General features: G+C 45.3%; 4 protein-coding genes, 2 long non-coding RNA genes and 2 pseudogenes across 49 annotated transcripts; 4 read left to right on the forward strand and 4 right to left on the reverse strand.

Annotated features, from left to right (window-relative positions):
• Positions 1-12679: 12679 nt before the first annotated feature.
• LIMS2 (LIM zinc finger domain containing 2) lies at positions 12680-58695 on the forward strand. Of its 10 annotated transcripts, none has more exons than XM_077861263.1 (10): positions 30605-30793; positions 38157-38316; positions 40490-40556; positions 40794-40914; positions 54095-54244; positions 54843-54993; positions 55899-55991; positions 56621-56669; positions 56817-56892; positions 57467-57751. In XM_077861263.1, the coding sequence occupies exons 1-10, from the start codon at positions 30645-30647 to the stop codon at positions 57612-57614; spliced, it is 1164 nt and encodes a 387-aa protein (XP_077717389.1). In that variant the 5' UTR covers positions 30605-30644; the 3' UTR covers positions 57615-57751. The 10 variants fall into 10 exon arrangements, with proteins under 10 accessions (XP_077717392.1, XP_077717390.1, XP_077717391.1 ...); XM_077861268.1 differs by lacking the exon at positions 30605-30793 and adding an exon at positions 31540-31634; XM_077861269.1 differs by lacking the exon at positions 56817-56892 and having other exon boundaries at positions 30600-30793; positions 57467-57633.
• GPR17 (G protein-coupled receptor 17) lies at positions 39106-48904 on the reverse strand. Of its 13 annotated transcripts, none has more exons than XR_013358988.1 (4): positions 48540-48902; positions 43157-44760; positions 40299-40353; positions 39106-39620 (listed from the first exon to the last, which is right to left on the reverse strand). XR_013358988.1 is itself a non-coding variant. In XM_077861271.1 (3 exons), exon 3 carries the CDS (start codon positions 44695-44697, stop codon positions 43678-43680), a length of 1020 nt encoding a protein of 339 aa, XP_077717397.1. In that variant the 5' UTR covers positions 44698-44760; positions 46351-46666; positions 48540-48903; the 3' UTR covers positions 39106-43677. The 13 variants fall into 13 exon arrangements, 3 of the variants coding, with proteins under 3 accessions (XP_077717397.1, XP_077717398.1, XP_077717396.1); XR_013358985.1 differs by adding an exon at positions 42182-42266 and having other exon boundaries at positions 39106-40353; XR_013358983.1 differs by adding an exon at positions 42182-42266 and having other exon boundaries at positions 39106-41009.
• Positions 58696-59366: 671 nt separating the features above from the next.
• On the reverse strand, positions 59367-145659 carry MYO7B (myosin VIIB). 7 transcript variants are annotated; one of them, XM_077861248.1, is made up of 48 exons: positions 134083-134452; positions 131749-131790; positions 125747-125860; positions 125400-125552; positions 123754-123938; positions 120647-120768; positions 116373-116515; positions 115555-115668; positions 113926-114079; positions 111684-111760; positions 110522-110641; positions 110077-110219; positions 107813-108023; positions 107000-107135; positions 103194-103357; positions 101037-101174; positions 99108-99260; positions 98333-98431; positions 97109-97203; positions 90381-90465; positions 88683-88901; positions 87405-87575; positions 86418-86627; positions 86117-86284; positions 82807-82884; positions 82525-82652; positions 77897-78023; positions 76483-76602; positions 75259-75432; positions 74416-74643; positions 73029-73196; positions 69952-70069; positions 69737-69863; positions 68543-68709; positions 67490-67671; positions 66480-66610; positions 66124-66273; positions 65742-65903; positions 65176-65331; positions 64199-64304; positions 62916-63029; positions 62517-62604; positions 61833-61939; positions 61163-61348; positions 60739-60855; positions 60469-60552; positions 60163-60282; positions 59367-59769 (listed from the first exon to the last, which is right to left on the reverse strand). In XM_077861248.1, the coding sequence occupies exons 1-48, from the start codon at positions 134125-134127 to the stop codon at positions 59668-59670; spliced, it is 6501 nt and encodes a 2166-aa protein (XP_077717374.1). In that variant the 5' UTR covers positions 134128-134452; the 3' UTR covers positions 59367-59667. The 7 variants fall into 7 exon arrangements, with proteins under 7 accessions (XP_077717374.1, XP_077717373.1, XP_077717371.1 ...); XM_077861247.1 differs by having other exon boundaries at positions 59367-60282; positions 134083-134455; XM_077861245.1 differs by having other exon boundaries at positions 60163-60552; positions 134083-134455.
• On the forward strand, positions 114539-154767 carry LOC144291634 (uncharacterized). 10 transcript variants are annotated; one of them, XR_013358991.1, is made up of 8 exons: positions 114539-115387; positions 128123-129016; positions 129270-129334; positions 144094-144178; positions 149137-149340; positions 150599-150725; positions 151969-152055; positions 154540-154767. It is a non-coding gene; the product is annotated as an uncharacterized LOC144291634 (long non-coding RNA). The 10 variants fall into 10 exon arrangements; XR_013358990.1 differs by lacking the exon at positions 129270-129334; XR_013358992.1 differs by lacking the exon at positions 129270-129334 and having other exon boundaries at positions 114539-115241.
• Positions 154768-163197: 8430 nt separating this feature from the next.
• On the forward strand, positions 163198-203553 carry IWS1 (interacts with SUPT6H, CTD assembly factor 1). 8 transcript variants are annotated; one of them, XM_077861259.1, is made up of 15 exons: positions 163198-163372; positions 165571-165686; positions 180876-182028; positions 183218-183410; positions 183929-183986; positions 188929-189026; positions 189728-189878; positions 190339-190421; positions 191845-191974; positions 192830-192947; positions 194871-194982; positions 195529-195585; positions 198412-198523; positions 198980-199137; positions 203178-203317. In XM_077861259.1, the coding sequence occupies exons 1-14, from the start codon at positions 163339-163341 to the stop codon at positions 199106-199108; spliced, it is 2544 nt and encodes an 847-aa protein (XP_077717385.1). In that variant the 5' UTR covers positions 163198-163338; the 3' UTR covers positions 199109-199137; positions 203178-203317. The 8 variants fall into 8 exon arrangements, with proteins under 8 accessions (XP_077717385.1, XP_077717382.1, XP_077717383.1 ...); XM_077861254.1 differs by lacking the exon at positions 163198-163372 and adding an exon at positions 163641-163907 and having other exon boundaries at positions 165568-165686; XM_077861256.1 differs by lacking the exon at positions 198980-199137 and having other exon boundaries at positions 165568-165686; positions 203178-203553.
• Positions 203554-207079: 3526 nt separating this feature from the next.
• LOC144291379 (small ribosomal subunit protein eS12 pseudogene) lies at positions 207080-210602 on the reverse strand (annotated as a pseudogene).
• Positions 210603-210774: 172 nt separating this feature from the next.
• LOC144291936 (uncharacterized) lies at positions 210775-216691 on the forward strand. The gene is made up of 4 exons (XR_013359478.1): positions 210775-210959; positions 212815-212914; positions 215811-215891; positions 216539-216691. It is a non-coding gene; the product is annotated as an uncharacterized LOC144291936 (long non-coding RNA).
• Positions 216692-245389: 28698 nt separating this feature from the next.
• Positions 245390-246347, reverse strand: LOC144291380 (large ribosomal subunit protein eL8-like; annotated as a pseudogene).
• Between the last annotated feature and the right edge of the window lie 4648 nt (positions 246348-250995).

Raw genomic sequence — 250995 nt, forward strand, 5'->3', positions numbered from 1 at the left:
AAAGACAAATTTTGGAAATGAATTGTGCCTGTTTTTATAATACTCAAATTTGAAAAATTAGGATCTTAGCAAAGTTTTCTCACTTTGATGGGTTTATTGCCTTGGTTTACTGTTTATACCCTCACCTAGAAGATACAGGATTATTTATTCTGTTATTTAATGTACCTAGGCAACAAAGAGGATTTATCTTACTGGGATTACCTTCTCTGGTTTATATTGATTTATTATGTCTTTGATTATTTAAGAAAACAGAGTTTCTCATTTAGGAATTTGGGCCAAAGTTCTTTGCAATCATATTATCTTCTAGGTTTATTTCTAAAACTGTTTTAATTTATAATCACTTTAAAATGAATAGCCAAATATTTTTTTCTCAGGCACCCCATGATTTGATTCCCATCTTAGGTATTTAAATCTGATTTTTGCCTTCCTAATAGTCAATCCTTAAGTATAAAAATAAATAAAATAAGATAAAATAAAATTTCCAAGATCACACCTGGATTGTTCTATCTGGGAATGATGCTCCATCAGGGTAACTTCTGTGCCTAAAATTATCTTTGAATTTCCTAGAGGATACCTAGAAAACCACAAAACATTTGTTCGTGCCTACTCTTCTTTGAAAATAGGGTTAATTATGTATATAATTATTTTGTCTAATATATAATGAACTCATTTCTTTTTTCTTTTAAGTTATCTGCAACTCATAATAATTTAGTAGATTATGATTTTACAAACAGAAATCTACCATTTATAAATGACATCTTTCTTCCCTACCTGACCCCTCTAGATTTGAGACTCTTACTAAGTACCCTTATTTTCTTAGCAATGTAAGCTATTGTCATGAATCCAGTAAGAATCTGTCCTCATTAACAGAAATAATTGGAAAGAGTGGCTATGGCCCCAAAGTGTTGCCTGGATGCCGTATTTGAGAATGATGATCATCTAATTAGACATGACCAGATGCCTTTAAGGAGCTAAGGTTGACCTCATGGAGCCAGTGATCACAAAACTGGAAAACTGACCCAGTTCCTGGCTTACAGGTCCCCTAGCTTTGTAGGTGAGTGAGGACGGTCACCTCTTGGCAGACCCAAGAGATATATTTTGGGAACCTCGAAAAGAGAAAGATTCCCTCAAGTCTATGGGTACTGCAGATGACATCTGGTGGCAGGTTCTTTGCTTGGATTTCTTAGCCTCAAGAAGATTTTATTTTATTTTTAAATTTTATTCTTTTTTTTTTTTTTTTTTAAAGTGTGCTCCACACCTAGAGTGGAGCCCAGCATGGGGCTTAAACTCGCCATCCTGAGATCAGGACCTGAACTGAGATCAAGAGGTGAGTTGCTCATGGGGTGCCAGGGTGGCTCAGTTAGTTAAGTGTCTGCCTTCCGCTTGGTCTCAGGACCCTGAGATCGAGTTCGGCATTGGGCTCCCTGCTTAGCTGGGAGTCTGCTCCTGCCTCTCCCTCTGCCCCTCCCCAATGCTCATGTGAGCTCTCCTTCTCTCTCAAATTAATAAATAAAATATATATATTTTTAAAAGTCAGTTGCTTAATTGAGCTACCCAGGCACCCCTATATTTTTATTCTTTATTTTTTAAAATAAGTTTATTTAAACAACAAGACACTTGACTTGAAGGGAAAGCTATCTAGATTCTTTTATTTTAGAGTATTTTTTTCTTTTAGAGTAATTTGTCCCTACCTAAAGATAGATTGCCCTACGTGTAAACAGCTACATACAAAAAAGTTATCAAATTGTCCTTGGTTTTACAATGATAAATGAAAAACATTAAAATTCTCCAATCAGGGCAGCCCTGGTGGCTCAGTGGTTTAGGGCTGCCTTCAGCCCAGGGCCTGATCCTAGAGACCCAGGATTGAGTCAGACATCAGGCTCCCTGCATGGAGCCTGCTTCTCCCTCTGCCTGTGTCTCTGCCTCTTTCTCTCTGTGTGTCTCTCATGAATAAATAAATAAAATCTTAAAATAAAATAAAATAAAACAAAATTCTCCAATCAAACAAGATATGCAAGGATTTTTATGTTGTTATTTTTTTGTTAAACAGTGAGAGCAAAATAACCTACTGTAATATAAAGATAAGAGCTGACTGAGCCTGCCATTACTGGAGAGTGGGGATATTCTCACGGAACCAGTATTTTCACCCATCCCATCTCCTTTTGATATCGATCCAAACATACCTTTAGCCATTTAGATTTTAAAAAACAACGATGCAGTATGCTAGTGCACACACACAATAAAGGAATGCGGGAGGGGAAAACAAAAAACTTGAGAAAATGCTACTGTAGTGGTCAGGATGTGGTGGGACCAGATTGTGGTTTTCTTGTTGAGAACATTTTCTTGGTCTGGAGGAACAGAGTTCTGGAGTGAAGAGGCAGGTTCTCTTTTTAGTAGATACCACTGTCTGCTGCTGGTGTACATCTGCTACATGTTCATCCTCCAGCTCCAGCTGTGCAGGTGTGTCTGTTTCATTGACTGGCTGCCTATCACATTGGAATCTGATAGGCCTTATTTACAAATCCGGTCATTCACAGTAGGCTTTCGTCAGTTTACCAAGTGTATACCTCTTAGTCTTAAACCACATCACAGAACCAGCCTGCCTTGCCACCTTCAAGTTAATATGATTGTGATTCTCAGCCTTTTTTTTTTTTTTTTTAAAGATTTATTCAGGGATCCCTGGGTGGCGCAGCGGTTTAGCGCCTGCCTTTGGCCCAGGGCGCGATCCTGGAGACCTGGGATCGAATCCCATATCGGGCTCCTGGTGCATGGAGCCTGCTTCTCCCTCTGCCTATGTCTCCGCCTCTCTCTCTCTCTCTCTCTCTCTCTCTCTCTCTGTGTGTGTGACTATCATAAATAAATAAAAATTAAAAAAAAAAGATTTATTCATTTATTTGACAGCACAAGCAGGGGGTAGTGGTAGGCAGAGGGAGAAGGAGAAGCAGGCTCCCCACTGAGCAGGGAGCCTGATGTGGGGGCTCCATACCAGGACCCTGGGATCATGACCCAAGCTGAAGGCATACATCCAACTGACTGAGCCACCCAGAGGCCCCAGTTATTCACAGTCTTGACTCCTTGGGCTTTTTATGAGCCACAGCAAGTGCCAGAGTTTCCTCAGCTGCTGCTTCACAAAAGAGGTACCAGGTATGCACAGAATGAACACACCAAGAAACTTTTAAAAGTATGACCTGAAGTTTCTTATGAAAACTTGCAGCAGAGCAAACTCAGGAAGGTCTGTGGTAAATGACCATTCTTTTTTTTTTTTTTTTTTTTTTTTAGGATTTTATTTATTTGTGTGTGAGAGAGAGAGTGTGAAAGCAGAGGGGAGGAGCAGAGGAGGAGGGAGAGCGAGGGGGAAGAAGTTGAGTGTGGAGCCCTACATGGAGCTTGATCTCATGATCTTGAGATCATGAACTGAGCCAAAACCGAGAGTCAAATGCTTAACTAGCTGATCCACCCAGGTGCCCCAAAATGACCATTCTTGCTGCGCCTATGAAGATAACCTGGTCAAATCTAATGAGACTAGCCTTATTTTGTGGTCAAGACTAATTTCTCTTTGAGATTATTTTTCAATCAGAAGTAGGGAAATGAAGGAAAAAATTGTTTCAATAGAAAACTATACACAATTCGTAGTACATTCTTCTAGGTATTCAGATTCTAGCCCTGCTCATTGTCTTTGAGTCACTTTGCACCTTTTGTAAATTGCAGGTAACTGATGGAGATGAAAACTCTCTTCTTGTCTGGTAGAGATTTAGTTGACTTCCCAGACAGTGTGGAAGAACAGGTTTGTTTTTTTTTTTTTTTAAGATTTATTTATTTGTTTATTTATGATAGACATAGAGAGAGAGAAAGAGAGAGAGAGAGAGAGAGGCAGAGACACAGAAGGAGGGAGAAGCAGGCTCCATGCCGGGATCCTGATGCGGGACTTGATCCTGGGCCAGAGGGATCCCTGAGCCACCCAGGGATCCCCGGAAGAACAGGTTTTGATACTTACCTGCACTTTGGACTGGATCCTGCTACCTTTCCCAAATTGTCAGTCCTTACTAAATTTTCAATTCCTCCAGTTTCCATCAACATCTAGCCACAACTCTTCTGATGAATGTTTCCAGTTTTTCTCCCTCCCACCTGACTTACCATCACTAAGACTAAAGGTTGACCATCCAAATCCCCTTGGGTCTTTAGGTCACCTGGCCATTTCCCCAGCGTCTGGAAAACATTTCCCTGTGAGCTGAAGCCTGGTGACTTGTTATAAACCTGGAAGGACTCCCCACTATAGCAGACTCTTCATGGGCTAGATTTCCCTGGACAAGTGGGCAAAAGGCTTGGGTCACACATGCCTGCTATGAGAGGCAACTAAGGCTGGGAAGAACATCACTGAGAGCATTGATGTCTAGTGTGGGAACTTTTTAGAAACTCAGGAAGCAGTGCTGCTGCATAACTGAAAGATTTTCCTCCACCGGCTTCTTAGAGTTTACTGGACTAGATATTTTCAGAGTTCAGCTCCTGATACTTTATTTATAAAAGGCTTTTATATATTAATATTTCCCTTTCTTATTTAGGCATCTCTCTTTTAAGACATCTAATCTCCAGGACCCTGTCACCTGACCTTTGCTACCACCTATGACAGATGGTTCAGCTGGTTTTACAGGAGCCACATCAACAAAAATCCATGAGACATGAGTTTTCTTTTTCATATCTTTTTTAAATTGAAGTATGACTGACAAACAATATTATATTATTTTCAGGATTTTTTGAGATTTATTTATTTATTTGAGAGAGAGAATGAGCATGGGTAGGGGTAGAGGGAGAGACTCTCAAGCAGACTCCCTGCTGAGTGTGGAGCCTGACTCAGGGCTTGATCTCATGACCCATGAGATCATGACCTGAGCTGCTGAAACCAGAATTGGACACTTAACCAGGTGCCCCCATATATATTATATGTTTCAGGTTTGATTTGTTTCCGGTTACAATTGATTCAACAATTCTATATGTTGCTCAATGCTCACCATGATAAGCATAGTCACTAACTGTCACCATGCAATGCTATTGCAATATTATTACTATTTCCTATGTTGTACTTTTTATCTCCATGGCTTGTTTATTTTATAACTGGAAGTTTTTACCTCTCGATCCTCTTCACTTATTTCTCCCAACCCCTCTCACCTCCCCTCTGGCAACCACCAGTTTGTTCTCTATGTTTAGGAGTCTGTTCAAATAAAATTTCTTAGGTTCTGCTTCATACACTCAGGAGGCTTATGAATGCCTCTGAGTTGTTCAACGACAACTGACATTTGAAGGGAATAATCATACTAAATTTTATTTCAGCCCCATGCTCCTGAAAAGCAGAGAAACTTCCAAACCTTTTATGTTCTGAGAAATGGCAAACTGCAAAGGATCATTCTGTGCTTGCAGATTGGGTCTACCACTACCCTTTCTCACAACTCCCTTCTTCATCTGCTTCTATGAAGTCCTAGGCTTCCTCTTCTTGGAGGTATTCCTTATTAATGAACCTTCTCCCTAGTGCAATAGGCTTAATAAAATAATCTTAATTGTCCCATGCATTTTCTTTTTCACAATGTTGAAAATTTACTTTAGCTTATTTTATCTTATGAATATTTAACAGTTTTTTCAAATAATTTTTAATATTTTCAACTAATACTGTTCCAGTTCATTAGCATTATCATTTTATTTTTATTTATTTATTATTTATTTATTTTAGAGAGAGAGAGAGAGAGAGCACACACAAGTGGGGGGGCAGATGGAGAGGGAAAGAGAATCTAAAGCAGACTCCAAGCTGAGCATGGAACCTGATGTGGGGCTCCATCTCATAATCATAGATCATGACCTGAGCTGAAACCAAGAGTTGGATGCTTAGCCACTGTGCCACCCAGGCACCCATGCTGCATTATCACTTTTAGACCATCAGTCCAGAATTTAAAGAAAAAAGAATTGAATGATTTAAATAATTTAATAACTTAAATAATTTGAAACACAAAATTTGTTTCTCACAGTTTTAAATTAGGAAAAAAAACTGTTAGACTATCTTACCGGGTAAGTTATCAGCAACCTTGACTACAGAAGTGCCACTAATGGCTGAGGGATCAATAAAGCTTATGCATTTGACACTACTAGATGAAAAGTCAGTAAAAAAAGTCACAGAGGTGGATCTATTTCTGGAATTTTGGAGTAAAGGGCATGGTGGACTCGCTCCCCAACAAAACAACCATTTAATGGGAGAAAATTATTAAAAACAATTATTTTTTTAAGATTTTTATTTATTTATTCATGAGAGACAGAGACACACACACACACACAGAGAGAGAGAGAGAGAGAGAGAGAGAGAGACATAGGCAGAGGGAGAAGCAGACTCCATGCAGGGAGCCTGACATGGGACTCGATCTTGGGTCTCCAGAATCACACCGCAGGCTGAAGGCGGCACCAAACTGCTGAGCCACCTGGGCTTCCCTAAAAACAATTATTTAAAATCCTGGTAATTGGGCAGCCCGGGTGGCTCAGCAGTTTGGCACCACCTTCGGTCTGGGGCATGATCCTGGAGACCCGGGATTGAGTCCCGCGTAGGGCTCACAGCATGGAGCCTGCTTCCCTCTACCTGTGTCTCTGCCCCCCCCCCCAACCCCCCGTGTCTCAATAAATAAATAAATAAATAAATAAATAAATAAATCTTTAAAAAATAAATAAAATCCTGGAAATTATCCTAAGTGCATACAGTGAGTGGAGAAACAGTCATCCAAGAAAATCTACTAAATCTCAATAAGAAGTCTGTGGCAACTGAGTCACAGCCTATTCCCTCCCCCACTAGCTCCATTTTACAGAAATGCTACTCCAAGTACTCTACTTGAGGCAGCCAAGAAGAAGAGGGCTTCTCCCTCCTAGACTCCACCTGTAAAGTAGAATATCTACTATAGCTGAGTGAGCCAGGAATGCTGGGACCTTCATCCCTACTGTGCTGGCTTATAGGGGAAGGCTGCACACCAGGAGGGGCAAGCCAAGAAGACTAGGAGCATTATCATCCCAGAGACCAGTTTTACAGAAGTGTTACCCTGAGTAGGTAGGTTGCTGTCTCTAAATCTACATCCTGTGCAGGGTGTAGAGATTCTGTTCAGGAGAGTCAGGCCATAGTCTGGAGATTAAGAGCTCCCAGCTCTGAGTGAAGGAGACTGACTTTATTTGGAACACAGGGTAAGAAATTCTAGCTAAGGGTGTTGTTGAAAACAATGGAGGTTTTTGTCAAGAGCAATTAAGACAGTGCTTATAGCTCCCTGATACTAGTGGCAACAAGCAAATTGGCAGAGCAACCAGAAGTTTAATGGAGAGAACCAGAGAAGGAGCTAGTTAAGAAGAGTGCTCCTCAGATCAGAGTCCACCCTGGGTGTCAGGAAATCTGTGTACAAAACCTTCACCCACTGAGAAGAAATCACAGCAAGACATGGAACACACTTGGAAACAGTTCCCCAGGCTGCAGAGAGATGCATCAGCACACAGAGGGAGCTTTGCTGATACAAGGGCCTTAAGTGAAACTTTAAAAAAAAAAAGATTCTGTTTATTTATTCATGAGAGACACACAGAGAGAGGCAGAGATATAGAGGGAGAAGCAGGCTTCCTGTGGATTTGATCCCAGGACACCAGGATCATGACCTGAGCTAAAGGCAGATGCTCAACCACTGATCCACCCACATGCCCTGAAGTAAAATTTCTGACCAAACACTGGTTGAATAATGAGCTACTCTGATGCAGAGGCAATGTCTAGGAAGCCGGGCTTTAACATATAATCACACATATCCCTTGGAGTCTGGAAGACTGTGTGCATGGCCAAGGCTGAGCATTTTTAGGCATGATTGGAGGGGGAAAATCCAAGCTAGTGGTCTCTGGCTGAACAGGGGCAAAAAAACAAAAAACAAAAACCAAAAACAAACAAACAAAAACAATTAGACAAGCAACCAACCAACAAATAAAAAAAAATTCCTCTGTGAAATCAGCATCTAAGACACACACACACACTTTCAGTGGTAAAGGGAAAAATTCTTTGACCAATACTGGCTTATGCTAAGCCAGAGATGACCACTAAGAAGCCAGGCTAAGGGATAAAAGCAAGACAAAAATCTGTGTAGGGACATCAGAAGCTGCACACTACATGGGAAATAGGCTTTACAAAGTTAGTTCAGCAAGTCACTAAATATATGACAAAGAAAGCAACAACAGCAACCCCTAGAGGATGAAGGGAATTAGTATCCAGAGTTGCTACAGTATAACATCTAAAAATGTCAGTTCTCAACGAAACCAATTTTGAGACATGCAATAAAGAGGAAATTGTGACCCATACACAGGAAAACAACCAATGTGAACTGCTTTTGAAGGGGCCTAGATGTTGGATTTAGTAGACACATACTTCAAAGCAGCCATTGTAAACATTCTTGAAGAACTAATGGAAACCATACTTAAATAATTAAAGAAAGGATAAACAACATCTCACAAGATAGAGACTATCAACAAAGAGAAATTTTAAAGAGTCAAATAAAAATTCTGGAGATGAAAAGTACAATGACTAAAATGAAAAGGTTGCTGGGAGTTTCAACAAGACAGAGTAATAAAAATAATGCAATCTGTAAAATGGGGAGAAAAAAAGAAGAAAAATAATCAGAGCTTCAGAGAAATGTGAGACACCATTAAATGCATCAACATATGCATAATGGAGAGAAGAGAGAGAAAGGGGCATAAAAATTATTAGGAGGAGTTGTGGCTGAAAATTTCCTAAATTTGATGAAAAGCATTAATCTCTACATACAAGAAGAATGAACTTCAACTAGGATAAACACAAAGAGATCCACACCCAGACATATCTTAGTCACAATGTTGAAAGCCAAAGATAAAATCTTAAAAGCAGCAAAAGAAGAGCAGTTCATCACATATAAGGAAAGTGCATTAAGAGTCACAGCTGATGTCTCATCAGAAACAAAGAGGTCAGGGGCGCCTGGGTGGCTCAGTCAGTTAAGCATCTGACTCTTGAATTCAGCTCAGGTCAAGATCTCAGGGTTGTGAGATTGAACCCTGTGTCGAGCTCCACCTGGGCATGGAGCCCGCTTAAGATTCTCTCTCTCCCTTTGCCCCCATCCCCACTCCCTTCTCTCTTTCCCTCTCTAAAAAAATAAAAACAAACAAACAAAAGCTTTAGAAACAATGGAGGCCAAAAGACAGTGGTATGACATCTTCAAAGTGCTTAAAAAACCTGTCAACCAGGTTTTTTATATTCTATATCCAGCAAAACTATCTTTTAAGAAATAAAGACAAAGACATTTCAAAAGAAAGATGGAAGAACTTATTGCTGGCAGGCCTGACTTATAAGAAACACTAAAAGTTCTTCAGACTGAAAGTAAATGACACAAGATAATAACTCAAACCTACATTTGCTTATTTCTTCTCTCTTCTTCTCTTAACTGATTTAAAAAGTAATTACCTAAGATTTATGCATATACTTATATAGCCAGCCTTTTTTTACATATAGAAACATAATATGTGTCAACATTTTGAAAAAATTGTTATTTAACAATAATAGCACAAAGGAAGCAGATGAGAACACAGCTGTTTTGGAGTGAGGTAATGACACCAAATGGTATATCAAGTCTACAAGAAGAAAAAAAAAATCTACAAGAAGAAACAGAATCAGAAATGCTAAATAAGAAGGTTAATATAATAAACTCCATGAATGTATAATTGCTTCAATTTCATCTCAGATTTTTAAAAGATGTAAGATGATGTAAAGTAATAATTAAAACAATGTATTTGGAGTTTACAGTGTGGATGGACATTGTATAACAATAACACAGGGACACCTGGGTGGAGTGGTTGACTGTCTGCCTTTGGCTTAGGTCATGATCCTGGGGTCCTGGGATCGAGTCCCAACATCGGGCTCCCCATAGGGAGCTTGCTTCTCCCTCTGTCCGTGTCTTTGCCTCTCTTTCTGTGTCTCTCATGAATAAATAAATAAAATCTTTTTAAAAAAAAAAAACAAAAAAACAGTAACACAGAAAAGGTTAGAAGACTTCTCTTCTCCCTTCTCCCACTCCACCCAACAACAGTAGAATATACATTCCTTCTCATGGACACATGAAACATTTTCCACAATAGATCATATGCTAGGCCATTAAAACAAACCTCTATAAAAATTGAAAATGATTGATATTACACAAAAGTCTCTGACCACAGTAGAATGAAATTTGAAATCAATAACAGAGAAATTTGGGAAATTTGTAAAATATGCAGAAATTAAGTAACACATTCCTAAAGAACAAATGGGCCAAAGGATAGATCAAAAAAGCAATTAGAAAATATGTTGAAATTAATGAAATGGAAAACAAACATACAGGAGCTTACTGGATGCAGGAAAAGAAATGCTGAGAGGGCAATTTATACCTATAAAAGTCTACATTGAAAAAAGAAGATCTCAAATCAATAACCTAAATTTTCACCTTACAAAATTAGAAAGGGATGAACAAACTAAATCCAAAGCAAGCAGAAGAAAGGAAAAAATATATAAGAGTAGATATAGAGAAGAGAAAAAATAGAAAAAAAAATCAATGAAACCAAAAATTGGTTCCAAAAAAAAAAAAAAAAAGAGAACATCATTAATAGAATGAAGGACAAAGGTGATACAATCTCTCAATCTTCCTTTTTAAAATTTTCTTATTTTTAAAATTATTTATTTTTTAAAGGATTTTTATTTATTTATTCATGAGAGACACACAGAGAGAGGCAGAGACAGAGACAGAGGAGGAAGTAGGCTCCCTGCAGGGAGCTGGATGCAGGACTCGATCCCAGGACCCTGGGATCATGACCTGAGCCAAAGGAAGACGCTCAACCACTGAGCCACCCAGGTGCCCCTCTCAATCTTTCTGATATGGGAAAAACATTTGACAAAATCCAACACCTTTCATGATAGAACATGCAAACAATCAAGAATGGAAGAGAAATTCCTCAACATGATAAAGGGATTTATGAAAAACCCTCAGCTAATATATTTAATGGTGAAAGACTGTACTTTCAGCTAAGATTAGAAACAAGACTTCTATTAAGCAGTGTACTGGATGCTCTAGCCAGGGAAAATGGGCTGAAAAATAAATAGAAGTCCTCAAGATTGGAATGGAAGTAGTAAAACTGTCTATTTGCAGGTGACACCTGGTGTATAGAAAAGTTTAAGAAATTCCTTATGAAACTCCTAGAAACCATAAATAAGTTCAGCAGGGTTGTAGGACACAAGATTAGTATACAAGCATTAATTATATTTCTATATACTGTGAAAAATCTGAAAAGGAAATTAAGAAAACAACTTTTAGAATCACATCAAAAATAATAAAATACTTACGAATAAACTATCTAAAGGAGTGTAAGACTTGTATGCTTAAAACTATAAACATTGTTGGATGAAATTAAAATCTGAATAAATGAAGAGACAGCCCATGTTAATGAATCAGGAAACTCTTTTATAGTCACAGTTAGCTCTTGCCCCAGTCATTCCCAATCTCTGGCAATGAGTCATCTGTTTTCATTCTCTATAATTTTGTTGTTTCAAGGATGTTGTATGAATGGAATCTGTTACAGTATATAATCTCTTAAGATTGGCTTTTTCTAGTGGGCATAATGACCTTGAGATACATCCAAGTTGTTGTGTGTAAAAAGAACATTTCTTTTTATCTGGCCTCTTTATGTAACTCTTGAACACTTTTAGAATTCCACTTTGATTTATCCATAGTAATATTTTTTTTTGGTATACCTCTCTGAATAGATGACCGGAGCCCAAGGCAGATGCTTAACTGACTGAGCCACATAGGTACTCCAGTTTTCTTACTGATTTTTAAATGAATTAATAGCTAATTAAGAAAATGTTTCACTTTAATTTCCAATATGGTAAATATTGATAGATGTAGCCCACCTACATATAGTCTCTTTGGTATCCTCAGTTCTTCTTAAGAGTGTAAAACAAAGTCCAAGAAGTTTGAGAACCACTTGCATAGATTAGTGTATTTAATGCCCACAAATCTTTATGAAGCACTCACCTTTGGTGGTGAAAGTCAAGGCAATTTTCTTCATTCTACTTCTGAGCATTTCCCAATACAATGAAATTTTTGAAGTAAAAGATGAGAAAGAAATTAACTTAAAGTTATATCAATGATCCTGAGATTTCTTTCAGGGAAAAATAATAACTGGCAAGAAAGTGTCTGAGTAACTGTTCTTGGGTCATTCAAAGTAGTTGAGGGTTTTCTTTTCTCTGTGCCCCTTGCTGGGCTCAGGTGTTGGCACGTGTACCTGCTGTAAATAAACATCAGGCCTCCCTGGGGACTCAGGAACTTGGGTTCAATAAATGCTCGTTTTAGCGGTTGCCAGATGAGCGCCCCCCTGGCGGCTGCCCCTTTGCTGGTTTCTCTGAATGCGGAGGGCAGCTGTTGCTCCTTTGTTCTGTCCTCCTGGCTCCTGGGCCTGCAGGGGACTGGGCTTCCAGTGGCCCGCCCCCGCAGGCACCTCCCCAGGGAGGCTGGCCTTTCCTTCCTGGCTTCCTCCCCACCCTCTCCTGACCCCCAGATGCCTCCGGTCCACCCTCCAGTTCCCGCCCCACCTCCTGCCAGGGAGAGGTAAGGCTGGAATATCTGGGGCCCTGTGGCAGCTGGGAGTCTCCAGCTGCCACCCAGTTCTTCTCCAAGTAGCTGTGCCAAGTGGGCCTGGCAGCTGCTACTTCCCTCAAAGAAGTTGCTGGCAGCACTCAGAGAAGGAAGCAACAGAAGGAGGTGGAGTGGTGACTCAGCCCTCTCAGGTAGAGACACTGTGTGGCAATCAAGTGGTGCTTTTTGCTCCTGAGATGTGCATGGGCCGTGTCCCTGGTTCTCCCTGCCATTCCCTTTATGTCCTTTAAGAGGTCATGCTAATGTTGGGGTAAGGGAGCAGCCCCAGGGTGTCTGTCCTCCTGGTCTAGCCTCACACTCCATTAGGTGGCATGCAGACGGTGGAGGCCAGTTCACCTTAGCTGGATGCTAGACCTTCTGTTGGTGAGGCCAAGTCTGGACAGGCTGGGGTTGGGGAGTGAGGTGGAGGGGCACAGCTGATTTTTATTCTGGGCAGGGGTTGGAGATGCTCCGATGGAAAGATTGGTGGGTTGGCTGTTCTAATGGGAAAGAGAAAGCAAAACGAATCCCAGCATATGGAAGAGAGATGTGCTTAGGAGCAGAGAGAGGCTGGTGACCCTGCAGGTAAAGAATTGTGTGGTCATTGTGCACAAGTGATTCCTTGTTGGGTGACCCATGCTGCAATGCTTTGAGATATAAGAATGTGGCATTTCTGAATGCTCTTTGGGGTTGTTCTAGGCCAGTCTCATTCCAGACCCTTGAGATACATCAAGCCTGTCCCAGAGCTAAGAGAGGAATGGTATTTTCTCCCACCCCACCCCCCATTTTTTTTAAAGATTGTATTTATTTATTTGACAGAGAGAGAGGAGGGCGAAGGAGCACAAGCAGGGGGAGAGGTAGGCATTTGAAGAGGGAGAAGCAGACTCCCCGCCAAGCAGAGAGCCCCATGTGCGACTCAATCCTAGAACTCTGGGATCATGACCCAAGCCGAAGGCAGACACTTAACCTATTGAGCCACCCAAGAGACCCTGGTATTTTCCTTTTGAAAGTCCAAGGCCAGCCAGTCTTTGCAAAGCAGTTGTGAGCTCCCTGGGCCTGTTCTAATTATAGGTAAACCAGACTCTCAAGAAGGGTTCTGTGTTCTCCATAGACTAAGAAAACCTCTGAGTCTCTGTCATTTGTTCTGCAAACATTAAAAGAATTATTGGATTATGATTCCTCCATAATTGTAATCAGACTTTTTTCACCGAGCCCTCCTTGGTGCAGGAAGAAGTAAGGTCATTTTGGGTGGTCAGATGATGTGTGTGAGTAAATAACTATTCTGAGGACATGCTCATATTTTAAAATAGAAATATTGAGTTTTTAAAGTGGCAGATGTGGGGCGCCTGAGTGGCTCAATGGTTGAGCATCTGCCTTCGGTTCAGGTCGTGATCCCAGGGTCCTGGGATCGAGTCCCACATAGGACTCCCCTCCAGGAACCTGCTTCTCCCTCTGCCTGTCTCTGCCTCTCTCTGTGTGTTTCTCATGAATAAATAAATAAAATCTTAAAAAAATAAAAAGCTGCAAGTGTTGTGCTACCTGGCGGTACACAGAGGTGGGTGTGCTACGCACTATTCATGTTCAGCCAGGCTCCAGCTAGAGAATTCCAGCTTTTCCTCTGGGCGGTCCAGGTGTTTCCCTGCCCTTCCCTGGGAAGTCTCACAGACCACTTCTGGAATTAAGTTTGGACTTGAAGGAACTGGTTAATTCCAGTTATGTGCTACTGTTTAATAATGACCCAGTTGGGCCATCCCCAGTGCTCTGAGAGGGAAATGCCTAAACCAGATCTGGGGGGAGAGACCCTTTGGGCAGAACTGTTTGGATGCCCTCATGTCATATGGGCCATCACTAAACAGGCATGACACTGGTCCTGCGTGCTGGGAAGCAATCTGGCTCCTGCTGGGGCCTGGACCATGGCAAGAGACCCTGAGACTTCCTTGGGGCTGCAAGGCCTTCTTGGTCCCCATTGTCATATGGGAGTGGGGGTTCGCCCTAGACATTGGAGAAGGCCTTGAGGCATTCTGATATCCCCAGTTTCTGTCTTCATGCTCCTTATTAAGCCACTCTGGTCAAGGGAAGCCTACCTCCTCCCTTGGTCCCCATGAACCCTTACTCCTGCATCAGCACCCCTGGGCATTGAGCTGGCTCAGCTGTGGCTGTCAATGGGAAAGGGGGAGAAGGAGGGTGGTGTGGGGCAACTAGGGACATGCCCTGTGAATGGGGTGCTCACAGCCTCCTGCCCTAACAGGTGTTGTGGAATCTACCACTTGTTTTTTTTTTTTTTTAATTTTTATTTGTTTATTTATTTGAGAGAGAGAGAGCACCAAAGGGAGAGGGAGAGGGAGAAGCAGGCTTCTCAATGAGCAAGGAGCCTGATGCATGGCTTGATCCCAGGACCCTGAGATCACAACCTGAGCTGAAGGCAGACTCTTAACTGACTGAGCCCCCCAGGTGCCCCGAATCTCCCACCTCACTAAGGGTGGAATCCGAATGCTAGTGTGACTGGTGCTCATGCTCTGGCCCCCTTTTGCCCCCTGGCATTTCTGCCTTATTTCCCATGCCCCTGGCTCCCTGTTTTGCAGACACTTCACCTTCTTTCTTCCTGACCCTGGAGCTCCCCAAGGCCTTCCCAGGTCAGGGCTGCTGCCTTGCTGTTCCACCTTGTTGGCTCTCTTCCTCATCTAGGTTTTAGCTTCAGTGCCAGTCCTCAGGAGCCTTCCTTGCCCTTCCAGTTGAAAGGAGCCCCCCATGTTGTACTTTTTTTTGCAGCACTGTCCCTGTGTAAACTCACGTCTATGTTTTGTCCCCTGGTTCAGTGCTCTGCCCCAGTACCCGTATTCATGATTGCTCTTGAGTGAATGGATGTGAGTGAGTGAATGTGTGAATGACCACTGCTGCACAACTGCAGCTCTCTCCTTCAAACCTGACCTCTGGCTGCACCATATGAGCCTGACTCATGGCTCCTTCAATCCTTCACATCTCCAGCAGAGCTGAGCGATGCCCACAGACGCCATCGAACTCTTGCTGAGCTTGCCCTTGGCCCAAGGATGAGGCATGCTGGGTGGCTGGGTGAGCAGCAGAAGGCTCTGCTTTGGCCACAGGGACATCCTCCTGTATTCAGCAACCATACTAAGGGAGGCCGTCAGGCTTTCAGGTGGGCATGGGGTCCCCTTGAGGCAGGGAATAGATCCCTTTGATGTTCTTCCTCCTACTTTTCATCCTTTTTAGTTTCCTATAGAACCCTGATATTCAATGAACCAGCCAGCCTGGCAGTCCATTTCCAGTGCATAGCCCCTAGCGCACCTGTTCCTCTACATCAGCAATTGTGAAAAACATTTCTCCTTAAAGAGGCAGATGAACCAAGAAATCATCCATACTTTAAGCTTAATCAACCATCAAATTATAGTTAAACACTATCAGCTAAGACACAGCCGCAAAAGAACTAACAAGTGCAAACTGCACAGGTTTCAAGATATCAGTTACTTAAGAACAGATGCCTTTTCTAAGCTCATTTCTGCGATGTCACTATCGACACATCGTTCTGAATTCCACTGTTTGTAGTTGCTACTTTGCACTGTCATTTTTAGATAGTCTTTATCTGCTGCCAAGCTAGAAGTAATACGATGTCTAGTAGGGTTGAAGTATCTTGTGGCTCAATCCTGGCTTCATAGTGGGATATTTGGGCTGCTTCCAAACATAAGCTATGCTACACGGACCAGCTAGAAATACCTGCCTATAGGTAGAGAGAGTGAGGGTTTTTTGTTTTATTTGTGTGATAATTTTCCCAGAATAGATTCCCTAATGATTTCGTATCATAGGGTCACTTTAAAGATTTTATTTATTTATTTGAGAGACTGAAAATGAGCAGAGGGAGAGGGAGAAGCAGAGTCTATGCTGAGCAGGCAGCTACATGGGGGGCTCCATCCTAGGCCCCTGGGATCATGACCTGAGCTGAAGGCAGACAATGGACTGAGCCACCCAGGTGTCCCCACAGGGTCACCTTATTTATTTTTTTTTAAAAGATTTAATTTATTTATTCATGAGAGACACAGATTGAGAGGCAGAGACATAGGCAGAGGGAGAAGCAGGCTCCCTGCTGGGAGCCTGATGAGGGACCCCATCCTGGACCCTGGGATCATGCCCTGAGCCCAAGGCAGACACTCAACCGCTGAGCCACCCAGGCGTCCCACAGGGTCACTTTAAACAGTTCTCTAACTTGTCACCGGTGCTTCATTGTAGAAAGGAGTACTTGGTTCTCCTCCCCAACTTGGGCGGTTGATATTTTCATTGTAAAGTATCTTGCTGGGTTGGTGGCTCCTAGCATACTTCGAGGGGCGACTTGTGGGGAGGGCACTGATCTGGCGTCTCGTTTGCAGTCAGGCTCCCCGCCTGAAGGGACGCCCTCCGTGCTCGGCTTTCCGGGGGGCCGACCCCGTGACCCAGGCGTCCCCAGTGCCCCGCGGGGGGAGTCCGCGCCCAGGAGCGCCTGTTCGAGGAAGGAAAGCATGAAGGTGACCACCTCCCCGGCCGGGCCGCATTGGAAACCGAGGGAACCGAGGTGGTCTCAGCATCCTCCACCTCTGTCCCCACCCCCCACGCCCCCACCCCCCCACCCGGGCCCGGGACAGCGCAGGGGGAGCGCGGGGCGAGCCAGGCAGGGCGGCCGGCGGGGCTGGGGGCTCGGTTCACGGTTATTATAACTTCACTCCCTTTAAAAGGAAAACTATGCCTGGAATCCGGGGAGGTGGCCCGCGGAGCCCGGGCGGGGGGGACACGATCCGCACCCGCCGCAGGCCAGGCTCGGTGGCCCCGGGCTAGCACAGCGCGAGTGGCGGGGCCGGCCCTCCGCCCCAGCTCGCCCGCAGCTCGCCCCCAGCGGACCCCAGCTGACCCCCAGCTCGCCCCAGCTCGCCCCAGCTCGCCCCCAGCTCGCCCCAGCTGACTCCCAGCTCGCCCCCAGCTCGCCCCAGCTCGCCCCCAGCTGACCCCAGCTCGCCCCCAGCTCGCCCCAGCTGACCCCCAGCTCGCCCCAGCTCGCCCCCAGCTCGCCCCAGCTGACCCCCAGCTGACCCCCAGCTGACCCCAGCTCACCCCCAGCTCACCCCCAGCTCGCCCCAGCTGACCCCCAGCTCACCCCCAGCTCGCCCCAGCTCGCCCCAGCTCGCCCCCAGCTCGCCCCAGCTGACCCCCAGCTGACCCCAGCTCGCCCCCAGCTCACCCCCAGCTCGCCCCCAGCTCGCCCCAGCTCGCCCCAGCTGACCCCCAGCTCGCCCCCAGCTCGCCCCAGCTCGCCCCAGCTCGCCCCCAGCAGCTCGCCCCCGCCCTCCCCTCCCACCTCGCGGGCCGGCGGACCCCACCCCTCTCCCCCCCCCCCCCCCCCGCGGGCCGGGCTGGGCGCCGGGCGGAGCGCTCTTGGCCTTTTTTGGGCGTCTGCCTGCTTGGTGCTGCGGACCTGCTGGCTGCTGCTGTCTGGCTGCGGAGGCGGCAGAGCGGGTCCGAGGCGACCCCCGGCTCAGCGCGCGGCCACCATGACGGGAAGGTAACAGCCCCCCCCCACGCCGAGGGCCGAGGCCGAGGCCGAGGGCGGGAGGGCGCCTGTCCCCGCGGGGCTGCGGGCCGGGCCCCCCGCCCCCCCGACCCCTGCCGGCCGTCCCGGAGACGCTGCGGCTCCACCTGTCGCGCCCGACCCCTGCCCGCTGCCGGGGGCCGCTCGGGAAGCCGCCGCCCCTGCGACGCACACTCCCTCCACCTGCCGGGACCCCCCCCCCCCCGCGGGTGCCCGGGCCGCGGCGGGTGACGCTCCTGCCCACACCACCTGCCACCCCTCCAAGGTGGACGCAGCTGGCCCCTCACTACTGGAGAACCAGGGCTCGGAGGTGCCTGGGACTCGCCCAGGGTCACGCGCTGTTGGCTTCTGTCAGCCTCCGGACCCTGCAGAGAGCTCACCTTGGAGCCTCCGTTTCCTCCCCTGTGAGCCAGGAATGGCGAAAAATGTTAGAAATGGTAAAGGGTCTATGTGGGGGCCTGGCTAGAACTCTGCGGGAGCACAGGCTGCTGGGGGGGGGGGGCATTCCCCCAGGCCTGGCCCAGCTTGGGCTCTCAGGCCCTGTGGCCATTTCACAGATAAGGTAACTGAGGCCACGGAGGCTGAGTGACTTAGGAGGCCTGTCACATATGCACTAGTGTCTGGCAAGTGTTGGCCTCAGCAGTCCTTTCTGGAACATGGGTGGGTCCAAGTGCATGACTCAAGACTAGGTGGGAGGGGATGGTCTCTGAGGCCCAGCAGGCCCCCTTCCAGCCAAGTCCTGGCAGCAGGATGCTCTTTGACTTGTGGCTTGTGGTTTTGCTGAGGGAAAAGGACTTGGATAAGCAGTGCCCAGGAATGGGGAGCAACTGCAGAGGGCAGGGTGGTGGCCCCGAACCTGGGTGATGTGCACAGTGGTCACCAGGAGGGCGGGGGCACACTGGCCTGGAGTATGAGGGCCACTAGGACACCCAAAATGCCACGTGTCCTGTGACCCAGCAAGTCCTGTGTTTCAAATGCACTTCTCTTCCTGCTCTCATCGTGGCCTGAGTCTGTGGACACAACCAGCCTTCTAGGGCTCACCCTTCCTCGGGCGCTTGGCAGGCTCTTGCTCGGCTCACCTGCTCAGCCAGCTGCCTGTTGCCCACCTGGGAGCTTTTGAGGAAAAGAAGGGAAAGAGTGAACTAGGAGCTGCACAGACCAGTGTTGAGGTTGGGTGGAACGCATGTGATGCAGAGACTCAGGCACCACAGACACCCTAATAAGGCAAAGCCACATGCTGCCAGCTTTGGCAGCAGCTTCCGCCCTGATGGGGTGAGGAGAGCAGAGACCGAGATACCTTTGTTTCCTTGGCAGGGCTCCTGTCACTCCTGGGTCCCTTGGGCCTTTGGGCAGATGAAGGCCATCAGGTCAGCCGACAGACAGCCCAGCAAGAGAAGCTGGGAGGCAGGCAGGTGGTGGGAGCAGGGTCAACCTGCCCTGCCTTGAGCTGCAGGGGTCCAGAGAAATTCTGGTCATCAGATGACACACAGACCAGAGTGAACCTTGGAAAACACTGGGTCGAGTTTTTCCTTGTAAAGTCACATTGCTCATCTCCGAGAGTTAGAAAAAACCCAGAAACAGAAATGATAACGGGAACAGAAAAAGAAAGGACACACCCACAGTTCCCCTCCTCAGAGATGCCCTTGGGAATATTTTGGTGGCCTGTTTCTTTTCTCTTGGTGTATTTTCCTGCTCATTTGTTTTTCGCAGCTGTGAGCAGTCTGGGAGCATAGATTTACCCCTCCCTTGAAGTCGGCCTGCCACATGCAGTACCCAGGCCAGGACTGGTTCCCTCTCTGTCCACCACAGGCATGGGGCCAGGCCAGCTGAGGAATGGACATCCGCCCCATCCATTGGTGGGGGGTGGGTGGGTGAGGTTTTTCCTGTCCCAGAAGCTGGAGAGTTTCATTTTTACTCTATTGCGGCCACCTTGACCTCTGCATGTCCACGGGCCCCGTGAGACGCCAGGATAGTTCTCACACCCGGATCCTGGTTCTCCACCCATCCACCCGTGCTGCCTAGAACCAGGCTGACCTTTGGAAACGACCCTCTGATTGTACAGCTCACACACCGCTGGGGCTCCCCCTGCCAACTGTGTAAAGTGCCAGCCTGTCTACAGGACCAGAGTGAGCAAGGCCAGAGGGAGGGCGGTGGAGAGCCAGTGAGGTAGCCTAGAGTGCATTTTGGGAACACACCTCTGGGTGCTGTGCAGAGAAAGGGCTGCTGAAGAAGAGATTGCATAGGAGGTCCACAAGGGAGGCTCTTCCTCAGCAGCCTTGGGGACAGAGAAGAGGAGCCGGACTCGGGGGGGTGGGTGCTGGAAGGCGGAATCTGACAGAGAGGATGACTTCCAGGAGGATGCCCAGTTGTGGTGGCAGGCACGGGCATCGATCTAGTTTGGGTCATGAAGGATTCGAAGAGCCTTGGCAAGTCCCAGAGGAAGCCTCTGAAGCCCGGTAGAGGGCTGAGCAGGGACAGAAGGGTAAGTGAGGCCTGGAGCCTGGGTGTGGTTAGGGAGAGGCCATGCTTTGGGCTGGAAGCTCAGTCCTGGCAAGTGGCCCCAAGGCTCTGAATCTTGAAAACACCAAAGTCTTTGTCCCAGCTGAAGGGGCCTTTGACATCACCACTGATCTCCAGGGAGGATGTTAAGACCCGGGCAAGGTTACACCCCTGCTTGGGGATGCAGCCTGTCAGCGGCAGTCTTCCCATGAGCCTGGGACGTGGCACCGGCCGCCTGGGAGCTCAGTGGCTTGGCCTGCTCTAAGGGGGACTCCCACCCACCATGTGACCACCGTCTGTTGAGGTCACCACGTTCCAGATCCTGAGCTGGGTGCTCACTGGGTGCAGTGCAGAGTGGGGCTGCTTGATCCCTGCCCTCACATCCATCAGCACTGCTACCCTCGGTGCTCTCAGCCACTCCCCACCTTTCTCGAGAGGAAGCCCTGTGGCCCCCCCTGGCAGAAGAGCCACCGTATAGCTAGAGTGGCAGACAGGATCCGGGGCTAGCACATAGAGCTGTGTGGGGCAGAGTACAAGTGCCACATGGCTGGGCCCCGAGCCCAGGCCAAGCCAGGCACCACCCATGGCCCCCCAACTCCTCCCTTTCCCTCTGCTTCCAGTGTTGACTCTGATGCTGCGAGTGGAGTGTGGTGGGGGGACGGAGGGCCTTATCTATTGCGTGTCCAGTCCCTGGCTGAAAGTACCCCCTACCTCACCTCACCTCACATCACCAACATGAGTCTAACTGGTTCACAAAATTCCTGACAATTTAGCAGTTAGCACTTGGGACCTGGCAGGAGTTGGCCTGTGCCCTCCTTGTGGAGAGGGGCCAGGCTTTCCATGCACGGTGGCTGTCCTGCCTCTTGGGCTGCATGGCCTCGCTTCGCTCTGCTCTATCTATCACGTGCAGATCATACCTAAATGTTCCTTAGGTCTTCATTTCCAGGCAGGGTGGACAGAGGGAGGCACCTTCACTCTCCTTGTTCTGTTTATTCAAATCTTAAATTTCCAATGATGAATATTTACTCAAGATGATGTAAGAAAATATGTTAATGAGATACTCCATGAGAGGACAGCGTGTCACTAAGATGACATGACTGAATGTATGGTCTGTAAAACCAAACACTGATGCTTGAGTTTTATTTTTCTTTCTTTTAATTTTATTAAATTCAATTTGCCAACATACAGCATGACACCCAGTGCTCAGCTCATCATGCGCCCTCCTTAATGCCTGTCACCCAGTTACCCTATCCCCCCAGATGCTTGAGTTTTAGAAGAAGAAAATAAAATCGTTCAAAATCAGATTTCATGTAAGTAAGAAGGTTGGAAAATGTCATTCATCTGAGGCATTCCAAGGGACCTAGCCTCTCAGTGCATCCAGGCAGGAGGTGTTGGTAGGGGGAGCTGGCTCTGGTGGAGAGGCTGTTTGCAGTAGTGTTGCTGGCTGCCCTGAGGATGGTGGTGGCCACCTGGCCTTAAACTTGCTGGTGGCCCTGGCCTCTGTCCCTGCCTCTAGTAAGCTATGTAGTTGTATTCTTCACTACACCTGTGCATTTTAAACATTTGTGATATAATTCACATACCATAAAATTCACTGTTTTATTGTGCACAATTTAGTGGATTTTAGTACATTCACCATTTGTACAACCATCATCACTAATTCTGGGACATTTTTGTCACCCTCCAAAAGAAACCCCATACGCATTTGTAGTTAATCCCCAGGTTTTGGCAGCCAATAATCTGCTGTTTGTCTCTCTGGATTTGCCTGTCCTGGATATTTCCTATAAATGAAATTATACATTATGTAGCTTTTTTTGGCCTGGCTTCTTTCATTTAGTGTACTATTTTCAAGGTTCACTTACATTGTAATATGAATCAGTACTTAATTCCTCTTTTGGGGACGGGGTGCAAATAATATTCCATTGCATGGATATACCACATTTTGTCTATGTGTTCATCTGTGGTGAACATTTGAATTGCTTCCACGTTTTTGGCTTTTAATAATAATGCTGCTGTGAACATTTCTATATATTTTTTTCTCTTGAGCATATACTTTGGAGTAGAATTGCTGGATGATATGGTGATTCTATATTAAATTTTTTTTGGGAATTGCCAAGCTGTTTTCTGAGTAACGGCATACTTTACATTTCCACCAGGAAACGTATGAGAGTCCTAATTTTCTTCATATCCTCACTAACACTTATTGTTTGTTTCAGTGGGTGCAAAGTGATATCACACTGTGGTTTTGATTTTCATTTCATTTCATTAACAAGTTGTCATGTTGAATATCTTTTCACATGCTTATTGATACTGGTATATCTTCTTTCTAGAAATGTTTATTCAGATTTAGTGCCCATTTTTAAATTGGGTTGTCTTTTTATTGTTGGATTTTTAAGAGTTTTATTCTGGATATGAAACACTTATCAGATAAATGATTTGCAAATATTTTATCCTATTCCATGGATTATCTTCTAACTTCTTTGATGGTGTCCTCTGATGCACAAAAGTTTCAAATTTTGATGAAATCCAATTTATCTATTTATTCTTTGATTGCTTGAGTTTTTGGTGTCATATCTAGGTAAGTGTTACCTAATCCAAGGTCATGGAGATTTATACCTATGTTTTCTTCTAAGAGTTTATACTTTAACTCTTATATTTTGTTTTTCAATCCGTTGTGAGTCAGTTTTTATACATGGCCCAAGGTAGGGGTTTAAAACCATTCTTTTGCATGTGGCTATCGTGGTCCTAGCCTCATTTGTTGACAAAATTATTTATCCTGATTGAATTGGCTTGTCAGTCTTGTTGAAAATCAGTTGATCATGGATGTATGGAATTATTTCTGGACTCTCAATCCTATTCTATTGATATATGTACCAGTACCAGACTGTTTGATCATTACTACTGTAACTCTGTAATAAGTTTTTTTTTTTTTTTTTTTAATTTATGATAGTCACACAGAGAGAGAGAGAGAGGCAGAGACATAGGCAGAGGGAGAAGCAGGCTCCATGCACCGGGAGCCCGACGTGGGATTCGATCCCGGGTCTCCCGGATTGTGCCCTGGGCCAAAGGCAAGCGCCAAACCACTGTGTCACCCAGGGTTCCCTGTAATAAGTTTTGAAATTGGGAAATGTGAGTCCTCTGAGTGTTCTTTTCTTTTTCTTTTTTTTTTTTTTTTGACTGTTCTTTTCCAAATTGTTTTGGTTATTCTGGGTCTCATGCATTTGCATGTGAATTTTAGGACCAGTTTGCCCATTTCTATAAAAAAAGGCAGTTGGAATTTTGATAGGGCTTGTGTTGTATCTGTAGGTTAGTTTTGGGATGGGAGGAGGTATTGTCATCTTAACAATATCAAGTTTTCCAATCCATGAACATGGGATGTCTTTCCATTTATTTAGGTCTTCTTTAGTTTCTTTCAACAATATGATATAGTTTTCAGTGTATGAGTCTTATGCTTCATTGGCTAAATTTATTCCTAGGTATTGTATTCTTTATGATGTAAATGGAATTGTTTTATTAATTTTATATTCATATTATTTGTTGCTAATGAGTTTTGTATATTGATTTTTTTTTTTTATCCTGCAAACTTGCTGAACTTATTTACTAGTTATAATGTTTTTTCTTGGGGTTTAAGGTTTTCTGTATATGAGAGTATGTAGTATGCAAATATAGACACTTTTACATCTTTTCCAATCTGGATACATTTTATTTCCTCTTATTGCTAATTATCCTTGCTAGAACCTCCACTGCAATGTTGAAAAGAAATGGCAAGACTGGACGTCCTTGTCTTGTTCTTGACCTTAGAGGGAAAGCTCTCAGGCTTTTACCATTGTGATGTTAGCTCTGGGTTTTTATCTGGCTGAGGAAGTACCATTCTATTCCTAGTTTGTTGAGAGTTTTTTTTTTTTTTTTTAAGATTTTATTTATTCATGAGAGACATAGGGGGAGAGAGAGAGAGAGAGAGAGAGGCAGAGACACAGGCAGAGGGAGAGCAGGCTCCACACAGGGAGCCCAATGTGGGACTCGATCCGGGGTCTCCAGGATCAGGCCCTGGGCTGAAGGTGGTGCCAAACCACTGAGCCACCCAGACTGCCCTGTTTTTCTTTTTTTTATCATGAAAGTGTGTTGGATTTTGTCAAGCACATTCTCAGCATTCTTGTGATGAATTGCATTGATTTTGGATGTTGAACCAACTTTATATCCTAGGTCAAATCTCATTTGGTCATGAGTGTAGTACTTTTTATAGGCTGCTAGATTCAGTTTTGTTGAGGATGTTTACATCTAGTTTTATAAGTGATATTCCTCTGCAGTTTTCTTATGATATATTTTTCTGATCTGAGGTAATGCTGACTTCATTGAGTGAGTTGGAAAGTGTTCCTTCCTGGTAGATTTTTTGAGATTTTGTGAAGGGTTGGTGTTAATGCTACTTAAACATTTGGTAAAATTCATCAATAAAACCATTTGGCTCATCTTTGTAGAAAGATTTTTTTTTAAGATTTTTTTTTTTTTTTTTAAAGGGCAGCTTGGGTGGCTCAGCGGTTTAGCGCCACCTTCAGCCCAGGGCATGATCCTGGAGACCTGAGATGGAGTCCCACATCAGACTCCCTGCATGGAGCTTGCTTCTTCCTCTGCCTGTGTCTCTACCTCTCTTTCTGTGTTTCTCATGAATAAATAAATAAAATCTTAAAGATTTTTTTTAAAGTAATCTGTACATCCAACGTGGGGCTCAATTTCACAACCCCAAGATCAAGAGTTGCATGCTCCATTGATGGAGCTAGCCAGGTGTCCTGGAAGATTTTGATTATGAACCCAGTCTCTTCACTTGTTATTGGCCTATTTGGATCTTACATTTCTTGTTGATTCAGTTTTGGTAGTTTGTATCTTCCTAGGTATTTGCCCATTTCAGCTAGGCTATTTTATTTGCTGTAATTTAGTTTGTATATAATTGTTCACAGCATTCCCTTACGGTCCTTTAGGTTTCTTTAACTTCAGCCCCATCTTTCATTCCTGATTTCAGTCATTTGTGTGTTCTCTTTTTTTCTTGGTCAGTCTGGCTTAAAGGTTTGTTAGTTTTGTTGATCTTGTCAAAGAATCACTTTTGATTTTGTTGCTATTCTCTATTTTCTTCCTAATCTCTGTTTCATTTATTTCTGTTTTAATCTTTATTATTTCCTCCCCTATGCTTGCTTTGAGTTTAGTTTACTCTTCTGTTTTTGTTTTTTTAAAGTGGAAGGTTAAATTATTGATTTGAGATTTTCTTGTTTAATATACAACTATAAAACTATTTTAAAGGATACAACTATTTAAACTATTATACAATTATTTTTTAAAAAGATTATATTTATTTATTCATGAGAGAGGCAGAGACATAGGCAGAGGGAGAAGCAGGCTCCTGTGGGGAACCTATTGTGGGACTCAATCCCAGGACCCTGGGATCATAACCTGAGCCAAAGACAGATGTTCAAACACTGAGCCACCTAGGTGCTCCCTGAGGCTCTTTTTATGGCCCGGCATATGGTCTACCCTGGAGAATGTTCCAAGTATACTTGAAAACATATATTCTGCTATTGTTGGATGGAGTGTCCTGTAGATGTCTTTTAGGTGTAGTTGGTTTATAGTGTTGTTTATGTCTTTTATATCCTTGCTTAACTTTTGTATAATAGTGTATCCATTAGGAAAGTAGAGTTTTGGGGTGTCTGAGTTGCTCAGTCAGTTAAGCATCTGCCTTTGGCTCAAGTTGTGATCTCAGATTTCTGTGATCTCAGGGTCTTGGGATCAAGCCCTGTGTTGGGCTCCCTGCTCTGCAGAGAGTCTGCTTATTCCTCTCCCTCTGCCCCTCTGCTTCCCTCCCCCTGGCTTGTGCTCCCTTTATCTCAAATAAATGAATAAAAATCTTTTAAAAAAAGAGAAATTGGAGTATTGGAGTCTCCAACTATTATTGCTACATTATCTATTTTTATTTCATTCTAATAATTTTTGCTCCAAGTTTTTTGAGTCTGCTGTTAGGTGCATATATGTTTATATTTGTTATTTATTTTTGATGGATTGACTCTTTTATAGAAGGTCCTTTTTTGCTCTTGTAACAATTTTTGTCTTTTTTTTTTAAAGATTTATTTATTTATTTATTTAGAGAGAGAGAGTGAGAGGCAGAGACACAGGAGGAGGGAGAAGCAGGCTCCATGCCAGGACCCCAATGTGGGACTCCATCCCAGGACTCCAGGATTGTGCCCCAGGCCAAAGGCAAGCGCTAAACCGCTGAGCCACCCAGGGATCCCCCAATTTTTGTCTTAAAGTCTATTTTGTCTGATGTTAGTATGGATAGCAACTCCAGTTCCTTTTCTTTCCTTTTTTTTTTTTTTAAAGATTTTATTTATTTATTCATAGAGACACAGAGAGAGAGAGAGAGAGAGAGGCAGAGACACAGGCAGAGGGAGAAGCAGGCTCCATGCAGAGAGCCCGACGTGGGACTCGATCCAGGGTGTCCAGGATCACGCCCTGGGCTGCAGGCGGCGCTAAACCGCCTTGCCACCAGGGCTGCCCTCCAGTTCCTTTTCAATTGCTGTTGGCATGGTGTATCTTTTCCATAATTTTACTTTCAAACTATTTGTGTTTTTGTCTAAAGTGAATCTCTTATAGAAATTATATAGGTAGATCATGTTTTTTTTAAAATCCATTTGCCAATTTCTGACTTTTAATTGGATAATTTAATCCATTTGCATTTAATGTAATTATTTTACATTTACCATTTACAATTTTTTAAATATATATTTTAAGTCTTTTTTGTTTCTCAATTCCCACACTATTATTGCCTTCTTTTGTAATGAATTATTTTATTAGGCTGTTGTAGTTGGGAAAAATAGGTTTATGAACAAAAAGTACATTTATATTGTATTTTATTTTTATCTATATAGTAACCTTTACTATGTCATGGTTAAATATACTTTGCTGCTTTTTATTTCTTCATGAGGATTCCCCCTTTTTTTTTTTTTTTTTTTTAAGATTTTATTTATTCAACAGAGAGAGAGACAGCACAAGCAAGGGATAGCAGGGGGAAAGGGACTCTGGGATCATGACCTGAACCAAAGGCAGATGCTCAAGAGACTGAACCATGCAGGCGTCCCTTTTTATGTGGATTCAAGTTATTGTCTAGTGTTTTTTAATTTCATCCTGAAGGACTCTTTTTAGTATTTCTTTTCAACTGCAAAATTTCTGTTGGGTCCCCTTTAATAATTTCTCTTTATCAGTATTCTCCATTTGATGTGATATCATTCTCATACTTTAGTTTTTTAAGACATGGTTTCCTTTAGTTCTTTGAACAAAATTAAAATGATTTAAAGTCTGTGTAGTAAGTCTAATATTTGGTCTTCCTCAGGGACAGTTTCTGTTGATTACTCCTTTTTGTGTGTAAGGGTCATACTTTTTCATTTCTTTGTACATGTCATAATTTTTTGCTAAGAACTGAACATTTTAAATAATATGTGGCAATTCTGATATCAGATTCTCCTCCACTCCTGAGTTTCTTGTTGCTATTTGTTGTTTGTTTAGTAACTTTTCTGATCTAATTCTGTAAAGTCTGTATCTCTGTCATTTGTGACTGAAGTCTCTGCCTGGTTAGTTTAGTGGCCTGCTAATGACTGGACAAAGTTTTCCCTTGATGCCTGAAACCAAGATGCCTTTCAGTCTTTGCTGAGGGACCTAAGTGTATGTTGGGGCACACCTTCAACATGCAACTGGGCAGTTACAAGTCTGCGTTAGCCTTCACTCCTGCTGCAAACAGGCCCGAAGGTCAGTCAGAAGTAAGAGCTTACGACCTTCTTAGTTCTTCCCTGAGCATGCAAGCAGTCCTGGGCTTTTGCATGGCCTTCTAGATTCCCAGAAATATGTTGGTCCTTTTCAAAGCCCCTAAGGACATCTTATTCCTCAGTTTTCCCTTTTAAGCTTTTGATTAGTTTATCATTGCCCCCACAGTTATCCATTGCCAATGGCAACGACAGCTATGATACTATAGGCAGCTATAATAGTAGTACCTTTGAAAAAAAAACCCCAAGAGAGGTTTTTAACATTGGGTATGTGTGAATGAGGTTACATAAAAACAAGACTTTCAGGTAGAGTCTTCCAGAGAGTGAAGGTTTGAACGAGCTCCAGCCCTGCCTGCTTCTTAATTACTGGGAATGTGGGATGTTATTTTTCAAGACAGCCATGGAGTTAGGGTATAGGCTGTCAGGGACTAGGATAAGTTAAAGCATCACAAAGCTCATTGTTCTTACCAAGATTCAACTGATTTTTCTTGACCAAATGTTCCTGGGTTACTGCAAAACTCTTGTTAACTTACAGAGTTCTGAAAAAGTAAATTCTGAGAATTTTTGCTAGTTTTTCATTGTTTTTATGAAGGGAAAAAATTTCAAAGGTTCTTACTCTTCCACTTAGGCTGATATCATTCTTATTATGTTTTTGCAACTTTGTCCTCTGGAGCCAGAGTGCTGTCTGGGCACACTGAAATGGCTCCTACACCCATTTCTGCAAGACAGGTTGCAGAATTAGAGGGACAGGGGACAAGGCTGTGCAGAGATTTGGGATTTGGGCCTAATTAGACTCTAATTTCCCTTTTCAACTTCTAACCCCTGGTACTTCCTTTTACAGTACATATTTGTTGAATTGATTAGTACTTGGTAACCTTGGACTTGAGTTTCATTTACGAATTATGATGCACAAAACACTTGTGGCTGTAGCCTCCCTTTCTGGCCTGTCTGCAACTGCAGAAACCCTAAATAAATGTTCCCTCCTTATTTTTAAAATATTTGTTTATTTTTAAATTTAAACTCAATTAATTAACACATATTGTATTATTAGTTTCAGTGGTAGAGTTCAGTGATTCGTTAGTTTTATATAACACCCAGTGCTCATTATATCATGTGCCCTTCTTTTTTTTTTAAATTTTTTAAAATTTTTATTTATTTATGATAGTCACAGAGAGAGAAGAGAGAGAGGCAGAGACACAGGCAGAGGGAGAAGCAGGCTCCATGCACCGGGAGCCCGATGTGGGATTTGATCTCGGGTCTCCAGGATCGCGCCCTGGGCCAAAGGCAGGCACCAAACCACTGCGCCACTCAGGGATCCCATCATGTGCCCTTCTTAATGCCCATCACCCAGCTACCCTGTCCTCCCACCTTCCCCTCAAGCAACCCTCAGTTTGTTCCCCATGATTAAGACCCCCTATGGTTTGTCTCCCTCTCTTATTTCGTCTTATTTTATTTTTCCCTCCCTTCCCTTAGGATCCTCTGTTTTGTTTCTTAAATTCCACACGTGAATGAGATTATTAAATGTTCCCTCCTTAAATGACACTGTAGTTCCAGGTGAGTTCTGGGTTCCAGAGTTCAAAATTCCCCCAAGGAAGAGGCTGAGTGAGGCTGGTAGGAGGAGCCTAGGCCCTAGGGCACTGACTTCAAGGTGCAGTAACAAAACTTTCTAATAAGCTTTCTTAAGCATTCAGTTATCTACATCAGGGAGTGGGAGGTGGTGATCTTTGTACTCCCACTTTGGCTCCTCCAGCCTCAGCCACTATGTCCTTTTGCCCCTTTAAAAAATATTTGTTGAATTGATCAGTGCTTGGTACTTTTGGAATTGAGCTGCATTTACAAGTTATACTGCACCCAATGCTTGTAGTCGTCTGGCTGTATTTTGGAGCTGACCCCAGGGTGATTAATGAGTTTGGATTTGCTGGGTGAGGTATGCTTCTTGGTATGTGGGCCCGGCAACTGAGTGCCAATGGATTCTCTCCAAAGTCTCCCTCCACCTCAGTGTAGGAGGACCAGCGCCCTGTTGTTCAGAATGATCGCTACTGTTGTTTTCTTTAGAAGGGCAGAGGAAGATAGTGCTCACGCTTTCTGACCTTACTAGAAAGGTTTTTCAGGGAAATGGAATCCATTTTAAAGATCTCCGTGAGTGCTCTGGATTCTCATTTTATTGCTGACCAGAGTGCCTGCTCGGCCAGCAGGGACCACAACTCAGATGCTGACCTGGGGTGTTTGCACTTGGATCACAATAACCCTGCCTATCTCTTTAGGTAAAAATGCATGGCAATGGTGCCTTCCTGGCAGTCTCCTGTCAGACTCTGCTTCTGCCTTCCCTGGCAAGTTGGGGGGATAATCTGTTGCTGGGGGTTTGACAGCATGGACCTTGTGTGGGGGCTTGGCAGTTTGTTGGTCAGATCTGGGGAACCAGATCCTGCCCTAATCTGGGTCTCCAGGTGGCATTTGCAGCACAGGCTCCTGGGAAGGGAACGAGGCAGAGTGTGGGCACGTGTGGGGCTTCCTCACCAGCTTCTTAACTGTTTCTAGGATCCCTAAACCAGGTCAGTCCCATATTGCCCTCCTGCAGGTCAGGGGGCTTGGGGTTCCCTTCTTAGGTTCCTCTCAGCCTGGGACCCAGGCATCCTGGCCTGCCTCTAGGGACCTCACTTCAGGGCTGTTTGGGACCCTCCCAGCCAGTCTCCTCCCCAGCCAGGACCCAGCCCTGCCAGCCTCTGCTTTCGCTGTGCTGCCCCCACAGGGGCAACAATGTCCTTTCTATTTGGAGTTGGCTCTGCTGCCCTTTGGAGATCGCTGCGTGTAACGTGAGCTCCGGTCCAGGGCGGTGGGGGGAGAGGCGCCCCCTGCACGCCGCGGCGTGTCCGTGTCCGTGTCCGTGTCCGCGTCCGCGTCCGGCGGAGGTGGCTGCCTGCTGCCTGCTGCCTGCTGCCTGCTGCCTGGGGAGGCCGCCCCACCGGGGCCGGGGCCGGGGGCGGAGGCGGGGGCGGAGGCCGCAGCATGGAGCATGGCAGGCCCGCTGGGGCTGGGCGCGCTCGCAGCGTCCGGGCTCTACCGGCGGCGCCGGCACCGACTGCGCCCGCCGCCCGCCGCGCCCGGGTAGGTGGCCCGGCCGGGCGGGTTGCGGGGCGGTGGCCGGAAAGCTGCGGCTGCCGGCCCTGCCTCCGACCCCAGCCTGGCCCTTCGGACGGCGAGACCCGTCCTCCCGGGTTGGGACAGGGAGTGCGGACGGCGCGGGGCCAGCCCGGGCTGGGGACCAGGCGGGAGGTGGGGCGCGGTGGAGCCTGCGGGCGTGATGCCATCTGGGGTCCACGTCCCTGCGCAGGACGCTGAGACTGGGGTGTCAGGCCAAGTGGTCCCGAGGGACGCCCCTCGCTGCTTTCACACCTGTCGCTTCACTGCTGCTTTCAGCGGTCAGGGAGCTTGCTGCGCGTCACTAGTCAAAAATGACCAAGCTGTGATCTGAAGCCACTTTGGACTGACTCTAAAATCCGAACTGCTTTATCTTGTGGAGAATTGCCAGTGTTGACAATTGATGAAAGCCTCCTTTGGGGCGGGAAGGGAAGCCTGTGGGGCTCGGGGTTGACCTCAAGGCATCTGAGAAGATGAGTTAACCTGGGGTGGGGAGCGTCCGAGGGGGCATGTAGATGGTAGTAGAGCCCCTGGTGTGGGTGTCAGGGCTGGGCGCTGGGCTCCAGGGGCTGCCTGGGTGGAAACTTGGAGTAGAAAGTTGGGGAGACAGTGATGAGGGCTGTGAACTTGGTTGGGGTCACTGGCCCTGAAAGTGATGAGTGCAGACCCCAGAGGAGGAGGTGGGGGAGGAAGGGGGGAAAACCCTGAGGGTGGGAGGAGGGGGTGGGGCGTCAGAGAAGAGACAGGAAGCAGCAATGAGAGAGGTGAGGGGGGATCTGGAGGACCCAGGGAAGAAAGGACGTCCAGGGACTACTGCTATGCAGGGAAAATCCGGCCTGCCTTGAGCTGTATCCCCTCAGGCAAGGTAGCCTTCTGGAGAGGTGATTGGGACTGAGCTACAGAGACATCTGGGGTTCAGGACGGAGCAAGGAGCAAGACATGGGGTAGAGGGCTACAGAATGGGCTCCCATTCCACACCTGGATTGCAGTCCCCTTGTGCATCAGGACAGGGACTGGACAAGCCCATTACTCAGGTGAGGAACCCGAGGCTTAGGACACCAAGAAACTCACCTGAGCGTGGCAGTGCTGGAAGGGGCACCCTCCTCAGTGGGCCTGTGGATGTCCTTGGACATGTGTGCGGGGAGATGTGGTGCAGAGAATGGCGACCAGGACACTGATAGGCCAGAGGCCAGGCTGGGGAGAGATGTCACAGAACAGACTCAGCACAAGAACAAGGCCGAGATGCAAGGAGCGCACCTCGGCGTGGTATGAAAATCAGGCCTCAGGAAAGTCCCAAGCATGCGGGCACATATGTTTATATGCTACTTGTCTTTATTTTTCTGTGCGCTTCTGGCTCATGCCCTTCCTCAGCTCTCAATTACTGGTGGGATGGTTTTAAAGCACACCTGCCTGAAAGCAAACGAAGCTGCTAGAGCAAAGAGGGATGGCTGAAGCTTCAGGAAAAGCCAGCTAATCTCCCATAGGCTCCAAACAGACTGTGAAGATGTTTCTGATGGTGTAAGTGCTTCGTGCATAGCAGCCTAAGGCAGCATTTAGATTTTCCAGTCTTCCCAAGGCTGAGCGTGGGAACTGACTTTGTGTAAATTCTTTTTTCCTGTGTGTAGCCAGGTGACTCCGGCTGCTGGCTGCTGGCTGGCCTCGTGAGGAGGTGGCAGGGAGGAGGCCCAGGCCATGCGGGGGGGGGGAGGGGGGGGGGGCAGCTTCCACCTGAGCTGCAGAGGTCGTGCTGCAGTGGGATCCCCCTTTTCTCCCTGCACCTGGAACAGTGCCTGGGCCCAGAGTAGGTGCTCAGTAAAGACCTGTCAGATTAAGGAAGGAAGGAATGCCACTGGCTGCCTGTTATGGAGCGGTTATGGGCTGTGCTTGCAGGTGTCACCTCACTTAATCCAGCCATGCCGGAAGGTAGCTGTTGCTAGCTAGTTTTACAGATGAGAAAGCCCAGGCTCAGAGGGTACTTTGCCACAGACCGTGGAGTCAGGGAGCACCTGAGCCAGGTCAGCCCTGGTCTGCCTGGCCGTGGAGTACATGCATTGGCCTGATTGCTACTCAGGTCGACATGGCCTCAATAACACTGACTCATTCTCAGGTGTGGCCAGCCCCTGTCTGTTCCCAGGTACCCACTCTTATCTTTCTAGTCTCGGATGGGAGGAAGGCTGAAGCAGGGTTGATTTTCTTTTCTTTCTAGGGTCTAGGATTGCTTTTCTTTTCTTTCTTCTTAAAAAAAAAAAAAAGAATATATATATATATATATTCTTTTTTTTTTTAATTTGAGAGAGAGTGCAAGGGAAGGGTAGAGGGAGAAGCAGACTCCCAGCTGAGCAGGGAGCCTGATAGGGGGCTCAATCCCAGCACCCTGAGATCATGACCTGAGCCGAAGACAGATGCTTACCTGACTGAGAGCCATCCAGGTGCCCCAGGATCTAGGGTTGTTAAAAAAAACTACAACAGAGAGTCTTGGATGGCTGTGCCTGTATAATGCCACCAGGAGCTGAAGGGACATGGTCCAGTCCCTATTGGCCCTCTCTGTACTTTGGTTTCCTTATCCAGAACCAGCAGCCTCTCCTCAAAAGAAGTGGGTGCAGAGAGGGCTCCCCCACCCCATCCCAGGCTAATAGTCATTGTAAAGCTCAGTGACATCTCATCACCTAGTGACATCTTGCACAAGCCCACAGACTGGCTTGTGTCGGGCTTTCCAGATTGAGAGTATTTTGGGGTGCTGGGGAGGGTTACAGGAGAGGCACAGATGGTGTGCCCTTGTATACCATCTGACCCCAGGCCATGCCCTTGGCAGTGTGAGTGCTGTCCAGCTGCAGCAGGATGGTGGTGTCTCTTTGAGGGAAAAGCTGGGCTGACTTTGTGTGTCCCATTCTTGGCTGGAATGTGTGAAGGAGGACGTGGAATGTCTTTGTCTCCTACCCTTTCCCCTCTTGCAGGCTGTGGGCCTTCCTAAGCACTGGGCTGCAGAGGAGGTGCTCTGGAAGGCTCTCAGAGTAGCCAGGAAAGCGGGGCTCTCTTTACCCCATGCTTGGCCTGCCTGGCCCCGTGCTTATCATGCTGTACCCTGTGAGCTCTTCACTTTGGCTCCATGAGGCACATCTTTTTGCAGATGAGGCCCAGAGAAGCTAGGACCCATTTCCAAGTCCCCCAGCTGATGGCGGGGGCTGTCAGGATTCAAACATGGAGGGCTGAACCCACAGCCCCCTTTTGTGTCCTGGCCTCCTGCAGAAGACGGCTGGCATTCTCTGATGGTGACATGGTTTGGTTATTAGACGCATTTGCGTGTCTGTCTGTCCCTCTGTCTTAGGCCAGCGGGTAGGAGTGTTATCTGTGGTCCCTAGCAGGCTGGTGGGGGGATGCAGACCCACGTGTGCCTTGAGGGTGCTACTGCCACCCAGGACTTGGGCTGGGGCAGCCAGTGGGTGTGAGAGGTAGGTGGTCATCTCCACACCCTACTTTCCTATGCCAGGGCTCATGAAGGCACATAGGGGACAGATGGCAAAATGTTCCACCTGGGGCAGCCCCGGTGGCGCAGCGGTTTAGCACCGCCTGCAGCCCAGAGCGTGATCTGGAGACCCTGGATCGAGTCCCACGTCAGGCTCCCTGCATGGAGCCTGCTTCTCCCTCTGCCTGTGTCTCTGCCTCTCTCTCTCTCTCTCTGCATCTCTATGAATAAATAAATAAACTCTTAAAAAAAAATGTTCCACCTGATGTGCGCAGGGACCCAGCTAGACACCAGTTAAAGGCTAACTGCTCTGGTCAGGAGGCCAGGTGAAGATGGACAGGGAGGGAGGGTGTGGCCAGCTGCTGTGCGGATGGCATCTGTCCGGGCCCCGGCCAGGAGCCCAGCCACAGTGAGATGGAATCGCAGACGAGAGTTTACCAGAGGGTCTACTTATGAGGGTGCAGTGGCTGAGGGCTGGTTTGGTGTCTGGGCTAGTGGCACACGAGTGACAGTGGCCACGAGGTGGGCCACCTGTGAGGTGCGGCTTTGGCAGAGAAGACAGCCCTCCGACAGCCACTGCAGGTGGGAGGTGGGTCAGAGGCCAGAGGCCAGAGGTCAGGGGCCTGGGGAGGGTGGGTGCTCTGCGGTGCTCACTCTCAGGGCTCGGGGCTCCGGGTTTAAGCCGTAATACAAAAGCCTGGGGCTGGATTTGAATCCTTGTTTTTCCTTAATTTTCTGGGTCCTCTGAGTGGGGAATTCCAGGTCCAGAGTCACAGGATTTCCTGTTGATGTCTCACTTCTCCAAGAGAAGCAAGGTCCTGTGCACGGCTGGGCGTGGGCACTTCCTCCCCTCACCATGGGTGTGTGCTGTGGAGGACGGGCTGCCTGGATCACAGTGCTCCCTGGCGGGAAGGTATGCCCACGCGGCCCAGTCCAGCCCGGCCCTCCACGGCCGCTGAGGCCGGGACCCCCCTGCCCATGAGGCCCACCTGTGGGGCCCAGCTGGGGGTTGGGGAGGGTGCAGGGTGTGTGTCAGGTGCTACACGCAGACCCCTCTTGCATCTTGGGCTCCGCCTGACTCTTCCTCCACTGTCTTGCCTCCTTACCCTGGTGGCCGGTACGTGGACAGAGAAGGTGGCTTTGGTCTCCAAAACACAGCTGAGGGCAGGCTGAGGCATGCAGACATCCAGCATGGCTGGCGAGGCTTCCGAGGAGCCCTCTGGCTCTGTCCCTGCCATAGGGTTTCCCATCCATGCCGAACAGAGAGGAAGTCCGCCTGGGGTCCCCAGCCCAGCTTCTAGCCTGTCTCCGGGGGCCGGCAGCCCCCTGTCAGACCCACTGTCCACAACCTACACCACGACCCCCCGACCCCTGACACACAGAGCCCTCTGGCACTTCCTGCGTTATCCTGTTCAGGTATCCTTCTTCCCTATGATCAACACTTGAATACCCCAGCAAGAGCTTCACTTACTTCAGAATTCCTCTCATAATGCTGTGGCAGCAAGGGAGGGATGGGATTCACACCCTAGAAGGCAAAACAGGCTGGAAAGCTTTTCTCAAGGGCGGTCAGCTGTGTCCAGCCACTCTGGATGTCTACCTGATGTTACCAGCTGGTCACCTTTCTCCTTGATGAGCCTGGCTGTCCTGCTTTGCCCAGATATGCAGCCACCACCAATCTGTCAGAGTTGACACTTGAGACAAAACCTATTTGCCACCCTTATAGCAAAAGGCACAGGCATCAGCGTGTTGGAAGGTCAGGGAGTCTGTGAGTCTGACGGTTCCTCCTGGCCACGCCTCAGGGCCCCTCAGCACAGGGCCAGCTCAGCGTGGGCATTTCTCCCTGTGGTTCAGTTTGGATTCCACTCCTCCCAGGAGGAAGCCTGCCACTTATCTTGGGCACAGTATTGCCCACCCTGGATGAGATTTGCTCCCCAGCCTGCCCCTATCCCAAAGATTCACACTTTCACCTTGTCTGTGGTAGGGTGGTTATGTCGCTTTTGAGGGCAGATGATTTGCAACTAACATGTGGTGCAGAGCAAAGAGCCATTGCAGTTTGACCATCCTGGGTTCAAATCTGAACTCTGTCATCTGCCTGTGAGCTTGGGCATTACTTAACCTTTCTGAGCCTTAGGTCTCTCATCTGGAGGGCCGGGGGTTGCCTCAGGGATTAAATAAGAGTGGAATGCAGAGCTACTGACTTGTGCCTGGGTGAAGTTCTAGAGGTGACAGGTGGCATAAGAGGGAGCTGAAGTGGCCACTGACACTCCAACACATGGACAGCATGATGAAGACTAAGCAGCCTGGGAGCCAAGCAGGGACGTTGACAACTACTGCACGGTCCTCTTGAGGGCTCACTGTGGCCAGCATGCCGCTGACTGCTTACACATGTCCCTCCTCTAACTGGCCTGTGACCCATCCTATTGTCTTTCCACGGCTGGGAGTCTGAGCCTGGAGAGTGAGGTACAGCCCAGGGCCACTGTAAGAGCACCTGTCTTGAGCCCTTGCTGCTCTGACCGGTGGGTGCCTGGCTGTGGCCCGGCCACGTCTGATGCTCTGTGGAAGTGCACAGGGGCTGCAGGGCACGGTGGAAAGATGGGGGCTTCAGAGTCTGGACAGGTGCTGGTTTCCAATCCAGGCTTTGCCTCCATCCACTTTGGCCCTCAGGAAGGACACCAACACTCTGCGGGCTTTGGCTTGCTCGTCTGTAAATCAGAAATGCTGCTCTGGCCTTATAGGGTTGTCATCTGGGAACATACACTGTAGCCCCGGCATGTGCAGGCACTTAGGCATGCCTGTGGGCCGCGGGAGCTTAGGCAGATGTGTAGGGCCACTGTGCAGGCCCAGGTGCCAGGTGGCTTGGCTCTGAGTGCATGCTGCTGAGTCCTTATGGGGCCAAGACACCCTCATCAGGGTGACGACTTCCTCACTCTGGAAGGCATTTTAAGTTTCTAAGGAGGGAGGCATGCCCCTTGAGTGCAGCCCTCCAGGCTTGCTCATCCCAACCCTCCCGTTCTTTCTCTCCTCAGCAATATGTCCAATGCCTTGGCCAACGCGGTGTGCCAGCGCTGCCAGGCGCGCTTCGCCCCCGCCGAGCGGATCGTCAACAGCAACGGAGAGCTGTATCATGAGCACTGCTTTGTGTGTGCCCAGTGCTTCCGGCCATTCCCTGAGGGGCTCTTCTATGAGGTGAGGATGCTCCCAAGACCCTCGGCCGGATGGCTTTATTGGAGTCCGAGCCCCCAGCCAGCTCAGAGTTTGCTCTTCTAGGAGCCTCTGGGCTGTGTTTGGCTGTGGTCCTGACCAGTGACCAATGGACAGTCGTGCCAGGTCTTGGACATGCCGCACTTTGTGGGTCCCTCCCCACCTGTATCCCCTCTGTGGCTGTGGGTGCTGAAGGAGAGTCACCATTCACCCAGCCCCCACTGGGTGGACTCTGGGAGGCCACAGTATGCAAACAAACACCCTGCCCTGGTGGCACATACCCTCCCTTGGGATCAGATGGTAAACACAATAAATATAAATATGTTGTATATCAGATGGTGCTCAGTGCTCTGGTTATAAGGAATCTCAGGGTTCAGAGGGTGGGTGATCAGGGAAGGTAATGTTTAAGCAGACCTGGAGGTGGTGAGGGAGCCATGCACACACCTGCAGGAAGAGCACTCAGCAGAGAGCACTGTCAGGTGCAAAGGCCCTAAGGTCAGAGCACGCAGGGTATTTGGGGTGCAGTAGGAGGCAGTATGTCTGACATCTGAAGAGGACCACTCTCCTTGCTGTGCTGAGGAGAGACTAATGTGGACAGTCACAGAAGCTAGAGAACAGGTGGGACCAGAAGCTGGATTACCGAAAAAAATCCAGATCAAGTAAAGCAGTCTAGACTGGGCCACACTGGCTCATAAGAGCAGATTGTGTGAATTTTCAATAATCTTGCCAGCTAGTGACTAAACATAACTCTTATTCAAAATTAAATCATATAAATTTACAGTGAGATAAAATTTTATTGAAAACAAGGGAAATACATACTCAAAATCCACCATTTCCTAATTATTTTATTATTTTCTATTATCATCTATGCCTTTGAGGTTATTTGTCTATTGTCTCCGGGTGGTAGAAACAGTACCCTGATGGCCGCTGCACATACTTAACTCCATGCTGATGGCATGTTGGTATGGCATTGTCCATGGCAGGAATATTTACACCATAGAAATTGGTAAATGCTACAGATTGGACCCCATTTTCCAAAGGGCTGGTGGGTAATCATTTCCCAGTGCACCACTGGGGCTGCAGTGGAGGTGGTGCCCAGGGTGCAGAGGCTGGAGAGACTTCGAAGGTACAGCTGATGGGATTGACAGATGGCTGTGTGGTATGTGAACTCCTTCTGGCAGTGTCGGGGCAGCTGTTCCTCAAGGAGTCTGCCAGCCTCCTAGGAAGCGCTGGCCCGCTGTGGAGGCAGGGTGAGCCGAGGCACAGCTCCGTTTGAGGTGGCCACGTGCCTGGAACAAAGCCCAGCACACAGTAGATGCTCAGGAAATGTGCGTTGCTGAATGAATTTCACACCCTGCCACCTCCACAGGCCACTGGGTAGGGCTATATTCAGTTGCAGCCCAACAGGATTCTCATCTCAGAGAAGAGGGCAAACCAACATTTTTTAAAGGAAGAGAAAATTGTCAAAGAAGAAGAAGGCAGAGGCAAGGTTTGCCACCCTTGGGGCCGGTGCAAGGGCCATCATTACCCCGGCAGATGGGGATGATGGCTGGTGCCCAGAGTGGCTTCTGCTGGCTGCAGGACTTAGGGTTCTCCTCAGGCCCCCATATTTTTCCTGTGTCCCTTGTTCTGTCTCCCCACTCTGGGGCTCTTGTGACCTCTGGGGGAAATGGACTTCTCACACAGAGGAGACACACAGGAAGTAGGGCCAAGTGACATTTATAAATCAGACTTGATCCCAGCCCTCGGCTCCCTCCCAGGACCACCAGGGCCAAGGTCTTGCACAAACAACAGTGGCTTTGGAGGGCTGGCCTTAACAGGTTCCCAACTTCTTGGAGACCCCTCACTTTGCACGCCCTCCTGCCCTGTTGAAAGGGCCAGTTCTAGCAGATTCCCTCCCATCTCTAGGCTCTGGAATGCCTTCCTCTCAGCACCCTCAACCCCTGCAGTCTCTTCCAGCTCCTTACCATCTCCTCCAGGAAGCCTTCTCTGGTGGGAGGGTTGGGTGCTGCATTCTGCTTCCTGCAACGGTAGCAATTGCACAAATTGGGGTGCTTGTCTAGCCTTCCTGAGGGTGGGTCCTTATCCAACAAAGACTGACCAGCTCAGGGGGAATGATGAGGGTTTGCCTGAACTTTCTCTGCTGGCCCATTTGCAGTTTGAAGGCCGGAAGTACTGCGAACATGACTTCCAAATGCTATTTGCTCCATGCTGTGGATCCTGCGGTAAGGGCTGGATGCAGCACACTCCCCTGTGTGCCTGGGATTGGGCAGGTGGGCGGGGAGTTACAGGCGCACTTCCCTGACCCCCTCTCTGAGCCCCAGCATCTGCAGGCATCACCTTCCCAGGCTCTGGGAACCAGAGCTGAGGGTCAGGCGAGTGCCAGGGTGGGCAGGGCCTGGGAGGGGGTTTGTGGGGGGGGCACACGCTTGCCTCAGCAAGCAGGGACCCATCTCTTCCAGGTGAGTTTATCATTGGCCGCGTCATCAAGGCCATGAACAACAACTGGCACCCAGGGTGCTTCCGCTGTGAGCTGTGTGACGTGGAGCTGGCTGACCTGGGCTTCGTGAAGAATGCTGGCAGGTGAGGTGGGCGGGTTCTGGGTGGGAGGAGGGCCCTCACCCAGGCACTGCTCAGTGAGCACCAGGCCCATGTGGTATGTGCCACATGCTGCGTCCCTGCAAAGCAGAAGAGACCCCTGGTTTACAGGTGAGAGCCAGGGCTGGAGAGAGCAGGAGGTGACCAGTCAGCACCTGCCTCGTGCCTGAGGGTGCTCCCAGGAGCAGATGGACAACAGGCAGCCAGGGGGAAGGTGGCTGGAGCAGGAGCCATGAGATGCAGTGGGTGGATCATCACTGCTGCCTGGCCACCACACGCCACTGACCCCACTACCCACCTCCTTCCGCGTGCCCAGGGCTAAATCCCGCTGAAATCATTGAACCAGGGGGCCCAAGTTGACTCTTCAATTCAGGGCACCTCATGATCAGTTTCCTTGGTAGACTAATTTCCCGGCTTCTAGGAAGACTGGCTCTTATCTCCCAGTACCATCTCTATACCTCCTACCCTCCCAGAGCAAGGGCCTCCCCCCACAATGACTTTCCCTGCTCCCTGCACTGGCACTGCCCCTGCCTCAGTCACAGCACATCATGGAGGCCCTGTCCTGCTCCTCCCAACGTCCCGTGGCTCCCCACCCTCCTCTCTGGCAGGGCTCTCTGCTTCAGTCTGCCTCTTTCTCCCAGAGCTGTGCTCCCTCCCACTGTGGTTCTCTGCAGCTTGTTCCAGCACCCTCCTCTCACATCCTCCCACTGCCAGGCTGGTCATTCCTCTTGCCCTCCAGACCCGCAGGGGCCTGCTGGTCCTCTCTTGACCTCTCAGCAGGCTTCAGGGCAGCTCTCGCTTCTGGCTGGAGTGCCTCCTGCCCCGGTGCCCAGGACCCTGTGTTCTCGTGGTTTCCTCCTGCCTCGTGGCTGTGCTGGGCCCTCTTCTCTCTGATTTGGGGTTCAGTACATGGCCCTCATGTCTGTCCGAAGTCCCAGAGCCCTGGCTGGCAGGCATGTGCTGGACAATCCGGATGGGGTGGACATGCCTCCACCCCATGTACACCTCTCCCTGGGGTCCTCAGCTGCCTGTGTACCATGTCTGCTTGGTGTCCACTGGGCATCCCAAGGCAACAACGGGCCCCAAACAAACTGGTTTCTCTTCTGCTGACTACCAGTCTCCCTGTGCTGATGAAGATCACCACCCACCCTACCCGTCTGTCTGACTCCCTGGCCTCTCCTACCTTTTCACCCCTCTGTTCTCTGCCACTGTATCCCATGCTCTGACCCCTGCCTATAGCAATCTCACCCACCTGCCTGCTCCATGTTGACTGCTGTTGCTCTTGGTATCTGCAGGTGATTGGGCAGGAGGTGCCTGTATCGTTGTCTACGGGCGGGCTGGGGGGGCAGATGGTGTCACAGGAGTCCCGTGCCAATTGGAGGTCACCTGCAGGGTGTGGGCCCGAGCAAGCCCTCTCTCCTTCTGAGCTACAGCTCACACTGAGCCCTCTGTCCTGGGAGCGGCTGGAAGCACTTGAGAAGTAAAGTAATGGAAGTGCGGCCCTGCTCAGACCCCCTGGCCTGGGCCAGCCCTCTGAGGCCTGTGATACAGGACTTAGTGTCCACGTGGGGCCAGCCTGCATGGGGGGCTGTCAGAACCAGAGGCAAAAGCCTGTGCTGCCTGGCTTCTCCTGTCTTCACTTCTGCTTTGCCATTCTTAGGTGCAGGGGAGGAGGTCTGGGAAGGTGGTTATGTTACCCACTCACGAAAACCTTCAGCATCACAGTACAGTTATGGTTATGATCAGTATGATCAAGTGCCAAAAGGGACCTGCCAGGGTGGTAGGTGCCATGCCAGGGAGTAGAACAGCTCAAAGGTTGGCCCCCTGTGGTTGGTCAAGCCTCCTGAGAGGGGGCAGGGCTCAGGATGCCCCTGCTGGCCTGGGCTAGTGGGAGACAGGGTCACATGCCAGGCATGACTCCCTGCCGGAGGTGTCCTAGGGCAGTGATGGAGCCTGGTCCCCATATCTGTCCACCGTGCTGTGTGCACCACCAACTCAGCAGGGATTAGGCAGCTCCAGAGATTGTCGGGCTACATGCAGGCCCGTGTGGGCTCACCGCGGGAGGGATCCGGAACCCAGAACCAGGGTGACGTGCCCAGAGACCGCGTTGTTGGATGTCACCTGGTGGCCAGGTGCTTATAATACTCAGCTAGGAGTTAGAGTCCATGACCCCTAAACTTAGGGGGCGTCTGGCAAAGGTGCCACCCAGGGAACTCAAAGTCCTTACCCCTCCACCAAGATTCCTGCTCCGCCTTCTCTTGAGTCATTCGCAGCTGCCTCCTGGGGTTCTTTCTGCAGAGCTTTGCTGCTGTGTGTTCTTTGTGGCGGGAAGGACATTGGGAGTCTAGGAAGCAGCCCTTGGGAAAGAAAGACGCTCATTGTTCAGGAGCTGTTCCCCTGGCCTCCTCCCCTCCCACCCCCACGCGATGAAGTCACTGAATATCTAGTAAGTGCGAGTGAGCAGTGCCAGCAAAGTCTCTGCAGACGGGGTGGCTGATTGGGCCCATCAAGGGGTGTCCAGTTTTAGGGACTTGCGCATCAGATCAGACGGAGCCGGAGCCGGGTGCTGGGTACTGAGTTCTGCCCTTGGAGAGGGCGGCAGGGACGTGCCGGGAAGAAGGCACACTCCTCCAGTCTGGGTCGCAGGTGCCCCGGCGGGGGAGTCCCTCTGAGGACAGTCTGTGGCAGTGCGGCAGGGGTGGGGCCCAAGGCTGGCGTCGGTCCCCTCCTGTCGTCCTGTCCTGGGGCTCACAGCTCCGACCTGGCGCTCAGCGAGCTCTCGTTGGTTTTCCCTTCAAAGCTGGGGGGTGGGCCTGAGAGCCTTTTGCCACAGATCAGGTTGCACAGGGCGTCGCGGAACTTCTCGGCCACAAAGAAGTACATGACTGGGTCCAGCGCCCCGTTGAGGCTGGTGAGGCAGGAGGTGATGCGGTTTCCCAGGGCCAGGATGCGCTGGGTGGCGCACGAGGTGCCGCCGCCGTGGTAGTGCAGCACGTAGACAGCACGGTGGACGTGGTAGGGCACGAAGCACACCAGGAAGATGGTGAGCACCATGGCGATCATGCGGACCGCCTTGTTCTTGAGGCGCTTTTCCACACGGGGGCCCTGCCGCAGGCTGCGGATGATCAGCAAGTAACAGGTGACGGTGGTGACGAACGGGAAGGTGAAGGCCACGGCCAGGGACACAAGGGCGTGGTGGGAGGCCTTCTCCCGGTACAGCTGCAGGCAGATGACCGTGTGGTTGGTCTGCACCGTCTGTGGGCTCACCAGCAGTGGGGCCATGGCCACGGCCACCACCACCCAGAGGAAGGCACAGGCCAGGTGTGCGTAGAGGGGCCTGCGGAGCTTGAGGGACTTGACAGGGTGCACGATGGCCAGGAAGCGGTCAGCGCTGATGCAAGTGAGGAAGTAGATGCTGGCATACATGTTGAGGTAGAAGAGGAAGCCGGTGAGTCGGCACGGGATTTCCCCAAATGGCCAGTGGTTCCCAGAGAAGTGGTAGACGAGGCGGGTGGGCAGGACCAGCACGCAGGACAGGTCGGCCACAGCCAGGTGCATCAAGAATACGTTGGCAGGGGTGCCTGACTTGTGGTCCCGGATGAAGAGCCACAGGGCCAGGGCATTGCCAACAAAAGCCAGGATGAAATCCAGGAGGTAGAAGGAGGCAAAGAGGATGTTCTCCAGTGGCGTCTCCTGGCCGCATTGCTGTGCGGTGGCCAGGGAGGAGTTAGCAGTCAGACCCGAGGAAGCCACCTCTATGCCATTCATGCTTCAGCCGGAAGCAGAGCTGGGGGACGAGCCTGGAGGGAACAAGCAGATGGGTTCCAGAGCCTGGAACCCGAGAAGCTTCTTAGCTCAGCATCACCTTGGGGACTACTGAAGGCAGCTCCTGTGTTCACCTGGGGGAGAATGAGTGTCAGAGCCTTTCTGAAGCTCAGCACAAAGCAAAAATGAAGCCAGGGCTTGGAGCTTGCCAGGCCACTGCTGCGGCTGACTTCCCACTGCTCAGCTGCCTCCCTGCCAGGCACACAGGAGCCTGGGCCCTGGGGCTGGGTGTCCCAGAGGTCCACTCTCTCAGACCATGGGGAGGGTGGGCAGTGAATCCATCTGTCTGGGCTCTGGGATGGAGGGAGCATTCCCATATTTTCTGCCATGCTCCCCAAGTGTTCTTTTTGAATGGCAGGAGATGGAGTGAGGGGCTCTTGGACTCAACTCCCAGTGGGTGGGCGGGGTAGATCTTTCCTTCCTTCCTTCCTTCCTTCCTTCCTTCCTTCCTTCCTTCCTTCCTTCCTTTCTTTCTTTCATTCTTTCTTTCTTTCCAAGATTTATTTATTTATGTGGGAGAGATAGAGAGACGAGGAAAAATCCTAGGTGGGGGGAGTGTCAGAGGGAGAGAATCCTCAAGCAAACTACTGGCTTAGCAGGGGGCCCAATGCAGGGCTTGATTCCAGGACCCTGAGGTTATGAGCTGAAATGAAGAATTGGACACCTAACCCACTGAGCCACCCAGGCGTCCCTAAATCACCTATTTCTGAGAGCCTGGTGCATGCAAGCACAGCCAGCTTCTCTTTGGCCTCATCCTTGCAGGGTGAACCCTGCTCACCCTAAGTCTCAGGACCCTTCCTGGCCCGCCTACCCAGGCCTTGTGGCATTTCCCACCGACTGCAGTGCGAAGCCTGTCACGGCTTTGTGCTCCTCTCCTGTCAGCCCCCGACCACAGCTCCCCCAACACCTGCCACCCAGAAGGACCCCAACAGCAGTATAGTGACGGGCAGTTTCCTGGGAAGTCAGGGGCCTGCTGTCCGTTGGCACCTGAAAGCCATCCAGGCCTGGGTCCCAAGCTTTCTGGACTCAGCCTACCAACTCCATTTTGGACATCCTAAAGGGTGGAGACCTGTATTTCAGAAAGCCCTGCACTTGGGCCCCAGGCCAGTAGGGGAGATTTTAACACCCAGAGTAGTTTAACAACCAGGAGGCAGATTCTTTTCTAGGAGAGGAAGAGCTATTTTTCCCAGAGGTAGTGAGACTGGCTATGGTTTTCCAGCCAAGTCTGGCTGCCCCAGAGAGGCCTGGGGCCCTGTCTGCTTGGCCTCCCTAGCCTGGTTTACCCACACCTGAGGGGGCCAGCTTAGAGCCCAGCCATGGGTCATTGATATTTAACAAACTCCAGTTCTGGGTGTGTGTTCCCTGCTCCCTGCCTGACAGAGGAACAGACTCCTGTGTTGATATTGGCCAACTCAAGAGATCCAAAAAGAAGAGGGAAGCTCCCAAATACCCTGCCCCCCTCACCAGCCCTGGGAGTGGGAGGTGTGGGCAGAAGAGGGCAGGACATCAGGGCCAGAGCAGCCTCCACCTGACCCGCATGTCCTGCATCCCTGGGCTGCTGCCAGCCCCTCGTTCTCATGCCTGGCAGACCCTCACCTGCAGGGCAGCTTCTGGGGCCTCCCTGGAAGCCTGGCCTCCTGACACCCACACTGCCCACCTATGTGGCTGGGCTGCAGGGGCAGGAGAGGAGCTCACAGGAGAGAAGTGGCATCCCAGCAGCTGGAGGAGGAGCACAGGCTGTGGCCATGGCAGGGTCAGGGATGTGATCCTGGCTGAGCCTGGCTCTGTACTGAGCAGGCAGGCAGCTGGAGCAAGTTCTCGGCAAGCGTCTCCTGGCCTCAATTCCCTCTGGAGGCATGGTGGCAGCTCTTTGAGCACAGCAGCTCCTGGAGGAGGAGGCTGGGTGCCATCCCTAGGCATGGATGAAGAACAGAGGCATGTAGTGGGGCCTGGCATGTTCCCTTTCAGTAGACAGAACAGAGCAGGTGGTCCAGCTTGTGGGTATGCTGAGCTGTCAGGCTGGGCAGCAGCTGGACCCTCCCCATCATGTTTCATCAATCACCCCTGGGGTCCTATAACCATCCCCCTTATCCCTGTCTCTTCAACACACACATGGAGGGGTGAGGGCAGGCTGTCTGAAGCAGGAGAGAGCCAGGGGCAATGCAAGTGAGTGGCACAGAGCATCTGGCCAGTCACCATCCTCGGGGAAAGTGGGGTACTTTCCTAACAATATCACGTTAGTTATTGAAGGGATCCAGGGAGGTTCCCTTGCCCAGATGATTTCCCCTGCTCCAGAGTGGGTCAGGATGCCTGAAATCCAATACAGAAACTACCTTCCTGCTGTTTCCAGGTGTGTGTACCCCAAGGTGTTGAAGCCAGGGAAGCCCTGGCTGTTGGAGAGAGGATGGGGCCAAGTGAGGGAAGGGTCATGTAGAACTGGGGAGCTGGATACCCTCTGCTCTGGGCTGCCCCTCATGCCTGGACTCCGCCCCTCAGTACAGTTACTCCCTGGCCCCTCCCGGAGGGCTGCTCGCAGGTACTGACTACCCAGTCTGCCAGGCCTCTGCATCGGTAGCTTCCTTGCACAGATCTGGGATTAAGAAGTCTAGGCTTAAAATCGGCTAATTTGCCCAAGGTCATTTGGCTGGGGATGGTGGTCCTAGATTTGGAAGTCAGATCAGGGACCCTAGCTGGGACACCCAGCACCTCCTGGAGCATTGCCTTGCCTCTGGAGGCTGCTGGGTGCCGGGTGCCAGAGTAGGGAGTGTGGCTCAGCCTCAGGGCTCATGCTGGAAGTGTCTCCTGGGCTCGGCGGCACTTTCTCGGGGTCTGGCCCCAGGAAGGGTGATGTCATTTTTGGTGCCCAGTGCAAAATGAAAATGTCGACCCTTTATCCAAAAGTAGGAGTTTCAAGATGGTAACCGAAGAGCATTACATCGATTGTGGGGCCTGCCTGGCTGCACAGGTTGCTGGCCCGTTGTGGTATCTGGTGGTCATGGCAGCACCTGGCCGTCTGCCTCCTGCCCAGTGCCCTCGGCTTCCCGCCACCACTGAAGGCTGCATGCACAATGCTCTCTCTGGGATCGAGACTCAATTTAAAAATACTTTTAGGCCTGTTTCTGGTTTGTTGAGGTTTCTTTGCCTCTCCCATGGTAGGAGTTTTGATACTGATTTTTGCAGTGTGGTCTGAAATGGGTCCCTGTCTCCCTCTCTATGTGTACCCTAGAGATGCAAGCCTTGGCTTGCCCTTGTGGGCTCCTCCGTGGGGCTGCTCAGGGCAGGGTGGTGTGGGCACATGGAGTGCGCCTGGGCCTGGACATCGGGGGGTCTGGGGCTGTGGGTCAGGCAAGCGTCAGAGGCAGGTCCTGGGCCTCCGTGGAGGGGAGGCCTGGGCAGGTGGGGCTGTAGGTGGGGCTGTAGGAAGAGGCCCAAGGTGGCAGGGCCTTGGTGGGCAGACACTGCAGTCCCTCACACAGGCCGGCACCTCTTCTCTCTGCTCCATCTGGCTCCTCCCTGTGCCCTGGTGGCCTTGCAGTGGAGAGCCTGGATTCTGATTCCAGCTGACTGTCGTTGCAGTCACCCTCTGTAAGCCCCTGGACAAGGGGATAGAAATACCTCCTAGTGGGCCTGCTGTGATCCAGACAAAGGCAGCCTTCAATAAATAGGTGGTGCCATCATCACAGAGTGTCTCAGGGACAGGGGCACCCAGTGCTGCCCTTGCTCTGGGTTGGCCTCTGCTTGGCGCCTAAACCCCCTGCCTGCCCTCACTGGGTCCTTGTCCTTACCTCTTACAGCTGGGTGCAGGCACAAGGGCAGGAGGGCTGCGCGGCGGCAGGTGGGCTGTGGTCAGTGGGTGGTGGCGCTGGCGGTGGGCTCCGTGCCGCTGGAAGGCTGGCTATTTAAGGAGAGAGGGGAGACTGCAGCCCCTCTGGCCCTGAAAGGCTGCTTCATTCCGAGAGGTTCCTTGTGTGGTGGGCCACTCCTACGGCTGCCTCTGCCGCCACTGGGTTGTGAATATTCCAGTGTGTCCTAGGCCCAGGGCCCCCCACCCCCACCCCCCAGCCTGGCCACCAAGCATCACAGAAGTCGGGTGTGTGACTGTTCGAAGATGTGGAGTGGGCGCGGGCTGGGTGGGGTGGGGGCAGGCTGGGGCTGACAGAGACAAGAGGACGTTTCAGCAGGGGATAATTTCCTACCCACGGGGGGGGGGGGGGCGGTGGGGTGGGGTGGGGGGGTCGGGGGGAGGGGGCGGGAGGGGCTGGCCACCATGGCAACAGGCCTGGGCTTCCAAGCCTGCTCAGAGGACAGTAGAGGGGGACAGTGAATGGGGAGGCTGAGAGGCTGAGCAGCCTTGTTTGGTGGAATGAGAGGGGACTCTTTCAGGACACTTGCTGTAGGGTCCTTGTGTCTTGCCCTGTATAATTAGGCTCCATTCGGACGTGCGGAATAAATCATGGCCTTTATCTTGAGCGAGGCACAGCTGCGGGCCGCCTCATAATGGGGCGCTGTCTGGGCCTGTGAGGACATGGTACAGCCCACGAGGCTGGCCCTTACCTGTGCGGGCTCCTCCTTTGTACAGGAGGCCTGTGAAGATGGCCACTGCTGCCCAGTCCCTAGGTGTCCCCAAGACCCCTCCCAGGGGTGGCTCAAGGCTGGGGGTCCAGGTGTTGGCAGTGGCTGCTACTGAGCATGCCTCCCTGTCTTTCCCCAGATAATAACATTGGGAACAAAATCACCATGCTTGATCTCAAAAGACCTTTAAGTTTTTTAGTTAAAACATTAAAAATGTACATAGCTATCATTGAGAAGTAACTACTATGTATACAATTTTAAACTCGTTTTCCACATAATCGTGTGCAGTTGGGATTATGGCCCATTTCACAGATGAGGAAACAGGTTCAGAGAGGTGAAGTAACTTGCCAGGAAGGGGCAGCATCAAGAATTGTGCCCAACAGGATACAAAATCAATGCCCAGAAGCCAGTGGCATTTCTATACACTAACAATGAGACTGAAGAAATAGAAATGAAGGAGTCAATCCCATTTACAATTGCACCCAAAAGCATAAGATACCTAGGAATAAACCTAACCAAAGAGGTAAAGGATCTATATCCTAAAAACTACAGAACACTTCTGAAAGAAATTGAGGAAGACACAAAGAGATGGAAGAATATCCCATGCTCATGGATTGGCAGAATTGATATTGTGAAAATGTCAATGTTACCCAGGGCAATGTACACATTTAATGCAATCCCTATCAAAATACCATGGACTTTCTTCACAGAGTTAGAACAAATTATTTTAAGATTTGTGTGGAAGCAGAAAAGACCCCGAATAGCCAGGGGAATTTTAAAAAAGAAAACCATATCTGGGGGCATCACAATGCCAGATTTCAGGTTGTACTACAAAGCTGTGGTCATCAAGACAGTGTGGTACTGGCACAAAAACAGACACATAGATCAGTGGAACAGAATAGAGAACCCAGAAGTGGACCCTGAACTTTATGTTCAACTATTTTCGATAAAGCAGGAAAGACTATCCACTGGAATAAAGACAGTCTCTTCAATAAATGGTGCTGGGAAAATTGGACATCCACATGCAGAAGAATGAAACTAGACCACTCTCTTGCACCAGACACAAAGATAAACTCAAAATGGATGAAAGATCTAAATGTGAGACAAGATTCCATCAAAATCCTAGAGGAGAACACAGGCAACACCCTTTTTGAACTCGGCCACAGTAACTTCTTGCAAGATACGTCCACGAAGGCAAAAGAAACAAAAGCAAAAATGAACTATTGGGACTTCATCAAGGTAAGAAGCTTTTGCACAGCAAAGGATACAGTCAACAAAACTCAAAGACAACCTGCAGAATGGGAGAAGATATTTGCAAATGACACATCAGATAAAGGGCTAGTTTCCAAGATCTATAAAGAACTTCTTAAACTCAACAGCAAAGAGACACCTGGGTGGCTCAGCGGTTTAGCGCCTGCCTTCAGCCCAGGGCATGATCCTGGAGTCCCAGGATTGAGTCCCACATCAGGCTCCCTGCATAGAGCCTGCTTCTCCCTCTGCTTGTGTCTCTGCCTCTCTCTCTGTGTCTCTCATGAATAAATAAATAAAAATATTTAAAAAAAAACTCAACAGCAAAGAAACAAACAATCCAATCATGAAATGGGCAAAAGACATGAACAGAAATCTCACGGAGGAAGACATAGACATGGCCAACACGCACATGAGAAAATGCTCTGCATCACTTGCCATTAGGGAAATACAAATCAAAACCACACTGAGATACCACCTCACACCAGTGAGAATGGGGAAAATTAACAAGGCAGGAAACCACAAGTGTTGGAGAGGATGCGGAGAAAAGGGAACCCTCCTACACTGTTGGTGGGGATGTGAACTGGTGCAGCCACTCTGGAAAACTGTGTGGAGGTTCCTCAAAGAGTTAAAAATAGACCTGCCCTACGACCCAGCAATTGCACTGCTGGGGATTTACCCCAAAGATACAGATGCAATGAAACGCCAGGACACCTGCACCCCGATGTTTCTAGCAGCAATGTCCACAATAGCCAAATGTGGAAGGAGCCTCGGTGTCCATCGAAAGATGAATGGATAAAGAAGATGTGGTTTATGTATACAATGGAATATTCCTCAGCCATTAGAAACGACAAATACCCACCATTTACTTCGACGTGGATGGAACTGGAGGGTATTATGCTGAGTGAAGTAAGTCAATCGGAGAAGGACAAACATCATATGGTCTCATTCATTTGGGGAATATAAATAATAGTGAAAGGGAATATAAGAGAAGGGAGAAGAAATGTGTGGGAAATATCAGAAAGGGAGACAGAACATAAAGACTCCTAACTCTGGGAAACGAACTAGGGGTGGTGGGAGGGGAGGAGGACGGGGGGTGAGCGTGAAGGGGTGACGGGCACTGAGGGGGGCACTTGACGGGATGAGCACTGGGTGTTATTCTGTATGTTGGCAAATTGAACACCAATAAAAAATAAATTTATTATTAAAAAAAAAAAAGAATTGTGCCCAAGCATGTGTCACTCCAAAACTTAAGATTTGTGTGTGTTAGTTTTGGTTTGTTCCAGTTTTTCTGTTGCACCTTGATGCCAGAATTCTTAGGTTCCATCTTCATTCTACCAAGAAAAAAATTCTGCAGATTGTCTTTGGATTTGGTGCTGGGATCAGGTCTGCTGAAAAGATGCTTCCCAGAGCACCTGGTGGCTCAGTCAGTTACGTGTCGGCCTTCAGCTCAGGTCATGGTCTCGGAGTCCTGGAATCAAGTCCTGCTCAGCGAGGCTCCCTGCTCAGCAAGAAGCCTGCTTCTCCTTCTCTCGCTCTAATATAAATCAACTAAATCTTAAAAAAAAAAAAAAAAGGAAAAGACGTTTCTTATCTGGGGTTTCTTGTGGGGTGCAGGGCTCCTTGATTTGGTCTCTGCTGGAAGCCAGTGGAGTTTGCAAGTGTGTGATCAGGGCCTGGGTGCTCCCCTGTGCCACTCCCCATGGAGATCTGGAAGGACCGGCTCACATGAATTTGAAACAAGGCTCTCTGCCTGGCTATTCCTGTTGTTGGGTGGTTGCTGACAGTAGCTGTGAGGGAATCGACTGTTGTAGCAGAATTCTGTGGAGTTGTGCTAATTTCTGTAGCTTTGAAACAAAAGTTATTCCATTCGGCTTGAGTGTTGTCCTAATGCTAAGAGTAGTCACCAAAATTGGGAGTGGAGTCATAGGGAATAAATGCTGTGTGTGTGACAGAGACACAAGCAGGTGGCGGGTGTGATGTGGAGAGGGTAAACCACAGAGGTCTGGTGGCTGGGGGTTTGGGGGCGCAGCTCTGCTTGGGCCTGCTGTGGCGGGGGGATCTGGGTGTCTGGGTGAGTGGGGTAGGCACAGGGTTCCGGAGACTGAAGGCACAAAGCCTTGGTCAGGGAGATGAAGACTGCAGCAACGACAGGCCCGTCTGTGTCCCGTGGGTAGGTGGAGCCAGGGGGCCCTGCTGAGGGGCCCGACTCCTAGTTCTGGCCTGGCTGTATTGTCAGGGGAGATGATACCCACTGTCTCTCCTTCCTCTCTTTTACAATCATTCATTCACTCATGTACCGCAGACTCAGCTTAAGGGGCTACCTTGTGTGGGGCACAGCCTGGAGCCAGTCAGCAGCTTACCAAGTGGCTCCTGGGCACTCATTTGGCCCCTTGGCCTTCACACAAGCTGGGGAGATGAGACATGCATAAGGCAGGCAGCCGGCAGTGTTACGCTGTGGGGAGTCCAGAACCAGGTGAGGTGGCAGGCATGTAGCCGAGGCTGTGGACAGTGAGTTGGCCTCCCTGGCATCTAGGATCTGTCCATCATACCTACTTGCAGGATCCTGAGTCTGAGAGTTGATCTCTGAACTAGATTCCTTGATCTGCCTATAAAAGAGGCTGACTGTGGGTATTAGGTCCCCATGGAGGCTGCTGAGGGGTAGAGAGCCTCCCCATGGATGGGCGCCTGGGAAGGCAGGAGGGGAGGGCCCGGATGCATCAGGACTGCTTACAGATGAGGTGGCAGGTGGGGATGGGAGTAATGCATTGGGGCCTTGTACATCTTTGCTTGGGACGCTGCATGTAAATTCCTGCCATCGTTGAGGCACAAGGAAACAGAAACCATGTTGATTTCTCCCTTAATAGAGAACACAGCTGTTGCCCAATGCAAGGAGTAGCATCAGAAATTACTATGAGGTCTTTACAAAAAAGACTCTGTAATGATAGTTCCTGGGTTTGGGGTCCTCCATCTGACACAGCTGTGCTTGTCTCTGGATACAGAAAGCCTGTAGATGTATGGGTCCCTCTTTGTCTGAGAGACCCCAAAGGAAGGGGGTGTGCACCCTTGGCCACTATGCTGGGCACAGCAGGGTTTTCAAGCTGATAGTCATGATTTACTCATGCACCCATGTTCAAAGACATTTGAAAAATAAAGTTAATTTTTCAGCAAATGGCAATGAAATGTCCACTCTATTCCATATGATGTTCTAGGCTCAGAAAAAGCAGGGAGTAGAAAACTCCACATTTGCTCTGCCATCCAAAGACAGCAAATACCAAATTCTTTCTAGTCATTTTTTGCAGGACCCCCTTTGTAGAGGGCACATCTGTAGACTTCCTGGCCGCAGGATTAGTTAGCTTGCTCTTGTGGACCACTGGCCAAGCCTCTCGAGGCTTAGAGGCATTGTTAAAGCTGCAGGCGGGAGTCCCCGGGGCTCTTCTCCCAAGAGGTGGACCATGCTGTCTGGCAAGGAAGAGGGGGAACAGATAGTTGGCCCTTACACCTGCCTCACTTCCCACAGGCACCTGTGCCGGCCTTGTCACAACCGAGAGAAGGCCAAGGGCCTGGGCAAGTATGTCTGTCAGCGGTGCCATCTGGTCATTGATGAGCAACCCCTTATGTTCAAGAACGACGCCTACCACCCGGACCACTTCAGTTGCACCCACTGCGGGTATGTGTGTAAGAGGGGCAGGTGGTGAGCCGGGTGGGTGCCCCCCTCCCGGGGCAGTGATGGAACAGGGTGGGTGGACCAGTTGGAAAGGGGGTGCAGGGTGGAGGTAGAAGCATCACCGCAGGAAACACCTTTCTCCAGTGTTCAGGGAGCACTTGCATGAGGCCCCGCTGGAGACAAGGTGAGGGAGGGTTGGGCCCCAGGACGCTGGGTTGAAGGAATCAAACACTTGGAGGGCGAGGGCAGGGTGGAGGGGATCCTGCAGAGGATCCCTCGTGCATGCCCCAGACACTCAGTCTGGTGCAGAGGGGCCAGAGAACAGATCTGCTTCTCAGAGGGCCTGACAATGCACAACACAGGCGGCCTTCTGAGAGGCCTGTGCAGGAATCTTGTGCCCTGGGGCCTGTCTGGGGCACAGGAAGTCCTCGAAGGGACCAGGGATCAAAGAGCCGTCTGCTCCAGGCACTCTATTGGACCAGAGAGGCGCCTCTCCAGAAGCTGCTCCCCAGGGCTGGAGGGGCCAGGGGGACCTGCCCGTGCCAGTGCAAGCCCTGAAGAGGGGCAGGGGTGTCACCTGGGGCTCTGCTCTATCTTCCAGGAAGGAGCTGACCGCAGAGGCCCGAGAGCTGAAGGGAGAGCTGTATTGCCTGCCCTGCCATGACAAAATGGGCGTCCCTATCTGTGGGGCCTGCCGCCGGCCCATCGAAGGCCGTGTGGTCAACGCGTTGGGCAAGCAGTGGCATGTGGAGGTGAGCGAGGCCAGGAGGTGGCGGTGGGCTCACTGTTATATTTGGAGTCCGGCCCTGCAGCTCCTCCACACTCCCACTGCCAGGCCACTCTGCTTGCTTCTTCCTCTGGTGCTGCCCCTCCTTGTCCCTGGCCTCCGCAGGAGCCAGTAGACCTAAGGCACAGACCACGGTCAGGCAGCTGCATCCACCTACTTTCCTCTCCCCTCCTGGCCTTCTAGAAGATTCCGAAGTCACGAGAAAACTTTGGGGACAGTCTGCCTAAAGGCACCATCTGGCATTATGGTTGACAGAACTGGCTGTGTACAGCCTCATGTAGATACAGAAGCTGGGCACACCTGCTGGTAGAGCTCCTCAGGTGTGTGTGCCTGGGGCACCTGGAACACTCGCCTCCACGCTGTGGGCTCCGATGGCCTTGCAGACACTCATTGGAAGGGAGGCTTGTGTTCCCTGGGGCCCTGACTAGTCTGTCCCCCAGAAGCCCTGCCATGGGTGGCTTCTTTGGGAGGCTTCCGATGCAGGCCCTGGCCCCGAGCCTGGTGAGGAGGGCAGATCCCCACACACCATGTGAATGGGAAGACGCTGCTCAGTGGCTCCGGGGCTTGTAGGGGATGCCCCTGACACAGGCAGGCACCATGCTCATAACAGAGCAGGCCCCCCAGAGGGCCACCCTGCCACAGGTACCTCACCAGCACGCGGCAGCTGGCACTGAGGTTGCGGCAGGTAAGAGCAGCTCTGGACAGGATGGTGCTGGGTCACTGAGCATTAGGAAAGGAGTGGGGTTGGCTGCCTTGCGGGCAGTCCATGCAGGTCCATGCCGCCTGCCAGTTCTGACTCCAGGGTGGCCCTCCACCTCCTGGGGTGGTCGCTCCAGCCCTCAGCTGCCCTGCTACCCCCTCTCCTCTCAGCACTTTGTCTGCGCCAAGTGTGAGAAGCCGTTCCTGGGGCACCGGCACTATGAGAAGAAGGGCCTGGCCTACTGTGAGACCCATTACAACCAGGTGGGGCCTGGGGGCAGACAGTGGACGGGCAGGGCCTGTGAAGCCCGGGGCCAGGGGGCGGCCGGGGGCAGTGGGGGCCTTCAGGGAGGCGAGGTGGCATGAGTGGCTGGCACACAGCCAGCACCCATTGGGGCACGAGAGGACCAGGGTGGCCCCTTCAGAGCCTGTGCTGGGTGCCAAGGCCAGGCCGTGTGCTGGGCGTCCTGGGAGACTCTGGCCCCGACGTGCTGTGGGAACCGAATGAGAGGGCCGTGGGCATCCTAGCTTCATGGGAGTGATGGTGCCGCCGTCCTCCTCCCTCCCAGTCTGCAGAGCTGCCCAGTGGCTGTGCCACAGAGGTCAGGGGCTAGGCCCTGGGGCGTGCCCTCTCATGGACCCCAGCAGGGGTAGTGGGGTTCTCCCCAGGAGCAATGCCTCAGCCTGCGGTCTGTCCCAGGGTGGTGATTCTGTTGAGCCAGGGGTGCCCTCACTTCAGGCCTGAGGCTGCACCCTGGCAGGAGGGGCCCAGGAGTCTGAGGAGGATGCTTGAGAGCAGCTGTTGGGGGGGTGGGATGGGGGTCGGTGGCAGCCTTGGCCCTGCGCCAGGGCGTGACTGCCCACCACAAGTTTGACACCTGCTACGTCCACAGCTCTTTGGGGACGTCTGCTATAACTGCAGCCATGTGATTGAGGGCGATGGTAAGGATCCTCTGTCCCTGGCCTGTGCCCCCCTTGCCCCCCTGCATGTGTCTGCTCTCCCTCTGGCACGTGAGTCCTGCAGCTGCAGGCCCAGCTGGTTCCACCCAGCCTGGGCCTGCTGAGCCTGCCTGCCTCTGCCCCTCGCAGTGGTGTCAGCCCTCAACAAGGCCTGGTGTGTGAATTGCTTCTCCTGTTCCACCTGCAACAGCAAGCTCACCCTGAAGTAAGTGGTGCCGGCCTTCTGGGGGGCCCAGTGTGGGCAGACAGGGGACTGCACCGTGTCTTCCTCCTGGAGCCTGCCATGGGAGCTCACATTTGAGTGGGCTTCCCCTGGGCTCTTCATCAGGCTTTTCCAGAAAGCCTGCTGTGGTCGGGGCCTGGGGCTGCCAGGGCCCCCAGGACATCGTGAGGGTTGGGGGGAGGCGAGCCTCCAATACACCAGCAAAGACACTGGGCTCTGGCGAGGGAAGGGCATTCTGCTCAGGGAACAGCACATTTGAAGCCAAGGAGTCCAACCACTGGCTCCTCCAGGAAGCCACAGGAGGTGCAGAGTGGCTGGAGTTGTGAGGTGAGACAGAACCCGAGTTTCTGAGGACAGCGGGGAGTTATGGATGGTTCTGGAGTATCAGAAGCTTCTGGGAGGGAAAGGAGGCTTGGCAGCCTGTTTCCTCATCCTCCGTGACCTCTGGCTGGAAGCTCACCCCGCAACCTGGACTGCTAGGGGCTGGGGCTCTGCTTCTGCAGAGCCTGACTTGGTGGGGCCAGGAGCCCTCCTGACTGCTGGACCTCCTCCCCAGGAACAAGTTTGTGGAGTTCGACATGAAGCCCGTGTGCAAGAGATGCTACGAGAAGTTTCCATTGGAGCTGAAGAAGCGGCTGAAGAAGCTGTCGGAGCTGGCTGCCCGCAAGGCCCACCCCAAGTCCGTGGGCCTCAACTCCGCCTGAGGGACCTCCTGCCTGCCCTCTGCCTCCATGGCCCCCTACCTGCTAGTGACCCTGCTCCTGGTGCCCCTTCCCATTGCTGCCTCCACTCCGCATCTCTGCTCCCTGTCTGTGGCCTCCCCTTCCTTCCTTCTTTCCTCCCCTCTTCTTCCCCCCTCATCTCTTCTCCTTCCCTCCCTCCCCCATCCACCGGTTCTTCCCCTCTTCCCTCTCCTCCCCATTCTCTTTGCTCACTAACCCCCCTTTTACCCCTAATCCCTCATCTCTGTCTCCTCCCCAGGCCTTTCTTCTCTCCCTTGCTATGGGCTCCTCTCTTTCCTTCTACAAAGGCATAGGGCAGATGCAGGGGCCTTGAGCCTAGAACAGGCCTGTGCCCACAAGCCTTAGCTCTAGGTCCTCTGGGGACATGGGAGCCTCAGCGCCTGGGGTCTCCTGGCCCTGGTCATGGGCCACTGCTCCCAGCCTTGCTCGTCCTGATCTGTCCCACTCCTGCAGGGGCACCCGGCAGCTCACGTCCTCCTGCGTGGGAGCTTGACCAGCTTCCACCCCAAGGTGGTCCCACTCTCCACAAATGGCCCTGGGGGGCCACAGCCAGGCGGCTGCTCCAGCCCTGTGACCCTGACCATGAGGATGGGGGCCTCTGGCGACCACCCTTTCACCCTTGGCCACATGCTCACGCAAACAATTAGGATCCTTGTGCTTAAACCGTGTCGGTAAATCTTGCCACTGTACCCCTCAAATCATCAGGAGGGACAAGGACTCCACCCCCACCCTTGTTGTCACTCAGGAAGCCTCCTTCCTGAAATCCGGCCTTGGCTACTCCACTCTGGGCCAGCAGCCACTGTGGTTCCCCCAAGCCCCTCTGTGGTCCCCATAGCACCTCAGGCTCCCTGCTCCCTCCACAAGGGCACATGCTGATCCTCTGGGTGCAGCTGGCCAGGGGGCAGAAGGTAGTGGGAGGCTCATCCTCCCACTCACTTCCGGGTGGGTGGGTGGCTCATTCCGACCCTCCAGGGAGGACAGTTCCTCCGTGGCTAGCACAGGATGTGGTGCTTGCACAATGAATGAAGGCTTATTTACACGACCACATGGCTTGCTTGGTTTTTGACATGAGAGTGAGGACGTGAGGCAGCAGCCCCTGTGGACATACTGCTTTGAGGGTGTTGAATGCTTAGAGAAGCAGACACCATACAAGACAGGTGACAGAGAGGTCCAGTTGGGATCCAGTCCTTGTTCTCAGGGGCAGGCTGCTGTCAGGCCTTGGAAACAAGTCCAGCCAGAAACCCTCAGTCCATGAAGGCTGGCTGGGTGGGCAGGATGGGTGGGTAGGATGGAGCGGGCCAGCATGGTGGGGATGACCCCAGGCCGCTAAGGCCCTGCATCCAGCTCTGCTCCTGCCTGGGCACTGGCCTTAGCATGAAGCCAGCAACCAGAGAGCAGGCAGGCCTGGCCGCACCCACCCCAGGCCCTCCCGGCAGCGGTCATGTATCCCAGTGCCCCATGAGGGAAGGAGAAAGGTATGCTGGGGGGCCTCACAGGAAGAGGAGGGAGGAAGGGAGGGGGAAGGGAGAGGAAGGGAGGAGAGAGAAACGGATGAAGTCATTCTCTGAGAATGGGGTTGTCATCCGGGTGTCCCCAGAGAAGTCACAATGTGACTTGCTTTTTCTGGAAGAGTCCTTTTGCTGGCCAGTGCCTCCTAGGCCTCCTGCCCACCTGACCCTCCTGCTCCACCTTCTCTCACTAGCACACTGCACACTGCTTCAGGAATTTTTATTGAACGTTCTTGGGGGAGTCCTTTCAGCCATCCACTCATCAGCCTGGAGCCCGATACTCCCAGCCCTGTCCTGGGCTCCCCACTTTGGCCTCCATGGTCACACCTTCAGGAGAGGAGACCTGCCTGGTGTGCTGAGGGTAGTGGAGCTGTGTTCTGGGGGGAGAGCAGCATGAGAGGGCTGTCTGCAGAGTGTAGGCCCTGGGCCAAGGAGTCGTACTAGGCAAGTGCCACGAGGACCCCAGACTGGGGAGGGGAAGTGAGTGGGCAGGTCAGCTCCCAGTGCTAAGGATCAGCCAGGGCCGGGGTCTGGGAGCCCCGCTGCTTGTTCATGGCGCTCAGGAGCTGCTGCACATACGAGGTCAGCAGGTCATCCATCTTGTAGCCCTGGACAGGGGAAGGGGGGTTGGAGGCTGTGAGGTGCAGTGGCAGTGCCTCCCTTCGGCCTCAAGGACACCCTGTACAGGGAGGTGACGTGCAAACAGGGTTCCTGCTGCTGAGAACAGAGTCTGCCTCCCTCCTCAGAGTGCCCAGGACCACAGGGCCCACGCCAGGCCTTCCCTCATGATCCCTGGCTGACACTCCCAGCCTTTTCCTTGCTGCTCCTCCTTCCAGACTCTGACGGCCCTGCCTGGCCTAGCTCACCCTGGGCACAGGAAGCCAGGCCCTCACAGGGAGCGACTTGCCTGGTGGCAGTCTGGGGTCAGGGTTGGGGAAACGTAGTCCCTGGGGCCTCCGCGTCCTGTAGGTCTGGATGAGGGGAAGGGACCTGGGACTCACCAGAGAGGTTTCACACAGCAGGCGGCTGCCCCGGGCCAGGCTCCCCAGTGCCATGTGGAAGTAGGTGCTGCCGCTGCTCCAGCTGGAGATCTTGGTGAAGGGGTAGGTGGTGAGCAGCTCCTGGGGACAGAGTGGGCCAGGGGGAGTAGGACACAGCTGAAGCCCAGGGGTCCTAGGCGCCCTAGGAAGGAGCTTGTCCTGGGGTCCTCCAGAGCCCGGGGAGCCATGTGAGGGGGGACAGGAGGGCAGGGGATACCACCTGTGCAGGGTAATTGGACCTGCCCCCCCCCGGGGCCCTGCTGCTACCTTGGTCTTGGGGTGGATAAGCAGAACCCCGTGCCGGTTGATGGCGATGAGGATGATGTCTGGGTAGGAAGGCTCCGAGGTTTGCTGGGGAGGGTGGGGTGGGCACAATGGTCACAGCCCAGCCGGGGAAGCCCGGGGGCCACCTCCCTGGGACACACACGTGCACTCACGTGCACACCTCCTCCTTCCAGGCCAGGTGGCCAGGCCCTCCCCTGGCGTGTATTTAAAGAGACACTCAGGCTGCTGGGGGCAGGGCTGTGTGAGGCCTACCTTCACCTCGAAGAAGGCAGACCCAAATGTGGGCCACCGGCAGATCCCCTTGAGGAACGCCACCTTGGCCTCCTCTACTGTCTTGTCCTTGTGCTTGTCATAGGCCAGAAGGATGTTCTGGGGGATGGTAAGGGCCAGTGAGCACCTGAGTGGGGCCAGTGCCCTACCAGGGCCTTCGCACAGGGTCCCTGGGGCCCTAGTCCAAAGCTGCACCTCGATGCCTGCGGCCAGACTGGGGGGCTCCTAGAGCCTGGTGTGTCCTCCACACACAGAGAATCAGTCTCTGATGTACTGGGGACGGCATGGGGAAGGGGTGACACTTGCAGGCACAGCATGCCCTCCATGTCCAGAACGTGCTCATCTTGCCTAGGCAGGGCCTGGCACCCATGGACCCAAGGGCCCCCTCCCCAAACCCATCAAGGACCTTTCTCCATTCCTCGGAGGACATGAGACGTGTCAGGTTCTCAGGCACAAGCTCCCTCAGGATCTTGGGGATACTAGCTAGCTGGGACCGGTTGTTGTCAAACTGGGCCTTGTAGATGAGGCCGGCCAGGTGGACAGCATCCTCCTGTGAACACTTGTGGAATCCACGAAGGTACTTGGGCAGCTCCTGGGTGATGGACGTATTGGCTTAGGCTGCTGCCCCCAACCCTCTGAGTTTAGGCGGCAGAGGTACTGGCTCACCCCCGGTCAGGAGACAGAGCCAGCAAAGCCTAAGGCCCATGGGGGAGGGTCTCGGGCAGGGGCAATGACCACCAAGTCAGGGCAGGGCTTCCTGATGTCTGGCCATAGAGGTGGTGGCCTGCCCTGTGTGGTTGGGATCTTCTGTCCCCTCCCCTTCTCAGCAATCATGCTGCCGGTGCTGGTCAGTCACCTCCCGAGGGCTGCTGTCCCTCTGCTCCTGGCTGCAGAACTCTCAGGGGCTCAGACTGCCCACACATGGGGCCTAAGGGCCTCAAAAGCCCCTGCAGAGAGGGGTGTCCTGGAGCCAGGTGGCTGTGGGCCTGCTGCCTCCTCTCCTGCCGCTCAGGGCAGGTGTGTGAGGGATCAAAGCTGGACTCAAATACCCATGAGGAGGGAGCCTGCCTGGGTACCTGATGGTAATGAAGTACGGTGTCTGCATTCACATCCTTCCCCGGGGTCACGTTGAGCCACAATTTCCGCATGAAGTACACCTGGTAGGGGAGTGTCACGGGCGCCCCTGGGCAGGGGCGGATGGGGTGAGGAGTGGGTTACTGAGCACCCAGGCTGTCCTGTGACCCAGCAGACTGTTGGACCTGTGCTGCCCACCCCCTTTTGTGGCCGAGGCATTGCTGCCCCCCTCCCCTCACCCTGCCTGCAGCACGTGTGCCTCGATGCACCTCGCCCCCCTACATCACTGCTGTGTTTGCTCCTGCTGCCTCTCCTGCTGGAAAGCCTCATCCCCTCTTCCTCCCTAACCCCCATCTCCTCCTCATCCTTCAGGATAGCGTAGAGGCCATCCTGGCCGGGATGCTCCCGGACCTCCCTGTGGGAGTCAGCCCCACACACAGCCGTCATGACCCTGCATCCAGCCATCTGTTCTAGACTTGGCCCCAGGTCTAGCCATACCCAGGACTCAGGGGATATAAGGGGAATGAATGAATGAATGAATGAATGAATGAATGGGCAGGGGCCGTGCAACAGGTGCCAGGGAAACCTTCTGACCCTGGCACAGGGAGGAAGACTGTCCCCTCTCTCCCTGCCCCTTCTACCCCAGCCACATCCCTTCTTCCTCACCCCTATCCTGCTCCCCTTACCTTCCTTCTGGGGCTTGTTTTTCTTCACCCAATCAGACACTTGCCGCAAGGAGTCAAAGAAGAAGTCTCCCTCCTTCTGGCTGATGACCTGGGGTGGATGGGGAGGAAGGCAGAGGGGTGTGCAGTAGAAGGGCTTCTGGGGAGTGCCCTCCTGGAGGGTGCGGAGCACCTGGGTCCAGCCAGCCCATCTATGGCCTGGGAAGCCCCATGCTCCTCAGCGTTGGGTCTCTCTGTCTTGGGGGCCTGTCCCCCCATTATGCTGCTCCATAAGCCTACCGACTTTTATCCTGCCAGCCTGTGTGCAGTGCGGGGCCTGGCCCAGGACACGGGGGAGAATGCCACATACCCCAGACATCTGCCTGCCTTCCCGCCACCCCTGGCCCACCCCGCCGACTGCACCTTGTCAGCAATCTTGATGAAGAGGCTGCAGCCTTCCCAGGAAGACAGCTGCAGCCTGGTGGCGATGCCCTGGCATACATCTCGCACCCGAGTGTAGGTGCCCACCTCCAGCATCTGGGCAGAGAGCAGTACATGAAGGTCTCAGGATGAGGCTCCGCCTGGCATGACCCCTCACAGCCTGGTGCTGTTTCTCCTAAGGACGGGCTCGGGGGGCGCCTGGGTGGCTCAGTTGGTTGAGTGTTTGACTTGAGATTTTGGCTCAGGTCATGATCTCAGGGTCGTGGGATAGAGCCCTGCACCCACTACACTCAGTGGGAGTCTGCTTGACATTCTCTCTCTCTCTGCCCCTCCCCCACTCATGTATTCTTGCTCTCTCTCAAATAAATAAATAAATCTTTAAAAAATAAAGACTGTCTGGACATGCCTTAGCCTTCCCTTCTAGAAAACTGGGCAGATGCTTATGTTGTTCAGAGTTCACTGTCTTGAGGGCCCAGGAGGCTCAGCCTTTTGAACTTGGTTTGAGAGCCCTGTAACCAGACTGTGGGAACTTTGCCTTGTGGGACCCACTGGCTCCAAGATGATAAAGGCCATGCTGCCAGGGGCGGGGCGGGTGGGGGGAGGAGGAGCCGGCAAGGGAGCATGCTCTTCGGCCCCTCCTCTGCACCTCACTGCTGCCACTGGGCTGGAGGGGACTCTCTACCACAGCTGGGGTCGAAGGGACTCTCCCTCTCACCTGTCCTCTGCCATCTCCCACAGCCCACAGGGGCTGGGTCTCCAGGCAGCCCCAATGACAGCAGTTCTTCCTCCATGCCCCAGGACAGGGTCAGAAGCCTACAGGAGCCCTCTGCCCTAGGACCCAGCTTCGATGCCCACCCTTAGGGCCTCTTCACTCCTGAACCTTGGCCAGAATGCCTTCTCTAGACTTTCCTGACTTCCTGCTCTGCTGACAGCTCCCACCTTCCCCCTGGGACAGCCCCTCTCTGTGCTGGCCCAGAGTGTCCCATATTCCTTTGGGACTTGCCACTGCACTAGCAACACCCCTTCTGGGGTGGCTACTCCCTGTGCTGGCTTTGAGCACCTGAGGGTGCAGGGCACTCAGTTCATGTCTAATGGGTGGGGAAGGAGACAGTGAAGGTGAGAGGCCTACTCTAACTTGGAAAACAGTGTCAGTCAGCTTCTTTTGGCTCTCCGTGGGAAACCAAGGTGGGGAGGTTTTGCTGGGGGCTGCAGGCCAAGAGCCTGGGCAGCCAGTCACTCAGGCAGGGGTGGGGTAAGGGGCTCACCTCGCTAGTGTCGTTAGGGAAGTAGATCTTGTGGCAGATGCGAGAGATGTTCTGCTCTATGGCCTCCACCTCCACTGGGTGTGGGGGCTGCTTCCGGGGTCCTGTCCTAGAGTGAGATGACGCTAAGCATGCCACCCTGCCATCCCAGCCCGGCCCAGGCCCCAGCCACCACCTCCAAGCTAAATTATGTGCCAGACACAAACAATAAATAACTCTGCAATCCCAGTAGAGGATGGGGTACAGAGGGGCTGCCCCACTCCAGGCTCAGAGGCCAGCCTGGACTCACTTCCCAGGTGCCCTGCAGCTCCGAGGAGGCTGGGGAGGCCAGGACATACATGGGAAGGGGATCTGGGCAGAGCACCAGTGCCAGGGAGACCTGGGTTCTCATTCTCATACAGTGGGGGCATCTCCGCAGGGCTTCTCTGAGGGCACCCAGTTCCCCCTCCATGACCATGGCCGAAGCACTATCTCCCCTAGCCACAGGAGGCCGAGCTGGACAGGACAGGTGGCGTGGATGAGAATCAAGACAGCCAAGGAAGAACTGCCCCACTATGGGAGGGCTGGCCACATCGATTGGCAGGGAGTGGCCTCCCATCTTGGCCACCCTTGGCTGGGCTGGGTGGGGAGTTGGGTGGCTTGGGGCATTGACATCACACTCTGGCCTCCAGGCAGCTCCTCCTGTGCCCTGAATAGGCAGCTGTTAGGGTAGGAAGAGCCCATGGCTAAGACAGCCTGCCAGCAGCATCCACTGACCATCCAGGCCTGTCAGACCTTCAGAACCTCGCTCCTGGCTTCTGTGCAGGTTGCTGGGGGCCTGGGCCTGTCTCCTTAAGTGGACACCAGCTTCTGGAGAGGACACAGAACCTGGTTTCATGGACAGGTGTCCCCATTGGACCACAAGCCCTGGAAGGGCCAGATGGGCCCCTCAGCATCCATAGGCAGATGCTCCTGAAAGGGCAGGGAGCCGGCAGGCTCACCTCAGGATCCTCTGGATGCGCCGGCTGCAGTCGGGAGCCAATAGCTTCTTCCTCCGCGTGTCTACGAACTTCTGAGCATGAGGCAGCAGCGCCTTTCCCGGGGGGAAGAGGCCAGTGCAGAGCCACAGCAGCTGCCAGCCCCGCTCCTCACTGTACCTGGAGGCGGAAATGCCTATGAGCTCAGAAAGGATCCTCTACAGGCCTGGGCCAGTGGGCAGATGGGGTGTGAGGCCCGCCCAAGGCCGCAGCCAAGGAAGCTGCTGCCCAGCGGCCTGATGCCTCCAAAGGTTTTCACATGCATAAAATGGGGTGGGGGTACCATCGTGCCCGTTTTATGGAGGGGGGCACTGAGCTTTGGAGAGCCCGTGACATGGCCAGGTCACAGAGGAGAAAGGGCGGGAGAAGGCAGGGACCAAGGCAGGTCCGTTTCCCTCCCTGCTCTGACCACCCCCAAGAAGGCGCAGGACGGATGAGGGCCGCAGCCTTCTCAGTGCTGCTGTCAGGGCCGGGCAGGCTGGCGGCCCCCACGAGCTGGTGCCCTCGGGCCCTCCCTGTCCCCAGCAGACCTCGTGGTGTTGTGTGTCAGCTGCTTCAGGATCTGGCAGTAGACCTCATCCCGCAGGGCTGACTCCTGGAGGGCCAACGAGAAGATCTGGTCGGCGAGCTCCACGGAGGTCCAAGCCTGTCGAGATGGGTAGTCACCCATGTACCGGAGGATGCGTGTGGCTGTCAAGGAGGATGTGCCAGCTTGGCCGCCTGCTACCTCTGACCTGGCCCTGGCCCTGGCCCTGGCCCTGGCCCCACACGGCCCGACCAGCCCCGTGCGCAGATGCTGCCTCTGCCCTGCGCTCCCGGGGCCCGTGCCCTTCACAGGGTGGCGCTGGGGCCTGTGCGTGCGGGGTTGACACAGAGCGGGGCCAGGCTGGCCGGGGAAGGATATCAATGAAGATCTGACAGGCAGGGTCCCGGAGCTCGGCATTGGCGTGGACTTGCTTGAGCAGAGGCTGCCGCAGTGGCTCGGATGAGTGGGCCCACAGGTGGCCCTGTGTCCGGCCCAGGGGCAACATGGTCCTCCTGACTGTCTCCTTCTCTGGGGCCCTGTTAGGGATGGTGGCTGGTGTGAGGGCCTTTCTCAAGCCTTCTCTGCCCATGTGTGTACTGTCGAGGGAGAGCCCAGGCCCCGCCCTGCCCTCCTCTTGCCCCGCAGAGGCCAGGTGGACACTGCACCTGCCTCCATGGCTTCCCTGTGAACTTCAGGGAACACCGAGGGGCTGGCAGGGCCTGGTGGGGGCCTGAGTGGGCACCTAAAGAACTCGTAGGAGAATTCCTCCAGGGTGTGTGGCTTCTCCTTGGGCTGCTCCTCAGGCAGTGGCTCTGTGGGCTGCACCTCCTGGGCTGCCAGCTTCCGCTTCTCTGGTGACATGGCCAGCAAACTCTGTAGAGGCACAGGCCTATGGGTTCCACTGCCCACAGGGCTCTTCCTGTGGGCTCCTTCCTGGCCTGGTTGCTCCAGTGCCATGGGAGGGGCTGACCACAGGGTTGTACAGGCCTGGGCCTACCCCTCTCGTGTCACCTTGTGTGTGACCCATGACCACTGTCTCAATGTCTCCAAGCCTGTTCCTGTTCCTTAGGGAGGCTTCTCAGACCCACGAGGCTCCCCTTCCCCAGGGCACCTCTCAGGGGCATCCCGCCCCTGCCTGCCCGGTTCCCTACCTGCCTCAGGCCGCAGCACAATGTCACTTCTTCTGGGATGCCCTGCTGACAGGGCAAGCCCCTATCCTATTATTCGCTCCCAGAACAACCAGTGCTTCTTCTTGGTGGTACTTTGTACACTAGCCATCGATTGTTTGCCTAAATGCTCCTTGAGGGTAGAGTCACTGTGGTGTTCAGTGCTGTAGTGCATGGGGCACACGGTTGGCACTCAATATGTGAATACTGGAATGCCTATCTGTCCTGTCTCTCTGTGGAGCTGGCTTTAGGGGCTGGGGTGAGTGGTTTGTGGGTAGGGAGACCTGGGCCCCCATGGGTCAGGTTTAATCAAGGCTGACAGTGGGGAAAGGGTGGGTTTGTTCCCAGGACACACTGTAGTGGGAGCATCTGTGAAGTGCCAAGCGCTGTGCAGGTCAGTACACAGATACTGTGCCAGGCTCGTGGTCACCCCAGAGGGATGACAGGGGCGGCAGAGCAGACCTAACGCCCAGGTGACCTCCTGGCTTTCTACAAGGTGGGGTATGAGCCCCTGAGCTAGCAACCAAGCCTCATCCTCATGTGCCCACAGGTGCCTGGGCTGAGAATAGATGAGCATATGAGTTACCATCAGCTGTGCCGAGGGCTTGGTGACCGTTGGGATGGTGTAGAGGCAAGCTGTGGGCACCAGCCCCGTCTTGCCTGTCCTGTCGTTCTGGCCCAAGGTCCAGTTCTCAGAGGCCAACAACCCCTGCTTCTTTGTCAGGATCAGCAGGTCCCCCTTCTTGAAGGGCAGGATGGTGGTGTCATCTGCAATTCCAGGTCACACACAGGGGCAGGAAAGCACCACTTACCAAGGGCGCTGCAGGGGCCAGAAACTGTGCTGGCATTTTGTGGTCTGTCTCCTTCAGGAGGTGAGTAAAGCCATACACGGAGTGGTGGGCCCAAGGCCACTGTGAGGCTGAGTGGTGGTGGCCTTCCTGGCCACACAGCCCGGGCAGGCAGGGGCGGGCAGTCCCCAGCCTCAGGGGACCTGCTCTCTGTGCTGTGAGGCCTCCTGAGCCTGCATCCTCCTCTGTCTCAGGCAGTTGGCAGATGTAATGGGCAACAGGGATGAGGTTTCCCAGCACACATTTCTCTCCATCCCAGTAGGCCACCCGCCTCCCTCCTGAGGTCCTTGCAGTCATTGCACCCCCTAATTCCCAGGGGTGCTCAGCTCTTGCTGCAGTGCTGGCTTGTAGGGAAGGTGGCCAACACCTAGACCAGCTCAGGGCTCAGTCCCCCACCCCTAAGGTCTGTGACCCTGGACCATCTGCTTCCCTGCTCTGAGCTTCCAGTTCCCTGTCTGTAAATGGGAAATTGAGTAGCTGTGGGGATGGTACTCAGAGCTCAGTTTGGTGGCCTGGCTGTTGTCTGCAGTGGGAGGGAGCGGACTTCCCTGAGCTTCCTGCAGCTACTGTCCTCAACTAGTTTCACCTTGGGGACTTTGAGACCACTTCCTTTAGCCCCTCATTTTATAGAAGGGAGGGCCTTGCCTAAATCTGCCCCACACCAAGCTTCATGGCCCTCTCCCTCCTTGTGCTTGGGTCCCTCCTGGAACCCTGCCACATGGCCACTGAGACAGGGGGATGAGCCGGCCACCCTCCCATTGACCAAAGACCTGCCCCTCCCCACCGGGCACCTGTGGCCTTCCTGTTCTGCAGAGCCATGGCGAACACGGACCTCTCCTTCAAGCCTTCCAGAAACATAGCTACCAGCTCGGCGATGGCCACGCTGCTGGGGGACATGAACTTGTACTCCTCTTCGTGCAGCGTGGAGAGTACCAGCCTCTGCCCACCCTGCGCCTCTCTGATGGGACAGAGGATGCAACATGACCAACGGCCTGTTCCACCATCCCCGTTCCAGCGCCTCGACAGCCTCAGAGGGGGTGACCCTCCTGAGTCATAGACGATTTGGTCAGGGGCACTGGTGGGGCCAAGGTGTGAGCTGAGGTCGGCCCACGTCCCAGGGACTCCCATGTGTGGTGGACAATGACATCCAGAGCTCAGGGTCCCTTGGGCTTCAAAGGTCCCTTGATGAGCTCCTGCTCTGTGGGCTCAGCTCTGGGTGGGTGATGAGGCGGCTGCTGTGCTGGGCCACCACAAGGATATGGCAAAGACTGTTGGAGTTGAGATGAGGCACTAGTCTTGGTGAGCTTGGGTGCGCTATGTCCCATCTTATGTCATGGGGACAAGTGCCAGCATGATCAGCCTGAGTAAGTGGTGGCCACTGTGTGCCCCCCACACACTGGTAATGATTATACTGGTCATGGCACACTGGGGTATGCTTTAACCAAGGGGGGCTCTGGCAGGGCACAGGCAGGCCCTTCCCAAAGGGCTGGGAGGCATTCTCAGAAGACAGGAGGCATGCAGAACCATAGAGGTGGGGGCATCTGAGGCCCAACCTGGCCTGCAAGGCTGCCCTGCCACACATTCTGCCTCTGTCCTTTACTTCCTCTCTCAGATGGTCTTCAACCTTTCATGTGACCAGTCTTGCCCACAAGAAGGGAAGGAGCCTGTAAATGAATGCACACCCAAAAGGGGCTGCAAGCTTTTGTGCCCCCTCCCAGGTGGACTTGGGTTTTAAAGAGAAGCCCAAGAGAACAATGCCTCGGGTGCAGACACAGCACTTAACAGAGTAGTGCCAGCCCAGTGGCAGGAGAGGATGAGGTCCCACGTCCAGCGGCCATCACACTGTACATGCCCATCCTCATCCCTGCACCCCAGCTGGGTGCCAAAGACAACATACCTCCCTCTATCCCTGTATCTCCTGGAGCCCCCAAGAACTAAGGTTGGAGGAAAAAGAGATTCAGGGCATGTTCCCTTGGGACACCCACCTGTTGGTGATCAGGCTCACGACCTCTGGAAAAGAGAGTTCTAGGAGTATCTTCTCTCTCTGGTCCAGGAAGTACATCCCCTTCCAGTTAACAGCTAAGATCAGCTGAGTCTTGGGCAGTCGGGGGCCTGGCCAAGGGAGACAGGGGTGTGAAGTTTAAGCTGTCCTCATGGGGAACCCTGCCAGCACCCACTCAGCTCCAACAGATCCCATTACCGGAGAGCGTGGTGACCTCAAAGAGCCGGGAGAAGAGCAGCGGCCACTGCAGGCGGGCCGTGTCCACCACCTGCTCCTGCACAGCCAGCGGCTTTGCCTGCTTCTGGGTGTACTGTGCCTGCAGGGGGACACAGTGGGTCACTTCTGTCACCCATCTCTCACCCAGTCAACCCCAGCTTCAACTAGTGACCCAATGTCCATGGTGCTCATTTGCTGGACCATTCTGTGAAGCTTCTATCTGAAGAAAGGTTAGTGCTGGTGAGGGCTGGTGGGGATGCTCTGGGGGGCTGGTACAGCCCTATTTTACCTGCCTTGGTGGAGGACCATTTGTGGGTGGTTTTGAGAAGGGAGGAAGCCTCGCCCCCTCGTTAGCATCAGGACGCCAGAAGGCGGTAGATCAGGCTGCAGCTTGCTGCCTCAGCATGGAAAGCTATGAGGGGGGCTTGCGCGTGCATGTGTGCTCGGGCCTGTTCCTGCCAACACATGCGTGCCTTATGGGCCTATGTCTTGCTCTGTGCAGGAGGCCTGTCTTGGTGTGCATCTCTGTGTCCTCGGTACCTCTGTCTATCCTCTCTGCCTACTTGGGAGCCCCTGCTCAGGGACCTTCATCTCAACCAGACCCTAGTCGACTTTCCTTCCTCCCTCTTTCTTGGCTTCTTCTCCACCTCTCCACCCCACCCCCCATCTCCACTACTCTCTGTCTATAGCTGGCTATAGTGGCCAATTGAACTTTCTTTTTACTATTTGTTGAATAAAATGTTACTTCTCTTGTTTTCTGTTTAAAAAGTGGTTAAGGAACATTCATGCTCTGGATTGTGGAATGCAAATCAATGGCTTATAGCTGAAGGGTGATCTGGCGACGGGCAACATGTATCAAGAATTGTAGAATGTAAAAAAACAAAAACAAAAAAGAAACCAAAACAAAACAAAAAAGAATTGTAGAATGTTCATACACTCTGAAATCTAGGAATTTATCCTGGCAAATAACTGTCAAGTGTATAAAAGTTGTATCTACAAAGTGGTTCACTTTGTTGTTTTAATTGTGAAAAATGGAGAATGATCTTACCGTCCATCAACAGGAATCAGTGAATTATAATTCATTATTGCAGTACTATGCAGCCATTAAAAATGAACATGAAAAAAGGAAGAAAAAAGAGGAAAAAAAGGAAAGGGAAAAAAAAAATGAACATGAAGAATAGTATTTAGTGATACGGAAATACAGCTTCATGCTATGTGGTTAAGTGAAGAAGCAGGTTGAAAGTGGCTATATGATATGATCCTATGTTTATTTTTTAAAAGGTATATTATTGGGGCACTTGGGCGGCTCAGTGGTTGAGGGTCTGTCTTTGGCTCAGGTCATGATCCCGGGATCCAGGATCAAGTCCCACACCGGGATCCCCACAGGGGCCTGCTTCTCCCTCTGCCTGTGTCTCTCATGAATAAATAAATAAAATCTTTCTGAAACAGTATATTATTTCTCTCTCTCTCTAGTCATGTTCATATCTCAGTTGTACAAGCATGGACATAATCTGGAAGGATATATACCACAATGTTAAGAGCAATGATCTCATTGATATATTATTGGTGATTTCACTTTTCTCTTTGTATCTGTTTGTTTTCTGATGTATTTGGTAATGTAGATGTTTTAAGTGGTTTAATGGAAAAAAATTCTGTGTATCTATGTTCACTTTGGAAAAGAGTGGCTGGGTAACATTTCCTAATTCTTTACCCTCACCCCAACTCTCTCTTCCCAAATTACAAAGCCACTTCTTACTCATGTTCATTTGGGTTCACATATGCCTCTGGTGGTCCCTCCTTCATATGAGCCCTAAAAGCCCATGGTCTCTCTCCTGTAAACACATCCACTCAGGCTGGGAATCACCAAATATGACCCAGTGGGCTTTGCTGCCTCTAATTCCTATCACCAAGAATTCCTATCGCCATCTTATAGAATAAAGGTCTGGTGGTCAAATATGTCTGGGAAATGTGTCTGGGTAAAACAATCAGGCTTCTCTACTGCAGGACTTGTCAGAGCCTTTCGTAAGCAGTTATGCACTGTGACTCCCTAAGAGCAGGACATGGAAAGTTGTATTTTCCAAACCACAGGTGCACAGAACCCTTGTCCGTGGGCCCTCTTGGGGCACCCCCTTTTCCTGTGGCAGAATGGAGACTATGTTGCTTGGCCATTCTCACTGCCCCTCTCTGAATTTGGATGGCCCCTGCTGCTTGAACCACACACTTGGGGTTCATCTCCCTACCACTGAGTTGTCAGTCCCTAACAAGTAGGCATGGTGCTGTCTTCTTCCTCCCTCCCTGTCCTGCCCTTTCTTGGTTCCTAGTGCCATGGGGATAATGGAAGTGGGCGTGTATTAAACAAAGGGAAACCCCCTATTCACAGCTCTCCTGCCATGGCAGCAGCGGTGAACAGTGAGCCATGCCTGGAACCTCAGGCCATGCTTCTGAGCTCAGCACCCTGGGCGGAAAGAGGCACTGATCGGGGGAGGGGGGCAGGTTTGGAGAGGGCTGCCTCTGTGACGGGGCAAGGGAGGTGCTATCCCCTCATAGGGTGGTGTTCGGGGGGCAGTGGAAACCCCCACTGGTGTGGGTGATCCTGAGGACACAGGTGTGTGTCAGTGAGAAGGTGGAGGCATGAGCCCCCAGGAGGAGCCATGTTTACATGGTGCAGGCTGACCAGGCAGGGGTAGAAGATGGGCGGCCCTCCTGGCTGTGCAGAGCCTGTACTGAGGGCTGGGTGTGGTGTGCAGTTGGCAGCTGTGGGTGCCCACCTGTGCCAAAAGGCTGAGACCCAGCCAGACGCTGTGGTAGAGATGAGGACAGGGATGAGCTGCCCTAACTCGCCCAAGATGCTGCCTGGAAGGGATGAGGGACAGTAGAGTAGGCCTGTGATAGGGAGCTGGACTGAATGATATTGTAGAAATCTCGAGACAAAGCTAGGCGCCCTGGCAAATCAAAGTCTCCCATTGCCCAGTGGGAGGCCTGTGTCCCTCGACACACCTAGGCCCTCTGTCCCAAAGGAGGCTACATAGCCCAAGTGCCCAGGCTCCATGGAGGCTGACCTTGGCGTGGGCAGCAGTGACGAGGCTAGCCCACTTCTCTGGAGGCTTGGTCTTGTACAGCTTGGAGGGGATGCAGCTGGGCAGCAGCTCCTGGACAGCTTCACTCCCCACCGAGGCACCGAGCTGCACGTAGCAGTGCTTGGCCAGCAGCTGTACCAGATCATCCTCCTGCACACCCCAGAAACAAACATGGAAGTAAGGGGGGGATGTGTAAGAGCCCACCTCCCCCACGACATCCCTGCCACATCCCAGCTCTTGCCCCAGCACAGTGGAGATGGCCAGCAATCAGGCCATCTGAGAACCAGGAATCTGAGCAGCCACCTATCCTGCCACCTCTGTTAGGCTGGACCTGCCCTTTCCCCAACACACTGGGATCATAGTGTGCCGAATGGGACCCAGGAGGCTGCTGTCCTGCTGGTAGGCTGGAACTTCTCAGCAGCCTCAGCCCAAGCCCTGCAAGGCCCTCTGCCAGAGGACAAGGGGCGACCCCCGTGCTACTCACCCACCTCTCAGGTAGACAGTGAATGTGCGGGAGTGAGCTGAGGCCCTGGTGCAGCCCCAACAGTGTCGTCTTAGTAGGGCCAATGTGGGCCACCTCTACCTATCTTACACAGTGCTCTTACCCACTGGTCACCCCTGTGTGGCTTATGCAAGGATTCATTTGGGCAGGGTCCCATGTAAGGCACCAGCACGGTCCAGCATAGGGCAGGGCTCCTTGCTCCAGGGGCCCTCTAGGTGCCCAGCAGCCCTCTTCTCTCCAGGAGGCCAAAGCTTGCAGAGTCACCTAGCTGCCTGCCCCTCTGGGGCCTGTCTCCCTTGCCCCTGCCTCTCCTTGCACACCGCCCCATTTCAGACAGGCCTCCAGGGTTACCGCAGCCAGCTCCAAGCCCGAGAGCAGTGTCCTCCTTACTCAGGCCCGAGAAGGCCTGCAAACGCAGGTGTAGTGTCAGTCCGAGGACCAGGTGCACGACTCCCCTCCCTGGATCCTCACACCATACATATAGCTCTCAGCCTCCCTGCGCTCTCTAGGGCCGCCTTCCTGCTGCCCCATGAACAGCTGCTGTGGTAAAGCCACCTGGGTCTGGGGCTGATGGGAGGCCTCCCCCGCCTGCTGCTGCTGCGTCGAACCCTGAAGACCTGAGCAAACCCGTGGTCCACAGGAGGAGGAAGGCGCCAGGCTGGGAGGGTACAGCTGCGCAGCCAGCGGAGGGCCGGGGACCTGCGCTCCAAGAACACATTCCTGGCCCCTGCCTCCCGCCTCTCCCTTCTCCATTCTGTGGGGTGCTCCCTGGGGGCCGAAGCCCAGCCGGCCCTGGAACACGCTGGTCCCCCAGGCTGACCGGCAGGTCCGTCTCAGGGCCGCCTCGTGGCGGCGGGGTCCCCTCACCTTCTCGAAGTTGTACTCGCCAGACCAGACCCCATGCAGCACTTGGCGGTAGATGAGCTGGGTACTGACGGGGTCCTCCTGGGAGTCATGCCAGGGGGTGAAGAACTCCTTCCGGAAGTAGATGCGCCAGGGCGACTGGCGCTCGTTCTCCCCCCTGTCCCGGGCCAGCTGCTCACACTGGGCGACTGTATCCATCACGTGGTCGCGCCCGCTGCCCAGGGACCAGAACTGAGGCCAGAATGGGGACAGGGGGGTTAGCAACCGCTGCAGGCCAGGCCCTGCAGGGACGCCCACCATCAGACCAGGCGAGTGGAGGGGGGCTCAGCGGGTCCTCCAGGGTCTGAGGGCTTCCCCACACAGGGGCCGGGCCGGCCCATGACTCTGACACACGCTGCCCTACGGGGCCCTCCCAGAAAAGGTACGGGTTGGTGTCCAAGGCCGGCATGCAGGGGCTATAGACCTTGACTGGTGGATCGGCCTGAGTGTGTTGGAGGCTGTGGGCTTGGGTGCAAGAGCGTTCAGGTGGCGCCATGTGGTGGGACCCTCTGACCTGGGGCATGGGAGTCTGCAGCTCCCTGGTACGTGGGGACTCCCCGCAGGATGGTGACTGCCTGGTCTATGTGGGGGCTGCTCAGGTGTGGCCAGGGACCTACGAGATATGTGTGACACGGGGCCAGGGCGCAGCCACTGGGCTGAGTACATGAGTGTCCCGGCAGGAGGACAAGTTTCCTCTGTGTGTGTGCGTCTGATAAGGGCAGTCGTAGCCAGGGGGACATGGTAGAGGGGCTCGAGCTGGCCTGGGTGTCTGTGGGAGGTGGGAGAGGGTGGGGCACTTGGCAGTACCTTGTCGTACACGGCCACCTGGAGAGAAAAGCCCAGGTGATCGCTGAGGCCCTGCTTGTGGGCAATGTGCAGGCAGACTTCCCGAGATGTCGAGGCAGAGTCAACCATGACAGTCAGGCTCTCTCCGGTCACCAAGATGACATGGATTGGGATGTGCTTCTTGGATTTGACTGCCTGGGGACGGACGAAGACTCAGGCCCTCTGTCCTGGAGGCCTCCCCACCACCGCTCCTCTCCCCAGCTTCCCATCCCTACGGGTTCCCAAGCACCAGGCCTGCTGAGGCCCCACCCAGCTCAGCACAGAGGGAACAATGAACACTCTGGCCAGCGATGCGGGCTGCTGAGCTGATGGACCCGCGGTGGGAGGAAGAGCAATATCGTCTGCAGCGGGCTCAGGAGTTTGTGCGCCTCTCCGAGGTACACGGGTGGGGTGCAGCCTGTAGGTGGGGGTGGGGGGAGGCTAGAGGGGTCCCATTTTAACATGAGAACTCTGAGCTTTGGGAGGTTAAGTGATTCAATCTCAGAAGGTCAGAGGAGCTCTTGGAAATCTCCAAGTCCTGAACTCTGAGACTGTTTGGGTGCACGGAAGCTACTGTTCCTGTGTGCGCATAGCACGGTGTGAGCACGGCACGCACAGCTGCTGCCAGGGCATAAGCAGTGCTGGCGCCCAGGTGCAGAGCAGATAGAAAAGGGAGAAGGAGAAGGGGGCCTGGACTTGGGTGGCAGGGCGAGAATGGGAAGGGGAGCCGCAGGAGGTGACCCCAGCATAGGGCCTGACGGGGCACAGGAAACATGTGCCTCCCAGGAGCCTTGGACCCCCTCCACCCTGCCCATGTCTGAATGACCCTTCCTGAGGACACTGCAAGAATGCACAGATGACACAAACAGCAATGTCACCAAGGATGTCCACCTTGGAATGATCACTGCCTTCTTAATAAAATGCGTATGTTCTTGGGAGGGTTAACACTTTACCCATTCAGTAGTCGGTCACACTGTAAGGCTAAGATTTATTTTCCCTTAAGCTGGTAGGCCCCTAAAGACCTGGGGAGGGCTCTTTTGAAACCTGGGCCATGCCTAGGGAGGCTGAGCCCAGGTGTGACCCATAGAGGGCACCAAGAAAGGTGGAGGGGCCCAGACGACACACTTCCTGCTGGCAGGTGCTGGAGGAGCCATGGGGCCCGGCAGCATCCTCCTCTGGTGGTCTCCCACCCCTGCTGGCCCCTACCTGCAGCTCCAGCCACGTGGGGGGCTCCGTGCGTACCCCATTAGCATAGGTTCGTCTCAGGCGTTCTGCACAGAAGGGCCCATAGCCAGCCGGCCCTTGACCAATGAAGTTTAGCAGATACTGGTGGGTGAGGAAGGGAAGGGGAGGAAGACACTTAGAATGGAAGCTACTTTCTATTTCCTGCCCAGACAGATTCTGAAAATCATAATACTCATTGCAACTAAGTGAGTTGATGAATGTGTTAACTGACCTCATTGTGGTGATAATTTTGCAATATATGCCTATGTAACATCACTACACTGTACACCTTAAGTTTAAATCTGGGAAAAATGAAAACAAAATAATAATATCCAGTGTTGGCAAAAGTGCGTTGAGATGGGCACTTTTCACACACCATGAGAAGGAATATAAATTGGCACAGCATTTCTGAGGACCAGGTTGTCACTATGTTTAAATACTGCATAGCTTAAAAACGTGCATACTTCTTGACCCAATAATTCAGACTCATTTTATATACGGTGTGTATGGTGGTGACCAGTTGGAAGACAGGCCCTAAATGTCCACTGGCAAGTTAAATACCCTCTGGGATAGCTATATACATAGATGGCACTCGGGAAAAGTTTAAACCATGAGAAGACACTTATGGAGATAAGTGAAAATGCAGGAGAGTCAATATTTAAAACACATCTGACAAAAGGTGTTGAAAACCATTTTGTCTCACAGAGATTTTGTGAGGAGATGCAGCCTGAAAGAGTTTGCTCATGTCAGGAGTGGCCCTGGTGCCCAGGGAAGATGGTCCAATGACCACGCCTCCTGCTGTCCCTGAAGTGACACAAGAGGAAGTGAGATTATTTCTTGTACGATCACAGGTAGGACGCTGATACCGCAAAGGGAACAGAAGGTACCTCTGGGTGTGGGGGTGACTTGTGTTTTCTTTTCAGACTTGCTGCATTTCCTACATACTATTTTACAATCAGAACCCAAGCTACATCAAAGCAGCGAGGCCTGGGGCTTCCAGTACTCAGGAGCACCTGTCAACACCCCACGTCCATTTTCAGCTCTGAGGACTAGAGAGTGAGCTGGCAGTCAGCCTCCAGTCAGTGCCCACTCCTGGGACACCTTTGTCTTTTCAACACACAGTTCACCCACCACTTCACTGTCGACTCCGAAGAGCCATCTTGGTGTCTGGGACCAGTGAAGTGGCCTTGCAGACCCTGATTAGGGGCCAGAAGGAGCCAGGTCCAGAGTCTTCTTTTAAAGATGGGGAAACTGAGGCCCAGGAGGCACTGCTGCCTACCCTGGCCTGCAGGAGCAGGGCTGGGACTTCTGGACCTGCTCCTGAGCCTAGAGCCAACCCATGCTTGCTGTAACCCACCGCCCCCCACTTTCGACCCCTGCCCCGGGGCCTCCTCACCTTCATGAACCTCTCGGAGGGTGGGAAACAGCCCAAGCAAAGGCTGAGCAGGATCCAGCCCCGGGCCAGGCAGCTTGTTTTGAAGTTCTCGGACAGCTGCTTGCAGATCTGGCAGTAAATCTCGTCCCTGAAAGACACACACAGCAGGGAGGCCAGGCTGGGGGCTGGCTCTGGGTGAGGGGACAGTGACGTCTGGGCACACGGCTCCTTCTGTGCCCCTGAGTGGGGTCATCTACACATGGCAACCTCCAGTCTCCTCACCTCCAGTTGCCTTGGCTGGGCTCCCTCCCCTGCCACATCCCAGGCCCACGGGGTGTCCGCTCACAGCACCCTGCCCTCCAGCTGAGGGGCGCAGCTGCAGAGAATGCTCAGGGGTCTCACAGCCCTGCCCCCAGTGGCCCCGCCCTCACTGTCACTTCCAACCTTCTGCCTCACCTTGAGCCATCCCTCCAACTATGGACAGAAGTGGAAAATCCCTTAACATCTCCCCTCTTGAGCAGTTTCCACTCCCACAGGCTCATGAGCCCCTCTCTCTGCCTTCTCTTTGGGAAGGGGCTTTCCTGGGTCCTTTCTGCTGACTTAAGCCGCTATCGTCCCCCACAACGGTCCTGCAGGCCCCTCCAGCCTCAATTATCCAGAGGCCAGCATCTTTCTCCTAATTACTCGGTGGTGTGATGATGGTCAATGTTGAACTACCAACTCTCCTAGGAAAAAAGCTCTCATGTTGCATTTGCCAATTTCTGTATTGTAAATATCTCCACCAATGCCAAGGTGAAGCTACTAACATTATATCACTGAACACAGAGTTGGGAAAAATATTCACGGCTGACAACATCAGCTCTCATGGGCTAGTACAGTCAGCTCCAGCCACCTCCTCTTTCTGCAGTCTCTACCCATATGATCATCAACTGTTTCACCCAATTTGGAAGTCTGGAAGCTCTTGGGACTCCTCCCATCAGCCAGCCACGTACTGTCAGTCTCCTGGATATTTTCTCTGCCCCCCTTCTCTGCTCCTGCTCTCTGAGCCATCCCTCATCAGCTCTTCTGGGACCTCTGCAGCAGCCCTCTCCTGGCCTCTACCCCCAGGTTCTATCCTTCCATGTGATTGCCAGGGAGACCTTTCTGGAATTCAAATATAACCATAGTCTTCTCTTTCTTAAAACTTCTCCTTACTACTCCTAGAATTGAATTCAATCTCCATGCCCCAGTTGTGACAAACCACTTAAAATTCCAGACCCTCAGGCTGTTTCAGGACTCTGTGATCCTGTTTACCTTCTCCCTCTGTCTGGTGAACACCCTTCCTCCTTCCAACTCCACCCAGCGAGGGCATTATGACTAGTCCTTGGTGCTCTCACTGGACTCCAATCTTAGCACAAGCAGTTATTGTGGGTGTTTGGCTTCTCCCATGCTCCCCACTAAAGAGTGAGCTCCCAGAGGACAGGGACACTGTTGCCCTCATATCTGCATCCCCAGACTTCAGGCTAAGGCCTGGCCCTGAGCAGGTACTTAATAAATACTCATTGCCATTTGCAACAACATGGGTGGAGCTGGAGAGTACTATGCTAAAGGAAATAAGTTAGTCAAAGACAAATACTGTATCATGTCACTTACATGTGGAATTTAAGAAACAAAACAGATGAACGGAGGGGGAAGAAAAAGAGGCAAACCAGAAAACAGACCCTTAACTATAGAGAACAAATGGAATGTTGCTAGAGGGGAGGTGGGTGGGGTGATGGGCTAGATGGGTGATGGATATTAAGGAGAGCACTTGTGATGAGCACCAGGTGTTGTATGTAAGTGATGAATCACTAAACTCTACATCTGAAATTAATATTACACTGCATGTTAATTAACTGAAATTTAAATAAAAACTTGCAAAAACTCATTTATTTAATGCACGGCTGGATGTGGAGGGGACATTTGCTTTGTTTTAGAATCTAAGATCCCAGAGCCAAGGATAGATGATAATACTCAACATTCTAAAGATATATATTCTTGTAGAATTTATTAAAAGATGGCAGAACCAGTCTAGCTACTGTGCCATCTCCTTCATAAAAGAAGATGAAAACTTTGAAAGGGGATTCCTGGAAGGGCCTTCATAAGAGTAGAGAGATCTTTGGCCCATCTCTACTCCCTCCAAGTGATGGGGAGCTAGAGGGAAGCCCCCACTTAGCCCCCAGCTGGAGCTGGAGCCAAAGGAAAACTGTTAATAGAGATGGGGCTGTCTGCCAGAGTAGAGATCCATCTCACTCCTATCTCAGGTATGCTGAACTCCAGAAGCCCATTGGCCTACCCCAGGGTACTGGAATGGGGTACAATGACAGAGTTCTTAAGAGTGCTTGACTTATGTATGCCCCAGAGACACAAGTTAGGGGCCTCTATGAACAAGAGACCAGCATCTGCTTCTTCCTGGAGAATTCTAAGCTACCTCAGATGGGAGAAAGAATGGACAGGAGCCGGGAGTTGCACTTGGTGGGCAAGCATGGACAAGCTTCTTGTTGACTAAGATGATACCACAAAAGAAGCTGGGACTCAGGCATCTTGATAGGATCCCACACAAGCAGGCACCCCATCATTCCAGAAGATTCCAGTGCTAAGAGGCTGTGATATGTTCAATTAGGGGCTAGATTTGAGAACAAGTCTCAATGGATCACTGAGAGTGTCAGCCCCAGCTAGGACAGCACTGTGTGGAAGTGCCTCTAGAGGTACTTGGAGAACCCATAGCGCATCTCATTTGGACACAATTTATACATGCCTGCCATATTAGAGCATATGGTGGCCAGGGAGGATTAACCATGAGAGAACTACCAACAGAACTAAGTTAGAAGACTTGCTGGGTTGGAGTCATACAGGTAGCTAAACCCTATAGCCTTATTTACTTGAACAACCAGAGGACATAGTTTGGGTACCCAAACCCAGCAGTTGAAAGTGAGAAGGGAAATCCCAGAATGAAGATAACCAGAGAGAGACACCTGGGTGGCTCAGTGGTTGAGCATCTGCGTTTGGCTCAGGGTGTGATCCTGGAGTCCCGAGATTGAGTCCCACATTGGGCTTCCTGCATGGAGCCTGTTTCTCTCTCTGCCTATGTCTCTGCCTCTTTCTCTGTGTCTCCCATGAACAAATAAATAAAATCTTTAAACAAACAAACAAATGAAAAAGAAGATAACCAGGGAAGAAGAGTTCTCAATTTTGCATATAAAATCTTCCTAAGTCTCTGGCTGGCCCCTGATCAACACATGTGTGGGGCAGACTCCAGGAATCCCAGCAAAGGCTAAAATAACTGACCATGGATTCCATTTGCTGCTCACTACAGGAAGTCAGAGTTTGAATCTAGCCAAGTTAATGACCTGCCAAAACAAAAGTCAACACTCTTTGAAAGAATATAACAGATTCCAGAGTCTTTAAACATGTCATCCTCAGTGTCTAGGATGCAACCCAAAAGTAATATATTTATAAGGAAGCAACAGCCTAGTACTAGACATGTGAGGAAACAGAAAAACATGACCATTCTCCAGGGGAAAGGCAGTCAATGGGATCTGACCCCAAGATGACTCAGATACTGGATTTAGCAGAAAAGATGTTAAAACTATCATCACTGCTGAAGGGACACACAAGGGACACTATGCTCATAGTGAATAGGAAATCTCGGCAGAGAAATAGAAACTATAAAAAGAACCAAGTATAAACTCTAGAATTAAAAAATATAACTTCTGGGATCCCTGGGTGGCGCAGCGGTTTGGCGCCTGCCTTTGGCCCAGGGCGCGATCCTGGAGACCCGGGATCGAATCCCACGTCGGGCTTCCGATGCATGGAGCCTGCTTCTCTCTCTGCCTGTGTCTCTGCCCTCCTCTCTCTCTCTGTGACTATCATGAATAAATAAGTAAAATCTTTAAAAAAAAAAAAAATATAACTTCTGAAAGTTAAAAACAAAAACAAAAACAAACTGTTACGTGGGTATAACAGCAGACTGGCACAGACAAGAGAAAGATCAGTTAATCTGAAGATGGATCAATAGCAATTATCCAGTCAAAAGAACAGAGAGGAAAGAAAAAAAAGAGGAACAGACTTGTAGAGACCTAAGAAATGATATCAAAGGGTCTTACATATGTTTAATTAGAATTCAAAGGGAGGGAGAGAGAGAATGAAATAGAAAAAAATCTTTGAAAAATTAATGGGCAAAATTTCCCAAATTTGGTAAAAAATAATAACCCAAAATATATGAGCCTCTAAATATAGTAGTCTGTCTCTGAAAGCAGTATACAGATTTCTTAAAATTTATATGAAAAGATAATTCCTGTAGAGCAATACATACGTAATATAAAAGAGGAAGTTGCTTACTTACAGGATCCTGCATTAAAGTCTATTATAAAATTTATCATTACCCCATGATAAATATATTCCCCCAAACTCACTTTTACCCCTGGGTTTTAACATAGAACAAGTAGAGAACTCTTAATGGTTATAATATCTACTGTACTCAGACCCAGGCTGTGGGCACCAGGACAGGGAGCAGGGAGAGGACAGGGTGTCTTAGGGAGCAGGCAGAGGAGAAGGCTATGGCCCTGGGCTGAGAGCCAGTTAGGGGGTCCGATGTTCTAGGTGGGGCTAAGGTGGGAATGGGGACTGACCTGAGGTTAGGCCGCAGGATAGCATAGCCCACAATGAAGTGTACCTTCTCCAGGTTGGACATGGGTCGGTCTGAGATGGGGCCATCAGGCTCAAATGCCTCCTCTCCAATATTCAGCTGGCTGGTTACCTTGAAACACAAAGGAGGTGGTCAGGACAGCTGTGATTCTCCTCATTTGCAGAGGAGGAAACCAGGCGCAAGGAGGGAAGCAAAAGCTTGGGCTCCCGTGGCAGGCCAATAGCAGGGCTGGAAGCAGACTAAGGCCCCCTTACCCTAGGCTCACCTGGCTTGTGATCTTGGAGGACCGCTTTAGCTTCATGGAGGAGATGTCCTTGCTCCCTCTGTCTCTGCGGCTGGACTTCTGTGGATGGAGACAGTTCCTGAGGGAAGGCGTGCCAGGCCAGCTGCTGCTCCAGAGGCTGCTGCTGACCCGACAGCCACCTAGGCAGAGCCAGTGTCCACCTCTCCCAGCCATTTCCTGGCCTGATTTACAATGCTGAGTGCAACCCTGCATCTCGGCTGAGCTTTGCAACACTCACAGATGCACATCCTCCTCCTCACTTCTGGGTCAGGAAACAGAGGCAAGGGGAGGTGAGAGAACCACTCACATAACCAGCCCTCAGGGAGGCCTCAGGACCATTCTGATTCCAAAGCCTGTACCTCTTGCCAGTAAAGTCCTTCAGGGTAGGGCCGGGTCTGGGCCCAGGACAACCCTGGGCCATGGTCATTCTCAGTGAAAATTTCATGGATGATTTGGAATACTTTCTGCCCACTGCAAGATGGGAGCTCTGCCAGAGGATCAGAAGAATCTAGGCTTCCAGGCCTGGGCTGGGTGGGGTGGGGCTTGTCTCCAGCTATTAGGATGGGTTAGTCTCCTTAGGCAGGAGTCCCACCTTGTCCTAAGGGTATCATGAGAAGTTGCTGCCAAAATTAGAGCTCAATGTGAGTTTGGGCTTGGGTTTGGATCAGTGGGGTTGGGGGTTGGGGTCAAACCGGTTTGCCACACAGGGATGGAATGCAAAACACACTAGCTGGCAGGCGAGGGTGAGCAAGGTCGGCTAGGCTCATTGCTCCTGTGGGAGGCACACAGCAGGTGCTTAATAAATGTACATACGAAGAAAAACTTGAGTTGTCACTTCTGGGAAGCCAGTCCTGCTTCTCCCTGTCCTCACCCTCCAGAGGTGCAGAGTGGCCAGACCACCATCCAGGGTCCCTTCCCTGAGTGGCCCCCAGTGATCAGTGCCCCCCTGGCATTCCCACCCACCATGGTATGTGACTTAGGAGACTAGGCATTGCTGCTTCCTCTCTTAGCTCACTTCGTCTGAGGAAGTCATATGCTGAGGAAGCATAGATGCTTCTAGAGATCCGGGGTCAGGGCTTAACTTGGACAACTTCCCACGTTAGTCCTGCACCAGGTCTGGCCAAGGGATCTCAAGCTGCAGGCCCCTTGGATTTCTATGCAGTTAGTTTGCACACAGGACCCTGCAGGTGTCTAAGTGGAGTCCCAGATACTGGATGTATGGGGTGGTGTGCTGTGATTTATAGTAAGAAATATATATGTATATTTGGTCTTCATCCCAATTCCTGGCGGAGAGGTCTGTAAACCCTTGGAATTTCCTGCAACAAAGGTGTCTTTTGTTATACTAATGAGGTGACTTTGAGAACTGCCTGAGGATTGTCAGTGGGACCCACCCCATGATTGGGGGATTGGAACTTTCAATCCCCTCCCTCCCACCTCCAGGGAGTAGAGAGGGGCTGGAGATTGAGTTGGATCACCAAGGGCCAAAGATCTATTCTTCTGTCTAAGTAATGAAGCCTCACTAAAAACCCAAAGTAGGGGGATCCCTGGGTGGCTCAGCGGTTCAGTGCCTGCCTTTAGCCCAGGGGCATGATCCTGGGGTCCTGGGATTGAGTCCCATATTGGGCTCCGGGCATGGAGCCTGCTCTTCCCTCTGCCTGTGTCTCTGCCTCTCTCTCTCTCTCTCTCTCTCTTATGAATAAATAAATTAACAAAAATCTTTAAAAACCCGAAGGACATTAGAAACTAGAAACAGTAGAAAAAAATACCCACTATTTGCCTCAATGTGGAGGGACCTGGAGGACATTATGCTGAGTGAAATAAGTCAATCGGAAAAGGACAAACATATGGTCTCATTCATTTGGGGAATATAAAAATTAGTGAAAGGGAATAAAGGGAAAGGAGAGAAAATGAGTGAAAATATCAGTGAGGGTGACAAAACATGAGAGACTCCTAACTCTGGGAAACGAACAAGGGATAGTGGAAGGGGAGGTGGGCAGGGGGGTGGGGGTGACTGGGTGACGGGCACTGAGGGGGCACTTGGTGGGATGAGCACTGGGTGTTATGCTATATGTTGGCAAATTGAACTCCAAAAAAAAAAAAAAAAACAAAAAAACACAAACCCAAAGGACAGAGTTTGGAGAGCTTTGGGAAATTTGGGGAGAATGGCACCCTGGGAAAAGGCACGCAAGCTCCACTGTCCTTTCCCCAAACCTTGCTCAATGCATCTTTTCCGTCTGGCTGTTCTTGGGTTGCATCCTTTTATAATAAACTGGTCATCTAGCAAAGTGTTTCCCTGAGTATATCTGTTTTCCCCAAGGTATTTGGGCCAAGATTTGAAAACTCAGGACATTTAGACACATATGTTTGGGTACCTGTTTTTAAATAAACCAAATATTTCCTTATTAAAAAAAAGTGTTCCCTGACTTCTGTGAGTTGCTCTAGCAAATTAGTCAAATCCAAGTAGGGGGTCACAGGAACCCCTGATTTGTAGCCTGTTGGTCAGAAGCACAGATGACAGCTTGGACTTGTGACTGGTGTCTAAAGTGGGGGGTGGTCTCATAGGACTGAACCCTTACTCTGGGATCTGACACTGCCCCCAGGTAGACACTGTCACAGTTGAGAGGCATGGGAGCACACCCAGCTGGTGTTGGAGAATTGCTTAGGGTGGGGAAAACCCCCACCCATTGGCATTAGTGTCCAATTATAGGTTGTCCTGGGGCTCCTCCTGCTGGACGGTCCCAGTGTGGAATTCCTTTGAACTATTCTTGGTTAGTTCCATTAAGATTACATCATGGAATTGAGGCCTTAGGAAGGACTTCGGACCCAAAGTAGATATGAATAAACCTTCCATCAGAGGGCAGGCCAGACCACAGGTCAAGAACTTGGTCCTTGAATTCAGTAGAATGGTTAGAAGCCCAGCTCTGGGCACTTCACTTCTCGATTTCTTGCCATATAATGAGTAAATTTAATAATCCCTTCTTCATAGGATTGGCTCCCCTAGAAATTAGCCGACGAGGAATAACCGGCGCTCGGCACGCTGTCTGCCAGCCGCAACACCAATTGCCACGTTCACGTTCTGTGCATTTGAATTGTGTTCAAGTCACGCCGAAGACCCAGAGCCTAGGAGACTTTCCAGTACTGACTGCGTGGCCCAGAGCCCCGGGGGACGCCTGGCTCTCGGATTCCTGGGCTCAAGCCAGAGGCTCCGTGGCTGACCCTCACCCCAGTCTTGTCACCCTTTTGGTCGGGAGGCCCCCCGGGCGCTGCCCCTCCGCCGCCCCCCGGCACGCACCTGTGTGGACCCGCAGTGCGGTGGGGACCGGGTGCCGCCCTCCCTGCCCAGGCTGTCACGGATCTGCCGCGTCACGGAGCCGCCGGGCGGGCCATTCCTGGCAAAAAGCACTGGCTCTGGAAGGTCACCCATGAATCTCAGAATGATGTTCCACACGGCCAGGGCGGCCTGCGGAGACGGAGACGGAGACGGGGGCTCAGCTGGACCAGGGCTAGCAGTCCCTTCCCTTCCTCAGTACCTCTGAACCCGGGCGGGGGGGGAGGGGGGGTCCAGCCACAAGAATCAGAGGACCCCGGGGTACCGAGCAGTCAGCATCTTCCTCATGGTAGAGCAGTGGGTATCGGAGGGGCCGCCGGATGTGCGTGTGGCTGGCCGATTTCTGGAAGTAGGTGGCAGCAAACTTGGGGAAGGTGTACTCGGCCAGCCCGTCCACATCGTCCTCAGACTCCTCCACCAGGGGGACCGTGTCCAGGTCAACCTCGGGCAGCTTCTGGCTCTTTGCTTCCAGGTCCTGGGTGCCAGTGAGAGGGAGGGTCAGGGTCAGCTAGCTGGCAGGGTGTGCATCTCTGGGGGCCAGGGAGCCCCAAGACAGGTCTGTCTGGGTGCAGTATGGAGCACGCCCCCCTCTGTCTGAGACCTCTTCCACCACCTCACACCCTCCATGGGCCCTGGTGGGCTTCTCCTCCTGCAGAACTGGTCTCAGCTGCCCCGACTACACAGCCTGGTGTGTGTGCTTGTGTGTGTGTATACATGCTTAGGGGAATGGCATAAGCACTTGGGGGTGGGGGTGCCTAGATCACTGGGTCTCGGGGCCCAGAGTGAGAGCCCTAGGGACTGGCTCCCCTCCTGCCCCTGCTCCTGCCCTCCTGTCCTGCCTTCCTCTCCCTGCACCCCCACCTCCCACAGTGCTCATTAGTTCTTCGGTTCATCAGCCCCCACATCACATTCTGCAGAGCAGCGGCTGCAGAGTGCTCTGTGAGAGGGGGTCAAGTACAGGGTGGGAAATGCTGCCTGGTTGGAAGCCCCAAAGCATTTGTATGTTAAAGGTTCTAGCAAGTCTCATAAGTCATAAACCTGCTTAACTTGAGAGGATTTGGCCACAGAAACTCACACTCCCCTTTTCTTTGTTTGCTCACCCAGGACTGCAGCACACACTTGACCACCCATTCTGCCAGCCTCCACCCTACCCCAGCCTAGCCTTGGCTTCTCGGGGAGCCTCCAGGCTGACTGAGTGGGGACCTCCCATCCCCTGCCAGACGAGACCCCTCAATAACAGGGCCCATCTTACCTCAAAGCGCCATGGAGCCTGGCCCTCCTGCCCACCAATCATGGAAGGGAGGAAGCCAAACACTTGCTCCACCATCTCCGTGTCAGTGATGGTATCGTAGATTGACTTACGCTTCCTGGTGGGGAGAATACTTTGGCTCTTCTGCCCTTCAGCTGGGATGACCAGAGGCCCCTGTGCACATACCCCATGGAGGAAAGGTTACCACAGGCCCAGTGGAGGCAAGCACCTCACAGAACCCAGCTAAACCTCCCCCCGATGTCATTTGTTCAAATCAATAAGATTTCTTCTAAAATCCTAGAATAGCTAGTGTGACTAGGGATCAAGCACCCTGGGCTTTTCATTTCCCACGGAGAATCAAAGATTCAGAGAAGGGAGGCTGCCTGTGTGTCCTCACTGTGACATGATCCCTGAGCTACTGCCTCAAGCCCCAGGGGCTCCCAGAACCTAGCTGCCCACCTGGCCCCTTTACTTAAAGCACAGCAAAGCTCCACCAGGATGGGCCCCTGGGCCATGCTAACTAGCGCACAGGTGAGGCTGATCTGTGGCCCGTCTGGGGCTACTTGGGAGCAGAGGCATGTCTGTGGGTCTATTGTCTTACTTGCCCTGGCCACTGTACTAGTAATGGGCTCAGCAGACCCAATTTTTCATCTCTAGAGCAGGCTCAGACTTCATCCTAGCCTTTTCCTTATCACAGTTGCCAAATGAGTGAGTTCTGAAGAAAGAGGTTGAGTCTTGGGTGCCCCCTGTAGGAAAGGGGATCACAAGGGTGAAATTTCAAAATGCAGGGATGTACACCCTGCACCGCTCCCCTGCTCCCTGCCCATCAGCCTCTCTTGCCCAGAGACTCAAAGGCTTCTCTTGGAATTTCCCTGCCCCAGAAGTGTCGTGCCTTGGCCCACTCACAGGGGCCCTTCGTCTCCTCCACAGAGCTGTGGTCTCCCATAGCTCATCTGGCCCTGATTTCCTCCATCGTTCAGGGATGGACCAGTCCTGCCAAGTGTCCCCAAGACTAAGAGAAGGGGATCAAGAAGCTCAATTTCCAGGTTCCAGGTATAAGACCATCCTGGTGACATGATGCGTCTTCTATGTTACATCCTCCATGCTCCTGGGGGCGACCTAGGTGTCCCAGAGCATATAAGGACATGCTGCAGTAATAACTTTGGACACAGAGGGGATGGGAGTATCTGGTGAGAGCTCTATGTTGCTGCTCATCCCTCCTGTCTGCCTTCCTGCTATGGGCCCCAGTCAGCCCTCACTGCTGAGGAGGGCTACACCTACATTGGCTTTCTGCTGCTGGAAGTTCCGCCGCGCAGCCATGCCCCTGGCATGTGCCTGTATGACCACCACTGCCCTTCTCTTGGCCTGGACTTGCTGGCGCACAAGGTAGCCCCTGCAGAGTGCCTGCAGCTGGACCATCCTCTGCCGCATGGTCTGGTACTGCTTTGCTAGCCACTGGCTCCGGGCAATGGCCTGCAGGCGCTCAAAACCCAAGAGGATCTGTGGAGGCAAAAGGGACAGACTCTCAAAAGGACGCCTGGGCCCAGCAAGGCAAAGAGCATAGAGAAGGCCTTCCCAAACGGACAGAGAGAGAGGCAAGTCATACACCCCAGGAGACCTTGCAAATTAGCTTTACAGTGAATCTACTTTTTGGCAAAGAGATAATGCTAAAATGTTATGCATCTACAAGCATGAGCATGTTAAGTGAGTTATTACTCGCAAAGCGCTTAGAACAGTCCTTGGCATGCAAGTAAGTGCTAAATAAGTATTATTAAATGGCATAATCAATAAAGTGGCCAGATTAGAGAATTGGTTTGGATGTCACATGGGTGATGGGATTCCAGAGGCCTTGCTTGTCACACCTAAAGCCCAGTCCAGGTAAACCATCAGAAGCTAGTGCACCTGTGTGGAGGCCTGTGGCTTGCTTCATGAAGCTAATTTCTGGGATCTTTAAAATAAAGAGGAAATAATAAATCCACTTCTATGCTGCAAACATGCTTTGGTGCACAGCGATTCCTGAGCCCCTGGATGAGTCTTGGCTTCTCAATGACCAATCCAATGGGTGCCGGGTGTGTGGGGTCATGTTTCATCTTACAAGCCTAGAGGTTATATAGATCTGCATTCAAACCCCAGCTCTACTGCTTACTAGTTGTGTGCTCCTGGGAAAATTATTTAATCTCTCAATACCTCAGCTTCTTGACATGTGGGGTTGGTTTAATAATAAATAAAATGATGTATGCAAAGCAAGGCTTCTAAGTAGCCTTTCCATCCATGTCAGCTGCCATTACATCCTTGTGAGCACAGCACATAGACAAATTTCAAAATGCAAAGATGTGCATCTTGTTTCTGCTCCCCTGTTCCCTGCCTTTCAGCCTCTCCTGTCCAGACTCTCAAAGGCTCCTCTTGCCTCCAAAGCATCATTCCACAGCCCAGTAACCAGAGGCCTTCACTCTCTTCCACAGAACTGTAGCCTTTCAGAGCTCATCTGGTCCTGGTTTCCTGAGCCTGGTTTCCTGGCCCTGGTTTGCATGTTCCCACCACAGTCACGTCCATGACAAAGGAAAGCAGTCAAGTGAGGCCCAATAGGGTGTGGTTAAGTTTGTTCTAGTTCATTCATTGAATATACACTCATTAACAGTGCCTGTGGTTAAGAAAAAAATTAGAAAGCAGAGCTTGAAACAGAGATTAATCCATCAACCCACTTTGTTGCTTGCAAATTGAGAAGACAATCATTATGTGATTTCAGAGCAGGACATCTCATCCTAGCTCTAGAGACGTCCAAACTTCTGCAAGAGATCACTCTGAAGCCCACAGACCATGTCACCTTAGATGATCTAAACAGAGAGTATGTAGAATGCTGAGGGCTGGTCATTTGAGGCCTGTTATAGTGAGTTAGTGATCTGATCCTTCCTGCCTGAGTTCTCATGTTCACATGAACAAGTTTTCAGTTGGAGTAGTCTCCCTAGTGAGTCCTCTCACCTGCTTGAAGTTCCGCTTGTTGTAGTAGCCTCTCCACCTGGCCTGGAGGGTCACAGCGGCCCGCCTCTGTCTCAAGAACTCCTTCCTAGAAGAGGAAATGCAAGTCTGAATGTGTAACAACCTTAGACATTTCAAAGTCTTGGGTGGGGGGGCGGGATGATTTGAAGGGAAGAGGGATAATGAAGTGTTGGGGAAAATGAATACATACATTATTTCTTTCCCAGAAGGCTTTATAAGCCAAAGACACACATGTTAAGAACTTAAATCTACTGCCAACTACACAAATCTGTGAATTAGGACAGTCCAATTTTTAGAGCAATCAGATAATTTTTCCTCACTCCTTCCAAAGATCTATGAAGGGATAAAGCTCATTTCCAACTTTTTACTCTTTGTCAGGTTTTTCCTGATCCTCTGACCAGTAGCCCAGGTGTCTTCTGGGAACCAGGTCAGAAATCCTAGGACCAGGGTGCCTCTCTGGAGGCAGGTCAAGGCAGGAGGGCAGCCCCTGAAGTTCCACCAGACTGCTCCCCTCTGCATGGTGGAAAGTGGCCTAAATACAGAGGGGTAACCTAAAACATGGCTCCTGGTGAAGTGAGCTTGGTGCATATAGATGTACATTTATCTCACACTTACCTGAGTTTCCTTATCATTTCTAATAATTTTTCAGGAATTTTTTTTTAGGTTTAGGACAGTAGATCTCAACCATGTTAAAAATGATCTGGGGAAGGCACCTGGGTAGCTCAGTGGTTGAGCATCTGCCTTTGGCTCAGGTAGTGATCCTGGGTCCTGGGATAGAGTCCTGCACCAGGCTCCCCACAGGGAGTCTGCTTTTCCTTCTGCCTGTATCTCTACCTCTCTCATGAATAAATAAATAATAAAATATTTTTTAAAAAATAAAAATGATCTGGAGAATGTCAATATTTATTGATGTCCAGGTCCTACCCAGTCTGATTAAGGATTAAGTCAGAATCTTGGCTAATGGGTCTGGAGAATATCTATCTATCTATCTATCTATCTATCTATCTATCTAATATTTTGTGGTATATGTATACACACATAGTATAAATATCTCCCCAGTTGATTCTAATACAAGGCTGAAGTAAGTAATTATCTAAAATAGAGATAATCTGTTTCCTTTCTAATACTTATACCAGTGGTTCTTATATGGGGGTGATTCTCCCCACTCCCCAATTTGGCAATGTCTAGAGACATTTTGGGTTACTATGACTATGGGATGGGGGAGGAGGGTGCTACTGGTATGTTATGAGTAGAGGCCAGGGATGCTACTAAACATCCCATAAAGCCCAGGACAGCTCCTCACAACAAAGATTTATCTAATCCAAAATGTTAACAGAGGTGAAGTTGAGAAACTCTAGTTTCTATCTTTTCTTTAATATTTGTATCTAATTTTATTGTCCAGAAGAACAAGAACACTATCAATTATCATTGATGATCACTTCTGGGAAGATATAGTAGACATACTTTTCCCCATTACTCCTGCTAACTACAACTAAAAACCTTGTACATTTATATAAAACAAATATAAGAAGACTCTGAAATGTGGAGAGAAGGCAGGCCAGTTAGAGATCTCAGATCCAAGGAGTAACGGTGGTAACTCCTCTGGCTTTTCTTTTTACCTCATATTCCCCAGACTAGAAGCTAAAGAATGAGAAAAAACAAGCAACATGTGCCAACACTGACAGAAATGTTATCCATTATGAAAATGCTTCAATGAACAATTATAAACACCCTTGAAACAAATGACAAAACACAAAGTCTCACTAAGGAAGTAAAAGACATAAAGTAGAACAAAATGGAGTGGAAAAATACAATAACTAAAAAACAAAAACAAAAACAAAACCTCCATGGATGGGCTTGGCAACAGAGGGAAAGAAGAGAGTAAAGAGTCAATGAGCTTGAAGACAGAACAGTAGAAATCACCCAGTCCGAAAAGCAGAGAGAAAAGAGACCAAAACAAAGTGAACAGAGTTTCAGACCAGTGGGACTATATCTATTTTTGTTGTTGTTGTTGTTATTGGAGTCTTAGAAAGAAAGGGAAAAAAGGCAGTGCTGAAAAAGCATTACAAGGAATAATGGCTGAAAGCTTATAAATGTAGCAAAAGATATAAACATAGAGAGTCAGGATACTGAGCAAACTTCAAACAGGATAGAGTCAACTAAATCATATCAAGATACATCATGGTCACACTTCTGAAAACTGAAGGCAAAAAATCTTGAAAGTAACAAGATAGAAACCACACATTTCTTTTTTTTTTATTTTTTTATTTTTTTTATTTATTATAGTCACACACACAGAGAGAGAGAGGTAGAGACACAGGCAGAGGGAGAAGCAGGCTCCATGCACCGGGAGCCCGACGTGGGATTCGATCCCGGGTCTCCAGGATCGCGCCCTGGGCCAAAGGCAGGCGCCAAACCGCTGTGCCACCCAGGGATCCCGAAACCACACATTTCTTATCAGACACCATGAAGCCCAGGAGCAAGTGGCACAATTATTTTCCAAGGATTGAGAGAAAAGAGCTGTTATACCAGAATTTATGTTAGTGAAAATATCTTTCAGAAACAAAGAAGAAACCAAGACATCATCAGATGAAGGAAAACTAAAAGCACTAAGAGGATTGCCAGTAAACCTATCCTAAAAAAATGACTAAAGGAAGTTCTTCAAAGAAAAAGGAAATGTTAAAAGAAACCTTGGAATGTCAGGAAGAAAAAAAGAAATAGTAAGCAACAATATAGGCAAATACAATAGGCTTTCCTCTCCTTTTGAGTTTTCTAAATTATTTTTGATGATTAAAGCAAAATTTGTAACTCTGTCTGATGTGATTCTAGATGTGTGTAAAGGAAACATTTAAGGAAAATTATATTACAAATGGGAGAAGGTAAATGGACATAAAGGGAGATAAAGTTTCTATGCTTCTCAAAGTGGTAAAATGATGTCACTGGTAGACTGTCATAATTTGTGTATATTTCATGTAATAATAGAGCAACCACTAAAAAAAAGCTATTAAAAGAAATACACTCTCAAACACTCTAAATAAATAAAAATGGAATTTAAAAAATATTTAGGTAATCCACAGTAAGGCAGGAAAAAGAAAACAGAGAACAAACAGAAACAAAAACTAAAATAGCAAACTCAAGGTCTAACATATAAATAATTACATTAAGTATAAAAAGCTTAGCTACATCAACTGAAAGACAGAGATTGGCTTAATAGATTTAAAAACATGACTGTCTATGGGAAACTCAGTTGAAATACATGTTGAAAGTAAAAGACTGAAAGATATATGTCATACAAATAGTAACCAAAATAAAACAAGACTGGCTGTATTATTCTCAGATAAAGTAGACTTCAGAGCAAAGAAAATAACCAGATACAAAGGGGGATATTACATGATGATAAGAGGATAAATCTACTAAGAAGACATAGCAGTCCTAAATGTGTATGTACCAAACAACACAACTGAAAAATATATGAAGCAAAAAATGATAGAACTAAAATGAAAAATGGGAAAATACACAATTATAGTTGGAGACTTCAACACTCCCTCCTCAATAACTGGTAGAACAACCAGGCAACAAATTAGCAAGAATATAAAATTCAATATCACTATCAAAAAATAAGATCTAATTGACACTTTTAGAACATTCCACCAAACAGCAGAATATATATCCTTTTCAAAGACCTTTAGAACATGTAATAAAACAGTCCATATCCTGGGCCATAAGGGAAATATCAGCACGTTAAAAAATTTAACTCAGAGTATGTCTCTGACCACAACGGAATCAAAGTAGAAATCAAGAACAGTATGATAACAGGACAATCTCCAAACACTAAGAAACTTGACAACATACTTCTATTTTTTTTTGACAACATACTTCTAAATAACACATGGACCAAAGAGAAAGTCTCAGAGGAAACTTTTTTTGAAAGTGAACTGAATAAAAATGAAAGAACACTATATCAAAATGTATGAGACACAGCTAAAGTGTGCTGAGGAGATTTGTAGCATTTTACACTAGAATAGAAGAAAAGGTTTAAATTCCATTGTCTAAGTTCCCACCTTAATAATCTAGAAAAATAAGAGTAAAATACACTCAAAACTGGAAGAGGAAAAGAAATAATAGAAAGAGCAGAAATCACTGTAATTGAAAACAGGAAGAAAGAAAAGCAACAGATGAAATCAGAAGATGGTTCTTTGAGAAGGTCAATAAAATTGACAAACCTCTAGCAAAACAGACAAAGAAAAGAGAAATACACGAATTGTCAATATCAGGAATGAAACGGGGTATCATCATAGCTTCTGCAGACATCAAAATGATAATAATAGAATACTATGAATAACTATATACATATAAATTTGACAACTTAGATGAAATGGACCTCAATACTTAAAAAAGCACTAATTACCACAACTCTCTCAAGAAGAAATGTATACTTTAGATTGTCTTTTAACTATTAAGGAATTTTTAAAAAAGATTTTACTTATTTATTCATGAGAGACACAGAGAGGTAGAGATACAGGCAGAGGGAGAAACAGGCTCCATGCAGGAAGCCCGATGTAGGACTCGATCCCAGGACTCCGGGATCAAGCCCTGAGCCAAAGGCAGACGTTCAACCATTGAGCCACCCAGGTGTCCCAAATATTAAGGAATTTATAATTAAGAACTCTCCATAAAGAAGTCTCCAGGCCAACATGGTGTTGTTAATGGAGAATTTTAGCAACATTTAAAGAAGAATTCACATCAGTTCTACACAATCTCTTCTGGAAAATAGAAGAGGAGGAAACACTTCCTAATTCATTTTATGAAGGTAATGTTACTCTGATACCAAAACCAGATAAAGATATTACAAATGAAGAAAAATAAAACTATAGATGTCATAAATATAGATGCAAAAATTCATGACAAAATATTACCAAATAGCATTCAGCAATATATAAAAAGAACTATGCACTATGACTAAGTAGGACTTACTCCAGGCATGCAAAGCTGGTTCAAGATTCAGAAATTGATCAATATAATCCACCATATTAAAAGGCTAAACAAGAAAAAAAAATCACATGATCTTATCAGCTGATGCAAAAAAAAATTTTTTTGACAAAATTCAACACCCGTTTCTGAGAAAAACTCCCAGAAAACTATGAGTATAGGAAATGTCCTCAACTTGATAAAGAACATCTACAAAAACCCTACAGCTAACATTATACTGATTGGTTAAAGACTGAGTGCTTTCCTCTGAGATATGAAACAAAGCAAAGATATCTGCTCTTACCAATCTTATAGTACTGGAAGTTCTGGCCAGTGCAATAAAGCAAGAAAAGTAAATAAATGACATAAAGATTGGAAAGGAGGAAATAAGGCTGTCCCTTTTGCAGATGTGATTGTCTACATAGAAAATTTCAAGAAATCCATAAAAAGTAAGTGGCTTCAGTAAAGTGGCATGAAACAAAGTCAGCACAAACAAATCAATAATATTTTTAGACTAGCCATGAACACATCAATGCCAAAATTAAAAATACAGTACCATTTATAATTTCTCAAAGAAATGCCCCCAATTTAGGTGTAAATCTAACAAAACATGTTCAGAACATGTATAACAAAACTGTAAAACATTGGTGAAGGACATCAAAGAAGATCTAAATAAACAGAATTCATGGATTAGAAAACTTAAGATAGTAGAGATGTCAATTCTCCTCAAATTATGTATAACATAATTATTACCAAAATCCCAGCAAGAATATTTTGTAGATATGGATAAGGTCTTTCCTTAGAAAGGCAAAGGGCCCAGACAGCTAAAAACAATTTTGAAAAAGAAAAAGGTGGGAGGACTCAGTCTACACAAGTCTAAGACTTATATAACTACAGGGAATAAGAGAGTGTGGCAAGGGAACAGACACATAGATCAATGGAACAGAATAGAGAATGCAGAAACAAACCCCCAAATATGCCCACCTGATTTCGACACAGGTGCAAAATCAATTAATTGAAAGAAGGATGGACTTTTCAATGAATGATGCTGTGGCAACATCCACTGGGGAAAATATTTAAAAAGAACTGTAGCCTAAGTCTCACATGCTATACAAGATTTAGCTCAAAATGAAAATGGACCTAAATGTAAACTGTAAAACTACAGAGCCTTCTAGCAAAAAAGATTGGAGAAAACTTTCAGGCAGAGATCTTAGATGTGACACTAAAAGCATGCTCCATGAAAGGAAATTTGATGAACTGGATTCACTCAAAACTAAAAATTTTGCTCTGCAAAGACCCACTTAAGAGGACTTAAAAACTAGGGGCACCTGGGTGGTTCAGTCAGTTAAGTGTCTGCCTTCAGCTCAGGTCATGATTTCAGGATCCTTGGATAGAGCCCCACATCAGGCTCTTTGCTCTGTAGGGAGTCTGCTTCTCTCTCACACTCTCCCTCTGTACTCTCTCTCTCTTTCTCTCAAATAAATAAATAAATAAATAAATAAATAAATAAATAAATAAGAAAACCTACAGACTGGGAGGAGATATTTGCAAACCATACATCCAACAAAGGTCTAGGGTCTAGAATATATAAATAACTCTCACAACTCAACGAAGAATCCGATCAGAAACAGGGTAAACGACACAGACAGATGTTTCACCAAAGAGGATATATACATGTGGCAGATAAGCCCATGAATAGATGTAAGTATGTGGGCTGAGAGGGGTTTGGGCCAGGCCAGCACCTGTATTTGTAGCCTCGCAGTACTCTTTGGATGTTGATTGCTGCCTTGTCCAGGGTCTGGGTCCTCTGTACCTCAAGTAGAGTGTCCTGGTTATCCTGGAACAGAAGACATCCGGTATGTAGCTGCCTCTACTCATCTCCACACCCTACCTGGGGCCAGGGCTCTGTCTCCAGAAACATCTTTCAGACTTTTCCCATATGTGTTCCCAGGAGGCAAGCAGGGGAAGGGGCCTTCAAATTGACCCTGATGTGGCTCAGAGACAGGAGCTGCAACAATACCCCAGTTCCCAATCGAAGAACTTCCCATTTTAGTTCTCTCTTCTTGTTAATTCAATGTGGCAAATTTCATTTCCACTCTGGAGAACCCAAGGAGCGGGCAAAAAGTTTCCCCGAAGCTGTTTTATTTCCCACAATTCATGTGAAATGTCACCCAACTTGTATTATAGACTCATGCTTGTTTCAATAGAAATATGTTTCTTCCAGCCTTTAAGTAGGATTCAAAGTGAGTTGATGAGCCCTATTTGCCCCTGAGCTATGACTTTCTCTGGCCTGCCTTTGTGCTTCACCTGGATCGCTGTTCCCTTGGGCTTGCCATCCTAGTCCCATCCTAGTCCCTACCATCCTTGTAGAACACAAAGCAGCTTGGTGCTTTGGCAAGTGATAAGGAGAGGCAAAGGCTTGGTGCCCTCTCCTACCTCCATCAGCCTCCCATCAAGCAGATGCTGAGCCTCTTCATGTGCCCAGGTGGGCACTGTGGACACAGAAATACACTCGGCCTCTGATGGTGGCCTCAAGGAGCAGCCAGGAATGGGGAGAAGTGGAGGGATGGGCACTCTATTCCTCCCCTCCTTGGCCACCTGATTTCAGACTGTAGCTACTGGCACTGAGGAGGAGGACTATTCTCCGGGATAGTGGAAGCCTACCCTGAGCTGCTTCTTGCTTCTGCCTGGTGGCTCGGAGCAGCTCCTCCTTATCCTCAGGTCTTATCTTAGATTCCCCACTCTGAGAAGCCTCCTGGACTTCTGCAGGCTGGGCTGAGCCCTCCCCACATTCCTCCTGCCTCCCTTCCCCCCAGCATGGCTTTCTACAACAGGGGGCCTCAGAGTGGGGGCCATACCTGAGCAGGCTCCCATGACATTAGCTCTGGGTGGGTGAGGGGAAGCCACCTGGTGGGCATGGGACCAGCCCCAAGGAGGAAATTCAGGCAGCATGTTTGGGGGCTCACCTTCAGGAAAATTTTGGTCTTTCCCACTTTCCATTCTTTGTCCGTCCCCAGCTGCATTTCAGCAATGCGCAGGGTCATCTGGCGAGCCTTGTCTCGAAGCTGCCAAGGAGAAAACAGGAGTGGCTGGGTGGAGTTGGAGCAGCACCCCTTCCCCCAGGTGGGAAGCAGAGGGTCCCTTTCCAGTGCTTTCTGGGATTCAAGTCCTCCTCCTCCTCTGGGTTTCACAGTCAGTGTTGCTCAGCCAGCACACAGGCTCCAGCACTTCCAAACAAGGACTGGGCCCAGGGAGCACCCAGGACCTAGAACCTCGGGGCCACGACGCTGCATGGGCCTGGAGCCTCAGTGTGGCTGTCGGGTACTTGGACAGCCCAAAGTTTAGGATGGTTAAGTGTGTGAGGAAGGATGGGAAGGACCTCCCGCCCCAAATAGCGATCAGCCACACAGCATCTCTCCAGCACCTGCCACAGAAGTCTGTGCTTTCAACCGCAGACACCTCCTAGAACCGACGTACAACCACCAGCCTCGTCCAGGGAGTGTGACCCGGTGCGAACCACCCCTTCCCTCACTGCCAGGGCACCCGGGGAGGCACCCGGGGAGGAGCGGGAGGAAGGGAGGAACGAGGGTCATCTCGAAGCTTGGAGTCCACTCCCTGGAGGGCAGCTAGGGGGGCCCGGGGAACTGGGAGTTGGGGCGCCTGGAGGAGGCAGAGGCTCGGAGGGTGACCACTGCCGCTTCCTAGGGTCCCAGGGTCCTAGGGCCGGTGTGCAACAGGCACCTGCAGGCGAACGGCGCTGGGCAGCAGCACGCCGAACCTCCGCGCGAACTCCTGGAACGTGTACCGGATGGGGAAGCCGGACCTGCGGATGTGCACGGTCTCCATCATCCCCGAGTAACGCAGCTGCCGGAGGCACAGGTCGCGGTCGAAGAGCTGCGGGCAGACGGGAGCCGGGCGCTTCCTGAGCCGCCGCGCGGTGGGCGCTCGGCCTCCTGCACCTGCCCGCGCAGCACAGCTCAACGGGGCTGGCCGAACCTCTCTTTGGAAGAGAGGCATTTGGCCCGAAGTCCCTGAAAAGCCCCAAAAGTGTTTCCGAGGACTTGGAAGTCGGTACCGTACAAACTGTAACGTCCACCAGAGCGCTCAATGCTTCCTTCGTTCTCAGGATATGCAGAGTTATATAAAACGAATAGAAAAGCTATTTGCATATGTCATGCTGAAATATTTCCTCTTGGCCTTGCCTGTGTTGGGCTGGGCGCCCCTGCAGCGCTTCCAGACCATTCTGCCTCCCACAGTCTAAGGGAATGAAGAAATGCGTTTCATACCCAGTGTCAGAAAATATTCTAGCCAACTTACTCTTTCTGCCCCCCCCCCCCCCATCCAGGGACAGCAGGGCCGACAGACAGGAATACAGGCCTGACGCTTTGCCCAGGGATATGGGGTCCCCACCATGGCCTCGGTCTATACTGCTTAGCTTCTGGACAACCTCCCTTCAACCTCCGAGCCGGGGGACTAGGGGCACACCCTCGAATCTGGCAAGCTCACCAGCAGGCAGTTACCCACATGGAAGCACTGAAGGCCACAGAGCCAACTGCTGATGGGGTCCACGGCCCCCCATCAGTTAGTCTGGGCAACTAATTGGCTTCCACTTATTGAGCATTTCCTGTGGGCTCAGTGTTTTTCATTTCATCTTTCCAACAGCCCTGCATGATGGGATACTTAGGTCCAGTTTAAAGAGAGATGGCGGAGGCTCAGCACCACACTCCTGAGTGGCTGAGCCATGTTTAACCCTGAGCCTGCCTGACCCTCAGCCTGCCTCTCAACCACCACGGGACACCCACTGTCTCTGAGAAATGTGCCAGCCAGGGGTGCTAGACAAACAGGAACTTCAGCCTCAGGCCCTGCCCACCTGTACCAGCTCTGCAAGTTGGGGTGGGAAGGTGGCCAGAGGGCCTCTGGAAGCACAGTTATTCTCTAAGAGGTGTCGTGCCTCTAAGGAAGATACATTCAGGATTTCCTGGGCCAGTCCCAATTTCATATAATTTTATTCTATTCAAAAAATATAATCAATTTCATGTAATATTAATTTTTCCCCTTTAAAATTTTTTTGTCATTTTATCTCCTTTTATATGGCATCTTCCAGTTTTGGGGATCCTGTATTTCAGCCTCTGGGTGGGGTTCCCAAGCCCACAGACCCGGGACTCCCGGGCGGACAGCAGGCTCCCACCCCACCCCACGCATAGGCGGATAAAGCCACCCTTCAAAGAGTGCTTGGCCTCAGGTCTTGGTGACCAGCAGCTAGCCGGCCTCTTCCATCCTAGTACTGGTTGTTACCCCTTATTGAGTGGGGTTTACACATGCAAATTTGCCAAAAACATCATGTACAGTCCTTGCTGCCCCCACAGGCAGGCACGATTCTTACTTTACAGAAGAGAAAATCAGCTCAAAGAAGCAAAGCACCTGGCCAAGGGCATACAGCCTGAGACAGGCCTGAGACAACAGAGGTCTGGGTTATACAAAGTCCTGCCAGTCACTGACCTTTGAATGGCCTAGACTGGTCACCTTACTTCAGTGTCCCCATCTGGGGGTAGATAGCCCTAATGCTGACCAGACCCTGCAGAAGGGAGTAGTGTGACCCTAGATGCCATGAGAATCATGTAGTAGATGCCCCCTCCCTCTCCATGCATGCGCCCAGCCTCCCCTCATTACCAGTGGCTTCTTGTACTCATTGGGTTTGATGCAGCGGATAAAGTAGGGCTGGCAGCTGGTCAGGATTTTCATCAGCTGGTCCAGGGACTTCTTGAACTGGCCTGCCAATGTGGAGGGCTGCTTGCTGGAGTCTGCAGACTGCAGGCAGAAGCAGAGGCATAAGTGGGGGGCTGGGGAGCTCAGCCTGGGGCACAGCTGACCCAGATGAGGGTTTCTGCCAAGGTCCCACAGAGAGGCAGGGCTGCACTCATTCAGCCCCTCACTCACTGGCCCACCATAGGTTCTGGTGAGTAAGATGGAGCAAGGTGTCCTGTCTAGAGGTGGGGTCTCCCAAGAGGGGTGTACAAGATGATACACCAGAGTGAGAAAGAATGTGAGAACTGACAACATTCATTTTTTGCCTCTACCCTTCTATGTTTTTAGTTTTTGTATCGGTTTTGTATGTTTTAAAAAATGTTTTACAGTGCACTTTGTATGCATTGTAGTATACGTATATAGTTTTTAAAAAGATGTCTCAAAATTATGTGCAAAATGTCTCAAAATTTGTGCAATGATGATCTTAGGTGATGCTCCTTGATCAAACACTTCCAGGTTAAATGCACCCAAGCAAAGGTATGTACTGCCAAATTCCATCAGTTGGCAGTACATGTGTTAACACTTCTGAGAAGAGGATGCCATCATTGGCACCTTATAGTAACAATGGGCTGCATTTTCCTGTTGCCTTGGTTTGTAAAATCACGTGCATTTCCCTCACCGTCGTCCTGCTCCCTGAAATCCCCAGGACATGCTCTTGGGGTCCCACAGAGCCAGAACGAGCCTGTACCCTGGCCTCAGCTGTAGAGAGTTTAGCCTGGCTCAGTGATGCAGGGGGTCCAGCCTGACTCCCCTGGTTCCAGACCTGGGCAATTCCCGCAAAGCCTCATGGCTCCTTGGTTGCCTCTCAGGGCCTGCTCTGTACATGGCCCTGCACGCGGTGGGCCCTGGGCCTTGACGTTATAGGAGAGGCCTCCTGCAGAGGTCAGGTGGGGCATGAGGAAAGGTGAAGGGCACCTCAGCGTGGCCAGTGGGGCACAGGGGGCACAGTTTCTCCTGCCTACAGCCCAAGTTCTTATACCCCAAGTTCCATAGCCACTCAGCAGGCCCCAGCTCCCTGCCCAGGGTGGGAGGGAGATAATTAGATAATTTGCAGGGCTTTTCTGGAACAGTCACTCTTAAGGGGTGGAGGTGTGCCAGAGAGTGGGTGGGCACACCCTCATCCCACCAGGAAATCCTATGCTGCCTTGAGGAGCACTGGGGGCTCTCTGCTGTCCACCTTCCTGGTCAGTGGCCCTTAGTGCCACTGCTGCTGTACCACACACCCTGTACCACACACACACACACACACGACATAAGACACATACCATACCATGCACACACCACACACATATACCATACATACCATAGTACACTCCCTGGTACATGCCACACACCCCATAACACACATACACACCATACATACACCATTATCACACGCACACACACCCCATACCACTTACACACATCACATACGTCATAGCACATGCATACACACAGCACACATACTATCCCACACACATCCCACATATACTACACCCCCCCACACACATCCCACATCACACATATACATACCATCCACACTATAACACACCCCCATACACACATACCACACATATCCCATACCACATACACATACATACCCATACACACACCACATACACCACACACCACACATACCACACATACCACTCACACCACACACACCACACCTACTCCCCACAAACACCATACAAAACACACACACCATGCACACACCACACAATACACATACCATACACATACAACATATACACAGAGACCATAATATTAACAAGAGCAGATGTGCCTCCACTAGACCACCACACACTCAGAAGCAGGCCTGTGCACAGGCCTGTCCACATCCAGGTGCACCTGTCACCTTACTACTGTCCATGCAGCAGCAGCAGTGACACCTCACTCCTGTTTTACACTCACTTCTGGGCCCTGACTGAACAATGGAGACCCCAGGTGATAGGTCATCCCTGTGCATGCTTGTCTGGCCTTTGTGGCCTTGAGGGCCAAGAGACCCAGGAGGCACTGGCAGGGCCACCCACGGGAGCCCACCTTGAAGAGCTGGCTCCCTGCGCTAGCCTGGATGATGGTGCTTTGGCCCAGCTTGGTCCCCGCTGACTCCAGCTTGAATATCTCCTTCAGGAACTTGTTTTTGGAGGAGTAGACCAGAGTGAGGATATCTGTGCTCAGCATGTCTCGATTCTTCTCCAGGAAGCCTGTGGGGGAAGCAGAGCCCGCCCGCCAGCTCAGTTCAGCCATCACTTCTGACCCCCAGGGGAAGGAGAGGGCAACGAGGTGGGGATGCCCAGAGGAACCCCCACAGAAGCTGCCCTCTTCACCCCTCCCTCAACCTCCCTGTGCAGCCAGCGGAGTTCCCTGCACCCCCGCCTGTGCCCATCTCTGCCCAACACCAGTGTATCACACTCACATCTGAACCCTCCAATGCCACTCTCCCAGTACCCACCATCTCCACCACAACCCCCTGTCTAAGCCACTGCCATTCCTTTTGCCCAAATCATTCCTTTGATCACAGCCCACCTCTCTGCTCCTGTCCCACCCTTCCTGGCTCACGGCCCCCGGGACACCCGGGACATCCTGAAACAGCACATTGCTGCGTCACCCTGCCTGAACCCTTCTTCTGCTCTCTTGCCACCAGAGCACGGCTTCCTCCTCTCCTCCCTCCTCATCTCCTGAGCCACTGTGGCCTTGCACTCCACGCCAAGTCACCCCCAGAGGCCCCGGCTCTGCTATAACTCCAACCCCCACCAGCTACTCCGGGACACTCTTCGCTGCTTATCCATCCAGGCCAGCTCCTGCTCATTCTTTGAGACCAGCCTGAGCATTGTCTAATCCAGGAGGCTCCCCAGGGCCCTCCTTGGGGCTCCCCTGGCTTCCATGTGGCCTTTCTCATGGGCTCTACTGCTCAGTTCAGGGGCAGTCTGAGGACATTCCCTCTGCCAGGAGCCCCTCCAACCTGAAGACTGAGAATCCAGAAATTGAGGAGAGGCAGTGCTAGGGGCTGAGTTGCATCCCCCCAAAATCCATACTTTGAAGTTCTAACTCCTAGTACGTCAGAATATGACTATATGCGGAGATGGGCCTTTACAGAGGTGATGAAGTTAAAATGAAGCTATTTGGGTGGCTGTAACCCAGTGTGACTGGTGTTCTACAGATGTGGACACAGATTCATAGAAACGCTGAAGATGCCAGAGACATCGGAAAGACTAATGCTTTAATCTTGGACTCCTGGCCTCCAGAACCATGAGAAGATGAATCTCTTTTCCCACCTGCAGAGCTTTGCTATGGCAGCCCTAGCCAGCTGCTAACACAGGCATGGCTCCGGGCATGGGTAAGAATGGGCTTGCCCTAAGGTGGGACACAGAATCACCAAGAAGGTGATGAAGAAGAGCTGTGTCTCAAAGCCAGGCTGGTGAGGGCTACAGTCCTGGGACTTGTAGGGATGCCCCGCAAGGACACGACCCTGAATTCCCTCTCCCACTCTGCCCCTTTCAGTCACCCACCTTTTAGTGGGACACTCTGTGCATACCTGCACAGCCTGGTATGGGTTAGGGAGATTGAGTCAGGGGGGTAGGAAGACAACTTCCCCCACATCTGCCCCCAGTGCCTGTGAGGGGAAGACACTGCACCAGATGCTTGGGAGGCACCATGAGGCCAGCAAGCACTGTACACAAGACAAGAGCACAAGCACTGTACACAAATACCCTTCTCCCAGCTACGTGCTAGGGAGGCTGTCCTCTGCAGCAGAGAGTGGGCAGACACTTGGTGGCACTCTGTGTCTCCCCAGGCTTTGGCAGAGCTTCTGCAACCCGGGGTTTTCTCAAGGGATGCATTGAAACACCCCAGGCTCAACCCCACAGTGGGTATAGTAGGTGGGGCTCAGCAGCACAGATGGCACCCAAAGAAAAACTAGCAGCCTCAGCTTTAGTGAACATTAATAGAATTTTCCATTCAGAAAGTCTACAAAGAAGCTGTCTTAATCTTAGTATACGCAACAAAGTTTCACATCACTTCAAATAAAACTTGGCCTTGAATTGTCTATGGAGGTTGAGATGGACTCAGTGTCTTCTCTGTATTCTGGGACCCTGCAGGTCACACTGGCTCTGGTCTCTCCCTTTCCGAAGAGCCCCAGAGCCAGGGTCAGGTGGGGACTGTGAAGGAGTCCTATTTCATTCTACAGCAGAAATAATCCCCTGACCTCCCAATACCTCACTTCTTCCATGCAAAAATGTCAGCCCTTCCTACTGCCTGGTCTCTCCAACTGAAAAGTATGTATGGGTCATCCCTGACTTTGAGTTTCTGGTTAAACAGGCCAGAGCTCCTCCTTGTTTCTCCATATGAGCTAGAGAGTGCTGCTGTGGCTGCCTGACCCACTATCCTGACCACCTTTCTCATTTTTCTAAACACACCAATCGGTTGACCCTATAGATAAATAAAGACCCTCAGGCCTTTATTCCTTCAGTCAAAACCATGACTGACCATATCTCAGTATATATATAAAAATGAACGCAAAATGAATCAAAGACCTAAGTGTAAAAGGTAAAACTAAAAAACTCCTGGGAGAAAACACAGAGGTAAGTAAATCCTGGGTCAGACAATGGTTTCTTAGTCATGACATCGAAAGCATGAGCAACAAAGGAAAAAATAGATAATTAGACTGTATCAAAATGAAAAACTTTTGTGCTTCAAAAGACACTATCAAGAAGTGAAAAGATAACACCAATAAAAAATAAATTAAAAAAAAAGAAGTGAAAAGATGACCCAGAGAGCAGAAGAAAACATTTGCAGATCATATATCTGATAAGGTACTTATCCAGATTATATAAAGAACTCTTACAACTCAATAAAAAGACAACTAATTAAAACATGGGCAAAGGGTTTGATAGAAATATCTCCAAAGATGATAAACAAATAACCAATAAGTACATGAAAAGATGCTCAACATCATTAGGCATCAGGGGAACCCAAACCAACTTTACACTGAGATACCACTTCAAACCCACTGGAATGGCTAAAAGAAAAAAGACACACATAGCAAGTGTTGGTGAGGATGTGGAAAAATAGAAGCCTTCATACACAGCTGGTGGGAATGTGAAATGGTGCAGTCATTTTGGAAAACAGTTGGGTGGTGGTTACTCAAAAAGCTAAACGTAGAATTACCATATGACCCAGTACATACCAGAGAAGTGAAAACATTTGTCTATATAAAAACTTGCATGTGAGTGTTCATGGCAGCATTATTGATAAAAGCCAAAGGTGGAAACAGCCCAAATGTCCCTCAATTGATGAAGTGACAAATGAGATGTGCTATATTAGCACAGTGGAATGTGATCATACTGCAATATAAAGAAACGAAGTCCTGATATGTGCTATGATGTGGACAAACCTTAAAAACATTATGTTAAGTGAAAGAAGCCAGTCACAAAGACCACGTATTGGATGGTTCCATTTGTATGAAACGTCCAGAATAAGTAAATCCATAGGGACAGAAATGAACAGTTGCCCAGTATTGGGGGCGGGGAAATGTAGATTGATGGTTAATGGAAGGTTTCATTTTGTATTGATGAAAATGTTCCAGACTTATGGCAATGCTTACACAACTTTGTGAATATACTAAAGACCATTGAGATGTACAGTTAAGATGGGTGAATTATATATATGTGAATTATGTCTAAATAGAGCTATTGCTAAAAAAACAAAACTGTGCATGGTCCATTCCATTCCCTTTGTCCCATTGCTCATGTTGCAAAATAACCTTGTCCTCTCAGCCTTCTTCCCATGGCCTTCCTAGAATGATCCAGATTTGGATGGAAGGGGAAGTAGAGAAGAGCTGCACCTACCTTCTGTCTGGTAGTACACCTCGCCTGCAAAGTGGGCGATGCCAAACCTGGCATCATGGATGTTCCTGGGCTGTAGGTAGGCCTTATTGTTGGCATGGACACTGTTCAGTTTCTGCAGCATGGTTGTATCTGTCCCCTGGAAGAACACAGACACCCTAGGGGCTGACGTCCCAGAATCCAGCCATGGGGAGCTCAGCTGGCACATCCACAGGGCTCAGGGGCTCCCTCACGGGGGCAAAGCAACTGGGCTGAGAGTGAGTGAGGACCCTTTTACAGATGGGAAACTGCTTCCCAGGGCTGGCGACTGGTCACAATGAGTGAGGACCGAGCTGGGAGCAGAGACTGGGTCTGCCTACCTGCACTGCCACTTCCCTGCTCCACCCTTCCCTACGATTGTCCAGCTACCCTGACCCTGGCTTCCCCCTTCTCTGGACTCAGAGCCTTTACTGACTACTTTGAAAGTCTACCTCCCCAAGGACAGCCAGAGTGCTTTGAGGGCGAGCGGGCAGGCATTTCCATCTCTGGCATCCTTGCAGCCCTAGCAAGCCCTTCCTGGGGTGGGGTGAGTTCTTAGAGGAAATGATCAGTCACGCTGCTGGGGAGTAGGGGTGAGGGTGGAGTTGGTGAGCCTTCCAGTGGGTGTGGGACTTGGAGGAGACAAGGCTGCTTAAGCTGGGGCTGGTCTGCTAATGCCTGACAGAGGTTTCGGCAGGCCAGGGACCAATGGGCCACCCCAGGGGAGTTTCCCAATCTTGAGGGAAAGAGCCATGAGTGGGGGTCTCCACCCGAGGGTCAGCAGGCTCTGGGGTGTACCTGTGGGAAGTGGCTCTCCTCGTCCAGGAGGGAGATGATGCTCATGGGCTTAAGGGCCAGCAGATCCAGGGTGGGCCGATTGTCATTGTAGTGGATGTAGTCCCAGGCAATGTTCTCTGAGAGGTACTCCTCCTGCTCCATGGTGAACACATGCTGCACGAAGAACTGCTGCAGGTGCTCGTTGGCAAAGTTGATGCAGAGCTGCTCGAAGCTGTGGAGGGAATTCCGCCGCCCAGAGGTGGAGCAAGGTTAGCTTAGTCCCTGTGGCTGTTGGCAGGAACCGCAGGCCACCAGCCATTTGCATCCAGCTGCACAAGTATGCCCACGGATGCACATCCCCATCTACGTGCACACTCTGACACACAGCCTTCCTCTTCTCTCTGTCTCTGCCACTGTCACCTTTTCCACCCCATGGCAAACAGACTAAGAATGTCATCAAGGGACCATCCTTAGGGAACCAAGTGTCCTGTAGCAGTCTCAGACCCAGGGGCAAGAGGTCTTGGTGCTGAGATGAGCTTCTGGAGACCTGGTAACAACTGCTGGGGTCCTCTGCATCAGTCAGACATACTTCTTACTCCCGCCCCATCCTCCTGCTGCTCGTCCTCCTGGGCACCCCACCGTGGGAAGTCATCCCTCCACTCATCACCGCTGGCTCAAGTCACAGACCAAGGTCATGTTTGACACCTCTCTCTCCCTCCTCCTCAGTTCCAGTCAGCTGCCAGAGTCTGGTCCCCACTCACTCCAGCACAGCACCCTGGCCTTTGTACTGCCCTCCGCTCCCATGGCTGAGGCCTGTGTCCAGCATCCCCTCATTCACATGGGGCCACCTTCTGCTGGCTCTCCCTGCATCCCCATCTCCACTTGCCACTGGGGGGGGTGGGGCTCTTTGGCAAGAAGGTCCCACTGTCCCTCTGCTTTCAATCCTCCTGGGGCTTCCTGCTGTTTTCAGATCCCCACAGCCAGAGACACAGTACAAAGCCTTCCTGCACCTCCCAGGGAGTGGCCGGGGTCACTATGGCCTCCTTCCCTGTGTCTGAGTCATCACACCTTTCTGTGCTCTCCCCCCCCCCATTACCCAGCTAGTTCTGTTTGACCCTGGCTCTCACTTAGGCCTTTCGTGCTCAGGATGGGTTGCCCATTCATGCAAATCCTCATCATATCTGAGACTGGCTGTTCAGCATCTATTAACCCAAGAGGTGAGGGGACAGGTCCGCCATGTCCCTCACTCCCAGTACGCTGCCTGGAGATTGCTCAGTGGCCACCTGTAGCCACTGAGGTGACCGCAGCCCTGTAGCAAACCCAGCTTGTGGCTCCTTCAAGGACGGGTCCTGTATGAATGAACCGATCCCTGCAACCAACTATTCATCTACCTCCAAGGTGTCCAAGGTGCTTGGTCTGCTCAACTGTTGCTCTTGGGGACAGAACCCAATGATCTGAATCCCACTTAGATTTCTCGTGCCTTAGAGCTACCACTGCACAGGGGGGCTTGGTTCTGTCAAACCGGCCCATCCCCCCATGCACAGTGAGCAGGCCTTCACCCTGCCCTCCCAACTGGCTGGATGGCTGCAATCCCAGTGCGCTCCTGCTTGCTTGTCCCGAGGTCCTCATTTTCCTCCTCTGTCCTCCTCCTGCCACCATTTGTCCTCCTTTGGCTCCAGTGCCTGAATGTCTTCGGCACCCTGCCTAGCCCCCTCCCGAGCCTTCATCACAGTCCCCCCAGGCATCACTTGTCTGACCTGCCTCCTGCCTTTGGCTTTTGGGCCTCCAGTCTAGGGTCCCGGGACACTGGGACACAGGGTCAGGGGTGTCTTGCCTTGCCTTACCCTTGCCAAACTCCAAAGTCAGGGATGGTCACACATAACCCTCTCTTCCCTGTGGCCTTGTATGGTAGCTCATCTAAAGATGCAGTTGAATCAGTGTTGCTGGTTTCCATTTTCACTCCAGCCTCATGTAATAATTCACTTTAGTTCATTAGGAGAGCAGATGGCTCAAGAGAGGTGACAAATGTTGGGGCTTCAACCTGACTCTTGGGGGTAACTTGTTGCTCTGTGGCTCTCTCTAGCTGTGTAGGGGCTGTCAGGGGAGGTACGCACACCATTTCACTGCAGACAGATTTAGGCCTGCAGAGCCGACTCTGGCATCTGTGAGAATGTATGAGGGGTCCCTCGAAGCGGGAAGAATGGTCACCCTCTAGCTTGCTCCATTAGAGAGGACCTAAGCTGATCTCCCATTGTCTGAAAGCAGGTGAACTGAGATCTTCATACCTATTGTTCTGGAAATTTTCAAAGCCAAATATGTCCAGGAGGCCAATGGCTCTTCGCACATTTTTGGGGTCCTGGGCAGGTGGAGTGAAAATTGCAGTGTTGATCTTCTTGACAATCCACAGGAAGAGGTGCCCATAGATGCCCTGAGGAGACAAGAGGTAAAGCCCATGGCCTTTGAAACATAAGAGACAGGCTGCCCCTTATCTCTAGTTCACCGGCAAAGGCTGCATGCACGCTGGCTCTCATGGACCTGCCAAGGGGCATTATCCCTACTTGAAAGGCAAGAAACTGAAGCCCAAAGAGGCTAGGAAGCAGTCAACAGGCAGGTGACTGGCAGAGTCAGGACATGCCCCGCTATCTCTGCTCTCTCCTGCTCTCCACCAGCAGGAGAAGGAGCCATGTCCAACAGAGAGGCACGCGGACCCCTTCTCCCATAGCTCTGTACCTTGACAAAGGCATCCCTCCGGTCTGCAGCCTGAGTGATGTTCAGGGGCCTGGTGACAAACTCCCCTCGGATGATGATGGAATGCTTGATCAGACAGTCCCGGAGTGCCTGGTACTCCACCTGGAAAAGCCGGTGGGAGCTGGCATCACAGCTAACAGGGCAGGGCCTGGCTCCATGGCTATGACCTACTCATACCACGTCTTGTTCTCTCTTGTGACCAAACACCTGAGGGTGGGAGATGCCTGTGGGGCCATCCAACAGGGCCAGGCCCAGATGGAGGCTGGAGTCGGAGTCCTGGGCCAGCCCTGGTCGAGCATCGGTCTAAGCACCGGGGTGTCAGGATATTCAGGAAGGTGTATAAGCTGGGTAGGTCCTGGGCATGCTGGCTGCTTGGTTTACCAGCTCTGTGCTGGTCTCCTGGAGGCTGGGGAAAGGGCTGGTGCCATAAGCAGACCTGAGCAAACAGTGCGTGGGGAGGGCTCTGACACTGGGCCACTGGCACCTGGCTATGCCCCAACAGAAGCCACTCCAGCAAAATGTGATTGCTTTGCTTGTTTGTGTGTTTGCTTCTGATTCTATCAACTTCCTACCAGAGCTATCACTGGAGTGTGATGTGGAGGACATTATGATGTCCCTAGGGCAAAGATATTTCTCCACCCAGTGCCTGCCTGTCTTCCTGCAAGGCAAGACTCCATTTGGTCGTGTAATAATCTGGAGGGCTCGTGGTATGAGCACATCTACTTTCCAGAATAGCACAATTCATGGAGAAGGCAGAGGGCTTGAAGGGAGGTAGGGAAGGGTCCAGAGGAAGGGCACTGGGCCATGTGGCCGTGTGGGGACAGCTGAGGGACCAGGTGGGGTGGAGAGTGAGGATGTTGAGTGAAGGCCACCAAAGAGCAGGGGGGACACAAGAAAAGGGAAGAAACGTGTGTTAAAGCCAAACCGATCATTTCATGTTAAAGATTAGCTCATGCTGCTTCCCACCCCAGGGACTGCAGTGCCCCGATGGGTGTGGAGGTTGAGCTGAGAGCCTGGGAGAGGGGATGGGGGCAGGAGTGGGATCCTGGGAAGGGTTGATGGCAATTGGGGTCTGGGGGCTGTGACCCCAGGCCCTTGGGGCCTCTCACAGAGGTGGAAGCTGGTAGACACAATGGCCAGCTACCTCCAGTAACTTCAGCACGGTGGGAAAGGCAGGCGTCTCCATCACGTCGGAGGAATCCAGGTTCTCGAAGACTGCAGCTGTGGATAGAAGCAGTAAGCCCAAGTGGCGAGGTGGCCTGAAGTGATGGGACAGGAGCCCCAGTAGGGCCCAAGCCAGAGGCAGCCACAGATCCACCTATTAGAGGCCATTGTCCCTAGGCGTGAGGCACCACCTCCAGGAGACAATGTCCCTGGTGATGAGCAGCCCCTTAGCTGGGAAGGAATGTAACAGACTGCCTCCCCCTCGCTGCTTAGCGACATCATGGCCCCACATCAAAGGAAAGTTTGAAGAAGTGAGGGCTCATGTGGAGGGAGAAGCCTGGTGCTGTGGGCAGGGTGGGGTCTACTAAGGAAGAAGATGAGCCATCGATCCCCTTCACTGCTCTCCACTGTACATGGAAGTGGCTACTTGTTCTTTCAGTCACATAAGTGGACATTAACAGAGCACAATTGTGAGCCATGCCCAGCCCTAGTGCAAAATACAGATACAAAATAAAGCCTACAGATAAAAAAGTATATAGAAGCCAAAGGGGCGTTATAGTAAATAATGATTAAGTTAACATCATGTAGCCACTACTACAGCCAAGGTACACAGCCTGGTGAACGCCTGAAGCCCTTATGCTCCTTTCCTGCTAAGACTGGGTTCCTCTCCACTTCCTCCCCAGCATCATCCTTTTACTATCTAAATATTAATCCCTTAACAGCATTTAATTTCATCTGTTTTTAGACTTCGTGCTAAGTGTGATCTAATTGAATGCCTGATCTACAAGCTCTGCATTCTTTGGTGCCTGGTTTCACCTCCTCAGCATCACATTTGCAGTACTCTTTCACTTCCCAATGCCCTCATCCTGCATGTCAGCACCCACCAGTCACCAGCGAAGTGCCCGGTTCAGGTGACAGATCACATGGGCACAGTGACAACAACTCGCCTGGAGTAGATTTCCTTACACAGCGTGACAGAGGGGTCCGAGTTCATGGAATAGTTTACTGTAAAGTCTGTCCTTCCTCACTGCTCTGTGAATTGGAATCCTTCATGAACTAGAGAACCAGCCGGAGCTCCTTCCAATATTGCCTCTGCCCCACTCTTTCTCTTTTCCTTTAGTACGTCAGGTAAAGGTATGCTACAGCTTCTCACTTGTCCTCCACACCTCCTACTCTCTATGTTTTGCTGCCCTCTATCTCTCTGTGTTGTGTTCCTTTTTTGCATTTCTTTTTATTGAAGTTTGATTTGCCAATATATAGTATAACCCCCAGCACTCATCCCATCAGGTGCCCTCCTCAGTGCCCGTCCTTCTGCTACCCCACCTCCCCTGCTGCAACCCTTTGTTCATTTCCCAGAGTTAGGAGTCTCTCATGATTTGTCTCCCTCTCTAATTTTTCTATGCTGTGTTCTGACTTTTCTTTCACTAACACATTCCCTCTTCGTGTGCATAAAACTGGCTGTTAAAACCATTTATTGATGTCTTCATTTTGGTTTTTATTATTACTTTTTTAATTTTAGAATTTCTTTGTGGCTCCTTTTAAAATCTATAATGTCACATTTTCCATTTCCAGTTTCCTGTCTAAATTTACAAGTGTGGCTTTTTCTTTTCTTGAACATAGCCACGCATAGCTGCTTTATGATTTGTGTCTAATAATCCCAACATCTGAAATCTCTGTGGCCCTATTTCTATTGTCTATTATTTCTGCTGCTTCTTGCTCATGATGTCTTGTTTCCTCATTCCTACTTACCTTTGGCTGCATGTCAGATGTTGTGTTGGAAAAACTGTCTGAAGGAATAATTTGGAATCTAGATTGATGTTATTTTCCTCCAGAGAGGAATTTCCATCAGATGCTTAGAGGCACTAATAGGTCAGGACACCCTAATGCCCAGGCCACCTGGATGCTTACAAACGGGTTTGCAAGTTCATGCATGGCTTTGTTTAGTCTGGTTCACCCTTACCCTAAGGGGGTCCCAGCTAAGCTGGGCGATGATCAGAGTTTTCATCTTTAGAGAGCCTTAAGCTTTGACGTCTTCCCTCTAACCCCACGAGATCTCCAAAATCATAGCGATAATTTTCAATGCATTTTCCCAGGACAGGGCTAGACCATGTGACCTTGGCAAACTCTTGAGGTGAGAACTCCCAGAGATTCTTCCTCCTCCTGCCCCAGGCCCCCCTACTCTTCCTCCCCAGGGAGGGCAGTTTGGGTGGGAACAGCATTACCCATAAACTCCACATTGCCCAGGTGGAGAATGGCTGCCAGCAGCTTGCTGAGGTCCCAGTTCTCAGAGTCGGAGAACATGAGGATCTTCATGGCAGAGCGAACATGGGCATAGTCCTTGGCATCATTGAGGCCCTCACAGGATGTGCAGTTTCCCTGCAGGATCAGGCACTTCAACATTCTGGCGGTCACCCTACACCCCACCTCCTCCATCATAGGGCTAGCAAGATAGAGATGTGTCAGGGACTCAGACAAGGGTCCCTAATAATAAGTGGCACTTCATAGGCTCTAGGTGGACTCTGAGAGGCCATCTGGAGACCCCAGCTCAGAAAATACACACAAGTGCTTCCCAGAGGTGGAATCATGATGACAGACATAGCAAGCTTGGACTTTGCAGCAAGCACTGGCACTTGGAAGCTGTGTAGCTTTAGCCAAATCATTCCGTTTCTCTGAGCCTCTATTTGTCACTCATCCACAGTAATGCCTGCCTTATCCTCTCTGGGGAATCCTGTGAGTTTATTCCTTTAGCAAACACGTTCCAAGGCTCCGCATGTGCCAGACCCTGTGCTACTTGCTGGGAATTCCATAAATGGAGAGACCTGGCCCTGCCTGGGGTGCTGCGCATCCAAGAAGGGAGGCAGAAAGCAAATGGTGGTGTCATACACTCTTAACTGGTGCTGAGACCAAAGGGGGCCAGGACCAGCTCTATTGGAAAGTGAGGGAAAGCTCCCTGGAGGTGCAACCGGAGCTGGCTCTCCGTGCTGTTCTTCATAGCAGCAGTGAACAGTGGTCTAGGCAGTGAACAGGGGGAGCCCGGCTGTGAGGTAGAGACTAGCTTGCAAGGAAGCTGGGGTCACAGTCAAAGGGAGGTGTGGAGGGATGATGGGAGCTGGAGGCGCTTGAAAACCAGGAGCCACAGGGAGCCCCTACAGAATGGGGGTCTGAGCTGTCATCTGTCAGACTTGTAGTGTGGAAGGTCTGCAGGATGGATTGTAAATTAGGAATGGAGTCCAGTGACAGGGAGGATGTGGAAGGAAAGGATCATCAAGATCCAGGCAGGAAATGAGGAGGGCTTCAGGCAGTGAACATAGGAGGGGTTGGGCAGGAGAGATTCAAGAGGTGGAACTCCTCTACCCCCTTTTCAACACCCTGGAGCTGGAAGGCCTCTCCCGTCGCACTGTTCCAGGCGTGGGGGTGCGAGCTCTAGGGGCACCTAACAGGGATGGGCGATTGGAATGAAATCGAGGAAGAAGAAGCATGGGTACGACCCTCCATCACCTGCCGGAGCCTTTGTTTGCTGGAACCGGAGGAGGCTGAGGTTTGTGGGGAAGGATATCCCTTCAGCAGAAAATAAGGAAGCGGACGGACGAGGGTAAAGCAGAAGGGTGGATTGGCTGATGGAAAAGGGAAACCCTCCATCCCCGCCCCCAGGGCTTTCTGGGCGGTAAACCACAGGTGGAGCAGGTACTCGCTTTCCTCTTCTTTCTCCTTTTGCTCTTGAGAGACACCTGCTGGGGGGGGGGGGGGGAGGGGGAGGCAGGCGGGGAGGGCGGGGCGGGGCCGAGAGGACGACCGGAGGGAGGACGGCGGGAGGGAGACGCGGCGAGCAGCGCGGGCGGGGCGGGCCTCACCGTGGTCAGGTAGTGGTACTCGGAGGGCGTCCCCAGGCTCAGCAGCTTCTTCTCCTCCGCGGTCATCCCCAGGAGCATGCCGTAGAAGATGTGGTAGTTCCGCTCCTCGGGAGCCTGGAGGGGCAGGTGTTCCAGAGAGCCTGGCAAACATCCCCCTGAGGCTGTGGGGCTTCAGGACTGCTGCCCCTGTCCAGCCCCGTCCCAGCTTCTGTCCCAAGGTCTGGCAACCAGATGTGGCTCTGGCATCGACCAAGGGTCGATCGGCTCTGTCGATGACCTCATTATGGGCCTCCAAGGCCAGCTCAGGCCCACAGCCCCGTGCTAAAGTCCACCCACCAAGCCCAGCAAACACACAGCTCCCTGGGCGCTTCCCTGCATCTCCACTGCTCCTCCCAGCCCTGAAGGCATCTTGCCTAATGTTGCAAGGGGTGGGGGTGGGGGGGATGCCAGGATCCAGTTCCTTAGCTGGTGACTGGCCTGGCATTAGAATTAATTCTGGTAGAGGTGGACATAAGCACCAAAGAATGTGCAACATGATATGGATGGAAAAATCAAAACGGAAAATCTCAGCATTTCTTCTTCTTGAATACTGGGAAAAGACCATCATTATTCAATTTGAGGGGTCCTTGGCCCATCTCAGGGTACGGCCAGGGTTCAGTGGCAACCAACTAAGACCCATGAAGGTTTGGAGAGGTTCCTGGGGAGGTCTGAGAGTGCTGGAAAGGAGCCTGTCTTGGAAGCCTCCTCATTCCTTGGCTCCTGGTCCTGGAGTGGGTGGACATTTCCCCAGGACCAATGCAGCAGAGGGGAGGCCTCACCTGCCGGCAGACCCGGGACTTCTCCAGGAGAAATTGCTCGATGCGTGCGCCCTCAATCACCCCATTGGGGTTGAAGTGGATGTCGATATATTTCCCAAAGCGGCTTGAGTTATCATTTCTGATTGTCTTGGCATTTCCGAAGGCTGAAGGCAGAGGGTGATGCCCACGATGGGAGCAGAGAGGAGAAAATTTACTTTTAGTGGCATCATTGGAAAGGCTTCTAAGAGGAGGTGGCTGAGCCTAGAGCTGAAGGATAGGTAGCACTACACTGGAAAGTGGTGGCAGCTGAGAGTATGCTGAGAGGAAGGCAAAGTGCAAGTAAAGGCACAAATGTCAGGAGGCATGAGGTATGTTTGCAGAGTGAGAAGTTTGGTTGGAGCATAAACCACAGGAGGAAAGCAGTTGAAGATAGATGGAACTAATTAGTAGCATAAAGACTTGAGTGCCAGGCTAAGAAGCTTGGAATTAGTCTGTGGAAAATGGGGGAGGCACAAAAGCTTCTGGGGAGTATGGGAACAGATTTGTGTTTTACAAAGATTGGTCAGGCTGAAGCAGGGGCTGGGTTTGAGAGGGCAAGCTTGCAGGGGGAGTAGTAACAGCTGGCAGGGACCAGGATCAGAGGAGGAGGTCAGACTGAAGGCATTTGGATTGCAACATGATCCAAAGTGCATTTTATAGAGCTCTTTCTGCAAGAGCTCTTTCTGCAAGCCTCTCTAATGTGACCCACCATAAGAAAAACACTTTGCATTGTGTCTTCCTGCATACACATCCCTACCTGTACACATAATTAAAAGAAAATATTCAGTACTGGTTCTAACCAAGAGTGGCATTTTCTATTTATTTAGTTTAATTTGTCCTAAAAGACTAATTTCATGACCCATTGGTAGGTTGGGATGCAGGCTGAAAATACCACTATACAGCACTAGTCCCATGAGAAGGAAGAGGGTTCTTTGGTCTCCCGCTTGAGAAATCCCCACAAAGAGCAGAGTCTCCAAAACGGGCTAGCTATGCTCAGGAAACTGACTACATGTTGTTTGGCCCAGTGGCAGATCTCTCTTCAAGAAAGAACCTGGGGCTCCTGGGTGCCTTGGTAGTTGACTGCCTGCCTTTGGCTCAGGTCATGGTCCTGGGGTCCCGGGATTGAGTCCCGCATCAGGCTTTCCGCAGGGTGCCTGCTTCTCCCTCTGCCTATGTCTCTGCCTCTCTCTCTGTGTATCTCTCATGAATAAATAAAATGAAAGAAAGAAAGAAAGAAAGAAAGAAAGTAAGAAAGAACCTGATGTAGGCTCTTTTTGGTAGAAATTGATAAGCTGATTCTAAAGTGTGTATGGAAAGGTAAAGCACCTACAATGGCCAAGTTTGAAAAAGAAGAACAAAATTGGAGGTCGTGTGCTACCTGATTGCAAAACTGACAAGATATGGAACTAAGCTACAGACATCAAGACAGTGTGGCACTGGCAGAAGGGTAGTCAGAGAGATCAATAGAGCAGAATAGAGAACTCAGAAACAGACCCACACGTGTATGATCAACTGATTATAGACAAAGGTACAAAGGCCACTCAATGCAGAAAGAATGGTCTTTTTGACAAATGGAGCTGAAATTATTGGGTATCCTTATGAAAGAAAAGAAGAAAAAGAAAAAAAAAGTAAGAAAAGAGCAGAAACTCGATTCATACCTTGCACCATAGAAAAAATTAACACAAAATAGATCATGGGCCTAAATGTAAAAGCTAAAACTGTATCACATCTAGAAGAAAACATAAAAGAAAATCTCCCTTAGGCAAAGATTTCTTTCTTTTCTTTTTTTTCCTTAGGGAGGAGGGTGGGGCAGAAGGAGAGAGAGAGAGAGAGAGAGAGAAAATTTAGCGTGGAGTTGGACATGGGGCTCAATCTCACGACCCTGAGATCATGACCTGAACCAAAATCAAGAGTCAGATGCTTAACCGACTGAGCCACCCAGATGCCCCAAAGATTATTAAATACAACAGCAAAAGCATGATCATAAGAGAAACAAAGATAAACTGAATTTTATGAAAATCAAAAACTTCTGGCCTGTGGAAGACACTGTTAGAAAAAGAAGGGCCAAAATAAAGATGGGGGCAAAATATTTGCAAAACATGTATCTTCTAAGGGGCTTGTCTCCAGAATATATAAAGAACTCATAATTCATTAATGAGGAAAAAACTCAATTTAAAAATTGGCAAAAGTTTTGAATAGATACAGAGAAGATGTGCAGATAGGAAATAAGCCCATGAAAAGGTGCTCCACCTCATCATCCAGTAAGGAAATTTGAATTAAAACTATGAGACACCACTCCATGCCTATTGGAGTAGCAAACAGCCACCCAGCCAGTACCAAATGCTGACGAGGATGTAAAACAACTAGGACTCTTGTATTTTGCTGATGGAAATGCAAAATGGTACAGCCATTTGCGAAACATTTTGGCAGTTGCTGACAAAGGTAAATGGCTCACCATGTGACCCAACAATTTCACTCCTACTTGCCTATTCAGGAGAAAAACACATGTTCATACCAAAATCTGTGTGCAACTGTCTGTAAAGCTTTGTTCATAATCACTAAAAACTATAAACAGCCCTGGCGTTCTTCAGCTGGCAAATTGACAAACTGTGACACTGCTATATTCATAAAAGAAACAAATTATTGATACAGACAACATGAAAAATCCCAGATCCATTAAGCTAACAAAAGTAGCCAGACTCAAAAGACGACAAACCATATGATTTCATTCATATAACCTTCTGGAAAAGATAAAACTATAGGTGACCCTTGAACAATGTGAGAGTTAGGAGTGCTAACTCCTCGTGCAGTTGAAAATTCGCATATAACTTTTGACTCCCCAAAACTTTACTACTGATGGCCTGCTATTGAATGGAAGCCTTATTGATAACATAGTGAATTAACACATTTTCATGTTATATGTATTATGTACTGTATTCTCACAATAAAGTAAGCTGGAGAAAAGAAAATATTATTGATAAAATCACAAGGAAGAGAAAATATATTTTTAGTACTGTACTGTATTTATTGGAAAAAATCTGCATGTAAGTGGACCTGCACAATTCACACTCATTGTTCAAGGGTCAACTGTAGTTTTGAACTGTAGCTGAACTGTGTAGTTCAAGGGTCAGCTGTATGGGGGAGAAAAAGACAAATCAGTGGTTGCCACACGTTGAGGCTGGGAAGAGAGTTGACTATAAAGAGGCATGAGGGAAGTTTTGGGGTGACAGGAACATTCCATATCATGACTATGATGGGCATTCTATGACTACATGAGTTTGTCAAAACGCACACTGGACATAGACAAAGGTGAACTTTTACTCTGTTATAAAGAAACAGAGAAAACGTGCTGACTGTGGCTGGTCACTGGGGTCCAAGTCACACATTTCTGGGCTGCCCCTAGCAGAGACTGAGCAAGGGGGCTCTAAGGCCTGGCATTGTGCCCAATGCAGGCTTCCTCGAATGGGCACTTTGCTCTGAACTCCCCCTTGGAATGGCCAAGACCTGGCAAATTTGCACGTAGCTTGAATCTCATCCTGCCCTATTCCATTCTTCCCTTTCCTGAGTGTCCTACAGGTATCCCTGTCAAGCATCCCTGATGCTTTTCCTGTCTTTTCCTGCTACCTCCCCCTTCATCTTGCTCAGGGATCACCCCTCAGTAGAACTCTCTCTCTCTTTCTATATTTTTTAAAGATTTTATTGATTTATTTGAAAGAAATTGAGAGAGAGAGAGAGAGAGAGAGAGAGAGAGAGAGAGAACAAGCAGGGAGAGAAGCAGAGGGAGGGGGAGAAGCAGGCTCCCTGCTGAGCAGGCAGCCAGACCCAGGGCTAGATCCGGACTCAATCCCAAGACCCTGGGATCATGACCTGAGCCAGAGGCAAATGCTTAATGCACTGAGCCACCCAGACACCCCCACTCTCTTGCAGTCTTAACACCAGCTTAGCCACTGCTTCCCTGGTGACCCAAACTGACACATTCAACATTTCCCAAACCAATTTCATCTCAGGGCCCTTATTTAAAAGGAATACTTGTTTTGATGATCCTGTGGAAAACACACTTAATGAAAGCCTGTAAGGTCATTACTTTTTTCCCCTTTGTGTCTCCCAAGAACCCCCACACTACCATCCACTCCATGCTCGTTTTCCTGTCCTGACAGGCTACAATCCTGTCCTTCCCCATGGGCACCTCCTGGCAGGAAGGTTCCAGCTTGCAGGGCCTGTGGAGGAGGGCTGGCCAGTGGAGGGTGAACACTGACCTTCCAGGATGGGGTTGGCCTCCAAGACCTGCTGCTCAATCCAGGAATGTTGGCCACTGACGGTGGCCAGGAACTGCAGGATGAGCTTCGTGGTCTCTGTCTTCCCTGCCCCAGACTCACCACTGCAAAGAGAGCATGCAGGACATCAGTCAATAAAACGGCCATTTCTTCAATACCCTCAACTGTTCTGCAAACCCACCACAGGCCTGCTTTCTGGTCTGAACAGAAACTCCCCTTCCCTGGGCACACATTCCACCACATTTTCACTGTGGGTCTCAGCTGTCTACTTTGTGTTAGTTATTGGTGTGATTCATCTTTTCTGCCCTGCCTTGATGCAAGCCCCTGAGGCGTTGTGTGTCTGGTTCATTTTAGTGACATGGGCCCAGTGCTCAGTAACTACAGATGAGTGAACAGGACTGGACATTCAACATTCTTTCTGTGAGCACTGAGTTTATATTGTCCGCAGAGGGGAAACTGTATTGGTCCTTTAGAAAGACAATGTGGCACAGGTAGCAAAAACCTTCAGAATTATCCTAACTTTAGCCTAAGAAAATAATCCCAGAATCAGAAAAAGCTTTCTCCACAAAGCTTTCTGGTCATTAAAACATTTTAAATCTATCACTACAATTGCAGAAAGTCAGGGGCACCTGGGTGTCTCAGTCGGTGGAGCATGTAACTCAGGGCTGTAGGTTTAAGCCCACATTGGGTATAGAGATTATTAAAACAACAACAACAACAACTAACAATTGCAGAAAATTAGAAGTAACATAAAGCGGGGAGATTGGTTATGGTCCCTTTGGTCAGAGAATATTATGCAGCCATTAGAATCAAGTCTATACAGAGTTTTCAATAATGTGGACAATGCTTATTAGGTACAGTAAAATGACAAATGTCCTTACTACTCAGTATAATTTTTTTAAAGATTTATTTACTTATTTATTATTTATGATACATACAGAGGGAGAGAGAGGCAGAGACACAGGAGGAGGGAGGAGCAGGCTCCATGCCGAGAGCCCGATATGGGACTCGATCCCGGGACTCCAGGATGGCGCCCTGAGCCAAAGGCAGGCGCCAAACCGCTGAGCCACCCAGGAATCCCTACTCAGTATAATTAACTAAGTGGGTAGCAAAAGCCTTTACTCCCCAAAAGTAAAGGAATTTTTTTTGGAGAATATTTTTTCTGAAATTTTGTAAAATTTTCATAGTCAAGATATATTAATTTCATAATGGTGAGATATGAAAACTAGTTCTTTTGAAGTTTCTTAGGGAGTTTAGGTTAAAAATATACTCATGTCTGGCATATAGGACACACTCGGGTTTGTAGTGATTACTATTACTGTTATTATTAAGGCTTGCATGTCACTTTTGTGTAAATTATTTTTCATTATGGAAAATGTCAAACATTACACATGGAGGCTGAATAGTGTCTTGCTAATAAAAGCAATTCCTGTCACCTGGTTAGAAATGCAGACTCCTGGCCCACCCAGCTCTTTTCAGTCAAAACCTGCATTTTCACAAGATCCCTGGGAGATTCTCACACCTTACAGTTTGCATTATAAACTCCCACAGTCCCATTCCCAGCTTCAACTCCTGGCCAATTTTATTTCCCATCCCGTACTATTTTGAAGCAAATCTTAGAAAAATATTATTTCATCTGAAAGTATTAATTAAAAAAAAAGTTTTGATTAAAAGTGTTCACAATTACAATGCCAGCCAAATCAGTCCAATCAACAAACCTCCACCAGCTTCCAGGCCAGCCTGGGGCTCAGCTCTGCTCGAGAGGCCTCTTGGGGTGAGGCTGGTCCTCCCAGTACTGGGGGGCAGATTGGGAGCACACAGGCAGAGCCCAGATGGGAGATGGAGCACCAACCCTCCTTGGCACATAATTCCATGCACTTCCCAAGAAGTGGAAGTCACCCCAGGACACCTCTCTGTCTTCTTTTCCAGTGTCCTGGGTTTAAATTCCCTTTTTAACAACTGTGTGTCTCTGGGAAAGGATCTCAGCCTCTCTAGTGGTAAGCCCCCCTACCCCCTGCTCCCTGCCACCAACAGTAAAACAGGAATAAGAATATCTACTTCAGAGGGTTGCTGAGAACAGTAAATGTGATCATCTATGCAATAGGACTTCATTCTAGTCTCTGTGCCAACACCCTGTTCAGAGAGGCCATGCCTCATCTGTCCTCCACCTAGAGCAGCAGCCCCATCACTGTCTTTCCTCTTTCCCTGCAGTGTCTTTCTTCAAAGCTTTCATTACCTGCCTAAGAAATTGGCTTATTTATTGCCTGTGTGTCTCCCCTTCTAGAATGTAGACTCTATAATGTAGGGATTTTAATCCCTTTCATCTGCTGCTGTCTCCCCATAGTAGTACAATGCGGGGCATACCGCTGGAGCACGATGGAACCTTGAATGAATGAACAAATGAATGAATGAACAAAGGACTCTACTATAACTCTAAGCAATGTGCCCTGGAAGCAAATTCCCCCTCCTCCTTCTTTTCCCTCTCTCCCCCACTTCCCTCTATACCAGGAGGGCCTGTGCAGGAAGCTGGGAGGCCAGACCAGGCAGAGGACCTTTGAAGCAGGGTCAGGACCTGGACTGGAGGACATGTCCCTTCTGGGTCCTAGCAACCTGAGAGCTGGCTCTTAGAGCTTCTGCTACCTCTGTCCTCACCTGAGGCTTGCCCAGAGATGTTTTATTTTTAGTTTGACCTCACCTGTTTGACCCCTGAGCCCCCAAGCATCTATTGTGAGTCTCATGTCTAAATGTGCTCTCCCCATTTTTCCTTCTTTGTCTTGGGAAATATTTACTGAAGGGTGAGGCAGTCCAGGCTCTGCTGATACAGTGGAAGAGCAGGTTCTGCAGGAAGGAAGTCTTGGAGGGACTTGTCAGGGTGGGGGGGCAGTAGGGGTCAGGTGCAGGTGAGCTGGTGTGCTGTTGCGGAAAGTGGTTGTAGGTGAATGGGAACCCCTAAATCAAACAGGCCTCATAGGTGTGCTGGTTGGGAGAGGTTTAGGGAGAGGAGGTGCTCCCTGCTTTACCAGATAGTCAGAGGCAGTGTGCCTGGCCCACCTGATCCCCATCAGGAACATGGGGAGCCTGAGCCCCACCTGATAATGCAGCACTGGTCCCTCTTGTTCCTCTTCATGTTGAAGTAGCAGTTGTTGGCGATGGCAAAGACATGGGGTGGTAGTTCGCCCATGTGACGGTTGTAGTACAGCTGTACCTGCTCCAGGGTGTAGAGGGGCAACACTTGGAAGGGGTTCACGGCCATCAGAATGGAGCCTGTGTATGTCTGGGGAAGGGAGCAGATGGTTAGTGCCTTCTGCTCTGAAGGCCAACACTGCCTGGTCCTGACCGTGGCCTTGGGTGCAGCCCACTGAGGGCTACCAGGCCTGGCTGAGTCTGGTGGGAAGTGGGTCTGATTCTGGGCCAGGGAGACAAGACACTCAAATGCTCAGATCCTCCTCTGGAAAGATGGGGGTGTTCACTATGAAGGAAAGCTGTGGGTGAGTGCTTTCACAGGGAGATTAAATGAGGTGCTCTACATTAAATGTTTAGCATCCTCTCTGGTGTTTAGAAGGCTCAATAAAAAGGGGCTGAATTTATGACATGAGTCTTCACTGCCTCCCACAGGGGCCTCCATGAGGCTGGTCAACAATTGTAGCCTCCACTGATCCTCCTAGGATCCTCCTAGGATCCCCACCTGCTTATCTGGAACCCCCAAGATGCCTGGCTGCCCCTCTGGGAATAGGACAGGGATGGCCACCTTTTCAAGTCACATGATTATCCACATTCTAGTTTTCATCTTAGGAATGGAGAGTTTAATCTCTGACTCCGAGGACTGTGACAACCAGATAAAAGAATGCAAGCATAAGCTCTTTGGAAAGGATAAACTGTAATTCCTTTTAGCTTATTGGTGTTATCAGTTCCAAGGGTTCTGACTCACATTCAGCCAGAGTGGACTCAGCACGTCCTGTCCCCTCTCTCCCGCAGGGCTTCCTCACTCTCCTGACCAGGCTTCCCCTCTATTTGGGGTCCATTGCCCACTCTCCTACTGCTTTGAGCATTCTAAAAGGGCTGCTCAGAGTCACACCAGCCACCTCTCCCTAGGAGAGGGCCAGGCCCTGTGACTTCCTAGGCCACACCCAGTTAGGGTGGGCTGGTGCCAGTTTTGAATGCTGCTTCTCCTGGGAAAATCTGCATTGGAACAGGGATGGGAGACTTAGGGCTGGAGTCAGCCTCCCATCCACTGTTAGGATTTGGGAAAAGGACTCACACCTTCCCCTATGGCCCTCCTGGCTATCACAGGACTCATTTCACAGAGGGAGGGCAGGGGTGTTCTGGCTGGTGACTCTGTCTCTGCCATATGCCTACGAAGGGGCCGGGCAGACTATGCCTACCCCCATGGTCTCTGGTTCATTTGGCTATCAGAGCAGACCTTCCACTCAGCCACAGACGAAAGGAAGAAGTAACACTAACTGAGCACCTTCTGTGTGCCAGGCACTGTGCTGGCATGCTACATGTTAGCTTTCTGAGACCTCAAAGGTTATTATCACCCTATCCATTTTGGATTGGAGCTCAGGGGTGGAGAAGCCCTAAATTCTTTGCCCACCTTACACCGTGAGAGCATGAGGAGTGGGGACTGAACCAAGTGTGCTTAGCTCCAAACCCACAGTGCTTGTTTTTCTCCCCAGCCAGATCAGTGCATGTGGATCAGGCACCCTGGATGAAGGGGTAGAAATGGAGGACTCACATAGATCTTGTGCTGCCGGTAGCGGATCAGGAGGTTGTGCACCATGCCTGCCTCGTTCAGTTCCCCCAGGCGGATCATGTCATCCACGCCTTGCACTGAGTTGGGGTGCATGGGGCTGAGGGTGTCAAGGTCTTTTGCTTGGATCCAGTGTTCCTAGAATGAAGGAAAAAGACTCCCCTAAGGGGCGGCCTCCACGTGGTCCAACCTGCTGCTCCTCTTCTCCAAGTTCTCAGCAGATCAGCTGACATGGTGGCTGGACTAGTCTCTGACTGAGGTCAAGGGAAATCTGAGGCAGGATTAGGGCAGTTTGTGGATGGGGGTAGGGATAGGCCCCGGGCCACACTGACCTTGCCTTCATCATCTACAACCAAGATCTTGCCAGGCTTTGTTTCCTTGACAATGGATCCAATGGCCACACTGGTCTTGTTGGCAGAGAGGGGGTTTAGCCACACATGATCACCCTGGAGAGCAGAGAGAAGACAGTGATCAGATACTTGTTCTTCATTCCCCTTCCTGCTCAAGACTTACCCTCTCCTGGGGACTGTCCCTTCTAACCAGGACCTCCCAAGATGGCTGAGGTATACTCTCTCCCCTGCCCCTTCCTCCTGATTCTCCTTATCTTTCCTCCTCTTTCTTTTTCTGCCCTGGCCTCTCTTGCTCTTGCCAGAATGGTAGTGGGAGATGGGAGGTAGCAGTGAAAGATTCTCTGGCCTAGCTTGGTTCTAGAAACAGACAAGCCATATTTGCAGTGTAACAGTCCCAGTGTGAGGTGGAAAAAGTCCTTGCCCTGTGAATAGCCCAATAGCACCCAAACCCTTTGGGTAGGGAGAAGCAAAGACTAAATTCTCAGTAGGTTTCTGCTAGCCTGCAACATGGCATTGACCCACATGAACTTCCTTCTGATCCAAGATAGCTCACCCCATTCAAAGAGGAGTCATCCAGAAGGAACAGGTCTATATATAAAGATACTGAAATCCAAAAGGAGGAAAGGAGAAGGTAAATAATACTCACCAGGAGAAAACCAACCAATGAACCAACCAACCAGCAAAACTGCCATACAACAGTGGAAAGTTGTGACCAAGTATTTCACCACGGTTTCCAAAATCTTACTGAAGAGTAGAGCAGGAGCAAGAGTTCAGAAATTAGAGGCTGAGACAACTGAAAAGGATGCAATGTGAATTGGCAAAGCTCGCAAAAGAAATGGAAGAAAAGAATAAACATGGACCAGAAATGAAATCAGAATTGGAAATAGTAGGAGAACAAGCACTGCTAAAAGTACAGTAAAAGTCACTGACAGGAGAGAGTAAGCAGAATGAACATAAATTTTTAGAATGAGGATCAGGAAGAAAAAGATAGATATGGAAGATGGACAAAAATACACATAAGTGTCCAAAGGAGATTACAATAAATAAAACCCTGTGTATATTTATTTATTTATATACATTTACTTTTTTAAAAAAGATTTTATTTATTTTGAGAGAGAGAGAGAGCGAGCATGAGCAAGGGGGAGGGGCAGAGGGAAAGGGAGAAGCAGACTCCCTGCTTAGCAAGTGCCCATTGACAGATGATCAAATAAAGAAAATATGGTATATACATACAATGGAATATGATGCAGCCTTAAAAAAGAAGGAAATAAAAAAAAAAAAGAAGGAAATCCTGCCATATGGTGCATGACGTATGTCAAAATGGATGAACCTCAAGGACATTATGCTAAGTGAGATAAGCCTGTTGCAAAAAGAGGAAGCTGCATTATTCCACTCATAGAAGTACTACTAAAGTAGTCAAAAACATAGAAACAGAAAGTAGAAAGGTGGTTGTCAAAGGCTGGAGGAGGAGGGAGGGAAAACTGTTTAATGAGCACTGAATTCCAAGTTTGCAAGATAAAAATCCTCAGATCTGTTGCACAAAAATGTGAATATACTTAATACTGAACTGTATGCTTACAAATTGTTAAGATGATAAATTAATGTTATGCTTTTTTTTACCACAATGAAAAAAAAAGAAATCAAATAATTTTTTACCCAGCCAAATTGTCATTCCAGTGTAAAGGTAACAAACATTTTTGAAGAAGGAATATTAATTATCCCCATAAGACCTCTGGAAAAAAAATTGGGGCACAAGCTTCTGTCAATAATACAAGGAATGAAAATAGATCCACAACAACACACATATCATGAAACTTCAAAATACTTGGGACAAAGAGAATATCATGAAAGCTTTCAGAGAGAAAAAAATAAGTTTTATACAAAGGCTCAAAAATTAGAATGGTATCAGATTCCTCAACAGCAATGCTGGAAGCCAAAAGACAGAAGTTTATCTAATAAACTTAGATAAAATAAGTAAACTTTGCATGCAGATCTGATCAAAGCTAGGTTTTTTGTTTTTTTAAAAAATATTTTATTTATTCATAGAGACACACAGAAGAGAGAGGCAGAGACATGGGCAGAAGGAAAAGCAGGCTCCATGCAGGGAGCCCGATGCAGGACTCGATCCCAAGTCTCTGGAATCACGCCCTGGACTGAAGGCGGCACTAAATCTTTGAGCCACCAGGGGTGCCCCAAAGCTAGGTTTAACAATTTGGGGAGAAAATAGACATGTGAGTGCCCAGGGTGGGGGTAGGCTTGAGGACCTAAGGCCTTTCTTACATGGCGGGAAGTCAGTAATAGATGATTCCTGAAACCAAAAACTCAAATAAGCACTGTGAACATGTTTTTTCCTAACAGGGAGGGAAATATCAAAGAACCATCTAGAAAGTTTGATTGGCAGTCACCTCAGTGGAAGAGAAAGTGGGAAACTAATTCCTATACAACTTTATAAAAATGAAAGCTAAATTAAAAAGAACAGCAAGGAACAGTGCTGTAGGATACAGAAAACCAGCATGTGCAACGTATTGGGCTCAGTGAACTAATCAAATCACATCAGAAATCTCAAAGGCCCAGTAGAAGCTTTCTTACAATGAGGATGGAATTGCAGCGTGCAGCTGAAACAGCTGGGAGCTCACCAAAGCAGGAAGATTAAAAGTCAAAGGTAGATGATGGGCATCTCATAGCAAATTTGACATTAACCAGAGATGAAAAGGAGAGGCACCATTTCTGATCTAGACTGAGGAGGTATGAGCCCAAAATGGGCTAGAAGAAGAAATCAAAGAACATGACTTTTGTCCTCTCTATTTGGCCAAAGCTCTCCTAGGAAATAAATGAGAAACAAGGTAGCAGAAACTGGAGCTTCCTTGTGACCTCCATGAGCAGGAAAAGACTGTGCAAGAGCAGCCAAATCAGGAAAAAGAATAAAAGAAGAGAAAAGCACCAGCTGTCAGCTGCAAAGAATGTAAGAGTCTCTACTGAGATTTAGAAAACAGAGGAGGATTTGCAGAAAGCAGGGAGATCTTGGAGTCCTCAAGAGTCCTCACCGCTCTTCATAATGGGAAATATCTGACAACTGGCTGCAGGAAGAGCTCTTGCTGGAGAGAAGGTGGGAGTGCCCCAGCCTGATATTGAAATTACTGGGAGGAAGCCCAAAGACCCAAAGCCATAAACAATCCGATTCCCAGAGACCTGGCCCTTCACACTAATGTCTCCCAAAAAGGGTGGACTCTGTTGGCCTACTCGCTGAAACAGGTACGGTGCCCTGATACTGTGTGCTCACCCACTGTCTTTCTTTTCCATTGTAGAAGAGGCAAGTCTAGAAATGGTCTGTGTCTGCATGTACTTAAATAAATGGAAAGTCATATGGGTCATTGAGGGATCTCCAGCAGCAGGTCTCTGGTTTAAGTTCCAGTGCAGGTCCATCAGTAGACCCACAGAATCCTGTCCCTTCTGTAGGGACAGATGGCATAGTTACTGCTGGTGTTAAAGATCCTGTTTTTCCCAGGAATGCCTCCCAGTGCCTGGTCATTGTACCACCTCCCTATCTGACGAAGTATGGATGAAGATAAGGTATGATCAATTTACTTACCATCAAGCAAACAAATGTTTATGACTTCATGCATCAAGACTGGGCCAATCTAACAGGTGCTTTGAATTTCAAAATATATCCAACAAGTCTTGTGCATTGAAGGGTTTCCAGCCCCTCTGCCCACAAGTATGTTAACATTCATAGTCCTCATTTGGAAGAAAGATGGGGTTTTATTAACGTGTCTGAAGAACCATGCTCAGCCCAGGGCCTTGGGGTAGCTCAGAATGTATGGCAGCACCAGGCTCTGGGTTTTCTCTTTTGTCCATGGGGTGGGAGGTAGAGAAGCTGGTAATCATGGCAAAGAGAAAGGTCTATTTGCCTGTTCATCCTTAAGTCAGCTACCTGGTGTGTGCATGCACATGATGGGATCCCCAAAGCCAAAATCCGGGAAAATCTAATGGTTGAAACGATATACTGGCAATGCAAGATCTAATTATCTTCTTTAAAAGTCTTCATTTTTTTGTTTGAGGACTTCCCTCTCCTCAATTCATGGGGTTCTTGAGGAGTACCACCCCTTCTACCTCAGGGGTGGGGCAAGTGATCCAGCCCAATCTACTCATACCATATCCCCTCAGCTGCCAGAAAGGGATGCTGTATACAATGCATAATATATAAATCCTTAGTGTGTGGTCCAGGCCAGGGCTTCCAATAGAAATAGAATTCTAGGGAACCCTGGGTGGTGCAGCTGTTTAGCGCCTGCCTTTGGCCCGGGGCGCGATCCTGGAGACCCGGGATCGAATCCCACGTCGGGCTCCCAGTGCATGGAGCCTGCTTCTCCCTCTGTCTGTGTCTCTGCCTCTCTCTCTCTCTCTCTCTGTGTGTGACTATCATAAATAAATAAAAATTAAAAAAAAGAAATAGAATTCAAACCACACATGAAATTGAAAATGTTCTAGTGATCACATTTAAAACAAAGAAAAATAGGTGAAATTAATTTTATGAATGTTGTTATTTAACCCAATATATTCAAAATATTATCATTTAAATGATGGGTGAGCAACATAAAAATTGTTAGTGAGATGTTTTACATTCTTTGTTCATATTGTGTCCTTGGATCTGGCATGGGTTTTTTACTTAGAGCACATTGCAGTTTGTAGCAGACACATTTATAGCACTCAGTACTGCCTGGGGCTCATGACACCACTGTGGACAGAGCAGATTCAGCCCTGGTACTTACCACCTGCTCCTAGTACTTTCTCAGATGCACCATAACCTGGATCCCTCTGAGCTTTTGTGTGTGCTATTTCTCATGCCTAGAGCACTCTCACCCACTGTACACCTTCAGAATATCTAATGATCCTAAAGTTGTTTATCAAAGTTTGGGAATTTATGTGGCTTGGAATGACCAAGTTTAACCCTCAAAACAATGGTGTCATTATTCCTACTTCCCAGTGGGACACTTGGGACTAATGCATCCCATGGGTATATTCCTTTGTGAAATAAGCCTGCTTTGCTTTGCAATGCGTGCTCCTCATGCTCCAAAATGGTATCAAGTTCCAATGTTTGTGTGTGATTTAGTTACCAGAAGCCCTTGCAATCTGAATTTTGAGACCACATGTGTTCTCTCTCTAGCCTAAAACAGCCCAACTCTATTCTGGAAAAAAAAAAAAAAACCCTAGCCAGCCTTCTGTGACTCAGATAGTTGGAGGGCTTGGTTCAGGAGCCCTTGGCTGCTGGGGGATGCTGTCCCCTTTCAGCAGTGTGGATCTAGCAGCCAGAAGGAGACAATGGCCACTTTGTGGCTTTGCATGCATCTAAGAATAGCTGGGGCATTTTCTTATCAGAAACGAATTTCCACTATCTGGCTTTCCTGGGTTTGGGTCAGAATTCTGGAGTGGGTTGGGATGAGGACTCTCATCTGGGCTCCTCCAGCCCCCAAGGTTCTCTCATCCTGCATGCACTACCCCAGCTGCCCAGAGGCCCGTGCCCCCTCCCCTCCCCCAACCCCAGCACAGGGCAATGTCTCATTTGCTTCCTTCCCACATGGGGACATCTCTTGGCCACTGAGACACTGCAGGCACTTATATGTTTGTTGAGCCGAGAGAAGACAGTGCAGAGCCCAAGGTGGAGATCAGGCCCAGTATTTTATCTCCATCCACTCTAAGTAAGCTCCCTGCAACTGTTACAATGAGACAACGGAAGAGAAATCCCTTTGTCAAGGCATTTAAGTCCTATATATAAGTGAAGGATTACCACCCAAGTGTGGCCGCCTGCCCAGGCCCAGAGACGGGCCAAACTTGTTTTCTTTATATAATATAATCTGTCTTATTCCCCATATTCCCTTGTCTCTGATGTTTTCCTTGTGGGCCCTTGTTGCCTCTCCCTGAGTGATTTGACCTAGCTAGCCTTTGGTAACTTCCCAGATAAACCCTAATGCAACAGATGCAATTCTTACCAGCCTGAAGGCTGACATCCTGAGGCAGCAGGTCCTCCCAGCCTATGAGAAGAGAGAAAGCAGAATGTTAGTGCTCATTCTGACATTCTGGCGCTGCGTGGAGCCCCGGGAAGAAGGGGCCATGTGTGTATATCAACATGGCCCTGAGTACCTGGCATGGGGCCTGGCTCAAAAAATTACTCTTTTTTTTTTTTTTTAAGATCTTATAAGTTTATTTGAGAGAGAGAGAGAGAGAGAGAGAGAGTGAGCAAGCACGAGCAGGCAGGAGGGACAGAGGAAGAGAGAGTAGCAAGCTCCCTGCTGAGTAGGGAGCCAAACATGGGGCTTGATCCCAGGTTCCTGGGATCATGACCCCAGCCAAAGGCAGACACTTAACCAGGAGCCCCACAAGAAATATGACTCTTGAATAGATGGATAAATAAGTCACAGTTCCATCCCAGGGTGAGAAGATGCTTTCTGGATCTTCTTCCATCTTACCTCATCTTTATTGAACATCTATTTTGTACTCAGTACTGGGCTTGATATAGGTAGCATGGGTGGTTTTGAACATACTTAAGACATAGTCCCTGTCATCCAGAAGCACAAATTTTATCTGCTCAGATATCTGTGAAAACCAGTCATCACCCACCACACATGGTGTGTGCACCATGGGGAGTGCTGAGGTAAGCAGCCAGTGTAGCTAGAGACATGTGACGTACTTTATGTAAGCCTCATAGCACCCCAAAACACAGGTACACAGGTGTTTCTCCACTTCTTACATGAGACCCCACAGAGGGCAGGTGACCCAGTTAGGTAGCAGCACAGCTGGGAATCCAATCCTTATCTGCCTCATTTCCAACCTGCCCCCAGCACCTGGCTACCTCCTAGGGGTTTTGGGAGCACTCTGGCAGGCCTCATTAGCTGCAGCAGGCCAAGGAGGGAGACTGGTGGGCCCTGCCTACTGTTGTCCTGACCTGGGGCACAGGCCCTTCACCCACATCCCTAGTGAGCATTGAGAGGTGTGCTGGTTCTATTTTGTTCATCACTGTGCTCCCCACATCTAGCACAGGCCTGCCCCCAGGAAATGCTTGTTCAATGAAACCCTGAATGATATCCCTGGAGAGGCTTCGACAGTGACTTTAAAAGATGATTAAGAATTCACAGTGGAAGGAAGGGAAGGCCTTCTCCAAGGATGGTGCAACTCTAGCAAAGTCAGAGGGAAAAGTGCAAAGGATGTTGGGGTCAGCATGTTTGGGTTGAGCAGAGTGAGTGGGGAGATGAGAGAAAAGTAGGGGTGTAGGCAGTGGGTGAACATGACAAAGAGCCATTTGCCACTGTTCTGGTGGACAAAGAATTTTCTTATTCCAATTTGTGTTTAGTGTACAGCATTTATATATTTAATGCCAATCTAAATCTTCCACTTTTGTTGAGCACCTACAATGCAAAAAGACAGTAATCAGATTGTATATTCCTTTTTAAAGTCCAAGCTTATGTTTTTCTCTCTAACTCCAAAGGAGCATGGAACCTCCTGTCCTGGTCCTGTCCCTGTTCCCCTGGGCTGGGACATTTGGGCATAGACAGAGGCTGAGAATCTAGGAAAGGCGTCCTTGGGGGCACTGCAGCCCAACTTTCCCACAGATGCTCAGGGCCCTGGGCCTCCCTGCCCTGAGCTGACCCATGGGAGTGGTCCCCCATAGGGGGCTGGGGAGGTGGTATGTACAATGGGAGAGTGTGGCTCTGCCATCCACCAGCTATGCCAGCTGGAGCAGGTCCTGCAAGTGATTTAGTGTGCTCCTTCCTGAAATGGAAATGGTTGGAGTTTTGCAGGGTCTCTGTGAGGTCAGAGACACCCAGGGAGGACCCATGAAATGTTTGTTTGTGCCTCCAGTACTTCTCCAGGAAGCACTCCTGAGGCTCCTGAGGGGTTATCATGCACAAGCATCAGGCTGCTGACACTTGAGGCCACATTTCCACTCCTTTGTCTGTGGAGAAATAGGCCCAGGTGACCACCCATCACCAGGACACCTCAGCTAAGATGGAGCCAGCCAGGCAAACTTTGGGGGATCTGTTTATTCTCATTTAGGTAGTAGAAACCTTGACATCCCTACAACTAACAGCTGCCCTCAGGAGAGGACTTCCCACATAGCAGACCCTGCTGTAGGAGGAGATAACTACTATCCTTATTTTGTGGGTAGAACAACAGAGGCCAATAAATAGAGATTTTGCCAAAACCATTAAACTGGTCAGACAAGAATGGGATTCTTCTGCCCAACTCCAAAATCAATGCACTTTGTCCTACTTCCTCTGCTCTGGGAAAGTTTAAGGGTCTGTATAAAAGTGCAAAGAAACTCTTACCTGAATCCTGGCTCCCAGAAGTTCTCTCAAGGGAGGCTGGACCATCTCCCTGCCTCACATAACCAGTGAGATGATGGGTGGGAAGGATGCAGAGGGGCATTGCCCTGCCCCTGGCTCCCCACTGCCACTCTGGCTTCTTACTTCCCTACTCCAGGGAAATTTGAAGCCCACCCATGGTCTCTATCACCCTCTGTCCCCTCACCCGTGGCATCTGACCGTCATGTATATCACATCAACCTTCTCCAGACACCAGGATGTGCCTCACAGTTACCCCCTGCCTATCCTGGACTCCCACTCCTCTGGCCCCCAGACTCCAGTGATGTTCACTCCCCTGCCACTGGCCCTGGTCTTCCCATGTCCCAGAACTGCTCCACCTCAGAAGCCATGTCCTCCAGAAACACCCTAACCCAGCATCATGCCCTCCCCCATGAGCAACTTCATTATGCTTCATTATGACCCCTCACCCCCTCTGTTTTTGGTCTGTCAGCCTGCATCCTAGCTTTATTCCTATCCCAGCCAGCTGGGACAGTGCCTTTCATCTTTCTGGGAACAAAGTGGTTTTACAAATACCCATAAATGTAACACAAAAATAAAGTACAATAAACTGCACGACATGTGCCCCCCTCTGGTCTATTGCACTCTTGTGAAGTAGGACTCCTGCTCACAACTTGCAAAGTCCTACCCCTGAGCCGAGCACACTAGGGATGCGTCACACCACCTCAAAGACAGGCCAGGGCAGTTTCATGGCCTGTACCTCTTCTAGGACTTTAGAAATGCCTGAGACCCTCCCAAGGGCCATGGTCAGCTCTTTCTGCAAAAAAACCCCTATTTTAAAGCTCCCTCCCATTACTCACTCTGTACCACAGGAAAAAGAGAGATGCCCCTGGACCTCCAGTTCTTCCAACTCCCTGCCTTTCCTTCTACATATGAGCACATAAGGGACTGCCCAGGGGAAGGGATGTCCTGATGGCCTCTCATTAACCCCTCCAGCTCTGGCCTTTCTGGCCTCCTCCACTGGGGCTCTTGCTTTACCAATTACTGCAGTGGTTATGTCTACACATTTTTTGACATTTCTCCTTTCAAAAGACGGAGACTCATTCTTCCCTCCTTGAGTGTGGACTTGGTGATTCCTTTTAACAAATAAAATAAGGTATAGCTCTGACACTAGTTCATAAAGGCTTTGTGGTTTCCCCCTTCCTCTCTCTAAGATCGCTTGGCTTGGGGAACCTTGCTGCCATGTCATGGGGACCAGCAGCCCTAAGGAGGGGCCCCTGTGGGGAGGAACTGGATCTCCAGTCAACAGCCGATAATCTTGGAAGCAGCTTTCCCACCCTGGTCAAGGTCACAGATGTCCACAGCTCCAGCCAACATCTTGACTGTTACGGGCTAAATTGTGCATTGCCCACCCCGCCCCCCCAACATTCATATGCCGAAGTCCTAACCCCCAGTCCCTCAGAATGGGACTGTATTTAAAGAGGAGGCTTTTAAAAGGGGGATGAGGGGATCCCTGGGTGGCTCAGCGGTTTAGTGCCTGCCTTTGGCCCAGGGCGTGATCCTGGAGTCCCGGGATCGAGTCCCACGTCGGGCTCCCGGCATGGAGCCTGCTTCTCCCTCCTCCTGTGTCTCTGCCTCTCTCTCTCTCTCTCTGTCTATTGTAAATAAATAAATAAATAAATAAATAAATAAATAAATAAATCTTTAAAAAAAAATAAATAAAAGGGGGATGAGATTAAATCACGGATATTAGGGTAGAGCCTAATCCAATAAGACTGATGTCCTTGTAGAAAGAGGGAGGCATACCAGAGGTGTGCGTGAGTATAGGGATGACCATATGAGGACAAAGCAGCGAGAGAGTGGCTATTTGTAAGCCAGTGAGAGAGGCCTTGGAAACAAACCAACCCTGCCATAAACATGTGTTGTTTAAGCTGCTTAGTCTGTGGTATTTTGTTATGGCAGTCCTAGAAAATGAGTGTAAACCTCACTACAGTCCTTGGTGAAGAAGTGCCCAGCTATGCTGCTCTTGGATTTCTGACACTTGGAAAGTGCATGAGATGATAAATACTTGTCATTTTAAGTTGCAGAATTTTGGAATCACTTGCCATGTAGCAATAGATAACTAAAAACTACCCCTCATTCTTACATCTTCATCTATTCTCACTGTTCTGGCCTTTCCTCTCTGCATAGAGAGAAATTCAGGTTTTGTCTAAAAATGAATTTTTGAAAAAGAAATGAATTTTTGGGGCACCAGGGTGGCTCAGTTGGTAAAGCACCTGCCTTCAGCTCAGGCCATAATCCTGGGGTCCTGGGATTGAGTCCCACATCAGGCTTTGTTGAGCAGGGCACCTGCTTCTCTCTCTGCCATTTCCCTAGCTTGTGCTCTCTGGCTCTCGCTCTCTCTCTTTCAAATAAGCAAATAAATAAAATCCCTCAAAAAATGAATTTTCGGGATCCCTGGGTGGCGCAGCGGTTTGGCGCCTGCCTTTGGCCCAGGGCGCGATCCTGGAGACCCGGGATCGAATCCCACATCGGGCTCCCGGTGCATGGAGCCTGCTCCTCTCTCTGCCTGTGTCTCTGCTTCTCTCTCTCTCTCTCTGTGTGATGACTATCATAAATAAATAAAAATTTTAAAAAAATGAATTTTCTTGGACCTCATGACCCCCTCCAGCTATTGCCCTTCTCTTGCTCTTGCTCCACAGCTGAGTTCCCTGAAGGAGATATCCCTCTACCCCCATGCTTTCTCTACTCTCACCTCTCAAGCCTTCCCAGGACACAAACATCCAACAGACCCTCTAGGGCAGAATTGCCCAAATCCATGGCAGGACTTCTTCAGCCATACCCTCTTTCCTAGACTGCACCCTCTTGACTTTCCCACCTTCCCTTTGATCTGGGGGCACCCTCAATCTCCTCCCAGGGCCATTTCCCTCACCTTCACCTCTTCCTGTTTGAGAGAGATGCTGATTGTTTTTGTCCACGTGAACTGCCTTCCTCTGTTCCCTTTTGGGGAAATTCTCCTTCCTTTCTCCAAACTATATTTCTAATAAGGGCCTTGAAAGACATAAATATAGTACCCCAGAGTCAGCCTGTGACCCAAGCAGGGACCAGTCACAGGCTTTCCCCTACCCTCTCCCAGGGCCACGGTCACGATCAAAGCACTTCCAAGTCCAAAATCATTGTCTCCAATCCCCATCTCAATCCGAACTCCAGATCCACCAAGTCCCTATTTTCTGGAATGTTCAACAGATAGGTGGGCATGTTAAACTCAGCATGACCAGAGCAACTCATCTCCTCTGTTCTCACACCTGCTATTTTCTGTGCATTCTTTATCTCAGTGAATGAAACTATCAACTGTGAAGAAAACATTTGAGTCATCCTATTATCCCCATCTCTAAATGTTCACTAGGATCTGAGAACTTAAGGCTCCCAACTACATGTTGTCTATAAGAAACCCACTTTGAAAATAAAGACACATATTAAAAGTAAAGAATAAAGATATCGTGATAACACTAATCAAAAGAAAGCTGGAGTAGCTAAAGTCATTTTAGACAGAGCAGACTCGAAGGCAAGGAGGAATAAAGAGGGGTATTACACAATAATAAAAAACTATAAATTGGCCCAGGTGGGCCAATTCTCAAAGAAGACATGACATTACTTAACATTTATGCACCTAACAACAGACCATCAAAATACATGAGACAAAAATTGGTAGAACTACAAGGAGAAAAAGATGAATGCACTACTATAGTTGGAACCTAACCCTCCTCTGTCAGTAACGGACAGTCTGGCAGGCAGAATATCAGTAAGGGCATTGTCAAATTCAATAGTGTTATTAATCGATTGAATGTGGTTGACATTGGTAGGATACCTCATCCAACAACAGTGGGACATATATTCTTCTCAAGTTCACATGGAACATTCACCAAGATAGACCACATTCTGAGCCATAAGTAAACCTGAACAAATTTAAAAGAAGGGAAATCATACAATGTCTGCTCTCAGACTGATGGAATTATATTAAAAATCAAAATAGCAGAAAAATCCCCAAATATTTGGAGATTAAGAAACATACTTCTAATTAATGCATGAATCAAAAAAGTCTCAAGAAGGGGATCCCTGGGTGGCTCAGTGGTTTAGCGCCTGCCTTTGGTCCAGGGAGTGATCCTGGAGTCCTGGGATTGAGTCTCGGGATCGAGTCCCATATCGGGCTCCCTGCATGGAGCCTGCTTCTCCCTCTGTCTGTGTCTCTGCCTCTCTCTCTCTCTCTCTTTTTGGATGTTTTCAACAAAATACAAATGAAAATACAATTTAATGAAATTTGTGGAATGTAGTAAAAGATGTACTTAGAGGAAAATTTATTTTTTTAATTTAAAAAAAAGATTTTATTTATTTATTTGAAAGTGAGAGAGAGAGAGAGAGCACAGTGGGGGAGGGTTAGAGGGAGCAGACTCCCTGCTGGGCAGGGAGCCCAACCATGGGAGGCTTGATCCTGGGACTCAGTCCTGGGATTTGGGACTCCATCCCAGACTCTGGGATCATGACCTGAGCCCAAGGCAGACGCTTAACCAAGTGAGCCACCCAGGTGCCCCTAGAGGGAAATTCGTAGCACTGAAAGACTATATTAAAAAAGAAGGAAGATCTAAGGGGTGCCTGTCTGGCTCAGTCAGTGGAGCATGTGACTCTTGATCCTGGGATTGTGAGTTTGAACCCCACATTGGGTATAGAGATTACTTAAAAATAAAATCTTAAAAAAAATAAAAGAGAAGAAAGATCTAAAATTAATAATCTAAGCTTCCACCCTAGGAAACTGGAGAAAGAAGAGCAATATAATCCTAAAACAAGATAAAGAAAAGCAATAAAAATTAGGGCAGAGATCACAATTTGGAAAATAGGAAATCAATAGAGAAAATCAATGAAACCAAAATCTAGTTCTTTGAAAACATCAATAAACTGATAAACCCCTAACCAAGAAAAAAAGAGGGAAGATGCTAATTTAAAATATAAGAAATGAAAGAAGAACATCCCAAGGATAATTGACCTGATCCCATGGACGTTAAAGATAAAAAAGAAATATTATGGACAACTAGATCCCTACAAATTTGATAACTTAGATGAAATAGACCAATTCCTTGAAAGACAAAAACTGCAAAAACTCACACAAGAAGTATAGACAATCTGAACAGGCCCACACCTATTAAAAAAATTAAATCAATAATTAATAACCTGTTGAAAAATAAATCACCAGCCCTGGATGGTTTCACCAATGAATTCCACCAAACATCTAAGGAAGTAATGTTTCCAATTCTCCACAAAATCTCCCATGAAACAGAAGCAGAGAAAATACTTTCTAATTCTACGAGGTCAGTATTACCCTAATACCAAAACCAGATAAAAGACATTAAAAGAAAGGAAAAACTAAAAGCACTCTCCCCTCCTGCCCATTCTTTAGTTCCCTACTATGCTTCATTTGGGGGACTGAAAGCCTCCCAGGTAGACTTACTTCTGATTTCTCTAAAAATTATTCTTCAGGGCAGCCCGAGTGGCTCAGGGGTTTAGTGCTGCCTTCGGCCCAGGGAGTGATCCTGGAGTCTCAGGATCGAGTCCCACGTCAGGCTCCCTGTGTGGAACCTGCTTCTCCCTCTGCCTGTGTCTCTGCCTCTCTCTGTTTCTCTCTGTGTCTCTCATGCATAAATAAATAAAATCTTTAAAAATTATTCTTAAAAAAATAAATAATAAAAAAATAAAAAAATTATTCTTCATTCTGCCAACTAAGTGATCTTCATAAGATGCAAATAATTGGCATGTCATGCCTCTCCATTGCTTAGGAGTGTGCCGTATCTTTTTTTGTTTGCTTTTAAGTAGGCTCTACACTGTTTGAGGCTCCACGATGGGGCCTGAACGAAAAACCTGAGCTGAAATCAAGAGTTGGATGCTTAACTGACGGAGCCAGCAGGTGCTCTGAAGTGTAAAATATCTTTATGGCATTCAGGTTTTTCAGGATCAGGCCTGCCTAGCTTTTCAGGTTTGTATCTCCCCTCTTCTCCCATGGGGTGCACTGATTTCAGGCAGTTCCAGAAATAGCCCACATTCTCTCTCACTTCAGTGTCAGTGTACTTGATCTGATGTGAGTTTAGAAGGAACATGTATGCATGCATGTCTGTGCCCATATACAGGTACAGCCACCCTCACATGGTGCAGCTATAATTTCCTATCTCAGCACTTCCCCCTGTTTTTATGCATCACTATGTGTGTCTCTCCCACACTGGTGAGAATCTTAAGAACAGAACTGGGCCCTACTCCTCCTGGTAGGGGCTCACGATATACTTGCTGAATGAATGTATGGCTGGATGAGTGGGTGGGTGGGTAGATGGATGGATGGCCCCTGCGAAGATGGAAACAGCCCTGCCCCACATCCCAGGGAATCAGGTGCAGTGTTGCCCCTGAGGGAAAGCCCTGGAATATTCACAAGTTCCCACCTCTGATTAGTGAGATGCTTTCTTCTTAGCTCAGGCCCCCTGTCCAGCCCTGAGGCAGATCAGTGTGTTGCTGAGCCCATGGGATGTCCTGCACCGGCCCAAGGTCTTCCTAACCTCAGGTACCAGAATGGGGGTGACCATCTCCTGAAGGGAGAAGAGTAAGCTGCTGATTCCCATAACCATTCTCAGACCTGCAGGATGTCCAAAGCCACACCACGCTCATGTACTTCTGGGCATCACTGGAGTATGGAGGAAGGGGTAAGAAAATGCTGAAGGGTGAGTGGGGAGGTGGAGCTGGGGAAAGAATCAAAGTGTTGCTTGGAACCAGCAGAGGCTGTGTGCCACATGGTGTGTGGGGCACACAGCAGGAGGCTGGAGTCTGCAAAGCAAAACCCACACTGAGACTCTGGTCTATGGGAAGCTAGTCTGGAGGGCAACAGTACCCTGGAGGGCTGACGAAGCATTGCCCAGGGAAGTGGTGCAGAAAAGGTGTCTGAGATTGGGGCTGGGGGACAGATTGAGAGGCTTGGAAATTACCCTATGTCACCAGCCAACTCCCCCAGAGCCAAGAGCCCCTGATGTGGAATCTGCCATTTCAAGGGGAAGAAAGGCTGCATGGGCGGATGTAGGTGAGAAGGGCCACCACTCAGTGGAAAACAACCCAGCCCAGCAGGTGATAGGGACCCGGGCTAGACCATCTCACTGCACTCAAGACAATCAAATATTGGTGGTTTCAGATGGTGTGATCTAATATATGTGCTGATATATGAGTTTGTAACAAAAGCAAGCTATGTTTTATAGTATTATGTCATTTTTGTTTAAACATATAGAGTGTACCTATATATAAAGATGGAGATACATCTTGTTTAGAAGTAATTCTATTAAACCATTACCAGTGGTTTTTTTCTGGAGCGGTGGACTGGAGTGGGGAGTACAGGGAGGAAGGTGGGGGAAGACTTTTCCTTCACAATTTGCTCCTTTCAGTCATGTTTGGCTTTTCCATATCCATGTATTTTTATTATTTATTTTGCTGTCTACAGCATTGTCTGGGTGTCTGAAATCCCACTCCTTTCTCACAGGGATGAACATCTGCAAAGATCAGCTATCAATCTCTGACAGGGAGGAATGGGATGAGCTGAGGATGGTACTAGTGAGGTGGGAGCTCTTTATGGTGCTGGGTGTGGTAGACCACGAGGAAAAAGGGCCTGTCAACCCCGACTTCTGAGCCCCTCCTTGTGTCCTGATCCAGCCAGGATGGCTCAGTGCCTCTCTGCAGCCCAGGGCCCAGAGGAACACACCCTCCATTGAAAGGCAGTCCCACACCACATAGGATTGCCTGGCACTTGGGGTGATGTCAGTGGGGTGCCATTCCCACGAATACCATGCAAATGGCAGTTCAGGAGATATATGTCCTTGAGTGGTGCCCCCTGGCCCAGAGAGATGATGCTCTTGGGTCCTCACCAGGGCTCCCTTTCTCTCTTGCCCAGGTGAGGTCAGGTTGAGGATGTTAAGCTGTAATACTCCATCTCATCCTCCCCTAGTGGGCACAGGGCCCGGCTACTCCTACTGACAAAAACCTTGCATTGTATGCTAATGTAGAGCTGAGGGGCCCTGCTTCTTTAGAAGCAGAATCTAGCAGGTCTAGATTCCTAGACCCTCCTTGGGAAGTCACTGATGGCAGGGTGGCCCTAGTTGAAGAAGCTCCCCCTCCAGAGAAGCAATACAGTTGCCTGGAATTCAGCTGGGGCGCTGGTCCTCCACAATGTTGTATGATGAGCACCTTAAACTAAGTTTATCCCTCCCCCACTCACACCTAACACACACATCTGGATTCAGGTGCTTTAGGGCTCCCTGCAGGTATCGATGAAGTGCCTGCCTCTACAGCCTCATCTCTGGCCCACTCATCCACTGGCTTTAGTGTCCCCTTGGAGCCTCTCTGACTCTGTCCTCACTCATCCTAGCTAACGTCTGCCTTCTCTGGTCTCAGAAGACCCTGGCCAGTCCTCAGGAAGGGCACTCATGTCCTGCACTGAGACTTGTAGTTTACAATCGCTCAGGGAACAGCTTCTCCTGAGCTTTGGTTTGGCAGAGTGCCCTTGGCCTGCCCAGAGAGAGCTTGGAAGAGAGAAGCCCTCTTGACTACTATTTTTGCCAATGGCATTTCCTTGCTCGATATCCCCTTTACAGCATCAGGAAAGATGGGCTTCTTCTCAGAAACTGGTTTGTTCTTAACAAAGACATGTTTAAACTTGTCACTGCTTATATTTTGTTTTTCCATTGCCCACTAGGAATCTCAGAGTAAACTTAGTGGCTATGTTTAACAAATATACTGGGATTTCCTTTACTAAACTTTCTCTAGCTGAATTGTACTTTCCTACCTTAACTTTCCCTTCATCTTGCTTTCTCATTTATTCTAGTTTTGATTCTGTTGCATTATAGGTAGCTCTATAAGCTGCCTCAAATGACTCTCTTTTGTTTACTTTTATAAGGCAGGTGATTAATGATTTACAGATACAGGTGCCTGTGCACATCAATCTGTTCCACTGCACCTTGGTTCCTTTGCCTACCCTCAGCACTCTGTCCTTAGCCCCCAGAAGAAAGTAGGGCCTCAGACCGTCCTCAGGCACCATACTGAGAGTTTTCCAATAGTAGCTAATTAATTTAATCCGTACAACAACACTGCAAGGTGAGTGATATGGTTCCATTTGACAGATGAAGAAACAAAGGCTTCAGGTCCTATACCTGGTAGGTGGCTGAGTCAGGATTTAAACCCACACTTGTCTGGCTGGGAAGTCCTTGTAAGATTCCACTTCACTCCTCTCCTTAGCCCGACATGCTGCCCTCTCTAGAACTGCACTGTCCAGTATGGTAGCCGCTAGCCAAATGTGGCTATTTACATTTAAATTCATTTTAGTTAAAATTTAAAAATTAGTTCCTCAGTCACCCAGCCACACTCAAGTGCTCAGTAGCAGCACCCAAGCTGGACTCATACTCTCTTCCCTCTGCAAGTCTGTGATGTACTTTCCTTAGCCTGGAACATCCCAGCTCTCTGCCTTGTCATGGAGCCATCCTTTCTTACACAGCTTCCTTGTCCCTTCGCCTCCTTCTCTGTCACTCTTCCCCCTTCCTGCTCTGCCCTCGACCCCAACAATCTCCTCCTCTGGCTCTTGATGCCTGTGAGTCACTTTTCCTTTGCACAGTCTCATCCTCCCAGCCCGGCAGTGAAGGAACATGGTACACACTGCCTAATTAATTGAGGAAGTAGACAAGGGAGTCTAAAATGGCATTGGATAGAAAACTTAACTTCATTCCTAGCTTTACTTGCCACTAGCTACTTCATTCCTTCATCCAATATATCTTCCCCAAGTGCCTATTCTCCGCCATGCCCTGGGTAGGTGTGGGGACAGAGAAACCCTGAGGGGATTAACCTATGCCTTCAAGGGGCTCATAGCCAGTGGCCTTGGGCAGAGAATTTTACCCTCCTTTATCTCAGCGTCCTCTTTTGTGAAAAATATACAATTCTTGCTCTTTTTCCCTGCAGCTTGACAAGTGGACTAAGTGACAACGTGGAAGCAAGAGCCTTTGCAGAAGACATGAAAAGCATACTGTGGCATAAATGCATCTAGGTAAATGGGAACCTTTGTCCTGCCGAGTCACCTCCCTACAGAGGTACACCCTCAGAGTGCCTGGCCCTATACCCAAGCGAGGATGCAGCCTGGCCCAAGACAGATACACTTGGACAGGTCCTCTGGGAAGAGGCACCCAAAGGCCAGTCGACAGGGAGCCCAGCAGGTCCTGGGCAACAGGAAAGATTTCCTACCAGAAGCACTATTGAGCTGAAGGTTCATAAAAGATTTCTTGGAGCCGTGCACTCCAAGCCTGGAGGGCCACATGCAGTTCCGGTTTTCTTGAACTAAAATCTTGAATTCAGGGATTTTATGGGTTAGAACAAAATTCAAGTGCAGAGTTACAGAGTGTGGCCTTAAGGGGACGCCTTGTTGTGGGGAACAAACACGCACAATCTAAGAGATTTAGGATGGGGCCCCACACCTGCCAGGTGCCAGACCTTCCCAATTCTACATCTCAGATTTCCTCATTTGTGAAATGGGAATAGATGTCCACCATGCTGGCAGCTCAGGTGAGGCAACTCATGGAAACGCATGGCAGAGTACCCCTTCCACAGACACCCTGTTCCCCCAACAACTCAACACGTCCACTCCAGGAGGCTTTGTGGCCAGGCAGGGAGGATCCTGCCTCGCCCAGGGGCCCGGGCTCCTCAGAGGTAATTAACACAATTGTCTGCAATTGTCCAAGAAGGTACAGAGGTGAGTCAGAGGAGCCTGGGTTTTGGAGTCCGGTCTTGACTCTTCTTCTGTGGGTACCCCAACTTTCATGGTCCTCAGTCTCCTTGTCCACAAATTGGAAGTAATAACACCAGTGTGCTGTGAGGACGCAGTGAGATGGCACACAGCACAGCTGACATCTGCCAGGTGCCAGACCATTGGCACCCAGGCTGTCCCTCACGCCCTGTGATTCCTTGGTAAGTCCTTACACTATAAGAAGGCTGGTGGCTAGGGTAACCCCAGCCCTGACCATCCCTTCTGCCCGTGAGTCTGCCTTCCTTCAGTGGAGGGCCAGGGCAGCTTCTTCCCCTCTTCCTCCCCAGCCTACCAGCCAGCCCTGCAGGCTGACAGAACAAGTTTCTGGGCTGGGGTTCCTGGTTTCCAGGCTCCTGAAAGGAATCTCTGGCTCTCTACTTCCCAGGCTTTTCCCACCTGATTTCCAGATCAGACCCTCAGTGCTTCTGCAGATCTGTACCTTCCAACCCACCTTCCGTCCAGTCGCCCCCCTCCTGAGAAGTGACTCCGTCCTCCCATCCTCCCAGCTGGCAGAACACAGGCCTGGGCCCATCTGGCAGGCAGAGAAGCCCGTGGTGCTCCCTTACCTTCTCAGGACGGGGTCTCGTTGACTCCCTTCCCTTCCACTCTAGGCACTCTGAAAGAGCAGGGAAAGAAGGCAGTGCTGGGGCTCTGGGCGTGTCAGAGAGTAAGGGAGAGGAGGAAGAGGCAGAAGGGCCCCAAGAGGAAATGGCCCAGCAGTCTGGGCCCACATAATTTATTGCAGGACTTTGTCCTTGGGCGCTCTAGCACTCTCCACTCCCACATGGCGGCTGCAGCCCCAGCCAGCAGAGCCTCACAGCAGCCTGATCTTTAACCCTGGCCTCTTCAGCAGAGAGTCCCCACGGGCCATCAGAGTCTGCTCTCCATGCACCTGTTGCTGGCCATTAGCTGATCATCCAGGGAGTTCAGCATATCCCCAGGCGTCATGGAGACTCCAAGGAAGCCCACAAAAAAAAAAAAAACTCTGATCCCAAATACCCCAAGTCCTAATTGGGACACACACACACAGGAGATGCTAGGAAGCCTATAACAGAGCTAAAGGCCATTGGGACAACTAGATCTTCAGTGTCCCTGGAAGCAGAAGCAGCTGGTTTGGGCTGGGACTCATATGAAGGGGAGTTTCTGCAATAAGACAAATACAGACCCTTCAGGTGGTGCATTGTGGGAGAGGCCCCTGCTGGAAGGAGCAGGCAGTCCCTGAAAGTATGAGGGTGAGGGCTCTGAAGGCAGGTGGAAAGTAAATGCACAGGATGTAACTGCTCAGCTGCAGCCCTTTCCTTGGGTGAAGAGAGACCTCGCTCAGTGATACTCTTGGTTGGCCCAACCAGAGCCAGTTAGGTCTCTTCCCAGACCCAGGGCTTGGGAGGCATTTGGGAACTGTAGGCCAAGGTGTAGGGAGCAGCTGTCATTTTCAAGATAGAATCAAGGCTCCAGCAGGGCAGCAACCCTGACCTAGGCCTCTTTTGGAAATAGGAACTAGGGACGCCTGAGTGGCTCAGTGGTTGAGCATCTGCTTTGGCTCAGGGCGTCATCCTGGAGTCCAGGGGTCGAATCCCACATCAGGCTCCCTGCATGGAGCCTGCTTCTCCTGTCCCTGCCTCTTTGTGTCTCTCATGAATAAATAAATAAAATCTTAAAAAAAAAAAAAAAGGAAGAAACAGGAACTAAGCGCCGGGGGTAGAGAGAAGGGTACAGTAGACAGGCTGTAGAGCTGGAGATGACAGTTCCAGTTGGAGGCAGAGGCCACCCCTGCCCAATAGTGGCCTCTGCTTCCTGTGGGGGGGTTCCTCACAGTCCCAGCTTCCTTGTGATGAACACTCCTGATGTTTCAGTGTGAAGGAGTTTCTTCCTTTCAATCACACAGCCAGTGCCAGGGGTAGGGAATGAGGGGGGATAACAACCTTTTGGAGGAAGCATGTGCCCTGGGACTTTCAGCCAGCACCCAACATGCTCCCTGTGAGTGCTGTACCCAAGTCCTACCTAGGCACCAGCTGGCCTCTTGCTCCCTAAACTCTCAGCCAGTTTCTGGGCCAACACTTGTTCTGGGGGGAGAGGGGAAGAAGGCTTCATTCACATGGCTTGTCGCTTCTCTGGTTTGGAAAGATACCATTTCACTCTCAGAGGATTGGTGTGGCTGCCTTGGGCAGCTCCCAGAAATGGTGAGCCCCTTGCTCTGGGGCCCCTGGCATGGGGCTGGGTCCTCTATGGCCCTCTTCCTCTGCCCTAGTGCAAAAAGAGATAGCAGAACAGAATATGTGGGCAGAAGAAAGCAGTTTATAAGGTATGTCTAGCCAGGGCCTGTTTTAAACACAATTTGACAGAAGTACATTTTGGATACCTACAAACAAACTTGTTTCCCACTTTGTCTTTTACATTGGACATTTATATTGTAAGCATTTTCTTACTTACACTGTACCAAACTCTAACCACCAGTCTTTAAATACAGCATTATAGTCTCTCCTACAAATGCCCCGTTATTTGTGTAGTCATCCTCCCTGGATGGACATCAAGAGGCACCCAATACTTTGCTATTATCCACAACACTGCAATGAACAAGTTTGTGCTCATAGCTCTGTTTGCATTATGACACCACAGGAAGGTTCCAGAAGGGAACTTATCAAAGCAAGGGAATGAGTGTTTTGTTGCTAACCTTTCTCAAGTGGCATGTCAAGTCTTCCCTGCTAGCAAAGGGTGTATGTGTTACTGCCAGGACCTTGGCAGGGTTCACAGGCAGACACCCTGAGGGACACTTTTCCTGGAGCCTCAGGTATTTATTCCATTGCTGAGGAATTTCAAGGATTCCAGGCCCCGGAAATTAGGAAGAGGAGCTGAGGGTGATCAAGGTAGGCTCTTCCCTATCACACACACCTGTAACCAAACTCGGCTTTCCTGCAGCCTAATGTGACTGCCACGATTCTCCTCAAGATGCAAATATTCAGTTAACCTTTAAAAATATGTTTCTGAGGGGCATCTCGGTTGTTCAGTTGGTTAAGCATCTGCTTTTGGCTCAGGTCATGATCTCAGTGTCCTGGGGTTGAGCCGCTGCATCAGGCTCCGTGCTCAGCAGGGAGCCTGCTTCTCTCTCTCCCTCTGTTCCTCTCCCAGCTCGTGCTCACACTCTCTTGTTTAGACAAATAAATGAATCTTAGAAAAAAATATATGTTTCTGAGCTGAGCCAAAACGCCTCCATAGGACAATTATGTTTCGTTTCATTTCTGTCCAACCATCAAGCCCACTGTAGTATCACCATAGCAACGAAAACAGAGTATAGGGAGTATTTCATTTCACCTCTATCAACACATCCTAGGTCATCCTGAAGTTGCTTGTTTCCTGGTGGCCCTAACCTTCCCCTCTGGCCTATAGCAGTCAAGTTATCTATTAACACTATAAAATAGCATAGCTAGCAGCATAGGTCTCTGTGACTGAGCCACCCTTTAGAGAATTTTAGAATTCTCAGTTCTAGAGAACTAGCATTTAATGAGTGCTTTGTAAGTGCTGGGCTCTTTCCAGCTGCCGTCTTACATCCTCATCAAAACCCTACAAATTTAGGGGTGCTTATCCTCATTTTATAGTGAGGAAGTTAAACCAAAGAGGTTAAGAAACGTGCTTATGTCACACAGCTAAAAGTGGTGGGGCAAGATTTGAGTGGAGTTCTACCTGACTCCAAGACCACTGTTCATTATACTACCTTACACCACACCAACCCTCAAGCAAACTGGACTCTCTCCTTCCCCAAACACCAGGGATGGATAAGACATCATATTTTTAGAGATTTCCAAAGAAAGTAAGTGCTTCCCCAACTTGCTTGCTCTGGCCCAGGATCAGAAGAGCCTTTTTTCCCAAGGTCTCTGAGGTCCCAAGGGCAGATCAATGTCTGGGAAGAGGCGGGGTTTAAATGCCTCCTTGGAAACACAGTTATTCATGGTATAGGAATGTAAATCACAGGACACATTTTATCTGTGTAGTTCAGGGTTTCTCAATCTTGGCACTACTGACATTTTGGACTGGATTATACTTTGTTGGGGATTTGGGAAGAGTTGCCCTGTGCACTGTAGAATGTTTAGTAGCAAGCCTGGCCTCTACCCATTAGATGTACTCCTCCAGTGGTGCAATCAAAATGTGTCCAAATATTGCCAAATATCTCCTGGGGGTAAAACCATTCCCAGTTGAGAACCAGTGTATAGCTCATAGGTCCAGGTGCAGCTGAGGCTGAAAGAGGAGAAGAACATCAAAGGCCAGAAGGAGATGTTCTCTTGGAAGAGGTGACTCTGCCCTGGCCTCCTTGAATGGCAGGCAGATATGCCTAGAAGACATGGAGGGTGCAGAGAAGAGGCTATCAAACTGGACCCCAGGGGACCTGCCACGGAAATGACTATCCTCAGGCAAGTGTGAGTACTTCATCTTCCCTGGATCAGCAACTGTGAGGTAGATATTGCTAGCCTGGGCAGAGCTCGGATTCAAAGTCCTGATGGGCTGGGGAGGCATCCACCATTTCAGTCCTGGAGGAAATGACTCATTTCTGATTGTGTTTTATTATCACAACCATTTGAGGGATTCACTCAGAGGTTTATCCAAGGCAGCAGGAGGGGCAAAGCTGGGACACAAAATGGAAGAGTTCTTTCCTCCCTTCTGAAGGACTGTTGGAAATCCAGGGATAAATCTCAGCCTTGGGTCCTGGTATTTAAACCTAGCCATTGGTCATAAACAGGGGACATCTGCCCCATGACCAGGGTCAATGGCATCCTGGTGACTAATTTGATTGCCCTAGGGAGGTTGAAGTAATGGGAGGAGAAGGCAAAAACTTGATTATGTGGCAACTCAATCAACCAGGGAGCCAGGGAAATCATGTTGATGATTGTGACCGTGATGATGATAATGACATCTTGTCTAACTCTTGGAAGAGGTTGAGGTTGAGGGGTGCATTGGAAGAGATTCATTTCTGAGAAGAGAAGCTTCAGGACAGAGTTCTTACTCTTGACTGGAATGCTCTGTGTGCACAATTTCTCAGAATGAAACAGATACACTTTCCAATCTCACTCACAGGAATGGCTATGGAATAAAGGTAAGTAATATGCTCCACTTCCAGGCCCTGTGATATCCTGTGCTGTCTTTCTTCCTCCCTCTGTTGGTGATATGCAAAGCATCCAACAGTGGATTCTGGGGCCACAATATGTGGTGAAGCCACAATATGGAAAGAGCCTTGGTTCCTGAATGACCCCTGGGAGCAGAGTACCATCTCCATTCCACCACTGAATTCACTGACCCTATTTATAAGAGCAAGAAATAAATTTTTGTATCAAGCCATTGATATTTGTTGTTATAATAGTTAAAATATGATTCCTCTCCCATCCAAATCTGCTTTTGTCTTTTAAATACCAGTTCAAATACTCTTCTTCCAGGATGTTGGCCCTGACTGCTATAGTTCACTCTAGCCTAATAACTCTATGAGGTAAATGCTACTATTATCCCCACCTCATAGATGATGACATTGAAATAAGGAGAGAGGTAAAGTAATTTGTCCAAGGTCACATAGCTAAAAAGTTAGAGAGCCAGGATTTGAACCTATAAGCAATATCACCTTAAACATAATTGTTCCAGGAATGTCAGCTTGTATGTCCAGTTGAAATGGCTGCTTCTTTTGAGCAGGGAGCGGTCATGTCAATCCCATCTGTTCTGGTATCTGAAGCCTGCAAAATGCACTAAATGCAGAGGAGCTGTCACACACACCTACTGCCTGAGGGAGCTACAGTCCAGCTGGAAACAAATTGTGCAGGTAAGGGAGGGTGGGATTTGCTCTTATTACTGGTATGTGTTTATTACCCAGAGTCCTGGAAAAAATGTCAAACAGTCCATAAAAACTCACTGCTGCTTTAAACTGGTTTTGAAAAAAGCATTTTTTTCTTTTTTTGCCTAGTCCCTAAAACTAGAGATTACAACCCTACAACCCTTACTAACTTAAAAATTCTCTTGAATCTACTGTGGATATAATTATCTTTCCAGGGATGCCTGGGTAGTTCAGTACACTAAATATCTGACTTCGGCTCAGGTCATGATTGATATAGGAAAGAACGTTAGGGTTCAAAGCCAACAGCCAAGAAAGAATTCTTGAAATGTCTTTGGTACAAAAAGGTGATTTTATTAAAGCATGGGAATAAGATCTGTGGGCAGAAAGAGCTGCACTGGAGTGACCCATTATATATTTTCAAGCTGGGAGGGGGTTGGGGGTAGTGGAAATCTCTGAGGAATTTTAGAAGCAAAGTTTCCAGGACCTTGAGGGGGCTAGCTATTGTTGGGAAAAGGTCATTTATTACCGTCTAATAAAACCTTAGTCATGAGACCTTCAGATGTATATCAGTGGGCCATATGCTTGGGGGATGATTGCCAACCCATATCTTGAGGAGTTTAGAGATAAAGGAGCTTTCTCAAGGAATTTTTATTTTTTAAAACATTTTACTTATTTATTTGATAGGGAGAGAGAGAGAGAGAGAGAGAGACAGAGACAGAGAGAGAGAGAGGGAGAGAGAAAGAGAGAGAGAGAACAAGCAGGGGGTGCAGAAGATGGAAAAGCAGACTCCTCACTGAGCAGGGAGCCCAATGTGGAGCTTCATCTCAGGACCCAGAGATCACGACCCAAGCCAAAGGCAGATGCTCAATTGACTGAGCTACCCAGGCACCCTTCAAAGAACTTTTAGATCTTAAAGTAGACTCATGGGATCCTGGAGTTGGGCTAGGATTGCCATTAGCTAAGTATTAACATCAAGGCAGTTGAGTCCCTAAAGGAAGGTCACTCTTCCTGTTTCAAGGACTTGTCAGTGGGCTGTAGGTAGTAAGGAAATTTAATAATTTCTCTTCTGCCTTTGCTTCCCACATCAATGATCTTGGGGTCCTGGGATGGAGCCCTGTGTATGGGAGTGTGGAGTCTGCTTGACCCTCTCCCTCTGTCCCTCTGTCCCTCCCCCACTTGGCTCCCTCTCTCAAATAAATAAATAGAATATTTTTAAAAATTATCTTTTCAGCTTTACATTTCCTGTTAAACCTAGACCCAAGAATATCAACTATCCTCAAACAGAGTTTGGAGCCAAAAGGAAGGCCAGGATTTCAAGGTAGCTATACCACTCTCTTCCTGACCTGGTCACTCAATAACTTGCTCAGTGGGTGTTTACTGAGGCCCTTCTCTGTAGCAAATCATTCTGGGTTTTAGGGTGCAGGGAGACTCAGACTGTCTCCATGACTTGGTGCTTGCATAGACATGGGACAAATGGAAGGAATTTGCCAGGAAATCTTCTGTTTGCTTGTTTGTTTTTAATAAAAGAATTCCATACATCTCCCCTATGGACTGGGCTTAGTAACTTGCTTCCAAGGAATAAGGAATGGAAAAAAAGAAATAGCAACTTAACATTACAGATATCCAGAAGGTACTACCCTAACTAACCCCAAGTGTTATGGGCTGAAAGGTGTGTCAAATTTTGTATGTTGAAGTTCTATCCTCCCAGTACCTCATAATGGGCTGTATTTGGAGATACGGCCTTTAAAGAGGGAATTAAGGTGAAATGAGGTTGTTAGGGTAGGTCCTAATCCCGTTTGACCCATGTCCTTACAAGAAAAGGTGGAGGCACAGATATGTGCAAAGGAAAGACAATGTGAAGAGGAAGGGAGAAGATGGGCATCTACAAACCAGGGAGAAAATCCTTAGGAGAAACCACCTCTGCAGCTACATTGATCACGTATTTCCAGTTCCCAGAACTGTGAGGACACAAATCCCTGTTGGTTAAGCTGCCCAGTCTGTGGTATTCATTACAGTAGCCCTAGCAGACTAATTGTTCCTCATCCATGAAGTGATCAAGGTTAACTTCTTGCAATAAGCTACATTGCTAGGCAGTGGTAAGAAGGGTGCATTACTCTGGGATGTTCTTGCTCAAAGCCACAACCCCCGTCGAATCATGAGAAAAACATCAGGCAAACCAAACTGAGGGACAACCTACCAAATATCTGACAAGGATGCCTCAGAACTGTCAAGATGATGAAAGACAAGGGAAGTTTAGGAAACTGTCACAGACCAGAAACTAAGGAGAAATGACAGTTAAATGCAGTGTGGCATCTTGGGTGGGGTCCTGGGACAGAAAAAGGGTATTTGCAGAAAGACAATAGAAATCTAAATAAAGTCTACAATTTTGCTAATAGTATGTGCCAGTGTTGGTTTCTTGATTTGACAAATGTGATGACAACTAGAAATATAAGATGTTAATATCAGGGACACTGGGTGACAGATATATAAACTATGCCATCTTTGCAAATTTTCTGTAACTCTAAAATTATTCCAAAAATTAAAAGTATATTAAAAAACAAAGACTCAAAAAAAAAAAAAACCCCAAAAAACAAAACAAACAAACAAACAAAAAAAACAAAGACTCCAGGGACACCTGGGTGGCTCAGCAGTTGAGTGTCTGCCTTTGGCTCAGAGCATGATTCCGTGGGGAGCCTGCTTTTCCCTCTGCCTATGTCTCAGCCTCTCTCTGTGTGTCTCTCATGAATAAATAAATAAAATCTTTAAGAAAACACACACACAAAAAAAACAAAGATTCCATTTGAGCCCCCATTTTTAGTTCTTTGGTATGTATACGAAGGAGTGGAATTGTTGGGTCATATGGTAACCCTATGTTTAACTTACTGAGGAACTGCCAAACTTTTTCACAGTGGCTGCACAATTCTACCTTCCCACGAGCAACTGTATGATTTCAATTTCCATGCATCTTCAACATTTGTTAGTTTCCATTATTTTGATTATGGGCATTCTAGTTGGTGTGAAGTGGTATCCCATAGTTGTTTTGATTTGCACTTTTTAAAATGACTAATGATGCTGAGCATTTTTGTATGCTTAGCAGCCACTTGTACATCTTCTTTGGAACAATGTCTATTCAAGCCTTTGCCCATATTTAAAATTGGGTTCTTTGCCCTCTTGTTACTGAGTTGTAGAAGTTCTTCACATATTCAAGAAGCCCTTATCAAGTATGTGATTTGCAAAAATGTTCTTCAGTTCTGTAGGTGGTCTTTTCACTCTTTTGTTTTAAAGATTTATTTATTTATTTATTTATTTATTTATTTATTTATTTATTTATTTAAGAGAAAGAGAGAGAGAGCATGTGAGTAGGGTGTCGGGCAGAGGGAGAAGAAAAGCTGACTCCCGGCTCAGCATGGAGTAGATGCAGAGCTTGATGCAGGTCTCCATCTCAGGATCTTGAGATCATGACCTGAGCCAAAATCAAGAGTTGGACACTTCACTGACTAAGCCACCCAGACGCCCCTTTTTTCACTCTTGATAGTGATCCTTTGATGCACAGAAGGTTTTAGTTTGAAAGAATTCCAATTCACCTATTTTTTCCTTTGTTACCTTTGCTTTTGGTGTCATATTCAAGAAACCATTGTTAAATACAATGTCATATAGATTTGCTTCTTTGTTTTTTTCTGAAAGTTTTATGGCTTTAGCTCTTACATTTAGGTCTCTGATCCTTTTTAAGTTAATTTTTGCCTATGGTGTATGATAAAGGGCCAGCTTCGTTTTCTTTTTCTTTTTTTTTTCTTTTTTGCAGGTGGATATTCATTTCTCAGCACCATTTACTAAAGAGACTGTTCTTTTCTCATTGAGTGGCCTTGGCACCTTCGTCAAAAATCTGTTAACCATAGATGTGAAGGTTTATTTCTGGACTCTCAATTCTATTCTGTTGGTCTGTATGTCTATCCTTAGGCTGCTGCTACACTGTTTTGATTAATGTCTTGTAGTAAATTAATGTTCTGTAGTAAATTTTGAATTAAGAGGAGTGAGTCCTCCAACTTTGTTCTGATTCATTATTTTGACTCTTCAGGAATTCCTTGAAATTCCAGCAAAATAAAAATGCCATTGGGATTTTGATAGGGATTGCACTAAATTTGCAAATTATCGTGGGTAGTATTACCCATCTTAACAATATTAAGTCTTCTGATCCATGAACATGAGATAGCTTTTCATTTATTTATATCTTCTTTAAGTGCTTTGGGCAATGTTTTATAGTTTTCAGTGCACGAGTTTTGCACCTCCGTGGTTAAATTTATTCCTAAGTACTTAATTCTTTTTAATGCTATTGTAAATGAGATTTTTAAAAAATTATTTATTCATGATAGATACAGAGAGAGAGGTAGAGACACAGGCAGAGAGAGAAGCAGGCTCCCTGCAGGGAGCTCAACATGGGACTCAATCCTGGGACCCCGGGATCACTCCCTGAGCCAAAGGCAGATGCTCAACCACTAAGCCATCCAGGCATCCCTGTAAATGAGATTATTGTCTTAATTTTCATACAGATTGTTCATTATTGGTATACGTAAACAAAATTAATATTTGTGTGTTGATTTTGCCTCTGCAACTTTGCTATTCATAGCAGCATTATTCACGTAGCCAAACGGTGGAAGCTATTCAAGTGTCCATCAACAGAAGAATGGATTTTGTTAAAATGTGGTATAGACATACAATGGAATATTATCTAGCTGCAAATAGAATGAGGTCCTAACACATGCTGTAACACTGATGAACCCTGAGAATATGCTAAGTGAAATAAGTTAGTTACAAAAAGAAAAATATGATTCCACTTATATGGAATACTAGAATAGCCACATTCACTGAGAAAGAAAAGTTAGAATTTACCAGGGCCTGTGGGAAGGGAAAATGGGGAATTATTGCTTAATGGATACAGAATTACTGTTTGGGGTGATGAAAATTTTTGGAAATAGATTGGGGTGATGGTTGGACAACATTCTGAATGTTATTAATACCACTGAATTGTGCACTTGAAGATGGCTAAAAAGGCAAGTTTTAAGTTAGATGTATCTTGCCACAATTTTTAAAAATAATTATTTTTAAAAAAGATTTTATTTATTTATTTGAAAGAACAAGAGAGCATGCACAATGGGGGAGAGGGAAAGGGTGGATTAAAGGAGAGGGGGAAGCAGATTCCCCCAATGAGCAGGGAGCCTGATGTGGGGCTCAGTCCCAGGACCCTGGGACCTGAGCTCAAAGCAGATGCTTAACCAACTGAGCCACACAGGCCCCCCTAAAAATAGCTGGAAAAAAAAAAGTTGTGCAAATCTCTTGGTGGAACCATGGTTCCAGAGCTGAATTCCTTTCTGACACAGTGGCAGCCTCTGCTTACACACTTCCAGTGATGTGGACCTCACCACAAAAAAACCCAAGCCCCAAACCAAACCCAAACCAAACCAAAGACGAAGAATTCTTTTGAAACTTGAATTGTTATTCAGTCACACACATATTGAAGTGGGGCTTTGCTCGGGGCAAGGCATAGGTCCATGGTTTCCTTTTTTTTTTTTTTTTTTTTTTGAGATTTTATATATTTATTCATGAGAGACACACAGAGAGAGACAAGACATAGGCAGAGGGAGAAGCAGGCTCCCAGTGGGGATCCCGATTTGGGACTTGATCCTAGGACCCTGGGGTCATGCCCTGAGCTGAAGGCAGACACTCAACCACTGAGCCACCCAGGCGACCCACATCTATGGTTTCTGTACAAGGTGAAACCACACTGAATCCAAGAAGACATCTTTGCTTTAATCATCTGCATGGAGATGAAGCCCAATCATAACAAACTGACCTGGGTAGCTTCCACACCATGGACAAGTGAAGAGGGGGCACTTCTAGTTTTCAAATTGTGGGCTACCTAGTGGTGAGCTGTATCATTTGATATGACATGACAGAATTAAACAGAATCAAACAGAAGTCATCATGTGGACCAAGAGTAAGGATTATGTGTCATGGCTTATTCCCATCCTCACCCTCAATCACAAAACAGACAACTAGTATGTTTTCTATACTATTTTTCAAAAATTTAAAACATAGTTATAAACAACAACAAATATATGTTATCCCCCCCTTGTCACAAAAGATGAGATACACTAACACTGTTCTGCATTTTGCATTTTTTCACTGAATCCAGCTTAGAAATCTTTTTATATCAGTATACAAGTTTCCTCATATTTTGTTATAGCTATATAACATTGCATTGTACAAATGTATCATAATTTTGTGATCATTCCTATTTGAATATTTAGGTTATTTCTAATATTTTGTGAGTAATGCTGCAATGAATAATTTTGTAGATATGTAATTTGTACATGGTCAAACATATTTGTAGGATACATTTGCTGAACTGAAGTTGGCCCATGTGCTGAGCCAAAGAGCATAAGCATTTGTAATTCTTATAGATATTTCCAAATTGTGTTCTGTAGAGGACTGTACCGATATACTCCCATAGCACCTTATGGGAAGGCCTTTTTCTCTATGGCCTCAACAGCATAATGTTACTGGATTTTCGCAATCTGAGAAGTGAAAAATATCTTAATATTTTAATTTTTCATCTTATTTTAGGGTTAATATTTTTTCATGTATATTAGAGCCTTTAATATTTTCTCTTCTGTGAATTGTCATATTAGTTACCCATTTTTCTGTTATTAATCTTCTTATTGATTTCTCCTGTAGTCTTTTAGGGAGATTAGCTCTTGGTCTCTGAGTTGAAGAAAAATTTCTTTTCCTAATCATTTATATTTTGCCTGGGCTAATGATGTGGTTTTTTTTTTTTTGTTTTTGCCATGCACACACTTAAATTTTTATTTCACTACTTTTTTAAAGTTTTTATTTTAATGTAGTCAAATATTTCAGTTTTTTATGGCTTTTAGCTTTTCAATCTTTGTTGGAAAGTCTTCTCTCCCTATTTACTAAGGGATTATTAAGTTGGGTTTTTGGTATGCTGTTTTAGTTGTTCACATAAAGTTATTCTGTTTATAGTATTCTGTATTTTTTTTCCCACTTAATCAGGATATCCATGTGAGAGCTGAAGATCCACTTGTTATAATTAATGGCCATGTGCTATGCCATGATACTGTTTAGTGATGTTGTTTAGTGATTAATTATCCACTATTAATAGCTTTCAAGTGAGTCACAGCTTTCAGTATTACAAGCAACTGGGTGAGACAAATCTTGCATGTGTCCCAGTGAGTTGTGAGGCTGGGATGTGTGAGACAGAGCTCAGGATGTACCTGTTGCATTCGGTTTTTTTCACTAGCAGAGCCCCCTAGTGGCTCAAGAGCAAGAAGGAGGGTCAGACTTAAGAGACCTGGCTTCTCTGAGATAGAATGATGAAACTAAGGGGCCTTCAAATCTTCTGATTCAACTCTCATTTGATGTACAGGGAAACTGATACTCATAGGAGGCTGGTAGCCTGTCCCAGATCAGCAAGCACAAGAATCCCAGAGCTTGGTCCAGAACCTCGGTCTCTGAGCCCCAGGTTGCAGCTCTGTCAGTGCCAGGCTGTTCCTTATATGGTATGACTTCTCACTCATGGACATGTTTGGCAAGATACAGTGTCTCAAAAGGCTGGCAGAATGAACCTTGCATTCATTTAGGGAACTCAGTGTCTTCAGGTTATTAGGTAAGGGAAAAAGTGATTGGCTGCAAGCTCTTCCTCCCTTCATCTCTTCTCTGTCCCTAGTATCTTTTGTGGGAAAAACAGCCCCTTTTGGGTGCCTCTCCTCCACCGTCAGCTTGGACTGACTGTGCTGGGCCTGGAGTGAGGCATGGGGATTGGAGAGATACCAGTCCTTAAAATGCAAGGCAGCTGAGACTCAGAAAGGCACATCTGTGCTGTTCTAGCATTTCTCTATTGGTGGCCCTAAGGGACAACCGGTTGGTGAAAAGGCTCTGGGGAAACTCTCCTGGACGTGTATTTGCATTGACAAGCATACTGCTTTAACTAAGACTTTGTTTATTTAATTCAAAAGGTGTTTCCTGTCTCACTAACTACCTTGTTGGCAAAACAAAACAAAACAAAACAAAAAAACAAAAACAAAAACAAAAAACTACCTTGTTGGCTTCCTGAGTACAAAAACTAGATCTGACAATTCTTTGCAGCCTTCTAGGTCTCAGCACATTGAGGTAAGTTCAGTTGGCTTCTGTCTTTCCATTCTTTAAACTATTGGGACAGTTTAGAAACTTTACGTTAAATTCAAGAATTATCCTCTTGCAATTGCATTGTTTAGCCCAATCACTTTTATGGCTGTTGGTCTTATACCTCTGGTGAAATTATAAGCTCTTTATGGCAGGATTTGTACTGGGTTCCCATCCACTGAATTTCTTCCTGGACTTCTCCCTTATTCATCTTGGCTTATCTACACAGGTATCATCTCACCCACTCTCTTTAGAAGACAGCTTTTTTAAAAATTTATTTTTTATTGGTGTTCAATTTGCCAACACATAGAATAACACCCAGTGCTCATCCCATCAAGTGCCCCCCTCAGTGCCCGTCACCCAGTCACCCCAACCCTCCGCCCCCTTCCCCTTCCACTACCCCTTGTTTGTTTCCCAGAGTTAGGAGTCTCTCATGTTCTGTCTCCCTTTCTGATATTTCCCACTCATTTTCTCTCCTGTCCCCTTTATTTCCTTTCACTATTTTTTATATTCCCCAAATGAATGAGACCATATAATGTTTGTCCTTCTCCGATTGACTTATTTCACTCAGCATAATACCCTCCAGTTCCATCCATGTTGAAGCAAATGGTGGGTATTTGTCGTTTCTAATGGCTGAGTAATATTCCATTGTATACATAAACCACATCTTCTTTATCCATTCATCTTTCGATGGACACCGAGGCTCCTTCCACAGTTTGGCTATTGTGGACATTGCTGCTAGAAACATCGGGGTGCAGGTGTCCCAGCGTTTCATTGCATCTGTATCTTTGGGGTAAATCCCCAGCAGTGCAATTGCTGGGTCAGAGGGCAGATCTATTTTTAACTCTTTGAGGAACCTCCACACAGTTTTCCAGAGTGGCTGCACCAGTTCACATTCCCACCAACAGTGCAGGAGGGTCCCCCTTTCTCCACATCCTCTCCAACATTTGTGGTTTCCTGCCTTGTTAATTTTCCCCATTCTCACTGGTGTGAGGTGGTATCTCATCGTGGTTTTGATTTGTATTTCCCTGATGGCAAGTGATGCGGAGCATTTTCTCATGTGCGTGTTGGCCATGTCTATGTCTTCCTCTGTGAGATTTCTCTTCATGTCTTTTGCCCATTTCATGATTGGATTGTTTGTTTCTTTGGTGTTGAGTTTAAGAAGTTCTTTATAGATCTTGGATACTAGCCCTTTCTCTGATATGTCATTTGCAAATATCCTCTCCCATTCTGTAGGTTGTCTTTTAGTTTTGTTGACTGTTTCTTTTGCTGTGCAAAAGCTTCCTATCTTGATGAAGTCCCAATAGTTCATTTTTGCTTTTGTTTCTTTTGCCTTCGTGGATGTATCTTACAAGAAGTTACTGTGGCTGAGTTCAAAAAGGGTGTTGCCTGTGTTCTCCTCTAGGATTTTGATGGAATCTTGTCTCACATTTAGATCTTTCATCCATTTTGAGTTTATCTTTGTGTATGGTGCAAGAGAGTGGTCTAGTTTCATTCTTCTGCATGTGGATGTCCAATTTTCCCAGCACCATTTATTGAAGAGACTGTCTTTCTTCCAATGGATAGTCTTTCCTCCTTTATTGAATATTAGTTGACCATAAAGTTCAGGGTCCACTTCTGGGTTCTCTATTCTGTTCCATTGATCTATGTGTCTGTTTTTGTGCCAGTATCACACGGTCTTGATGACCACAGCTTTGTAGTACAACCTGAAATCTGGCATTGTGATGCCCCCAGATACAGTTTTCTTTTTTAAAATTCCCCTGGCTATTCGGGGTCTTTTCTGATTCCACACAAATCTTAAGATAATTTGTTAACTCTCTTAAGAAAGTCCATGGTATTTTGATAGGGATTGCATTAAACGTGTAAATTTCCCTGGGTAACACTGACATTTTCACAATATTAATTCTTCCAATCCATGAGCATGGAATATTTTTCCATCTCTTTGTAAGAAGACAGTTTTTTTTAATAAAAGATTTTATTTATTCATGAGAGACACAGAGAGAGAAGCAGAGACATAGGCAGAGGGAGAAGTAGGCTCTCCTTGTAGGGAGCCCAACGCGGGACTCAATCCCTGGACCCAGGATCACATCCTGAGCCGAAGGCAGATGTTCAACCGCTGAGCCACCCAGGTATCCCTAGAAGACAGCTTAGATCCTGGGGTCTCCTCTATCAAATGAAGGGAAGTTAATTTTTTAATTTTATACCTTTGGTTTCCAACACTATTAATTCCGTTATAATTCTTGTAACAGCCTGAGAAAATGTCATTCCCACAATAGGGGGCAGACTTAGATTTCAAAGCGGTTTCTATTACACAGGGGAAGGAATGAACTCTCTTACAAGAAAATAAGAATTTCTAGAGAGAAACCACCCCTCTCCCTTCCCATGCCCATTTCTGGAGCCTAGAACTAGGTTCTGCCAGCATATTCTGACTGGCTAACAAAGGTCGCAGGGAATATTAAAGCAAGGATGTGTCTTTTTTTTTAATTTTTAATTTATTTATGATAGTCACAGAGAGAGAGAGAGAGAGAGAGAGAGAGAGAGAGAGGCAGAGACATAGGCAGAGGGAGAGGCAGGCTCCATGCACCGGGAGCCTGATGTGGGATTCCATCCAGAGTCTCTAGGATCGTGCCCTGGGCCAAAGGCAGGCGCCAAACCGCTGCGCCACCCAGGGATCCCAGGATGTGTCTTGACTAATGGCACTTCGAGAATTTTCAGCAGTGATGGTATCCTAGAATCCACATCTCTCAAGCCCAAGGTAGGTAGGTGGTGGACTTTCAAGGGAACCAAATGAGGACTTCCAACAGGCTAGACATACCTAGAAATTCAGTCTATGCTTTGCTAACAAAAGGCCCAATGTATGCAGGTCTACACACTCTGGGGAATCTTTGCTTACCTCTACTGGCCCTCGTCTAATCAAAAGGCAAGATCGTTCTCCACTTTGTCTAAGACAAAAGCAAACACGTAAGGAAATGGATTTTATTTGGACTGTAATAGGGAGAGCACTGCAGATATGAAGATCAGAGCATCCACGCAGGTTGTTTTGCCTTAGATCTTCACAGGGAGGAAAGCGGGATGATTAATAGTTGGGATTGATTTGCAATCAGAAACTTCAGCCAGTCAGGGGAACAGAAAATGTTTATGTCTGCGTCTGGCTAGTTTCAGTGGGGAGGGCAGACTTCTAATCTCAGCCAATCATTCGAGAAATAAAGAACAAGAAGCTGCAGTCTGAGGGGCCCCTAGGAGCAGGCTCAGACAAAAAGGTCTTTGCTTGGCCTCCTCACTAGTTAACAACAGGGTCATGACAAAGTGGAGGAGACTTTTAGCTAAGCCATAGACAGAAGGGTGGTTCTTTACACAAAGCTCTTCAAAGATCACGGACAGGTCAAGAGGCTTCTTAACCACTGCTGTTTGTAAAGTTTGACAATTCTTTCATGAGGGGCCCTTTGGAAGCAAAAACTTGTGCTCCGTATTATTGACCAAATGGCTTCGTAAGTCATTATTATTTTTAAGTAGGCTCCATGCCCGGCACGGAGTCCAACGTGGGGCTTGGACTCACAACCCTGGCATCAAGATCTGAGCCGAAACAGTCCAAGGCTTCACGGACCGAGCCACACAGGCGCCTCAAGTTGTTATTTTTAAAAGATTAAAAAGGAAGAAAAATGCCTCGAAAGGAGGCCCTTTCAATCAGGCCAGTTAGGAACGCAGCACAACTGCCGAGGCTTCAAACTACAAGTCCCAGGGAGCAGTGCGCCACGTCCTTCCCACAGTAAGGGCGGGAATCAAGCGCCGGCCCGCGTGACGGGAACCACCCTTAATTTGCCGGACAACGAAAGTGTAATTGTAGCGGGTGTTCACTTTTCCAGAAACATAACTCAGAGGATCCTCAAACAAGGCGCACGGGCAGAGAGCCGGTAAAGTGACAGCATCATCTCCGCGGACAACGGCGCTACTCCGTACTCCAGTTACTCCACGGGACTGCAACTCACTGAAGCTGCAGCGCCCGCTCCACTTGCCCAGGACCCTCTTTTCCGGCCACGCGGTGCGTCATTCCCGTTGCGTCTTCTCATTGGCCAGATGATAGGGGACGGCGCCTGCGCGCTGCATTCCTTTGAGGGCCGTGGGCAGACGCCATTTTGGCCCCAGAGGTGCTTCTGGGAAGTAGAGCGCCGGTGCACACGCCAGCCAGCCTGCCAGGTACGGCCTCTTGTGTGGGGGCTTTCAGGTGGAAGCGTTTGCACCTGCTGCTGCTGCTGCTGCTGCTGTCTCACTCTCCGCACTCTGGAGGTCCTCTGGTGGAGCGGGAGCCTCTGAACATCGGGCCGCGCCATCGGGGGTCACACCGCCAGGAAGGAGGTGACGGGGGCGGCGCGGGGCGCGGACACTCTCCGCCAAGAGCCCGCCTGCCATGGATTCGGAATATTACAGCGGCGACCAGTCAGGTGGGGCAGGGACGTGGGGGCCGGGGCTGGGGGCGGGGCAGTTGTTGGGCTGGGCTGGGCTGGGGCGCTCGCCGTGGCGCGGCCGGGGAGGGGGCCCCCGGAGAACCGCCCCCGGCCCCGGCCCCCGCCCCCGCCCCCCGCCCCGGCCGGGCCGGGCCGGGCCGGGCCGGGCGGGGCCGGGCCCGTTGCGGATTGTGAGGCCGGGAGCCCGCCGACCCGCCACGGCCCGGAGGTAGAACCTTGCAGCGGGGAGCCTAGACGGCGGCCGTCTTCTGAGCCAGCCGGGGGTTTGCTCGAACTGGGGAGCCGCTTCTCTGTATGGAGCGCTGCTGTGTGCAGTCCCGGGAAGGTCTCCCCGTTACGGGATTTTTCCTGGAATTGCGAGTGTTTTGCGAGCATTCCAGGAAGCGGCTTAGTGGGCGCTTAGTGGGTGCGGGATCTTTCCTGGACTTCTCACGCGGCGTCAGAGCCGCTCTGATTTCTCCTGCAACAGCAGTTCCCGAGTACAGAAAAGGCAGGACCCTGTTTGGGTGGTGTAAGTATTTTAGAGGAAGGCGCGTGCCTTCGGCACTTCCTGGTGATTTTGTGCCTTTCTTTTCCCTCGAGACCTTTCCTTTTCCTCCCTGAAGTTTGACCTTGTTTCCTGTTACTCCGTAAATACTGGACACCCCCTTCCCAACACTGGAGTGGGCTCCGGAGATACAGGGGCGTGTCAGGCGGGGCCTAGTCGGGAGAACCTTAGGTCTCCTTTCACTCTGCCTCTGTCAGGGGCGCCTACATGCCCGAATGTTGATCTCTTTTCTGCTTGGGGTTCACTTCCATTCGCTCTACGTGACAGCGAACAGGGACGACTTACAAAATGCCTTTCCAGGCACGCACTGCTGTTTTGCTAAAATGTTTGCCTGATGTTTTCAAAATAGTTTATATTTCCTTCTGAGTTATTATTTTTAAAATAAGTAATCATATGTAATTACGTCTATGAGTTAAGTGCTAGAAGACTTGAAAAAATAAGGTTCTTGACTTTTCGTTCTTTTAGCCGTTTTTTAATATTTACCTCCATATTCTTAATTTATGCACTTTCTTGTTGCATCATTTTTAGGCGTTCCATAGTGATTCCCTATTGTGCTAGGAGAGGATTTTCGCCTCTTGTGTGCCTTTTTCTCCCCCATACTCTCACTACTGCAGCAAATTATTTGTAACTTGTATAATCTTTACTTCTTAGCTAAGTAGAGTTGCTCGTTACTATGATAACGATTTCATTCTTAAACAGCTTTTCCGTCTTCTATAGTCAACTCCTTCATTTAAAAAATTTTGTTTATTATTTTTTAAATGTTTTCTTTATTTGTTCATGAGAGACACAGAGAGGCAGAGATGTAGGCAGAGGGAGAAGCAGGGTCCTTGCAGGGAGCCCAGTGCGGGACTGGATCCTGGGACCCCGGGACCACGCCCTGAGCTGAAGGCAGACACCTAACCTCTGAGCCACCCAGGTGTCCCAAAATTTTGTGTGTTCTTATTAAACTTTTAACCAAGTCTTCCCATAACCTCCAACAGCCTAAATCCCTCTCACAATACAATTTTACTTTATAATTTTAAATTACTGGTTGAAGGTAGGTAGCAAATCGTTTTTGCCATTTTGTAATAGTACAGTATATGCTTTACTTCAAGGAGATTATACTATTTTTGTACTGTAGTTCCTTGTGCTCTTCATTCATAAACAGATATTTACTGTACTATACCAGGCAGTGTTCTGGGCTCCAGGGATTCAGCAGTGAACCAGAATCCTTGGTCTTTTGGCCCTTTCATTCAAGTGAGGAAAGACCCACATTAAACCAAATAACTTGGTAAGTTATGTAGTACATTAGAAGGTGGTAAGTAAGTGCTGTGGAGAGAATAGACATAAAGTTGAAATAGTTAAAGAGTACACTATTATTTAGAGGTTGTTGACTTGGTCCTTAGTGATGTTTCTTAAGCTTCACATTTCTTTATGACGTATTTTTTGCTGCCACAATACGTGTTCTGATTGTTGGTATTTATATAAGCATTATACTGTTGTCTTATCCACAACATTAGCATCATTAGTCATGTTTCATCAGTGGTAACCTTTGCTCATACATTATTCTTGATTCATTGTGTTCATTTCGGTTGTAGATGTCATCCATCTTACACCTTAAGTGGGTTTTTGTTTTATTTTTAAGCAGATGATGGTGGCGCTACCCCAGTACAGGATGAACGGGATTCAGGGTCAGACGTTGAGGATGATGTAAATGAGCAGCACTCTGGATCAGACACTGGAAGTGTAGAACGTCATTCAGAGGTATTGGCTAAACAACATCTTTGGGGAGGCTTTTCCCTTGCATTCTGTGAGACCTGTTTTACTTAGGAGTTGTAGAGATCCTGTCACATGGTGTAGGCTTCCAACCCTGGGAGTAAAGGATTTTTTTTTTTTTTTTTTTTTTAAGAGTGTATTTATTTATTCATGAGAGGCACAGAGAGAGAGAGGCAGAGACATAGGCAGAAGGATCAAGCCCAGTGCAGGACTCCATCCCAGGATCCCGGGATCACTCCCCAGCCAAAGGCAGATGGTCAACTACTGATCCACCCAAGTGCCCCAGGAGTGAAGGATTTTAAGTTAATAGAGAACTGCTTTAAAAATAAACAGAGATAGTCTGGTTTCATAGAAAACCACAGGGAAAGAATTTCTGATTGGGTCCTTCTTCAGATAGTAGGCAGTTTTCAGATGTGCATATTGATTCAGAAAATAGGCCAGGCCCTTTGTTTGATATTTGAGTGGCCTCCCCATTCCCAGAAGGATGTTTGCAAGCTGAAAAAATATCAATTGAAATAGAAAGTTATGAGGGTTATCACCTATCAGAATTCTTATCAGGATTTAAAACTAATTTGCTTCCCTGGTTACACAGTTTATACTACACATTGTTAACAAAATAAAATTGGGACCTTTTTCAATAAGTCAGCTATACATTTTTGGCAAACACAAACTGAAACCCATAGGGATGATAAAGTGACCGGATTTTCTTTTAAGAAGTTCATGTGTCGCATGTTTTGCTTAGTTACACAGGAACAGAAAATTATCCCGTTTTAAGTAGGAGATACAATTACTAGAAGTTGTATTATTGAATCTGTCCTTTGACATGTCATTAGTATATTTAGGTCGCCAACAAGTATTTATTGCACACATGCTATGTGTCAGGTTCTTTTGAACTATCTGGGACTAAATGAGGCTTCACTATACCAAAATGCTTCTCTTGGATTTATTTTTCAGTAAAGGGGAAAAAGACATTAATCAGTATTCATTTTTTTAAAAAAATTGTGTAGTTTGTTAGGAGGTGATAAGTGCTGTGGAGAAAGAAGAAAGTTAAAAAGGATGAAGGGTACCAGAATAGAGGGCAAGTTTTGTTGTTAAATAGGGAGTGACATGTAACCTTTATTAAGAAAGTGGCTTTCAATCAAGGCATGAAGATAGGTAAAAGAATAACCATGTGGCTATATAGAGGAACACAAACACATACACTCCAGGCAAAGACCCTAAGGTGTGGGTGTGCTTGATGTCTTCAAGGAGCCAGTGCAGCAAGAGGGGAGGCTAAATGAACTGGGAGAAAGGCTTATCTTTTAGTTATTTTGATGTCACTCAGTTTTTTCTATGCTCATAAGTATTTAGACTAAATTCTAGTAATGTATTATTCAACAGGTAAAAATTACTTGCTAATGTAACCATTTTGACGGTTTATTTAGTGTGTAGGGCTTTATTAAAGTTGTGGCTTTGGAAAATAGCATAAAAAGATTGACTCTAGGCTTCATGTGTCAGTTGTAAATTTAATGTAGCCTTAATTTTAAGCATCTTCAACTACTTTTTTGTAATGAAGTAGATTCTAAATAAATGTGCATGCTAAAAATTTGGAAACTATTAAAAGCTTAAAGAACATTAAAATCAACATAACTGCTATCACAGAAATGACTTAACTTTTTTTTTTTTTTAGAAATGACTTAACTTTATATTATGCATTTTTACTTTCTCATGTATGTTACGTTTTAAGTTACTTGAGATTTTACTGTATATATTTTGTATCTATATAGTATTTTTTTAATCTATTCACTTAAGGTTATACCTAAGAATTTTTCTATGTTATTAAAGATTTTCACTAAGCATAATTTTAAGGCTTACACACTATTTCATAAAATGGATGTACCATCAGTTGTTCGACACTTTCCTAATTGTTAACCTTTAGAGTGCCTAGGTATTAAAAATAAAATCTGCTGTGAACATATTTTTGTAGATAGTTCCTTCCAGGAGGGTTATCTGATTTTTTTGAATTACTAGTGTGTAATTCAGTTTGAGAATGCCAATTTTACCGTTAGTAAGTGTTGCTCTGCATTAATGCTCTTTTGGCTATCTAAAATGGCTTCTCAAGAGAAATTTTGTATTTTCCCATGAAAAATATTTCCTAGAAGGTAAGGTAATTGGATGTTAAAAGACTATGGTTGGTTGTATTAAATTGAATAGTACTGATGACAGGCCCAAAACCTAAGAAATGAATATTGGTTTCCTATTGCTACCATAACAATTTGACACAGTCTGGTGGCTTAAAACAAAAGAGATTTATTATCTTATAGTTCTGGAGATCAGAAGTCTAATGGATCTCACTGGGTTAAAATCATTCTATTAACCAGGGCCATGTTCCTTCTGTAAGGGAGAATCCATTTCCTTGCCTTCTCCAGCTCTGTAGATCACTTGGATTCATTAGCCCGTGATTCCTTCACCATCAAAACCAGCACCATAGCATCTTCAAATCTCTCTAACCTCTGCAGTCACATCTCCATCTCTTACTCTGACCTTCTCACCTCCCTCTTATAAGGACCCTTGTAGTTATTTGGGCCTACTCAGTTAATCCAGTATGGTCTTTTTATCTCAGGTTTCTTAATTGCATGTGCACAGTCCCTTTTGCATGTAAAGTAGCACTCACAAGTTCTGGGGATTAGGATGTAGACATCTTTTAGAGAGGCATTATTTTGCCTCCAACAGGATGGTATTTAAAACATCGTTCTCCAATAATGATACTGAGAAAAAGATTTCTCCCATTTACATTTTAGAGTTTAGGCTGGTTTCTAAAAAAATTCATTTCACTTAGAGTATTCATTCTGCGTGTATTTGTTTAGATCTCTAAGGAAAGTTTTGAAAAAACTTAAAAATATGAAAAAATACTAAAAGTTAAGTAATGGTGCTTTCCTGGCCCATATTGGAGCCTGAGACAAAGAAAAAATCAGTAATACTTACCCTATTTTTAAAATCTTGGTATTTTGTTCATTACAGATTTTTCTACATCATCTGATCTCGAAGATTATCGCTTGTCTCTTTTTTTTTTTTAAGATTTTATTTATTTGTGAGAGACACAGAAAGAGGGAGGCAGAGACACAGGCAAAGAGCAGAGGAATAAGCAAGACTCCCATGCAGGGAGCCTGATGTGGGTCTTGATCATAGGACCCCGGGATCACACCCTGAGATGAAGGCAGATGCTCCACTGCTGAGCCACCCAGGCTCAGCCACCCACTTGTCTTTTTTTAAAAACCACTTTATTGATATAAACTTACATATCATATAATTCACCCATACAAAATACGCAGTTCAGTAGTCTTTAGTATATTCACAGTAGTGCAACTGTCACCATAGTGAATTTTAGAACACTTGAATCGCTTCAAAAAGAAACCCTTTACTGTTACCTGCTTCACCTCCCCTGTAGCCCTCAATCCTTCCCTGTCCTAGACATTCTGAATGAGTGGAGTTATATAATATGTGGTCTTTTGTGACTGGTTCTTTCACTTAATATTTTCAAGGCATATCCATTGTAAACCATGTATGTTGGATATATGTATATACCATACCCGTATATGTTGTGGCATGTATCAGTACTTTTTTTTTGTGGTAATACTCCATTATGTAGATAAACCACATTTGTTTATCCATTTGTTATTTGATGGACATTTACATTTTTATGTTTTGGCTATTATAAGAAATGCTTCTATAAACATTTACATAGAAGTTTTGTGTGGACATAATGTTATTTCTGTCGGGTATGTTCCTAGAAGTGGAATTACTGGGTCTTACAGTAACTTTATCTTATTTATTTGAGGAACTCTTAGGCTGTTTTAGTGACTGTACCATTTCACATTCCTACCAGTAATGTATGAAGGTTCTGATGTTTCTATATTCTTGCCAACTCTTGTTATTACCTCTTTTTTTTTTTTTTAATAATTTTATTTATTTATGATAGTCACACACACACACAGAGAGAGAGAGAGAGAGAGAGAGGCAGAGACACAGGCAGAGGGAGAAGCAGGCTCCATGCACCGGGAGCCCAACGTGGGATTCGATCCCAGGTCTCCAGGATCGCGCCCTGGGCCAAAGGCAGGCGCTAAACCGCTGCGCCACCCAGGGATCCCTACCTCTTTGATTATAGACATCTTAGTTGGTTATGCAGTAGTTTCTTGTTATGTTTCTTTTTTTTAAAGAATTTTTAAATTTATTTTTTCATGAGAGACCCAGAGAGAGAGAGAGGCAGAGACACACAGGCAGAGGGAGAAGCAGGCTACATGCAGGGAGCCTGACGTGGGACTTGTTCCCGGGTCTCTAGGACCATGCCCTGGGCTGAAGGTGGCACTAAACCACTGAGCCACCCGGGCTGCCCCCCTTGTTACGGTTTTGATTTACATTTCCCTGATGAGTAATGATGTTCGGTATATTTATGTGGGTATTGGCCATTTGTGTAACTTCTTGGTGAAATGTCCATTCAGATCCCTTGTTCATTTTTTTTTTAAGATTTTATTTATTTATTCATGAGAGACACACAGAGAGAGGCAGGGACACAGGCAGAGGGAGAAGCAGGCTCCACTCAGGGAGCCCCATGTGGAAGTCAATCCCGAGACTCCAGGATCACGCCCTGGGCTGAAGGCAGGCGCTAAATGCTGAGCCACCCAGGGATCCCCCTTGTTCATTTTTTAATTGGGTAATTTGTCTTACTGAGTTGTGAGAGTTCTTTTTTTTTTTTTTTTTGAGGTTTTTTTTTTTTTTAATTCTTTAAATAGTACGTATACAAGTCTCTTATCAGATGACTGATGTGCAAATATTTTTTCCTATTACGTGGGTTATCTTTTCACTGTGGTGTGCTTTGACACTCAAACGTTTCTAATTTTAATGAAGTTCAGTTTATGTTTTTTTTTTTTCCTTTTGTTTGTGCTTTTTGTGGCATGTCTAAGAATTCTTTGCCAAATCCAAGGACATGAAGATTTACCTCCCTGTGTTTTATTTTAAACATTTTATAATTTTAGCTCTTATATTTAGATGTTTGGTTGATTTTTTATTTTTTAATTTACTTATTAGAGATAGCAAGAGAGAACATGAGCTGGGAGTCGGGAGGGAGGGAAGGAGAGCTCCCTGATGAGCAGGGAGCTTGATGGCGGTTCAGTCCTAGGACCCTGGAATCATGACCAGAGCCGAAAGCAGACACTTAATCGACTTAACCACCCAGGAGCCCCTAGATCTTTGGTTCATTTTGAGTCAATTTTTGTATATACTGTGAGGTAAGGGTCCAGTTCTGTTCTTTGTATGTGGATATCTAGTTATCTTTGTATGTGGATATCTAGTTATCTCAGTAATCTCTCAAGAGATTGTTCTTTCCTCATTGGATGGTCTTGGCCCCTTGTCAAAAATCACTTGGCCATGGATGTAGTAACAGTTTATCTTTGGTTCTAATTCATTGGTATCTGTGTTTGTACTTAACCAGTGCCATAGTACCTTGAATAAGTTTTGCTGTCAAGGAATGCGAGTGCTACTTTGTCCTTTTCTTTTTTTTTAATATTTTTTTTTTAAATTTATTTATTCATGATAGTCACACGGAGAGAAAGAGAGAGGCAGAGACACAGGCAGAGGGAGAAGCAGGCTCCAAGCACCGGGAGCCCGATGTGGGATTCGATCCCAGGTCTCCAGGATCGCGCCCTGGGCCAAAGGCAGGCGCCAAACCGCTGCGCCACCCAGGGATCCCTACTTTGTCCTTTTCTGATACTGTTGTGTCTCTTCTGGGTTCCTTGCAATTACCTATGTATTTTAGATTCAGCTTGACATTGCGAAGCTACTGATGCATGAATATAGGGTGTTCATTTATTTGGGTCTTCAGTTTCTTTCAACATTGCACTGTAATTTTCAGTGTACAAGTACTACATTTAAAAAAATTTATTCCTAAGTTTGTTTTTCTCAATTCTTAGTGAGTGGAATTGTTTTATTAATTTCATATTCAGATTGTTACCACTTTTCCTATTCTAACTGATTGCATTGTGGTCTGAGAACATGCTTTGTACAATATCTATCCTTTTAAATTTATTGAGGTTTGTTTTGTGACCTAGTATATGGTCTGTTCTGGAGAATGTTTCATGTGCACTTGAGAAGAATGTATAATCTATCTTTGAATCCACAGTGTGTCTGTCTCCTGTAGTCAACATATAGTTGGATTTTTTTTTTTAATCTTGTTTTTTGTCTCTTTTGGAGTGGGGAGGGGCAGAGGGAGAGGGAGAGAGAATCTTAAGCCGACTTGATGCCCAGCGTGGAGCCAAATGCATGGCTCAATCTCACAACCCTGAGATCATGACCTGAGCTGAAATCAAGAGTCAGATGCTTAACTAACTGAGCACCCAGGTGTTCCTCCAGTTTCTGTCTCTTGATTGACTTAATCCATTCACAATCTAATGTTTTTTGATAGAGGTATAGCCTGCCATTTTACTGTCTGTTTTCTATATAGTCTTACATCTTTTTAAAAACACATTATCTCACCTATTTATCCTTTTTTTTTTATTTTGATGAGTACGTTTAAGTTCTACAATAGTGATTTCATTGCAAGATAGTGTCATCAACTACAGTCACCATATTCTATATTAGATCCCCAGATCATATTCACCTTAGAGCTGAAAGTTTGTATCCTTTTACCTAATACCTTTTATCCTTTTACCTCCCCATTCCACCTGCTCCCGAACCTTTGAGAACTATTCCCCTACTGTCTCTCTGAGTTTGACCTTTTGTTTTTTAATTTTTATTTACGATTTCACATACAAGGATACCATGCAGTGTTTATCTTTCTCTAAATTCACTTAGCAAAATGCCTTCAAGGTCCACCCATGTTGTCGCAAACGGCAGGATTGTGGCCAAATATCCCATTGTGTATATATATTCATATCACGTTTTATCTGTTCATTTGTTAATGAATGTTTAGGTTGTATCCATATTTTGACTTATGAATAATGTGGCAGTAAATGTGGTAGGGCAGATACCTGTTTAATATCTTGTTTTCATTTTCTTTATACATATATGCCCAGAAGTGAAATTGCTGGATCATGTGGTGGTTCTATTTTAGATTTTTTGAGGAACCACCATACTATTTTCCATTCCATAGCACCAAATTTATATTCCCATCAGCATTGCCTATATGTTCTTTTTTTCTCCATATCCTTGCCAGGACTTGTTATGTCTTGTCTTTCTATGACACTCATTATACTAGGTGTGAAGTGACATATCTTTGTGGTTTTAATGGGCATTTCCTTGATCATGAGTAATGTTGAACATCTTTTCATGTACCTGTTAACCATTTGTATGTCATTTTTAAAATATATATATATATATATTTTTTAAGATTTTATTTATTCATGAGAGACACAGGGAGAGGGTGAGGGAGAGAGGCAGAGACGCAGGCAGAGGGAGAAGCAGGCTCTGTGCAGGGAGCCCAACATGGGGCTCGATCCTGGGTCTCCAGGATCAGGCCCTGGGCCAAAGGCTGTGCTAAACCGCTGAGCCACCTGGGCTGCCCCCCAAAAATATATCTATTTACTTCTTCTGCCTATTTTTTAATGGACTGGGTACTCTTTGCTGTTGAGTTGTGTAATTCTTTGTATGTATCAGATATATATTTTGTTTGTTTGTTTTTAAGTAAGACTCTGTGCCCAACATGGGGCTTGAATTCACAGCCCCACAAGAGTCACTTCACCTACTCAGGCAGCCAGGCATCCCTTACACATGTCTTTTGCGCTTATTTAAGTTGAAATTTGTGTGTGTTGTAAGATAGGGAGGGTCCATTTTTCCTCCTTTACGTGTGGCTATCCAGTTTTCCCAACACCGTTTATTAAAGAGACTTTCCTTATCTATTATATCTTGGTGTCTTTGTCATATATTAATTAGTCATATATGTGTGGGTTTATTGCTGGGCTCTCCATTCTGTTCTGCTAATCTTTGTGTCTGTTTTTATGCCCAAACCATACTGTTTTGATTACTGTAACTTTGTAATTTGAAATGAAGGAGTGTGACATCTCTAGCTTTGTTCTTTCTCAAGATATTTTGGCTGTTTGGGTTCTTTTGTGGTTCCTTACAAATTTGAGGATTGATTGCTCTATTTCTGTGAAAACCATCTTGGCAGTTTTGACAGAGATTGCATTGAGTCTGTAGATTGCTTTGGGTAGTATGGACAGTTCCTCAAATCTGTGAACACAGAGTATCTTTCCATTTATTTTTGTCTTCAGTTTCTTTCATCAGTATCTTATGGTTCTCAGTGTACAGCTCTTTACCTCTTTGGTTAAATTTATTCCTAGGTATTTTATTTTTTTGATGTGTAATTAATGAGATTTTTTCTCTTTTTGAGGTTTTTGTTGTTAGTGTATAAAATGCAACAGGTTTTTGTATATTGATTTTGTATCTATTTTTGTCACTTGTGGCTAGGACTTCCACCACTGTGTTGAATAAAAGTGTTGAGAATGGGCATCCTTGTGTTCCTGATTGTAGGGGAAAAGTTTTGAGCTCTCCATGTTGCCTAGGATGTCAACAGATGGGTTTGTCATATATGGCTTTAATACGCTGAAACACATTCCCTCTTTACCAGTTTGGTGAGAGTTTTTATCATAAATGGGTGTTGGATTTTGTCAGATGCTTTTTCTGCATCTGTTGAGATGATCATATGATTTTTAGCCTTCATTTTGTTAACGTTATGTAGTGTGTTGGTTGATTTGTTGAACTATCCTTGCATTACTGGAATAAATACCATTTGGTCATGGTGTACTGTTGAATTTGCTTTACTTATGTTTTGTTCAGAATTTTTGCACTGGTGTTCCTCAGAGGTGTTGGCCAGTAATTTTCTTTTCCTGTAGTATCTGTTTGGTTTTGTTATCAGGGTAATGCTGGCCTCATAAAATGGGTTTGGAAGTGTTCTTTCAGCTTCCTCTTCTACTTTTTAGAAGAATTTGAGAAGAATTGGTATTAAATTCTTCTTTAAATGTTTGATAGAATTCAACTATGACTAACGTCTTTTTGACGAAGTTCCTTAAAGGGATGTAAACATTAGTGGAATTTTCATCGAATGTTATTTGTTCTTTGTAGAGCACTTTGAAAACTCCGAATCTTCACATCCCTCTTGTGGTCCAGCAGATATTGAAAAGGAGAAAGTTTTTTAAAAAATCTTTTTCAGTAGTTATAACCAAAACCACAATTTTTAATAAAGCAATTTCAATACAAATGTGACCTGGTTATAATGGGTTACCAGTTTTAATTTTTGTTGTTTTACTTGAGTTTTTTCTTGGACAGCATGAAATTATATTTGTGGTTTATGGTCAGCTGGTTTCTGTTCCATGGAAGATAATATTGAAGGAGATGTGTATTTTAAAATTCAGAAGTCTGAGATTTCACCTGTGTAGAAAAGTAGAAGAGAATCTCAACAACAACAACAAAAAAACAGTATGTGGGACTATTAGCGTATAGGTTGTTTGGAAATGAAGCTTCGCAGCTTCGCTTCTCACTGTTTTCTAACTAAGCAAAGCATAGTGGGCCTGCATCCATCTACTATTAAAGTTGGGGACAGCCCCATTAGCCCAGCCTCATTTTGAATTGGGTAAAGATGCCAGTCTGCTCTTGCTTGGCTCTTTCCACAGAAAGCTTGTGCTACATAAGAAAGCATTTCTATGGGGAGTACACGAGAACAGCTAGCATATTCATTCTGGCTATTGCTGTCCTTGTTTACCTTATTTCTTACCAATTTTTTAAATTCCATCTACTCTTTTTGTTAGGTTTCAGACTTTGTCATTGAGTCTGCCATATTGAGGAAAAAAACATTTTGTGTTGCTTCTTTCCTGATTAGCATTGTCTTATGGAGTTTCTCTTTCATTTTGGTGATTTTAAGTATCTTGTATTCTTGTATACTGAAGGTAAAATATATTTTTAAAAAAATGGTCTCTGATCTTAAGGTCATTGTATTATGAAGATAAACACGTTTCAGTGAGGTAGAGATACAGGATGCTATGGGGGTGTGAAGGATGGAATGGCTAACCATCTCAGCCTTTTCAGATGATGTGTTTGAGTTGAGTCTTGAAGGGTGAGTGTTTTGTAATTAATTAATGATAAGATATTTTGTTATGAATGGCTAATAGCATTTTATAGTGCTATTTTTCATACATTTGATCCTCAAAACATCCCTCTAAGGCATAGGTACTATCCCTAACTCCATGAGACTGAGAACCCTGAGGCTTTGAGAAGTTAAGAAAATTTTCCTTCATGACATAGTGGAAGGTGGCTGAGCTAGGGTTTGGACCTCAGATTTTTCTGATTCTAGAGTCTGTGTTTTTAACTGATAGTTGTGTTGCACACAATCCATTCTATCTAGAGAGGAAAATGGAAGAGGCTTCAGGAAGAGGCTCTTTTTGCCTATTTTTGAGATATGAAAAGGACAAGATGGGAGAAAGATACTCAAGACAAAAAAGGCTTTGTAAAGCCATGGAGGTAACGGATTAGTAATTCTGTGTGTCTACAGTAGAACTTTAACACACAGTTAGAATCATTGGATTAGATGTCAAAAAGCAGATTCTTTGACCTTTTCTTCAGACTTACTGGACTAATATCTGGAACTTTTTCACCAAAGCTCCCCAAATGATTCTTATGCATACTAAAGTTTGGTAATTGCTGGTGCAGTGTGCAGGGTTGATTTTGGAGAGAGAGCACAGAAATGAATCTGGAGAGGTAGGCAGGAGTAGGAGTTTGCTTCATCGTTATGAACTCTTAAACTTTTTCTACTACTTTTTCTTTTACTACTACTCATCAGGAATGCTTTTGTTTTTGACTATCTAATTCTAAGGTCAGCCAGCTTTTGACAAAGGACTTTTGTAAATAGCTTTCATTTTATTACCTGTATCCTTGCTGTAAAATTGAGGTTTCTCAGAATCCACACCAGGAGCTACACTGGTTTAACAGCATTGTGTATAACAGCATTGTGTACTTTTGTTGCTGGATTTCTTAGATTCATTCATTCATTCTTTTTCTTTTTATTTATTTGACAGAGAGAACAAGTAAGCAGAGCAGCAGGGAGAGGGGGAAGGAGAAGCAGGCTCCCTGCTGAGCAGAGAGCTTGAGTGGGGCTTGATCCTAGGACCCTGGGATTACAACCCTAGCAGAAGGCTTAACCAACCAGGTGTCCCCTCTTAGAGTCTTTCATATGCTAGTAAAGGTGATATGTATTCCAAGATGAAGATTTCAAATACATCTTCTGGAACTAAGGTCCAGTGAAACATGTTTTGGAAAATCTGTAAAAATTTCCTCATGGCATTTAACTGTGTGACCTGGTGTTGAACGTTTTACCAATTTATGATGGTAGGTCAGTATGCAAATTTAACAGTTTTGTTGGACTCTTCTAATAAAGAAGAAATAAGTATCTTGAGTTTGGTTATTTACAGTGATTTCTACTTGACATTTATCGTTTTGAAATTTATAAATTCATATTTGCTTTATGGCAGTTTTATTATTTACTTTGTAATTTTTAAATGTTAATCATCTCTGTGCATGTGTATTGTGGCCCTGGTCCATATGGAGTGCATAGTCCATATGGTTACTATTTGTATGCTGAGATAAATGACCAGATATCATTCATTATGGGTAACCAGTATTAATTGTATCTACAATGTGAATGATTGTAAGAGAGAGGTGTGAGGAGTTATAGACATTTTTAAAGCTTCTGAGAAACCTCAGAGTGGTCAATTTCTCTGACAGTTAACAATTGGAATTTTTTAAATTAGTAAGAACATGACATTTAAATAAATGGCAGTTTCTACAGTGGATTTATTATACTCATACTGACATTTTAAAAAACTTGTTTTTAATCCTTTAAGTTTATGATTTAACTAATTGTTGAAACCAGTTTAAAATTTTTGAATATTGTTTTAATAACTTTTAAGCGTAACTATGTAATTTCTACTATACTCTTTTCCTAAATCTTGTGATGTCATTGCCTAAGTGCATTCTCCAACTTGAGTCTATTGACTAGCACCTTTCTTACTGCAGTGATTTCTCACCTTTTTGTCTTGACCATATCACATATAGTGAATAGATTTCCAGTTTTTATGAAACTCCTCAAAAATTGATGAGAATTCCTGAGTTTCACAGTCCGTACCATGTATATAATATCCTTGTTATGGTTGCTTGTTTTGTTTATTTTTAAAGATTTTTTTACTTATTTGAAAGAGAACAGGATTGGGGGAGTGCACAGAGGGAGAGTGAGAAGCAGACTTCTTACTGAGCAGGAAGCCTGATGCGATGGGATCATGAACCTGAGCTGAAGGTAGACGCTTCACTGACTGAGCCACCAGGTGCCCCATGGTTGCTTCTTTTAGAATGTATACACTATGTGTCTGGAAATCCAAGGTAGAGTGTAGCAGATAAGTTTTGGGATGACTGACTAGTTCATGGTATCTCTTCCTCTCTGGCAGTGGCTCCTAGTGCTACATCCCTGCTCTGGCTGTAACCCAGTGAGTTCTCAGTCATGACATCTAATAATGCTGTGGCTAATTAGATCATCTGTCCCGGGAATTTGAAATTTAGATCTTAGACACAGAAATTTAGCAGGGTTAGAGTGTGTCATGATATTGATAGTGCTCTAGGAGAGAGGTTGTTGAGTTCCCTTTTCTAAACTCTCTGAGCTGCCTTTGTTCCTACCCTGAGTCTTCAGTCCTTCATTCCACTTTGATTCTGGGAATATTGTTCTTTTTTCTGAAGATAGCCAGCAATGGTTTCTGTTCTTTGCAGTGAAAGTAAGTTGAGTCCCACATGAACATGCTGTTAGAATTATGTCGCGGGTATGTTGTGGAAAGCATTCCAAAAGCCAGTTAAAATTTTCCCTTTTCCCTCCTGCTTTAGTTTCCTCTGCTGGTGCCTATATGTTCCACCTTCCCTCCTCAATAATCTTGTTAATTTTTTAAACTGTTATCACAAACTATTTGCAAATACCTGCTACCTACATACTTTTACAGCTCGGTCTCATATAGATGACTTCCTGTAGGCTTTGAAAATAACATGTATACCTTCATGATAGTGCATATTACCTTGTTGTTATGATATTTGGCTGGCTCATTAGAAAACAGCTTCTTAGGATAAGGCACTGAGACATGTTCAGCCTTGACTCCTAGCACTTGCACACAGCTTGTTGAGGTAATTATTCCTCCATTTAAATTATAGTTGGCCTTTGAACAAATGAGTTTGAACTGCACAGGCTCACTTAATATGTGGATTTTTTCAATAAATATGGTACAGTGCTGTAAATGTATTTTCCTTATGATTTTCCTAATAGCACTTCTCTCTAGCTTACTTTATTGTAAGAGTAAGTATATAATATGTATAACATACAAAATATGTGTTAATTGACACTTTTTATTATTGGTAAGGCTACCAGTCAAGAGTAGGCTAATCAGTAAAGTTTTTGGGAAGTCAGTAGTTATTTTCAACTGTGTGAGGGATCAGTGCCCCTAAAGTCCCCTGCTCTATGTTGTTCGAGGATTGACTGTATTCCTACTTAATTCCTTTATTATAACAATGTATATGTATTCAGATCCATTCTGTGCTCTAAAGATACCTCAATGAAGAAAACAGGCTAAAATGCCTGCCTTCATTCATATAGGGCTTATATTCTAAATATTTATATATTCATAGTTAAAGATCTTTAAAGACATAAAGATAGTTTTTCATGTAAACATTTAACATTATGTGAAGTATTGTACTGTAGGACAAGACTCTATAGCACTTGTCCTAATATGACATTTTGACATTTAATAGATGCCAGTTTTAGTGGAATAATAAGATGCTCACTGAGAAAGAATCCAGTGCTCTGCTGAATGCTCAGTGTTGAAGAAAGAAAAATGCCTTTGGGAAATTTGAAGTTTATAACTTTAGAAAGTTTCCTGAACGTGTTTTATTTGAATAAATATGTCTAGCAGTTACTGTTTTCTGTGGAATATTGTGCTGTCACGGTGATAATAAAATATAGAGGGAAAAAAACCTCAAACTTTGGCTTTGAAGCTTTTCTAATGTTTTATATTCCATGCACAACATACTTCTTTAATGAGTTGGAGACAAGTTAAAGTATGGGTTTTGGGAAGACATTTTTATGCCATTTATCTTGTCACTGGATTTTCTTGTCAATTATCTCATAGCATGCTGCTGGGCATAAATATGATTAAAAATTCTTTTCTCCTTGAAAATTGATCTGTGGTAATTTCAGGTAATGTCAGTCATATATTCTGAAAAGGAATATTTGGCTCAGAACATTTTTTAATGGGGAAAAGTCCCAGAAATACTTTCACTTTTTAAACCAGAGTATTAATCACCACATTATTGAAAGTTTAGATACTAGATGGGAAAAAAATTGCCCAGATCCTAATGATTGGTATTTTGGTATATATGTAATTTTATATATTTTTTTCTTCATTTGAAAAATAAAAAGCTATGATATACATATATTGTGTACTCAGTGTTTTCAGATTACTTCATTTAATATTGTGTTAGTATAGTTAATTAGATCATGTTTTTCCCTAAAATTTAAACGTTTTTCCCAGGGTTGCTAGATGTATGACTGACTGTTCCAAGGCTCAGTTTTATTGTCATGAAAAGTACTGTTATGAGGAGTAAATGAAGAGAGCCTGACAGGACATTGGGCTTTTAATAGGTACTTAGTATGTGTGAGCTACCCTCCTCCTTGTTTGTTTAGATTTGCCTGAGAGAATGTGCCCTGTATATTATTTGGCCTTACAGTTCCATATTTCTTTTCCTTAAAATAATTTTAACTTTATAAAACCTAAGAATGTTTCTTTTAAAAAGCACTGGGTACCTGTTTGCTTATATTTCTTTGAAAAATATATTTAGGAGCTAGAATTGTGTGAGAACAGTAGGCTTTTTTGTTTTTAAGCCTAGCTCTTCAAGATGGAAGTCTCCTATATAGTAATCTGGGGGTATACTTTACAGATTTGTTTTGGTGAATACTGGTTATCTTTCCCCATTTTGGAATTGACACCATGTTAGCCATATTACAGGTAGATAGTCTTCTTTAAAGTGGAGTGTTTCCATATAGGTACAGAGCAAGAATTTTATAATGACATGTGCATATTCTACCAAACATTTTTTTGCACTTCCCTAATTTTTTCACCCTTGATTTTTCAGAATGAACCTAGTGATCGAGAAGATGGCCTCAACAAAAGACACCACGTGACAGATTCTGAGAATGATGATCCCTCAAATCTTAATGCCAGTGACTCTGAAAGTGAGGAGCTTCAAAGGCAAAAGGACAGTGACTCTGAATCTGAGGAGCACGCAGAGCCTCCTGCAAGTGATTCTGAAAATGAGGACACTAATCAGCATGGGAGTGACTCTGAGAGTGAGGAGACCAGGAAGCTACCTGTCAGTGACTCTGAAAATGAGGAACTTCTTAATGGGCATGCAAGTGACTCAGAAAATGAAGACGTTAGAAAGCATCCTGCCAGTGATTCAGAGGTGGAAGAGCTCCCCAAAAGTCCTGCCAGTGACTCTGAAACAGAGGATGCTCTAAAACCTCAAATCAGTGACTCTGAGAGTGAGGAACCCCAACAGCACCAAGCCAGTGATTCTGAAAATGAGGAACTTCCCAAACCTCGAATTAGTGATTCTGAAAGTGAGGAGCTTCCTAAGCCTCGGGTCAGTGACTCGGAAAGTGAGGAGCCTCAGAGGACTCAGGCCAGTGACTCTGAAAATGAGGAGCTTCCCAAGCCCCGTATCAGTGACTCAGAAAGTGAGGACCCGCCGCCAAGGCACCAAGCCAGTGACTCAGAAAACGAGGAGCTTCCCAAACCCCGTATCAGTGACTCAGAAAGTGAGGGTCCCCCGAGGCACCAAGCCAGTGACTCAGAAAATGAGGAGCTTCCCAAACCTCGGATTAGTGATTCGGAAAGTGAGGACCCCCCAAGGAACCAGGCCAGTGATTCAGAAAATGAGGAGCTTCCCAAGCCCCGAGTCAGTGACTCTGAGAGTGAGGAACCTCAGAAGGGACCTGCCAGTGATTCCGAAACTGAGGATGCCTCCAGACACAAACAGAAGCCAGAGTCAGATGATGACAGTGATGGGGAGAATAAGGGAGAGGATACAGAAATGCAAAATGACTCCTTTCATTCGGATAGCCATATAGACAGAAAAAGGATCCAGAGTTCTGACAGTGAGGAGGAAGAACCCAAAAGGCCAAAAATTGAAAGTGATGAAGATGAAGAAAAAGTAGGAGAGGAGGAGAAGGTAGCAAAGCGAAAAGCTGCTGTGCTTTCTGATAGTGAAGATGAAGAGAAAGCATGTAAGGAATTATTTTGGACTATTTATGCATAGTTTTAATTCTTGACTAGTAACTGAAGCACTGTGTTTCTGAAGTGTTAGATCAATATTCTCTCATATAACTTGACCTAAAATATCACTAGAACACTAGTTTTACTTTGTTTTTAGTGGCTGATTATAGTATTAAATTTGCTTTGAGTTCTAGGAGCATTTGTTAAGATTTTACTGGTTCAAAATAGTAAACTAATAGAGTTTCAATGATAATATGACTTAATTTTTTGTGGGGGAAGGGTAGTGTTTCAAAGAAATATGTTTACATGAAAACCCAACTGTATCCAGAGTTAGCTGCGGGTGTGACAGTACATGCACTAAATTCCATCTAGGTAGCAACTGAGTTCCCAGTCTTTTGTTAAACATTGTTGAATATGCAAATATGAGGAAGTTTGTGAGGGAGACTATGTTTAGAGACTCCATGTCTCTGTGGCATATTCCAGTCTTTGTTACCTGGAACCCTATTTTTATGGGTAATTTTTACTTGATTACTTTTTTATGAAACAAACTTTGGGGAGTGGAGGAGACCTATTCCGTTATAACCTGACAGTTATTACAGGAGAAGGAAAAAGAGGAACACACATGTGCCAGCTAGTTTACTAAGGAAGATGAGAAATTCCAAACTGACCAGCGGTGATCAGGGATTGTGAGGATTCCACAAGAGAATATCTAAGCCTTTTCCGTTCTGCTAATACTCTGCAAAATAGAAGGGATTCTAATTCTATATTATCAGTCTAGTCTTATTTTCTCTATTCCTCCCAAAGGAAAGGTAGCTATTGATGCCCATTTTTATATTGGTGATTTTGTTCATCCTCCAGCCACTTTTCCCTAAACAATAATGTAATTATAAGATGACTCTGAATCGTTTAGTTATTATTATTTTTTTAATAAAATGTTTAGTTAAGTAATCTCTATACCCAACATAGGGCTTGACCTCATGACCTGGAGATCAAGAATCACATGCTCTAAAAAAAAAAAAAAAAAAAAGAGTCACATGCTCTGACTGAAACAGCCAGGTGCCCCTAGTTATTATTATTATTTTTAAAGTTATTATTAGGAACCCTTTGATTTTTGCTGAGTATTGCCACTTTAAAGCACCTGTTATTCTTAGTAATACCGTAACGAATAAGATTAATGATATTTTACGCCTTTTTTGACAGCAGCAAAGAAGAGTCGTGTTGTCTCTGATGCAGATGACTCTGACAGTGATGTTATATCAGACAAATCAGGCAAAAGAGAGAAGACTCTAGCATCTGACAGTGAAGAAGAAGTAGGGAAAGAAGAGTTGTCTGATAAGAAAAATGAAGAGAAGGATCTATTTGGGAGCGATAGTGAGTCGGGAAATGAAGAAGAGTAAGTGACAGTATAACATGAATTTTCAAGAGTTCATATGAGGTGGTAGAGAGGGGTTTAAGTTTTTTAAACTTACATTAAAATTTATTGGTGAGAGGTAATGCAGTATATCCTGCCTAATTGCATAACTTTGCGGGATTCAGGAATTCTGAACTGTGGCTACATGCTATGACATGGATGAATCTCAAAAATATTAAGTGAAGAGGGCAAGTCTGATTCCCCTTATGTAAAGTTCAGGAGGAGGCAAAATTAATCTGTGGTGATGGAAATCAGAATGGTAGTTGGCTCTAGGATGTTCAGGTAGGGGACTGACTAGACAGGGCCACAACTGAACTCTCTGGGGGGATCAAATTTTGATTAGGGTAATGGTTACATGAATGTGTACTTTTCTAAAAATTCACTGAAATAGACATTTAAGATCTGCACATTTTACTAAATATAAATTATACCTTATTAGAAAAAGATTTTATGGTTCCTGTGCAAATGAGAAGAAAGCAAATGATTTCTTTCTCTTCTAGAAATCTTATTGCAGACATATTTGGAGAATCTGGCGATGAAGAGGAAGAAGAATTTACAGTAAGTATAGGAGAGATATTCCCTCTTTACTATGCCTTTTATTTGTTTCTGTGGCAGTGGTTTCCAAATAAGTAATTCCAATAGATAGAAATAAACAATTATAATGTATTCAGTAGAAAAATCTACAACAGAGGATTCAGAGTGAAATAAAAGTTGTGTACAAAGGCATAAAAGGAAAATAACAGGCAAAATTGAATTAATGGGGGGAAACATATTAAGAGATAACAGAAGGTACATTATAATGCTAAAGGGAAAGATTCACCGTACTTATAGAACTTGTGTTTCTAGCAATGGCTGGCTAGGTAATTTGGACCAGTCCTTCTGCTAAGGGCAACTAGAAAAGTGAGATAAAATGTTTAAAAATCTGCACATCTTGGGGATCCCTGGGTGGCGCAGCGGTTTGGCGCCTGCCTTTGGCCCAGGGCGCGATCCTGGAGACCCGGGATCGAATCCCATGTCGGGCTCCCGGTGCATGGAGCCTGCTTCTCCCTCTGCCTGTGTCTCTGCCTCTCTCTCTCTCTCTCTCTGTGTGTGTGACTATCATAAATAAATAAAAATTTAAATATATAAAATAAAATAAAATAAAATAAAATAAAAATCTGCACATCAGAAGGGGAACAAGGTAGCAAAGAATTACTAAGCCGAAACCCAGCAAAAGACATCCCTAAAGAGGGAAGCTCAGCATTTAGAACTGTTTTGTCTGGGATGTTTGCCTATTTAGGCTGAGAGGCTGGTCATATTTTTGACAGCCTCAGAGCTCAAGAAACAAAATGTGGAGGTCAGAGCCTGCTGAGGTAAGTAGACCCTGATGAAAACCTCATGCTCTGAATTAAGAGTCCTTGGATTAAGGGTGACATGGAAGTAATATAATTAGTCTGTTAGATTTTTGGCCAGCTTTGAGTCTTCTAGCAATGTAGAGAACCTCAGTCCCAGCAGTTTGGGCAGTGTCTCTTAACTCATTGGCTAATGTTCTCAGGCACCTGGTATATGCAGACAGATCCCTTTAGGATAAAGGTAGCGTCTTCACAGGCCTAAGATTATTTCTATGGTTTAACAGGTACATAGTGTGGTACACAATGATAGATACCATTAAAAATGAAACAGTAGTGACAACAAAAAAGAAATAGGCCTCGAGGAAGGCTCTAGATACAGGAATTTTAGATACTGCTTTAAAAAACAAAACAAAACAAAAAACCTGTTAGGGAGATAAAAGATTAGAGATTTTGTTAGAGGAAACTATTTTTTAATTTAAAATATATTTTTTAAGATTTTACTTTTAAGGGACGCCTGGGTGGCTCAGTGGTTGAGCATCTGCCTTCACGTCCAGGGCATTCTCCTGGAATCCCAGGATCGAGTCCCATATCGGTCTCCCTGCATGGAGCCTGCTTCTCTCTCTGCCTATGTCTCTGCCTCTGTGTCTGTCATGAATAAATTAATAAAATCTTAAAAAAAAAAAAAAAAAAGATTTTACTTTTAAGTAATCTCTATACCCAGCACAGGGCTTGACTTCATAACCCTGAAATCAAGAGTTGCATGTTCCACCAACAGAGATGCATGTTCCACCATGGCCTGAGCCATACAGGCACCCCAGAGCAAACAATTTAAGATAGATTTGGAAGAGAACCGAGTAGAAATTCTAGAACTGTAAAATTACAGTAACAAATTAAAAATTTGGTGGATGAGTTTTAACAACAGATTAGACTGAGTGAACTGGAAGATAGATTAGAAGGGTTATTTAGAATGAAGAATTGAAATCTGTAAAAACTAAACATAAATTATAAATGAGAAGGTTTAACAGTGAATTGGAATCTCAGAAGGGAGAGAGGAAAAATATATGTAGCAAAAGCAGTATTTTTAAGAAATAATATGTAAAGCTAGAGTTTCTAGAAGTTGTACAAAGTATAAGCAGGATAAATGCAAGTGATAAAATGAAATCTACACCTGTGAGGCACCTGAGTGGTTCAGTTGGTTAAGTATCTGCTTTCAGCTTGGGTCATGATCCCAGACCCCTATTGGGCTCCTTCTCCTCCCTGCTTGTGTTCTCTCACCATCTCTCTTAAATAAATAAGATCTTTTTAAAAGAAAATCTGCACCTAAATACATCGTAGTATAATTGCAAGAAACCAGTGAAGACGGGGAAATCTTAAAAGTATCCAGAGGAGGACAATACTACATTCAGAGAGGCAAAAATTAGATAAACAGCTAACTGCTTAATAGAAACCATAGAATCCAATAACTGTAAACTTTAGTGTTCTGTTATATTGAGCAAAAATACTTGTCAGGAATGAAGACTTCCTCCTAGTTCATCTTACCAGTATTCCAATTGATGGAGATATTAAAGAAAATCTCAGGTGGAAGATCAGGGATTTAGAAAGGTGAAGAGCCACAAAAGTGTGTGGAAAAGTCCAAATGAGTATTGATACTACAAAAAAAACTGCAGCAGTAACAAATTGGGAGTATGCATGGTCTTTGCAAATGTATTTAAAAGGACATTAGTAGGGATCCCTGGGTGGCGCAACGGTTTGGCGCCTGCCTTTGGCCCAGGGCGCGATCCTGGAGACCCGGGATCGAATCCCACATCAGGCTCCCGGTGCATGGAGCCTGCTTCTCCCTCTGCCTATGTCTCTGCCTCTCTCTCTCTCTCTCTCTCTCTCTCTCTCTGTGATTATCATAAATAAATAAAAATAAAAAAAAAATTTAAAAAAAAAGGACATTAGTAGACTGTGTGCGTTGTAATCTCTAAAGTGACCACTAAAGAGACTAATGGATATGTGTAGCCTCCAACCTAGTAGAAGGGGAAAACAGAATAATAAAAGTTATCAATCCAAAAGAAGGCAAGAGAAAAAGAGGCATAGAACAGGGAACAATTAGAAAACAGTGTATGGTAAGATAGCAGATTTAAGCTTTGATAGTATCTCCTATTACATCAAATTGACATATATCAAGTGCTTTAATTAAAGGGCAGAGATGGTCAGATTGGAATTTAGAAAATAGCTGTACACTCATTTCATGATTCTTCTGAAAGAAAACAAAGGTTGAAAATAAAAGGATAGTGTTCACACATGTGAACACTAATCAAAAAACTGGCATAGCTATATGAATATGAGAGAGGAGACTTTGAGGCAGAAAAGCATTTGAGATAAAGAGGGTCATTGTCATAAATGGAGTGTTTGTATATGATTTCCAGTCTGTTTCCATAGTTTCATGTCTGTTCTTTTGGTCTCTTTTTACCCTTGCACTATTAATACAAAACTCTTGATATTTGATTGTTTATGTCTTCTATGCTTGCTATTCCTCAAGATTGCCTTGGGTTTCTTTTTTCACGTTCCCATATAAATTTTAAACCAAGCTTTTTCAAAAATTATAAAGTGCAGACATTTTTTGAATGCAGAGCAGGGAAATTAGAAATTCATTACAAAATCAACAAACAAAACATCCTCACCAGACTTCCCTTGTCAGACAGTTCTTGCATTGAAAAAGAAATCAGGGCAGCCCGTTTAGTGCCGCCTTTAGCCTAGGGCGTGATCCTGGAGGCGGGGGGGGGGGGGGGGGGGGGGGGGGGGGGGGATCAGGATCGAGTCCCATGTCAGGCTCCCTGCATGGAGCCTGGAGCCTGCTTCTCCTGCCTGTGTCTCTGCGCCTCTCTCTCTCACTGTCTCTAGTGGATGGATAAATAAAATCTTTAAAGAAAAAAAGAAGAAAAAGAAATCAGAACTTTAATTACTAAAGAGAGAGCGAAACTAGATGAATTTAGAATCTGATTCAAGATGGTAGAAAAACAACAAAGTGAACCTAAGGAAAATAGGAATAATTCATTCAATAAATATTTGGGAGCGTATATACCAGAGATTATTTGGACATTGCCCTCGTGGAGCTCATACCCAGTTAAGCAGCATTTTTTTTTAAGCAGCATTTTTATAAGAATAAGAGGTGTTTCTCTAGTTTAACATCAACTTGATTATGGATTTAGTTCAATGAAAAAAATTACATAAGTAGGTGAACTATTGGGAAGATCTTCCTAACAACATAAAGGAAGCTGTAAAGAAAAGACTGACCGTTTCAATTACGTAAAAATAAAAAAATTATGCTTGGAAAACGTTACCTTAAACAAAATGAAACTGTACAAATGTGAAGACTGTGCAGTCCCCATGACTGACCAAAGGCTAATTTTCCTAAGTTATAAAGAGACTTTCCATAACATTAAGACAAAGATCCAACAGGAAAATGGACATGGGATATTAGGAGTTCCACAGAGAAATAATTAAAAATGGCCTTTAAACATGAACAGAATGCCCATCCTTACTCATAAGAGAATACAAAGAAAGACGCCTTTTAGTTTTCAATCGCGAGATTGGTAAATATCAATGTTCGATAACCTGTAGTAGTGAGGACCTGGAGAAACAGGTCCACTTAACGCTTTGCTGGAAAGAGAGTTAATTAGTATAGCCTCTATGGGAAATTTGGTAAGTATTTTCCAGAATTTCAAATACATATACCTAAATGCCAATAGCAAAATGTGTAAACAAATTATGATTGAAGTCAGGGTGAGAAAGTCTAAAGTCTTAGAATGAGGATATAATATGCCCATATGAATTGCTCTTCGTATTCCATTGTTAAATGTGAAAAGTGCAGACCAGTATATACTGTACCCAGTGTAGAGTATGCTGCCATTTGTATAATAAAAGGGGATAATAAATATATCTGTGTAGAAGTATGTGTGTAAATGTAGACTATTTCTGGAAGGAGACATAAGAAAACTAGTAACACTAGCAGCTAGGGTAGAAGGGAACTTTTTTGCTATATACCTGATACTCATTTAATTTTTGTTCTTTGTGAATGTATTACTTTAAAAATGCAAAAAGAAAAAAATTAAGAGCAGTTAATACTGAAGAAAATCTGTAAGGAGATTGCGATAACCCTGGCAAATTTACCTGACCTGTAGGGTTTTAACCAAGAAGATTTAGAAGAAGAAAAAAGTGAAACCCAAGTAAAAGAAGCAGAAGATTCAGATTCTGATGATAATATAAAGAGAGGAAAACAGTAAGTTTGTTTTTTTTTTTTTTTTTTAAAGGAATTTGTTAAAAACTAAGTGTTGCTGGAGGGGAGGGACTAAGAGGATAGGGTCACTGTGTGATGGGCATTGAGGAGGGCATGTAATACAATGAGCACTGGGTGTTATGTAAGAGAGATGAGCGCTGTACTCTACTTCTGAAACTAATACACTATATGTTAATGAAACTTAAATTTAAAAATTTTTAAAAATCAAAAAAGGAATTTGTTAAAACTTTAAAAATGAAGGTAAAGACTACTGAACTTAGTTTTTTTTTTCTTATTTTGGTTCCTTACTAAGTATAAGAAAGAATCTGTTCCATTTTTCTCTCTTTGACTTTTCTGTATACAGTGCTGTCTGAAATATATTTACTCTTACTATTTTTCTTTCATTTGCCCTGCACTCAGCTGTCTTAATTTGTACGGTTTTTTGGTGTCTACACCAAAATGGAACTATAACTACAAAATATTACTTGATTGAATTTCACATACTTTTGTTGAGATAGTTGCAATCTGTGTTCAGAAAAGTCTGATATCTTGAAAGGTGCCAATTTGTAAGTTTTGCACTTGAGAAGAAAGTAGCATTTCATGGAGTTAGAATTAAGAAAGTTGGTGGATCTTTACTGTGACAAAAGGAAATATATATTTAAAAAGGAATTTATATTTCACTTGACTTTTGTGTTGCTGCTTAGTATGGACTTCCTGTCGGATTTTGAGATGATGTTGCAGCGGAAAAAAAGCATGAGTGGCAAGCGCAGGCGTAACCGTGATGGTGGAACTTTTATTAGTGATGCTGACGACGTTGTGAGTGCCATGATTGTCAAGATGAATGAGGCTGCTGAGGTGAGACAGGTCACTGCTGTTGTCTTCTTTTTTTCCTCATTTAATTGGTTGTGTGGCCTTTTAAAGGAAGGGAAGAGAAAAGTATCTGTATATAGCTAAAGTAAGACTGGACATGGTCATTTAACTGTGGAAATGTACATGATAGGAGTTTATTATTTTGTTTTCTCTTGGTAGAATTTTTATAATTCGGAAAAAGCACCCAAGTAAATACTGAAACTTCTTTAATAACAATAACATTATTCTTCTAAATTTGTAATTATTTAGGCTAATCTGATAGTTTTGTAGGTATGATTAACACAGACCTAGAATTTGGCATTCTATAAAAGTTTTATTTTTTAGTTTTCCTTTCTTTTAGAAAAAATGTTACTCAGTTTTATTTTAAAGTTTAGAATTATAGTGGTTACAGTTCATTATTAACAATAAATATTGCTTTTTTAAAAAACATTTTTTTCCTGGATAGGAAGACAGACAGTTGAACAATCAAAAAAAGCCAGCACTGAAAAAATTAACATTATTACCTACTGTGGTTATGCACCTTAAAAAGTAAGTATTTGATTTCCTTGTAAAATTTTTTTCTTTTAATGGAATATATTCGAACTATGTACTTGTGTTCTAGAGATGTTACTTAATGACTGCCATCTATCAATTCACAAGAATAATAATAATGGAAAGAATTTTCTATATTGTGTTACTTCCTCACACATTTTTTTAAAAATTAAATTTAAAAAATTTTAAGAGGTAGGTGAGGGGCAGAGGGAGAAAGAGAATCTTAAGCAAGCCCCATGTCTAGCTTGGAGCGCAAGATGCAGGGCTTGATCTCATGACCTGAGCTGAAATCAAGAGTCAGATGCTTAACTGATGGAGCCATCCAGGTGCCCCCTCACAAATTTTTCTTAAACCTTGAAGTGTGATACAAACAGAACAAATAGCAAACTGACACTAAGGAAAGAAAAGCATATAAACCATTACTTTTGTTCTTATTAGACTCTTATTTTGAGTCTGGTAAAATTGCATCTCTTCCCAGTGTGATTGAGCACAGAGCAAATTCTGGGGGGACTACTTGAAGCATGTATTGTAGGAGGCTTATATGACCAGTTATATTATGAAGTATATCACCAATCCTATCTTTTTTTGATAGACATTGATAGTAGGCTTTTTCATTGGTTTACTCCTACTCCTGAGCAACTTTGATTTCTCCTTAAACCTAACCATATCGTACTTTGGATGGCTGAAGAAATGTATTAGTACATCAGTGAGCCAACAGCATGGTCTAGAATTTTGACTAGAAAATGGAGATTTCGTATGTATAATATTGTCATGTTTTCTGTTAATATAATTGATTCTGTACATAAAATTGAATTTAAATAGCATTTCATTGGAATGTGTTTTTCTGCTAGAAGAATACTATTCTCCTTGGTATCGTGCAAAGAATAGCACAGTTCTGGGTTCTCTCACCTAAACCGGTTTGAGAATCTCTATTGGAGATTGATAGATTATTGATAGATTAAACATTATTTTTTTTAGTTGCAATAATTGGAGCTCTTTATTCTTACTGCCTATCATTCATATCAGTATTAACCTATCTAGTATGATTCAAGTTTTTAACAAATGATCTTTGCCCATCAAATCTTTTTTTTTCTTTTTTTTTTTTTTTAAGTAGGAACTAGGGCACCTGACTGGCTCAGTGGTTGAACCTTTGGCTCAGGTCATGATCCCGGGGTCTGTCTGCCTGTGTCTCTGCCTCTCTCTGTGTGTCTCTCATGAATAAATAAATAAAAATCTTTTTAAAAAAGAACTAAATTTCATACTGCTTTTGAGATGTGAATAGGTGCTCAGTAAATAATATATACAAATAACTTTAAAAGCAGTTTATGGAAATACTACTAAATATATAAGAAAATTCAAAGGAAGCTATGATAGAACCAAAGTTCATAGACTTGACTTTTTTTTTTTTAATTAACTGCAGGCAGGACCTTAAAGAAACATTTATCGACAGTGGTGTGATGTCTGCCATCAAAGAATGGCTTTCCCCTCTACCAGATAGGAGTTTGCCAGCACTAAAGATTCGAGAGGAGCTGTTGAAGATTCTGCAAGAGGTTAGAGGCAGATAATCTGTATGTTTTTCATTAATAATCTGATGTGGTTTGTATAGTCACAGCCTCTGTGACTACATGTCACTATGTGCTTATACACTCTGCCATATTTTGCCAGAGGAAGGGGTTTCACTAGAAACATACCAAATAAAATGAGCATAAAAAGGAAGGCCTTATAAAATTTCATGTAACTATAGTATTGAAGGAAAATGATTTTGGAGTTGCTATTATCTGAGAGGAGGTAGTGGCCATGTTCTAGGGACGCACTTGGAGTAGAAAAGGCACCAAATTCGGATATAAACTTGCATGTGAATCTTGAGCTGGGCCACCTTTATATGGCTGTGACACCTTGGGCAGGCTACTTAACTTCTGAAGGAATTCCCAAGGAATTCCTTCCTATGTGCTCCGTGTTCATATATATATTGATTCATTTAATTCCTCACAACAGACCTGCAAGGTAGGTGTATTGTTTTCATTCTACAGATGAGGAAATTAAGACTCAGAGAAGTTAAATGACTTGTCCAAGGTCACATAACTAGCAGATGGCTGTGCTTGGGTTCAGACTCAGATCTATTTGATTCAGAGACCTGTACTGATATTTGTATTAAACTGGTGACCTCTGAGTATGGTTAGTTTACACTTTATCACATTAGTTCTGCTTTGAGTCCGTGTAATACTGAACTCTCAACTCACGTGAACACAGTGTCTTTGTGTTCAAGATCCTGCAGATCCTGAAAATGGGATTTTTGTTACTCCATTATAAAAAAAAAAACAGGTGTTGGAGGTCTTCTAGGATAGATTGGCAGGACTCCCAGCTTTTGAGTGATTAATGTGTATGTATGTGTTTGTATTTCCCAGCTACCTAGTGTGAGCCAGGAGACCCTGAAGCATAGTGGGATTGGACGAGCAGTGATGTATCTCTATAAACACCCCAAGGAATCAAGGTCCAACAAGGATATGGCAGGGAAATTAATCAGTATGTACATTTTGCTTTTTGTTTGTTGTGTTTGTGTATATCAGAAAGACATGTATGTACAAAAGCAAACTATATTTTTACCAATATTCATTTAAAATGAGTTCATGAAGTAGACTAGAAATTTTTTTGGTTAATTTCTTGTGGGTACTAGCTTTTTTAGCTTAGACTTAAAATGTTTCTCAGCATGTTTAAGTATGCTATTAATATTAAGGAGAGCAAATGAAAAGTTTTCTAATCCTGGATCAAGTGCATGTATAGAGAAGAGGGTTAGCATACAGGCCCTAGAGTCAATCATACCTGGGTTCAAATCCTGTATTCACCACCTACTTTATTGCATATCTTTAGGCAAGTGATTTAAGCTCTAAGCCTTGGTTTCCTCCTCTGTAAAACAATTGATATGTTCACTTTGAGTTATAAAAGTTAAATGAGAGGATATATGTAAAGCATGTAGTAAGACCTCAAGAAATGTTAGCCACTAGTGCTCTTGCTACTTTTACAATGGTCTCCAGAGCCTTTTGCATGTTCTTATTTAATGATAACAGAAATCCAGGAGTCTTAACTGGAATTCATCTAATCAGTTACCATATCACTTATGAAATCCTTCGGTTTTAAGAATATAAACCATGTGTGTTTTTGTTGTTATCCTTAATTCTTCCTGTGCTCCATGTTGCAAAGGAATTTTTTTAAGACTTTAAGGGTATATTAAAAAAAATACTCCTATATGTGAATACAGTAATTATTTTTGCACTGAATTTTTGAGATTATCGAAACTTTTTAGAGAATTTTTTTATAAACTACATTTTTAATTTTGTTAATAATCTGTGGTATGCTAGTATATGATAAACCTCTAATGCCCTTTTTTTTTTTTTAAAGATTTTATTTATTTATTTATTCATGAGAGACACAGAGAGAGGCAGAGAAGACACAGCGGGAGAAGCAGGCTCCTCACAGGGAGCTTGATGTGGGACTCGATCCCTGGACTGGGATCACACCTTGAGCAGATGCTCAACCGCTGAGTCACCCAGGTGTCCCAAACTTCTAATGCCCTCTAAGACTCCCTGCTTTTCTATACTCCGTGAAAGTTCTTGATTGTTTTGATGATATATTAAATGCGGCAGTAAGCTATGTTGTGTTTGAGAACAAAAACATCACTTGGCACCTGTGGACTTTTACTGGCTAAACGGTGGGCATGTAGTACTCTGGTTCATCATCATGTCACTGTAGCAGCTTTCTTAGACTTAGTGAAATCTAGACTCGGCGCTGCACTGTTAAAAGTGCAATTTTTGAAGATTTAGACCATTTGGCAAGTAATAAGGGAGCTTATTTTTGGTTAGAATAGGAAGGTATAAGAATTTTGAGATTTTCTTTTTTTTTTTTTTTTTTTTAAATTTTATTTATTTATTCATGAGAGACAGTGAGAGAGGCAGAGACACAGGCAGAGGGAGAAGCAGGCTCCATGCAGGGAGCCTGATGTGGGACTTGATCCCGGGTCTCCAGGACCACGTCCTGGGCCGAAGGCAGCGCTAAACCACTGAGCCACCCGGGCTGCCCAGAATTTTGAGATTTTCTATTTTCAGTAGAGTAAATTTACAAATTAGGCCGTCAATGAAATGTCAGCACAGCTAATTGATGACTATCAAAAAGTGAGTCAGATATTACTTTCTTTAAATCTCTGTGGTGGCTATAAGCTTAAATGACTTTTTGACACTGAATTTTCTGAATCCCCTGAAGCAGATTATAATACTGGTATTACATGCTGTGTGTATCCTCAAATGGTCCTAAAATAATGGTATATTTAGGGAAAGAATATTCTAAATGCCTGGAATATTAGGCAGGACTCACACACTAGGGTGTGATTATTTCAGGGAATGGTAGCAAAAATGCTACTTTCTAGTCTAACGAAATGATTTTTCCTTGTTACAGATGAATGGTCACGGCCTATATTTGGTCTTACCTCAAACTACAAAGGTATGACAAGAGAGGAAAGAGAGCAAAGAGATCTAGAACAAATGCCTCAACGACGGAGAATGAATAGGTATGAAGAGTAAATACTGTTCACATAACTCATTTGTTTTGTAAATAAGGTCATTAAGAATCCTACAGGGTGATAGGATTTTTATTTTTTCTTTCAACTTGATATGTCTGTGTAGTTCATACCCTTTTAGTTTAAATGTGGTACTATAATAAGGCCCACACTCCCTCCTTGTTTGGTTCTATCTGGTGGAATGTGGCCCGTGCCACAGTTTCAGAGGTTGCTTAATGTTGTTTCAACCAGTTGCAGGCCCATTTTCACTTTCTTAGGAGGAAAAAAAAATGGCTACTGGTTCAGTTTGTATCAGCAAACTGAATACAGTTGCATCCAGGATGACAGGATTATAAATTACAAAAGTGGCAGTTACTGCTCACCCATGATGAAATCTGGTGTGCAAGTAATCATTAAAAGAAGTACTTTTACAATATTTGGAGTAATTTTTCCAGATCCAGTATAAAGGACCTAATTATGGTCTGAGTTTGATGTTTTGCTTTGCTGGTTTTTTTCTTAGTTATAAGGTTCTAATATTCCTGGCATCTTTTTTCACAGCACTGGTGGTCAGACACCCCGAAGAGACCTGGAAAAGGTGCTGACAGGGGAAGAGAAGTAAGACTTAAAAATTTATTTTTTCTTAAGCTTGATATAGAGACTCTTCTGCTTGCTGTTTTAAGAAAAGTTGCAAATGAAACAATGTTCACGGGGCACCTGGGTGACTCAGTGGTTGAACATCTGGCTTCGGCTCAGTTCATGATCCTTGGGTCCTGGGATCGAGTCACGCATCAGGCTCTTCATAGGGAGCCTGCTTCTCTGCCTGTCTCTCTGCCCCTCTCTCTATTCTCTCTCATGAATAAATAAATAAAATTAAAAAAAAAAAGAAAGTTCACATTAGTGGGGGATGATTTTCAGTTTAAGATTTATTGAATATCCACAAATACAGTGGTATAAGGATATAAGATTGAGAAATAGTTCATTCTGTGAAGATTTTTTACTGCTTGATATGTGCTAGACTCTATTAAGCCCCGGGAATACAAAATTGAATTAAAAAATAGTCCATGCTCATAAAATGTCTGTAGAGAGTTTATAAATGAAGGTGAGAGCTTAAGTAAAGACGTGGGTTATCATGCAAGACCCACTTTAGGAATGGCAAGTAGACTGAAGCAGTTGAGCAGTAGTATGGTATGTGAGGAGGTAGGAGATGAGTTCAGGAGTGGAGATGTGGGCCGAATTTTGAAGGGCTTTAGATCAAGACAAGGAATTGTCACTCCTCTTTGATTCCACGTAGACTAGAAGTTGTCAGATTTGATTTGGAGCACTGGTGCTGGTGTCATCGTGGTGTAGGGTGGGTTAGAGTACAGAGGAGCTGAAAGCAGTGAAACTTGAGGTGGTGATGGGGCAGCAGAAGGCTAGAAGACTTAGTGGAGCAAATTACCAAGAGTTGGTGACTCTCTGGGCGAGGAGTTTGGCTAACGTTGACCAACCAGAATTTTGCCCCAAGTTACTGAGACTTAATGGTGTTACCATTTGCTCAAGTGGAGAGGAAGAGTAGATTTTGAGAACGTAGGTGCGTTCTGTTTGGACCATAGTAAATGAGATATTTCTGTGAATATCGTGGGTCTAAAACTTGGACACTGGGCCTAGAGACATAATAGATTTGACAGTTATTTCCACAGAAAAGATACGGAATCCACAAAGTATAGAGAGTAGGAAATAATCCGCACTACTCTGAGAAGGGGTGTGGCCAGTGCAGGTGAGTGTGTGCTGTCCTGCACATAGGAGACCCTAGAGAGAATGAGGCCAGGCTGGAGAGGGGCTGTGGCAAAGAGCCTGGGCTGTGGCCAAGGCTGCAGAGGGCTTTGTGCAGTGAGTGTGGGCAGACTGCAAAGGGAGAGAAGGAGAGGGGTTAGAAGGTACCAATGTTGTGGGTTTATGGATAGGTTTGATGATGGGGCAGGTGGCAGCTTCAGGGGAGAATAAGGTAGGAGAATTTTCTTTCGCAAGCCACTTAATTTATTCATGTATTTGAAGCTTATGGAAGCTTCATGTTAAGAATAGATTAAACTCAGGGCACCTGGGTGGCTCAGTTATTTCAGGGTCTGACTCTTGATTTTGGCTCAGATCATGATCTCGGGGTTGTGAGATTGGGTTCCACTCTAGGTGTGGAGCCTGCTTAAGATTCCCTCTCTCCTTCTCCCCTTCTTCCCACGCTCTCTTTTTAAAAAAGGAAAAGAAAACAATTCCACTCCATACAAAGGAATAGAAATGATGTAGAACCTTTTTATCCTTCTCTTCCACCCCAACCTCCCCGGACACAGACACACATATACCCACTCTCCATTTACCACTAGGGTGAATAGTTACCTAAAGGTTGAGTGATTTGAATGCCCAGACATTTACAGATAGACTTTACTTTTGAAGGTTGCCAGTCTTAATTTGGTCTCAGATCACACCATCAAATGCTGGCAAGGATGTTGAGAAACTAGCTCGCTCATACATTGCTATCTGTAAAATGATACAGCTATACTGTGGAAAACAGTTTGGCAGTTGCATATAAAGTTAAACCTGCAACCACCATATGACCCTTCACTTGCACTCCTGGGTTTTTTCCCCAGAGAAATGAACACTTATGTTTGTGCAAAAACCTGTATGTGAGCATATAGCTTTATTCATGATAGTCCAGAACTGGGACAACAACCCAGGTGTCCTTCAGCAGGTGAATGGTTAAACAAACTGTGGTACATATATACAATAGAAGACAACTCAGCAATTAAATGAACAAAATATTGATAGATGTAACTAACAACTTGGATGGATCCTTAAGGGCATTATGTTTAGTGGACAAAGCCAGTACCTAAAGATTACATAGTGTATTTCATTTATAGAACATTCTTTAAATACTAAAATAACAAAATAGATTTGTGGTCATCAGGGATTAGGAGCTGGGCAGATGGGGTAGGAGGGTGGCTATGTTTTGATAAAAGGACAGTAGGATGGACCCTTGTGGGGAGTACACAAACCTGCACGTGTGATAAAATTGCATAGAACTAAGAAACACAGGCACACAAATGGATGTAAGTAAAACTGGGGAAATGTAAATAAAAATTGATGGACTTTTATCAACATCAATATCCTAGTTCTTGTAGGATAATTTTGCTTGTTGCATGCTTTCCAGTCTTGGAAAGGAAAGGGGCTTGATTATGTCTGAAGCTGAGGAGAGACTAAAAGGAATCCTGAATATGCACAGGAAGTTGGCTTTGGGAGGGAAGGTGAAGAACTTTTAGAGTAATGTGAGTGATAGCGAGATCAGCTAAGATAGCAGGGGGCCAGATTGTGTGACCTGGGAGACAGAGGAAGTTTGAAACACCTGTGCAGCTGAATCAGCTGCACACAACTATGGTTGACTACATAATAGCATGTTCTTCTTTCCATTCTCAGGGCTCTCAGACCTGGAGATCCTGGATTCTGTGCCCGTGCAAGGGTCCCCATGCCCTCAAACAAGGACTACGTTGTCAGACCTAAATGGAACGTGGAAATGGAGTCATCCAGGGTAAGCAAGCAGGGAGATAGCAAGGTAGATCTCAAGTGCAAATTACTATTTTGTCTTTTACTTCGTGTATAATACCTCTTAACAGCTCCTGAGGTTTATCTGATTTAAAGAGAGCTGTTTTCTGGTCTCTTTAGCTAGCCTGATCATTCCTTGCTTATGAGCTTCACTTCAGACTTAAGTAACCTTATCAAGCCAGGAAGTTTCTTCTTACCCCATTATTTCAACTGAATCATAAAGCCTAAAGTGTTCTTATGCAGTCATTTTTTAGAACTGTGAGAAACAGACCTCCCTACTTCTGCAATCTACCCTTCCCTTTCTCTTCAACTGTTTTAAGTAATTCTGTTGTGAAATATTTAGGGTAGACACTTCCTCTGTCATCATTGTAAATACTACTCCGTGATCTTCATTGCTCTTCAGTAATCTTTTTTTATTCTCCATTCAAACTACTCTTTCTAGCCTGGTATTCTTAAAAAGGGCCTAAGCCGATTGGAAAAGCATAAGAGGCGATTTGCAGAACAGAAACGACTCAGCAAAGTGCATCGTGCTGTCAAGTTCAGCATTGAAGGCAACAGGATGCCCCTGTAGTCCTGGCCCTACCAGAGTGTATCCGGGAGGTATCCCCAAGGAAGCATGCTCTGTGCATGAGCTTGAATTGTCAGCAGCTAGAGTGAAAACAAGTGTGCGTGTGCTTTCTTAACCAGAAAAGGCCCAGCCCACTTTTAGTTACTAAAATAATGGCCTTTAACAAACACTTTGTGACTTTCGAGTCCTGTTGAATATTTAGAAATTGATATGGAAGTTCCTTCCTTTATTAGTACCCCAGAAACTCATAGATAATTAATTCCCTGAGAAGCATCTTGATTTTCATGTTACCCATTTTTTATTAAAAAAGCTTTTTTAGGGTCAAGAATCATAGTGGTCTCCATAACAGGCATGTAAAGTGATGAGTAGCTTCTTGGTGGAAGGGAGGTGACTTATTTCCACCATTGTCAGTGGCCCAGCATTGTGCATTTGCAAAGACCCATCACATAAAGCCTTACACTGAATATTTGATAAATGTAATTAGTACATACTTAATACATGGTCAGAAATGAAAGCATTGGGGCCATTCCTTAAAGCCAGACTCACTCCCTGCTGTGCTCTGAGATGATAGCGGTACCTCTGTGTAGCAGTGTGCTCTTGAGAGTCTATGTTGCCTTCCTTTTGTGACTTTTCCATGACCCTGCTTGGGCAGCTTTTTTCATGGACTACACTCACCTTTGTGCCAGTTCATTTTTACTGTTAACGCTGCAATCAAAACAAAGCACATTTTCTTACTTATTGAGAATAAATGAAAGGTAGAGCACTACTACTTCAGTGCCAAGAACTTTTTTGTACTTCCTTACCTTTTTCTTGTTACTTCCTTACCTTTTTTTTTTGTACTTCCTTACCTTTTTTTGTACTTTTATCTATATCCACATCCCTTGATACTCCTTCTCTTCCTCAACTGCCCCTCTTTCTTTTTAATTTTACTTTTTTCACTGTCTTTTCCCTATTACTATCCCTCTCTTACTAGTATTTTTTCTTCCCCAGCACACTTCCGTTTGAGAATTGAGAACAAAATAAGGCAAAGAAATTGTAATAAAATCTCAGCGGCCAGTCTTTGGAAGCCTAGCTGTGTGTCTTGAAGGACACTTGCCCGTTTGCCACTGTTGCTGGTTCTGATCCCATTCATCCAGTAGGTGACAGGCAGGTGGGAAGAAGTGGCCCAGCCTCCTGGTAAAGCAGAGAGGTGACTAACAGGAGGAGAGGGAAATTCAAACTGAATTCCTTTGCTTCATCCCAGTACTCCCAAGATCATAACGTGCCAATCTAGGCCCAAGTCTGGCTAATTAGAGCTCGGTCAAAAAAAAATAAGGCATGTTTTAGGGTCTGTAGTTTCATGTTACATTTTAGGGTATTGTCCTTAAACCCCCTGACACAATTTCCCTGTTTGGGAAAAGTCCTTACAGATTTACTTAGGGCTTTCACATTGCGGACACTAATAAGTATTACTATAAAATGTATTTTCCAGAGAGAAAATTGGAGTGAGTAAATGGCTTTCAAATGAAACTTTTTTTGTTTTAAATGTGATTTATTTTTGAAATTATATAAGTAAACATAAAACACTGTAGAATAACCCCATTTCCAAAGCCCTGCTCTTCTTGAAGTTCCCACTGTTAACAGTTTGATGTGTTAAATGTATTTCCAGTAATGCTTAAAACCTGGTTTATTTCTGGTTATAATTATAGAAAAATTTGAGATTATAAAGGCCATTCAAAAGCAGTTTCATAGAATTTTTGCCCTTTTTTCCTATGGATACTTTTCACAAAATTATACTGTATATAACTTTGATCCCTTCCCCTCGTTAAATCACCTTATCATTTATAACAGCTGCACAATAGTCTATCATGTGAATATATAATTTGTTTATTCCTCTATGGTTTCTGATTTTCACTCCTCTAAGTAATACAGTAACCTACACTACATTGTATGTTTATATGTTAATTTATTCCATGGAGTGGTTTTAGGATAACAGTAAAATGGCAAAAGCATTGTATGTTTTTATATAAACTTTAAATGCAGAAAGCACAAATAAAATTAATGTCACTTGTAATTCCATCACACCTTAGTATTAACATTTTGGGTTATTTCCTTTTTATCCTTTTTATATTGTATATAAACATTACTGGTTTTGTGGTTTGGTGTTTTTGTTTTCAACTTTTATGCAAAATTGTTGTTTTATACTCTGTTGGATTTGTGTTTTACTTAACGTGGTAAAAATTCATTTAAGTAAACCTTCTGTGACTTAATACTGTGTCACAATACAGTTGTACCATAATTTTTTTTTAAGCAAACCCATCTTGCTAATCTTTTCAGCTGCTTTTGTTTTTTTTTTTACTGATAAAACAGTGCAGCATACACTTTTAATGTCCTAAAGAGATAGTACAGAGTTGAATCAGTAGAGAGGTCATTGAATTTGGCATGTTGGGTACTAGATCCTGTGTATTCTCAGGCTTGGGGAAACTAGGTGTCTGCCAAACTACAAGTCTTAAAAAAGTTATATAACTGGGAGTGGATCAGTGTGACTTGGGTGTGTCCCTTTTGCAGAGGCTAGAGGGCTCAGGTTCTTAGAGAATCCTGGGAGACCTTCCTGCTGGCATATAGACTGCTGGCAGTTGGGTAATTGGTGGAGATCTGAGCAGGTAAGGCTTCTGATGTGGACTACTATAAGTACTAAGCATCAGGACATATTGTCTGAAGGGAGGTCACATGTTTAGAACTGCCCAGGAAATCAAGGGATTTAATAGATGATATTCATCTGAGAACCAATATTTATGCTAACTCAAAGTACTAGGGCCAAGTGTTAATTTGACATAAATAATTGGACTTGGGATTATTTTAGAAAGTCTAGGGTGGATGATCAATGTGACTCTTGTTCAAGACTGACTTAAGGTTCCTTGCTGCTGTCTGAGGTGCACGCTGGGTCTGGAGGTGGGATGAGACTTGGGAGACTCCTCAACTCAAAGGAACATCACCATACTGGTAACTGACCCCAGTCTCTCCTGGGCCCTGCCTTCCTTTAGCAGCCTTGGAATTGAGTTTCACAGATGATTCAGTAATAAACATTTGGGGAGAAGTAGAAAAATTCTTCTCTTATTAAACCACTCAACATTCTTAGAGATCACAGTTGTCAGTAACATTATTGTCAACAAGAAGAATTCCCCCTGGTCTTTGACAGACTTAAGCATATCCAAAGGTATCAATTTCTTGGAGACTACATCTTTTCCAGACACACAGAAATTATAAAAGAAGTAATGTAACAACTAAACTTTTAAACATAGAAGCCAAGCAGGAAGATACGGAAGAAGTAGTAAGTCACTTGGATCAAAAGACTTCATTTACTTTTCTTTTTGTGTCACATATATTTATTTAACATTAATGTAATTGGTTTCAAAGTAGTAGTAATACTAGTTAATAGCTGATATTTATTTTGAGCACTGACTGTGTGCTGATATTTGACACTATTATCTCATTTACTTCTCTCAGCTGTCCTGAAAGGAATACGGACCAGGGGCCTGATTTGCCCAGGGTTCTAGAACTTGCTGAGGCAAACTGAGGATCACTCCAAGTCTGAAACTAGAGCTCCAGAATTAATGGGTTCACTTTATTTATCCTCTCACTTCATTCATTAGGCTTATCTTTTCCTCGGATGACTTTCCTTGCCTTAGAAGATCATTATTCTTCATGCCAATGCTGTTGGGAGGTGAATATCAAGTGTTCAGCTCCATGTTTGACCTTTGAAAGGAAAAAGCACATAGTCAAAATGTAATTTAATGGAATTGAGATCATAGTTTAAATTTTCCTCCTTTCATCTAGAAACTTTCTAAAGACTGAGGCCAAATTTTAAAATAAGACACAGACAGCTGTTATGCTTCATTGAGAAAGTTTAATATGTGTACATTGCTAAGGCTGGTGTGTATACTTGATCTGTTTTTCTGAGGTCACCAAAGCATATTGTGATTATTCCAGAGATAGCAGCTCTTCTGACTATGAACTTTAAGATAAAAAAAGATGAAAGACAAAACTAGATTTGTTTCAATAATTTGCTCTTTAATTTTTACCCCACTCTTAGTTTCAGGGGACCTCCAAGAAGGGTATCAGTCGACTGGATAAACAGATGAGAAAGTTCACAGATATCAGGAAAAAAAGCAGATCTGCACACGCAGTGAAAATCAGCATCGAGGGCAATAAAATGCCATTGTGACCTTGCATGGGACGTGTCCCCATCTCTAAGAAATGCGCAATGGACTCTTTGGAGAAAGAAGATGATATTTAAAAAAATTTTTTTAGTGTATCTGTAAATGGTTCTGCTTGTATCAAATGTTGTCATAGAACTCACATTTCTCTCACTTGTATTTAAAAACTGTTTGTTGTGTACTTTGTACAGAAGAATACTTACTAGTCATACTTCTATAAACTTTACACAATAAAGTTCCATTCTGTTTTGGGGGGCTGTCTCTTCATTGTCTTAGAGAATGTATTCTTAGTAGGGATAAAAATTGGTTCTTGGTGGGGGGAAAATATCTCAGATATTACAATGGCTCTGACCCTCTGTCTTCTGTGTCCAGCCTTCCCGAATGTGGTATAATAAGGAATTTCTCTGGTCTCTGTCTTGGGTTCCTGACAAGGAGCTTCTAAAACCTTTGGTATTTCCAGGGTGATATGAATGTCTTTGTGATGCTAATGAGGTGACTCTCGGTAGGCCTCTAGAAGCTTTAGGATGGGGCCTGTCACCAATAAGATCTACCACATAATTCAAGGGTTGGGATTTGAGGCAGGCCTACAGGGGAGTGTATTGAATTCAGTCATGTGCCCAGTGATGTATGTAATTGGTCATGCCTGAATTTAAAAACCCCAATTAAAAACTCTGGACACTTAAGCTCAGTGGGGCTTCCTGATTGATGAGCACAGTGACAACCTGAGGTGGTGATGTGCCTTCATTTCACAAAGAAGGTGTGGAAGTGGATTCTTCCCAGAACTCGCCCTGTGTCTCTTCATTTGGGTGGTCCTCCTACTTTGAGTCCTTTATAAGAAAACTAACCATAAACATAGTGCTTTCCTGAGTTCTGTCATTTTAGCAAATCTTTGAACCTAAAGGAGTATGGGAACCCCAAGATTTGTAACCAGTCAAAAATGAGCATGGACTCACTTGCAGCTGGCATCCAAAATTGGGTAGTCTTGTGAAGGACTGAGCCCTTAAACCTGAGTGTGATGCTAACCTGGAGTTCCAGGTGGTTAGTGTCAGAAGTGAATTGGGATATTCTAGTTGAAGTTGAAATACTGAGAAAGTCTTAACTATTTCTCTTGTCAGGGAAATTTTAATTACTTGATTTTAACGTTTTCTCATGGGAAGGGTTCTGTAATGAAAAAGTTGTGAAATACTGCCTTGGAAGAAATGTGGATGTAACTGAAAATCACTACCAATTACTGATAGCAGTTGGGCAGTTGGGTTAGAAATAATTATAGTTTATTACTCTATTTTTGTGATACCTTAAACTTATCTTAATGGTCTCCGCAGATTTAACTATGAAAAAAAATCTCTGGTTAGTCAAAATGACTAAATCCAAGAACTAGTTCTACATTTCAATTATAAAAGTTCTACTCATACAAATTGGAATAGGCTTTCTGACAGCCTTAATTTTATTTTATTTTTTAAGATTTTATTTATTCGTAAGAGACAGGCAGAGGGAGAAGCAGGCTCCCCTGCAGGGAGCCTGATGCGGGACTCGATCCCAGGACCCCAGGATCACAACCTGAGCCAGATGCTCAACCACTGAGCCACCCAGGTGTCTCTAACAACCTTGATTTTCAAAAAACCATGAAAGTTGTACTTGCCATAAAAGCCTTTGAACAGCCAAAATAGCATGAGGTATATGCACTTAATCGAAAGAATCCAGAACTCTGCATTTACTTTTTAAAGAGATTTTATTTATTTATTTGAGAGAGAATGAGAGCACAAGCAGAGGGAAAGGGAGAAGCAGACTCCTGCTGGGGGAGCCTGTTGCTGGGCTCAATCCTGGGACTGGGATCCTGAGCTGAGCTGAGGGCAGATGCTTAACTGTCTGAGCCACTAGGTGCCCCTGCGTTTACTTTCAACAAACAGCACAGATGGGACAGTGAACTGGAAAAGGCAGGTGCATAATATATTATCAGATGACTGCTAACTGCTGGGTGGAGATGGAACCAATTATTTTCTACAGTCCTCTTGCTTTATATACAACGCCTCAAAAAAAACATGTGAGGGCAGTAAAAGCACAGCCACCTACTGAAGCAGATGTTGATGACCCTGGTCATCGCTAAAAATTCTAAAGAGAGATTTGAGAATCGTGCTTTAAAAAGAGACTTAAAGTTACCAGTATAGCAGTTTGCCAGTTGTTGGGGTAAACTCCCAAGTATCTGATGATTTCATCTATGTGGTATAAAAAAAACATGGTATCAGTGAAGTGATAAACATATCTGAGGAATTTAAAATGCTGCAGGAGTTTCTCGGAAAGATCGTTTCTGTATAAATGATCCTTGGTCCATGGGTCAGAACTCTCAAACCTGGCCTAACAGAACGGCTTTTTTTGTTCTTTTTTTAAGTTTTGAAATTTTCCAAGTCAATTTTGTTGCAAGAATGGTAAAATAAACTCCCATATACTCTTCACCTGTATTTAACCAATTGTTCACATTTGTAGTATTTATACATGTAACTTGATGATAGCTCTCCTCTTGGTCCCCAAATATGTAAGCATATTTCTCTCTATAAGGACCCTTAGTTTGTTCCATTGTTGGTGGTGGTAACTGACCACTTGGATGGAATGATACAGAATCATTTTTTTAGTTAAATTATTGACTAATTTTATTTTACATTATGTGTAAATATGTAAAATACACATATGACCCCTTAAAGGACAGTTTTTAAGTGTACAGTTAGTGGCATTAAGTCCATTCACAGTTGTTTGCCATTATCACTGCCTTTTATCTCCAGAAATCTTTTCATCTTATAAAATGAAAGTACCCATTAAATAGTAACTCCACATTCTTTTCCACCTGCCCCAGCGCTGGCAGTCACCATTCTACTTTGTCTCTGGTTTGGACTATTATGTCTCATAAAAATGGAATCATACATTGTTTACCCTTTGTGACTGGTGTGTTCACTTAGCATAATGTCCTCAAGGTTTGTTCATGTTGAAGCGTGAGTCAGAATTTCCTTCCATTTTAAGTCTGAATAATACTGTATTATATATATATATATATATATATATATATATATATATATATATATATATATACACATACATATACACCATGGTTTGTTTATCCATTCATCATCTGTTGGTGGCTATTTGGGTGGCTTTTACCTTTTGGCTGTTGTGGAAATTGCTGCCATGAATAAGGGAGTGCAAATATTTCTTTGAGACCCTGCTTTCAGTTCTTTCGAGTGTATATCTAGAGGTAGAATTGTTGGATGATAGGATAAGTCTAATATTAAGGAACTGACATGCTGTTTTCCAAAACGCCTGCTCCATTTTACGTTCCTACCAATAGTGCAAAGAGTTCTAATTTGTCCACAGCCACATCAACTCTTTTGTTTCTTGGATTTTGTTTTTGTTTTTTGATAGTAGCCATCCTAATGAGTGTAAGATGGTATGTCATTGTGGTTTTGACTTAGTTTTCTTATGATTAGTGATACTGAACATCTTTTCATATGCTAATTAGTGCTTTTGTTACCTTCTTGGAGAAAATGCCTATTCAAATATTTTGCCCAAGTAATTTGTTGTTAGAGTTCTGTATAAATTCTGGGTAATAACTTATCAGATAAATAATTTGCAAATACTTTTCCCATTTTTATGAATTGCCGTTTCACTCTTTATTCCCATCAAATGGTCTGGGCACCCTTGTCAAGTATCATTTGGCCATGTATACAGGGTTTGTTTCTGGGCTCACTTAACTGTCAGTCTATATGACTGTCTTTGTGCAAGCATGACACTGTTAGGAACAAGAACCAAGTTTTTTACTTGTACATTTTTCGAATTTGAAGTATTCCTCAATGACGTCCTTAGCCTGAGATTCTTTGCCATAGTTCTTAACTGCCACACAGCTGCAACCAACTACTTTATGGAGTTTCCCTCTCTGTTCAGAGGCCTACCCATTCCCCTAACTTTTTGTCATCAACCTTAATTAGGTTGATTTTGGTGGTTAGCACAAAGGGCCTCCACCAACTTGACACCCATAAGCTCATCACAGTTGGATGCCAGCACACAAAGTTGGCCTTGGTGCTTGTCTTAAGGCTTTGGCAGCTTTGCGAATTTCACATGTTAGGCCACTGTAGATGAGGGCAGTTTTCAACACCCCTTGTAAAGCAGTATTAAGGTCCATTACACTTCCAGCAGCAATGCCTTCCTCAGCCACAGTGGTGGGCTAGGGTGGAGCCCAATCTTGAGTATATCTGAAACCCCGCCTCTGAACAACTCATTGGCATGAGGAAAAGAGCAAGAGCTCAACATTGTTTTGACTACTATAGCTTTGTAAATTTTGAAATCCAGAAGTGTGAGTCTTCCAACTTTCTTCTTTTTTAAGATTGGTTTAGCTATTTGGGTTCTTTGAGGTTTCATATGAATTCTGAGGTGGATTATTCTGTTTCTTCAGTAACCATTGGGATGTTGATAGCGACTGCATTGGTTCTACGGATCACTGGGTATTATTGACATTTTAACAATATTAAGTCTTCCAGTCTATGACATGAACACAGGATGTCTTTCTGTATATTCTTTTTCATTTCTTTGCACAACATTTCAGTGTATGTTCTATGGACATTTTCTTTGTAGTTGTGTAATTACTTATAACATCCTAAGTTATAAATATTTTTCAGTAATTTCAATCACACCATTTCTTTGTAGTCTACTTGCCTTTATGTTATTGATGTCACAAATTTTAAACCCAGTAAAAGAAGTTATGATAGTGGGTTTTATGTTTGTCCATGTATTTACCTGTACTGGAAAGATTTACATTTTTGTATGGCTTCAAGTTACTAGTGTCCTTTTAGCCTGAAAGACCACCTTTACTTTTAGCATTTCTTATAGAACTTGTTTAGTGATAGTAAATTTCCATAGCATTTGTTTATCTGAGAATGTCTTAATTTCTCCCTAATTTTTGAAGGATAGTTTTGCCAAATAGAGAATTCTTGGTTGACAGAGATTTTATTCTTGCATCACTTTAATTATATCATCCAACTGCTTCCTGGCCTTTTAAGATTGTACCGTGGGAGCCAGAGAGTGACTGACCCCTTTACTAGTAAAATACATTTTTTTGGAGGGTATCAGGTTAACCATTGTTTCCAAATCGCCTTCTCCCCACCCACAGGCACACTACTCTTCCTCTCAAACAGGCAGAGATTGTCAGGCCAAGCTCCATACAGTATCTGTTCTAATCTTACCCTCTTGTGGTAGCAGAAGTCTTCCAGCCTCAGATGCACTGGTAGAGTGAAGTGTGGAGTAAAGTGTGGAGTAGGTTACTTGTATATAAAAGGATTGCAGAGATGTAGAGAAGTCCTGAGAGGTGGAATTGTCTAGTGTAGACATAGGCTAGAAATGTTATAAAAATGCATGTGTTTCTGTAGTGAGTTGTCTCAAGTTGGCTGATTTGGGTACCATTGAGCTACACATGCATTTTATATGTTCATTGTTTTTTTTAAAGAAAGTGGTATGTCACAGCATTACCTGTATGTCTCCTCTTAAGCAAGCCAAGTACATTAAAATGTAAAGATCTGGGGATCCCTGGGTGGCTCAGCGGTTTATCGCCTGCCTTCGGCCCAGGGTGTGATCCTGGGGTCCCGGGATCGAGTCCCACATCAGGCTCCCTGCATGGAGCCTGCTTCTCCCTCTGCCTGTGTCTCTGCCTCTTTCTCTGTCTCTCATGAATAAATAATAAAAAAATCATAATAAAATATTTAAAATGTAAAGATCTGACCAAAACTTCAGGGTGATAGTTTGTAAAAGGATTTGCTTAGAAGATTTTTAAAAAACATTCTTGCTGTTGGGGCATCTGAGTGGTGCAGTTAAGTGTCCAACTCTTGGTTTTGGCTGAGGTCATGAGATCGAGCCCCCAGTTGGGCTCTGCTCAGCACAGAGTGTGCTTGAGATGCTCTTATCTCCTCTCCCTCTGTCCCTCCCCCTGTGCTCTCTTTCTCTCAAATAAATCTTAAAATAAAAACATTATTGCTGCTTTAGAGCAGGATTTGAAAGAGCAACTAGTGAAAACACTGCTCACTAGGAGATGAGGGTTTGAGTCTGTGCTCCCAGGACTAGCTCGGTTCTTACAAAGGGTGGGCCCTGGTTCTGTAGGTTCTTTCCATGGTGGAAATGCAGTTATGGGCCCTAAGACAGCTAACTAGTTATTCCTGGGGTTTATTTGACTAGAGAGCAATAGGCTTTAAATAAAATACTTTGTAAATGTCTTATGAAGATGACATGTTAAAAAGTCCGTGGACTGAAAGTAAAGAGACGGAGCTTGGTCTCCCAAAATGTGAGGATCTCTGTGGTGATAGAAATCAGAGCTCATGGGTTAAGAGTCAGGAGAGAAAAAGAGGTTATGCTTTCCTGTCCTTTGAGTTTGGAGAAGGGGTGATTTCTTTATAATTCTCTTCTTTCTTGTATATGTTTTGAGAAAAGAAGTTACTTTTTTGGCTAGAGATAGTACAGAAATAGTTTGCCAGGCCAGTTCTGTGTGAGCCTGGCAGAGGTTGGTAAGCACTGGTCTTGTGAGGAACTTACATGGTAGTTGACCAGTGTAGTTGTGGACAACCCTTTCAAGCTGACCTCTTCTGAAACATATCAGGAGGAAGTAGGACCAAATTAAAGAGGTTGTGAGTTCCCAGGGGTCAAGGACCATATCCATCTGATTGTCACCGTTCAGTTTGGTGAACTGATCTAACATATGGCACTTCACATTTTGACATTGATTGTACTTAATTCTATGAATGATGATATTGTCCCTATTTTACTGATGAAGACAAGAAATCAAGTGTACAAAGATCAAGGTTCCGCTAACCTGGTAAGTGGCAGAGCCAGACTTCGAGGTCAGGTCTCCTGATTCCAGATCCCTGGCCACCTCTTCAGCTGGATCTTTTCCACATGAAGTATGTGATAGATTTTATTGTTCAGACTTTCAGTTCTTGGCTTTTATTTTCTGGCTATTTCTAAGTGTTGCTTTACTATTTTTACTGAGGAAGTCAGAAAACCTTGAGGTGGAAAAAGACATTCAGGGGTTTCCTAAGAAGTAGTGTTCACTATGAAATTTTTAAAAAAGAGAAAATCTGGTAGACTTTCAGCATAATCATGTTATCCTTAGAGTAGAATTCAGAATGAAATTGACCTCATATCAACCAGTTTTATTTTTTTAAAAATTTTAAAGCAAAACCTTATAAGTCAACCCCATAACCTAGAAGGTATTATAAGGACTGTACCATCCTGTGCATGTCTCTGCTGAAAGGGAGAGGAACTACAGCTGGCCTCATGTTTCGTGGTGTTCAGTAATCACCTATTTAGGTTTCACAATAAGCCACTGTTATCTTTCTGTAAGTGAGAAAAATGTGTTCAAAGTAAAATGACCACCCAAAGTCACTATAAGTAGCAAACTACCAATGGATCTGGAGTTCATTATTCCTGCCTCCAAAGCTTTCAGTTATTCTGCAGTGTTTTCTAGGTGAAATACTAGGATTTAAATCATTGCTTAGAATTTTTGTAGTTGTTTTGGATCTTGTTTAAACTTTGTACCATCTTCAGTGAATACCTGTGTCCATTCTTTTCCAGATTTTGCTGTTACCATTCAAGATACCATTCCATGAATAATACATGGAAGACCTCAGGACACGGTTAGTGCTAATATTCTGATGAAGGGCCTCTGAGGGTCATGGCTGGGGAATGACTGAGCTTCAGCCATACTGCTAAATAGTTTGGGGATAACCTTCTATAGATGCTCCATGCACTCATTTCTGTTAGGGCTGAGGATCCTGGGAAAAGTCTTCAATTCTGTCCACTGTTGGTTTTGATCATTGATAGGATTCATGGGCTGATGTGGCCCAGGCAGAGGCCCACCTGCAGAGACCATGGGAATCCCAAGGGAAAATTCATTGTAAGAGAAGGACCAGACTAACAGGGCAAGCCCTTCTTCTCAAGAAGATAGAATTTTGGAAGCACACTGAAGGTCATGGTATGTCCTGAGCCCACTAACATGGAAGTAGATTTGCTCTCTTGGGACCCAAGAAATGGGCTGTATGTGTGAACTGAAAACTGTGTTGATAGATGATGTAACACTGGAGTTCAAAATGTTTTGCTGTGGAATAACCCTGGTTATCCGTATGCAGAAGGAACACTCTCACCTTATAGCCCTGTAGAGTCCTGGCAGCTCCTCTGGTCAACCAACTTAGGGCATGGTGACAGGAATGAATCTCCCTCTTCAGGTCTATCTGTGGAATTGTCAGGCCCGGAGCTGCAAAAGCTTGAACGGAGTGGCCATCACAACCCATATAGGATCATGTGCACCCTTAGGATTCCTAGAATATTTGAGGAGGAAGGGTTTTCCTTGAGGTAGGACTCCCTACATTTGCATAGGTGAGCATTCAAAGCCATTGAGATTCAGCTATTACTATGAAATGACTTCATTTGTACTTATGGCTGATAAGGCTACAAAAGTTTTCCTTTCTGCTGCATTTTAAAATGGGTAAATGAACAGGATTTTTGAGACACCCAGGAAAACAATCAGTTAGTATAGCTTGTATCATCATTAAGGACTGGTTGATCCCCACATGGCCCATTGTCTGTACTCCGCAATTCCCATAGCCACTCTGGTGTCATGTCATGCTACTCTTCCCTTCACTTGCTCCACTCCAGAGCCCACTGGCCAGCTTCCCTTTCTTCCTGTACACCCAGCTATTCCCAGTCTGGATCACATTTTCCTGCCCTGTCTTCTCAAATATCCACCAACCTTGTTCTCTCACTCCTTTGGTCTCTGTTCAAATGTCACCTTATCTGTGACACCTTGCCTGGTTTTCTTATATGAGGAAGCAACACCTGTCCCTCACTTAATTTTTCCCTGAAGTGCTTTGCACCATCTAACTTACTATATAATTACTTGTTTGTTATTGAGTACATCCTCCCTGTTAGAGTGGGAGCTCCATGAGGGCAGGAACTCCATCTGTTTTATTTATTGATGTATCCCCAGCAAGCAGAACAATGCCTGTCACATCATACACACTCTGTAAACTTGCTTCATTAATGGCCCTTACTACGTCCTTTCTTCATTAATCAATTCATTGAACACTGAGCCCTGTAGGTGCTGGATATGCTGAATAGCAGAGAACCAAAGAGGAGCTTCTTCCCTTTAATTAGGTCACAATGTGAGGAAGGACACAGAAAAGCAAATTTAACTTATTTCTTAATAAGAAATGCATTATGGTGGGTTTACTAGGAGTACAGCTGGAGGAGATCAAGAAAAACCATGCAGGAGGCAGTGTTGAGGGCAAGGATGATTATGATGGTGAACATTTATTGAGTGCTTACTCTCCACTAAGCAAATTAAATATGGTATCATTTAAGGCTGTTAACAGTTTTATGACATAAATGTTGGTATTACCTTTATCTTAAGGATGCAGAAACAAGCTCAGAAAGGACCAAGGTCATAGCTAGTACTTGGAGCTGAGGTTCAAATTTGGCTTTTTCTGGTTCTAGGTTTCAAGCTTTAACTCTGTGCTGGGCAGACAAGCAGGGAAGACATTGAGCAGAAGAAACAATATATCCCAAGGATTGAAACCCTACCATGTGTATTCAGGTAACTGCAGAGATTCCAGGAAGAGGAATGTACAACACTTAGAAGGTGGCCTTAGTGGCCACAGGTTTTCATACCTGTGCCTGATTCCTTTCTGTTTCCTTCTTCCGGAGTAGCTTGCTTTTGCTACTGTATTTGTCTTCTGAATATGCTTTGATCTGAAGGAAAAATTTCATGATTGAAGCAGGGGGGTTGACTATGTAGTTGTAATAGCTCTGATGGGAGACAGTTTTTGAGTAGGATAATAATTTTGAGAATGAAGAGACAACAAATAGGAAGATCTTCAGAGAAAGAATTGCTAGAACTTGTTCCACATTTCACTGTCAGTCAGAGAAGGAGGATGGGGTACTATTAGTGAGGGTAGAGCATATAGGGGAAAGCCCGATGGGACTGGTGAAGATGAAGAGTAAGGGTGATGATCTGAAGTACCTGTGGCTCACTGAGCCAGGGAGATGACCCTTGCTGGTCTGGATATATAAGGCTGGAGCTCCAAGTGGAGTCACAGAGCTGACAGACATCAGCTACTAGGTATTTCTTTAAATTGCTGCCAAGAGGGTGCCCGGGTGGCTCAGCGGCTTAGCACCTGCCTTCAGCCCAGGGTGTGATCCTGGAGTCCTGGGATCGAGTCCCACATCAGGCTCTCTGCATGGAGCCTGCTTCTCCCTCTGCCTGTGTCTCTGCCTTTCTCTGTGTCTCTCATGAATAAATTTTAAAAATCTTAAGAAAAAAAGATCTGTCTTAAAAAAAATAATAATAAATTGCTGCCAAGAAAGATAAGCAATAGACTTGGTGTGGAACCTTTGGGAATGCCGGATGTGAATGCTAGGAATCTTCTCAATACTGACATATTTGGAGGGATATTTGTTGTTTTCAGATCATTAGTTGTGACATCATCAGACACATATGTCTAAACCATTCAGGAAGGTTTTTGAAATTTTCTTGTCTTAAAGTATCTGAGAACATAAGGTCTCCTGGTACCATTTTTCTCTGTAGAAATCTAAGCAAAATGGCATCCCCCTTCAGCCAACCCAGCTGTTTTTTCCCAGTGATGTCCACAAACCATCTGGAGTCATAGCCACAGTGATCACCCTTATCCATGAAATGTGATCAGAAACTTGATATAGACCCATTTCAGGCCAGCCTTCTCCCCAGCTCACAGTACTAAGTGTCCAGGTGAAACCCAGCCAGGCCCCAAGACTGTTACCCCTATAGGAGCCCTTAATTTCAGAATGGTAGCTAGCACAAAGCACACTGGTAGTGAGGATCTTGGTTGCAGACCTTCTCCAAGTGCCCATGTGCACAAAGGCTAAATCTATACACAGGAGGACCCAGGGAATAGGGCCAAGGTAAGATGGAGAGCCCCAGCCACTCATTATCTTTGTTCTCCCTTCCTTGATCAACAGTGTCCTGGGTTCTCGTTGAGAAGGCAGGGGGGAGAATGAATTTGCCTCAGACCACATCCCAGCTCAGGTAGCATAGGGCCATGGTGTTATTAAAGTTGGGGAGGGAGTGGGACTCTTCATGGTGGTCTTCTTTTCATCTGTTCACTCACGGACATATTGAGATCACTTACGTAGCAGGATGGGAACAAGAATGGAAGCGGAAGTCATATGACCCCAAGTCCTCTTCCCCTTCTGTCATCCATGGGCTATGTGGCCTAGGGCAAAAGTCTCTTCAACTCACTAAGCCCTGGTTTCCTTCTCCTTGAAGGCATTGATGCCCACTGCACAGAGAAGTCATGGGGATGGAAGTGCTCAGAAGGATGCCCAGCACACAATAGGTAGCTCATTAGGTGAGGCTACCTCATTGTGAATATTTTTCAGTTTTCTATGTGCTTTTAATCTCACTGCTTAATTTAGCATTGCACTTGGTGGTGTGTGGCTTTATATTTCCTTTACCTCAGCTAGCAATAGTATAAGGATTGCATGCCCAGGCTCCAGAATTTGCTTAGACCTAGCCTTGAATCCTGGCTCCTCCAGCACTTGACTTTGCATAAGTAACTTTACTGATTGATTCCTGTGGGGATATGATGGCACCCTACCTCCCTTATAGAGCAGTTGTTAGAAGGAAGTAAGGTCATGCCTGGGAACTGCTTGGTATATGGTAAAAATGAAGTGTTGGTATTCATCTTGTGAATATAATCACCCTGAGAAGGCATATGCTTATTCCAAAATTGAGTACTTGCCATTGTTCAAAATATTTAACAAATCTTGACATTATCTTCAGAGTTCTTTGAATGCCTGTAATGGTAAGAAAATTCAAAAAGAGCAGTTTTGGGGGAAGTTTGATAAGATATTCAAAGGCAAATCTGCTGGTTGACATGACTGGTGGATTAAAATAATTATCCTTCCAGTCAAACACATTGTGTTTCTTGTAACCCATGCACGCATCCAGGAGAGGCCTTCCAGCAGTGTGGGCAGCAGCTCATGCAGCCTCCAGAGGCACAACTTGGATCCTTACCCACTTGGTCCTGTGTGGTTCTCACATTATTATTATTTTTTGATTGGAAAGTGAAAAATGCCCATGGTTAAAAAAGAAACATTTCAAAGGATAAGAGTAAAAAATCTTCCTACCACATAGAGGCAATCTACAGTTTTCACTGTCTTCTGTGTGTGTATGTAGTTATATGTGCTCCCTTTCAAAACAGCAAATGGGGGCCCAGCAGGTACAGTGCTCTGCACCTTTTTCTTCGCACTCACAAAGCTCCCCTGAGGGCATGACTTTCAAGGACTGCCCTCTACAGAGAGGCACCAGCTATAGAAGAAATAATGCCCAAGGAAGGCCTTTGGGACTCCCCAGATACTTAAACAACAATGTGGCGTGTAACTGTCCCTACTCCTTACTCTGAAATTCCCATTTGTACGCTCTCATTTCAGTCATTTTCCGTTTACTTCTATAGCCAGCACTAAGGGTTGGACTTCTTTTGGAGGAAGAGAGAGAGGGGAAGGAAAGGAAGAGGAGAAGGAGAAGAGAAATAGAGGTAAGTGGGGAGAGGAGGAGGGAGGGGTCAGGTCTTTCACTCATGGCTGTCTAGTGGCTATGGCTTGAACTGTGTCCCCTCAAAATTCATATGTTGAAGTTGACCAGAATGTGACTTTATTTGGATAAAGGGTCATTGCTGATGTAATTAGTTAAGTTAGGTCATACTAAAATAGGGCAGATCTCTACTCTAGAATGACTGGTGCACTTACAAGAAGGGGACACACAGGGAGAACATTGGGAAGATGAAGACAAAGATCAGGGTGACGTTTCTATAGGCCAAGGACACCAAAGCTTGCCAGCAAAGTGCCAGAAACTAGGAGAGAAGCATGAATAGAACCAACCCTGCTGACAGCTTGGTCTTAGATATCCAGCCTCCGGAACCATGAGACAATCAATGTCTGTTGTTTAAGTTTCACTCCAACCCCAATTTGTGGTGCTTTGTTAGGGCAGCCCTCGCTGACTAATGCTCTAGTAAAAGACAAACTGCTAGCATGAACCTCCCAGGTCAGCAGAGGAGGCTCAACATTTAGCAGGAATGTTTGGATTCTGGCACCAATGTGTTCCTCACCTCCAGTGTTGGTTGGTCCCCATCTAGTGAGGTTTTTTTTTTTTTTTTTTAAGATTTTATTTATTTATTCATGACAGACACACACAGAGAGAGGCAGAGACACAGGCAGAGGGAAAAGCAGACTTCATGAAGGAAGCCTGATGTGGGACTCAATCCGGTGGGACTCCAAGATCACACCCCAAGCCAAAGGCAGACACTCGACTGCTGAGCCACCCAGGTGTCCCTCTATTGATTCTTCGTAAGTTTTCCATTTTCCACTAGGGGCCTGAGCAATAATAACAAATGCTAGATAAACCGAAGGCAAGACTTAAAACTAGAACTTTCAGCCACCCCAAGATTGCTTCCCAAAATCTCTGGACCAGATGGACAGGTAAACGCTTACCCATGGACTTGTAGTGCCAGCAACTCCCAGACTCAATGTAAAGGTGTTCGCCACTAGAGAAGCAGCATACTGGGTGCTTACCAGGACTGAAGCCCACACTGGAGCAGGGTCAATTTACTATGGAGCAAGATTCCTATTATGCTCTGAATAATGGAAAAAAGCTCTCTGTAAAATGGAAGCCACAACTTTCTTAAGATGGAATTGCTATCTACAGGATCAAGCCCAACTTGGCCTGTGGAGTGTGGAGTATCACTACTCTGCGAGGACATGGCCACATGCCCTGACACTAAGTTAACTTGCCAAAGTCCCCAAGAGTGTCTCATCTTTTGCTCAATGGAGATTAGAGGTAGGGTGACCAGCACTCACAAAATGAGACAATCAATGATCTCTTTACCAATGGCATGAGCATGGGGCTTCAAGGAGCCAAACAGTGGACAGCCTCAGCCTATGGCCCATATTCAGATTAATTTCCGTATGGGGGAGAGACCAAAGCATCCAATGGGCTGAGCTGAGTGCAATACTTCTAGCAATAGCATATGCCATCGACAGACATTTTCCTAAGATTTATATTTTTACCAACTCCTGGTTGGGGGCTAATGGGCTAACTATTTGATCAGAACTTCAGCAAAATGTAGGATGAGGACCTGATATGAGCTTACTCTGTGACTGTCCTTAGCCTGCGTCCACTCATCATACAGCATTTAGCTAAGCAAACCACCTACCACCATCTGGAGAGAAAGCCACTGTCATTTGCCACTTAATGACACTGAGGAACAAGTCTGGATCTGCATCTGACACCTATCAGATTGAACTCATCATCACAGACTGGGCAACATCATTTGGACAATACCCAGAAGATAGATTCCTCTACTGCTGGGTGCAGATGATCCCTGACTCTAACCCCTCTCTGTTGCTATGTCCTTTCCTTACCCAAGTTCCTGTCCTTGCCAGTGTCAATTCCACATCCACTGATGTATCAACACATAGTCCTAGATTACTTACTGGCTGCTGAAGGCAGCAGGATCTGCACACTTAACACATTTTGCTACATGTTTTAAAGATAGCCAAGGACATGCATTAAAGAGGCATGTCCCTTTAATAACAGTTTACAGATTAAATAAATTGAACAAGTCAACATTTTCTGACTTATTCTCCTGACAGACTAGCTGCAAATGGGCTTTGAAATCATGCTTTTACTCTCATAGGATTCTGGGGCTTTAAAATGCTTTGTCATGGGCTCCAAACTGAGGCATACTGCATTAACATGTAACTAAAATGATAAAACAACATGGACCCGAGGGTTGGATTATTAAATTTATAAGCCAGGGCAGCCCGGGTGGCTCGGCGGTTTAGCACCGCCTTCAGCCCAGGACCTGATCCTGGAGACCCAGGATCAAGTCCCACGTTGGGCTCCCTGCATGGAGCCTGCCTCTCCCTCTGCCTATGACTCTGCCTCTCTCTCTCTCTGTCTCTCATGAATAAATAAAGTCTTTAAATAAATAAATAAATAAATAAATAAATAAATAAATAAATAAATAAATAAATAAATTTATGAGCCAAAGATGACCTCTTGTATATTGGCCCTGTGTTGTTTAGCTCATTAAAAGAAGCCTAGGACCTGTTAGCTCAAAAGCCTGCTGATGCTAAACTCAAATTTTACCTATACAAGAGTTTTAAATATAGCTCTTACTATTATTATATCTGCTTATTAGCATATTTTTAGTTATTTGCAGGCTCTCTGCTTTGTCTACTCTAGGAAATGACACCTAACATCTGCTAGCCATAGATAAACCCAGTTGTTATAAAATAAGGCTCCGTGCTGGTGCTGCCCTTCAGAGCTCCACATTCTGGGGACTCTCAGTGTTACTACCGAGTGACATCATCTTAACACACAAGCAAGCTCTCTGCTCTCCCTCTTCCTCTTCATGCTGTGAAGGATTTCTCGCAGGTCAACCTGCCCAGGTGTCACCCAAATAAAACTTACGGTGTGCTACTGCCACCTGGTGGTCATATCTTTTTTGTGATCAATCCCCAAATTCTTCCAACTCCTATAGCCTACCTAGATAATTACCCGTTTTATGGATCTTTTCAAAAACCAATTTGGGGTTTTATTATTTTTCTCTGTTGTTTTTTTTTGTTTTATATTTAATTGGTTTATGCTGTAATCTTTATTACTTTCTTTATTATTCCTTTATTAATTTGTATTTCATATATCCTTCCTTAATTTCCTAATTTGGAACAGCAATCATAGATTTGAGATCTCTTTCTAGTAGAGGTGTTTAGTGTTCTAAATTTTCCTCTAAACACTTTCAGCTGCATCCCACAAATTTTAATATATTGTGTTTTCATTTTCATTCAAGTCAAAATACTTTCTCATTTCCCTTTGAATCCTTTTTTTTTGGACTCACGAATTATTTAGAAGTGTGTTATTTAGTTTCCAGTATTTGGGAATTTTCCACATTTTTGTCATTGACTTAGAATTTAATGTCATTATAGTCAGAGAATATACCTTGTATGGTATGAATAACTTTATAGTTTTGAGTTGTTTTATGGGCATAGAATAGGATCTATTATGGTGTTTTGTGTGTACTTGAATACAGTATATTTTGCTGTAGTTGGAAGAGTATTCCATAAATGTCAACTAGGTCAAGTAGATTGGTAGTGTTGTTATTCTAGTTTTGTTTACTGATTTTTATTCTACTTGTTCTATCAAATATTGAGGGGGTATTGAAATCACTGACTATAATTGTAGATGTGTTTATTTCTCCTTTCCATTCTATAAATTTTTGCTTCATGTATTTTGAAGCTCTATTATTAGGTGCATCATTATTTAGGATTATTATGTCCTCTTGACAATTGGCTTTTCTTTTTATCATTATGAAGTGGTCCTCTTTATCTCTGGTTATAGTCTTTGCTTTGAAATCTACTTTGTTATTAATATAGCCACCTATTTTGCTTTTGATAATCTTAGTGTGGTGTGTATTTTCCACTCTTTTACTTTTACCTTATTTGTTCTCTGAGTTTAAAGTAGGCTTCTTGTACACAATTTGAGCCTTACTTTCCATCCAATCTGACAATCTCTGCCTTTTTCATTTGAATATTTAGACCTTCGTACTTAGTATGATGATTGATGTGACTAGATTTAAATCTACCATATTACTATTTATTCTCTAGCTTTTGATCTCATCTGTTCTTTTTCCTCCTTTTGGGAGGGAACACTTGTTTTCAATTAATTGAATTTTTTTCAATTCCATTTTATCTCCTTCGATGACTTATTAGCTATAACATTTCTAAGGTACTTCTTTAGGTTTTAGAGTACAGATCCTTAATTCCATTTTGTAATTCCATTTTATGTAATTTTTGTAATTCCATTTTATCTCCTTCGATGACTTATTAGCTATAACATTTCTAAGGTACTTCTTTAGGTTTTAGAGTACAGATCCTTAACTTATGTCAGTCTGCTGACACATGGCACTCTAACAATATACTTCTATTTCTCTTCCTCCAGCCCTTCTACATGTCCTTAACTCCATGTATTAATTTGGTAAGACTGCCATAACAAAGTAGTTCAGACTGAGTGGCTTAAACTACAAAAATTTATCATCTCACAGTTCTGGAAGCTAGAAGTCCAAGATCAAAGTGTGGACAGGGCCACATTCCCTCTGAAGGCACTAAGGAAGAATCTGGTCCAGGACTCTCTCCCAGTTTATGGTAGCTCCTTCACTGTGGCAGCATAATTCAGTCTTCACATGGCATTCTCTCTGTGTTCATGTCTCTGTCTGAATTTCCCCTTTTTTATAAGGATCCAGTTATATTGGATTAGAGACCCACCCTACTCCATCCAGTTAAGACCCCATCCTAACTTAAATAATTACATCAGCTCTCATCCTATTTCCAGATAAGGAAATACATTTGGAGGTGTTGGGGGTTAGTACTTCGGCATATGAATTTTGAGGAACATAATTCTCAACCCATAACAGCACATAATATATTATTATACTGCTTTAACTCATTATTTTTTAAAGAAACTTAAAAATAAAAAAGAAAATCTTTTATACTTGCAAGAATCAACACCTCACTTTTTAAATTGCCAAATACTCTATTAAATGGCTATATCACATTTTATTTATTCAAGAGTATATGGATATTTGGGTTGTTTCCACTTTGGGGGCTAATATGAATAATGTTATTATGAACATTTGTGTACAGTTCATATGTGGACATGTATTTTTATGTCTCTTGGATAGATATATAGGAGTAGAATTGCTGCATCATATAATTTAACTATTGAGGAACTGCCAGACTGTTTTCTACAGTGCCTGTACAGTTACACATTCCTATCAACAATGCGTGAGGGCTCCAATTTTTCTATATCCTTGCCAACATTTGTTACTATCTTTTTAATGCTTTTGATTTGCACTTTCTTGATAGCTAATATAACTTGAGATTCATTGACCATTTGTGTATCTTCTTTGGAGAAATGTCTATTCAGATAATTTGCACATTTTATTTTATTTTATTTTTTTAAAATTATTTTTATTTATTTATGATAGTCACAGAGAGAGAGAGAGAGGCAGAGACACAGGCAGAGGGAGAAGCAGGCTCCATACACCGGGAGCCCGACGTGGGATTCGATTCCGGGTCTCCAGGATCGCGCCCTGGGCCAAAGGCAGCCGCTAAACCGCTGCGCCACCCATGAATCCCAATTTGCACATTTTAAAAAAAGATGTTATTTTTTTATTCATGAAAGACACAGAGAGAGAAAGGCAGAGATGTAGGCAGAGGGAGAAGCAAGCTCCAGGCAGGGAGCCTGATGTGGGACTTGATCCTGAGACCGCGGATCACGCCCTGAGCCAGGGGCAGGTGCTCAACCACTGAGCCTACCTAGGCGTCCCAATTTGCAAATTTCTAATTGGGTTATTTGTTCTTTATATGTTCTAGATATCAGTTGCTTATCAGATACATGATTTACAAACATGTTCTCCCATTCTATGTTGTCTTTTTACTTTGAAGCATAAACATTTTTAATTTTAATGAAATCCAGTTTATTTTTTCTTTTGTTTTTTTTGTGCTTTTGGTGTCATTTTGCTTTATGTACAGTACAGTATTGGATTTTACTTTGAGATCTAATCTGAATGTTTTTCTTTTAATTGATGAATTAAATTCACTTACCTTTATTGACTTAACAGATATTTTTCTGTTCTTTTTTTTTAAAGATATTATTTATTAATGAGAGATACACAGAGAGAGAGAGGCAGAGACATAGACAGAGGGAGAAGCAGGCTCCCCACAGGGAACCTGATGTGGAACTCGATCCCAGGACACCAGGATCACGACCTGAGCCAAAGGCAGACTCTCAACCACTGACCCACTCAGGTGCCCCATTTTTCTGTTCTTTTTATTATAATTCTTTTGATACTAATAAGTTTGTGTTATTGTTCTGTTTGCTTCCTTTATATTAAAGCTTTATATAATACCCTCATCTCCTCTTCCCTTGAAAGTTCTTGAATCCCACAGTTTTTTATTCTTATAAGATTATTTCTTGTTCTTAAAGGGTTATTTTGTAACTTCTTTAAGTATAGTAACTTACAGTAACTACTATAGTGGAAAGAAAATTTTGAAACCTGAGCATCCAAAAAGGACTTTAGTTTGCCTTCAAATTTGATTCGTTATTTGGCAAGTTTTAGAATTCAAGATACAAAATAATTTTCCCCCAAATTTTTGAAGATCTTACCAATCTTTTTTGGTATTCAATGTTGCTGAAAAGAAAGTTGCTTATTCTATAAAAATAACCTTTAAAAAAATCTCTCTGGAAGTTTTCTGGATTATTTGTCTCCAATCTGAAGATGTGTATACACACCTCACAAGGGTGTGTATTAGGTGTTTCTATTTTTTGGCAATTATAAATAATGCTGCTATAAATATGTCTGTGTAGGTTTTGTTTGAACATAAGTTTTCAAATCAGTTGGGTAAACATCTAGGAGCACAATAACTAGGTCATGTATGATTAGCTTTGTGAGAAACTGCCCATCTGCCTTGCAAAGTGGCTGCACTATTTTGCATTCCCACCAGCAGTGAATAAAATTTCCTGTTGCTCCACATCCTTGACACCATTTGGTATAGTCAGGGCTTTAGATTCTAGCCATTCTAACAGGCGTGTAATAGTATCTTGTTTTTTTTTTTTTAAGATTTTATTTATTTATTCATGAGAGACAGAGAGAGAGAGAGAGAGAGAGAGAGAGAGAGAGAGGCAGAGACATAGGCAGAGAGAGAAGCAGGCTCCATGCAGGGAGCCTGATGTGGGACTTAATCCCGGGACTCCAGGATCGTGCCCTGAGCTGAAGGCAGACAATCAGGCATCGCAGTATCTTGTTGTTTTAATTTGAAATTCCACTGAATAACGGCATATGAGGCTCAATACCCTTTCATATGCTTATTTGCCACCTGTATATCTTCTATAAAGAGGTGTCTATTTAGACTTTTTGCCCATTTTTAAAATTAGGTCTCTATTTAATTTTCAATTACATTTTCTTCTTGTTTAAGGATATAATTTTTAAAAGAATTTCATGGCAAAATTAACTTTTTCTTTTTAAGTTCTCTTTCATTTTTGTATTTCCTCTGGAGTCCGTTTTTCTTTATTTGGATTTTATACTTTCACATCAAGGATTGTCTTCAAATATCCAATGAGTCTTAGTTCCTATTATTTCTTTTAAACCTTCTTATTGTGGAAAATACATAACACATGTACAGAAAAAAAGAAATCATGAAACACAAATGTTCAGCTGAATTTTTGTCCAGATCAAGAAATAGAACATTGCCAGCACCCTAGAAGCCTTCTTATGCCTCTTGACTTTCATTGTATTCTAATTCCCTCTCCTTCTCTACCAGCTTATTACTATTCCAGCTAACCATAATCCTTTCCCTTAAAAAAAAAAAAACGTTTTGACACTATGCAAATATGCATGTATAAATACTGTAGTTGGGCATTCCATCATCTTTTAAAATTTAAGAAGGAGATAATTTTTAAAATACAGAAAGCTGAATGCATTGGCAAAGCCCATTGACAGGCTTTGCTTTAGGGTCATGAGGCAAATGCCAGCCTTTACATCAGTAATACTAGAATGAGGGGTACTTAACACTGAGGTGCCAACATCTCCACTAACTGTCCTAATTCTCCCTCAGTAGTTTATTCTCTTTCTTTAGAGCAGACCCCTTGACTATCATGGTGATGTTGTGCTGCCTTTTCCTCTAGAGGGCACCAGTCATCTTCCCCAGAACCATCCCTTAGGTCGTCTCCTTGGGAGTTCCAGCTCCTGCCTTCTCCCCAGTGGCATTCTTAAGAGACAGTATCTCTGTAAGAAGCAGTGGCAAATAGAGCCCAACAGCGCATTATCTCAAGGTTTGGAGCACCCTAGGACAACCACATCCTGTGGAGTTCTGGGAGGAGCAGGAATATAAACTTCCTTGCATTTATTCATATTGAGTGATGCTCTAGCCAGCTCAGCCCAGCTTTTGGCCACTGCAGATCCGAGTAGCAGAGGCATGCTAGCTCTTTACAAAGGCACCTCCCAACCCTGTGCTAAGGAGACCAGCCTCAGCCTAACATTTTGGCCTCATTGACTTTTACCTGCCTCTCTCCCATCTCAGAAGTTCCCTAAATCACGAGTCTGCTGTGGGGAGCCCCTCTTGCTATAGCCCGTTATGGAGTTAGAATTAGCCTACCCTTTCTCCAGAGGCTGTGTTCTGACATTTTTACTATTTAGACCTCCCTCTTGGGGCTGCTCAGGGCCTCTGGCCCCAAAAATCTGTTCCAATGACATAGATTCATTCAAATACTGGTGCTACCATTTGTCCAAGCTGAGGAGGCAACTGGGAGAGACTACAAAAAATATAGAGTACAATATGGCACAGAGCAATGCCACACCAAATTGATGTGGCAATGTTCCAAATTTTGAGTCCCAACCACTTAAGGCTGTCCATAATCATTTTGCCATTTGATTATCCCATTGACTGGGTGGACCCCATATCAATTTCTTCATCATTTCCAAAATTCTCCCCCCCCCCCCACTTTTTTTTTTATCACCACTTATAGTGAGTTCAAGAGATTTGGGGGCTAAACAAAAAAAAAAGATCATGAAGTACACACAATGAGCACATAATGAACTTTATTTGGTTAATACTGACAAGGTGGCATATGGGGAATTCCCTCACTGTGTGAGGCCATCCAGTCTTCTGTACAGGGACCACCTGCCAGAAAGGGGGAGGGCAAGAAAGTTTCAGAGAAAGAGAAGAATTGAAGAGAGGACTTATGTGTCCAAAGGGTATTGCTCAGCAGTGTAATGGAGGGTATTTGGACCAGAGATTTCCAGGGATATTTTATCTGTGGCTAGCAGATATTGGGTGCTGTATCCTGGGATATGGAAAGTAGAAGGCTCTAAAAAGCTAAAAATCTGTTCATTTGGGCTATATTTAGAACAACCAGGTGTGTAAAATTTGAGTTTAGCACCAGGAGGCTTTTGAGCTAACAAGTCCTGGCCTACTATGAAGTAAACAATATAGGATTAACATACAGAAGTTATCTTTGGCTCTTTTATATAGAACAGCCTGATCAGGAGCCAGGGAAAAGACCCAGATCAACAATGTCAGAAATGATAGAGGGGACAGCACTATTTTATATATACTAAAAGAATAGAAAGGGAATATTATGAATAATTTTATGCCAATAAACTCGACAACTTAGACAAATTCCTTATAAAATACAAACCACCAAAGCTAACTCAAGAAGAAATAGACAACCTGAGTAGCTCTATATCTATTTTTAAAATTTGTAGGGGGTGCCTGGGTGGCTCAATCAGTTAAGCAGCTGCCTTTAGTTCAGGTCATGATCCTGGGTCCTGGGATTGAGCCCCACATCAAGCCCCGCATCAGGCTCCTTGCTTGGTGGGGAGCCTGCTTCTCCCTCTCCCTCTGTCTGCTGCTTGCCCTACTTGCGTTCTCTCTCTCTCTCTCTCAAATCAATAAAATCTTTAAAAAATAAAATAGAATTTGTGGCTAAGAACTTTCTCACAAAGAAAACTCCAGGCTCAAAAGTCTTTACTAGTGAATTCTAGTAAACATTTAAGAAAAGAAATAATGTTACTTCTACATATACTTTTGTCAGAAAATTGAAGAAGAAAGAACACTTGCAAACTTATGTGAGACAGCATTATGCTGGTACCAAAACTAGAAAGAAAGACACGAAAAGAAGATAAAACTGAAAAACATCTTTCATGAACTATCAAAATTTTAATAAATTGAATCTAATGGGCAGCAGTGGCTTAGCGTCGCCTTCGGCCTGGGGTGTGGTCCTGGAGACCCTGGATGGAGTCCCACGTCAGGCTCCCTGCATGGAGCCTGCTTCTCCCTCTGCCTGTGTCTCTGCCTCTCTCTGTGTCTCTCATGACTAAATAAAATCTTTAAAAAAAATTGAATCTAACAATGTGTAGGAAGACAGTATATTATGAACAAGTGGAGTTTATCCCAAGAATGCAAGAGAAGTTGGAACTTCAAAATCAGTGTAACCCACCATATTAACAGGCTAAAATAGAACAACCATATGTATTTTCATGTATGCAGAAAAAGCATTTGACAAAACCCACTATCTCTTCCCACTATAAACTCTCAGCAAATGAAGAGAAAGAAGGGAACTTTTCAACTTGATAAAGACCATCTATTTAAAAACCTAGAGCTGATACCCTACTTAATGGTGAAAGACAGAGTACTGAATACTTTTCACTAAGATTAGCAACAAGGCAAGAATGTTTGTTCTTACCATTTCATTCAACATTGTGCTGGAGATTCTAGCCAGTACAGTAAGCTAAGATATTTAAAGTCGCTTATACGGTATGGAAAAGAAGGATAAAATTGTCTTCATTCAAAAGCACTGTGATTATATATGTAGAAAGTTTCATGGAATCTATAGAAGAACTTCTAGAACTAGTGAATAAGTTTAGCTCTTTCTTGGTGCTGCCTGCAGAGGTGGTAGCCATCTCCTACTCAGTATCATGGCCACCCTCAGACTTCTGATGAAGCCCAAGATAGTTAAGAAGAGGACCAAGAAGTTCATCTGGTACCAAATAGACTGATATGTCAAAATTAAGTGCAACTAGCGAAAACCAGAGGCATTGATAATAGGGTGTGCAGAAGATTGAACAACTTGATCTTGATGGCCAGCATTGGTTCTGAGAGCAACAAGAAAGCAAAGCACATGCTGCCTAGTGGCTTCCAGGAGTTTCTAGTCCATATCAAGGAGGTTGAGGTGCTACTGATGTGCAATAAATCTTGCTGTGCAAAGATTCCTCACAATGTCTCTTCCAAGAACCACAGAACCATTTTGGAAAGAGCAGCCCAGCTGGCCATCAGAGTCATCAGTATTTGAGGCTGCACATCAAAGAAAATAGTTTATGTGCACACTTTGTGTGTATTAATAAAAACATTAAACTACAAACAAGAAAGAACTAATGAGTAAGCATGGTCGCAGGACATAATCTCAAAATCAAAATTCAATCAATCATATGTCTTTATATTAGGAACACTTGGAAATTGAATTCTTAAGTACATTTTAAAAATAGTATTAAATTATTGAATGTTTATGAATAACTTTGACAAAAGATGTGTAAGTCCTGTACACTGAAAGCTACAATTTCTGGGAGAAACTCAGACCTAAATAAACTGGGAGATAAACTATGTTCACATTTCAGAAGACTCACTATTTCTTTTTTTTTCTTTTAAAAAAAAGAAATTACTTTATTAAATACCTAAAATGAACTAATTTTAAAAATTACCACTCACATCAAGATACTGAACAGTCTGCATATGACACGTTATTTACCAAAGATTCTTTTTTTTCCCAAAGATTCTTAAATGCTACATCCTACACTGTGCTGTATACTTTGTTATAGCTTAAATTCTGATAAAAATGCTGCTTCCTACTACAATTTCTATGACTTAAAGGTTTTCATTATCTTTAAACTCCTTTAATCCTTTGTTTTATACAAATGTGAACATCACATTTCAGGTTCAGAGAAGACTCACTATTTCGACGGTATAAATTCTCCCCCCAAAGTAATCCATAAATTTATTGAAATACCAATAAAAATATCATCAGACTTTTAATAAAATTTGACAAGTAGATTCTAAAATTTATATAGAAATGAAAAGGACCTAGACTAGCCAAAACAACTTTGAAAAAGAAAGTTGAATTTTAGATAACTTACATTAATTACACTATTTAAAGACTTACTATAAAGCTCCAGAGTCAAAACTGTGGTATAGCCATAAACAGACAAAGAGATCAAAGGAACAGAATAGAGTCTCTAGACTTACACAGTATGACTTTTGCCAAAGAAGAATAATATTTTCAAAAAAGAAATCTTTCCAATAAGTTACAATTTTCTTTGCAAAAAATTAAAACTCTGACCTGACCTTACACCATATGCAAAAAGTAATTCAAGATGGATTGTAGATCTATATGTAAGAGATGAAACTATAAAACTTCTAGGAGAAAATCTTATTGAAGTTGAGTTTGGCAAGGATTTTTAAACATGACACAAAAAGCAGACACCATAGAAGAAAAAAAAATCAATAAATTTGACTTCCTCAGAATTAATAACTTTTGCTCTTCAAAAACACTGTTTTCAGTCTGGCATGTAAGGAGCTTGAAAGTCATCACTGCTGGGGCACCTGGGTAGCTCAGTCAGTAAAGCGGCTACTTGCAGCTCAGGTCATGACCCCCCAGGTTCTAAGATCTAGTCAGAGCTCCACATTTGGCTCCCCGCTGAGCAGGGAGCCTGCTTCTCCCTTTCTCTGCCCCACCCCTCCTGTTCATGCTCTCACTTGCTCTTGTACTCATTCACTCTCTCTTTCTCTCTTACATGAATAAGTTTTTAAAAATCTAAAAAAGACAAGTCATCACTGCCAACCTCACCTCAAGAAAAAAAAGATGAACAAACTGAAAATTAACAACTGTTCCTGGATGCATCAGAGTTTCAAGATCACAAATGCCATCCCCCAAAATTTGAGAGGCAGAGAAGCAGGTAAAGATAATCACAATGAATAGGAGAAGGAATTCATGGGAACCAGTATCAGGGTAGGAAAACCTAAACTGTGACTGACAGTTTGCTGGAAATTTGGTGTGGACAAGTTTGAAAGTTAAAAATTCCAAGAAGGTCAGTCTTTCAAGTTTGCCCACACTTTTCTGAGTTTTATCTCCAGAAGAACTACCAAGTACTCACAATTAGAGACAGAGAAAACTCCCCTCATGCTTCTGGCAGGGGGAGGGGAGGGGAAACAGCCATTTTGAAATACACTCAGAGCATTCTGTTGATCTTAACAAGGCTTGCCTTTAAGAGAAACTGTTTTACAGAGCTTGACTGTCCTGGGGGGAAGAAAAATACCCACCTCCAACCTCCTCTGTCCTTTCCTGTCTCACCTAAGAGGGAAACAACTAAAAAGCACTTGTGAAGTTCACAGCCCAGGAGCACAGGCTCATTAAAAGACTGAGACTTAATCACAGAACTATAGAACACTTACCTTACTTCACATCTCACACCTACATCAATAGGACTCTTGTATAATAACGGGGACAAAACTAAAGAGCTGCATGTCTCAGACCTAACTTAAGAAAAAGGCTCTAGGGGCATCTGGGTGGCTTAGTTAAGTGTCTGCCTTCTGCTTAGGTCATGATCCCAGGGTCCTGGGATCCAGCCTCCTGTGCTTTGGGCTTCCTACTCAGTAAGGAGTCTGCTTTTCCCTCTCCCTCTGCTCCTCCCCTACTTATTCTCTCTCAAATAAATAAATACAGTCTAAAAAAAAAAAAAAAGGTCTCTTTGAAATTAAAAATGAAAAGAAAAAGGCTCAAGAGAAGCTCAAAGACAATAGAAAAGACAAAAACAAAGACACAAGAGGAAATTTTATCTTATGATATCCGTAACAAACAATAAATACAGCCTAACCTATAGCCACATAAATGTGAAACCTCACATGAAGCCCTATTTACCTCAGTTCATTTTTACCCAGGACATCATATTAGCTTCCAACAAAAAAAAATGGCAAGTTGTACTAAAAGACTAGAAACACATTTTGAAGAGACAGCAAAGATCAGAACAAGACTCAGTTATGGCAGAGATACTGAAACGGCCAAACTGGGATTTTAAAACAACATGATATGCTATAATCTTTAATGGAATAAGTGGACAATTACAAGAACAAATGGGCAATATAAGCAGAGAGATGGAAACAAATAGATATACTAGAAATAAAAAAAACACTGTAATAGAAATAAGAAAGCCTTTGATGAACTCATCAATAGACTAGACACTAGCCCAGGAAAGATTCAATCAACTTAAAGATATGTTGATAGAAACTTTCAAAACTGAAATGCAAAGAGAAACAAACGAAAAAGACGGAACAGAATATCTAAGAACTGTGGGAAAATTCCAAAAGGTATAACATATACATAATGGGAATACCAAAATAAGAAAGAAATAAGATACGGTTGAAGTAATAATGATTGAGAATTTTTCAAAATCAATCTCAGACACCAAGTCACAGATATAGAACACCAAGGATGATAAGTACCAAAAATATACATCTAGGCATAACATTTCAAACCACAGAAATCAAACATAAAGAGAAAATCTTGAAAAAAGGCAAAGGGGAAAAACACCTTACCTGTATAGAAACAAGGGTAAGAATTACATCAAACTTCTTTTCAAAAACTATGCAAGCAAGAAGAGCAATATGAAATATTTAAACTGTTGAAAGAAAAGAACTACCAATCTAGAATTCCATATTCAGCAAATTAGCCTTGAAAGATGAAGGAGAAATAGACTTCCTTAGAAAAAAATTGACAGTTGTCACCAATATACCAGCCTTGCAAGGAATGTTAAATTCTTCAGAGAGAAGGAAAAGTATGTAAGGTTGAAAAACTCCAATCTATATAAAGGAAGGGAAGAAATAAATCAAGGTAAAATGAAATATTTTAATTTTACTTTATTTTTAAAACTAAAGTATAAAATATCTTTAAAAATAAAAAAATAAAATCAGAGTATGATTGACATACAGTGTTATATTAGTTTCAGATATGTAACAGTGATTTGATAGTTCTGTATATTATGCAGTGCTCACCATAAGTGTAGTCACCATCTGTCACTATACAAAGTTATTACGTTTTTTACTATATTGCCAATGCTACTTTTCATCTCTATGACTTACTTATTTTATAACTAGAAGATTGTGCCTCTCAACCGCCTTCAACTATTTTACCCATCTTCCCCTCCTTCTCCTCTGGCAACTATTAGTTTGTTCCCTGTATTTATGATACTGTTTCTGTTTTATGTGTGTGTGTTTTGTTTTTTAGATCTATATATAAGTAAAGTAGTATGGTACTCATCTTTCTCTGACTTATTTCATTAGGATAATACACTCTAGGTCCATCCATGTTCTTAGAGGTGGCAAGATTTCATTCTTTTTTATGGCTGAGTAATGTTCCATTTTATATATATATCACATCTACTTTATCCATTCATCTATCAATGGACACCTAGGTTGATTCCATATTTTGGCTATTATAAATACTGCTGCAATAAACATATGAGTGCATATATCTCTACAAATTACTGCTTTTGTTTTCTTGGTAAATAGCCAGCTATGGAATTACTGGATTGTCTGGTATTTCTATTTTTAATTTTTTGAGTGGCTGTACCAGTTTACTTTCCCACCAATAGTGCACAAGGGTTCCCTTTCCTCTACATTCTTGCCAACATTCGTTATTTCTTGTCTGTATTAAAAGATTAAAATTATTTAACTTTTTAAGTATTTTTTTTTTAAATATTTTTTCTTTATTTATTTATGATAGTCACACACACAGAGAGAGAGAGAGAGAGGCAGAGACACAGGCAGAGGGAGAAGCAGGCTCCATGCACCGGGAGCCCGACGTGGGATTCGATCCGGGGTCTCCAGGATCGCGCCCTGGGCCAAAGGCAGGCGCCAAACCGCTGCGCCACCCAGGGATCCCTATTTAACTTTTTAATTCTTTATTGATCTAACAGAAAACAGTTTTTTCCAAATAATAATAGTGATTATAGCTTATGGATAAATGAAATAAATGACTAAAATGATATAAAAGATGAGAGAGAGGAACTGGGAATACTCTAAGGCATTCACAGTCTCCATGAAGTGTTATAGTATTATTTGGAAGAGGATTTGGGTTAAATGTAAATGTATATTACAAACTCAAGGGAAACACATTAAAAAATTTGCCTAGACAAACAAAAACTAAAGGAGTTGATGACCACTAAACCAACCTTACAAGAAATATTAAAAAGGACTCTTTGAGTGGGAAGGAAAGACCAAAAGTGATAAAGACAAGAAAGGATCAGAGAAAATCTCCAGAAACAACAACAAAACAGGTAATAAAATGGCAATAAATAAATATCTTTCCAAGAAAGTCTAATTGATATGCTAAGAGAAAAGAAAAAGGGAATCATATAAAATGCTCAATTAAAATCATAAAAGGCAGAAAAATATTTTAAGGAAAAAAAGAAACAAAGAACAAAGGCAATGAATAGAAAACAGACAAGGTCTACTTTATAGATAAAGACACAGGCAGATTAAAAGTAAAGGAATAAAGTAAAGGGATAAAGAAAGACATTAAAAGTAAAAGTAAAGGGATACGATGCCAAGACTAATCAAAAGAAAGCTGGAAAAAAACAAACAAACACAAAAACAAAAGAAAGCTGGAGTAGTTACATTAATTTCAGACAAAGCAGACTTTAGAGCAAAGAAAATTATGAGGGATAAAGAGAGGCTTACATAATGATAAAAGAGTTAATCCTTTAAAAAGGCATGACCATACTTAACATGTTTGTACCTAACAACAGTGTCAAATTATGTGAAGCAAAAACTTGATAAACATGCAAAAAGAAATAGATGAGTTCATTTTTACAGTTGGAGATTTCAAATTCCTTTTGTTAGTGATTGACAGATCCAGCAAGAATAGAATCAGTAAGGACATAGCTGAAATGAATAGTACCATTAATCAACTGGACCTATTTGATGTCTATAGAATACAACATCCAATGACTGCAGAATACACATTCTTCTCAAGCTCACATGGAATTTTCACAAAAATATATCACATTCTTGGCCATAAAACACACCTTAAAAATAGACTTTAAAAGAATAGAAATCATATATTGTCTGCTTTCAGACTATGATGGAAGTAAACTAGAAATTAATAACAGAAAGATACCTGGAAAATCTCAAAGTATTTGAAGATTAACAGAGTACTGCTAAATACCAAATGGGTCAAAGAGTTTTGAGGGAAGTTTGAAATATTTCCAATTAAATGAAAATGAAAATTCAATTTTTCAAAATTTGTGAGATATCAAGAACAGTATTAGAGGGAAATTTAGAGTACTGAATGCAAATATTAGAAAATAAGAAAGGCATAAAACCAATAATCTGAGTTTCCATACCTTACAAAACTAGAAAAAGAAGAGCAAATTAAATACAAAGTATGCAGAAGAAAAGAAATAATAATAAAAATTAGAGCAGAAATTAATGAAATTGAAAAAAGGAAATCAATAAAGAAAACCAACAAAACAAAAAGCTTGTTCTTGGCAAGATCAACAAAATTGATAACCTCTGGCCAGGTTAACTAAGGAAAAAAGAGAAGACACAAATATCTAATATCAAAAATGAAAGAGGGGCCATACTTATGATTCCCAAGGTCATTAATAGGTTAATAAAGAAATGCTACAAATAACTTTATGCTCACAAATTTGAAAACCTAGATGAAATAGGCCAATTCCTTGAAGGACACAGTCTGCCGAAACTCACACAAGGAGACATATATAATCCAAATAGGCCAATATTCAAAAGAATTGAATCAGTAGTAATTAACTTTCCAAAACAGAAAGCATCAAATTCAGATGGGTTCACTGGTGAATTCTGCCATACATTTAAGGGCTAAATTATACTATGTGTATACAATATATCCCAAAAATAGAAGAAGAGGGAATGCTTCCCAACTGGTTTTATGATAAAAGATATTACAAGAATAGAAAACTACAGACCAATAAGTCCCATGAAATAGACGCAAAATCTCAACAAAATATAGCAAGTCAAATCCAACAATACGTAAAAAGAATCACACACCACAACCAGAAAGGAATGATTCTGAATATGTAACCCTGCTTCAACATTGCAAAATCAATTAATGAAATTCATCACATAAACATTCTAAAGAAGCAAAATCACATGATGATATCACTAGTTGCAGGAATACTTTACAAAATCCAACACCAACTTATGATAAAGGCTCTCAGTAAACTAGGAGTAGAGGGGAACTTCCTCAACTTGATAAAGAACATCTACAAAAAACCTAAAGCTAACATTATATTTAATTTGAGGAAATGATGCTCCACCTAAGATCAGGAATAGGCAAGGATGTCCAGTGTCATTACCCATATTCAACATCATACCGGAAGTCCTAGTTAATGCAATAAGACAAGAAAAGAAAATATAGATTGGAAAGGAAGAAGTAAAACTTTCTTTGTTCACAGATGACATGATTGTCTATCTAGAAAATCCCAAAGGATCAACAAGAAAAAAAACCTTCCTTGAATGAATAAAGAATTATATAGCAAGGTTGCAGGATACAAAGGTAATGTACAAAAGTCAATTGCTTTCTTATATATCTGCACTGAACAACTGGAATTTCAGATTTAAAACATATCATTAACACGAACACCTCCCAAAATGAAATATTTAGGTATGCATCTAACATATAGATATGTATAAGATCTGTATGAGAAAAATGATAAAGTTCTCATGAAAGAAATCAAGGATCTGAATAAAGAGACATTCCATTATATGAATAGGAAGATTCAATGTTGTCAAAATGTCAGTTCTTACCATCTTGATCTATACTTCCAGCACAATCACAATCAAAATCCTAGCAAGTTGTTTTATGGGTATTGGGAAACTGATTCTAAAATTTATATGAGGAGGCAAAAAAAAAAAAACAAAAAAAAAAAAAAACAAAAAAAACCTAAGAATAGCCTACAGAAAATTGAAAGAAAAGAACAAAATTGAAGATCATCACTATTTGACTTCAGTTATTACTGTAAAGTGACAGTAATGAAGACAGTGTTGTATTAGTGAACAGACAAGTAGATCAATGGAAGAGAGTAAAGAGCCCAGAAACAGATGCATATAAATGTAGTGTACTTATTGTTGACAAAGAAGCAAAGGCAATTCTGTGGATAAAGGATAATCTTTTTCAACAGATGGTTTTGATACTAGACATCCATATGTAAAAAATAAAAATGAATATAGAGATAGACCATACATCTTTTACCAAAATTAATTCAAAATAGATCATAGACCTAGATGATCAAAACTATAAAGCATCTAGAAGATTATTTAGGAGAAAATCTAGGTGAACTTAGGTTTGAGATGACTTTTCAAAAGGATGCAAAAGCATGAAAAAAATAATAACTTAGACTTCATTAAAATTAAAAACTGCTCTGCAAGAAACACTGCTGACACAATGAAAATACAAGCCACAGACAGGGAGAAAATCTTTGAAAAATGAGTGTACAATAAAGGACAGATATCCAAAACTAGATATATTTAAAAACAATTTAAAACTCAACAATAAAGAAATAACCCCAATTTTAAAATGGGCAAAAGAGGGTCACCAGTTAAACATTTGACTGTTGATTTCAGCTCAGGTCATGATCTCACTTTGGGCTCTATGCTGGATGTGGAGCCTGCCTAGGATTCTCTTTTTCCCTCTTCTTCTGCAACCCTCTACTCGCTTACTACCTCTCTATGAATATATATATATATATATATTCTATTCTTTCTATTTTTCTGTTTCTGTTTCTATATGTATGTGTGTGTGTGTGTGTGTGTATATATATGTTAAAGTGGGCAAAAGATCTGAACAAACACCTCATCAAAGAAGATATACAGATGGCAAATAAGCATTTGAAAGATGCTCAACATTATATGTAAATAGAGAGTTGCAAATAAAAACAACAGTGAGATACCACTCTGCACCTATGAGAATGGCAAAAATCTTAAAACACTGACACCACCATATGCTAATGAGGAATTGCAACAACAGGAATTCTCATTTATTGTTGGTGTGAATGCAAACTCGTACAGCTACATTTTAAGACAGTTTGGCAATTTCTTACAGACTAAACATAATCTTATCATATTATATTATATTCCTTGGTATTTTCCCAAATGTTAATTTATATTCACACAAAAATCTACACACAGATTTTTTCCCCACACACCCAGTGTGCAGCCCAATACAGGGCTTGAACTCACAACCCTGAGATCATGACCTGAGCCCACATCAAGAATCAGATGCCGGAATCCCTGGGTGGCGCAGCGGTTTGGCGCCTGCCTTTGGCCCAAGGCGCGATCCTGGAGACCCGGGATCGAGTCCCACGTCGGGCTCCTGGTGCATGGAGCCTGCTTCTCCCTCTGCCTGTGTCTCTGCCTCTCTCTCTCTCTCTCACTGTGTGCCTATCATAAATTTAAAAAAAAAAAAAAAAGAACCTGGTTTCTTTAAAAAAAAAAAAAAAAGAATCAGATGCCTAACTGACTGAGCCACCCAGGTGCCCCAGTTTCAGTAATTATAAATAAAGCTGCTACATATAGCTGCAGACAGGGGCACTTGAGTGGCTCAGTCAGTTAAGCATCCAACTCTTGATCTCAGCTTAAGCTTAAGCCTTGATCTCAGGATTGTGAGATCAAGCCCCAAGTTAGGCTCCATACTGTCCACACTGGACTTTTCTTTGTTGGAAGTTTTTGATTACTGATTCAACTTCTTTGCTGGGTATCAGTCTGTTCAAATTTTCTATTTCTTTCTGTTTCAGTTTTGGCAAGTTATATGTTTCTAGGAATGTATTCATTTCTCTTAGGTTGTGCAATTTGTTGGCATATAGCCTTTTATAATAATCTCTTGTATTTATGTGGTGTTGGTTTTTTCTCCTCTCATTTGTGATTTTATTTGAGTCTGTTTTTTCTTGGTAAGTCTGGCTAGAGGTTTATCAATTTTATTGATTTTTTTGAAGGACTAGTCCCTGGTTTCATTGATCTATTGTGGGTTTTTAAATTTTGTTTTATTTTATTTTTTGTTTCTATTATTTATTTCTGCTCTAATCTTTTTTATTTCCTTCCTTCTGCTGGCTTTAAGCTTCATGTGTTTTTTTTTTTTTTTCTAGCTCCTTTAGGTGTAAGGTTAGGTTGTGTATTTGAGATTTTTCTTACTCCTTGAGGTAGGCCTCTATTGCTATAAACATCCCTCTTAGCTCCACTTTTGCTGCATGCCAAAGGTTTTGGAATATTGTGTTTTCATTTTTGTTTGTTTCCATGTACTTTTTAATTTCTTCTTTTATTTCCTGGTTGATTCATTCGTTGTTTAGTAGCATGTTATTTAACCTCTATGTATTTGTGGTCTTTCCAGATTTTTTCTTGTGATTGACTTCTGGTTTCATAACACTGTAGTCAGAAAAGAGGCATGGTGTTTGGACTACAAGCTCAGCAGGTGTCTGCTTCTCCCTCTCCTCTTTCCCTCCCCCTGCTTGTACTCTCTTCTCTCTCTAGCTCTCTCAAAATAAATGAATAAAATCTTTTTTTTTTTTTAAAAAGGTGCATGGTATGACTTCAATCTTCTTGAATTTGCTGAGGCTTGTTTTGTTGCCTAATATGTGATCTATTCTAGAGAACGTTCCATGTGCACTTGAAAAGAATATGTATTCTGCTGTTTGTTTTTTTAATTTATTTATGATTGTCACACACACACACACAGAGAGAGAGAGAGAGAGAGAGAGAGGCAGAGACACAGGCAGAGACACAGGCAGAGGGAGAAGCAGGCTCCATGCACCAGGAGCCTGACGTGGGATTCGATCCCGGGTCTCCAGGATCGCGCCCTGGGCCAAAGGCAGGCGCTAAACCGCTGCGCCACCCAGGGATCCCAGTATTCTGCTGTTTTAAGATGAAATATTCTGAATATATCTGTTAAATCCATCTTGTCCAGTGTGTCATTGAAAACCACTGTTTCCTTGTTGATTTTCTGTTTAGATGATCTGTCCATTGAGGAAAGCAGAGTGTTGGGACACCTGAGTGGCTCAGCAGTTGAGGCTCGGCCTTTGGTTCAGGGCGTGATCCCAGGGAGACCCGCGATTGAGTCCCACATCTGGCTCCCTGCATGGAGCCTGCCTCTTCCTCTGTCTATGTCTCTGCCTCTCTCTCTCTCTCTCTCTGTGTGTGTCTCTCATGAATGAATAAATAAAATGTTTAAAAAAAAGGCAGAGTGTTAAAATCAGATCAGTTTTTTTATGCTATTAACTGTTCTACGTATTTGGGTGCTCCCACGTTGGGTGCATAAGTATTTACAATTGCTATATCACCTTGTTAGACTGTTCCTTTATTATTATATAGTGTCCTTCTTTGTCTCTTCTTACAGTTTTTCTTTGAAAGCCTATTTTGGGGGATCCCTGGGTGGCTCAGTGATTTAGTGCCTGCCTTTGGCCCAGGGCGTGGTCCTGGAGTCCCAGGATCGATTCCTACATCCGGCTCCCTGCATTCTCCCTGCATGGAGCCTGCTTCTCCCTCTGCCTGTGTCTCTGCCTCTCTCTCTCTCTCTCATGAGTAAATAAATAAAATCTAAAAAAAAAAAAAAAGAAAAAAAAAGCCTGTTTTATCTGATGCAAATATTGCTACTCCGGCTTTCTTTTGACATTCATTTGCATGATAGATATTTCTCTCTCCCCTGAAATGACTCTCTTATAGGCAACATATTGATGGGTCTTGTTTTTTAATTCATTCTGTCACTCTATGTCTTTTGATTGGAGTGTTTAGTCCATTTATATTCAAAGTATAATTATTGTTATATATGTGCTCATTGCCATTTTACTACTAGTTTTGTGGCTGTTTCTGAAGATTTCTCTGATCCTTTTTGTCTTTTTAATGGTTTGCTGGTATTTTTTAGTGATATATTTGGATTTCTTTTTCTTTATTCTTTGGTATTTATTAGTGGTCTTGATTTTGTTATCATTAGATTTTTTTTTTAATTTTTTAAATTTATTTATGATAGTCACAGAGAGAGAGAGAGAGAGAGACAGAGGCAGAGACACAGGCAGAGGGAGAAGCAGGCTCCATGCAGGGAGACCGATGTGGGATTCGATCCCAGGTCTCTGGGATCGCGCCCTGGGCCAAAGGCAGGTGCCAAACCGCTGCGCCACCCAGGGATCCCCTCATTAGATTTTTACATAACTTCTTCTGCATATAGCAGTCTAAATTCAGCCTGTTTAATTTTGAGCCCATTTTTTATTCCTCCCTACATTTTAGGTATATGGTACCATATTTTACATACTTTTATCTTGTGAGTTCCTTGACTGATTTTTTTTACAGAAATATTGTTTTTACTGCATTTGGGTTTCCTACCTTCATACTGTCATTTTTGCTCTTTATTTTCCACTCAAAGGGTGTCCTTTAATATTTCTTGCAGAGCTGGTTGAGTGGTGCTCCTTTAGTTTTTGTTTTTCTAGTAAACTCTTTATCTCTCCTATTCTGAATGATAGCCATGCTGTATAGAGAGAGTATTCTTGGCTGTAGATTTTTCCCATTCAGCACTTTGAATATATCATGCCATTCTTTTCTGGCTTGGAAACTGTCTGCTGAAAAATCTCCCAATAGCTTTAGGGGTTTCACTTGTATGTTACTTTGTTGTTGTTGTTTTGCTGCTTAAAATTTTTTTTCTTTATCGCTATATTTTGCCTACTTAATAATAGTATGTCTTGGTGTGGCTCTGCTTTTGTTAACTTTCTGGGGGGGTGGTTCTCTGTGCCTCTTGGATCTGGATATTTGTTTTCTTCCCTAGATTAGGCAAGTTTTCAGCTTTTATTTCTCGAAATAAATTTTCTGCTTCCTTTTCTCTTCTTTTACTTCTGAGACTCCTATAATGCAAATGTTTTATACATTTGATATATACATTTGATGGAGTCACTGATTTTCCTACATTTATTCTTTGCATAAATATATTTGCATAAATCTTTTTTTCTCTCTTTTGTTCAGCTTGATTACTTTCCATTATTCTGTCTTTTAGGTCATTAATTCACTCTTCTGCTTCTTCCAGACTGCTTTTCATTCCATTAAATGTGTTTCTAATCTCATTTGTTGCACTCTTCACCTCTGATTGGTTCTTTTTTATCTCTGTGTTAAGGGCCTCACTGATGTCTTCATTCTTTTCTCAAGTCCAGTGACTATCCTAATGATCGTTGTTTTAAACACTCCCTCAGGTTTGTTACTTCTATCTGTTTCACTTTGATCTCTGGCTGTGGCCTTGTTCTGTTCTTGCATTTGGGACAAATTTCTCTGTCTTCTCATTTTCTCTAAGTCTGTTTCTCCATGTTTCTCCTGTTTCTCCATGTTTCCCCTGTTTCTCCATGTTAGAACAGTCAGCTACATCTTCTAGTTAATGGCTTCTTGAGGGTAATGGCTTTATGGAGAAGAGGTTTTTAGTGTCCTGACATGTAGTGTCCCCTGTTCCCCAGGGCCCGATTCTTTCAGGAGTGTCTCCAAGGTGTGCTGCATACATTCTGCTGTTTTATCCTGGCTGCTTATCCTTCAGGCCTGCCATTGGCAAAGCGCCTGTGGTGGGCAGTGATTGGTCCGTAACCCAAATGTGGTGCATTTTAACTAGGTGTGCTCCAGTCTACTTGTGAAATGATACCTTTCTTCACCACTAACAGGACCGAGGCTCCACAAAACTCCCAAATCTAGATGTGTGATGTGAGCAGGGGTTTGGATCAGTCTTCTGGGGAGGTGGCCCATGGTGCTGGGACAGAGGCAAGCATGACTAGGAAGTGTGGTTACCAGAGTTCAGGAGGGCAGGGCTTAGTGTAAGCAAGTTAGGTAGCTGTGCTGGTTCCCACAGATGGTCCTATGAATATGGTGAGGGGTGGGGTGGGAAATGGCACCTGCCAGTTCCTTTGTTCCTGGAAGGGTCTCTTCATGAACACTGCCTCTCTGGGACATGGTATATAAGATGAGCAAATAACCTCCCCACTGTGTGTCTCAGGTGCTGTTCAGATTGCTATTTCCACGATGTATGTCTGCAGGCTGTTTGCCCTGCCTTCTCTTCAAGAGCAGCCTCAATGCCTCTGGGCACTCTCCCCAGCACCAAACCCACTGACCTTAAGACACCAGGCTTTAGCCCTACAAGTTGCGTGACTCATTGCCCCTCTTAGTTTCCAAGCCAATTTCTTTCTTTTTTTTCTTTTTTTTTTTTTTAAGATTTTTTATTTATTTATTCAGAGAGAGAGAGGCAGAGACACAACAGAGGGAGAAGCAGGCTCCATGCAGGGAGCCCGACCTGGGACTCGATCCCAGGTCTACAGGATCACACCCCGGGCTGCAGGCCACACTAAACCACTGCACCACTGGGGCTGCCCTCCAAGCCAGTTTCTACAGGGATTAATTTTCTCTGTGTGCTCCCCTGTTTGTTAGTCAGTCTCTCTGTTTCTCTCCCAAACTGGATCTCTGCACTTCCCAACTTCTTTTTTTTTTTTTTTTTTAAAGATTTTATTTTATTCATGAGAGACACAGAGAGAGAGAGAGAGAGAGAGAGGCAGAGACACAGGCAGGGGGAGAAGCAGGCTCCATACAGGGAGCCAGACATGGGACTTGATCCGAAGGGTCGGTCCATGGGACTGGAGCGAAGGCGGTGCTAAACCACTGAGCCACCCAGGCTGCCCTGCACCTTCTTCAATGTGGCTTCTTTTCTTTTCTTTTCTTTTCTTTTCTTTTCTTTTCTTTTCTTTTCTTTTCTTTTCTTTCTTTTCTTTTCTTTTCTTTTCTTTTCTTCTTTTCTTTTCTTTCTTTTCTTTTCTTTTCTTTTCTTCTTTTCTTTTCTCTTTCTTTCTTCCTTTCCTTTCCTTTCCTTTCCTTTCCTTTCCTTCCTTCTTTCTTTTCTTTCTTTCTTTCTTTTCTTTCTTTCATAGAGAGCATAAGGGGTACAAGAAGTAGGGGGCAGAGGGAAAGAGAGAAGCAGACTTTCTGCTGAGCAGTGCACTCAATATGGGGCTGGATTCAAGCACCCTGGGATCATGACCTAAGCCTAAGGCAAATGCTTACCTGACTAACCAGCCAGGCACTTCTCTTCTCTCCCTTTAGTTGTGGAGTTTGTTCTGCCTGTCTTTGGGTTGATTCCTAGGATATTTAGGATGATTTGACAGCTCTCTAGTTGTGTTCAAGGGTGAAGTGTGCCTGGAGTCCTCGTACTCCACCATTATCTTCCCTCTCTCCTATTTAACATTTTTAAATGTGGCAGCTATTTTATGTTCCCTCCCCCATTAATTTGCTTATTTAATGCATTTGGAGGCTTCACAGGAGACTGAAGTGTTTTTAAATGATAGAACCTTATCTCCCTTAGTCTTAGATATCTGGGAAACAAAGTCCTATCCAGAAAAAGGGCTTAGCTCAAACAAACTGCCAATCTCTTTCATAAAATATCTGACAAGTTTGGAAGCAGCCTAGGGTAGGAAACTGAGGAGCAGAGTTTAAAACTGCCAAAAGGCAGAACAACTTTCTGCATCTTTGGAACAGACAAAGTCGACCTGTCAGGCTTTCAGTCCAAAAGTGAGAGTGTCTTGACATTATATAAATCAGATAGGGTCTGTTTCCAACTACAACTGAGGTCAAACTTCATCCCAGTATAGTTATTTTTTTTTATTATTTAGATAGGATGGACACATTATATTGTGTTCAGGTATACAACATAGTGATTTGATATTTGCATACACTACAGAATTACCTCCAAAGTCTAGTTACCATCTGTCACCATACAAAGTTAATACAGTATTATTGACTATATTCTCATGTTGTACATTATATTCTCATGACTTACTTATTTTATAACTGGAAGTTTTCAATTCTTGATCCTCTTCGTCCACTTCATACTTCCATAAATTCCCTTCCCCCCTTGCAGTCTGTTTTCTATATTTATGAATCTGGGTTTTATTTTGTTTTGTTTGTTTGATCCTACCTATACATAAATCATGTAGTATTTGTCTTTCTCTGATTTATTTCACTTAGAATAATACCCTCTAGGTCCATTTGTGTTCTTGCACATAGTAAGACTTCATTCTTTTTTATGGCTGAGTAGTATTCTATTGTGTGTATTTGCCATATCATCTTCATCCATGGACACTTAGGTTTCCATATCTTGGCCATTGTAAATAATGCTGCAGTGAACATAGGGGTGCAGATACCTTTTTAAATTAGTGTTTTCATTTTCTTCAGTAAGATACCCAGTAGTGGAATTCCTAGATTATATAGTAATTCTTTTTTAAATTTTGGAGGAAAATTATGCTGTTTCCCATAGTGGCTGTACCAGTTTACATTCCCACCAACAGTAAACCAGGGTTCCTTTTTTGTCCACATCCTTGCCAACACTTGTTATTGCTTGTCTTTTTGATGATAGCCATTCTGACAGGTGTGATACATCTCATTGTGATTTTTATTTTTATTTCCCTAATAATTAGTGATGTTGAACACCCACCTTTTCATATGTCTGTTGGATATCTGTATAGCTTGAAAAATTTCTATTCAGATTCTCCACCCATTTTTTAATCAGATCATTTTTTGGCATTGAGATATCTGAGTTCTTTATGTATTTTGGATATTAGCCATTTATCAAATGTATGATTTGAATATATCTTCTCCTATTCAGTAGATTGCCTCTTCATTTCGTTGATAGTTTTCCTCAGTGTGCAGAAGCTTCTTAGTTCAGTTAGTTTCATTTGTTTAATTTTGCTTTTGTTTCTTTTGCCTTTACAGTCAGATTGAAAAAAACATCACTAAGATCAATGCCAAGGGGTTTATTACCTATGTTTTCTTCTAGGAGTTTTGTGGTTTAAGGTCTTATATTAAAGTCTTTAATCCACTATGATTAAATTTTGTATATGGTGTAAGATAGTGATCTAGGTTCATTCTTTTTTCTTTAATTAAAAAAATTTAAAAAAATTTTTTTTCTGGGACACCTGGGTGACTCAGCGGTTTAGTGCCTCCCTTTGGCCCAGGGCGCGATCCTGGAGACCCCGGATCAAGTCCCATGTCAGGCTCCCTGCTTGGAGCCTGCTTCTCCCTCTGCCTGTGTCTCTGCCTCTCTCTCTCTCTCTCTATCATGAATAAATAAATAAAATCTTTAAAAAAATAATAAAAATAAAAATAAAAAAATATTTTTAAGTAAACTCCATGTCCAGTATGGAACTCAGTGTGAGGCTTTAACTCATGACCCTGAGATCAAGACCTGAGCTGAGATCAAGAGCCAAATGCTCAGTTGACTGAGCTACCCAGGTGCCCCAGGTTTATTCTTTTGCATTAAGTGTCTAGTTTCTCCAAAAGCATTTATTGAAAAGACTGTCTTTTCCCCATGTCTTGCCTCCTTTGTTGTAGATTAATTGATCATATAAGTATGGGTCTATTTTGGTGATCTCCTGTACTCTTGGTCTATGGTGTCTATTTTTGTGCTAGTATCATACTGTTTTGATTCTATTGCTTTGTAGTATATCATGAAATCTGAGATTGTGATAACTCCAGCTTTGTTCTACTTTCTGAAGATTGCTTTAGCTATTCAAGGTCTTTTGTGGATCCATACAAATTTTTAATTTAAAAAATATTTTTTAAAATTTTTACTTAAAGCACGTGGGTGGTTCAGTGTGTTAAGTGTCAGACTCAATCTCAGCTTAGGTCTTGATCTCAGGGTCATGAGTTAAAGTGAGTTCAAGCCCCACATTGGGTGTATAGCCTACTGAAAAAAAAAAAGTTTTTACTTCAATTCCAGTTAGTTTGCATACAGAGTAATATCAGTTTCAAGTGTACAATATAGTGATTCTTCACTTCCATACAACACTTGGTGCTCATCACAAGTGCTCTCCTTAATCCTCATTACCTATATAACCCATTCTCCCCACCCCCTCCCCTTTGGTAACCATAAGTTTGTCCTTTATAGTTAAGAATCTGCTTCTTTATGTGCCTCTCTCTCTCTTTTCCCTTCCTATTTGTTTTGTTTCTTAATTTCCACATATGACTGAATCATATGATATTTGTCTTTCTTTAATTGACTTATTTTGCTTAGCATAATACTCTCTATACAAATTTTATAATTGTTTGCTCTAGTTCTGTGAAAAATGCTATTTGTATTGATAGGAATTGCATTGAATCTATAGATTGCTTTGGGTAGTAGGGACATTTTAACTATATTAATTCTTCTAATCCATGGCCATGACATACCTTTCTATTTGTTCTGGTCATCTTTAGTTTCACCAATATCTTATAATTGTCAGAGTATACATCTTTTAACTCCTTGATTTAATTTATTCTTGGGGGGGGTGATATAATTTTTTTTATTTTTTATTTTTTTTAAAGAGAACTTTGTATTACTTATATGTACAGAAAATTCAACAACATCCACTCAATCTGGTTTGGTGGCCAGTTCTTTAGCCTTTGCCTTTTCCAATTTGGCAATGTGAGCTACTGATTTTAGACCTAGGACATTGCTTCCCCCGTGGCAGTTGATCTCATTATATCTGCCATTGTAATTGGTCTTGATAGTTTCTACCAGCTTAGCCAGAGCTCCTTTGTTTTCCAAGTTAACCTCTGTGAACACAACAGTGTTAAAGGTCTTCTTGTGGACCAGACACCCCAGCCTGGCCCCTTGATAATGCAGTAGGGAACCCCCCTCTTATAACACAGTGCAGGCAGGAAGACAGCCAGCTTAATGGGATTCATATCATGTGCAAACACTACCAGCTGAGCTTTCTTGTTTTCCACCAAGGTGATGACAATATGCTTTTTTCAATTTTATTTATTTATTCATGAGAGACACACAGAGAGAGGTAGAGACAGGCAGAGGGAGAAGCAGGCTCCTCACAGGGAGCCTGATATGGGACTCGATCCCAGGACCAGGATCACGCCCTGAGCCGAAGGCAGAGGCTCAACCGCTGAGCCATCCAGGCATCCCAATGATGACAATATTAATTCTACCTTGGACAGGTAGCCTCTTAGCGAGTATATCCCCTTTGCCAGCAGCTTTCTTCTCAGCCTGAACCAACAATCTCTATTTCTTCTTTTGCTTTGTCTCTTATCTGTATTTGTATACCAGCTTAAGCATTTGAATAGCTGTTTGGCAGTCCAACATCTAGGTGAGGCACTTCTAGATGTTTATAGAAAATAGCCCTTTGCTGCTGCAGCCAGACATAGCAGGGACATTTGACAAAGCAACTGAGGTCCCTTTTGGGCTGAATGTCTTGTCCAATGCCAAAATTCTTGGGTCTTTTCTCGAACAGGAGACTGACCACGTTCTTAGCCTCCTGCTTCTTCATAACAGTAGGAGCCGGGATCACCTTCTTAGCCTTCTTTCCTTTTGGCATCTTTAATGGCTGAAGGAGAGAGTGGTGTCATTTTAAATGGGACTGTTGTCTTAATTTCTCTTTCTGCTACCTCATTATTAGTGTACAGAAATGGAACAGATTTCTGTATATTAATTTCATGTCCTGTAACTTTACTGAATTCATTTATCAGTTCTAATAGATTTTTGGTGGAGTTTTTAGGGTTTTCTATAGATAGTTCCAGATCATCTGCAAATAGTGACTGTTTTACTCCTTTACCAATGTGGATGGATGAGTTTTATTTATTATTATTAATCTTGGTCTGATTGCTGCAGCCAAGGCTGCCAATACTATGTTGAATAAGTGTCTTGTTCCTGATCTTAGATAATAAGATTTCAGTTATTCACCATTAAGTATGTTGTTTTTAATTTTTTAATTATAAAATTTTATAAAATTATAATTATAGTATATATTACGTATATAAAAATTATAATTATAATTTGTAAATTATAAAATTTTATAAAATTATGTATACAAATGTGTTTTTAATTTTTATTTCATTATTTCTGCTCTGATCTTTTTTTTTTAATTTATTTTTTATTGGTGTTCAATTTACTAACATACAGAATAACACCCAGTGCCCATCACCCATTCACTCCCACCCCCCGCCCTCCTCCCCTTCTACCACCCCTAGTTCGTTTCCCAGAGTTAGGAGTCTTTATGTTCTGTCTCCCTTTCTGATATTTCCCACACATTTCTTCTCCCTTCCCTTATATTCCCTTTTACTATTATTTATATTCCCCAAATGAATGAGACCATATAATGTTTGTCCTTCTCCAATTGACTTACTTCACTCAGCATAATACCCTCCAGTTCCATCCACGTTGAAGCAAATGGTGGGTATTTGTCATTTCTAATAGCTGAGTAATATCTGCTCTGATCTTTATTGTTCCCTTCCTTCTGCTAGCTCTGAGCTTTGTTCTTCTTTTCCTAGCATCTTTAGGTGTTTATTTGAGATTTTTCTTGTTTCTTTTCTTTTCTTTTTTTTTTTTTTTAATTTTTCTTGTTTCTTGAGGTAGACCTGTAATGCTATAAATTTCCCTCTCAGAATCTTTGCTGTGTCCCAAAGATATTGGACCATTGTGGTTTTATTTTCATTTGTCTCCATGTATTTGTTGGTTTCCTCTTTGATTTCTTAGTTGACACATTCATCATTTAGTAGCATGTTGTTTAAAAACCTCCATGGTTTTTAGTGCTTTCCAGATTTTTTTTTTTTTTGCAACTGATTTCTAGTTTCATACAGTTGTGGTTAGAAAAGATGCTTGATATGATTTCAATCTTCTTAAATTCATTGAGATTTGTGTTTGTGGCCTAGTGTGATCAATCCTGGAGAATGCTCCATATATCCTTGGAGTATTTGGAATGCTCCAAATATTCTATTTGTTTTCAGTGGAATGTTCCATATATATCTATATATCAGGTTTATCTAGTGTAATGTATTATTCAAAACCACTGTTTCCTTGTTGATTTTCTGTCTGAATGATCTATCCATTATGTAAATGTCCCCTACTATTATTGTATTACTGTTGATTTCTTCCTTTATGTCTGTTAATATTTGCTTCATGTATTTAGGTGCTCTTATGTTGTATATGTGGTCTTATGGGGTATAGACATTTACAATTGTTATATTCTTTTGTTGGATTGACCCTTTTATCATTATGTAGTGCCCTTCTTTGTCTCTTGCTATAGTCTTTATTTTAAAGTCTATTTCGTCTGATAAAAGTATTGCTATCCCAGCTTTTTTTATTTGCATGGTATATATTTTTTCTATTTTTTCATTTTCAATCTGTATCATTTAGGTCTGAAGTGAGTCTCCTATAGGCAGTGATAGATGGATTTTGTTTGTTTGTTTGTTTTAGCCATTCAGTTACCCTATGTCTTTTTTTTTTAAGATTTTATTTATTTATTCATAAGAGACACAGAGAGAGACAGAGACGTAGGAAGAGGGAGAAGCAGGCTCCCTGTAGGAAGCCTGATTCAGGACTCGATCCCAGAACTCCAGGATCACACCCTGAGCTGAAGGCAGAGGCTCAACTGCTGAGCCACCCAGGCGTCTCACCCTATGTCTTTTGATTTGAGCATTTAGTCTGATTTGAACATCTACATTTATAGTAATTATTGCCATTTTGTTCATCGTGAAAGGTTTTCCTTTTTTTTTTTTTTTTTTTACTTCTACTCATGGCCTTCTCTTTCCATTAAAGAATTCCCTTTAACATATCTTGTAAGGCTAACTTAGTGTTGATGAACTCCAACTTTTGTTTGTCAGGGAAGCACTTTATCCCTCCTTCTTCCCCCTCCCTCCACCTTTTTTATTTCTCTTTCTATTCTGGAAGATAGCCTTGCTAGATAGAGTATTCTTGGTTGTAATTTTTTTTTCTTTGAGCACTTTGAACATATAATGCCACTCCTTTCTGGCCTGTAATGTCTGCTGAAAGACCAGCCGATACCAGCTTAGTTCTTTTTTTTTTTTTTTTTTTTAAGATTTTATTTATTTATTCATGAGAGACAGAGAGAGAGAGAAAGAGAGAGAGAGAGAGAGAGGCAGAGACACAGGTAGAGGGAGAAGCAGGCTCCATACAGGGAGCCTGATGTGGGACTCGATCCTAGGACTCCAGGATCACGCCTTGGGCCGATGGCAGGCACTAAACCGCTGAGCCATCCAGGGATCCCCACCAGCTTAGTTCTTGATTGAACCAGAAGGGAGAAGCATTTTCTGATAGGAAAAAAATACAATCTTCAGTTGCTATGATTCCTTTTTAAATAATTTTCAGCATTCTGTAAAAATTATGAGACAGGTAATGAGGCAAAAAATTAACCAATAATCAAGAAGAAAAGAGTCAACATATGTAGTAGACCCACAAATAGACTCACAATATAGTAAAGAAGATAGAGAAAACAGTGGGCCATATGGGTGGAAAGGTGGAGATTTTCTACAAAGAAATGGAATATGCAAAGACAAATCATGTGAACATTGAAAACTCTGATACCATGAGGATTAATAACTCATGCACAGGTCCAAGAGAACAGAGTCTGATTTGAGAATTTCTGGGAACTAGAAAGATTATGATGGATTCCTCGTCCCCCCATATAGAACTTAAAAATAATACTAAACCACAAAATAAATAAGTGCAATAAAGTCCATCAGAATTTTGCCTCTCCCATGATGACTACATTCTTTTTTATTAAGATTTATATTTTTAGGTAATCTCTACACCCAACATGGGGCTCAAACTTACAACCCCAAGATCAAGAGTCATATGCTCTACTAAGCCAGCCAAATGCCCTCATGATGACTAGTTTCAATGCCTTTGTTTCTTTCTTGACAGATCCTCTTAAAACTCATTTTTTCAGCTGTTTCAGTGACCTAAGCTGCTGCTCATTTGTCCCCTTTGACAGAACTGCCCCCCTCTGGGTGGGAACAGGTGAGGAACCACCTGCCATGGAGAAATATCCTGAACAGAGAGGGCAGACATTGCCCCCTACCTGCCCTTCCATATCCATTGCTGGCCAAGCCCCAAGGAGTCCCCAGAAGGGCTAAAGCTGGCCGGGCTTAACCCAGAAACTGCCAGTGGAGCCCACCAAGGGGCAAGGCTAAAACTGGCTAATGGTTGACTTATCCCAAATATTGACAGAGCCCAGGTCTTCCTGCCATTACCTAACCATACATGACTCCTCTCCCTCACCTGCAACCTGGCTCCATGTCACAGAGGACAGAACAGGAGCTTTGAAGCCTACCACAAATTCCACCCAACTCCCCGATTAGGGACAACTTATAGAGTCCCTCTGAGCCTCTTTCCTCCTCATCAATATGAAGAGAATCAGCAGTATTCCTTTTTAGTTGCTGTGAGACAACTGCCATCATGTGGTTAGCTAAGTGAGGGTGATCGGTACTGCTATTCTCATCCCTGCCCTCAGCCTGCAGTCTACCCTGAGACAAGTGGGGCTGGCTAGCCATCTCTTCCCTGGGGCTCTTCTTGCTCATCCTCTCCTGGGCCCCTCTTGGGACTTGGCCCACCTATTCCTGGACCTGTGCCCATAAGTTTTTCAGCCCCACCAACCTGCCACCTCCCCCCAGCTCTCCCTGTGCCTCTTTAGCCTCAGTATAGCTAGCACTTTGCCATCTGTCCTTTCTCTCCTGCTCTGCCCCCCTGGTTCAGCTGAGTGGAGAGCTCCTTAGGAGGCAGAAACCCCAACCCCTCACCCCAGCAGCCCCAGAGCAGGATTCTCTGCACATGGCCAGCTTCCACTGGAGAATTAAACTCCTACTTTCATAGACAACTCAGCTTGTGCATATCTCTCCCATCTCTGAAGAAGTTTTAGTTACTGTGATCCTCACTCCTAGACTTTGCATGAAGGAGTAAGGAAAAAAAGGGAGGGAGAAGCTTACTGAGAGCTTTACCTCCAGGCACCCTGCAGATTTTTATTTTGTTTGATCCTTACAACCTCGAGGGATATAGTATATATGAACCCAAGTTCTTAGATGAGGAAATGAAGGTTCAGGGTCAGGCAGCAAGCCTTAGGCACCAACAGGGAGATATCTATGGCACTACATATAAAATAAGCTGGGCAGTTGTTGCTGTTTTGGGTTTTTGTTCATTTTGAAGCATAAGCGACTGTTCTTTAAAAGTTT

Source organism: Canis aureus, chromosome 20 (genome assembly GCF_053574225.1).
Source record: "Canis aureus isolate CA01 chromosome 20, VMU_Caureus_v.1.0, whole genome shotgun sequence".
NCBI lineage: Eukaryota > Metazoa > Chordata > Mammalia > Carnivora > Canidae > Canis > Canis aureus.

What these genes read in the sequence shown, in the direction of transcription:
- LIMS2 (XM_077861260.1), top strand. Translation starts at nt 30,645, where the DNA reads ATGGAATCCATTTTAAAGATCTCCGTGAGTGCTCTGGATTCTCATTTT. An exon ending in AACCCTGCCTATCTCTTTAG is followed by an intron (nt 30,794 to 38,156) that starts GTAAAAATGCAT and finishes TTCTCTCCTCAG; the next exon opens with CAATATGTCCAATGCCTTGG. An exon ending in GCAAGCAGTGGCATGTGGAG is followed by an intron (nt 54,994 to 57,466) that starts GTGAGCGAGGCC and finishes CCTCCTCCCCAG; the next exon opens with GAACAAGTTTGTGGAGTTCG.
- GPR17 (XM_077861272.1), bottom strand. Translation starts at nt 44,697, where the DNA reads ATGAATGGCATAGAGGTGGCTTCCTCGGGTCTGACTGCTAACTCCTCC.
- MYO7B (XM_077861243.1), bottom strand. Translation starts at nt 134,127, where the DNA reads ATGGTCCAGCCTCCCTTGAGAGAACTTCTGGGAGCCAGGATTCAG. An exon ending in GAAAATTTCCAGAACAATAG is followed by an intron (nt 108,024 to 110,076) that starts GTATGAAGATCT and finishes TTCCCTCCACAG; the next exon opens with CTTCGAGCAGCTCTGCATCA. An exon ending in TTCTCCTACGAGTTCTTTAG is followed by an intron (nt 66,274 to 66,479) that starts GTGCCCACTCAG and finishes CATCCCTAACAG; the next exon opens with GGCCCCAGAGAAGGAGACAG.
- IWS1 (XM_077861251.1), top strand. Translation starts at nt 163,691, where the DNA reads ATGGAGCGCTGCTGTGTGCAGTCCCGGGAAGGTCTCCCCGTTACGGGA. An exon ending in TGAAGATGAAGAGAAAGCAT is followed by an intron (nt 182,029 to 183,217) that starts GTAAGGAATTAT and finishes CTTTTTTGACAG; the next exon opens with CAGCAAAGAAGAGTCGTGTT. An exon ending in GTGCTGACAGGGGAAGAGAA is followed by an intron (nt 195,586 to 198,411) that starts GTAAGACTTAAA and finishes TTCCATTCTCAG; the next exon opens with GGCTCTCAGACCTGGAGATC.